Source organism: Taudactylus pleione, unplaced genomic scaffold (genome assembly GCF_031769625.1).
Source record: "Taudactylus pleione unplaced genomic scaffold, aTauple2 ptg000496l, whole genome shotgun sequence".
In the NCBI taxonomy this organism is placed as follows: domain Eukaryota; kingdom Metazoa; phylum Chordata; class Amphibia; order Anura; family Myobatrachidae; genus Taudactylus; species Taudactylus pleione.
Genome location: NW_028284898.1, coordinates 492,053 through 780,410, shown reverse-complemented (window position 1 = coordinate 780,410; position 288,358 = coordinate 492,053). Strand labels below are relative to the sequence as shown.

Sequence of the window (288,358 nt, the reverse complement as noted above, 5' to 3'; positions counted from 1 at the left end):
AACTCTTTCTAGCAGGGGGATAATGCCACAGCCAGGGAAAACCTTTCACCGGTTTCCCCGGCCACAGCATTATCCCTGACTGCTAGTCAGTCCAGGTCGGGGATCCCTGGGGAGTTGAAGACCCCCCCAATAAAGGGGTCCCCCTCTCCAGGGCACCCCAGGCCTAGACTGATAGCCCAGGGCTATCCCGGACACCCTAGGGCAGTGGGTGCCGGGTTGATAGTTTAAGTGTAAAATGAAAGTTTCCATATTGTCTTTGGTTGTAGAACCACAAGTACCAGCAAGCCTCCCCTGCATGCTGGTATTTGGAGAACCACAAATAGCAGCATGCGGGGCATTACAAGCCCGCTGGCACTTGCAGTTCCACAACTAAAGAAATACATAAATAAACAAACATACACCGTGAAAGTATAATTTTAATAAAACATACATGCACACTCACACTCACACACACATACTCACCTAGTATCCGAAGTAATCCATAGGGGTGTACCTGAAAAAAAAATCCATATTCACCTCTCCTATGCGTCGATCATGTACACTGGCAATCCAGCGGTTAAAATAAAAAAACTGCAAAAAAAAACAGATTGTTGCAACATTGTATCATTGATGTAACCACAAGATTAACCTCAATTAATCTTGCGGCTACGATGTAGCGGTTCTCACCATAGATGTCTATGGGGATTTCTCACCATAGACGTCTATGGGACACACATACTGGCCGCATTCAGCTAATCAGGGAGCTGCTCCGACGGAGATGCTCCCTGATTGGCTGGCGGCCCCTTCACTGACGGGGCACACATGTGCCCCAGTCATTTATGCGGAGCAAAGGTATGTGTACACACATACCTTTGCTCAGTCCGTATGGATCGGGTTTTTTTGCGTTTTTTTATTTTAACCCCTGGATTGCCAGTGGACATGATTGACGCATAGGAGAGGTGAGTATGGATTTTTTTTTCAGGTACACCTCTATGGATTACTTCGGATACTAGGTGAGTATGTGTGAGTGTGAGTGTGCATGTATGTTTTATTAAAATTATACTTTCACGGTGTATGTTTGTTTATTTACGTATTTCTTTAGTTGTGGAACTACAAGTGCCAGCGGGCCCATAATGCCCCGCATGCTGGTATTTGTGGTTCTCCAAATACCAGCATGCAGTGGAGGCTTGCTGGTACTTGTGGTTCTACAACCAAAGACAATATGGAAACTTTCATTTTACACTTTGCACTTTACACTATCAACCCGGCACCCACCGCCCTAGGGTGTCCGGGATAGCCCCGGGCTATCAGTCTAGGCCTGGGGTACCCTGGAGAGGGGGACCCCTTTATTGGGGGGGTCCTCAACTCCCCAGGGATCCCAAGCCTGGACTGACTAGCAGTCAGGGATAATGCTTTGGCCGGGGAAACCGGTGAAAGGTTTTCCCTGGCTGTGGCATTATCCCCCTGCTAGAAAGAGTACGGTGCTGATTCTGGAATTTTCAGGTGACCCCTACTCATTTTGTCCCCTGAATTTCCAGAACCAGGACCAGCTCAACAAAGCCCTGTGCTGGTTCTTAATATACAGGGGCCCCCTACGCATTTTGGCACCTGTATTTTTAGAACCAGAACAGGCTTTATAAAGCCCGGGGCTGGTTATGCTTCTGGGGAGGGGGTGCACGTCATTTTTTTTAATTTTAAAACATTTAACATAACTACACACAGAAACATATGCATATCTCATGGATATGTGCATGTTTCTGTGTTAATCTGACCTGCTGAGGATGTACTCGCTAGCCTGAAGCAGGTCTATTATTTGGGGACTTTTGGTAATCTTTTTTTGGCGAGTCTGAAACAGACACTCTATTACATTGGGCGAGTTGATTGTTTTCAATGTGAAAACATCTGGATGCGAGTTTGAGAATGGAGAATTTTAGTAACTCTGAAAAATGCGAGTTTTAGTGAACAGACACCCTATTACATTGGAGAGTTGTGAAAAATTGCGAGTTTAGCACCAAACTCGCAATTTACCAAAACAGACACCCTATTACATTTGGCCCTTAAAGTTCACCCCAAGAGCTTCAGAGCCTGGCAATCCTCTTTCCAAAACATAATCAGAGGGTAGACCTTTCACATAGCGAAGAGATAGAGCTTTTAATTAAATGGCTTGGGAATGAATCCGCTGAACACACTAGAAGGATAAGAGTGATCAATATTAACCACCCTGAGAATGGCCTTAATATGATCTGGAATAGACTTAATGAGTGCTATGGCTCACCTGAGATGATAGAAAGTGCACTATACAAAAGAATTCATGATTTCCCTAGGTTACCTAACAAAAGCTATCAGAGACTGAGAGAATTAAGTGACTTACTAATGGAGCTCCAAGCAGCCAAGTGTGAGGGAGACTTACCAGGACACAGCCAGAGGCATTAACCCTATAGTGCAAAAGCTTCCTTACAATCTGCAGGAGCAATGGCTCACCCATGGTTCCAAATATAATCAGTGGCACAACGTGCCATTTCCACCATTCTCTGTTTTTGTGGACTTCGTGCACCAACAAGCTAAGACCAGGAATGATCCTAGTTTTGCCTTTACACTGACTAGCTCAACACCTATTCTACCTATCCCCCGCAAAATGTCAGTCGCAGTTCACAAGACTAATGTGCATTATACCGATTCTTTGCACAGGTCTACCTATTCTACTCATCAAGAGAACAAAGATAAAGGCCCTCATTCAGAGCCGTATGCTCTGAGCAGAGCGCACGCTCTGAATGAGGGCCGCCCTCCATGAAAATGGAGCGTCCTCCTGGACGCTCGTATAGCTGTGGGTCACCACCCACAGCCTATACGAGCGTGCATTTTGATGGCCGCGATGAACGTGACCATCGCGACCATCGAAACTGCGAGCCGGAGCCTGCGGTTGAGGTTTTCAACCGCAAGCTCCGGAGTGATTTTGGCTCTATCAGAGCCAAAATCACTCCCACTGACATCACTAGTGATGTCAGTGGGCCGGCTTCTGACGGGAGGCGTTCCCGTGGGAAAGCCCCGTCAGGGAGCCACGCCCCCGGCACGCCCACCAAAGGGGGCGTGCTGTCAATCAACATCGACAGCACGCCCCCTTTTATCAGACACAACGAGCGAAGGACTTTCCTTCGCTCATCGCGTCTGGCGCATGCGCACGATGGAGCTCCCTCCGTCGTGCGCATGCTCAGTGCATAACATCGACCCACTTGCGAGCGGACAGCCGCTCGCGAGTGGGTCTGAATCAGGCCCAAAGATCCTGCCAAGCAGTGTCCCCTGCATAACAAACCGCATCCTCTCCTGAAATGCAGAGCCGTCAGAGAAAAGTCCCTGGAGCATTCCTAAGAGATAACGGCATCTGCTACAAGTGCTGCTCTTCTACAACCCACCTTGCCAAGGATTGTAAGGTTAGTGTTAACTTCATAGAATGTCACAGCACAGAACACAACACAGTTCTACACCATGGACCTTCCCCATTGACTTTACAACACAGTTATGGTGACACAGAGAATGGTGGGGAGCTCAGGGCCTGATTCAGACCCACTCACGAGCGCTATGCACTTGCAAGCGGATCGATGGTGGCCCAGTGCACATGCGCACGACGGAGCCGGCTCCGTCGTGTGCATGTGCGAGACCCGGATAGCGATGGGCAAACCGTCGCTCTGGGTCTCGTACCAAAGGGGACATTCTGTCGATGTTGAGTGACAGCACTCTAGGGCTTGCGGCAACAAGACCCTACCACAAGGGTCTCGTTGCAAGCCCGATGGTCACGATGGTCTTGACCATCACGACCATCTTCCTGGCCGCTCGCTATAGCTGTGGGTGGTCACCCACAGCTATGCGAGCGGCCCGGAGGCCGCTCTGAAAAACAAGAGGGACGGCCCTGATTTAGAGTGAGCACTCTGTCAGAGCGTCCGGCTCTGAATCAGGCCCTCAGTGTGGAGCAAAGAGACACTACTGCAGTCATACCATAGATTACTTCACAATGTACTGAAGTCTGCAAAGATACTATTAGTGGCAAATCTTGCTCCAAAATCTGTTTAGTCATAGTCTATCCTAACAGCCAACCAGAGAAAGCCGTCAAACTTTATGCAATCCTAGATGATCAAAGTAATAAGGACCTCATTCAGAGTCGGTCGTTGTGGCCGCACGGTCGTACGCCACCGATGTTCGCTAAACTGCACATGTATAAAATTTGCAATCCACGTGCGCAAACTAGCTATTACAATCAGAAATTGCTCTCTCCTTCAACTTGGCCAGGTTGTTAGTTTGAGTGACAGGAGGAGGCGTTTTTGGGTGGTAACAGGGGAAGGTGCTTGTGAACGGGGGAGTGGAGATCCGAACGCAGATGTGCCTGACTATGCAAACGGCGTTTTATGGGAGTGCATAATTAACTAAATAGTGTCATGGCACATGTGACATGGGAGGTTTTTACACAGACTTGATCGTAGTGCTTAAGAGAGGTTATGGTCAACCTTAAGCTCTACGACCAGCTCCGATGGTTACCGATGGTCTCGAGTAATCCTTATATGCCCGGAGATGACGTGTAATGGGAACGAGAAGGGGGCATTTTTTTAGTCTTACGGCCGCATCCTCCCCTCGCTTGTCCAGCTAACGATCCCATCTTAATGACGCAACTTGCGAGCGCTTCATTTGCATATCCGGCCCCTTTTACCTTATGACCGTGCGGCCGCAACAACCGACTCTGAATGAGGTCCTAAGTCTCTAGCCAGATCAACCTTCTTTGAGACCTTTAATATCAAAGGACCCAGCACTCCATACTCCTTAAAGGCTTGTGCAGGGAGTTTCGAGACAATGGGGAGAAGAGCAATCGGCTATCAAGTCGAGTCCATAGATGGAAAGACATCCCTTCCCTTACCCACTATCATTGAATCTAATGAGATCCCTGATAATAGGTCTGAAATCCCTACACCAGACGCAGTTATCCATCATGCACATTTGAAACGTATAGCACATCTGATACCAGAACTGGACCCACTAGCCCAGATAATACTACTCATTGGGAGAGATATCTTACGAATCCACAAAGTCAGAAGTCAGATTAACGGTCCACACAATGCTCCATATGCTCAAAGATTAGACCTAGGTTGGGTCATAATAGAAGAAGTATGTCTTGGAAATGTGCATAAATCAGTTACTGTCAACAGCATGCTTACCTGTACTTTAGAAAACAGATGCCCTTCTCTATTTCAACCATGTCACAATCACTTCCTCATAAAGGAACTATCACACTGCACTGTCATTGACTCTCCTAGTGACAACCACATCTGTGACAGCTACCAAGAACATTTGGGGTGCACAGTCTTCCAAAGAACAAAAAGGGATGACCAAGTCGCAATGTCCATAGAGGACAATCTATTCCTGGAAATAATGAAAAAGGGACTAGTCAAAGATGATGCCAACAGTTGGGTTGCACCTCTACCCTTTAAAACACACAGACGACTCCTACCTAACAACAGAGAACAAGTATTTAAACACTTCTCTTCACTAAAACGCAACTTCCACAGGAAGCCAGAAATGAAAGATCACTTCTTCTCCTTCATGGACAAAATATTTGAGAACAGTCATGCTGAGATACCTCCCGTTCTTAAATACGCAGATGAATGCTGGTACTTACCAATGTTTGGAGTATACCACCCAAAGAAACCAGGTCAGATCAGAGTCATGCTTGATTCCAGTGCCAAGTTCGAAGGCATCTCCTTAAATGATGTCTGAACTGTTCTTACTGTTACCTACTAAGAGTTTAAATTTGTGGTATCAACGATACCAGATGGGGAGTGTCATGCCTTCAGCATAGGGTTTGTTAAGTTGCACTAATTCACATTAGCAGCCCCACCTAGTGGTCAGGACAACAGCAGTTTAAATCTGATCCATTTTGACCTACTTAGCATTCTATAGCAGTCTAGCAATGCATTCTGGGCTAAAGGAGCTGTAAGCAGCCATTTTCCATTTCTCATGGTCCCATACAGTCATCACTACATATGCTCAACCTGGTACAGCATCCGATGGTGAGATCTAAACTACAACTGTGCCATCATATTGTAGATCTGCTTAGTCAGTAATGCATGCTAGCTGTACTATGTGACATTGCAGCCTGTACTTTGCATACTGTATGTTTCATGTTGTTTGCATATCCCATGTTATGTATATGTTTGCCTTGCATTCCCATGTACATATAGTAATCGCTTTTTAATGTTTGTTTACAGTTTTACCAGATCACTTGTCATATCATCACTTATCACATTACTTATCATTTCTACGCAAGTTCCTCTATCAAATAATAAACTCAGTCTAATCCTGGAGATAATAAAATATCTCCAGGATTAGACCCTTCCTCACCCAGGATGCCACTAAAACCCTCATCCACTCACTGGTCATATCCAGATTGGACTACTGTAACCTTCTCCTAGCTGGCCTCCCAGTCTCTCACCTCTCTCCACTACAATCGGTTCTCAATGCTACTGCTCGGCTCATTTTCCTCTCCAGACGTTCTACATCTGCTTCCCCTCTCCTTCAAGCCATACACTGGCTCCCCTTCCCCTTCAGATGCCAATTCAAGGTTCTTACATTCGCCTACAAAGCCCTCAACAAATCGTCTCCCGCATACATTTCTGACCTTCTCTCCCTTCACACTCCCGCCCGTCCACTTCGCTCAACTAATGCATGCCGGCTCTCTTGCCAACTGATTACTTCCTCCCACTCCCGCGTCCGAGATTTTGCCTGTGCTGCTGCCTACCTTTGGAATGCTCTCCCTCTCCCTATCAGACTCTCCACCTCTTTACAAATCTTCAAACGGGCTCTCAAGACCCACTACTTCATCAAGGTCTTTCAGCACTCATCCTAACCCACCTCATGCTCTTTCCCCCCTATCTTCCCCTTCTGTGTCACGCCTGTCTGTCTGCCCCTCCCCTTAGAATGTAAGCTCTCATGAGCAGGGACCTCTTCCCTCCTGTGCTTCTGTTTACATTTTCTTCTACTCTTTAAATCCATTAGGGCACCTAACACGGGACTGCCAACTCCCAGCAGCTTATTGTGGGTGCTTTAATCACTATTTCAGCAATGTATATAAGTCGTGTCCTTGTCCTGCACTGTAATGTACTGTAAGTTACTTGTTTCTTGTTCACCTATTAGTTCTATGTACTATGTAAGGCGCTGCAGAACACTTGTGGCGCCATATAAATAAAGGATAATAATAATAATAATAATAATAATAATAATAATAATAATAACTCAGTTCTTCAGATCACATCTGACTGGATTATTGGAAGATAGAGTGTTGGTTATGCTGGCTGCTCCAAATTTGTCAGACACTTAGGCCCTCATTCAGAGCGCACGCTCTGAATGAGGGCCGGGCTCCATTTTCATGGAGCGTCCTCCTGGACGCTCGTATAGCTGTGGGTCACCACCCACAGGCTATACGAGCGTGCTTTGTGATGGCCGCGATGGTCGAGACCATCGCGACCATCGAAATTGCGAGCCGGAGCCTGCGGTTGAGGTTTTCAACCGCAAGCTCCGGAGTGATTTGGGCTCTATCAGAGCCAAAATCACTCCCACTGACATCACTAGTGATGTCAGTGGGCCGGCTTCTGACGGGAGGCGTTCCCGTGGGAACGCCCCCGTCAGGGAGGCACGCCCCCGGCACGCCCACCAAAGGGGGCGTGCTGTCAATCAACATTGACAGCACGCCCCCTTTGATCGGACACAACGAGCGAAGGACTTTCCTTCGCTCGTCGCGTCTGACGCATGCGCACGACGGAGCTCCCTCCGTCGTGCGCATGCTCAGTGCATAACATCGACCCACTTGCGAGCGGACAGCCGCTCGCGAGTGGGTCTGAATCAGGCCCTTAGTGCGGGACAATACACTTAATGTCGTTCCTGTAAAGTGTTCCATGTGCAAATCAACAAAGGACTGTGGAACTGCAGAAGTGTGACTTTACTAGCTGCAAGTCATGCTGAACAATGGCTGCAGAAGCACTTCTTCTATATAAAACGCTTCCTGTATAACAAGGGGATGACAATGATGAACAGCAACGTCCACCATCCACATACTGTATATGTCTACAATTTCCTTTTAACCACTTTATTTTTAGGAAAATACATATGGATCAACCTTACAGCATTTGTAGGCAATTTATTACTCTACATATCTAATCCTTGCCATTCTTTAAAGCTTCTATTTAATAAAATCAAGAATTTTAGAGATGTTTCAAGCCCACAGTTAATCATAAAAGTTGTTTCTCATTACGTTGGGTTCCATGACCCGACCAAACTGGTATAAGAATATAAAATTATTCTGGATTGCCAAATCTTTAAATGTCTTAGGTATTATATACAATAAATTAACAGTTGGAAACATTTTATGTTATTTACCTTAGGCTGCACCAATTAAACCAATTATATTGCTTGAGTTGTTATGTTCACTGCAGATGCTGAAATACTTACATCCAAATATAAGAAAATGTTGAATAGAAAAATCAATGCAAAATTGGAATTGGATTGCAAATATAATATGTAGTATGAGGGCCTGATTCATTAAGGATTGCAAATGCAACAGTGCACGCAGTTGAACGATTGTTGCGTACTGCACATGCGTTTGCATTGCGTGTGCAAATGTATACTGCTATCACACTGCAATCAAGCAGACCATGGAGAGCCATCGCAGAGTGATTGCCAGGCAGTGACTGTTTGGGGGTGGAGTTTGGGGCAGGCGTGCCCATCTGTTTGAACTAGGGGTGAGCGGGTTCGGATTTCTGAAATCCGAACCCCCCCGAGCCCCCCCGATCCGAGTCCGATCCGAGTCAGGCTCGACTTTTCCCGCCTGACTCGGATTCTGAAATCGAGGCAAAACGTCATCTTCCCGCCTTCCGAGTCTCGCGGGTTTTGGATCCTATATAAGGTACCCACGTCGGCGCCATTTTCTCACTCGGCTGTGGACAGTGAAGAGGGAGGGTGGGAGTTAGGGCTGTGTAGTGTAGTGTAGTGTAGTGCTGCTGTTGTCCACTACTTCAAAGTCCATAGGGGCTGGCTGTGTTGTGCTGTGCTGCTGTTGTTAATAGGGGCTGTGTCCACTACTTCAAAGTCCATAGGGGCTGGCTGGACTGTGTTGTGCAGTCAGTTCTCCATAGGGGCTGTGTCCACTCCAAAGTCCTGTGCAGTGTCCCAGTCCTAAAGGAGTGCTGTAGTGTTGTCCAGGGGGTGCTCTGTCCATCAGGGGTGCTCCCCCCAAGTGCTAAAAAAATAATATATTTTCTGTGTTTGTGAATTGTGTGCGCAGTAGCCGCACGTGCATCAACAAAGTAGTGCCAAGCGTGCGCCTGTGTCATAAGTAAAGGGCCGGCTGGCTTGACCGTTAAGGGTGCTGTAACCCCCGAAAGTACACTCCAGTCCAAACCAAAAAAAAAATTATTTTCTGTGTTTGTGAATTGTGTGCGCAGTAGCCGCACGTGCATCAACAAAGTAGTGCCAAGCGTGCGCCTGTGTCATAAGTAAAGGGCCGGCTGGCTTGACCGTTAAGGGTGCTGTAACCCCCGAAAGTACACTCCAGTCCAAACCAAAAAAAAAATTATTTTCTGTGTTTGTGAATTGTGTGCGCAGTAGCCGCACGTGCATCAACAAAGTAGTGCCAAGCGTGCGCCTGTGTCATAAGTAAAGGGCCGGCTGGCTTGACCGTTAAGGGTGCTGTAACCCCCGAAAGTACACTCCAGTCCAAACCAAAAAAAAAATTATTTTCTGTGTTTGTGAATTGCGTGCGCAGTAGCCGCACGTGCATCAACAAAGTAGTGCCAAGCGTGCGCCTGTGTCATAAGTAAAGGGCCGGCTGGCTTGACCGTTAAGGGTGCTGTAACCCCTGAAAGTACACTCCAGTCCAAACCAAAAAAAAAATTATTTTCTGTGTTTGTGAATTGTGTGCGCAGTAGCCGCACGTGCATCAACAAAGTAGTGCCAAGCATGCGCCTGTGTCATAAGTAAAGGGCCGGCTGGCTTGACCGTTAAAGGGTGCTGTAACCCCCAAAGTACACTCCAGTCCAAACCAAAAAAAAAATTATTTTCTGTGTTTGTGAATTGTGTGCGCAGTAGCCGCACGTGCATCAACAAAGTAGTGCCAAGCGTGCGCCTGTGTCATAAGTAAAGGGCCGGCTGGCTTGACCGTTAAAGGGTGCTGTAACCCCCGAAAGTACACTCCAGTCCAAACCAAAAAAAAAATTATTTTCTGTGCTTGTGAATTGTGTGCGCAGTAGCCGCACGTGCATCAACAAAGTAGTGCCAAGCGTGCGCCTGTGTCATAAGTAAAGGGCCGGCTGGCTTGACCGTTAAGGGTGCTGTAACCCCCAAAGTACACTCCAGTCCAAACCAAAAAAAAAATTATTTTCTGTGTTTGTGAATTGTGTGCGCAGTAGCCGCACGTGCATCAACAAAGTAGTGCCAAGCGTGCGCCTGTGTCGTAAGTAAAGGGCCGGCTGGCTTGACCGTTAAAGGGTGCTGTAACCCCCGAAAGTACACTCCAGTCCAAACCAAAAAAAAATATATTTTCTGTGTTTGTGAATTGTGTGCGCAGTAGCCGCACGTGCATCAACAAAGTAGTGCCAAGCGTGCGCCTGTGTCATAAGTAAAGGGCCGGCTGTCTTCACCGTTAAGGGTGCTGTAACCCCCGAAAGTACACTCCAGTCCAAACCAAAAAAAAAATTATTTTCTGTGTTTGTGAATTGTGTGCGCAGTAGCTGCACGTGCATCAACAAAGTAGTGCCAAGCGTGCGCCTGTGTCATAAGTAAAGGGCCGGCTGGCTTGACCGTTAAGGGTGCTGTAACCCCCGAAAGTACACTCCAGTCCAAACCAAAAAAAAAAATTATTTTCTGTGTTTAGCCGCACGTATATATCAAATCGATATAACATAAATGGAGGACCAAACTTTCTCCGATAAAAATAAAATAGAGAAAGATCAAGAACCACTTCCTCCTAGTGCTGAAGCTGCTGCCACTAGTCATGACATAGATGATAACATGCCATCAACGTCGTCTGCCAAGGCCGATGCCCAATGTCATAGTAGAGGGCACATACAATCCCAAATGGCAAAGTTCAGGAAAATGACCTTGAAAAAGACATTTAAATCAGCTGAAGAGAAACGTAAACTTGCCAATATGCCATTTACGACACGGAGTGGCAAGGAACGGCTAAGGTCGATCCCTAGTATGTTCATGACTAGTGGTTCAGCTTCACATGACGATGGAAGCCCTCCTCCCACTAAAAAAATCAAAAGAGTTAAGCTGGCAAAAGCACAGCGAAGAACTGTGCTTTCTAAGAAGATATCACAAATCCCCAAGGAGAGTCCAAGTGTGGTGGTGGTTGCGATGCCTGACCTTCCCAGCACTGGACGGGAAGAGGTGGCTCTTTCCACCATTTGCACGCCCCCTGCAAGTGCTGAAAGGAGCACCCACAGTCCACTTGCTGATATGCAAATTGAAGATGTCACTGTTGAAGTACAACAGGATGAGGATACTGGTGTAGCTGGCGCTGAGGAGGAAGTTGGCGAGGAGGATTCTGATGGTGATGTGGTTTGTTTAAATCAGGCTCCGGGGGAGACAGTTGTTGTCCGTGGGATGAAAAAGCCCATCACGGTCATGCCTGGGCAGAAGACCAAACATTCCACCTCTTTGGTCTGGCAATATTTCTATCCAAATCCGGACAACAACTGTCTTGCCATATGTACCATATGTAAAGGTGAAATAAGTAGGGGTAGGGACGTCAACCACCTAGGAACATCCTCCCTTATACGGCACCTGCAGCGCGTTCATAAAAAGTTACTGTCAAGTTCAGAAACTTTGGCTAAGACCGTAAGCAGTCCAGGGACACCTAAATCCCGTTGTCCTGTTGTATCCAAGAGCCTGCAAACCACACCGTCAACTCCCTCCTCGTCAATTTCCTCCTTAGTCAGGATCGGAAGTAGTCCTGCAGGCCATGTCACTGGCATGACTGACTCTCCTATCCGGGATTCCTCTGGAGGATCCTGCATTGCTACGCCTACTGCTGCCGCTGCTGCTGTTGCTGCTGCTGGGAGTCGTTCATCATCCCAGAGAGGAAGTAGGAACACCACTACTTTTACTAAACAATTGACCCTCCAACAGTCCTTAGCGAGGAGGATGAAGTACGACAGCAGTCATCCAGAAGCAAAACGTATAACTGAGGCCTTGACTGCTATGTTGGTGTTAGACGTGCGTCCGGTATCCGCCATTAGTGCAGTGGGATTTAGACAATTGATGGAGGTAGTGTGTCCCCGGTTCCAAATCCCGTCTAGATTCCACTTCACTAGCAGGCGATACCGAGACTGTACAGAAACGTCAGAAAAAGTGTCCTCAGTGTCCTGAAAAATGCCGTTGTACACAATGTCCACTTAACCACGGACATGTGGACAAGTGGAACAGGGCAGACTAAGGACTATATGACTGTGACAGCCCACTGGGTAGATGTATCACCTTACGCAGCAACAGCAGCAGCGTCACCAGTAGCAGCATCTCAGAAACGCCAGCTCGTTACAAGGCAGGCTACGCTGTGTATCACCGGTTTCAGTAAGAGGCACACCGCCGACAACCTCTTAGAGAAACTGAGGGAAATCATCGCCCAGTGGCTTACCCCACTTAGACTCTCCTGGGGATTTGTGATATCTGACAACGCCACCAATATTGTGCGGGCATTACATCTGGGCAAATTCCAGCACGTCCCATGTTTTGCTCACACAATAAACTTGGTGGTGCAGAATTTTCTGAAAAGCGACAGGGGCGTGCAGGAGACGCTTTGGGTGGCCCGAAAAATTTCTGGCCACTTTCGCCATTCAGCGACTGCGTGCCGAAGACTGGAGCGCCAGCAAACACTCTTGAACCTGCCCCGCCATCACCTGAAGCAAGAGGTTGTGACGCGGTGGAACTCAACCCTCTATATGCTTCAGAGGATGGAGGAGCAGCAAAAGGCCATACAAGCCTATACATCCACCTATGACATAGGCAAAGGAGGGGGTATGCACCTGACTCAAGCGCAGTGGAGAATGATTTCCGTGTTGTGCAAGGTTCTCCAGCCCTTCGAACTTGCCACACGTGAAGTCAGTTCAGACACAGCCAGCTTGAGTCAGGTCATTCCCCTCATCAGGCTTTTGCAGAAGCAGCTGGAGAAAGTGAAGGAGGAGCTAAGACGGAGCGATTCCGCTCGGCATGTGGGACTTGTGGATGAAGCCCTTCATTCGCTTTGCCAGGACTCCAGGGTGGTCAATCTGTTGAAATCAGACCACTACATTTTGGCCACCGTGCTTGATCCTAGGTTTAAAGCCTATGTGGTGTCTCTCTTTCCGGCCAACACAAGCCTGCAGAGGTGCAAAGACCTGCTGGTGAACACACTGTCAGCTGAAGCGGAACGTGACACATCAACGGCTCCTTCTTCATTTTCTCCCGCAACTGGGGCTGCCAGGAAAAAACTTAGGTATCCTAAGCAACCCGCTGGCGGTGATGCAGGGCAGGCAGGACCAAGTTTGGACATCTGGTCCGGACTGAAGGACCTGGCAACAATTTCTGACATGTCTACTGTCACTGCATATGATACTGTCACCATTGACAGAATGGTGGAGGATTACATCGGTGACAGCATCCAAGTAGGCATGTCAGACAGTCCATACCTGTACTGGCAGGAAAAAGAGGCAATTTGGAGGCCCCTGTACAAGCTGGCTCTATTTTACCTGAGTTGCCCCCCCTCCAGTGTGTACTCCGAAAGAGTGTTTAGTGCAGCCGGGAACCTTGTCAGCGAAAGGCGTAGGAGGTTGCTTCCACAGAATGTGGAGAAGATGATGTTCATCAAAATGAATTATCAGCTCTTCCAGGGAGACCAGCCTCCAGAAGGTACAGAGGGACCTGTGGTGGTGGATTCAAGTGGGGACGAGTTAATACGTTGTGAGGATGAGGATGTACACACTGAAGAGGGTGAGGAATCGGTGGATGAGGAGGATGAGGATGACATCTTGCCTCCGTAGAGCCAGTTTGTGCAGGGACACATTAATTGCCAGCTTGTTTTGTGGGGGCCCAAACGAACCAATCATTTCAGCCACAGTTGTGTGGCAGACCCTGGCGCTGAAATGATTGATTTGTTAAAGTGTGCATGTCCTGTTTATACAACATAAGGGTGGGTGGGAGGGCCCAAGGACAATTCCATCTTGCATTTCTTTTTTTTCTTTGCATTATGTACAGTTTGGGGCCTAGTTTTTCTAACTGCCATCCTGTCTGCCACTGCAGTGTCACTCCTAGATGGGTCACGTGTTTGTGCCGCCCACTCGTGTCGCTTAGCATAGTCATCCAGCTACCTCGGTGCAACCTTTTGGACATAAAAACACTATTGTGAGGTGTGAGGTGTTCAGAATAGACTGGAAATGAGTGGAAATTAAGGTTATTGAGGTTAATAATAGCATAGGAGCAGAGAAACCAACAAATTCTGTGATTTTAGCTGTTTTTATGCTTTTTTAAAAAAAAATACAGATCCAAAACACAAAACCCAGAACCCAAAACACGGAAGGGTGGTTTTGGCAAAACCAATCCAGATCCAAAACACGAAGAAAGATCCAGATCCAAAACCAAAACACAAAACACGAAAAGTGGCCGGTGCACACCCCTAGTTTGAACGCCGTTGCATGGGCATGCATAAATTAGCCATTGCGATTGCATACGCAGCTTGAGTACTCAGTGCGTGCAAAGAGGTTAGCAATTTCTAAGTAGGGTCAGGGCTGCTGTAATTCTGCATGAGGGGCCGATGGTACTTAATGTTACCACTGCTTATGGGGCTTGAAAGGTATTATGGATGTGATATAGTGGTAGTGGGTGTCTCTATTCTGGCATTGCGATAGCAATCATTAGCATATCTTCGCAGCAGACATGCATGCAATTATGGAGCTGCAATCGCAATAGCGATCATTATTAAATCAGGCCCTGAGCTTGCTGTGAGAATGGTTAGCAGGTCAAATCTCACACCTAATAGTTTCTCAATATGTATTATGTATCATAGGGGCTATATTTTACTACATCAAAGATATATCTTTGCTTTAAATGACTTTAGCACTTGCAATAAATGTGTTTCCAGGAATCTTCCTTCTTACATTACATGTGGACATGTCTGTACACAAAACATATTGGAGACAAGTGCAAATCTATATTTCGATTAATTTCTTAATTTATAAACCATTTTTCCCTGAGTGGCCATTCCTGAGAGTCATGATCAGTGGCTTAACTAGGGCAGGGCCACCGGGGCTTGTGCCCTGGGTGCTGTGGGACCAGCAGCAGGGGGGGGGGTGCCGCCGGCCATGGTACAGCCCTGCCCTAGTCAGCCAGTGTAGTGCAGACCGCAGTGAGTGCAGTCCGCACTGAACAATTACACACACATCGCCACCGGCACTGCGGCGATGTGTGTGCTTCAGCAGCCAATGAGAGTCAGATAGACTCTCATTGGCTGCTGTGCCCACCACCAGTGCCAGGCTGGAGCTCACTCATGAGCTCCGCCTTCCAGCTTCTGCAGTGGGTGATGGTAGAGACGTCATGATGTCTCTCCCATAGTACTGAGCAGGAATGAGTGGGGGGATGGAGGAGCAGATAGCGGGGGCACAGCATGAGCAGGGATTCAGGTAAGTCAGTGTTTTCTGTTTTGTGTATGTATGTCTGTTTGTGTTATGTAAGGGGCACTTGCTGCCACTCCCCGTTACATCCTGCAATTGCTCCATGACTGTCAATTACACTGCGAGTAAAGAGTATCAGCCAGTAACTATGGTAATTTACCTTTCTAGCATACACATTGCGACTTACAGATCTGCCCAGCTATTTTGTTGCTCATGGCGTGGCGTGAGTCGCGCCACGGACTTGTGGCATGGCGTGCAGGCCTCTGAGTAGTGCCATGGACTTGTGGATGGAATACCGTGGTATTCTTCAACGAAGGATATGGTACGGCATGTAATACAGTGCTTAACCGCTGGGTGGCGAGTGCTCCACTTTTGTAATTGCATGTAATATAGTGCTTAACTGCTGGGTGGCGAGTGCTCCACTGTACTGAATGTCTATCATATTCACAGCATTTGCATGAACGCACAACCCATACTGTATTTTTAATGTCGCATAATATACTGTACAAATCACTGCACATACTGTATTGTACATACAGTACGGTGCAGTAACTGAATAGTAGAGAAGTTGCCGGAGTTGTTGTCACGGTATAACCGATACTGTAGAATAATTAGATGCACGCACAGCTTTCACTGATATGGGATGCATTACAGTATGACAATTTTTTTTTTTAATTAAAAAACAGCAGCGGGAGGAGTGCACAAGGATGAGGCCACTCTCTGTGGTTCACTGTAGCTGTTGTGTGGGCTAGTGGTTAGGGGATCACTTTGGTAGAATTATGGTCCGGGGTTTGATCCCTGGAAAAGAATATACTGTACCGTACTGTATATATTTTTTTTGTCACTGTCTGCTCTGGACACTGTAGTGCCCAGAGAGGGCTCTGTACTGTACTGTATTTCACTGAATAGTGATTTCATACTGTGGCTATGGTGCGCCCAGAAACCGCAAAATGCAAACATGCGACAACGCATATGCGGTCTCTGCCTCGCGCACTATGGCTACGTCCCTTGGACTGTGTCTGAGAGAGCTTTCCGTCTGTGAGAGAGCGCTCTGTGTTCAAAGCTGACTGTGCGTTTGATGCGCAAAATAGCGTTGCATCCCAAACTGATGACATTGGTGATGCTGCTCCAACCTTGCACACTAAGTACGGTAGTAGTGGGATCTGTAGGAGAGAGAGCTCTCTGTATTACACGTTTGGCGCTACGGTGGCTGTCAGGCATCTGCGATGGATTACAAATGGAGGGGTGTACAATGGGATCTGTGGCGCCAAGCCATACGCCATGTAGCGCTATGCTATCACTGAGCATGCGCAGTTGGCTGTATTACTGCAGTCGGTACAGTATTGTATTCTGTTGCATTTCCATCTCTGGCGGGCGCTGTTTACTGTTAATAACTCAACTCCGTAAATATCGTCATAGCGCACACTGTGAATCAGACCCTATTTCCTTGTTCACAAACAAGCTGTTCTAGGATTCAGAATGGATTGGATATAATCTTTACATAATGAAAAACACCCAAAAACAATTATATAAAAATATGTCTATGTCCTATTATATTTATTGTTAATGCAAATAAAAATAAGATAAAAAAAGAAAATAAACTTTGATAAATGCCTTCGGTGATTAATACTTTTTATATCCACTGTATATCTCAAATGCTATCACATCATGCTTTAGTGAATGAACATTTAATCATTAGTATTCTTGGAAAGAACTGTAGGTTTTGTTCATTACTTTACAACTGGGTGAATGTTATTTTATCAATGTTTACATTTCTTTTATCAGTTCTATAATTTTTTTTTAATGCTTTACATAAGAATTTAAGACTGAATTTAATTGCTGCACTGGCAGCTGTAACAGGTGAGTATGCCAACTAAGGTGTGTTCCACACTGGTGTAATTATTATATTCTTTGATCTGATATATTAGATAAATACATTTATTGCATCTGAGGTTTGTACAGCACCTGACGACACCTGAAGTCTCTCTATTCTGAATTTGGAACCGCATAATCCACCATAACTCTAGGAATAAGAACAACTTTTTTTTTAAGCAGCTGCACTGCAACCAAGCACCTGTTTAATAATGTAAGAACCACATTCCATCTAGGTAACTAAAGCCCCAAAACAAAATTAAGTGCTACACCCTGATCACTGCCACTATATTGACATTTTATGCTTCCCAACACCTGGACATTTATGTTTGATGTTTTATGTTGTTAGTACCAGTACTAGAAGAGTTGAATGTATTTATTTAAACATATCCATTATATTTTGTATGCGAGATTACACTAAAATTTATATTGCTATTATTACTGTTTATTGTATTAATTTGTATCCTGTCTACATTTGCATGTACTATTTATATACCTATTAAAAATAAATTTTATATTGCACTTGATCTATGGTAAATTGCAATATTAACATACTGTATTTATGATAGTGTCTTATACAGTATATCCAGAATTTAACTACTGTATTCCACTAGCTCTATTCATACCAGTTAACACTGTACACAAAATGTATAGAAATTATGGGCTCTATTTAGGAAAAAATAACAAAAATAGTTTGAAATATACAGGTTTTTTTCTGGGGCATAGCTCCAAACTATTTTCACCCTATTTAATTGAAAGTTGATGCTGGGACGGTCTTTGCGGTTAAGGTCTGTCACGGTAAAGTTCCAGGGGATCAACTGTGTGAGGTTGAACTCCAAAGCGCATGCTGTTGCCAGCTGTGTGGTATCCAGTGTGAGGCGGAGAGGAAGAAAGCAGCTTTGTAGCAGAGTTTGGCTGTTCCTCACCCAGTTTTAAGCCTCCTACACAGCTTTTTCCATTTTTCAAATAGGGACATAATGCACCCGAAAAAGGTGAATGGCCTCATGGGGAAGGGCCAGGGAAGAGACAGGGGAGGCCAGGAGATGTTGGGGATGAAATAAGAGGAAGCTACCAGTGAGAATGATAATAAACAGAAAATTGACAGGCCATGATGTTCATTATCACCTGATTGGTTAATCTTACACCTGACTATAATCCTACAAAATCCCTGACTGTGTGCTAGTGTACCTAGAAGATTTGTTGCTGTTTTGAAGGCAAATATTGATTTGATTTAGATTTCTTCTGTTCACTCACTTTGCATTTTTTAAAAGCATTCTTACTTTGCAGCATTTTTTCCACACCTGCCTTTAACTTTTGAACAGTACTGTATACACACACACATGCAGCAACAACATAAAATGTCACAGTACAATACAACAACATAAAATATTACAATTCTAGATGATAGTCTAATAATAATATGTGCCCCACTTTAGTATCATAATAATAATAATCTGTGCCCATTTAGTTTAATTAATTTAAAATATGCCCCTTTGGTCTAATGATAAAATATGTGCCCATTTATTTTATTAATACTACAGGTTGAGTCTCCCATATCCAAATTGCTTGGGACCAGGGGTATTTTGGATATCGGAATATTCTGTATTTTGGAATATTTGCATACTGTATTGAGATGTCTTTGGAATGGGACCAAACTCTAAACACAGAATGCATTTATGTTTTATATAAACCTTATACACACAGACTGCAGGTAGTTTTATACAATATTTTCAATAATTTTGTTGCTCAAATAAAGTTTGTGTACATACATGAAATTAATTTACGTTTCATATACACCTCGTACACAGAGCCTGAAGATAATTGTAAACAATATTTTTTATAATTTTGTGCTTTAAACAAAGTTTGTGTACATAGATCCATCAAAAAACAAAGGTTTTACTATATCAGTCATGCTCAAAATATTCTGTATTTCGGAATTTTCCGTATTTCGGATTATTTGGAAATGGGAGACTATGTGCCCCTTTCATCTAATACTAATAATTTTTACAGTATCTCCTTAGTCTACTAAAAAATAATCTGTCCTGAGTGTGCCCCCATTTAGTAAAATAATAATAATCTTTGCCCCATTTAGTCTACTACTACTACTACCACTACTACTACTACTACTAATAATAATAATAAAATATACTGATTTTAGTATAATAATAATAATAATAATAATAATAATAATAATAATAATAATCTGTGTCCCCTTTAGTTTATAAATGAGCCCCCTTCAGTAAAATAAAGAATACTCATTGCGACCATTATTGTAATAATAAATAATTTACAAATGTGCTTTGTGAGGATGTATTTTATATACATACTGTAGCCCATAACAACTACAGCAATACAGATGGTAAATGGACTGCCCTTTGGGTGAGGTGTGGAGTTGTTAGATAAGTGCTGCTCCCTTATCCCCTCAGGCATACAGTAACAGAGCTTAGATGCATTAGAGATATACATAATTGTATTAATGTGTGAGAGCGGGATATCCAGTCATGGTTTATTACGTTATACTGTTGTCTTCATTATTTTTAACTCTCTTATTACTTAAAGTTTAAAAATATATTGATGTTATATAAATATAGATTATAAATATATTAATAACATTGCTACTATTCTGCTAAGAATATATGGGTATAAGTTAGAGATGGACGCATTGCTAATATTTACACAACTGAGCGATATTTTGCTACTGCACTTGTGTGAAAAGTGTTGAAACCCTTACTGTGCATGCCTGAACCAATGTGAGTTAGGCTTTTAGCAATTGCGTATGATATCATTAACAATTAAAAAAGGGTTTGCAATCCCTGGGCATTTCAGGGTGGAGACTAGGAGGTGACCTAAAGTGATCACAAAAATGGGCCGTTTCATGGGCCTGTAATAGGAACACTGCTGAATTCCCAGTCACAAATAAAATGCTTCGGAGGCCATGTTTAGTTGGATTAGAGGAGAGTAGTTACAGTAGATGTTGCATTTGCACGACTGACGTTGCGTTGATGTGAACGTGTTTACAATCTCCATCTCAAATGCACAGATGATGCAGCCTGAAAATGGGCATCTCAAAGCTCATACACTCCACACAAAAAGAAAGTTGAGAATAGTATATGCATATTCCCACACAGGCCCGGCGACAGGGGTACACTTGTACCAGGCCCCAAGGTCCTAGGGGGCCCTGAGGGCAGGCCTGCCAAGAGCCGCAGCGGGCCCGAGTAACAGGGGGCATGGCCTAATCATGGGAGGCGTGGCCATGCCCCCTTCGGGAAAAAAAGAAAAGATTTTCAGTGCCGCAATGCGAGGGGGGCGCTCTGATCAGCCCCCTCAGCCCGGTGCAAAGCCAGGGGGGCACGATCAGTGTGATTGCTCCCCCCCCACAGGCATAGGATACTGCTGTGGCTGCTGCTCAGTAGCCATGTGCAGTCTCCCACTGCAGCTCAGCACACCCTGTGTGCTGGACTGCTGTGAGGGAGGGGAGCGGTGTCGGACCCAGGCCCCCGCCGGGCCCCTCAGGAAGCCCAGGCCCAGGTAATTTGTACCCGCTCCCCCCACCTCTCGGCATACCTGCCCAAAGGTACCGCTGCCTTCACTGCTACTGCAGAGATCAGCAGGGTGCATGCATGTACAAGGCCCCTGCTGATCACTACAGCAACAAGTCCAGTGGGGGCCGGGGGAAGGGGTTGGGGAAGCAGGGTTCCATCTGCCACCCAGCCAGTAGACATTAACTGCAGCTGTATGCTGCATAAACTTACTACTGGCTGCTGCTGAGGCCAGCTTGGTAAAGCTCAGAACTGTGGGGGCATAGCTGATGCCTGACTCTCCTCGAGTTTCTGGCTGAGAGACATAAGCAGTCATAAGGTAGCCCTGCCCCCACCACAGTGCTCTGCCTCTCTCATGTCCAGCCTAGCAGTAGTCAGGAAGCTTCCCAGGAAACTAAAACAGGTAAGTGCAGCCTGGGAGGAGGGGGGGATACAAAATGTGGGATAGGATTGGGAAGCACAGTGGGGGATGGGAGAGCACAGTGTGAGAGGGGATGGGAGAGCATAGTGTGAGATGGGGATGGGATAGCACAGTGTAAGATGGGGGATGGGAGAGCACACAGTGTGGGATGGGGGATGGGATAGCATAGTGTGAGGGGGCTGGGGAAGCACAGTGAGGGATGTGGGATGGGATATCACAGAGGGGGATGGGAGAGCACACAGTATAGGATGGGGGATGGGAGGGCACAGTGGGGGATGGGAGGATTCAATGTGGGATGGGGGATGGGAGGATACAATGTGGGATGGGGATCACAAGGGTGAATAGGAGAGCACATTGTGGGCTGAGGTATGAGAGAGTGTAGTGTCAGATGGGGGAGCACAGTAGAATATGGAAGCACAGTGTGGGATGGGGAGCTTATGTGTAAAAAAAATAAAAAAAAATTATATATGTATATAATGCTTATGCAAATGAGGTAATACCAGCCCCCATGCTGCTTAGGTTAAGTCCTTCAAGAATTAAGTAGCCAGCGGAATCACCAGTGCCAAGAGACAAGAGGAGCCGGTGCATGGTGAGCTGAGGAAAAGGCACACAAGCAGAGACTCTGTAGCAGGCATGCATAGAATAAGGTAAGTGTAGGGCATGGAGGTAAACTCTGAGGGCTCAGAGGTTCCCCAGAAAAATAACATATAGGCATACCTCATAACTGTCCCAGTTCTGATGGGACAGTCCCACTATTTAGGAACTGTCCCACCGTCCCACCCGTGGGCCGCAGTGTCCCGTGGTGGGGAGAGTTGGGAGAAATCAATTTCACCACTGTGCAGAGCAGCAGGCAAATAGATGCCAGGGAGGGCAGACTCAAGCAACTGGCCTGTTTCCGCCAGGGACCTTGGAATGGGGGGCCCCTTAAAGAATGGGTATATCGGGCCCCATGATTTCTGTTGCCGGCCCTGTTCCCACAACCACTACTGCGTGAGCGGTTGTGAGCGGTACTGCATTACCAACCATCTCTAAATAAGGCCCTATGCGTATGATTCTTTCCAGCACTCCTTGCTACTGACAGACTATAAGAGGTATATTTACTAAAGTTAGAGGCTTTTAGAAGTGGAGATGTTGCCCATAGCAACCAATCAGATTCTAGCTATTATCTTCTAGAAGGTGTTAGTTAAATGTTAAGTAGAATTTGAATGGTTGCTATGGACAACATCTCCTTTTCTAAAAACTCTCATTTTAGTACATATACCCCTACTGTAAATGTCTACATGAAGATAAATGAGCAGTTTGCTTCAACTAATTCTGAAGTTCAGGCAAAAGTTTTGCTCTTGGCAAGTCCCATGATATTACATGATAAGAAGTACTTATCACGCCTTACTGGGACTCATATGTATATATAAAGTACCTGCATTTGAAATTTAATATACTAACAATCTAACCACTATAATATGCTTAATGTCGTGACCTGGCCCTTGTTAACTTCAGTCGGTGGACTGAGTGTAGGGGTCACTGGGAGGGAAGGCATCAGCAGCTGAGGAGGGTGGATATAGGACTTCCTCAGACAGGAACCAGAGGCTAACACCAGGTGTTGGCATAGACCAAACCAGAGGTGCAGAGTCTAACCCGCCGGTGGTCTTCACCAGTGACCATCGCAAGAGGATATGGTCTTCACAGCGCCTGATGAGCAGGTCACAGCCCCCTGGCTAGGTACCCAGTAGATAGCGAGAAGTAAAGAAGAGGAAGGTAGGACACTGATGTAGAATATAACTATGAGATATCAGTAGTAACCGATGCTGCATATCAATGGAGAGTATCACTGAAGAATATCACTGGAGAATATCGATAAGGACTGATGTTGAATGTCACTAGAGAGTAGCACTGGAGAATATCAGTAAGGACCTATGTAGAGTGTCACTTGAGAATATCGGTAAGGACCGATGTAGAGTATCACTGAAGAGTATAACTGGAGAATATCGGTAAGGACTGATGTTGATTGTCACTGGAGAGTATCATTGAAGAGTATCACTAGAGAATATCGGTAAGGACCGATGATGAGTATCACTGGAGAATATCTGCGTTGAACAGGCAGATCACACTGGAGATATAACTGCGTGGAGCCTGGAACAAAGGTCTGGTGCAAAAACAACTAGAAGCAGAGAAGTTGTTCAGGCAACTTCCTGGTTCCAAGATTCGTGCTTTGTATCCTAAGGTAGCTTGCTTATAGCAGATGAAGTCAGCTGACTAAGAGTAGGCATCCCCTTGGTGAAAGGTCCGGTCAGCTGAAAGAAACAATATGGCAGTACCCATGATGGCGGCTGCGGAAACCTCAGGGATCGCTGGAGTCCTCAACCCCTGGAGAGAATAGACAATGCGGCCACCCGCCGCCATACCTGACACCTGACAGTGCGGCTGATCAGAGGAAGCCGGTGCCACAGTAAGTTGTGGCTGATCCCAGGCTGGATCCTGACAGTACTCTCTCCTTGCAGGGTGGACTCCGGACACCTTGAAAGATTAGCAGGATATTTTTTGTGAAAGGCACAAATAATTTGAGGAGCATGAACATCAGTAGCTTTTATCCAAGCAGGTTCTTCTGGATCATAACCTTTCCAGTCAATTAAATACTGAAGATATCCAAAACAAAGCCTGCAATAAAAAATTTGTTCCACCTCGAACTCAAGTCCACATTAAGGGCTGTATTCAGTTAGCGACGAAAAGCCATTTTGTGCAAAAATGTTCTGCCAGTGACGTCAGTTTGCCAGCGAAAACGTATTCAATTGTTGCAACTTTCTGCTGGTGCGAAAACACAATGCAGTGGACCCTGCGGAAAAGTTTTGCCTATGAATAGCTGTCGGAAAAAAATGCAGAATTGCGGTTTTGGGGTGCAAATGTGGGGAAACCACCCTGCACCCTTAGGACAGGTCCCCAAAGGTATACTGCGTCAAAAAAATCCTAAAAAGAAATAAAGAACACACCAAAAATCACTTTGAAAAATGGGGTGAAAAAGTTCAAAATGGGGGTACAAACTTAAAAACTAGCAAAATCGACTTGGGGGGGTCTACAAGTAAGGGGGAGGTTTTTTATTATTGCAAGTGCTTGCTGAAAGTGTTTTTTAATGCTTTTTAAGACCTCACTTTACCAATTTTTAACCATGCTTGCACCCATTTTCATGTTCCCCAAATTTGCTGGGACTAGTTAATTTCACCCAAAAAAACTTGCTAAATGCGATTCTTCACCACTTCTGCAAAGATGCTAATTAGCAGCAAATGAGAGCATTTAAGTACTCCAAATAGCTTCAGCAGGGCTATTCGGGGGCATCTACCATTAACCCCAATGTTAGTGCATCTTTTGGGGGGTGTCAGGCTAATTTCCCCTAATCTGACAGCACTTTTTGCCTGTGTGTGCTTCGTCGGGACGTGTTTTTGCGTCCTTTGGAATTGAATACGGGGGTAAGCGGAGACGCGCGCGATACTTTTCTGCATGCAAAACTAGCGATGAGAGCGGAAACTCCGGCATGCGAAAAGTCTGTGACTTTTCGTACCTATTTGAACATGGGCCTAAGGACCTCATTCAGAGCCGGACGCTATTTGCGCTTGCTCGTTCAGAAAAAAGGGGTGGCTATTCAAATGAACCGTTCGCTCTTTGCGGTCTGTTCACGCCTCTAGGTCTGAATGAGCGAACCAAACATGCGGTCGTTTTTTGGAACACTACGCCCCCTGGCCGCTCGCATCCTACGTCATGTCCGCTAATTATTAGATTAATCGAGTACATCGACCAGCGTATGAACTGCTCGCTATTCTTGTGGTTGGTTTTTCCTACCGCTATCTTGCGAGCAGTTCTGACTATAAAATAACCCAGTGACGTGGTCAATGACGCTGCTGTATTAATTATGCACACCCATAAAACGCCCGTTTTGACCTTTAAGCACGCCTGCGTTCGGATCTCCACTCCCCGTTTTCAAGCACCTTCCCTTGTTACCACCCACATACGCCTCCTCCTGTCACTCAAAATAGCAGGCATTCGCTATTTAGTGAACAAACGATTTTCGGACACACTGACTGGTTCGCGCATGCGTATTACGATCCGTACGCATGCGCAGTTGTGCAAACATCGCTCGGAAAGAACGAGCGGCTCTGAATCAGGCCCCAAGTGTGAACATGTGGGGTTTTTGGTGGAAACAGATGGAATCGATTGAGAACTAGCGGTCAGAGTAAGGACACATGGAATGTATTGGGAATTCTCAATTGAGGAGGAAGTTCCAAAGCTACCCAGTACACTACTGGGTTAAGCACCTTCAGGATACGATAAGGACCAGTAAAATGTGGGGCAAATTTCATACTTGGAACTTTCAGTCTCAAGTTCTTAGTGGAGAGCCAAACCTGTTCTCCGGGTCTAATATGAGGAATAGCCGAGCGTTTGCGATCAGCAAATCTCTTATAATTACTGGAAGCCTTTTTCAATGAAACATGTATCTTTATCAAAAAGCTGATGGGTGAAAGCACTTTCTAATTCTATTTACTTGTTAGTCTAGCAATAGTCTTGTCACAGAACCAATGCCTTAAATCACAGGCGGAAGCAATTTTCATTCCACTCTGAGCTCCACTGACCGGATCTGACTCCACTAAGGCCAAGAAGGGCAGAAGGAGGATGTTGCCCTGCATTCTGGCCTACGTTCCAGGATTGAATGATATATATTGAATTATACTGTATATGTTTCACAATTAAGTACAAAATAATAAATACAATTAAATTATCATCTCAATTTTCAATAATAATATAAAATACATGTTGTATAAATAACAAAATACATATAAAATACAGGTGAGTATCATCATACAAAAAACATAGAGAGAAAACGAAATTAAGAAAAAGGGATTGTTCCAATAATTTTTCATAGGAAATACAGTACATTCCAAATATATACAGTGGCCCTTCCTTAAATCCTTCTAGATATTTATTTTGCTGCTTTCACTTATTTTTATTTTTTTGGGGAGGGGGCATTTACATTGAGCTTCTGAGAATATATACACACATACAGTGATATATATATATATATATATATATATACTGTACATATACTTATATACATACATACAAGCTTACACATACACAGTATCTCTTTCTCTGTCTATGTTTTTTTTTTTATTCTTTGGACATAAATGGACATTTCTCATATGCGGTGTAATTTAGAAAATCCAATGCATTGCAGAGTATATTATTATTATTATTATTATTATTATTATTATTATTATTATTATTATTATTATTATTATTATCATTATTATTTTTATTATTATTATTATTATTATTATTATTATTATTATTATTATTATTATTATTATATCATTTTTGTATAATGCACCAGATTCTGTGCAGCTGTACTGTACACATGGAACTGACACAAATAACATTACAACTTCACATAAATATATAGTAACAGTGTGCAACTTGTATACTTATGTACAGAAATCAATAGGGAGAGGGATCACAATCTATAGGGCATATGGCTGGACACAGTAGGAGAAGAGGGCAGAGTGGAAAAGGGAAGAGGCTGGAGAGTTAGGAGGAGGGGTGGTTTTAAGGACATATTTACAGGCTAGGGCATTGGATGAAAGCCTCTGAAAATATATTAGTATTGCAAATAATTTTAAAATAAAAACACAAGCCTACTACACGTAATTAGAATGGAGGAACTCTATTTCATAAATGTGAATGTATACAATGTTTTACTTACATCGCAGTCAGTTCAAGCACCTATGCAGTAACCCTGTATCCCCTGCAAGCACAAATGAGTTATAAGGGATGTAAATGAGTGAATGAGTAAGCAGGAGAACCCCTCCTTACTGCTGAGAGCTGTCAATGAGTTGTCAATTCAGAATCTGCCCTGGCATGACGTGTGTGTATATATATATATATATATATATATATATATATATAATGTGTGTGTGTATATACATATATATATATATATATATATATATATGTACACATATATAATATATATTCATGCTATCTGTTGTGTGCAGGCCAGTGGGTCATGTAGGGGCATGTTGCTGTGTAAGGGGTTAATGTTTTTTGTGCATGTTGTGCAGTCTGTTGTCAGACTTTTGTTATTGTGCATTGTGCTGGGCAGCATGTTGTTGTGTAGGTAGAGGGCATGTTTTTGTTGTGCAGGAGGAGCAATGTTGGTTTGCAGGAGGGGGCATGTCATTGTTGTGCAGAAGGGTGTGCAGGGGAAGCTTATGTGATGTGCAGGAGGGCATGTGTGGTGTGAATGGGGGGTCATGTTGTTGTGCAGGGGGGTCATGTCTGTTGATGTGCAGGGTGGTGAGTCATGTTGGTGTGCAGGGAGGGCCATGTTTTTGTGCAGGGTAGGTCATGCTGTTATGCTGGGGGATCATGTTGTGCAGGCAGTGGCCAGACTCATATTGTTGCACAATGGGTGTTTATGCTGTTATGCAGGAGGGGTCATGACTGGCGTGCAGAGGGAGCATGTGTGATCTGCAGGGGGACATGACTGGTGTGCAGAGGGAGCATGTGTAATGTGCAGAGGGAGCATGTGTGATCTGCAGGGGGACATGACTGGTGTGCAGAGGGAGCATGTGTAATGTGCAGAGGGAGCATGTGTAATGTGCAGAGGGAGCATGTGTGATGTGCAGGGGGACATGTGTGGTGTGCAGGGGGGATCATGTTGTTTTGCAGGGGGATTATGTTTTTATGTAGGTTATGTAGGTTGGTGAATCATGTTGGTGTGCAGGTAGGGCCATGTTTTTGTGCAGGTAGGGTTATCCTGGAGAAGCATGTTGGTGTGCACAGGTGTCACGCTGAAAAATATCTGAGAAAAGCTGGTACCACTAAGGGTCACTACTATTACTGACACCAACATGGAATAGTATATTGTACACTTGCTCCGGGGCACCATAGCGTCACACTACACTTCTGGGAGCAGTTCCACACTGATGATGATGATGACAGGTACCAAGTGTATGAATAGGGGGCAGGTGCACTGCAAGGACATGTACAAGTTTTTATATGGTCAAATATTTACATTTCGTTACATGCAAGCAATGCAGGAGCATATAAATGGCTGTTTCCGGGATAGCTCTGCATTAATGTGTATGTGTTGATGACGTGAGAGGTGGCAGTTTTTATAGATGGGGAACAGTGGCAGCTCCAGAGGTGGTGCTGCAGGGCAATCCAAAATTCAAATAGGGGAGCCACACCAACTGTCCTTTCAAATGCTGCCAAACATCACCGACTGGGACTCATTGGCAGTTAGGGTGTGTCTCACCTGTATGAATGTTGGACTGCACTGCAGCCCCACCACTGGTGGGGAATATTGTAATAAGAGCCTTACCAGCATGTTTGCTGATCCGGTTAAAATGTTTAAAATACTCTACCATGTTAACCATATCAACCATGTCAACATTCCAGTGCTTGCATTCCAAGATCGACATAGGGACAATCAATCCTTCATACCCATCCCAAAAATAAAACAAAGACTAAAATTATCCATTTGGGAAACAGCTGGGGAATGGTGAATATGTTTTAGATGATTGAAGGGAAGGAAATACATGATTTGGCGGTGACATGATAAAGCAGGGAACTGCGATAGTGTGAGACGGGGAATGGGTGTTATTAGTCAGGTAGGTTGTAGTGTGGTGTGGTAGGGAATAGTAGAAACAGTTATGGGTAGATAGTAATAAATAAATAGTAAATAATAAATATAAACAGTTTGTGGTAAAATATTCTGAGGGGTTACTAGGTGATATGTGTCCACATAAGAGTTAAGCTAGATATACAGTACACTAAACAATTATTAGGCCGAATTGCCAATAATCTGGTGATTGGCCTGTTTTTTGGTGTATTTTTTCAGTAATTATCAGTATGATAGACTATAAGGTGCTACAGTTAATGTGTAAAAATGCAGTGTAAAGTGTATGCGCAGAAGCAGTATATATAGAAATGTAGGCAAAGCCTGATGCTGCGTAAAAACTCAATAATAATATTATTAATAGCCAGACCAGATGTAAAAGCGATCTCCACCAGTCAATAATTAGTTCCATTGTAATACTGTTTCCAATTATTAGATATTCAGCTTAGTCCAAAACCACACATAAATACAATGCAAATTCACAGATTATTACATCAGAAGCATCTTTGGCAAACTGGTGTTTGGTCATCTGTCCTGTGGACAAGGGTGGAGTAATCGTATTACAGTATACTCTGGAATACATTCCCGAGATATTACCACAACTTGATGACTCCATATACTGTAAACTAAGCAGTGATCCTACACCATTTTTTAAAAAAGAACTTACTGAATTACTAACTTTTGCCAAAGATGCTTCTGCGATTGATGAGGAATTGTTTAACATCTTACTATCACAGTTCCCTATAACACCTGTGATTTATACCCTTCCCAAAATTCATAAAGGCACTTTTCCTCCTCCTGGCTGACCCATTATTTCGGCCAGAGGTTAGTCGTCTCAGCCATCATCTATCTGGCTGGATTCAATATTACAACCGTTGGTAGAGAATCATGCTCATTTTCTACTTGACAGCACATCACTTCTAAATAAGCTTAAAGTAATTGATCTTCTACCTGAGAATTTTTGGTTTATCACGGCCGATGTGACAAGCCTGTATACCATAATTCCCCATTCTGAAGGAGTGGGGGTTGTCCATAAATTATTAACTGAGAGTGGATCATTTGATTCTAGCCAGGTTGATATTTATGTTTTGTTACTTGAGCTCATTTTAACAAAAAATGTCTTTATGTTTGATAATGTGTAATATCAACAGGTTAAGTGTTCTGCTATGGGCTCATCAGTAGCCCTGGCATATGCCAACTCTTTATGTTTCAAGTTGAAGATATGCTGTTTTTTTTAAAATGATGACATTAGTTCTGACATTATAGTCTACACACGATTCATTGACGACTTGCTCATCTTGTGGAAGGTTCCTAAGGAGAAATTTATCAATCTCATCGATGCCCATAATACTACAACATACCCTGTTAAATTTACTTACAGTGTAAGCCAAGAGTCTATTGACTTTCTAGCTGTTAGACTAGCCAGAAAGGGGAACAAATTGACGACAACTTTGTTCACTAAATCGACAGCCCGAAACGGTGTTACAACACTAGAGTTGACATTCAAAAAAACTTAAAGCTGGTACCTTATTCATAAATGATTAGAGTACTTAGGACAAACAGTGATATTGACATAGTCTCCCAAAAAACTTGATGATATGGTGGAGAAATTTGCCTCTAGAGGATATAATAAACATCATTTGAATACTATTAAACAAAAGGTGTTATTGATGAATAGGGAGGAATTGTTGTGCAAGAAACAGAGAGATAATTGGATGAATAGATTGTCATAGGTAACACGTTATAATACACAGTCACCTATTATCAATGAGACCTCAAAGAAATTATGGCCCTTAATCTCCTCTGATTCTGACCTTGGTCTAAGCAATACAAGCCTTATGCCTTGTTGCTCTAGAGGGAAAAACCTTCGGGATTTACAGGTTAAGACTAATTGTAGTTCTAAAGATTAATTGGCCCATATGCACTTTCTTTCTACTAAACAACTGGGTTGTTTTAGGTGCACATGTGTCACATGTAGATTTTGAATTTCTGGCACCTCTTTTTATCATCCACATATGGGTAAAAAAAATTTGATTCGTCATCACCTCATTTGTAACAGTATGTTTGAGAGCTATCAAATTCTTTGTCCCTGTGGACTATCTTACATAGGGAAAACAAAGAGAAAATTTAAGTAGAGAATGGTTTGGCAAAGGCCCTGATTCAGAGCCGGACGCTCTGACCAGATCGCTCGCTTTGAATCAGGGTAGTCCTATTTAAATTTGGAGTGGCCTTTTGGATGCTCGCATAGCTGTGGGTTACCACCCACAGCTTATGTGAGCGTCCTTGATGATGGTCGCGATGGTTAAGACCATCGTGACCATCGGGCTTGCGACGAGACCCTGTGGTAGGGTCTCGCTGCTGCAAGCCCAGGAGTGATTTTGGCTCTATCACTAGTGATGTACAGTGGGGCCGGCCCCAGACGGTAGGCGTTCCCATGGGGACGCCTCTGTCTGCCAGCCACGCCCCGGGCACGCCCACCAAAGGGGATGTGCTGTCAATCACCATCGACAGCACGCCCCCTTTGGTGCGAGACCCGGAGTGACAGCTTGGCTGTTGCTATGCGGGTCTCGAGCATGCGCACGACGGAGCTCCCTCCGTCGTGTGCATGCGCATTTGGTACCATCGACCCGCTTGCGAGCGGGTCTGAATGAGACTCATTGTTCTGCCATTAAAGTTGCTTTAACAAACGGTTCTAGTGAACTACCCATGGCCAGGCATTTCCAGGAAGAAAAATCATCCCCTAGTTTCATTAATCTACAGAATGATCGATCACATTACCATGTGGGGACGATCGTGAAAACTTATTATTAAAATGTGAGGCTCAATGGATTTTTAAGATTGATGTTATACAAACCAAAGTGCTTAATGACAACATTTCATTTGTAGGTTTCCGTTGAGTATAACCCTTTGAAGTTTTGATATAAATTGGTGAGTACTTGGAATGTTTTGATTAGGTTAGACCAGAGTTCCCTTTGGATGTATTTATGATACTTTCTGGTGCATTATTAATCATCTTGTTTAGTTTATCTAAACACCATGATCAATATCCCTTATCAATCTACTACTGCTTTATTTGGCTCTCTGACAACTTATCATTTGTTACTTCCATTTTTTCTACTTGTTCTAATTAGCTTACTGAGCGTTATAATGATTTTTATAGTTGAGAATGTTTTCTTTCGCGGTACAAATATGGGGCCTGATTCAGAGCCGCTCGTAAGCAGCCGCTCGTTCGCACTGAGCGATGTTCGCCCAACTGCGCATGCGTATGGATTGTAATACGCATGCGCGAACTAGTCAGTGCGGCCGAACATCGTTTGTTCGCAAAATAGCGAATGTCTGCTATTTTGAGTGACATGAGGAGGCGTATGTGGGTGGTAACAGGGGAAGGTGCTTGAAAACGGGGAGTGGAGATCCAAACGCAGGCGTGCTTAAAGGTCAAAACGGGCGCTTTATGGGTGTGCATAATTAATACAGCAGCGTCACTGACCATGTCACTTGGTTTTTTTCCAGTCAGAACTACTCGCAAAATAGCGGTTGAAAAAACCAACCACAAGAATAGCGAGCAGTTCATACACTGTTCGATGTACTCGATTAATCTAATAAATAGCGGACATGACGTATGATACGAGCGGCCAGGGGGCGTACTTTTCAAAATTTCGACCGCAAGTTTTGATCGCTCATTCAGACTTAGAGGCGTGAACAGACCGCAAAGTGCGAACGGTTCATTTGAATAGCCACCCCTTTTTTTTTAAACGAATGACCGCAAATAGCGAGCGGCTCTGAATGAGGGCCATGGTTTCCAACTCTCTTACCCTGACTGATAAAGTATCGGACGCGTGCCCGCTTTATCTCTGTATTCAATTTGGAGCCTGGCGAAAACAGGAGCCTGCGAAAAGGTATGTATCGGAAAAAATAGGGGAATTTTCGGGAATTCATCCTGGGACCCCCCTAATGGTGTCCAGACATGGGGGATCACTGTGGGTACCCCCGTTTAGCCCTGCAGAATGTGTTCTGCATTTTTAAATAGCCGCTCGAGGTGTTTTATTTCCGACATTAAAGAAGTGATGCAGAAGTGCACTTAGGCTTTTTTTTTCTTTTTTAAAAGTGCCCATCAAATTTGAGGTACATGAAAATTGGTAATAGCATATTTTTAACTCCCTAAACTAATTTTTTTAAAATTATGCAAAAATGCACCTGCCGCTAATAGCCTATTCTAGAAAACACCTGACACATACTTACAGAACACCCCTGAACCTATTTCGCTATTTTTAAACACTGTTCCCCATTTTTTTTTACCCCAAAATTAAAATATTTTTTTGGGGTGTCCTTATTTTTTTTTAACTTTTTTTGACAGTTCGTTTTAGGGGTTATTCCAAGGGGTGCAGGCTATTTTTTTTAAGCCTGCACCCCGAAAACACAATTTTGCACTTTTTTTTACCAGGTAAAACATGGTGAAAAATTATCCCCAAATTTTTACAAAGACTTTTCGAACCGGCAAAAAGTCTTTGTAATTGAATACGGGGATAATTGAAACATACGAAAATGACTTTTTCGCATCCAAATTGAATAACCCCCTAAGTCGAATATCTAATAATTGGATACAGTATTACAATGGAATTAATGTTTGACTGGTGGAGATCACTTTTACATCTGGTCTGGCTATTAATAATATTATTATTGATTTTTACGCAGCATCAGGCTTTGTCTACAGTTCTATATATACACCTTCTGCACATACACTTTATACTGCATTTTGCATATTAATTGTAGCACCTTATAGTCTATCATGCTGATAATTGAAGTTTAATTGTTTTGTTTCAACATTGGTAACGTTGGCATTATATATGTTCTACACTTAGTTGGTTTAAAAATATGCTTTGTCTTAATGTGGTCTCAAAATAATTTTTATAATGTCTGCACATTATCTGTTTATATGTCTATTGTTGATGCATAAGTTTGTTTCAACTTGCTGTGATGATTTCTTCATATCTAATCCTGTCCGCATAGCTATATTGAGATTGGTTACTGTTGCTTGGCAACAGGACAATGTATTTACGTGGTGTGCGCCATCTGGAGGAATGTGATGATGTCATCAACACTGGCCGAGCCCGGATGACGAGTTTGACAGGTGTCCCACTGGAGCATGCCGCTGATTGCACATATGGTGTTTGGTGATGGGGTATATAAGGTATGATTTTTGTATTATGCTTTACATCCCAAAGACAGTTATAAAGCTGAAACGTTGATTTCACTATCACCACTAGCATTGCCTACTTTTGTCATCCAGAAGTGACGCATCTTTGAGGATTATATTTATGGCATTCTGTGTATGCACCTGGCAAAATTGATTACTTTTGTATCTGAGTGCCATTCCTGGGAACAGGCAGATAATGGAAGCAAGAGGAATTGAACTTGCCACTGGAGAAGGCAGCAGAGGGTAAGTGACCTCTCCCCTTAGTAGCAGCTGACTTGCTTAGTGCTGCCATAGGTTCCTATGGCAGCACAATATTGTAGCCTGCTGTTATTGCTAGGAGGTAGAAGGCAGATAAATCCTTTCAGTATATATCGAGAAATGATAAGTGCAGGGATTTTTTTCTCTGCCTTTTTATTTTGGCCCCTTATCTTCCTTTAGTGCATGGATCCCTTTGTCACAGATTGTAATCATTACAGTATTAGGCATGTTTCTTTCTAACATCATAAACTGTACTTACACACATGTGACGTAATAGTCTGCCTATGCAAGCGCCATCTTGTGGTATCAAAATATATTGCAGCTTAAAACAAGATAATTACTAGTAATACGATGAATAATATCCATATCTTACAAATATAATAAGTTAATAGGAAAGGTGTTTGGGAGAAAAAGATAGTTATACAGTTTTCTGAATTCATAAATAAATTAATATACGGTATTGGTCAAAATAGATACAGTACAGATACAGTAGTGAAGGTTAGTGAGATGACATTTGCTTAGGTTACCAGATGCATCTCATAAATGTATATAATAAGTGAGAAAGTGTGTGTGTGTGTGTCTGTCTGTCTGTCTTTTTCTCTTTTATACATGGCCAGAGTTTTATACCTAGCTCCACTAAATTTGGCATTGTGGTGTACTTTGACCAGAATTAGGTTTTTGACTAGGGCCCTGATTCAGAGCCGGACGCTCTGACCAGAGCGCTTGCTCTGAATCAGGGCCCACCTCCATTAATATGGAGCGTTCTCCTGGACGCTTGTATAGCTGTGGGTCACCACTCACAGCATATACGAGCGTGCAGGATGATGGTCGCGATGGTCTTGACCATCGTGACCATCGAAACTGCGAGCAACAGCCTGCGGTTGAGGTTTTCAACCGCAAGGCCAGGAGTGATTTTGGCTCTATCAGAGCCAAAATCACTCCCACTGACATCACTAGTGATGTCAGTGGGGCCGGCTTCAGACGGTAGGCGCTCCCCCTTTGATGAGACACTCTGAGCGAAGGAAAGTCCTTCGCTCGTCACGTCTCGCGCATGCGCACGATGGAGCTCCCTCCGTCGTGCGCATGCGCAGTGCAGACCATCGACCCACTTTCGAGCAGACAGCCACTCGCGAGTGGGTCTGAATGAGGGCCTAGATTGAACTTCATCAGGGCCACACATTGTCACACAATCCCATAGAACTGGGACACTTTTAAATTACACAGGCTCTGGGGCTGATGGGCTGGCTTCCACACACTATCACACTCTCATCTCTTCCAAAGTGCTGTGTTATATCACTTTTCCAACAGCTGCATACCTGAAATATGGAGTTAATCAGCCCTCTGTGTTTGCATGATAATCTTTGACATTAAAAAGTGTACATTATTAGCATCTCACTTACTGTCTCATCAGCAGCCACCCTGGGGGTCTTAGCAGTGTGCCTGGCAGGATCATAAGCAGCTCAGCACTCAATACACTTAGACTGTGGCAGACAGCATAATCAATCCACAAACTTTGATTTTGGCAAAGCTTAGCATACAGAGAGTACAAACAGCAGGGGAGATTGATAAGAGCCACACAGTGCCACTGTGGGCAGGACCCCTTCTGTCCAGGAATGGGACTCAAATCCAGCACCCCCCCTGATGGATGTCCTGCAAGACAATTGTAAGGTCTACAATGTTGGTCTGCAGAGTGATTTCAGGGACTGATTCAGCTGCAGATACAGTGACAGGGATCATGCAGATTCCCTATTATTAGGAATCTGTGTATGTGCTTGAACCAAACTGCACCACACATGTGCAGAAAGGGTCTGCTATCCTGCACGCATTCCGGCAGCAGATTGGCAGTGATTGACAGTCTGCTGCCATAATTGTGTGGGGAGGAGGCAGTGATGGCCTCCATATCCCAAAATGAAGGTGTGTCATCAACATTGGGAGGGAGTGAAGAGGCCAAGATCTCAGTCAGCTGTTGGAGATTTTCTGGTCTTTCTTACTCATCTACTCACTGTGACACCTCCTGCTGCATTACCATATTACAGCTATTAGCAGCTGCAATAGCATATCTGTAAGGTTATGGCCTTGGATCGGCCATTACTCACCCAGGTGCCGGCTTCCCCTGATCCCTTGTTTGGTCAGATGTCAGGTGCAGTGGCAAGTGGCATGCTGAGCATTATGACTAGGGGCCATGTGGACATCAATGAGCTGTGTTGTGCCTTGGTTGCTGTGGTTGCCATCATGGATGCAGCCATGACAGTCCTCATCACCTGACTACCCTTTTCCCAATGGTAGCATGGTAGTTGTCAGCTGACACTCTCCACAATAAGATATGCTTCCTCAGGTTATTTAACCGGCCTCCGGATAGCAGGAAGTTGCCTGTGTAACCTTGTCGCTACCTTGTGTATACTTGCTGTCACCTTGTTCCAGGTTCCCTTATCGTGATACCCTTGAGTCTCTAGTGCTATCTAATTGTGCAACAGTGTCTCCAAACATCTTGCCTGTGTGCCAAACAAGTGCCATCTCCTTGTGCAACAGTGCATCCGAACACCCTGCCTGTGTGCCATACAAGTGCCATCTGCTTGTGCAATAGTGCGTCCGAACATCTTGTCTGTGTGCCATACAAATACCACTCTCCTTGTGCATCAGTACATCAAAACACCTTGCCTGCGTGCAGTTACCAGTGTCACCTCTTTGTGCAGCAGTGCGTCAAAACACTTTGCCTGCATGCAGTTACAAATACCAACTCCATGAACAGCTGTACTTCTTCCTGAAGTATATCTCTTGGGCCATCATTGTATTATCTCTATTCCTGTGGGTATCGGATACCTGACCAAAGGGCCCTGACCTGCCTGCTGGGTGCAGCTTAAACCCATATCCCGCTTGGAAGGGTCACTGGTGAACACCTCCCAGCATTTTAGACTCTGCGCCTTTGGTCAGGTCTCCCCAACATCCGATATTCGTGGATGAGGAGATCGTATATACAGGCCCAATGCCTCCGATTTCTCCCTCAACCCGGGTCCTCAGCTTTCCCCCCCTCAGTAGGGGATTTCCCAAAGTCACACGTGACAATATCCCTAAGCGAGAGCATATCCCCTTTCAGTGCTTAAAGTGGTCCTAGAGAAGTGGTGGAACTCACCGCCTCCCCTTGGTGCAATGTCAATAAAGGGAGAGCGCTCACCAGAAAAATGGGCATGGTCTCAAAAGAAGGGCATGGTCACATAATTGTATTCCCGATACAAATTACGCCGCACAGTAGCACATTTTTTATTCACATTACACCACATAGTAGTGTCTCTTATTCATGCACGACACACAGCAGTGCCCCTTTTGCAAAATGCCCACATTTGTGCCTCTTATACACAATGCCCATAGTAGTAGTGCCCCTTACACATAATGCCCACTGTAGTGGTGCCCCTTACACATAATGCCCATTGTAGTGGTGCCCCTTATGCTGTGCCCTCAGTAGTGGTGCCCCTTATGCAGTGCCCCGAATAGTGGTAGTGCTCCTTATGCAGTGCCCACAATGGTATTGCCCCTAATGCTGTGCTCATAGTAGTGGTAGTGCCCCTTATGCAGTGCCCACAGTGGTAGTGCCCCTTATGCATAGCCCACAGTAGAGGTAGTGCCCCTTATGTAGTTCCCTTCTGTAGTGGTGCCCCTTATGCAGTGCCCCCAGTAGTGGTAGTGCCCCTTATACAGTGCCCACAGTGGTATGCCCCTTTTGCAGTGCTCACAGTGGTAGTTCCCCTCATGCAGAGCCACCCATATGCAGTACCCCCAGGAGTGATGCCCCTTATTCAATGCCCCCATTAGTAATCCCTCCGCATTAGTGACCCCAATAGTAATGCCCCTAGTAGTAATGCTCCCATAGTGCACTGCACACAGCGGGACCCAGAAGCTGGAGCTCCAGCTCTGGCTGCCACTGCAGAGAAGGAGCCAGGCACTCCCTGGTAACAAAATGTCAGCATGCGCCCTGCAAATGGAGACTCCCTGTGCCGCCAGGGTTAGGTGGGTCGGAGGAGGTGGAACTGGTTATGTCTCCAAATAGAAGTGACTGAACGCAGTTCTGCCCCATTCCGGCCCACTTTAATCCCTGACCCTCTGAACTGCAGTAATTTCAGAAACTCAAGTGAGTTTGGAAACTATTCTGATTTCTGCTCTGTAAGTCAGTCTGCGTCTGATATACCCCATTCCAAATGGTATGACAATACACCTGCCTGTGCTGTCATTTACTCCTAATTTGCATAGTTATCCAGGTTATAGGTGAGGACAATGTAAAAAAATTAAGGCTACAGGTGTACTTTAGGGTCCAGTCTTCAACCCTTGCAATGCTGGGTATCCCAGCTAGTATTAAATATTGAATAATTATGTACGCATATAAATTAAATAAATAATGTGTATAAAATGATGCTCTGGTAGTCCACCGTGTAAAATGATTGTCTTTGTACAGTTTGCCATTACTAGTGACTTACTCATTGGTTCAGTGAGAGAGATTGAATAAACATAAAATTCAGTGTGTTACAAATCCCAGTCCAGATTAGTTGAGTTGGTTGTGAGTTTTTGGTACTTAGGGCCTGATTCAGTCAATGGCCGGGTAGTGTGCATGTGCCGCATGCGCACTGAGTGTGCGCAAGCCCCGGAGCGAGTGAGAAATTCTCTCGCTCCGGGGCTTGCTACAAAAGGGGTGGCTGACGATGTTGATTTGACAGCTCACCCCATTTTGTAGGCGGGGTGGCCTGAAGGAATGCCTGCCATATGTGGGCGGCCCTACTGACTTCACCAGTGATGTCAGTAGTGAGCTTCCGGCTCTATTAGAGCCGGAAGCTCACTGGGGCTTGCGGCAGATGAGACCTTACCACAAGGGTCTCATCGCAAGCCCGTTTCGTCATGATGGTCGCAACCATCACTACCATCACCTGGCTGCTCGCAAAAGCTGTGGGTGGTCACCCACAGCTTAGCGAGCGGCCAGGAGGTCGTTTTAAAAAAAAAAAAAACTGGCCACCCTGATTCAGAGCGAGTGCTCGCGTTTTGCGAGCGGCTCTGAATCAGGGCCTTATTTCCTTGGGGTCAGCAATGACTTGTGTATAACAAACCAGTTGTGAATTATGTGAAATCAAAGCAGCAGCATTCCTCAGCACGAGCCAAACATAAGCAGCAGGTATGCCAAACCATTTGGGTAAATTAACATTTACCACTGGACATCGCTAGTATGAAAACATACAAATTTACTTTATTTTTTTTTAATGACCTGCACACCTTACAATGGATATAGACAAAGGAAAATTGCCCTATTGGACCATAATAGATCAAGATAGATTGGATTTTTGGATTGTTTAATTAATGAATTAATTGATTAAACTTTATTTGAAAAATAAATATGCTTGTGTGTACATTACCGTGCAAAAGTATTAGGCAGGTGTGGAAAAAATGCTACAAAGTAAGAACGCTGTTAATAATAGAAGAGTTAGTAGTTTATTTTTATCAATTAACAAAATGAAAAGTGAATGAACAGAGGAGAAATCAAAATCAAATCAATATTTGTTGTGAACACCCTTTGCCTTCAAAACAGCATCAATTCTTCTAGGTACACTTGCACACAGTTTTTGAATGAACTCGGCAGGGAGGTTATTCCAAACATCTTGGAGAACTAGCTACAGATCTTCCGTGGATGTAAGCTTGCTCAAATCCTTCTGTCACTTCATGTCATCCCTGGCAGACTTGATGATGATGAGATCAGGGCTATGGGTGACATATCATCAGTCCCAGGACTTGCTGCTCTTTTTACTAAATGAAACAGAAAATAAGTCTTATTAACATTGGCTTTATGTTTGGGATCGTTGTCTGGTTGCAGAATAAATTTGGAGTCAATCAGACTCCTCCCTGATGGCAGGGTTGTCTTAACAGCAGTGTGGGCCCTGGGCAAAGCAATGCACTGGGGCCCCTTCCCATCCATTCACAGGAAAAAAATATAAATGGTCAATAAAATTAAACCCTCCTGCATGCCCTTCAGACCTCCCACACATGCAGAGAGACTCTGTCTGAAGTTGGCAGAGGAAGTAAGCCTGGGACTGAGGTGAGTACTTGTCACCTGGGGGAGGGTTAGATCAGAATACAGTGTACTGGTGGCTGGCTTATAAAAATATCACAAATTTACCTACTGGCTGGGCTGCAGGCGGGTGGGTTGGTGGGCCCCTACAAGCTTCGGGCCCTTGGGCAGCTGCCCAACAAACCCAATAGAAAAGATGGCCCTACCTGATGGTATTGCATGATGGATAAGTAACTATCTATATTTATCAACATTGAGGACACCTATTAATCCTGATCAAATCCCCACCTCCATTTGCTAAGATGCAGCCCCAAACTTGCAAGGTACAGTACCTCCACCATGCTTCATTGTTGCCTGCAGAAACTCATTATTGAATCACTCTCCAGCACTTTTGCAGTGCAATTGCCTTCTGTTACAGCCAAATATTTAACATTTTGACGCATCAGTCCAGAGCACCTGCTGCCATTTTTTCTGTCCCCTAGTTGCTATGTTTTTGTGCAGGTTGAGTTGCTTGGCCTTGTCTCCACGTTGAGGGTATGGCTTGGCTGCAATCCTTCCATGAAGACACTTCTTTCCAGACTTCTCCGAACAGTAGATAGGTGTACTTGGGTCCCACTGTTTTTTGCCTATTCTGTGATGATAGCACTGCTGGACATCTTCTGATTTCGAAGGGATGTAAGCATGATGTGTCTTTCATCTGATGCACTAAGTTTCTTTGGCCTGCATCTACGGTCCTCAATGTTGCCAATTTCTTTGTGTTTCTTCAAAAGAGCTTGAACAGTACATCTTGAAACCCCAGTCTGCTTTGAAATCTTTGCCTGGGAGAGATCTTGCTGATGCAGTATAACTAGTGTCTTGTCTGTGCTCAGTCTTATCATGGTGTATGACCTGTGACAACAAAACTGTCTTCCACAACCTCACCTTTGTAGCAGAGTTTGGCTGTTCCTCACCCAGTGTTGAGCCTCCTACACAGCTGTTTCAGTTAATGACTGTGTTTCAATCTACCTATATATGATGATCACTATCACCTGTTTGGTATGATGGGATAAACAAACACCTAACTATAATCCTACAAAATCTGTGACTTTGTGCAAGTGTATCTAGTAGAATTGATACTGTTTTGCAGCATTTTTTCCCACACCTGCCTAGAATTTTTGCACAATATCATATGTTTTTTCTTTTACTATTTTGGTATCATGAGTAGAGTCTTGAGGGTCTCTGTCCATTATACTGGCACCAGTGGGGTGACTCTAGGGGATTTGGGAACAGCCTCATGACAGAGGTGGTCTCTAGGGGTACAATTAGCCCCTCCTTCCCATGTACGCATAAGACATACACTGAACAACAATAAAATATTCATCAGTTATGCTGGATATTCCTTAGAACAGCAAAATGACAGTAAATTTATTACTCAGAAGATTTGCATTACCCCAACAAGAAACATACAAAATCACACAATGTGTACAGCATTAATGTGTATAGATCACACATGTGTAAGTTGAAACAGACTGACAGATAATATAATAAAGGTCTGGTTAATCTGTTGCTTCCCAGCTGGTTTGAAACTTATGAATTACCAGTTGATTGATGGGAGGGTATACTTGAGAGCCACTGGTTGGCCAGGCTTGATATAATATAACCAGAAGGTATGAACTATTGACCTATACACCTTAAAGCATGACCATATGAGTTTATATTATCATTTTTAGGCTGTCAGTCAGTTTGACATTACATTTTGTATATTCTATATGTTGAAGCGCTATGCACTCTGTGATATTTTGTATGTCTGTGCTAGCCTGGGGCAGGCATTCACTATCTTGGATAACCTCTAGTTTGTGTGTCTCCCTGTTTTAGTGGACATCACTTAAGTTTTCTGCTACTGGAGTCAGTTGAGAATTTTATACAGAGTAGGAAGCAAATTCACTTCTATGCTTTTCCCATTAATTTAAATGGTCCATTCATTACAATGGGATTTTACATTGTCTAAATCGCAGATTATCCATTTTCTTGACTTAATAATGTAGAGATCAGTACAGAAAATAGCAATTTTGGAGAATAATTCCTTTTAATAGATTTACAGTAGCTAGTCGCCATGTAAATTGTTAAAAAATAGTGATTTTAAATCACAATTTATTTAAATTTTGCTGCTATATAATTCCAATGGGAAGCCCCTGCTGCTTTTATTTTTATTATAGCAGCACTATCCGGCTTCTAGGGGATACAGATGATGCAGCCCCTAGGGCCAATGCACTATTTACTGCGCATTCATAAGATATTCACAAGGCTTGAATGTGTTTTTTTTTCACCCGGTCTTTTTATTTTCACATGTGCAATAAATAGGGGCTGGACCGCAGCCGAGGCGAGGGGATGCTGCAGCCCAGGTAGCCCCTATACAGGAAGAAGGTAAGAACCGCTGATGCTAACAGTGATGAAGAACAGGGGAGGAAAAAGGCATACAACCATAGCTGGAGTACATTGATAACATGTTCACATTATTGCCAGTGATGCAGACCTGGATGCAAATACATATATAAGAGTGAGTAGTGCGTGAGCAATGAGAAAAGATGATGATAATAATTAATGATGATTACGGCAATGACCAACGCTCATGTTATGATTTGATATTGATCCCTGGAACTAATAGTGTTTAAATCATTAGTGTGACTGCGGTATTATTTGAAGTTACTGTAATTAATTTTTATCTATTAATTTATATATTCACTTCATCTTCTGCTGGAAATGAAATTTCCTTTTGATTTGTTAAAGGAGAAAAAAAGGATTGTTATCGTGTGCATTTGTGTTGTTTTTGTGCTTGTGTTTATTTACATTTTATATGGGACATGAAACTGTCAAATTTGTTTATGACAAAATACTATTCTCAGATAGATAGATAGATAGATAGATAGATAGATAGATAGATAGATAGATAGATAGATAGATAGATACAGTATATATATATATATATATATATATATATATATATGTGAAGAGAATATGTGGGAACTGTGCACAGTAATCAATCTGGGTGAAATAATGTGATATTGAAATGTCTGAGGTTTAAGAAGACATGCGCCTAATAGTGTAGTAATTCAAATGAATGGTGTACCAGTGCTCAAATAATAATTGTGTGTACCAAAATGAAATTCTCTTAAGCTTATCTGAAATCCAGAAGTGAGTGGTCCGCTCTGGATGGATATTAAGGGATGTCGTCAGCTGGATCACCTTAAAATGGAGCTTATACAAGCTCTCAGAGAAGAAAAGTGTATATATAGTGTAGTAATTCTTTTTTGAAAAAAAATAGCGTGATTAAATAAAGAGTCTGCGTACCAGAATATGCTAGTTCAATAGCATGTAGTATGTCCTGCTCCCCACGTATCCTAGTACCCTTCCTCCGTCCCTCACTGGAACATATGCAATCAGTTTAAATGAACTGGATGCAATAATGATCCCTCGTTAGTATATTTATACACAGGTTTTTTTTATTGGGTTACATAAATGGAGGGGGATAATGTACAAAACAAACAAAAGAAATAAATTAAATAATAAGAGCAATGCTTATCTTTGTAAAAGGTACTCAGTCCTCTTAGGTGAGTGTCCAAAGGATAGAGAGCCTGGGTCAGGTAGCCTCAACGCATTTCGTCTTCTGGGGACTTCTTCAGGAGTGTAGAAGTGACTATGCTGACCACACTTTTCACCAATATTGCATTATTTGCACGATAAATACACAGACATTTCAATATCACATTATTTTACTCAGATTGACCCAATAAAAAAAACCTGTGTATATAAATATACTAACGAGGGATCATTTTTGCATCCAGCTAGTTGACACTGATTGCATATGTTCCAGTGAGGGACGGAGGAAGGGTACTAGGAGACATGGAGAGCCGGACATACTACATGCTACTGAACTAGCATATTCTGGAGCGTTGGAGGGAGCAGAGGAAGTCCTGCCCACGCTGACAGCAGGTAAGTGTCACCTGCTATATGCCACTTCACATAATAATACATACATAATTTTCAGAATTTGACGAATAGCATAATTTCCATATCCCCATACTAATGTATGGGCAGTGTGGAAATCAATGCAGGGGGGACTTAACCAGGAGATATCAGTGATATCTCCTGTGTTACGTGTGTTTATGAATACTAAAATAATGGTAATTAAGGAAAATGTCCTTAAAAACTTTATTTTAATGTTGATGAATAGGCCCCATAGGGAGAAAGTTGGTCAAATTGATAATACATTTGAGGAAGTGGCTTCCCTAATTAATAGTTCACATAAATGGACTTCACCTTCAATCCCAAACATCATCATCTTCATGCAATGTAGTAACACTCAGAAAATTATGAGCATTTTCTAATTTTTCCTTTTACTTTAATTGTTCTTTAAATAGAGACCTTATGAACATATTTAGATATCTTCCAAAGAACCATTATAAGATTATTACCCAAATTGTAATACATCCTTGATAAATAATCACTTATACTTAATTTTCCTATTTTATATTGTTTTTGAGAAGTGTTCCATATCAATGTTAATTAAAACCAGTTACATCCTGTTGATATTTTCCGCTATCTAAATATTTATATTTAAAAGAACAACACCTGTAGGTCTGTTTTTATATCACAGTGATTTTTTTATTATAGTCTACTTGGTGTATTCTGTTTACATAGTATACATTCATGTGTATCCCAGCAACAGGTAACCTTACACAATATCTGTCTCATGCGTAGTTTCACTTTCTCTAAGTCTTGACGTTAACTGCATGTCAGAAAGTATCATGCTCATCACTAGCAACTATCTCAGAGCAGGTGTGGCAATGTTATTTTTACATATAAGGAGAGGAATATTTAACGTATATGTCATTGTACAGTATGTTTAAAATATTTCTATTTTATTACAGCACAGAACTGTGACTGGAGTTATCTACATTTTTATTATATAAATCATTATCAGTCTATGAATATCACCAATATATTTTTTTATTATATAGTGGAAAAAGTTCAAATAAAAGTTACTCCTAATAACAGAGGAAAATTATAAGAATATGAATTAAAAAAATAAAAAAATAATTTGGAACCGGCTAAAACATAATAAAAATGCAAATAATCCTTCATAGAGAGTGCTGGTATAGATACCTATTTCATTACCAAAAAAAAGTATATTACACTCTCTGAATTTATATAGTACATTATCTGAATTTAAAATATACTAGCTGTTGTGCTCTTCAGTTCTTCTTGAGTGTATTTGTTTTTCTGTAGGGGCTGTTTTTTTGTACTATTATTTTATTCTCTGGATCTCTTCTCTGTTTCACCTGCATTGCATCTATTATTTTAGTGCCATGCTGACTCATGTCTCTGCAATTTATCACATCGGGGGACATCCTTTGCTGGCTACCGCCTTGACTGCTTCCCAGAAGTTTTTCTTGCTATGGTGGTCACCTTCTTGTGCTGCACATTGGGGTCATCATCATGTCAATGTGCACTGTACATTGTCACCTAACATAAATATTATACAGACTTGAGCAATTAAAATATAATAATTTACAGGTTAAATAAGCTGTGTTTCACTGTTACTTCTACTAGTAATGAGAAGGCTTTAGCTATGACTGAGTTATCACTTATACAACACAACAAAGAGACTAAAGTAACAGCAAAATAATAGGCTTTCCTGTTTCAAAAGAGCGTGTATATATATATATATATATATATATATATATTTACACTACTATAAACTGTAAAGTAGCTACAATCCTCTTATAAACAATATTACACTGTACAGCAATACACCAGTGGAGGGTTATGGACAAGGTTGTACAGGTAGTTGCCAAGGCTTGGGAGGTCCACGAGTGGTGGAAGTCATGTCAATGGCCATGAGTGTTGGAGGGAGGTTTATTCCCACAAGGGGGTGTCCATCAGTGAGCACGATAGGGGACGCCTGTCTAACTATTGAGCGGATGCAAGTGAGGAGGTCTGGCTACAAGTGGCTGAGTGCTTTTCAGGGGCAGCCATGAATGGGGAGGCGGTACTGTCCACAAGTGGGACTGGGTGTTCCAACCATGAATGTGGGTAAGGTGGTCACATGTACTGTCTGTTAATGGCAGCAGGCTTTCACTCCAACAACTTTCATTACAATACAGCAGGGAAGTACTTTTTCACTGCACTGTCTCTGTTGGGTCTGAGGAGCACTTCCTGATCCTTGATTGGATGAGTTAAGCACATGCTGATTGTAGAAGCCCTTGATTAGAGGAGCTCTGACCTCTTAAAATATATAATTGGACTCCATCTGTACACAGCCTGTTTCTGTAAGTATCTTGCCTGTCTCCTCTATCTCCAGCATCCCTCCTGCCTCTATCTCCAAAGCTCTTTGCCCTCAGCTCCTACTGGTCACTCCCAAGTCTTATTACATCTTCTGAATGTCTATTTTCACTCCACATAGTGCCCATCTTTCTCCCCCCTCTCAGTACATCTCCTGCCTCTTTCTCCTAGCCTCTTTGCACAGCACCTACCCATCACTCTCCCTCTCGTTACATGTCCTGCATGTCTCTTTCCACTTCACTCAGCACTTATCTGCCTCTTCCCCTCTCAGTACATCTCCTGAATGTTTCTTTCTCCTCTGCACAAGTTCTCTTTCTTCCCCCCTCTCAGTACATATTCTGGATTTCTCTTTTTGCTCTGCACAGAACCTACTTGTCCAATTCTTTCTTCTTAGTACAGTATATTTTCTACTATACATATCTGTTTCCCCCTCTCCACATCTCCTGGCTGTCTCATCCCCTCTCAGTACATCTACTGCTCATATCTCTCCCCTCTTCATAGCTCTTCCATGTCTCTCTCATGTCCTCTGCACAGCTCCTCTCATTCTCCCTTTTTCCCTATCTGTTTACATTCCTGCTTGTCTTTTCCTGCCTCTCTAAATTCTATGTTCAGCATCTACCTTTTTCCCATCTTTAACCAGTTTGTGCCTATCTCTCTTCTCTCTGCCCAACATATCCCTGTTTTTCTCTTACCTGGTTCTGCTTGTCTCCTACCTCTCTTTACCCAGATTCTGCCAGCTTCTCTTTGTGCTTCTACAATGGGAATGTCATAATTTGCAGCATCATGCCCATTGCTATACCATTGTGCACAATTTCTGAGCATTTCTTCTTCCCATGCTTTCTTCACTGCTGTCCACTGTCCGCAGTCCATTCCAAAATTATGTGTATTCCCATGTCTCTGACTTTCTGTTTGCATCCTTCTCCCCAATTTTTTATGTTTACCTCTTTCCCCCATGTGTGTCTCTGTCTTTCACTTTCTATTTGCATCCATGTCCCCAATTTTTTATGTTTACCTCTTTCCCCCATGTGTGCCTCTGCAGCATTTACTATTTGTCTATGCTTCTTTCCTCTTTTGTGTGTCTGTCCCTATCTGTCCCCTCTGTTTGTCTTTGTCTAATTTTGTATGTGCACCTTTTTCTCTTGTTAAGTAACCCCATGTCTACATTATGTGTGTCAGTCATTTCTTTCTACTCTTTATGTGTCTGTCTTTTGTACCTCTCTTATCCTATATATCCCCCAACCATCTTCTACCATTTACGCCCAACACCCACCTTTCTCATGTGCCCCTGAAAAAAAAAACCTCTCATCTGGAATTCCTCCCAACTCCTGTTATTATTTCTATTATGCTTTTTTTATCCCTTATCTCCTAGCTCCATTTCTTCTGAGGTTGATGGAGTCCTGGAGGCAGCTAACCAGAAATGAAGTGGACCACCGTGTCCAATGCCACATAACTGAATCTGAATATGGTAAGCATAGTCCTTTGCTGAAGTACTAAATAGATACCTATAGATAAATTATTCATAAAGCTCAAAATCTCAATAGCAAATTTGCTAATGGGATTCGGAAATGCTTCATGTCAAAAATTCCTCATTGAAGAGTGATGCACTAAAGTATCATTTATTAAAGAACAGAAAGATGAATTACCAATGAAAATGGATTGAGAGGTAAGAGGGTGCATGATTTACTATATTGCCTAGGGCCCTATGTGGTTTTAGTCCACCTATGCACACCACTGGTCCATAGTGAATGAATAGTGGCCCATCATTATGATAACTGTTTGACATGTAATATTTGGCTGCTCAGAGTAACCTATTGCTCTTTAGCATTTACATTCTGGTTGGGAATGCAGGCTGGATTCATGTGAGAAGGGCAAGTGGAACATTCAGCAGGGAACAGGATGAAAGTATGTCTTGGGCAAATAGTAGAAAAGGTGAGAGATCCATAAAAGATAGGTAAAATTAGAGAAATAGAAACAAAAATAGGAGGAAGGAGAAAGCACTCCCACAATGCAGAGACATACACACACAAGCTGGGGAGAAAACTTCAATAGATGGAGAGATAGGGGGTGAACATCCAAAATTAGAGACAGACAAAAAATGGAGGAAAAGTTGGGGACATACACAAGCAGCAGACATAGAGGCACACATACAAAATTGCACATACAGTAGTCACAATGGGACAGAAAGTCAAATACAAAGGGGAGTAGAAACATAAGGTCATGGACATAGACTGACTGGTAGACACATGCAAAGGGAATGGGGGTACATACAGCAGAACAATGATGTGGGAAGCAGTTCAAAGAAGGAAACATGTCCAAGATCAGCAGAGGTTGGAGAAGGTGAGGTAGGGTAAGGGGAGTGTATGTATAGTGTGCATATAAAGATGCTATGCACCTGTGTATACAGTGTGGCCACATGCTCTCTCGATGTTTAGTGATTATGTTGTCATCCCAGCATCAAAAAATTATTGTAAACTAAAAAACCTTAATCAACCCAAAATGGGACCACCCTAATCCACCTCTAGTACTTAGCCTCACTGCCTCATAACACTGGTGTCATGAGTTTGTTTCCTGGCCTGAACCCTGTATATGTGGAGTTTGCATTTTTTTGCTGTCTTTGGGTGCTGTGTGAGGTAGTACAGCAAATTAAACAACCTGCAGCCTAGCGACTGCTGTTGACATACTGTAATGTTTATGTATTATAAATTCAAAGCTTCTCTGTGAAGAATCTTTACTGTAAAGGCTTTACCTCTTGTATAAGAATGCAGTTCTTCAAAAGGCTGTCAACATATTTGAAAGACATTGTTTATTTTTTTTCTCTTTTAACGTTTCTTGATACAGTAGTTTCTTTAATTGTGTTATTAATTATCTGAGCAATGGGAATATTTTTCTTTCTGGCAAGAAGAGGTATGCGGTTAAAAAAATCAACTGACGTGACACTGCCTCAGTGCAAGAAATATTGGAATCTATGTTTGTTTGAAAAGCCAGATCTGTAATACAGTTATCTGACGTGAATGGGTTGTAGATCCCTCACAATTGACTCAGCTCTGAGCCCTAACTGGTTCATGTTTCAGACTGTTAAAAGAACATTTCCTTACTCCAAATTTCTTCTTTATTGTGCATATATGTTCTGTTTCATTATGTATCAATTATCTTTTACTTATACATTATATGTTACTTTTTTTTAAATACAGAGTATCTTTGTTTATTTCTCTACATAATCACCTCATTTAAACATTTATAATATATGCACATGTGCCTTAGAATCCCATTGTTGGACTCGGCTGACTCCATTTCATTGAACCAGTTATTGATGCAAGCTTCAAATAATCATCACTTCCAAAATGTTTCAGCCCAGTAACTCTTTGAGCTTAGTGAAACGGTGAAAATTGCTTGGATCAATGTCCAGAGTATGGGTGGATGATTGAATACCTCCCACTGAAAACTGTGACAAGTGATGAACATCCCTGTCGATATTCATCATGCACGCTTATTATTTGTCCATTATTGAATATTTAATACCACTTTCGTATATCAGGATTACTAAATTAAATATTTCAACAGGTCTCACTTTTTTGTGCTTTCAAACATTTAATAACACTCCACCCTTCACAGTAGGATGACATTTGTTTAATAGGGTTCATTTTAACCACACACATCACCAAAAACAACCATAACAGCAAGTTACTCACAGAGCACTTAGAAAACAGGTTAGAGACACTGCCCAACCAGGAATTAGAGAGGGTGAAAGACTTGCGCTGCGGGAATGCGCAAATGGTCTTTACTTTCTGGATTACCTTTGTAGATCTGCAGTTTTTTAATGATCATGTTTGTGCATCATAAATGTTATGCTTTACAACAGATCTAGTAATATTTAGATATTTTTTTAATTGTATAATTTATGCACACAATTAATTAGAGGTTAATTGCCACTGATTTTTAAATCCTTTCTAATTTGTTTTATATTTTTCTGTAATGAAATAATAATTTAAGTGATAATTTTTGGCAACTAATATGAATCCACTGATGGGGTATGTTGATTATTATAAACATTATCACAGCATTTGTATTACTAAATATACTGGATATAATTGTGACAATATAGTATTGTTTTTATTATACAGTATACTATAATAATACCAAAGAGTAGACAAAGACTTCATATGATTTTATTTTTTATACCCTTGATTATATTTAATCAATTACTACATTAAATGTAATAGTATTTTTTAATTTAGATTTCAAAATAGAAATAAATAAAAAATATTTTATATTAAATTTGATGCTCTACCAAGTGCATATTCCATTTTCATACCTCTGCATTTAAAAATTATAAGAATATATATATATATATTTATTAGAGGTGAGCTGGCCCGGTTCTCAGAGAACTAAACCCACTCGAATTTCGGGGATCCGGCGCAATCCGAGCCAAGCTCGGATCTCCCTGCCTGTCCCGGATCCCTCTCCCGAGGCAAAACCTTGCGATCCCGCTGTCGGGTCACGAGGTTTTGAATTGAGCAGGCTTAACTCTGATTGGCTGAGAGAGCTGTCTGTCACGGCTCTCGGCCAATCAGCGTTAAGCCCATTGAATATGGGCACAGGAAGGAGAAGATGCTGCCCACCCATCCCCCGCTGCCTGATACTGCTGGCACCCTCCACTGCTGACACTGCTGGCACCCCCTGCTACCGACCCCCACTGGCAGCATCCCCCGCTGCCAACACCCCTGCTGCCGACACTGCTGGCTCCCTGCATTGAGGACACCACTAGCCGACACCATCAGGGCCCCCACACTGAGGACACCGCTGGCACCCTGCAATGAGGACACTGCTGGCACCCCTGCACTGCTGTCCTACATACTGAGGACACCGTCAGCGACCCCGCACTGCCGACACTGCTGGCACTCCCACACTGAGGACACCACCGGCACCCCCGCACTGCCGAAACTGTCAGCACACATGTACTGAGGACACCGCTGGTACCCCTGCTTTGCTGACACCACCGGCACCCTATACTAAGGACATTGCCAGCACCCACGCACTACTGCCCCATGTATTGAGGACTTTGTCAGTGACCCCGCACTGCTGCCACTTCCACACTGAGGGCATCCCTGCACAGCCGACACTGTCAGCACTCCTGCACTGAGAACACCACTGGCACCCCCGCTCTGCCAACACTGTCAGCACTATGCACTCAGGACACTGTTAGGGCCCGCACTCTGCCCACACCACCACACTGCCAACACTGACGGCAGTTTCCGCATTGAGGACACCACTGGCACTCTCGCATTGAAGACACCGCCAGCACCCCACACTGCCGACACTGCTGTCACAGTAAGTGCACTATTCATGTATCCAACCCACATTGTATAACACACTGTATCTGTGTTGGAACTTGGAAGCTGAACTGCCACATTTTAGTGCCACCCACTATGTCGCTTAGCTTAGTCAGCCAGCTGGCTGGATGCAACCTTTTGGCCTTAACAAGATGAATAAAATAATATTGTGAGGTGGTCAAAATTGATTGAAAATGACTGGAAATAAATGTTATTGAGGTTAATTATACTGTAGGAACAAAAACAGGCCCATTTTATGTGATTTTAGCTGTTTTTATGATATTTTAAGAAAAAATCCAGATCCGAAACCAATACTGAAAAAAAAAACCATGGAGGAGAGGTTTTGGCAAAACCAATCCAGATCCAAAACCAGGGGAGATCCAGACCCAAAACCAAAACACAAGGGTCGGCACACATCTCTAATATTTATCTGGCAGCAACATATAATTGTTTTTTTTTGTATACTATGTGGCTGATTCTGTATTAGAAGTAAATAAAAAAAAAAAGCAAGTTACTTTGTACTTGGAACAAGACATGTTGCACTGTCAGTGGGACAGATGTAAAATGTGCAGAGACATTTATATTTTGGAGGGGAGTGTTCAAATTTAGGGCCTGATTCAGACACGCTCGCAAGCGCTATGCGCTCACAAGCGGGTCGATGGTCTGGCAATGCACACGTGCGAAAGCCCCGGAGCGAGAGAGAAATACTCGCTACAAACGGGGCGGCTGTCAATATTTATCGACAGCTCGCCCCGTTTTGTAGGCGGGGAGGGGGGGGTGGCTCGCCAAATGGAGGTGTTCCCAAAGGAACGCCTGCCGTTTGGGGGCAGCCCTACTGACATCACGAGTGATGTTAGTAGTGATCTTCCGGCTCTATTAGACCCGGAAGCTCACTGGGGCTTGCGGCAGACGAGACCCTACCACAAGGGTCTCGTCGCAAGCCCCAATGGTCGTGATGGTTGCGACCATTGCGACCATCACCTGGCCGCTCGCTAAAGCAGTGGGTGGTCACTCACAGCTTAGCGAGCGTCCAGGAGGCCGGACACATAAAAAGAAAAAGCCCTTCAGACCTGTGAGCTGCCTCCAGCAGTGAGTGGGTCTGAATCAGGGCCTTAATTCTATATTGCAGTATAAAAACAAAGCTGTCTAGCATTTGTTGGTTGCATGGAGAAGCAGCCAGTATTTCTACTAACCTGCATGCAAAATAATATATGTAGTTGCATCATGGTTTCTTCCAGATACAAAGTTATAGTTTTTTTGCTTTTCTCACAACTCAGAATCACTCTTTATAATTCTATATGGAGTGTGAGAACCATTTGGTTTTTAGGGCCTGATTCAGAGCTGCTCATAAGCGGGCGCTCATTCACTCCGAGCGATGTTCGCACATCTGCGCATGCATATGGGTCGTAATGCGCATGCGCCAAACAGTCAGTGTGGTCGGAAATCGTGTGTTCGCAAAATAGTGAGTGCCTGCTAATTTGAGTGACAGAATGAGGCGTTCGTGGGTGGTAACAGGGGAAGGTGCTTGAAAACGGGGAGTGGAGATCCGAACGCTGGCATGCCAAACGGTCAAAACGGGCGTTTTAAGGGTGTGCATAATTAAAAAAGCAGCGTCATCGACCACGTCACTTGGTTGTCTCTTGAACTGTTCGCGTGATTGTGGTAGGAAAATCCAACCACAAGCACTGCGAGCAGTTCAGACGCCTTTCGATGTACTCGATTAATCTAATAAATAGCGGAGATGACGTATGATGCGAGCTGCCAGGGGGTGTCTTTACAAAATAGCGAGCGCATGTTTTGTTCACTCGCTCAGACATAGAGGCGTCATCAGACCGCAAAGAGCGAGCACTCAATTTAAATAGCCGGCCCCTTTTTCTGAACGAGCGAGCGCAAATAGCGTCCGTCTCTGAATCAGGCCCTTAGATCTAAGCAGCAAGATCTTATGATTAACAAAAGCTTGGTACTGTTCTAATGCTACTTGTATAGCAGCAAGCTAGGATTACAATTAACCAGAAAGCAAATTAGCACATTCCCTTCTGAAATTTAATTAATACTGTACATTGCTTTTTCTCAATAATTATGTGTGCTTTTCAATCATGTATTTATATCACTTGGATGAATGTCAAAGAACTGCTTTCTGTATATAAAAATCTTAGTGTGCAGATGGACATGGTTGAGAATATCTTTAAATTGAATGGCTTCAGGGCTGGCTGGTGCATGCAGTGTGAGGAAGGGGGAGCACAGCGATGAGCGTATCCAGTTGGTTCCAGCTGAACATTGAGGAAACATGTATCCTGATAATGCAGTAAAGTTTGTGCTTAGAAATGTAGGGGTCTACTGTATTTACTAAATCTCGAGAAGAGATATAGTGGATGATGATAAAGGAGTCTGGGGTCTATTTACTAAGCCATGGGTGGAGGAAGATGAAGTGGACAGAGGTAAAGTACCAGCCAATTAGGTCCAACTGCCATGTCATAGACTGTGTTGGAAAAATGACAGTTAGGAGTTGGTTGTTTCTATTTTTGTCCACTTTATCTGCATCCAAGGCTTAGTAAATAGACCACAAAGTACCAACCAATATCCTCACTGTCAATTTATATGCTGTTTTTGGCAGTTAGGAGCTGATTGGTCGGCACTTTATCTCCATCCACTCTATCTCTCCAAGGCTTAGCACATAGAACCCTTAGAGGTGGAGGGTGAGAGACAGTGAGATAGAGAGAAATATAGGGTCAGAGAGAGAGAGAGAGAGAAAGAGAAACTCAAGCAACGCCATAGACAACAACTAGTCTATACCAAAATTTAATTTTTATAAGATTTTGAAAACTAAGTCATCATTTTGGAATGAGCTGTGCAAGTTAGGTCCCATGCACCCACTGCCAACTGTTACCAAGAATTGGGAAGAAAACAGTTCAAAACAGTTCAGGGCTGACAGCATCAGAATGGTGATGGATATAGAACAGACTGGATTTGAGTTAAGTATCTCCAAGCCTACTGTGTACAGTATCGTGGCTTCATGAGAAAGGGAGAGCACATCAATGTGTGTATCCAAGTGAGTACATCTGAATATCTGGGCATGTTACCTGACAATGTGGCAAACTCTGTGCAGGGACCCAGATGTGGAGTGTAAGTATTAACAGGGATGAGTGAGAGTAGGGAGAGAGGGAAGGATAGAGAGTTTAAGAGAGAGAGGGAGAGGGAGAAAGAGAGAGAGAGAGGAAGAGGGAGAGGGAAAGAGAAACACCAAGGACATCAGCTAGTAATTAATACATTTACATTTTCCATGTGAAAAAAATGAGTGCAAGTCCATTTAAATTTTTCACTGTAATGATGTGAATACATAGATTGCAGCAGACACTTTACAATAGAAATATATCATCATGATCATCTGTGTGCATTTTATACTGGGGGGACAAACATACTCTGCTATCTTGCGCTGATCATTTTGATGTGCGACATTTGTACATCTGTGTGCGACTGATGTCAAGTTCCTTTGCGCTTTATGTGACTTTGTACATGTTTAAAACTAATTCCTGTGCAGTTAAAATTGCAGCTCAGCATCTCAGGTAATTAGTAAGCTAAACTCTCAGAGCCTGACACCTTGCGCTGTATGGCATATTGAGGCTAGGTGCATGACGGGAATCAGTATGATTCAAATCCCAACAGCGGCAGCCCAGTAAGGGTGAAAATCCCCATCATTAATTAAGGTAAGTATTGCTAACCTTTCTGCCCCCCCCCTAGCCCTAACCCTCTCTTAGGGGTGCCTAAACCTAACCCCCCTCCCCTGCAATCTAACCCTAAGTCTCTCGGTGGGGGTGCCTAACCCTAACCTTTCCCCCCCCTGGGGGTGTCTAACCATAACCTCCCTTTCCCCTAGCCTAACCCTCCCGGGGGGCTGCCAAAACCTATCCCCCCCGGGAGCCCCTAACCTAACCCTCCCCCTGCGGCTGTCCGCGCCCAGCGCCCAGCTCACCTTCAATCGGGATGCCAGGCGTCGGGCTCACGGTGTAGGTAAAATGACAGGCGTCGAAATCCCAACAGTCGGGATGCTGACAGTCAGCATTCAGACCGTTTGCATCCCGACTGCATACCGTATGAGGACACATCTGTAAATGCTAATAAACCAGATTATGATAGTCAGCATAATCTAAGCACACTAAGAAATCATTCTTTATCTAATCTGTGGAAAACTGACCTGTTTTTCTGCCAGGCCTTTATTTTCTCAGTCTTCCAAAACGTCATGAGTGATGCACTGATATCTCTATTTGCTCAACACAGTACACTCCCCTATCTCTATTCCATGCACTCTCGACACACCTAAGATGTTTGCCTCTGAGCTATACGTCATTTTTCAGTCATATTAGTACATTTATAATATTGAAATGGCATATTTACATGATGTGTCACAGGCCCTAGTGAGGTGAATGTGTAAAACACTTGAAACAATTGTATAAACAGAATAAAGAACAAAAACATGATAGGGTGTCTCCTCCACGTAATGACACAAGTTGTCACTACTCCCACAAACCTTGAAATAAAAACCCCCATTGCAAATTGTCACCAGTTCTTCACTTCTGATTCTTGATTGCTGCATTGGGATATTTAATAACTGTTACTGAAGGACATTAACAGAAGATAACATGGGAACATCAAAGATTTCGGCCAGATTTGGTCTTCTCATAGCTTTGTTCTTTGGCAGTACTGGTAAGCCATGGAGATATAATTAATAGAACAATTAAATATAAAAAAATATCACTTAATTAAGCTTTACATTGTTTATCTGAAACAAACCTTAAATATCTCAGAAATGCTTACTCTGTAATTACTCAGAAGGAAATCATGTCTGTGTAGCAGTCAGTTTGTATATATGCTTTTTCTATTTAGTATTCAGCTGTGTACTTCTGTCTGATTTCTGAATGGTTACAATATAAATCTATATACAGAATGATTACCGTGTATAGTACTCAGAACGAGTTCTGGTTTATAAAGTTTCCTATATTGTCATTTTATTGGCCAATTAATTTAATGTGTATTATATATGTATATATATAAATATAATATATATATATATATATATATATATATATGACTGTATATTTTAAATAACATTATTATTATTATTATTATTATTGTAATAATAAAAGAGAAAATGCTTTTACATAGTGCGCAAAGGTGTCCTAAATGAATCTTCTTGGTAGTATTATTCATATATGCTCTCCAGATCCACGTTGATATTCATAAACTGGGAGAGAAAAATAAACAAAACTTCATTATTTTATATAATTATAATTAAAATTATGGACACCTTTTTGAGTGTTTTCTTTTAATTAATTTCAAGTTTATTACACTATGAAGTTTGGTTTGTTCTCTCCCATTTTCTGAACATCAAATGGATCTGGAGAAATTTCGGAAAATAGTATTGAGAAGATTCACCTAGGACACCTTTGTGCCATATGTAAAACCATTTTGTCTTTATTTACTGTTTATTCGAAGTACGCATACTGTATTGTGGGACTTCTACTGTTTTTCTTTTTTCTCAGAGCTACATTAACATAGGTGTTCAGTGTGCTAGCATCCCTTCCTTTAATATTTTCCAATTACATTATTAATTAAAAATCCATGTGACCTTATTTTTGGATTTAAAGTTCTCCAGCATGTTGAGCCTTAGTGGACTTATATGCAAAAGAGGGATCAGCAGATGGGAAACTGCTGGTTCTCAAGTAAGGGAACAGTACTGTACATTTATGCCAGTTTTGGGAATTGTAGTGAATTATTAATAGATTATGTTTAAGCCATAGTTCTTCTTTGATTGCAAATAACTGTGAAATGGATTTCAAGAAAACACTTGTGTATGCTAATTAAAGATTATCAGCAATAAAGACACAAGTGAGTTTAAATTCTGTACTAGTGGCAAAAAATAGTAAATGTTATATTATTATTATTGTTATTATTATTATTATTATTATTATTATTATTATTATTATTATTATTATTATTATTATTATCCTTTATTTATATGGCGCCGTAAGGGTTCTGCAGTGCCTAACAAAGTACATAAACAGTTGAGCAGAACAAGAGAACAGTAAATTACAATACAATACAATTCAGGACAAGTATATGGTAAATAAATATTGCTGCAGCAGCGGTCAACTCACTCAAATAAGTAGCAGGGTGACAGAAGCCAAGGGTTAGGTACTTTTGTAGGAGCGGATAATAGTATAAGTAAGGGAAGGTTATAGATACAGTAATTTCAGATATAGTGTTACTTTACTTACTTATTGAATACTTATACTGCTTTTCCACCAAAAACCCAGGTCTGACCTGGGTTTTTAGACATTGTTCAGACCCAGGTCAGACACCGTTTACACAGCACCATTGATCTTGGTTAGTCTCAGGTCAGCCCCATTCACACTGAACCCGGATCTGCCCTGCTAAACTTGTGAGGTCATAAAAAGTGGGAGGTGACAGCCCACAACCACCAATCAGCTAATTTTAGGCATGATCCAGGTCAGTTAACCTGGGTTGCGCTCTTTACACTGCACCATTACCCAGGTCCATCCTGGGTCCGACCCTGGTAGCTACCTGGATTGGATTGACCCAGGTTATTTTTCAGGGACCCTTTTACACTGAGCTGCCACCCGGGTAGACCCAGCAATAACCCAGGTTATTGCAGTAGTATAAAAGGGGTATTACTTTACTGTAAATGTCTGCTATTAAAATTGTCAATGATAATTGTTTTTTTAACTAGATATTACTTTGCATTAGTGGTCATAAAATGTTTGCCCCTCAGAGTGATACTTTGATGAGCAGATTTATGGAGATATGTATCAAGTTTTGTAAAGACTGGAAACATGGACAAGAGGATAAATAGCCCATAGTATCCACAGCTGTTAGCTAACATTTTATATATTATGTACTTGATGTTAGTTAAGAGCTGATTAGTTGGTATGGGCAATAGAATGTTTAATAAGAATTAAAGATAACCTTTCACTGGACTGTTATCTATGGATAGAAAGGCATACTTATATATAGTCTGATTCATTTATACAGTACCATGGACTGAACATTATAAACACATTTCTGCCACAATGGTATTAGCTGAGCTAGACCACCTCCTCTATATAACAGTAACTGAAAAGAAAATAATAATAGTAATAATAATAATAGTAATAATAATAATAATAATAAGTAAAAATGGTGATAGTTTGTCTTAAAAGAGCAAGAAAACCACTAGAACACATTTAATAATATCACACTTAGGTTAAAATTTATACTAAAACATAACAACCTGATACTTGTTCTTATTACCTAAAAGCTGCTGTATGTAATACTGTAACTATCAATTTTTTTGTGACTCAGTAAAATGTTGCACTTAGATGTAAACTTTATAAAGGAGCACTAGGGATTTATTTCCTAAGCTGTGGCTTTGTATTGGCGGTGTATGACGGTTTGCAAAGTCCCAAACTTCATGCAGTTGTTCTCAACCCCAAATACATTTTATTTTTGCACTAGTAGCTTCCTATTTGTGATTTTTTTCTTTTTAGTGCTTTGAATTATTTCTTCACTAAATAGTTTTAGACAACATCATCATCCTGTTATAATATAGATTTTATCTTCTGTCTTCTAGGTGCACAGACAAGCATTGCATCAGGTATAGTATTTATTGTACTTATATACCACAAGTTCCTTAATTTCCATTTTTCTATCTTGTGCTAAAAAAATTTATTTCTCTAACCTTTTTAGGCTTATTTTATTTTATATACAGTGATTTAAATAGCACTATTAATCATAGGTAGAATAGTTTTAATGGTGTTACAGTACATGACTCTTGTAATTTCTGTCCAATTACTGTATATTTGGACACATTCACAACCTCCTTCCTGGATCTGCATTGTATTGTAAGCACATCTGACAGGCTCTGACTTCCACACCTGTCCTTAATTTAGTATTTATAAAGCACAACAAAATCCTTTCCAGTGCTTTGGACAGAAGTACAGTAACAGCCGCACCTTCTATTCACTCACTCAGTTAATATCAATATCACGAACTGATCCCATTTTATTAATAACTATTATATGATCACTGTTATATCTGCACTTTGCAATCCTTCTATGTTTTATTTAAGAAGTAGTGATAGAAGAAAAACAAAAACAAATATTTTGATAATAGTATTTGTATTATAAATAAAGATTTTATTATATTTTATTTTATTTTGAACGTGTTTCTGACCTTTAATAATATTAACGGTTATAAACAGTTTTATGACTGCAACTTTTTGGTTGCACAAATATTGACATTAATTAATAGGCTGCAAAGTCAATTACAGAGATGTTATCTGATACCAAAAATTTAGACTTTTTACCTTGTAAGGTCATGTCTTAAAATTACTAAATTATGATGTTCAGTATTTATTAGGAAAACATATAAAATAAGGAACATTTACAGCTTCTATTACGGAACTGATCCTGAGTTGGACGGATCTCATTACATGGAAACTGGAGATGCTATGTAATCCATTTGCTGCTAATTAGGCCTCCTTGATTTAACATATAAGCCAGATTTATTGTGTTTCAATGTTAATTGTTATATTACAATTTAGCATTCTTAAATAATGTATGTGTGTGTATAATAAATGGTTTCATTATCACCTAAAAAAAAAGCAATACATAATAACAAACACAATGGGCGAGATTTAATAAGGTTTGAGTTTTAATAATGAGTGAGTATAGAGCTATACCCGCATATTTTCAGAACTCGCCCTGAATTTTGGAGAATATGCAAACTCGCATGTTTCTTACAACCCCGCAACTCACAATGGCAAAACACGCATCCAGATGTTTTGCCATTGTGAGCATACAACTCAGGCAATGTAATAGAGTGCAAGTGTTTCACTCGCACACTATTACTTCTGAAAATGCATAAAAAAACAGACCAGCTTCAGAACGGTGAGCCTAGCCTTAGCAGGTCCGAGAAACACAGAATGATGCACATATTCATGAGATCCATGCACTGTGTATTTAAAATAAGGAAATAGTAGAAAGAAAAAAAAAGAGCATACCCCCCCCTCAAGCTTAAAAAATGCGCAGGGGTCACCTGTATTTTAACAAACCAGCTCTGGGCTCTGCTGGGCTGGTCCTGGTTCTTAAAAAACAGGGGAGAAAAATGCATAGGGTTCCCCTGTATTTTATGAACCAGCACCGGACTCTTTCTAGAGGGGGAGTAATGCCACATCCGGGGAACCCTTTCACCAGGTCCCAAGGCCAAAGTATTACACCTGACCACTAGTCAGCCCAGGCCAGGGATCCCTGGAGAGGTGGGGACCACCCAAAAAGGGGGCCCTCCTCTCAAGGGCACCCCGGCCTAGGCTGATAGCCCAGGGCTATCTCCGACACCCCACCCTGGTGGGTGTCTAATTGATTGTGTGTAAAAAGTGTAGTGTAAAAAATAGATTGTAATATTACCTTTTGCTAGTGAACTACAGGTCCCAGCAAGCCTCCCCGGCATGCTGGTACTAGGAGTAAGCACAAGTACCAGCATGCAAGGCAATAATGTGTGAAAAGGTCTGAGTTTGTCTCACACAAAAACTTGGAACCTATTAAATCTCCCCCAATATGTTATGACCTCTGCAGTTTTCATTTATAGGCCCTTTCTAAAAATTACAAAATGTTACATATATCATGACCCAAAGTATCCATTGCATAGCTGTTTTCAGAGACGTCACTGGGTGATATCACACACTCTATAGCCCCCCTCGTGCTACAGAGCCACGAGCAACTGAAAAGGGGTGTGGCCTAACATAGGGGCATGGCCTTATCGGGAAATCCTGATATCCTCACTCCGGAGGTGTACCCAGCATCCCCGAAGGAGCCGAGTGCAGGAGAATGTTACACTGCAGCACTCAGCTACTGTCAGTGAGGAAGAGTCGGCATTTTGGTGTCACCCCCTCTGAGGGTGATACCGTGGTGCAGCCTGCACCCCCATTGTGACACCACTGATTGTTTTATATAATACAAAAGTCATTAATATTATAATCAGCTTGGGTCAAAAATATATTATTTCTACAACTCACTGACTATGACTAACTCAGATCTCTTTATAACCAAAATAAAAGAAATATAAATTTTTCTATTGTAATCAGCTAACCTATCAGGTATCAATCAAACAAAAATGGAATATGCTGGCACTATTTCTTTATACATTATGTTAATACATATATGTTTTTAAATAATCAGCTTAGCACATGTAATTGAATAATGTGTCATTATAATAATGTATAGGTTTTTATGTAATTTATCTGTGTTTTTCCTCTAGTGATCAGCACTTCTGCCATTACCCAAATACCAAACTCTACTACATCTGTCAAAGCTGCATCTACTAACACTACAACATCTATAAGTTCTTTAACCACCTCTACGGAATCATCTAGTACAACACCCACTAGTACTGCCTCCACTAGTTTACCAGTATCCAGGGCTAGCAAATCTACATCTACAGCCCCAACCAGTATGGGATCCACTACTTCTGTAATATTGACTTCTAGTGCATCTACCATTACTGCAGCTACAAATGATCAAGGAGCCACTGCGGCAACAGCTACCACCTCAACTGGATCATCTACTAGTATTGGTTTCACTACTTTGCCAAAGTCCAGTATTTCTGTATCAGTTACTAGTGAATCTACAACAATGCCCACTACTTTGGGATCCACTACATCAATAATATCCACTACTGCTGAATCTATTACTAGTGAATCTACAAATAGTAAAGCAACCACTGCTACAATACCCAAATCAACTGAATCACCAACAAGTACAACACCTACTAGTACTGTTTCCACTACTTTACCAATTTCTTCTACATCAATTACAGCCAAATTTACATCCCCATCTAGTACAACATCTACTACTATGGGATCCACTACTTCAATAATCTCTGCTACTACTGAATCTACTGCTAGTGAACATACAAATAGTCAAGCATTCACTTTGTCAACAGCAACCATCTCAATTGAATCACCATCTAGCTCAACACCCACTAGTACTAGTTCTACTACTATATCAATACCCAGTACTTCTCCATCTTTTACCAGTCAGTCTACCTCCCAAATCAGTACAATAATAGCTACTACTATAGAATCCACTGCTTCAGTTATATCCTCTACTGCTGGATCTATTACTAGTGACTCTACAAAGAGTCAAGCAACCACTGTGTCAACAGCAACCACTTCAAGTGGGTCACCATCTAGTACAGCACCCAGTAGTACTGGTTCCACTACTTTACCAATTTCCAGTATTGCTGTAACTGTTACAAGTGAATCTACATCCCAAACTAGTACATCAACACCAATTACAATAGGATCCACTCCTTCCAAAATATCCTCTACAGCTGAATCTATTACTAGTGAATCTACAAATAGTCAAGCAACCACTGCTACAACACCCAAATCAACTGAATCACCAACAAGTACAACACCTACTAGTACTGTTTCCACTACTTTACCAATTTCTTCTACATCAATTACGGCCAAATCTACATCCCCATCTAGTACAACACCTACTACTATGGGATCCACTACTTCAATAATCTCTGCTGCTACTGAATCTACTGCTAGTGACCATACAAATAGTCAAGCATCCACTTTGTCAACAGCAACCATCTCATCTAAATCGACATCTAGTTCAACACCCACTAGTACTAGTTCTACTACTATATCAATACCCAGTACTTCTACATCTGTTACCAGTCAGTCTACCTCCAAAACTAGTACAATAATAGCTACTACTATAGAATCCACTGCTTCAAATATATCCTCTACTGTGGGATCTATTACTAGTGACTCAACAAATAGTCAAGCAACCACTGTGTCAACAGCAACCACTTCAACTGGATCACCATCTAGTACAGCACCCAGTAGTACTGGTACCACTACTTTACCAATGTCCAGTATTTCTATAACTGTTACAAGTGAAATTACACCCCAAACTAGTACATCAACACCAATTACTATAGGATCCACTACTTCCAAAATATCCTCTACTGCTGAATCTATTACTAGTGAATCAACAAATAGTCAAGCAACCACTGCTACAACACCCAAATCAACTGAATCACCAACAAGTATAACACCTACTAGTACTGTTTCCACTACTTTACCAATTTCTTCTACATCAATTACAGCCAAATCTACATCCCCATCTAGTACAACACCTACTACTATGGGATCCACTGCTTTAATAATCTCTGCTACTACTGAATCTACTGCTAGTGACCATACAAATAGTCAAGCATCCACTTTGTCAACAGCAACCATCTCATCTAAATCGACATCTAGTTCAACACCCACTAGTACTAGTTCTACTACTATATCAATACCCAGTACTTCTACATCTGTTACCAGTCAGTCTACCTCCAAAACTAGTACAATAATAGCTACTACTATAGAATCCACTGCTTCAAATATATCCTCTACTGCTGGATCTATTACTAGTGACTCTACAAATAGTCAAACAACCACTGTGTCAACAGCAACCAATTCAACTGGGTCACCATCTAGTACAGCACCCAGTAGTACTGGTTCCACTACTTTACCAATTTCCAGTATTGCTGTAACTGTTACAAGTGAAATTACACCCCAAACTAGTACATCAACACCAATTACTATAGGATCCACTACTTCCAAAATATCCTCTACTGCTGAATCTATTACTAGTGAATCAACAAATAGTCAAGCAACCACTGCTACAACACCCAAATCAACTGAATCACCAACAAGTATAACACCTACTAGTACTGTTTCCACTACTTTACCAATTTCTTCTACATCAATTACGGCCAAATCTACATCCCTATCTAGTACAACACCTACTACTATGGGATCCACTACTTCAATAATCTCTGCTACTACTGAATCTACTGCTAGTGACCATACAAATAGTCAAGCATCCACTTTGTCAACAGCAACCATCTCATCTAAATCGACATCTAGTTCAACACCCACTAGTACTAGTTCTACTACTATATCAATACCCAGTACTTCTACATCTGTTACCAGTCAGTCTACCTCCCAAACTAGTACAATAATAGCTACTACTATAGAATCCACTGCTTCAAATATATCCTCTACTGTGGGATCTATTACTAGTGACTCTACAAATAGTCAAGCAACCACTTTGTCAACAGCAACCACTTCAACTGGATCACCATCTAGTACAGCACCCAGTAGTACTGGTTCCACTACTTTACCAATGTCCAGTATTGCTGTAACTGTTACAAGTGAATCTACATTCCAAACTAGTACATCAACACCTATTACTATAGGATCCACTACTTCCAAAATATCCTCTATTGCTAAATCTATTACTAGTGACTCTACAAATAGTCAGGCAACCACTGTTACAATCCCCAATTTACCTGGATCACCAATTAGTACAACACCCATCAGCATGGGTTCCACACCTTTACCAATTTCATCTGTATCAATTTTGAGCACTTCTATTTCTGTTACCAGTCAATCTACCTCCCAATCTAATTCCTCAGTGCCTACTACTATAGAATCTAATGCTTCAAATATATCCTCTACTGCTGGATCTGTTGCTAGTGACTCTGCAAAAAGTCAAGCAACCACTGTGTCAACAGCAAACACATCATCTGGATCATTAACTGGTACAACACCAACTGGGACAACAATAAGTGTTACTGCCATATCTGGAACATTTGCTGCTGGAACTATCACCAATAACAGTGCTGCTACAGAATTCACAGCTACAGGAAGCACCAGTTCTAATGTCACAGGCTCCACTGTGTCTGGCACCACAAATATTATCACCACATTATTACCCTCTACTGCAACTACTGGTGGCATCACCAATAATACTATCTCTACTATGGAATCCACTGCTACTGGTACTAAGATAAGTGCTACTACCATATCAGGACCCAGTGCTTCAGGGGCTTCCACTAATATCACTGCTGCAACAGGATCTGCTACTACTGAGACCGCAATAAGTGCTACCACCATATCTGCAACTATTGCTGGAGGAACTATCACCAATAACAGTGGTTCTATAGAATCCACAGCTACAGGAAGCACCAGTTCTAATGTCACAGGTTCCACTTTGTCTGGCACCACAAATATTACTACCACATTATTACCCTCTTCTGCAACTACTGGTGGCATCACCAATAATACTGTCTCTACTATGGAATCCACTGCTACTGGTACTAAGATAAGTGCTACTACCATATCAGGACCCAGTGCTTCAGGGGCTTCCACAAATATCACTGCTGCAACAGGATCTGCTACTACTGAGACCGCAATAAGTGCTACCACCATATCTGCAACTATTGCTGGAGGAACTATCACCAATAACAGTGGTTCTTTAGAATCCACAGCTACAGGAAGCACCAGTTCTAGTGCCACAGGTTCCACTTTGTCTGGCACCACAAATATTACTACCACATTATTACCCTCTACTGCAACTACTGGTGGCATCACCAATAATACTGTCTCTACTATGGAATCCACTGCTACTGGTACTAAGATAAGTGCTACTACCATATCAGGACCCAGTGCTTCAGGGGCTTCCACTAATATCACTGCTGCAACAGAATCTGCTACTACTGAGACCACAATAAGTGCTACAACCATATCTGCAACTATTGCTGCAGGAACTATCATCAATAATACTGGTGCCACAGAATCCACTAACACTGTAAGCATCAGTTCTAATACCAATGGTTCCACTATTGCTGCCACCACAATCATTACTACCACAACAGAATCCTTTACTGGAACTACTGGTGGCATCACCAACAATACTATCGCTATTATGGAATCCACTGTTACGGGAACTATTATCAATGCTACTACCATATCAGGACCCAATACTTCAGGGACTACCAGTAACATCACTGCTACAACAGAATCCACTGCTACTAAGACCACAATAAGTGCTACTTCCATATCTGGGACTATTGCTGCTGGAACTACCATGAATAACACTGGTGCTACAGAATCCACAGCTACTGGAAGCCCCAGTCCTAATACCACTAGTTCCACTGTGACTGGCACCACAATCATTACTACCACAACAGGATCCTTTACTGGAACTACTGGTGGCATCACCAACAATACTATCGCTATTATGGAATCCACTGTTACGGGAACTATTATCAATGCTACTACCATATCAGGACCCAATACTTCAGGGACTACCAGTAACATCACTGCTACAACAGAATCCACTGCTACTAAGACCACAATAAGTGCTACTTCCATATCTGGGACTATTGCTGCTGGAACTACCATGAATAACACTGGTGCTAAAGAATCCACAGCTACTGGAAGCCCCAGTACTAATACCACTAGTTCCACTGTGACTGGCAGCACCAATATGACTACCACAATAGATTCATCTACTGCATCTTCTGGTGGCATCACCAACAATATCATCTCTACTATGGAATCCACTGTCACCAACACAAATAGCACCAGCAATACTACTACTAATAATGCAGGTGCTTCTATAGGACCAAATGACTCAAGCACAATAGTTTTGGTAACTGGAAGTAAACCTGGATCCAACATTTACACATCAGTAGTGACAAGTGCAAGTTCTTCTACCAGTAAGTGACACATTGTTTCTATTTATAAATAAAAGAATCTAGAATGAACCTAAGAGAATACAACTTCTCAGAGGTTACTGGTAAACTAGATGGACATTTACTTTACCAGTAATTGTTCTTAGCAATTATGTATGTAAGTCTGGTCTGTAAATTTGCACAAGTGAACATACTGTAGATTTTAACTAAATTGTATAGGTTTGCAGAGCGAGATAGCAGTGTTCACAGAGTGGCAGAAACAAACAGTAAGTGAGGATCTGGGTGAGTGAGGGTATTCTTAACCAAGTACACAATAAGCACCCTGAGGCAGAAACTAGATTTGTATAGGAAGTTTATTTAAATGGGACAAAGCAATGAAGTGGGTACAATTCTAGGGGCTTTCCTTTCAGTGGGTGATGGGTGCATGACAACTACTAGTCCTAATAAGGTTTGGAATACTGCACAAACACAGTCTTTGGGTTTTATACACTTTTAGTGACCCCATTCTGTACCACCTGGGGCAGAAAAGAACATTTCCAGGCACACTTGGAGCAATGTAATAAAAACAGACCTGCTGCCAGCTGCTCATTTACATAATAAATATGAGCCCTATGTGAGAATAAATGAAGCAGTAGTTTAGAAGAAAAAGTGAACAGATTATTTTATTGAAAGCACTAGTAGATGGGGTAACCGAGAGAAGGGGAGTGCAGACTACCAAGGACCAGGCCAATGTAAGGGCCTGGGAGAGCAAGTAAGGTGTAACCAAACACTCTTTAATGCTATGATAACACCATTCAGTGGGCGCGCCTGCACAAAGCCCCATAGTTAAGTACTGAATGAGGCGGAGCAGCAGTGCCCCTATTGTGGCCACATCCTCAAGCACCCGGGCCTGACAGAAGTCTTGACTGCCCTTATACTGTAGGAGGTGGCTCATATCTTACTATAATGGTAATATGAAACATACCTGTAGCAACAATAGTCAGTTACTGTAATTGTATGAACCACACTGTATGTTCTGTACCGTACTCTAAAACATTCTGTATATATTTTATCTACAGCGCTAAATGGAAATTACCTAACTCAGAGTGCTACAGTCTCCACCCAAACAACCTCTGACCAATCTGCAGGTAATTAGAACATTTTTGGCCTGATTATATTACCATTCTCTAAGCGTAAGAATGAAAACAGCAATTTAATGTATAATAGCAATAGTTATAGTAATGTAAATCATAATAATGACAATGTATAATATAGCTAAAAATTAGCAACAATAATGTTTTATATTAATTTGATAATTTGAGAGATACTGTGAATTTCTATATCATATATTAAGTATGAGTGTTATACTCAGCAGTACTAAATAAGGAACGCAATACAGTATGCTCAGAAAACATTTTTAGAACAAATGAATTGATTCTTGTGTCTTGCAGTTCCATACTGGGGAATTATTCTTCTAGGACTGGCTTCCATCATGGCTGTAATCCTGATCCTGGGTATATTGTGTGGGGTAAGTACATACCTTATAAATTATTGTTAATATTGAGCACATATGAGTTATATATTTGCATAGTCGGGTTGGGTATAGGATCCTGGCAGCCAGGATACTGGTGGTCAGATTACCGACAGTGACATCAGAATCCTAATGCCTGGAGGTAAGTACCCTAACCCTATCTGTGGATGTTGACCAAATTACGTTAACCGTTCTATTGTCAACCTTTTGTATCACAACTGTATAATGCACCAGCAGACTGTACTAATTAATTTGATATGAGACACTTCTATATGGGTTGGGTACGTGATGCCGCACTAGGGATCCCGGCGGTCAGAATCCCGACACTTGCATCCTGACCAAGTTTACCATGCAGAAGCCTAAAGGTATTTACCTAACCCCTAACCCTACCTCTAACCCTAACCCTCCCTCCCCGCTGCCTAAACCTAACCTCCCCCAGTGCCTAAACCAAACCCTCCCTCCCCACACCCTAAACCTAACCTCCCCCCTACAGCCTAACCCTAACCCTCCCCCTAGTGCTCTTCCCTAACCCCTTACCTAACCCTCCCCCTAACCACATTACTTACCTTCATGATTCCAGCAGTAGGGATGCCAGCGCCAATATTCTGATAAGTGTTGGGATTCAGACGTCGGCATTCTGACCAACGAAATCCCAGCGGTCGGGATTTTGACCACATCTCCTTCTATATCTGTGAGCACCTGAATGTGTATATGAACAACAATGAAACGTGGAATGAAAAAAGCTGCGGCCGCTAAATAGTAGCACTTCGTATACAGATTCAGAGACTCAGCCGCACACAGATATCCAACTGTCGCATATCAAACTAATCAGTATAGTCTGCTGGTGTGTCCTGGTCACATCGCATTGTGACTTAGACACATTTTTGGCAAAAAAAAGTCTGGCGCTAGCAGGTTCTCATGGGACCTGGCACACCGAAGGGGATTTTTAGCGCGGATGCAGCAAGATGTATAAGGACAACTGTGTCTGAAAGTTATTGCAATTATAGGTTCTCATATGTTTCCATTTAAACATTGATGAATATTTAAAAATGTTTTCTCTTATTTACAGTATAACAAATGTGTTTTATTTTCAACCTCTTTTTCCCGCAGATACTGGCTTGTTGCCGTACGCCTGTTTACGCTGTTACTTCCTATCCCAGCTATTTCACTCATTACGGCTGGGTAAATTCGGCCAGACCATCCTTATTGACAGACCCTGAAAAAGGAATAGAGTTAAAAGAACATAACAGGATACCGTCAGTCTCAACAAAGGGCCATTACACCCCTCAAATACCATCCCACACTGCTCAGCACCACAGTTAATGTGATCGTGAAAATAATGAATTCATATGACTAATATTCAAAATTTATTTATTTTATTGCCATGGTAACATAACAAAACTCTGTAATCTAGCTTGCATTCTTGAATCCACATATTTAAACAGATCTAATACAACAGATGAATAATATTAATGAATGTATTTTCTTAAGTTCAATGGCTAGATGAAAAGTTTGTTTGGATAGGAGCCACTTTCTGGCTGGAGGCAAGAAAAAATAAAGTAAGATACAGTAGTAGAAGTGTATGGAGGAATAAGTGTCTTTAACAACAATAGGCTTAAAATAAATCTGCTCTATGGTTACTCAATGGAAATGTACATTGGACAGATGTACAGCCACTAGTGGTGCATATTTGTAATTCCACCTAACGCTCCACGTTGTATCCATTTGTTAATGGATTTACTGTGTATTGGAAAATTAGCTTCTCTTATGATCAGATAGTTCCTGAAATAACTGTAGATTGAAGAAGCGTCAGAATCATTCACAGTATTGTAACTGATTTTTGCACAAAGTAACTTGTGTTTTTGGTGTAATGGCCCAGGGGAGTGCATCAACAAGTTTTATGATTACCCAATGACAGAGTTATTTATTATTTTATATTAGTATGTATTATATACATTTTATATGCAATATTTATTTGTATTCCTAATTTTACATTCTCTATTTGGCTAATGCAGATTGAGTTTTTATATGTAGTCAAGCTTCTGTTATACACCAATCTACAGCTTTATAAACAGTATTGTAGTGAAGTGTATATCTTCTTTCTCTATACATTTTAAGGTGAGCACCTACTTAATGGTCTTGGGAACCAGCCAGGTAAAATTAGTTTTTGCTGACATTTGCAGGTTGGTGGACACCCAGGACATGTATCATTTTGTGGTTGGATTGCTCTAGTAGATTGGGTCATTTGTACAGTACAGCATGTAGAAATTCCTGTTCAAGATGGTGCAAAATTAGTCCCATTGTGTATAGAAATAAGGCCCAATCTCTGGGGCCTCAGAGGTGCTGGAAAATTCGTCCTTTTGCTGGAAAAAGAGGATCAAATATGGACTAAAAAAATCAATGCAGGAACAGCATTTTAAGTAGTAAATTATATTACTTTCCAATGCACAAACCACCATCGTGACCGTTTGTGTGCCCTTCCATCAGCCCATCAACTGTAATGGAAAAAAACAAATTTTGTTTCAAATTGAACCAAGTGTAAATACAGAATCCAGCTTGTATAAACATTGAAAAAGACATGGACATTTTATACTATTTAGTCTTAATTAAATCTGGGACTCTGAAAGCCATTATTTCTTTATTGGGCACTCCTGTGCTGTGTCTTGTAAAGGAACCATACCCAATGACCTTGCAAATGTTGTAAAGCCGCTTTCAGCTGCTCCTTGACTTCTATAGCTTTAGATTCGCTTATCGCATGATGTTTTTTATTATAGCAGTATTTTTTTAACCGGACAATTATTATTTATTAGTAACATGACGTAAAATGTGTTTAGATCTATAACAGATTCAACAGTACTTGTTCATTTGTACATATGTTACCAGATGTTCATATTTATTAATTTATATGTATTAAAGTATTTTTTTGTCCTGTAAACATGCAAAACCAGCCTTAGTATTCTGTTTTGCTGTTGTTATTATTATGAATGAGCTTTATTACAGATAGAAGAAAAGTGATATGAAGAAGAGAGACATTCTGAAAAGTTGCATACAACCCAGCACAACTAATCAGATCATAACAGTAATTCACACAACTTTTTAAATACAACTTTTTTAGAATTAATGATTTAAAGACCCAAAGGATTTCTGACATACTATAGAAAAAAAAAAAATAATAATAATAAAAAAAAAATATATATATATATATATATATATATATGTGTGTGTGTGTAGAAAAAAACACAGGTGGTTTCTAAATAATGTACAGTACAATTTAAAAACACACAACAAAAAAAAAACTCAATGAGTTTCATATTTTCTATAAATAACTATGTACAGAACCTGGCTCAGTTCTTTTCTATTTTGGTTACAAGTAGTACCCAATGTTCCTGATGTTATATTAGCATTTGTCCATGCCGCATGTTTAAGGCTGTTTGGGTGTGGTGTAACAATTATTTATGCATTGTCAGCCTCCATACCTGAGATGTGATTGTGTTTCAGTGTTGCTTGAAGCATATGTGTTAGGTAGGTTTTGAAAAAAAAATGAAACTTTTTAATGTTTTGCTTTGGTCAAAATTTGAATTTATAATTAAACTATGCAACTCTTTTACTTTAGTAGGGTTAGGTACCACTAAGGGAGGGTTAGGGTAGGGAGAGGAGAGGGTTAAGGTACTTACTTGCTGCAAATGGCATTTTGATTCTTCAGGCTGCCGCAGTCGGTATTTTATCTGGCTACTACACAGCTGCCGGCATTACATACCGATTCCGCATACATCTATCAGTAAAACCACCCTTTTAATCTAGTTGTTTATAACTTACTCCTAGGCACTAAAGATGTGCGGGTTATGTTTTACATGGTCCTTTTCACCACACAAGTTCAGATTAGTTTAGATTTACCTTATTAGCTATCCAAAACATGTGAGAGCCGGATAGCCAATAAGATAAATCCGAACTAATCTGAACTTGCGCCAATGTGGCGAAAAGAACTCAGTAAAACGAAACCCGCACATCTCTACTAGACACTATCATGGACCTTCTGAAAACAAACTTTATTTGGAACAATGGGCCTGATTTAGACCCGGTCGCTAAGCTGCACTTGCTAGGGGTGATAATCGCACATCTGCGAATGCGTATGATTCGCAGTGCACTTGCGCAAGTCAGTCACTGTGATCGGGAAGCGGGCGCTCGTTGTACACAGACTGACCGCTACTTTGAGTGACAGATAGTGCCATTTGTGGGTGGTAACAGGGGAAGGTGTTTGTGAATGGGGAAGTGTTGGTCCGAACGCAGGCATGTCTGTGCTTCAAAATGGAGTTTAATGGGTGTGCATAATTTGCAAAGTAGCGTCATTGAACACGTCACTTGGTTGTTTTTTTCCCTGAACTGATCGCAGTGCTTGCGTGGGGTAGGGTCTACCTCAAGGGCTGTGAGCTGCTGCGATGGCTCTCGATGTTACCGATGATTCATACACTTCCTGGAGATGACGTGGGTTAAGAATGAAAAGTGGGCGTCTTGAAACACCAGCATATGGTCACTGCCATCGCTCTCTAAGACATAGAGGGTGTCCTTAAGCCAGACAATGTGAGCGTGGGATTTGCATAGCCAGCCCCTTTTGGAAATGAGTGAGCGTAGCTTAGTGACCAGGTCTGAATCAGGCCCAATGATTGCTTGATATTGCACAAGAAAGTGATAGAATAAAAAAAAATCAGGCTTGTCCCATTTTAGACCCAGGTTGAAACATCCATCCAACAAAGCAGTTTGTTGGATGGATGTTTCAATTTACCTTATTACCCATATTTTAGTTGGCTTGTCCTAATTCAAGCCCAAGTATGACAGGACGGTTGGTGATTCATACAATTTCGTAAAATAGGACCTGAAAAACATCTAATTAAATAACTAGGATGAGGCGTAATATAAATTTGATAATGAGTAGATTCTTATCTATCCTATCCTAACTGACTATATTAGATTTTAGGAATGGATTGTAAATCTTCCCTAATGTACACCTAACCATTCCAAACATTTACAAATAACTTTCAATTCCAAAATTGTAAGGGGTGATCTATCATTATGCCTTCACAGCAGCCTAATAATGGTGGTGTGTGAATAAATATATATACTGGACATATACTGTATTTACTATTTATCCTAACTGAACCTTTCTGTCTTTGCCAACTTAGTCAATTTATTATTAGGCAGAAAGTAAGTAAACCCTGTCAACTGATAATCACCTTTTGTTAAGTTTTCTTCCTGACAGACACATCTAACATTTTAATAATAATTCTGAAATCCTAAAGGCACGTAATAATGCCAATGCAAATGCCACCTAAAATACTGTGCCCACAATAAATAGAGCCACCAAATGTATTAATTATTACTGTTTATGAAATAACACACAGTGCTATATACAATGTTACTGTATTTCCTAAAAGTGACATGCTTAATGTCAGAAGTGTTGGGTGATGTCATTAAATGTATTAAATGTCACAAGAGTCATCAGTGACATCATTCATGATGGTATTTTTCATGCGATTTTCTGATACTGTAAATCATTCGGGTTGTTTGCAACCTATACACATCAATGCCTTTCCTTTTAATAATGTAAATACGTTCCTAGCACATTTTTTAAGTGATATTTATTGTCATTGATTAGCATAGAATAACCAACATATACAGTGATTGTTCTAAACTTTAAGCTCACTAAACTTTAAAGATAGCTATAGAGGATAATAGTTGTGGGAAAAGTAATTAGAATGTATTATTACATTTTAAATGATTCATCATTTCTCCCTGGGTGTCACTGATGTGATACTGTAATTAAAAGTAATGTTCTCAATGTGTACCTAATGTTATAAATCTTTCTTAATCATGTTTGCTGAGTTTCCACACTTACTATTTTCTTTGCTTTTATACTTTCTACTATTCTTGGGCTTTTCCCTATTGTTATACCTCATCTTATAGTTCTCTATTTCGCTATATGATTTTCTACAACACTAATTGCACAAATGCAATCTTCCATTGATCTCATAATACCATGTACTTGACCTTATCAGATTTATTTGTAATTTATTTAAAATACTTTACACTAAAGCTGGGTACACATTACCTGACCCGCCAATGTGACGCCCGCTGGTACAATGGAATGGGCGGTACATAATGCATGATCCGGTGTCCGACCGTGCGATATATTGTTCACCTGCACCATTCTCTCTCTTTGTATAAAAAATAAATGATAAAAAGTGATTGAAAACAGCTAAAGTCAAGTAAAATTTGCAATCCAAAACCCGAAAATCGAACTGAAGGAAGATCAGAACCGTAACTCGGATTTGTCCGGATTCACAAAATGTGGGTGGATTTGGATTTCTGGACAAACCGCACATCTCTATAATAAACAAATAGTTAATGGTATGTTTCTCCTATTCATTTGCTTCTATCAAGCTACTCCCCTAACTTAAACAAGACATTCACCAGGCAGCTTGAGTGACACCAGTTTAGGCACTTTAGCATCTTGAAATGTCTACCAGTCATATGGGGCAGATGTACAGTATGAAGCTCTGGGAAGTGATAAAGTGGAGAGTGATAAATGTCCAGCCACTCAGCTCCCAACTGTCATGTTGCAGGCTGTGTTTGAAAAATGACAGTTGGAGATGATTGGCTGATCGTTTATCACTCTTCACTTTATCACTTCCCAGAGCTTCATACATCTGCCTCATAGAGTTTGTCTGAAGATAAGTACAGTGTGGCAGAGTTGTGACACTGTCCACTGCCCAGTCCCTGAGCCAGTGCTATCTGGTTAAGATAATGATTGCCATTTTGAGATCAGGGAGTCATCTTAGAATACAGTAAGAATAAATGCAGTTATGGCTCAGCGAGCACTACCCGGTGAACAAGTAGTGGAACAATGGCCACCAGGCTGTATCCTATGTAAACTGGCACCTGGGGACAAATGAAACATTGACTGCAGTTGGTAACCTTCATGGACACCAGTGTTCTGAACTGACTGCCTAGGAAGTAGTTGCCCACCTTGGATCTTGAATATATTATATTTGGTTTTCACTTTCTGTTTTACATAATGTTACAGTATACCTCTGCAATGTTTTGCTTACACTGCTGACGTTATAGCACTACTTCTGTATTTTAGGCTGTACAAACCCTTCTTTCTGCATGTCACTGCATATTCAGAGGTATTAAATAATTATACATTGCCTAGCAATAAAATAAATACTAGAGCAGAGACACATACAACTGTCATCAACAGTGTAATTACATTAAATAACTTGGGTTTATTGGTCTCTAAAGCAATTGAATCTGGAGTAATTGATACTCATAGCACTCTCATACTAGGTACTGCTGCTTATATAATATGAGTGCTATGACAAAGTTCCATAAGTATTTGGCTCTGCAAAAGAATACAGGTTGTCCAGTAGACTTGTGAGCATATAAAGTACAGGTCTATTATATGAGCCTATTTACTAAAGGACATTTGGAAATAATACTTAGGCCCATATTCAATAAGCCGCAACTTTTTCGCCAGGTGGAAACTTATCTCTGTATTCAATTGCATTAAATTTCAATTTCGCATACGGGAAAACGCAATGCAATGTAATAGGCGAAAAAGATTCGCCTATGAATAGGTGGAGAAAAAAAGTCCAAAATTGCTATTTAGGGGTGCAAAGGTGTGGAAAACACTCAGCACCCTTGGGACAGCCCCCTAAAGGATAACTGCATCAAAAAGCCCCTAAAAAATAGAGGAACACCCCAAAAAATAACTGAATTTACATTTTTCCTCAATGTTGGTGTATCTTTTAGGGGGTGTCAAGCTGTTTTCCCTAATTCCGACAGCACTTTTCGCCTGGTTTGCATTCGCCGGGTTGCATTTTGGAATTGAATAGGGCAAATTGTGGGGACGCGTGCGATAAATTTCCGCGGCTAAAATACGCAATGTAGGCGAAAGGTCCGGCAGGCGAAAAAGTATCACGGGTGCGAAACTAATTGAATACCTCCCTTAATATAACAGTTGTTGGTGTATCCTAAGGGTGACATACAATGATTAAAACAACAAGAGTTGAGGGTAAACCTCAGTAAAGTTTAATGACCAAAATTGAATTTAAATTAAAAAGTTATTGATAATAGATACTGCTCTGTCTCTAGCTAGCAGTACTGATGTAAACATTGGCAGGTGTGTTGGTATTTTATTTAAAATACTGTAGATCTGTCTAGATGCTACTTTAGGATCTGATTTTGGTTTACAGTAACACTTTAATTAAGGAAGAATTACTAATAGAAAATGTTTTAATTTTATATTGTTTTATGTAATGAGATGGGTTTTCAAGCCCTGGGAACCAGAGTTGTATACAAGTGAGTGCAGTAGAAAATGCTCTTTTGCACTCAGAATAGCCCATTGGGGTATCAGGGACCTCCTTGACATGGCCCCACTGCCAGAGGAACTCCTTGAAGTTTTCTTGATACACTGGTGCCAAACACACAGCCTGTGGAAGCTGGGTAGAAACATGGACACAAGTGAAAGGAATACTACCAAAGTTTTTCAAGCCTCATTGTCATCCTGTTGGTCCCACATTGTACCCACCCAGGATAACCATTGGAAGATATGGCCATTTGTGATTGAGGTCAATCTGGCATGGAATTAAAGTGAAATACTGTATAGTAACTATGATTTGCCACCAAACATATTTCCCTATAGTACTGCAGAGCTTAGAATTATTATAGAAAATATCTCTCACTGCCTTGGAGCCTAGGAGGAAAAGTAAGTAATTTGAAGTGGAATGTGTTACGTGTGGGCAGAAAGAGGTCATGCGTCAGTGTATTCTTATGTGGGGCAAGTGTTGCTAATGTATTAATATGTTGCTACAAACGTGATGGGGGAGAATGTTTTATTGCAGAGGTGACAAAGGAGAATGTGATACTACAGAGGTGATGGAGAAGAATGTATTGATGAAGAGGCTATAAAGGAGAACATGTTACTACAGCCAGTATGGAGGAAAATGTGTTACTACAGTAAAAAATGGAGGAGAAGGTGATATTACAGAGGTGATGGAGGAGAATGTGTTACTACAGACAGTATGGAGGAAAATGTGTTCCTACAGTGGAAATGTAGGCTAATGTGTTACTACAGATGGTATGGAGGATAATGTGTTACTACAGTGGTGATGGAGAAGAATGTGTTACTACAGCTGGTATGGAGAAAAATGTGTTACTACAGAGGTGATGGAGGAGAATGTGTTACCTAATGAGGTGATGGAGAAGAATGTGTTACTACAGAGGTGATGGAGAAGGTGTTAAAACAATGGTGAAGTAGGAGATTGTGTTAATACACAGGGTATAGGTGATAATGTGTTACTACAGTGGCAATGGAGAGGAATGTGTTACTAAAGATGGTATGGAGGAGAATGTTTTACTACAGAGGTTATGGAGGAGAATATGTTACTACAGAGGGGATGGAGGAGAATGGGTTACTACAGAGGTGATGAAGGAGAATGGTTAAGACAGAGGCGATGGAGGAGATTTTGTTACTACAGAGGGTATAGAAGATAATGTGTCACTACAGAAGAAATGGAGGATAATGTGTTACTATAGAGGTGATGGGGAAGAATGTGTTACTACAAATGTGATGTAGGAGAATGTGTTACTACAGAGGTAATGGAGGAGAATGAGTTACTACAGAGGTGATGGAGGAGAATGTTATACTACTATGGTGATTGAGGATAATGTGTTACTACGGAGGTGATGGAGGAGACTATGTTACGAATATGTTACTACAGAGAAAATTCAGAGCATGTATTACTACAGATATGATGGAGTAGAATGTGTTACTACAGAAGTGTTGGAGGAGAATGTGTTACTACAGTGGTGATAAAGAAGAATGTGTTACTACAGAGGCGATGGAATGAATGTGTTACTACAGAGGTGATAGAGAATATGTTACTACAGAGGTGATGGAGAAATATGTGTATCTACAAAGGTGATGGAGATAATGTTACTACAGAGGTGATGGAGGAGAATGTTTTACTACAGAGATGATAGAGGATAATGTGTTACTACAAAAGTGAAGGAATGATGGTATGGAAGATGTTTTACTGCAAAGATTAAAGAGGACAATATGTTACTACAGAGGGTATGGAGGAGAATGTTTTACTACAGAGGTGATAAAGGAGAATGGTTACTACACTGGTGATGATGAAGAATGTGTTACTACAGAGGTTAAGGAGGAAAATGAGTACTACAGAGTGGATAGAGGTTTGATGTGTTACTACAGAGATGATGTAGGAAAATATTTTTTTACAGAGGTGATGAAGGAGAATATGTTACTATAGAGGCGATGGAGGAGAAAATATTACTACAAAGGTGATGGAGGAGATTGTGCTACCACAGATGTGATGGAGGAGAATGTGTTACTAAAGAGGGTAAGGAGGATAATGAGTTACTACATATGTGATGGAGGAGAATATGTTACTACAGAGGTGATGGAGGAGAATATATTACTATAGAGCTATGCGAGCGGCCAGGAGGCCGCTCCAAAAGGTAGGAGGGACGGCCCTGATTCAGAGCGAGTGCTCTGTCAGAGCGTCCGGCTCTGAATCAGGGCCTGTGTTCCAATAGCAGTGATGGGTGGATATTTTTCTACAGAGGTGATGGGGTGTATCTGTTTCTAATGAAGGGATTGATCGGAATGTGTTACTATAGAGTTTATGGTAGAATGTTTTAGTATAAAAATAACGGAGAGTAACAGGTAATGTGTTAGAATGCAGGAGATGGCAGAATGTTTTACTAAAAAGTAGATGAAAGTGTGTGTTATAACAGATGGAAGGGATTATGATGGATGGAATTGTGTTCCTATAGAGGGATTCGAGGGATATGTTACTGCAAAGAAGATGATGGTTACACTGTATAAACCTATAGAGGTAATAGAGGGGTTTGTGTTACTACATAGGTGATGAGGGATAATGTTACTACAGAGGTGATGATGGATTGTGTTACTATTGAAGTAATGGTGAATAAGTTACTACAAAGATGATGAGGTATTAATTACTACTGAGTTGACAAAGGGGAATGTGTTACTGATGAAGTGGCATTGTGGAGATGTGTTACTACAGAGCTAATTAGCAAAATGTGTAACTGCAGAGAAGGGGGAATGTGTTTCTACAGTGGTGATGGAGAAATGTGTTATTACAGTAGTGATAGGGGAATATTTTACTACAGTCGTGATGGGGGAATGTTTTACTACAGTGGTCATGGGGTAATGCACTTTAAATAGTTGGTTGAAAGGAATGTTTTTCTGTTATGGTGATGGGAGAATGTGTTACTATAGAGGTGATTGGGCATGTTTTGCTATAGAGTTTATGGTGGTATTTACGAGCCTGCACATCCCTAGTATTTATGCTACTGAGTTTATTTGTGGTAACCTGTTCCTACAGAGTTGATGGTGGAATGTTTTACTAAAGAGATGATGGATGGAACTGTGTAACTACAGATGTGATAGGTGGGATTATGTTCTTACAGTGGTGATGGAGGTATTAGTTAGTACATAGGTGATTTGGGTATGTCTTACTAAAGAGGTAATGGATGGGAATGTGTAAGTACAGAGATGTTGAAATGAGCTATTACTGTACAGTGATGATGTGGGGTATGTTTTCTGATAAAGACGATTGAGAAAAGTATGATTACTACAGGGGGATTTGTTATTATATAGGCAAATTATAAGAAAGTGTTGCTACAGGGTTGATAGAGGGGAATGTGCTCTCAAAGAAGTAATGGGGAAATGTGTTACTACAGAGATAATGGAGTCTAATGTGTTTCTAGGAAGTAATAGCTGACTGTGTTACTATAGAGGTTATGTTAGGACATTTTTCTATAGAGGTGATGGAATGAAGGGTGCTACTAAGGATATAATTGATATGAATGTGTTCCTACAGAGTTGATGGAAGTATTTGTTATTACAGGGGTGATGGAGGGTGTGTATTACTATATAGGTGATGGGGGAATATGGTGATGGAGGGGAATGTACTACTATAAAGGTGATGGAGAAGAATCTGTTACTACAGAGGTGACAGAGGATGTGTGCTAATACAGAGGTGATGGGGGATATTTTACTAAAGAGGCAATGGAGGGAAGTGTGCTACTATAGATGTGCTGTATGGGAATATGTTCCTACAGAGATTCTGGACGTATGTGTTAAAACAGAGCTTATACAGGGGAGTTTGTCTACAGAGGTGACAGGTATGTATTACTATAGAGGTTATGGAGTAGAATGTGTTACAGATTTTGTGAGAAGCTTTGTTACCAAAAGGGTTTTTGTGACTTTGTTCCTACAGAGGTGATGGAGGAATGTGTTACAACTATATAGAGGTAATGGAGGAAATGTGTTACTACAGAAGTCATGGAGTATATGCGTTCCTTTAGAGAAGATGGGGGATGTACTGTTACTGGAGATGATGGCTATATATTACAATAGAGGTGATCGAGGAGAATTCGCTACTATAGAGATTATGGAGTAAAATGTGTTACTGTAGAGTTTGTGAAAGACTTTGTTACCAAAGTGGTTTTTGTGACTTTTTTCCTACAGAGGTCAAGGAGAAATGTGTAACTACTGTATAGAGGTAATGGAGATAATGTGTTAATACAGAGGTGATGGAGGGTATATATTCCTACAGAAAAGATGGAGGGATGCACTGTATTGCTAGAGGTGATGAAGGGGAATGTTTTGTTACATAGATGCAGAAATGTGTTCCTACAGAGGTGATGAAGGGAAATTTTTAAAACATAGCTGATTGATAGGATTGTGTTCCACTTCCTACAGAGTTAAAGGGGCAATGCGTTACTACTGTGGTGATGGGATTATTGTATTACTACAGAGGTGATGGATTGGAATGTGGTACTACAGAGTTGATTTTACATTGTGTTAATAAGGAGGTGATGGAAAGGAATGCATGGTGACGGCAGATATATTACTTCATAGCTGATGATAAATGTGCTACAATAAGAGTAATAAAGGTTTATTTTATTATAAAGGTTATAGAAAATAATTTTTTTCTACAGAGGTGATAGAGGGATGTGTTACTACAGAGGTGATTGAGACTATATATTACTATAGAGGTGATGTAGAGGAATGGTTTCTACAGAGGTGATGAAGGGTGTGTGTTACACCTACTATAGAGATGATAGGGAAATTTCCTTCTAAAAAGGGGAATGTGTTACTACAGAGGTGGTGTGGGAATGTGTTATACCCCTTTTATACCAGAGCAAAAACCTGGGTTTTTGCTGGGTCTACCCGGGTCGCAGCTCAGTGTAAAAGGGTCCCTGAAAAATAACCCAGGTCAAGTGACCCAGCAATCCAACCCAGGTAGCTACCAGGGTTGGACCCAGGATGGACCTGGGTAATGGTGCAGTGTAAATGGTTTAACCCAGGTTATCTGACCTGGGTCATGCCTAAAATGAGCTGATTGGTGGTTGTGGGGCATTCACCTCCCACTTTTTATGACCTTAGCAGGGCAGACCTGAGTTCAGTGTGAATAGGGCTGACCTGGGAGTAACCCAGATCGAAGCTGCAGTGTAAATGGGTCTGACCTGGGTCTGACCAGGGTTGGAACCATGTCCAAAAACCCAGGTCGGACCTGGGTTTTTGGTGGAAAAGAGGTATTACAAAAGATATGATGGGGATTTGCTGCTACAGAGGTAATGGAATAATGTGTTACTAAAGAGGTGATAGGGTAATATGCTATTAAAGAGGTGATGAGGGATGTGTAATTATAGAGGTAATGGAGGTTGTATTGCTATTGTATATTTTGATAAATTAGGTTATTGCTTTATTACAGAGTTGAGGTGTAGAGTATAATGTGTTATTAAAGAGTTGAGGGGGTGTTTTACTACAGAGACAAGGGGGTTTACTTACAAAGTGTCGGGACACAGCTAGTAAAAGCACTGACCTTTTAATTATTGGACAGAAACAAGAAAAAAAATGTCGGGTTTTACAACCCGACACTTCATAAATAAACCCCAAACAGTTTAAATTTGTTGCGACTGGATCAAAGTGGGAAATGTGTTACTACTTAAATTGAGGAAGCCAAATTTATGGGGGTGTTTATTATTTTTTTGTTCTACTTTTTTAACAATGCCAAGAAGTTCACATTGTAAAGCTTTTTTAAGAAAATAAAGGATTTTTTGGCAGCCCTTTTTGGAAATTAAGGCTTTTAGACCATACAAAGGTTTAGGGAGCACTTCCCTGCTAGCTTGCAATTTGGCGAAGTGCTACAGTCTAGAAAGAACCTCACAGCTGTAACAGTATGATCAGACAAAAGTTATCATGACACAGACAATTCTCCATCCAGTATACAGTATATAAATTTGTAAAAACAATTAAGTGAAATTCCTTTGTATCTCATCCTGTAATATATGTGTAATAGTACTCTATAAGCATGGTTCTTAACTGCTGGTCTTGCCCTGTGCTTGCTGGACTTTCCCTATCCATAGGCTGTCCATGCACTCTCCAGTGCTATGATTCTCATTATTTTCTTCTGTGGGCCTGTGACAAATCATAACTTATGCAAAAAAATCAAAAATAAAAGTCTTTGCTGACTGAAACATTGAGCGAATGCACACTGTTGTGAAGTTATTCTTTTTTGCTTAAAGTCCTGCGAGTGCCGCTGCTTATATATATATACAATATATATATATATATAATTATATATATATATAAAATCCATAAGGTAGGCACTCCCTCTAATGCACAACTTGACCGAGGTGCCAGCAGGAACAGTGAGTGCCGAGGATAACATTCCAGGTGCACACAGGAAGTCCTGCGGGCGCTGACCGACGGAGCTGACGGGGATCCCGGTGTCTCATCAGCACTTTGGGGTATTTAAGGTGAGATGTATATGTTGTCTATTGTTCCTGACGAAGGGTGAAATAAACCCGAAACGTAGAATTACACCAGGTGTGTCTGTGTTTCTTTCTGGAAATCCGATGAGTGCCGCTGCTATTGTTGAATTTTATTGCTGGCACCTCGGTCAAGTTGTGCATTAGAGGGAGTGCCTACCTTATGGATTTTCTACAAATGTGAGTGAACAGCTTATTGTCTGCTGCTTACTGCTATGGTTGTAGCACCCCTAACATTCTATCACCTCAAACAAACTGACAGTTAAGGAATCCTGTAACCTGCCATCTGGATAACATCTTGTCTGTGTTTGTTCAACACAGTATCTTAGGTGTGCATATTGTCTTTTATTCTGATATTTTTTTAATTTAGACATATTTATTCTATTGTTTTTGGGGATTTTAAACACATAGCACGTTTTTGACATTAAGACTGCACTTTACTATTTAATGCTGTACCATTACGTATTTATTCACGGATAACTGTTATCTTCAACGATATGTTTCAATTACCAGTAGAAGAACCAGGAGGCTTTACCAGGATTAATTTACCATTAGGAGAGACACTCAGCTTCTCAGAAGGTGAAACACAGGCATTATGGTCTAAGGAGAGATTTGAAGATACTGATTGTGATATGACCGCTGATGACATCTATGCAGCATTATTAAAAATGAAGAAAAGGGAAATTGATTTCCTTATGCACGGAATTACATTATCAGAATATCAGTGAGAAAAGAAAATTCTGCGCGGTTTTCACGTGAGAAATACCCCCACGATAGGCAGATATAACAATGAGTTTTGCCGTCGTTGGGTAGCGGTACTAAACAAATGTGCGTTTGATCTCATGAGTCTGGTAATAGAGGAGTCTGCCCGTGAACTAGCTGTGGTCAGACAGAAGATTCAGGAATTTGAGACTCTCAACAAACAGGTCCTGGTGAAAGATATCGCATGTTGCGTCCTTAAGTTCGGATCGTTAGCTGGCCGACCAAGGGGAGGAAGCGGCCGGAAGACAAAAAATACACCCCCTTCTCGTACGCATTACACGTCATCTCCGGGCATATAAGGATCAATCGAGACCATCGGGATCCATCAAAACTGGTCGTAGAGCTTAAGGTTGACCATACCCTCTCTTAAGCACTACGATCAGGTCAGTGTACAAACCACCCATGTCACGTGTGCCATGACACTACTTTGTTACTTATGCACTCCCATAAAATGCCGTTCACATAATTAGGCACGCCTGTGTTCGGATCTCCACTCCCCCGTTTTCAAGCACCTTCACCTGTTACCACCCACAAACGCCTCATTCTGTCACTCAAACTACCGACCTGACTGTGTTCAAGGAGAGAGAAATTTCTGATCGTAGCAGCTAGCTTGCGCACGCACATTGCGAACTTTACGCATGCGCAGTTCAGCGAACATCGGTGGCGTACGACCGTGCGGCCGCAATGACCGACTCTGAATGAGGTCCTCAGTTTTGTTCCCACTACAACCTTTAAGGAGTTGGATTAGAAAATTGACCAATGTGGACTACATCGCCAGCTGAAATTACGAGAATACTTTAGTAATAACAAAAAAGACAATACACCGGCACTTGCAGTGACAGAAAATGTTTTTAAAAGAAAATCGATGTTTGACCCGATATCCAGCAATACGTCCATTGCAGCATTTATGAAGGCACTAGATGTACAGGTAACCGAAGCCGTTGAAAAAGACGTGCGCATCAATTACAACTTAACAGGTGATGAATTGAAGGCCCTCAAGGACCTAAGTGGATACAAAGATGTGGTATACCGACCGGCAGACAAGGGTGGAGGCATCGTGGTACAGGACATTGCACAGTATCATGGAGAAATCAGTATACAATTGGCTGACACAGAGACATACTTGAAATTGCCTAATGACCCTACTATGAGATTCAAGAAAGAATTAGACACACTGTTGGAAAAAGCAATTTATGAAGGTATACTTGACTCAAAAACAAGCATGTATTTAAAGACAGACTTCCCAATAGTACCACTGCTACATTGTGTACCGAAGATCCATAAAAACCTAATTTCGCCCCCAGGACGGCCCATAATATCGGCCAGAGGGTCTTTATCCAGTGTGATATCTGAATACTTGGACTTTTATGTCCAACCTTGTGTCCAAGCAAGGAGCACGCATCTTAAAGACACAACGACACTGCTGAAGAAGCTTAATGATTTGGGACCGATTCCAACAAACACTTGGATGTGCACGATGGACATAACTAGTCTCTATACGAACATACCTCACTGACAGGGGATACAGGCAATGCGAGATCTCGTGCACAATAACCCATTATGCAAAGGCCCTGATTTAGAACTTTTTCTATCATTATTGGAGTTTATTTTGTATAAGAATTATTTTTATTACAATGGGGAATACTATATACAACTAACAGGATGTGCTATGGGTTTGCATGTGGCCCCTGCCTATGCAAACTCATACATGTTTAATATTGAGCAGGAATTCTTCTTTAATAGGGATGTTAGGGACAAAGTCCTATTTTTTCCAGATATATAGATGATGTCATACTTTTTTGGTTGGGTAATCATGAAGAATTTGTAACAATAATGGAATTGATTAATAACACGGAATGTCCCATCAAATTCACATATGATCTAAGCCTAGAAAGGATTGTATATTTGGATGTTAGTATTTCTGTGCTCAATAATGAATTGAGCACAGAAATATACACTAAACCAACAGATCGTAATACCCTATTGCTATCAAATAGTCACCACCCAGAAGCTATGAAAAGAAGCCTCCCGTATTCCCAACTACTAAGGGTTAAAAGAATTACAAGTGATGAGGACAAAGTAGCTGTGGGTTTGAAAGAGATGGTCAACAAGTTCAAAGTGAGGGGCTATTCTGATAAGATTTTGGATAAATCAGTGGAGAGGGTACAAAAAATAACGAGAAATGAATTGCTCAATCAATCAATGTCTAAAGACAAGACTAATAAGCTACACTGGGTTAGAAAATATAATACCTCCCATCGATCTATAGAAGAGAAATCACGCTCACTCTGGCCCATTATCCAGAAAGACAGGGACTTACGAGACCTTAAACATATGGAAATTATGTCATGTTTGAAAAGAGGCAAAAATATAAGAGACTGGCTAGTTAAGGCTGACATTACCAACCTTATGCAGTTTGGGGCACCAGATACGGTCAAAGCAGGTGGATGTTATAAGTGCACTGGATGCACAACATGTAGATACATGACAGCAGGGAAGTATTTCCACCATCCACATACTGGAAGACGCTATAACATCAGGAGTGTATTGACATGCACGAGTAGCTATGTAGTGTACATGGTCAAATGCCCATGCGGCCTTTGCTACATAGGCAAGACCATGCGCACCTTCAGAGAGTGCATGGCCTTGCACAGGTCAGCCATTAGGGCAGCCCTAAGTGGTAAACCTTCAGAGCAGCCCAAAGCAAGACATTTTGCTGAATGTAAACATAGCTTATCTAGTTTTAGACATACCATAATAGATCACATCCCTGACAATCCACGGGGTGGGGACAGACATAGGAAACTTTTACAAGTGGAGTCCAAATGGAATTTTTGTTGGACACTGTCAAGCCCAGAGGCTTAAATGATTATTTGACATTTAATGTGTTTCTATGAAGTGTCTCTCCACAAGTTCTGTGTCTGTTTTTTCTGGTCTTTTGTCTATTTTTGTGTTTGTCTGTGGTTTACTCTTGGGTGATATAGTGTAATATTCCATTTGTGAACCCTTGAATTTTGGTACTAGATATTTACATATAGATTGTTCCCAATCTTTGTAATACTAAGTAATCTAACATATTGGGAGCATAATGCATTACATCTCTTCATTGCTATATGGATATAATGTATTTAAAAGGTATTAGTGCAGAATATTAAATAACATTATGCTCCTAACATTATGTAACAGTATTTAAATGGACTGTTGGTCTGTCTTTTATTTGTTGGTGTTTTTGTTGTTGGCAATGATTAACAGCTGAATTCATGCACAGGGTTATGGGAGGAAAGAGACGCCGAGTGGTAACCATGGCAATGGAGGGGTCGCCGGGGACGACTATTCTGGGTGCACACTGGTTTTCCTGAGCACACTGTAAGTTCAGTGAGTGCCGGGGATGACATTTCCAGGTGCAGACAGGAAGTCCTGCGGGCGCTGACCGACGGAGTTGACGGGGATCCCGGCGTCTCATCAGCACTTTGGGGTATTTAAGGTGAGATGTATATGTTGTCTATTGTTCTTGATGAAGGGTTGAAATAAACCCAAAACGTAGAATTACACCAGGTGTGTCTGTGTTTCTTTCTGGAAATCCGATGAGTGCCGCTGCTAATGGATATGGACTATATATATATATATATATATATATATATATAGTGTTTAGTTTTGGTAAAACCACTGCTCAGGTATTTTGGTTCAGATTCGGTATTGGTTCGGTTCTGGATGCCATAAAAATTTAGGAAAATCGAGAGAAAAAGATTGAGAAAAATCAAGAAAAAATTATAACTACTGTAGCTATTTTGGACCTTATTACATGCAATCTAAAACCTGAGTTAGGATTTTAAATCTGAGTTTAGAACTGACTGCAGAACCGAACTGGTTTGACTTGGAACCCCTAATTTTGGATGTGTTTATATTTCAGAAAAACCAAAGTTCTCAGTTCAGTTGTTCCAGGTACATGAAACTATAGAAAAATATACATGCATCAGCAAAATGTTTTTTGCAGTAATGAATACAGTGCAGGAATACTTTAAAATTGTATAAAAGAATATTCAGAGAGAACTGAAAACAATAGTTAAAAATGATATTTAAACTTCATGCTACACATCCAAGTAATTATAATATAAATATATGAAGCAGTTAGAATTAGGATACTCCAGGAAAAACCCAAAGCCTCTGAAGCTCATACAAACAAGGTCACATCCTCTGTGCCTTGATTTCCTGTAATTGACCTAATTCTACAGATGTATAAATTACTTTAAAAATGTTGGACAAATCTGGATTTATTTGTGAATTGATTTATTATTTGTGAATCACTGAGATTCATAACAATTTCAGAAATGACCAAATCAATTCACAGTTCTTCATTCTATCACCTCTCACTATGTCATTAGTTTCAATATAAATTTGGCAAACAATTCTATATATATAAACCTTCTAATATGTAATTGTGTTGTCATTGAATCCAATTATTCTCTACTTTGTTCTAATTGAAACTAAAATGGGGTGTTCCCTTAAATTCCACCAAGTGAGAGCCACACCTTTAGAGCACCCAGGAAAATATGTATGGACCATTACGTGGAATAATTAAGATATCTAATGCATGACATGTTAAGGGTTGATCAAACTTTTGCAGCTATTTTTAACAAATGATAAATCATGAGTGAATGATACTAATAGCTAGTCTTTCATGGGTATATAAGAACCGGAATTCATCCAGACCAAAGTTTTGGATACCAAGAGTGTCAGTCAGTGTTCTGGAGAGAATATAGCCAAGCAATAATATGGGACATGCAAATATGCCAGTGATAAAAGGATTTTTTTTCCTTATACTTCTAGTGATAAAAACAGGTGAGTATGATATTTATGTGTTAATCAGACAGTTTGCTTTAGGATATTTTTTTTCAATATAGAATGAGAACTAATTCAATCACTGAATGACTACATATCAAGATAATTGACTGTAGTTATGAAATACAAAAATGTAATTTAAAACTAGCAAAAACTAACAATGTGCCTAAATAAATATGAAATAAATCTAACTATGCATTATATGAATTTTACTGCAGAGATCTATACAATTCTGGGCATGCCCTATTCGCAGACGTGACAACCATTTGACTTTGTGTTAAAATATTACAGCTTAAACAACAGTTTAAAATGTTGATAAATATGTCTTGTTAAGACCCATGCTTTTCATTGTCAATATTTTCAGAACTATTAGCAAATTTGACACAAAACATATTTTTGCTTAGTGAGATTATTGGAAGATTAAAGAATACTATATTCACTCTTGACTTGATTTTGTGACAGCTATGAGCTGGTGGAGCTTGAGTCTCTCATGGCATTTTGTGCTTTCCAGTTGCATTTTAGTAGAGAAGCATATTTCAAGGTGCTGGTTAAGAGAAACAAAATCACACACACGATTGTCACATGTGATAAACTGTAGGCAGTTCTGATGTCCATTACTGTCATGATAATTTAATTGATAAATTATAATAAACTGGGTAGTTTACAAAAAAGATGGTCCAAATGATTAGGCAATTGCATTTTTGCACTATGGTAATCTAAAAAAATGTCAATCTCACCACAAACCTATTGCATTGCTAGCTTGTGGAAGCATTTTCCAATCTGGAGTGTAGGTGCACAGTCCAAAGTTTTCTGGTAAAAAAATCAGTGCATACTTGTGTACTATTAATCAAACTCACTTGTGTACTGTAAATCAAACTCATTTCACACATTCAGTGCACTTCGTTAATGAGATATTAAGTGTACCAATGTTGCCAGACCAACAATACTATATTAAAATTTCTGGATACTGTACATATGTAAAGTTGTCCACAAGTTTACAATGAATTTGCCTCATCATTTTGACTGTATTGATTGGGAAAACAGTTGTACTGTGTGGGCAAATTCAGATATTAGAAATCAACAATCTCTTTCTTGACTTTTCATAATCATAGTATTGTTGCATATTTGGGTTTATACGCTGTGGTTTTAATTTTTTGGTGTTTCCAGTGCATTTTCTCTGACAGTACTCAATGGTATACAGTACTGAGACCATTATTTTGTATTGTTTTGTAATTATTACAACTATTTTCAGAAATTGGAAAAAATCTATGAGATAATTACAGAAATTAATAAAATACATGTCTGAAGACTTATTTAGGTATGGATGCCGCTATTTATTTTGTTTAAATTTAGTATCTCTAACTCCTTTTTGTAGATTAAAAACATTGGGTGTTATGAACAGTAGATTAAAAAATATGTGACAGGGTAAAATAGTTTTCAAGCAAAAAATATATTATTTATATTTATATATGTTTTTAGAATATTTTTTGACTGATATTAAACTAAAAAATAAAGTATGTATTGTTGAATGAAAAGGTTAAGTTCTGTGTTGTGGTGTTAAATAAATGCTTTTTATTACCCACGGGACCCCCCAGGCAAACCCAGCAGAACTGCCCCATGGCATCACACTAGTGTGAGATTTAAAGTGAGGGTTAAAGAATAATAAAGAAAGCCTATGTGTTAAGTCATACATAAGTAGGAGGTTATAATAAAAAGTGTATAAAGTGCTACATATATAAAAAACAAACTAAAGAAGTGAAAAAGTGTACATTATGATGCCATGAAGCAGTCCAGCCACACCAGCCCAGAGAGCCCAGAGAGCCCTGCGCCCCAATACCAGTCCCAAAACTGTACACTTTTTCACTTCTTTAGTTTGTTTTTTATATATGTAGCACTTTATACACTTTTTATTATAACCTCCTACTTATGTATGACTTAACACATAGGCTTTCTTTATTATTCTTTAACCCTCACTTTAAATCTCACACTATTGTGATGCCATGGGGCGGTTCTGTTGGGTTGGCCTGGGGGGTCCCGTGCCCTTTATTTGTTCCATGGGAATGTTAGGGACCTGCCTGATAGAGGTCACCCAGAGGCGGTGGGCAGGCCCATAATTATGTCCATTATTATGCAAAGAACCTCTTTGATGCTATTTAGCAGCTATACTATTAGGTTCAGCATGGTTAGAGTATACACTTGCATTTGTCTCTTTATGCTTGCAGCACTACAAGTCTCAGCAGGTAGCACCTCACATTGTGCTTAGGGTGTGCAATCTAGGGCCCCTCCCATTTATATTACCCTTATTACAATGACATTTTTAGAAGGTTAGTAAAGATGTTATCTTCAAACAGTGATGTACCAATAAAACTACACAACATTATATATATATATATATATATATATATATATATATATATACATATATATAATTTTTTATAGAACATAATACAATAAACCTGAAATGTCAGATTTAAAATCACCTCATTTGACTAGGGTTAATATAGGTCTATTAAATTTTGCTGGGCACGCCTGAAAGGGATATTCTACCAGTTTTAAATATAGCAATAAAAGAATTGTGATGACAAGTTCAGTAACGCCGCTTGATAATATAATCTTATAAAACTGTAACTCTTCACAGTCATTAAGTATGTTTATGGAGTGAAACATGTAATGTATGCAGAATGGAATTTTTTTAAATTGGTATTTTTAAGTACATCACTAAAGAATGAGATGTTGACTGACAATTTTATGGGGAAAATAAGCCTGGGAACAGGTGTTAAAGATTATGCAGTTGCTGAGGGATATTCATTATTTTCTTTTGCTATGTCTACATAAACACATACTTTAGGGGGAATTGTAATTACCTGCAAAATGAAGACATCAGACATCAGAGAGACCCTGGTGAGTGTCCATATTTTTTAAAGCAGCAATAGTTTTAAAGACAAAAGCAACCTGGTTTTGTCTTTTAAATTACTGCTGCTTTCTTTAATAAAAATGGACATACTCACCAGGATCTCAATGATGCCTGCATCTTGCAGGTAATTACAATTCCCCCTATGTGTTTATTTTAGACATGGCAAGAGACAATAATAATTGAATATCCCTGAGCAACTGCGTAATATTTAACACCTGTTCCTAGGCTCTAAATGACTGTTAAATTTATCCTAGTTCCACCCAGGGACTTTCACTTAACTGGGACTGCTAACATTGATTATAAAGAAAAAAATACTGTTTATTGAAATAAAGCCCCAAAGGGATGGAATTTTAGCTGCTAAATTATAAATATAAATATTATCACATTTTGTTATATAAACAAGAGGGTTAACAGCATCTATAATTAACCATTTACCAAGTAATTTGTACTTACCTGTTTTGCTTAGGGTCAGTTGTACCCCTTTTACACTGACCTAAAAATCATGGGCAGATGCACATCAACCCAGGATTTTGTCGATGTAAATGGATCCACCCAGGTCAAGGGACCCGGAGATCCAACTCGTGTATTTTGCAAGGTTGGCCACAGGTCATTCCCGTGCCACCCTGCAGTGTAAACGGCGTGATCAGGGTCACGATGACTTGGATCGTGCCACATGCTGCCGAATTGGCCGGCTTTAGTGGTGCTTGGTGTTGACATTTTCAAGCATCCACTGCAACGACAGAAGAGCCAGGTCACTGCAGACACAGCTTCGGTGTGAACAGCACCAATACGGGAATATCCTGGGTTGGCGCCATAGTCTGAAAGGGGCAAGTTCCGGGTCTGAGCTTGATTGGAACCCTGTTCCAACCCCTGGGTCAAACCCGGAACTTTGGTATAAAAGAAGTATTAATATGGTGATGGACAGGACTTTGCTTCTGTTTATCCACATATTTTGTGATAGGCAAAATCAGTGCAGGTGTCTGCCAATCACAGTGACCATAAATAATTTGATTTGGTCCTGGACCACCAACTCGTGGCACCTTTGCAAGGCTGCCATGGCAACCAGTTTGGGTACCACTGCTTTAATAGCTTAACAAATATTTTTTTAAATTTCATAATGCAAAAATAAAACAAAATATAGGAAAGACTTATAGTATCAATAAATATAGCTGGCCACAATATACAACCACTATAACACCATAGCTACCTTTCTTTAAAATCCCCAAACACTTAGGGCTTGATTCAGAGGTGGACGCTGTTATGGCATCAGACGCAATCTGCCGATGTTTTCAGTCTGCGCATCATGCATTCCAATAGTTACCAATCGGGGAAGCAAAATTAATTTAGTCTCTGAAATAGGAATTTTAATGTGCATTCCTGGGAAGTAACAGGGGGTGACTAACTAGACTTGGCAAAGTAGAGCCGCAGCCAGTGAATGTCTATGTATGAATTCCATCAGCTACTGCATTAGCATAAAGGCACAGTTGCACTACGGGAAAAGATGCAGTCACAGCTGCATTAGCTTCCACCTTTGAATCAGACCCTTAAGGTATTTTATATAATATAATATAAAGATTGTAAAAGCTACAGTATTCACTTGTGCATTGCCAAATACTTGCTTTCGCCAATAATATAAACAGATCATATAATATTCTAGTACACATATATTACACCTTTATTTATTTCTGTCATTGTATTTAACAAAATAATAACAACTAATAAATAAATAAATAAACAACACAAAATGAAAAAAAAATCACGAACTATAAACTACTGTATATAAGTAAAAGTTAAAGAAAAAAAAAACATTTTAGATCAACTTACTGTACATATTAGGTGAACTTGCCCTGAAAGTAAATTTTACAAATGATGCCAGTGGTTCCAGTCTTGCACTTTGCAAATAATTGAATTGAAAGGAAAGAGGACAATGACTTGTTTCCCTATTTGCTGGATGCCATGAGGATCACTCAGTTGACTCACAATCAGCATCCTTTGTATTTTTGAGACGATTTAGAAATACTGTCTATCTGTGAAGGGATCCAGGCAAATTCCTTCTGGTTCCACCACAAACCATAAAATGCAGCTGAACATTCAGTCTGATTGGCCTTTAAATGTTGCAATAAAAAATAAGTAAATACAAATTGACTTAGAAAGTATTGTATATCATTGTAAAAAACATTCTAAATGAAAGCGAAGTTCTCTCTCTGACTTGCAGGAATATGCAGTAACTCTGATTCTTTTGTACTGCATAATATTTGTTCATTTCATGGCTAAGATCAGAAGACACATTAATTATATAGAACTGACTCATAAATTCTAATTATATTAAAACTTTAAAAGATTTTGTTCTGATCGTCACACCCAAATATATAAATCTTATGCAGAAGTTATTGTGTGTTCTTACATAACAAATTGTTCACTATAGGATGGTCCTTTATATGGTTTATTAAACTTTATGTTTATTATTATATCAATAGACTATCACTGCTGTAGGGGATTTGTGAGATTGTGAAACAAGTAGGAATTATGAATTTCTTGTAATATACATTTGCAATAACTTGATTACGAGAACTTTGAACAATGCGTAGAAAACTCTCATCACTATTTTGTTGTCATTCCCTAATCTAGCTCACAGTCTTTGACTTCCTACATCTCTTCAATCCATATGGTTGAGCCTGAATCTCTGTCATCTAGACCCCTACAAAGAATAGATTCTTTCCAAAGTCTTTTTTCAATATGATTATGAAAGTGACAGGAATATTGCTAATCACAATTCTTAATTTAATTATACAATGATATTTGTTAAATTTTTCAGGGATCTGGCCACTTAGCCCTATTGACTGGTATATGGGACGCTTTAAACATACAGTAGCACCCAGACATAATTTAAACCTCTAACCCACAGGTTCCTAAACTAAGGGCCTGATTCAAACCCGCTCGCAAGTGCACAGCGCTTGCAAGCGGGTTGATGTGTGCCCCCTGTGCATGCACCACGTTCAGCGTGCGCATGCGTGAGCACCAGCGAGTGACTGAAGTTCAGTCGCTCCGGGGCTTGCTACAAGATAGGGCGGCTGTCGATGTTGATTGACAGCTCGCCCTATTTTGTAGGGGGGGTGGTTGAGCAAATGCAGGTGTTCCCAAAGGAACACCTGATGTTTGTGGGCTGCCCTACTGACATCACTCGTGATGTCAGTAGTGGGCTTCCTGCTCTATTAGAGCAGGAAGTCCACTCGGGCTTGTGGGAGCCGAGACCCTACCACAGGGTCTTGCTGCAAGCCCAATGGTCGTGATAATCGCGACCATCTCCAGGCCACTCGCACAAGCTGTGGGTGGTCACCCACAGCTGTTTGAGTGGGCTGGAGGCAGAATAAAAAATAAAGCCCTGATTCAGTGTGAGCGCTCGCCAGCAGCGAGCGGCTCTGAATCAGGCCCTAAATCCTCAAAGCACCCTAACAGTCCAGGTTTTAAGGATTTAATTAGTACATCAGTCAATTTGATTTAACCACCTGTTCTCAACCATGGATACCTCTAAAACCTGCTCTATTTTTGTTCCTTGACGACCTCATTTTAGAACTTCGGTTCTAACCTGAAACATATTCTTGAAAGTTTGGTTTTGCTACCAAATAGAACCAAGACAAAAAAGTGAAAATGTTTTGTCCTCACTATATGCTTCCCTTTCATCTATATATTATTGTACAGACAGCATATCCACTCCTACTTTTCAATTATCCAATCTATATGTGAACATCTAATAAATGGTGTTTATTGTAGTAATAGGAGAATATGTCAATTTATTGGTAAAACTGCAATAATAAACAACAATAGAATACAATTACAATATGAATAAATGTGATGCAATGCAAACATAAAGATACAACATAACTGCATAACCTGTCAAAGGATCTTACCATCAATGCTTTGCTGTGAGGAATATATGCATCTGTTTTCTGATTTCATGTGAGATCACAAATGGATGCCTACACTATCACCTACTCAGGGTGTACTGGGAACTAAGTGAAGGCCTGAGTTGTTCAGTAAAGCTGACACTAGGCTCACCACTTAATGGAGCTTACACAGATATAAATACAGTACATATTAAACAATGCTGAATGCATAACATTCCCCATCTGATACCAAATTTTTAATTCTATGAGAGTAACAACAGGATCAGATTAGAAACAGAAGTGATCTCTTTTCTTTGGTGTTCTGTGAAAGTTGTGTTTAACTGAAGAAAAATGTTTTTTTCAATTGTTCTTTGTTGTAAGATATGCATCATCAGTGGATGCTAAAGGGTAGAGGTGCAACCCAGCTGTTTGCATCATCTTTGGCTCTTCCATTCTTTATTATTTCCAAAAATAGTTTGTCTTCAATGGATATTACCACCTGACCATCCTTCTTTGTTCTTTAGAAGACTGTGTACCCCAGATGATCTTGGTAGTTATCCCAGACATAGTTGGCAATAGGAGAGTCTATGACAGGACAGTATAGCAGTTCCTTTATGAGGAATTGATTGTTACATGGTTTTCTAAAGTACAAGTAAGTATGCTGTTAACAGAAGCTGGTTTGTGTACATTACCTAGATGTACATATCCTATTGTAACCCATCCTTGGTCTAGCTGATGAGCATAAAGAGCATTGTATGGACCATTTATCTGACTGCTGACTCATAAGGTATATCTCCTTATGTGTAGAATTATCTGGACTTGAGCTTCCAGTTGTAGTATCAGATGGGCTATACATTTCAAATATGCATGGTGAATCACTGCGTCTGGTGTGGGAGTTTCAGACCTATCATCTGGTATCTGGTTGCATTCAGTGATAGTTGGTAAAGGAAGGCATGCATTTCTGTCTACGGACCTGACTTGATAGCCAGTAACTCTCTTCCCTGCTGTCTCAAAATTCCCTGCACAGGTCTTTGAGATAGAGTATTAGAGTAGTAAAGATCTCAAAAAATTGAACTGGCAATAGACTTGTTACTTTGATCATCTAATATTGCATAAATTTTACAGCTTTGTTTGGCTGGCCTTTTCTGTAGACTATGAATAAACACATTTTGTAGCAATATATGCCGCTGGTGTGCAAAGTCCACAAGAACAGAGAAAGGGAGAAATGGCTCCTACTAACGCTGTTTGTAGTTGGAGTCATAGGTGACCACTGTTTCTGTAAATTATAAAATAGCTTTTGCGCTATAGGGTTAATGCATTTCACTGTATAAAGGAAAGCAAGTCCTGGCAAGTCTCTTTCAGACTTGGCTGCTTGAAGCTTCATTAACAGGTTACTTAGTTCTATAAGTATCTGCTAGGTTTTGTTAGATAGGGAAATTATCAATTATTTTGAATAGTGCACTTTGAAATTTCTTTGGTAAGCCACAGCACTCATCAAAATATAAAATGATATAACAAAGAAAGTAGTAACTAGGCACGTGCGCCGACCCCCGTATTTTATTTTTGGATCTGTATCTCCATGTTTTTTAACTGAATTTGGTTTTGGCAAAACCACCCTTGTTTTGGTTTTGGTTTAGGATCTGTATTTTTTCGAAAAAAAATCATAAAAAAGTTAAAATCACATAATTTGTTCTTTTTTTGTGCTTACAATATTTTTAAATTCAATAAGATTAATTTCCATTGGTTTCCAAAAAATTTTGCCCGCCTCACAGCTCACAATATTGATTTTATCCAGTATAGGCCAAAAAGTTGCATCCAACTACCTGGCTGACTAAGCTAAGGGAAAGCAGTGGGTGGCACTAACATGTGGCAGTTCAGCTTCCAACATGGCACAGAGTGGAACTGCAGTAGTAAAAAGGATGGCAGTTTAATAAACTATACGACCACATAGGAAGTTTAAAAACCAAGAATGTTTTCATTAAGCAAGAACTAGGTCAGAGGCCCGAGGGACATGGAATATGTTTAAGGACTAAAGTCAGGGAAAGTATGGGATTGATTAGTTTTTAATTTAAGTATTTTAATGTTTTGATTCTTTAAAAAAATTATGATGGAAGATCAATGTAGGAACAAGTTCTTTAGTTCATGAAAGACAATTTTGAACTGGAGGAGGTTTTTTATACAATTAATAGAAATGTGGCGGCTTTACTTATGAAGGTGCAGCTAGTACACACTGTAAACAGATGTTTATTTTGTGCTCAAGGAAGTTGTTAGGGATAATGGGATCAAGACTTGCTGTTTACATCAGAAGAAAGCAGCCTGCATCTCTCCAGCTGAACTATAACTCCCAGCATCCATGATGTTTGCTGGGCCTACTGGAAGCTATTTGTCAACAACAGGTGGCATGCCTCAGTTTACCTCAGCCTGATCTACGCACTGTATATAATTTCTGGGCATATTTGGCATTCAACAACTACATTTAGAAGATTTTAACAGCTGTGGAAGTTCAACTTCCTACATGGCACATCAGGAAATCATTTTTTATTATTTAAGAGGCCTGAGGGAGTTGGAGTATGTATGTAGTTAAAGGCATGGAAAGGAGTGCTTGATAAGTAGTAAATTTAATTTCATTTTTTGATTCAAAAGAAAATGTATGAAGGAGGCAGGGAGGAGGCATTTCTAAAAAAATATGAAATCATTCACAGCAGTCTTGCCCCAGAAGAATCCTTGAGCACTATGCCTGCTGCTGCTGTTGCCCCTGAGATTGGATCTTCATCTCAGTAGTAGTTAAAAAAACAATTGACTGTTAAACAATCCTTTGCAAGGGGGAGGAAGTATGTCAGCAATCACCCAGTTGCACAGCGGATCACTGATGCCTTAACATCTATGCTGGTATTAGATGTGAATCAAATATCCACCAATAATGCAGTGGGTTTTAGATTTAGACAGTTAATTGAGGTCCTGTGTACCCGCCTCCAAATTACATCTAGATTCCACTTCACTAGAAAAGCAATTCCCAGCCTGTACAGGGTTATAAAAATGAAATAGTGTCTTCCAAAATGCCATTGTACCCAATGTCTACTTAACCACAGATATGTGGACAAGTGGAACAGAGAAAATGCAAGATTACATGACTGTAACAGCCCACTGGGTGGGTGTATTGCCATCAGTGCTACCAACAGCAGCAGCATCTAAGAAACAGCAGCTCATTCAGGTAGGCTACTCTGTGTATCACTGGTTTCACTAAGAGGCATACCACTGACAACCTTTTAGAAAAACTCAGGTAAGTTATAGCAAAATGGCTTACCCCACTTGGACTCTCCTCAGGATTTGTAATTTCTGACACCACCAATATTGTGAGAGCATTATAGCTGGGTGTATTCCAAGATGTCCTATGCCTTTCTCACACAATCAACTTGGTGGTGCAATTTTTTTATAAAAATGAAGAGCCATATAGGAGATGCTCTTTCTGGACCAAAATATTTCTGTACAATTTTGCCATTCAGCAGGCACATGTTGAAGATTGCAGCACCTGCAAGAAATGTTGAATTTGCCCTGCCACCAGTTAAAGAAAGAGGTAGTTACTAAGTGGAACTCCACCCTTTATATGCTTCAGTGGATGGAGGAACAGCAAAAAGCCATCCAAAGCTAAACAGCAAACTATGACATAGGAAAAGGAGGGGGAATGCACCTTACCAAAGCTCAGTAAAAATACTTTCCATTTTGTGAAAGGTGCTGAAACCCTTCAAAGTAGTCAACTGTGAAGTGAGTTCAGGTACTGCCAGCTTGAGTCAGCTAATTCCCCTAATCAGACTGTTAGAAAAGCAACTTGAAAAACTGAAGGAGAAGCTAAATTGGATTGATTTTGCAAAGTATGTTGGACTTGTAGACCAAGTCCTTTTGTTCACTTTACCAGGAACCAAGGCTTGTCAAGACCTTCCAATCGGATCAATACATTTTGGCGACCATGCTCGATCCTAGGTTTGTCATATGTCATGTCTTTCTTCCCAATGGACACAGATCTGAAGAGATGCAAAGACCTGTTGGTAGGCAAATTGTAAGGTGAAGTGGCACATTATGCAGCAATGGCTTCTCCTTCAGTTTCTCCAGCAAGTGTGGCTGCAAAGGAAAAACTAAACTCTCCCAAAAGACCCACTGGTGATGTAGGTGAGTCAACACAACCAAGATTTGACATCTGGTTGGGTCTAAAAGAATTGCCTACAAATAAATTAATTAGACCTCTACCATGACTCCATCTGATATGGTCACCTTTCACAGAATGGTTGAGGACTATTTTAATGATAGCGTCCAAATAGGCATATCAGACAGTCCGTTTGACTACAGGAAAAAAGGCAATTTGGAGGCCCTTGCAGAAACTGGCTTTGCTTTGCAAGAGCTGCCCTACCTCCAGTGTGTACACGGAAAGAGTTTTCAGCACAGCCTGGAAACTTGTCAGCAATCGGTGTAGGAGGCTACTTCCTCAAAATGTGGAAAAGATGATGTTCATCAAAATGAACTACAAATTCCACAAGGAAATTGTGTAATGGTGGATTCCAGTGGGGCTGAATTAATATTGTGTGAAGAAACTTGATATAAACACTGATGAGGGTGAGAAATCAGATGATAATGGTGACATCTTGCCTCTGTAAAGCCAGTTTGTTCATGTAGAGATCATTGCCAGCAATGTCAGCTGCTCATTGGTAGCTTGTCTTCTGGGGGCTCAAACAAACCAATCGCTTCATAATTGAGGATACTGTTGATGAAGGTGGTGGTGAAGATGGCAGGTGTTTGAAACTAGCAGAGAGAAGGGCCAAAGTTTCTGAATTTTGAAAAAAACTTTTTTGATAGATGTGCTGCAGATGGCGTAACACAGAGGAGGTTCCTAGATGGCTACAGTTCCTACCTCTACTTATTCTGGCTTTACAAAGGGTACAGATGGCTTGACAATTGTTGTCCGGTTTTGAGTATAAATAATTCCACACATAAGAAGTGGATTTTTTTGTCTTATGCCCAGACATGACAATGAGCTTTTCCTTATCATGGGCAATAACTGTTTATTCTACTAGTGCCTAATTTACACAAACAGCATCCTCATCAACAACATCATCATCATCACCAACATCCTTATTAGCATCAGCTGCACATATATCCACCTCATCCTGGTGCACTTCCATAGAAGCATCCTTGATTTAGATGTTAGCATGTTCACTTGTGCTAAAATCATTGGAATAAACAGTCATAAATAAAGGCCAAGGCCTTAGCCTTTTCTTGCCACTTCCTGTGGTGAAAGGCATACTGGCAATTTTATGTCTTTCTGCAGCTAACTTTCACTTTGATGTTTTTATCTTTACCACTGTAAAAGATTGGTTCTTTGAATTTAGATGCCCTGACTTAAACCGTATATACCCTTGAGCATTGGCTTTAGAAGATGATGTAGACGGACTAGTATCATTATGACTAATGGCACTGGCAGCAGCTCCAGCACAAGTATGTGGTTCCTTCTCTCCTCTCAACTGATCATTCTGCATATCAACAAACACAAATTAAGTGGGGTACAGCACACAAGTCAATTTGTACCAATTTTAAATATTACACTGTGGTATCAATGACCTACAGTTTCATAAAAATTTTTATGAATAAGAAAAGTATAACACACTGTGCTACTATTCTATTAGGTGCGTGGTTTTTTAAAAAACACGCACCGGGATGTTTTTTTTTCACGCACCTCCTGAGCAAGCATGATTTTTCCTAAAATCGATCATTTTATGAAAAATCACCGGGACCTGCTTTAACACCCCAGCGGCACTGCCCCTGAGGACTAATTAAGCAATTGGAAGTATCCAATTAGCTTAATTAGTCCTTAATTACTGACCTTCTGAAGCGATGTCTTCTGCATCTTCTGCATCCAGCGTCAGGAGCTGGCTCTTCTGCATCAGGGGTGTGTATGTCAGTGTGCGTGGTGCATGTAAGTGTGTATGAGTGAGTGTGTGACCCTCGGTGCGGTGTGTGTGGCCCCCCAGAACGGGCGCTGGGAGAACTACATCTCCCAGCAGCCCTTGCTCCTCCCATCAGCCCCCGACTCCCAGCAGCCCCCTCTCCAGTAAGAAGAGAGAGGGGAAGCTACTGGGAGCTGCAGAGACCTCCTGCCAGGTAGGCATTGTTATTTTTGTTTTTTTTCTCTTTACGCGGCATGGGGTTTTCAGAGCTGAAAACCCCACAACTACTATTTTTTTAATTGAATACCACGGGTATTGGGAGCGCGCATACTCGCGGTATTCTAGAATTGGGTGCAAAGTGCATGAGGTTTTTAACTCACTAAACCTTGTGCACAATTGTATATGCCCCATAGACCTCCACTGAGGAGCATTGATGTCCATGCCAATGTCCCTCTCCCAAGCTTTAGTGAAATTTGGCAATATAGAAAAATTATTTTCAATAAAAAATTTGTAGAGAATTGACAATGTATGGGAGAACAGGGACTGAGGGGCTGATTCAGACCCGCTCATGAGCGCAGGACACTCGCAAGCGGGTCGATGGTGCCGAATTGCGCATGCGCACGACAGAGGGAGCTCCATCGTGTGCATGCGCGAGACCCATATAACGACGGCCAAGCTGTCGTTATGGGTCTCGCAACAAAGGGGGCATGCTGTCGATGGTGAGTGACAGCACGCCCCCTTTGGTGGGCATGCCGGGGGCGTGGCTGTCAGATGGAGGCGTTCCCATGGGAACGACTACCGTCTGAGTCTGGCCCCACTGACATCAGTAGTGATGTCAGTGGGAGTGATTTTGGCTCTGATATAGCCAAAATCACTCCAGGGCTTGCGGTCACCGAGACCCTACCGCAGGGTCTTGTCGCAAGCCCGATGGTCGTGATGGTCTTGACCATCGCGACCATCATCATGGACACTCGCTATAGCTGTGGGTGGTAACCCACAGCTATGCGAGCGTCCATGAGGCCGCTCCATTTTCAGGGAGGAGGGCCCTGATTCAGAGCGAGCGCTCTGGTCAGAGCATCTGGCTCTGAATCAGGCCCTGAGACACCACAGACTTCTCAAAAGGTGTTAAGTCTCGAGATCCTGCCGATCGAATATCGTTTGAGATAAGGACGTGTTTAAACTGGAGATATCACCATATCTCATTATTAGGGAGGGACCATTTGACCTGGACATCAGTAATGGGTAATATTACGGATGAACCATGTAGCTGTCCAACTCATACAATACCTGCCCTGGACCAAAATTTAAAGGTCTGGCTCGAGATACCAGAAGTGAATTTGGGATTGTCAAATAATGGAGTTAAAGGAGAGTAGAATGAGGAAACATATCCCAAGCCCAAAAGACGCCTCCATACTGCAAGAGTTGGGCCTATAGTTGGATGTGAAACCCTAGGCAAGCTGGATAACCAAGGCAAAGTAGATAGTGGACATTCTAAAAAGGAGCTCTCAATGGATATCCATTGTTTTGAGGAGTTCGGCTGAGACCAATCATATATCCTACTCAGCATTACTGCACCATAAAAAATGCCAAAGTGGGGTAGTTGAATACCATCAAAATGTCTTCTTCTAAACAAAATATCATGTTTGAAATGGTGGGCCCTCCCACCCCATATAAAAAGTCTCATCATTTTATGGAGATCTGCTAACCAACTACTTGGGATCAACACTGGAAGAGCCTGTAATAAGTAAAGAATACAAGGCAAGATGTTCATCTTGGCAACATTCACCTTCCCAATCCACAAGATGCCTCTACTGGACCAAGATATAAGCTCATGACAGATTTTCACGAAAATAGGAGTAAAATTAAGCGAATTAATTTTGGAAAGGTTATTGGGGAGAAGGACACCAAGATATTTCAAATATGATGGATGCCATTTAAATGAGAAAGCCTGTTGTAACCCAGTGAGAACCATCTGGGGTATATTGATTTAATGCCACTGATTTAGAATAATTAATTATAAAGAAAGAAAAGTCGTCAAAGGTCCGAAATTCCTGCATTAGGCTAGGGAGGGAAACAGTAGGGTTGGTAATAATCCTCAAAAGGTCATCTGCAAAGAGAGAGAGTTTGTGCTCTGAATTTACAACCTGCAAACCAGTAATACTGGGGTTAGCCCATATGGCTCTTGCCAGATCCTCCATGCATAATATAAATAACAGTGGAGACAGAGGACAACCCTGGTGCATTCTGTTCAATATTTGAACAGGATTAGAGAAATTCCCATTGACTTTAACCCTGGCAGAGGGATTCTTATATAATGCCTGTATCCTATGTAAAGAGGTGGATTTTTTTAACCCATGTATTCCAACAAACCCTGCATAAATCCCCAGTTGATATGATCGAAAGCCGGTTGATAGGAGCATAGTAGATACAGTAGACTGGGTTGCTATATGAATCAAATTAAGCAGTTTAGTAGTATTATCATGGGCCTCTCGAACCAAAACAAAACCCACTTGGTCAGTGTGAATTAGTGCTGGTAAGAGAAGCTTAAGCCTATTCGCGATGAGTTTCACATATAGTTTTAAATCCACATTTAAAAGGGATATGGGCCTATAGCTAGGACAATGGGATGGATCTTTCCGCTCTTTAGGTATAATAGTGATATGGGCTTCCAAGGAGAAGTGGTCCCTATCATTGACTGCATTGAAAGCTTGAAGCATCATTGGCGCCAGGACATCATTAAAGGTTTTATAATAGGAGATCTGGTCCAGGACTCTTTCCTGATGGAATCGCTAATCGCTTCAGCCAACTCTTCCTGAGTAAAGGGCCTGTCTAGATCAAGTGCCTCTGCCTCGCTTATCCTAGGGAAATCAATTACAGTGCCTGAGATACTCCGCAATTGCTGCTGCTCCTGTCCTATTAACACGATTAGAAGAGTCCCCAGCCAAATTATAAAGCCTAGAATAATAGGAGTGGAAAGCTTTTGCAATCTCAGAAGTCAAATTACAAAGTCATCCAGAATTGTCCACTATCAACTGAATATGCATAGGGGCTCGTTGTGTGTGTAGTGCCCGTACCAACATCTTACTGGGCTTGTTGACCCATTGGAAAAAACTGCTCCTACATTTACAACATTCTAATTTAATTTTATTCAACATGAGCTTATTTAAAGATCATCTAGTTTCAGTGAGCTCAGCGAGAGCATCTCCAGACAAGGAAGACTTATGAAGCAATTACATTTTTTAATCTTCTATAGAAGTAACAGTTTTTGTCCTTCTTTATGTTTTTTTTTATATAAGAGCCCAACTGAATCAGCTTTCCTGAGACACATTTATGTGCCTCCCACAGTGTAATAGCAGATATATCTGGGCTTTCATTCAAAAAGATATACTCAGCAATACACTGCTTCAGCTGGTCTCTGCAATATGAGTCCTGAAGGAGAAGCTCATTCAGCCTCCACGAACGTATAGCATGTGGGGGGGTGAGAGATCTTAACTGTAAGGGCTATTGGCGCATGATCTGACCACGTGAGATTCCCGATCTCCACATCCTCAATCATATGAAGATGTCTATGTTCTATAAATAAATAATTAAGCCTGGAGTAGGCCATGTGAGGGTAAGAGAAAAAGGTGTAATCTTGATCCACAGGGTGTTTTAGTCTCCAATTATACACTAATTGATGCTTGTGGAGCAAACGTCACACTTTACGATTACATCTGTCAGGGCGACTTTAGGATGCAGAGGATGAGTCTAGGAAAGGATGTAGGACCCAGTTGATATCTCCTCCAACAATTAACATACCCGATTTCAAAGCATAAATTTGTTCTAATATACATTCTAAAAACGTAGGTTGATTTAAATTTGAAGCTTGAATTTTGGCAAAAATGAAAACCTAGTTGTGGATCATGCACTTAATCAGCAACCCTCTACCCTCTTTAAGGACATGAGTTTCAATATTAGATAAGGAAAGCAATGATTTAAAAATAATAGCTACTCATAAAGTCTTGCCCAGAGTATTATTACTGAAAAAAAACTGTGGGTAGTAATGATTACGGAGAGGGTGAGCTCTGCCGTCCTGAAAATGAGTTTCCTGGATAAAGACCACATCTGCTCTGTCTGCTCGGAGTTCCTGAAGAAGGCAAGATCTTTTTTCTGGAATATTAAAACCCTTGGAGTTTATCAAAAGTATCTTATGACTTAAGGTGATCGGGGCAGACAGAGAGACAGGCTTACTACATAACATATGACAAATATATAGAATATAAAAGAAGTGAGTGAAATGTCCAGCCCTCAAATCCAGCACCCAGAGGAGGGAAAAACAACAATGGGAAAAAATAGGATAAAAAGGGAACTGGGGGGGGTCAGAGCCCACGACAGTATTAAATATCAGATAAGTAACATTAGATATAAGACATATTGCATCTAAAAATACAATAAACCCAAATAATCTAACCTAAAAAATATTATAATAACATTTCTATGGAAAACATTCCACACCATCACCAATACCTAGATGTGGTATAGCCCTCTAGGAGGTATCGAAACGGACTTATGGTCGACATCAAATATGAATGGAAAAAAAGTCACGTTCAGCATCTGAATCTATAAATAACTTATAAGTACTTGGTAATATAACATATGCAGGTACAGTATATATATATATATATATATATATACACGCATCCATACACATATAAACGTAAGGACCCAATATCTTACTGAAAATGTCCATTCAAAGAACAGCTGAAAAATGGGTAGATCTGCACTCAACGCCACTAAGGTGTGAAATGAGGAGAGAGCCACAAGGGTCCAATCATGTCCCTTCGGACAAGGCCAACGGCTGTCTCCGCCGAGGACACCGTCTGGTATTCTTCACTGGTTGGAAGGCCCCATCCTGGGAAGCGATCTTCTAGAACTGGGAAGCTATGTAGGAATCCTCCCAACCTGGTAAGACAGGCGTAGACAAGTCCAGAGCAGACCAAAAATAATCAAAGTCAGGAATGTCTCGAAACACAGCAGACCTACCATTATGTGTCGACTGGAGGCCAAATGGAAAGAGCCATTTATATTTTCAATCATTAGAACTTACGACTTCAGTAAGGGGCTGTAATAAGCGGCGTTGTTGAAGAGTGTGCCAGGAAAGTTCTTGAAAGACATGGATATGATTGCCATTAAAGTCCACTCCTTCCACGTTGCACAGTTTCAGCAGAATCTATTCCTTTTGGGTGTAATAATGCAGTCTGCAGATGACATCTCTTGTTTTATCGGAAGAGACTTCACGAGGCTTCAGGACTCTATGCACCCTATCAAATATAATAAGAGCACTGGGATCATTACCCAAAATTTTGTTAAAAACCATGGTTAACACATCAATCAGTCCTTGTGTAGGCACATCTTCAGGAATACCTCAGACTCGGAGGCCCTTGTTATCAAAATCATCCATCTTTTGTTGTAGAAGGAGCAAACCCTTTGCATGAACATGGACAGTATCACGTAGGCTTTGTAAATCTTCGGACATGGACTACCTAGCCTCCTCCAGGGACACCATTCTAGTAGTCGGCTGGGAGAGATCTGCCTGAAGAACCACCACTTATTTACATACTGTCTCCTGGAGTCTAAATTTGAGTAGTTCACAGTCCCTTTTAGATGGTAGCGCCTGCTTAGTTGGTAGAGACTAAGGAGCTGCATAATGGTAGAAAGGTCAGTGGGCTCCGGAGGGCCTGTGCCTGTAGAATCATCTGTCCATGATGAGCCCAATGATGAAGTTGAGCCCGGCGACAAAGACTGGGGCGTTGCCTCCATAACCCTGGAGGACGAAGCTGGTGTTCGCAGAAATTGACGTAGATCAGGGTGGAGAGAGGAACCAGATGGTTTGGTGGTGTTCACCTTTGAGTATCCCTTCTTATTCTTACCCCTAGAACTTAGAGGCATTGCCAAGTCCACTTTCGAGAAAATTTAACTAGGTGACCGTATTGGGATGCAGACTGTTTGGGTAAATAAAGATATTCACACTGTCACAGGACACATCCCCCCAGGAAAAGTGACCTAAGCAGCCATAGGCCTTAACATCGGTGGAGTCCAAGGACTGATCCCATCTTAGTATAGTGTTAGGTGAATGTCCCAGCTGCTCAGGACATTATTACTTCAGCAGACACTAGATATGACAGAAACTGAAATAAATATAGAGCCTGTATTGTGTATGGTGCAGTCACAGGAGGGAGCTACAGCCCAATAGATATGTATTCAAAATGCTATCCACTGACAGCTGCCAGGGCCTGGAGAATGATTGATATTATAGGGGAGAAGAGCTTCACCAGGGCAGAAGACTCCTCAAATAGAGTGATAGTAAATAGAGAGTACAATGCAGAGGTATCAGTACTCCAGGTTCCAGGGAAAGGCACCACAGGCAAACTCAGTCTGACCGAAGGGAATCCAGCAGGGGAGAACCAGCGGCTGCAGCACAGCTCTGTCAGGGCTGGGATCCACACAGACACAAGATGGAGGGGGCTCTGTGACCCTCCACTCATCGTCCACAGCGTTATCCTGCCAGTGACAGCAGGCGACCGAGTCCAGGAGAGAGAGACTCCGGGCAGAGTGTCTGCCTGAGCCGTGTGAGAGCACGCCCACGCTGCCCCCGGAAAGGTGAGGCTGCAGCATCAGTAGTGGAAGTGCATAGTGGTCAGAGCAGGCAGGAGGTGTCACGGGGATCTCTGGGGGTTGCTCTCAGGCAAGAGGAGGCACTTCACTTACCAGCGGATCCACAAGCGCTGCGTCTGGTGGGCTGGCTCTACTGGCGTGGCAGGCCTGTGATCCAGCCAAAAATGAGCCACAGGAGTCTGCAGCTGGAGACGGCAGCGGCAGGTTGCATAATAGCAGGTGCGGTGATGATATTGTCCGAGAACAGCAGTCCTGGTAGCCGAAAATAGGCTAAACAAAGTTCCTGAGACTGGAGCTCTAGAGAAAAACGTCTCCTTAAGATGGCTGCTAAGCCATGCCCCCGTCACAATATTTTTTATGAATAAGAAGAAAATAATAACACACTTCGCTATCACTTCCAGTGTCACAATATTTTTTATGAATAAGAATAACACACTGCACTATGACTTATAGTGTCACAATACATGGATGATAAACTGCGGTCTGGCCGGCAGTGTCACCGAACAATAATAGCATAGCTAGCAAACACAAAAAAAAACCTATTATTTTTTGTGGAATGCTAATTTTATTTAACTTTTATTTTTTTACAATGGGGAAGAGAACCCCTGCACTAGGCAGCAGCCCCTTGATGAACAACACAGTACCCTTTTATGGACAACAAAGCACCCCTGCAGAGTGAGGACGGACCACCTGCAGAGTCACAAATACGTGGATGATAAACTGCAGTCTGACCGGCAGTGTCACCAAACAATACTTTTTTTTTACAGTGGGGAAGAGCACCCATGGAGAAGGCAGAAGCCCATTGAAGAACAACGTAGCTCCCAATTATGTACAACAAAGCACCCCTGCGGAGTGCGGATGGACCACCTGCAGTCACAAATATGTGGATGATAAACTGTGGTCTGGCCGGGAGTGTCGCCAAACAATAATAGCGTAGCTAGCACACACAATTTTTTTTTTTTTTTAAATATATTTTTTATTTATTTATTGTGGAGTAATAATTCAATTAATTATTAATGTTATTTTTTTACACTGGGGAAGAGCACCCCTGGATTGACAGAGCACCCCTGGGTGACGCAGCTCCCCTTTATGAACTGCAGCCCCAGCCCCAAAACACTGCACCCTTGAACAACTACAACACTGCACCCTTGAACAGAGAAAAACAGAGCCCCTTGATTGACAGGACAACAGTGACCCAACAGCACCCCCCACCTTATGTACTGCAGGTGCAGCCCAACAACACTGCGACCTTGAACAACAGAGAAGAACAGAGCACATCTGTTCTGTACACTCTCCGCAGCCGGGGTGAAAATAGCGCAGATCACCGGGACCGTAATAGAATCCAAAACCCATGAGAAAGATGACATTTTGCCTCATTTTCAAATCCATCAAGCGGAAAAACTGTAGCCGGACATGGACCTGACTCGGAATTGCAATGGTCGGGTGGGTCCGGTTCTTGGAGAACTGGACCCGCTCATCTCTAGTAGTAACATGCTTTACTATTCCAGCAGCTGAGCTGGCAGTGTTGCAGATCTGTGAGTCAGAATATGTTTGCCCTATTCTCTGAGAGTCGATGTTTTACTGTTGTGTCCTCACTATTGTATATGCTTCCCTTTGGTCTATACCTAATTAGGAAGACAGCATAACCATTCCTATTTTCAATAATCCAATCAAGATGTGAAGTTCTCATGAATGGTGTTTATTGTAGTAATAGGAGAATATGTGTATTTAATGGTATAACTGCAATGCAAACAACAATAGAATGCAATTACAATATGAGCATATGTGATGCAAAGCAAACATGAAAACACAACATACTGTAACTGCATAACCTGTCAGAGGAGCTTACCATCGATGCTTGTGCTGAGGGGAGGAATATATGCACCTGTTAGATGAGGCAGTGGAAACTAACTAAGTAGGCCTGATTTGTTCAGTTAAGCTGAAACAAGACTGGCCACTAGATGGAGCTTACACAGAGATAAATGCATATGAAACAAACAATGCTAAAGGCATAACAAAAAATGTTTCTATTAGTTAAATAATGAATTATTACAGCAGCATTTTGTATTGCAGTACTATAGTTAAAATATTTGTTAAATTATTTCAAATTATAGGTCAGTGTGGAGACAAATATTTTTTGCATATTCATATTTATTAAATAACTTTTTTCATACACAGATGCACAATCTACAATTTCAAGCACTGCAAGCACAAATGTCAACACTGGAAGTACCACAGCAAATGCTGGAAGCACAAGTGCCAGCACAGAAAGTACCACTGCAAACATTGCAAGCACAAGTGCCAGCACTGGCAGTACCTCCCCCAACACTGGAAGCACAAGTGCCAGCACAGGAATTACCTCTTCAATCACTGGAAGCACAAGTGCCGCCACAGAAAGTACCACTGCAAGCATTGCAAGCACAAGTGCCAGCACAGGAATTACCTCTTCAATCATTGGTAGCACAAGTGCCACCACAGAAAGTACTACTGCAAGCATTGCAAGCACAAGTGCCAGCACTGACAGTACCTCCCCTAACACTGGAAGCACAAGTGCCAGCACAGGAATTACCTCTTCAATCATTGGTAGCACAAGTGCCACCACAGAAAGTACTACTGCAAGCATTGCAAGCACAAGTGCCAGCACTGGCATTACCTCCCCTAACACTGGAAGCACAATTGTCAGCACAGGTATTACTTCTTCTATCACTGGAAGCACAAGTGCCACCACAGAAAGTACCACTGCAAGCATTGCAAGCACAAGTGCCAGCACTGGCAGTACCTCCCCTAACACTGGAAGCACAATTGTCAGCACAGGTATTACTTCTTCTATCACTGGAAGCACAAGTGCCACCACAGAAAGTACCACTGCAAGCATTGCAAGCACAAGTGCCAGCACTGGCAGTACCTCCCCTAACACTGGAAGCACAATTGCAAGCACAGGAATTACCTCTTCAATCACTGGAAGCACAAGTGCCAGCCCAGAAAGTACCACTGCAAGCGCTGGAAGCACAAGTGCCAACACCGGCAGTACCTCCCCTAACACTGGAAGCACAAGTGCCAGCACTGGAAGTACCTCTGCAAACACTGGAAGCACCACTGCAATAACTGAAAGCACAAGTGCCAGCACAGGAAGTACCACTCCAAGCATTGCAAGCACAAGTGTCAACACTGGAAGTACAACTGCAAACACTGCAAGCACCAGTATTAACACTGGAAGTACCACTGAAAACACTGTAAGTACAATTGCAAGCACAAGTTTAAACACTGCAAGTACCACTGCAAACACTGGAAGCACAAGTGTCAACACTGGAAGTACTACTGTAAACACTGGAAGTACAAGTGTCAACACTGGAAGTACTACTGCAAACACTGGAAGCACAAGTGTCAACACTGGAAGTACCACTGCAAACACTGGAAGCACAAGTGTCAACACTGGAAGTACCACTGCAAACACTGGAAGTACCACTGCAAACACTGGAAGTACCACTGCAAACACTGGAAGTACCACTGCAAACACTGGAAGCACCAGTGTCAACACTGGAAGTACAACTGCAAACACTGCAAGCACAAGTGTCAACACTGGAAGTACCACTGCCAACACTGGAAACACAAGTGTCAACACAGGAAGTACAACTGCAAACACTGGAAGCACAAATGTCAACACTGGAAGTTCAACTGCAAACACTGCAAGCACAAGTATCAACACTGGAAGTACCACTGCAAACACTATTAGTACCACTGCAAACACTGGAAGCACCAGTGTCAACACAGGAAGTACCACTGCCAACACTGGAAGCACAAGTGTCAACACTGGAAGTACCACTGCCAACACTGGAAGCACAAGTGTCAACACTGGAAGTACAACTGCAAACACTGGAAGCACAAATGTCAACACTGGAAGTACAACTGCAAACACTGCAAGCACAAGTGTCAACACTGGAAGTACCACTACAAACACTGGAAGTACCACTGCAAACACTGGAAGCACCAGTGTCAACACTGGAAGTACAACTGCAAACACTGCAAGCACAAGTGTCAACACTGGAAGTACCACTGCCAACACTGGAAGCACAAGTGTCAACACTGGAAGTACAACTGCAAACACTGCAAGCACAAGTGTCAACACAGGAAATACAACTGCAAATACTGGAATACTAGGAATAAGCAATGGTAAGTTTATTATCAATGAAGCAGTGATTTCAGTGTGCTATGTTCCTAGTGATATCTTCAGCACAGACAGGTAAGTATTGTAAATGGATGAAGGGTGTGCGGTGTGAGCCCTCCAGGACAAAGGACCCATTTATATCACATTGCCTGTACCTATTATAGATACGCCCATGCAATGTTAGAGTAATAAATGTAGCAGCCTCATATACAATGTAATTGATCTTAATTTGGTGTAAAAAAAAGTATCATTCATAGGGTTGGTATTTTTCCCCACTGGCTAGTGGCTAACGCAGCTATTGGCCATTGTCAAAATTGCTATTTCATGTTGGACATTAAGTCATTGACTTTCACAATCCTATATATGGGCATCTGTGCAGGTTCCAGAGGAATAATCATTAAGCAGTCCTTTGCAAATTGCACAATATAAAGGTTTTTGCACATAAGAAGAAAAACACCTTATGCTGGTCCATGTGAAAAGTACTTGGGCCATTGTATGCATATAAATAGGTGGGAAACCCTTTTAATCCTAAAATATGCAACAAATGATTGCATATTGCGTTATTTTAGTATAGATAGAGCAGGGTACCCAACTGTGTTATATAACTCAATGTAAATTACAGTTACATAGCTGACAGCAGATGCCAAGAAAGTTAATATTAAAACAAGAACAAGCAAGGAACAGAGATACAAAGATACACCCAGTATAGGTATTATACCGGAGGAACGCCCTTTATCTGACATTCGTTTGATCTAAAAATGTAACCACATAGACATACATGTACCATACATGTAAATATTCTTTGCATAGCAATGACATTTTAAATGATACATAAATACAGTACTTTGGGCCTGATTCACTACCGTACGCGAATGCGAATGCAATATCGATTATGCATGCAGTTCAACTGCGATAGTATTCTAAGCCATTGAGATCGCTATGCCGTTGCAGCACAACATAAGGATGCCTACTTTACCTTACACACATGCGTAATGTTTAGCAAGACTGCGAAACCATCAGTACAATCGATACCATCGCAGCCTCATGCACACTTGTACAAGCTCTGACCTTACTCAGAAATTGCTGAAAACCGTGCACACGCTATCAGGCCTCAGGCTGCGTAGGCCATCACAATAACTTATGCACGCCCTATTCAACGGTGTTCAAATGCACTGCCATGCCTGCGTTTCCCCAACCACCCCCCCATCAGCACCCACAAATGGCACTTGCTGTCAATCACTCTGTGATGGGTCTGTGTAGCTGCTGCGATTGCAATGGCTGGTTTGCGCATGCACACTGCGATGAATACATTGCACAGTACACAACAATCGGCTGATTGCATGCATATTAGCATTTGCGTTCCTTGCTGAATCAGGCCCTATGTGTACAGTAAAGATGTGCGGTTCAGATTTCCTGATAAACTAACACACCCAAACTTTTGGGTTCCGTGTCAAATCGATTCCCAGCTTGGATCATCTTTGGGGTTCAGAGTAGAACCAAGTCCGAGTCTGCTGTAAATTCAGATCTTGGATTTAAAAAAACAAATCTTGGGTTTTGGATTGCATGTCACCAGGTCCAAATTACATGATTTTAGCTGTTCTTACCAGTTTTAAAGAAATCCAAAACCGGATCTGAACCAGAACATTTGAGGGTGGTTTTTCCAAAACCAAAACCATAATATTTGACGATGGTTTTGCCTAAACGAAAACACGGTTGTCTGCACATCTCTAATGTACAGTACATATCCTATCCACTTGCATGCAGCATATATGTTACAGCTTTACAGTACAAACATGAGTTTATTTATTTATAACATGTCTTCAAGGCTATATTTATCTTTTAAATTTGTTATTATTACATGACCCTTTAATCTAATTAATATTTTTGCTAATGGAATCCCCCGCCTTACTGTTCTATTCTTTCCAGAGTAACTCATTTCATATTCTAATTGGCTATTATTGCTAACAATCAGCAATTCCCATATATCACATCTTTTAAGTTCTCTAATATTTTCTACTCATATTGAGCAGCAAAGGGGGTTGTAGTTACCCAAAAAAATATATAATCTATTAATCTTGTAGATATATCTTTGTAAAGGTATTTAAAAGAAAAAAAAATCCCTGTAAATTCATAAAATGATTTTGCAAGTTTTATAATATGTTGGGTTTTGTCCATCTTAATGGTCGTGAATTAAAATATGAAATAAAATGTTAGCTCTTGGGGACCTTCAAAAATCTGATCCAGTTTTAAAGATTGTACCTTGTGTGTTAATTTGTGCATTTTACTTGGGTGAGAGGGAATCACCCCATAGAGAGGAGATGGGTGTGTTTGTATGATTATGGTAAAAGATGTGTAGAGTGAAACCTATGCTGGCAGATATATTGGCCGATCAATTGAATAACCGATATACAGACGTAACCATGCTCATCCATCCCGAGATGCGAGTGCATTGTGGCATGGATGGCGTGACTAGTGTGCTTGCGTCTATGGTGTGCACGTGCGTATGCACGTGCCCGCCACAGACTGCAATGGGTAAATGCCAGCCGTGCTTAATCACAGCTCAGCGAGAGCCGCGCTATGCCGTGATGCGTGTACCCGTGGACACGCATCGTGGAGACGGTGTAGCTGGCTACATCTGTATCGCGTGTGCGTTGGCCAGTGTGTACCAGCGATATGTCTGTGAACAATGTCATTCACAGACTTATATTTTCAGCTGTGCAACACAGCCAATGGCAGATATATCTGCACATCGTGCTGTGTGTATGGGCGGACAGCCCCCCACCCGTACACTTGCTGCAGAGGCCGCAGGGAGGAGGGCGCGATGCAACCACCAGCCAGCGGGACCCACAGCCAGATGACAGATGATGGTTGTTTAGTGTATGTGAAAAACCATCATCTGCAGATATTTATTTTAGGTGTGTACACAGCTTTAAGCTACAGGAAATCTGAGGGAGAGTTTCAGTTCTCAGTTATCTGCCACTGCGCACATTCCCATCTATTACACTAATCAATCATTTCTTATTTATCAGCGAATCTAATGATGTTCACCTGATTGTCCTGTAAGGCACTTCATGGTCATCACTAAAAAGGTGAATTGCCCCTTGATAGTTAGATAGTGGAAGTAGTAGGATCCCACCCAATGGCACAATGTACTATTGTAAGACTACCCTCAAACTTATGAAAATAGCAAAAAATATAATTATTATTATTATTATTATTATTATTATTATTATTATTATTATTATCATCATTATCATCATTGTCATCATTGTCATCACTGTCATCATTATCCATTTTCTACAGCTCGAATACCAATTGAATCCTGGATTGTTGTACTTATAAGTGCTTGCACCGCAGTAGGATTTGCCTTCTTTGTATTCATTGTGTTTAGGGTAAGTACACTAACAAATACTGTACATGTCCATCATAACACTCTGATAGAAGCATGTCTTATTTATATTTATTAATTTTAAGGTAAGTATTCCGATAACTATCAACTATCTGTCTATTATAACATTGTGACTGTTGACTATATATATATATAATTTAATTTTATCTTGAGTTCTATATAGCTGATTGATATGTTCGCCAAGACCTTCTGTCCCTGCTTTTGCACATTATCTAGATCATTTGCTGCTCTTACAGCAACTTATCAATAACATTTTAATGGCTACTATTCTTTGTCTACCTTTATCCACATGCTCAAAGATTTTGAAAGAATGCATAAAATAAAGCAATTTATCACATGTTTAATGCTGTACACAGTACTACACGAGTATCTATATGAGACATAACTGCAATATTTGTTTTATATATATATATATATATATATATATATATTACATAATATCACAAGTCTGCACTCTCAAACATTAAAAAGAGCTTTCTGGGTGCTTGATTAAATAGTTAGCTATAATCTGAAGTAAAAAAAGACAATACGCACTCCATAATGGTATATCAAAACATTATTTTAGTGTATAACACACATTCCGAATAGCCATCAGATCCTTAACAGTCAAAAATAAAGTGCCTTAGTGCAAAAAAGTGCATAGAGAGAGTCAGAGTATTTATCATGGTAAGCAGATCTGTGGCAGGGGACCGGCAGCAGAGAGCACGACAGCCATTTCGATGCTAGCAAGCACCGCTCCCCTGGAAGAAGGTGCTTGCTGGCAATGAAATGGCTGTCAGATTTGTTTACTTCAGATTTTATATATATATATATATTTTTTTTTAAATCCTGCATTAAACTCAGAGGTGACTTCAAATTTCATTGTAAATACCAAGGTGTAGATAGTACCACTTGCAGAACACGACCTCCCCACTCATCATTTCTCTTATTTATCTCTGCAGATGTTTGCTCCCAGATGTGCCACAAGTACTTCAACCTCTTATTGCCCAAATCGTGCTGCCCAGGATGCTTGTTCACCTTATAATAGACCAAGGGACCAGTGTAGCTCTTATTATCCCACAATGGAAAGCAATATAGAAATGTCCGGTGTATCCAGTATGGGAGAGGACTATGATATGAATAGAGGAAGAGGTGCCAGGTGCTACAATGACTAATCCAATATTGTAAATTTTATACATTTTTAGTCCTGTAAATTATGTGAAATGCCATTTGGGCAGGGCTCCCAACAATTAAAATGTGAAGTCTGGGGAAGTAGGTGCTACATTGAGGCTCCAAATGCATTAATGTAGACAAATTTATTTCCCCTCCATTCTTGTTAGTCGCCTGAATTTTTGGAAAGCAGACATTTTGAGTTATGGGTTTTCAGTGACAAAATAAGGACTACAGTATCTCAGGATAACTGGGGACATAAAGAATTATCTACAGTATGAAAGATTTATTTAAATTAATCTTGTTGACTTTAAACCATGAATGTTTTAAATAAGAAAAGGAACTGTTGCTTTTTTTCCAATATCTTATTTTCCTAAAAATAAAATTAAGGTAAGGTTCAAATATGCATATACAAAGATAGAAATTCCATACCCTGCTGGCTAAGTGATAAACTGTCCAATCTCACCTGAATTTGCGCAATGGCCCACCTTACTATAGGTTCCTTCCCTTTGAGGGCCATACATATGGGAGGTACAGTATGAGTCAGATCAGAGAGAAAAACAAATCAAGATTCAGGAAAAGAGTAGAAAGCAAAAAGATAAAAAAGTCAGAAGGGGGCAGGAAGGATAGAGAGAAGGAAGTAGGAGACAGAGAGAAATGTTAGACGCATAGAAGAAATATGGAAACAAATATGTATGAGGCACAGACTTAGAGTTAATTATGCTGATTCTTCTCATAAAAGCAATCGATATAAATAATAATTGCAATTTTTCTAATACAGACTATGGATACAAAAATCGGACTATTGTTACGTATCCTCTGAGAAGAGTAAAGTATCCAATTATAGACTATTTTCCATTGTACATATATTATTATTATTATTTTTATTGATTGCTTTTACATACATGTATTGTACTTCTTATGGAATAGTCTTTTTTCCGCTGGTGTGTATTAATGCTCAGGAAATTTATTCATTTTTACCAATATTTAAAATATTACTGTCTTATCATACTATTTATTGCTTACATGTATCTATATAGAAATAAATGTAATGTTTTTATGAGAAGAATCAGCAAAATTAACATGAAGGGTCGTATTCAATGAGCAGCGAAAGGACGTTTTTTTCACCATTAGCGAAAATGGCCATTTTTGTAAAAAAAACTGTGACATTTTCACCAAATAACAGGTGACAACGGCAACAGGCAAAAAAAAACTAGAGAAAAGTTTTCTCCATCCAAGACCAGGCAAAAAAAAAAGCAAAATCCCTATTTTTGGCTAAAAATGTGGGGATTTCTTTCAGAACCCTTTGAACACCACCCTTAATGATAAATTTCGTGTGCACAAAAATTTTGAGCAAAAAATTTTTTAAAACGTTGAGAAAAAGATAGAAAACTATTTTTTCTCCCAGGAAATTACTGTTCCACGTAAATTGGGGGTATGTTAAAATGGGTGCAAGTATATTTTCATGTCGTAAAAACACAATTTTAAAAACCGTTAAAAAACCGCCTGCTGCAACCACGTGCAATGTTTAAAACACTTGACGCATCCACTAGGGTTACAATACCCTAACAAATACAAGGGGGAATTCCTCACCGCTTAGCTTTTCAGTTTAGGAATGCTCAGGACCACACATTTCTTTGTATTGCATAGAAGAAATTCTGTAAGTCATAAAAGCAGGTAGGGTTAGATTAAGCAAGGGACGGAGAGAGAAGGGTGCAAGATAAAAGAAGTATTTGTTCTTCAACTTGTCCAGGCCAAATGCTGTAATGCACAGAAATGAGCTTATTTGGACTTAGAGATGGACACAATACGGATGTTTACACAGATGAGCGAATATAGATGATGCGACTGAGTCATACTGGGCATGCTTCATGTTTCATTACTGTTTACGGTCGCAGCGAGGATTTGGCCACAGTGTGATTAACAGTTTTTAGCTATTAAGTGTGATTAATAGCTATTAGCATATTTTCGCATCTGCGTACCGTGCGAAATCACAGCTATCTCTGAATGAGGCCCCAAATCCAGACATTTTTCTCGACTTTGCACGTTTCGCTCTGGGGCAGTGAGATAAAAGCTGTGTTAAATCCTATTGAAAGTATCTCAGCTATAATTCTCACAACTAATTGAATAGGAAAAACCTTGCGGATGGCTGCAATTTCACACGCTGCGGGGAAAAAGAGATAACACATCCAATTGAATAGGCCCCTTACAGTATTATTTTGGATGTCATTTAATATTTAATGTATATTCAATAAAACAAATAATCACAGTGATGGGATTTTTCAAGCTATAATTACTGCATATGCATATGTAATTATAATTGTTGTGCTGCACATTTTGTTATAGAATGAAGTACATATTTAACATATTATTATAGATGTTAATTTATTTATATATTTGTACTGTTCTTGTTCCTAGTTCCTACATGTTATATTTTAACATTTTAATAAAAATAAATGACTAAAAAAAAGTTTTTTCTTGCTTCATGTGTAATATGTGGAAAAAGCTAAATATCCTTCTTTTTATTTTCTGCTATTTAAAATAAAGAGACATAATCAAGCTGATTAATTATACTGTATATGGCTATAAAAGATCATAAAAGATGCACCCTACCTCATGTACAGTGCTGTAGTACAATGATATCACACAAGTGAGAGAAACCTCCATTGTCACTGACGGATGTAGTGAAAAGGTCTACAATGATAATGTTAACATTCATAATGTCAACACTACAATGTTTACATTTATGATGTTGATATTGGTAAAATGTTGACAGGCAATGTGTTGACATTCTCACAATGTTGACAAGTGAAATGTCAACATTGTCAGAATGTTGACAATAGGCTTAGGTTGCGGGTGGGAGGGTTAGGCTGCTGTGGGAGGTTAGGAATAGGCTGGAATTGGGAGGGTTAGGGTTAGGCTGTGGGGGGGCAGCTTAGGGTTAGACTGTAGGTGGAGAGGTTAGAGTTAGGCTTTGGGAGGAAGTTAGGCTGCAGGAGGGAGGATTAGGATTAGGGTGTGGGGGTAGGTTAGGGCTAGGTTGCAGGTTAGGCTGCAGGTGGGAGGGTTAGGGTTAAGCTGCGTGGGGAAGTTAGGGTGAGGTTGCTGGTGGGAGGGTTAGGGTTAGGCTGTGGGGGGGCAGGTTAGGGTTAGACTGTAGGGGGAGAGGTTAGAGTTAGGCTGTGAGAGGAAGTTAGGCTGCAGGTGGGAGGGTTAGGGTTAGGCTGTGGGGGTAGGTTAGGGCTAGGTTGCAGATTAGGATGCAGTTGGGAGGGTTAGAGTTAAGCTGCGTGGGGAAGTTAGGGTGAGGTCGCTGGTGGGAGGGTTAGGGTTAGGCTGAGGGGGGAGGTTAGGGTTAGGTTGCAGGTTAGGCTGCAGGTGGGATGATTAGGGTTAAGCTGCAGGGGGAAATTAGGGTGAGGCTGCTGGTGGCAGGGTTAGGCTGAGGGGGGAGGTTAGGGCTAGGATGCAGGGGGGATGTTATGGTTAGGCTACATGTGGATGCTTAGGGTTAGGCAGGGGGGGTTAGGGTTAGGTACTAGAGGGAGGGTTAGTGATACATATAAGGGGTAGGAGATAAATACAGTACTCACTGGAATGCTGGAGGATCACAGGTCTGACCCAGAAGACACAGTCACATTGAAACAAAGATCTGGAAACTATGCTGGAATCACTGTAGACATCGGAAGCAAGGTGAGTCCCAGCTGGGCCACCAACCATGTTATTTCGACATTCTAACATGTCAACATTTAATCTCTGTCTACATGATGAATGTCAACATAGCATACCGTTACCTATGAACCTACAAATGGATTGGATAAGCACAAAACTATAGCTGCTTGTTGACTTTTGCAAAGCAAATGCAAATAACCTTCTTTGTGTACTATTCACAAGCTAGTACAATTGCACTGGTAGGTACATTTTTTTCCTCAATAACTTTATTTAGTAGAAAAATAAATTACACTATCACAATCAGTTCACAGTATATTAGGTAAAAATAAAACAGATGAAAGTTAAGGAAATATCACTAACACATGACATCATTTGCACATGGTAGATAGATAGATAGATAGATAGATAGATAGATAGATAGATAGATAGATAGATAGATAGATACATAGATAGATACATAGATAGATAGAGTAACAAATACACTGGAAATGGGAGATAAATACACCCCATGTTTTAAGCTTCTGTTCATCTTGATTGCCAGACCAACTGTAAAAGGAAGAAAATTATTGTGTCAGTCTCTGTAGTCAGTCTCTTACTGCCTGGGGAATAGGTCATAGGCCTGCTAAAAAACACTTTGATTACTGAATGTATGCACTGTACTTAGACTTCTGTTTTTTGAGATGGATGTTAGGTCTTAGAATGGGAATCATTTTGTTTAGTAAGAGCCAGACAGGCCAGGATTTACATTTTTTGTTTTGATTATGTTTGTTCTGTTAATAAATCTAGCTGTGAATACTTGTACCAAGGTCCTGAACTGGTGCACTACTAATTGGCTGCTGCATGACAAGTGCAACCATTTACTCCAGATGACGGCACGTATACCCTGATCTTGCCACTCACGGTGGAGAATGCGAGCATTTCATGTACATTGTAGTAATAACAATCTGTTGGACAAATGTAAAGTGACAGACATCCATTTTTACTTTGGCTATTGCTAATACTCTTATACTGTAACATTCATGGTGGCGTTATCATCAGATGCTTAGGGAAGCCAGATTCTGATATACATCTGCATCAAGAGATAACAAGGAAGACATAGGTGATACTACAGGCTGCAGTGGCTAAGTAGCAAGCTACCAGGGTGCAGCAATTGGCCACTGAGGAGGTCTAGAGACAACAGCAACTGGATTTTGATGAGATTCAAAGGGACCAGCTAATGGATCTGGAGAAAAACCAGAGATAACAGCGCCAAGACTGTGAGACCTTAAAAAAGGTGCTGTACTGTCTGACTGCACTGCCTGGAAATGCTGCCACAGAGGCCCCAACTAGCTCCAGCACCATAAGAGCCAGTCATATTCTGCAAAAGATGACACAGAATGATTATGTTGAATCATATTTATTAATTTTTTTAAAAATCTCTGAGAGGGAAAGTTGGGCATGCCTTAGGGCATCCTTCCTGTCAGATGAACCACAAAAGCCTTACTGATGCTAAGGCCTATGACAAATTAAAAACTAAAATTTTAACTTTTTGGTGTCATTATGTCTGTTCGGGCACAGCCAGTTCATCACTGGGGCTACCTCCCTGCTATCAAATGCATGACCTCATCTACAGTATCTTTACAGGAAATGGCTACAACTAGAGACTCTCATAGAGCCACAGATCATGGAGAAGATTGTTATGGACTGGTATCTATGGTCCTTGTGGCAGTTCTGCGCAAGTGGGTGAGCCACGTGGACCCTGACATAACAGAACATACAGGAAATGGTAAAGAGTTTTGTGGCTGCCGAGGAACTGATGAGTTTACCTATAAGCCCCAAGTCATGCAACAGAAATCTCCATTGACTTCTGGTAAGACTATTACACTGGAAAAGGGGGCTGGGTGATAGAATGAATGTAAACATGCAGAGACTGTAGGCTTTGAACTTATAGATTGGTCAGCTGTGCCAGGAAGTTTCTGCCTCATATAACACGTGATAAAAATTTGATCAGATGTTTTAGATGTGTTGGACAATTAGCCTTGTTGTTACTAATTGTCCACTTACCTCTCAACCTATGAAATGTGATATAGCTTATGTCAGAGTATCTTCTTTGCTGAGCTGGGTTGACCTGGACTGCAGACCGACAGGCTGAGCCAGACAAACAAATGTGTATAAGTACTTTAGAAGGCAAATGGGCAGAAGCTCTGTTAGATTCTGGTAGCCTGGTTTCTCATGTAAAAGCTGAGTTGGTGTGCCCTTAAAATATCAAGGGAAAACTGTTGGTGTAACCTGTATACATGGGGAAACTCTGCATTATGATACTGTTTAAGTGAACATGGAAACACAGTGTGGACACATGGTAGTCACTATGGAATTAGTTACTTATTTGATGTTTGATGCTATATTGAGGATAGATTTTTCCCACTTCTGGAGGCTGTGTGAAACCTAATTGCTAACAGAAGTAAATAACTCAGACCTATATGATAATATTATTGATAAAGCGGCAGTGTTTCCTTTTCCTAACAGAATTCATGAGTCAGAAAATAACAAGAACAGCAGTGAAGGACAGAATGATGTACCCACTACTGAAGTAGAAAACATTGTTAAACCAGTTGATCTTGAAGTGAAAAAATATATTTTTGCCTCAGAGCAGTTAAAAGTCTCTACTCTGGTAAATGCTAGAAAGAACATTAAAGTGGAGCTTGTTAGTAGGTTCATATCCTCACATCGCAGTATGTCAAGATTTGTTGATTCAAATGTTCATAAACGGAGAAGATAAAGTGGAAGAATTGATAGAAGAACGGTGTTAAAACTGTCTCATAGTCCCAAAAGCTGCACAACATCTAGGGGTAGAACAAACGACTGAGAAAATTTTGCAGAGATTTTTCTGGCCAGTGGTCCATACATATGTATCTGACTACTGTGGTTTATATCCTGAGTGTTAGTACCATGCTCCCAGGCCACATTATTGAAGTCTACTTGTCACATTAGCCATTATTGAGATCTCATTTAGAGAATAGTTAAGGATCTGGTTGGACCGCTAATAAAGCATATTTTGCTGATAATGGATTATGCTAACAGCTACCCGAGAGTTTGTAACATTGCACAATACATTATCAAAAACATGTTAGGGAAATAGTACATCTTTAGAAGAAAGGGAATATCCCATTTATGTCAAGAATCATAGAGAGTTGTGCTGCGTGTTTAAGGTTACTCAGCTAAGGACCTCCATGTATAACCCAGACTGATGGTTTAGTGGAGAGGTTTAAGAAATCTTTAAAATGCTAAAGCAAGTGGTGGATAAAGCTGGAAAAGATTAGGATTATTTCTTAGCCTATTAATTGCTGGCCAGGTTCCAAAATATTCCACAGGCTTCTCATAGGAGGAGCAACCCAGTCCATATAAAATATTATTGAACATGTTTCTCAGATGTAGCAGAGGGGTTGGGTATGTAATACCAACAGTCGGGACCCCAGCAGTCAGATTCCAGATCCTGAGATCCAGACAGGGTTATCATACTGACACTTGTTGGTCGGTATGTTAATCCTCACCCTCTCCCTACACTAACCCTCACTCTTTGGTGCCTAACCCTAACTTCCCCCCTTAGTGCATGAACCTCACCTCCCCCTTCCGGTGCCTAACCCTAAAACTCCCCTTAGTGGATAACCCTAACCCTAAACCTAACCTCTCGATACTCACCTTCGGCATGCCAGCGGTCAGTATTCTGGAGTCGGAATCCCGACTGCTGTCAGGATTCCAGCGTCGTGATATAGTCCATCAGCATGGCATGTGGAGGCATGCTAACTACATCCCATAGCAGAGAATAGCTGCAGAAGTGTCGATAGTGACAGACACTTTGAAAAACTCTTCGTTGATGGATCAAATGGTTACATGAGTAAGAGTGATATAAATGAAAAGAAAACATTAAACAAACAAATCTAATGCAGTATGTCCATATTTTAAAAAAACCCAGGTTCTACACTGTGAAATAAACACATTACTGCTATCCTTGTGGAATAGAGTTGTTAGAGATGAATCCACAACTGTATTTCCTACTCCTTTTTGGAATGACACTTCTAGGATCCTTAACGAATGCACATTACACTCCTCTTTTGCGGAAAATTTACAATTCTGCCAAGTGGGAAAAGTCACTTTTCAGAGCCAATTGGGCAATGTTGTCCTAGAAACAAATAAGAGAACCAATTTTTATAATTATTTAAAACAAATTAACCATACATGGATGAATGTTAGCATGTAATATACAAAATAGTCTTCTACCAAATGCAACCATTAAGTAAGGCAGATAGTAATAGGGATCTTGATCATGTAATTTCCCAGGTATAGGTCCCAAAGATCCTGCATTAAGAGTTTCCAACAAATCCTCCCCTGCTGCCAATGCATTTCAGTCTTTGTCAAGGCAATTAGGGCTTAGAGCACTGACACTCTATTAATATGGTAGGTGACCAATCCTAAATTTAGTGGGTGGAGTTATTATGAATACTTCTATTTTGCATTAAATCATACAAATTCATATTTTTATAAAAGATTATATCATCAAATTATACATTTAAAATCATAAAAACAGCATAGAAATACATTTTAAACCATTTACATATGGTCCTTATAACATACGCACATATTACATCACTTCCATATTACATCACTTTCATTGGGAATGCCCAACTTCCAGTTGCAGTAAAAGATCCAGAAATGCCTTATGGTATGGGTTTAAAACTAAAAGGAGACATTTATCATGTCTTAGGGAAATATATTACACTTCACAGTATAAGTAAAAAGTGGGAAGGTATGTTTAACGGTGTACACACCGAACTGGAAGTGGTACAAACCTCACTTATGGTCATGGACTTGAGATATACAAATTACAAGTGGCAAATAATTAATTGACTTATGAATATAATGGTATGATACATATACAGTTGAAATGCACACAATAACTTTTTTAACTATTACCAAATCTTTTTTCAGAAGAAATCTTTCAAACTAGCCAGAAGTTCCTTGCCAGTAATCACTGGAATTATCCTGGCTGCCATCTTGTTTACTATAAAGACGATCAAAAGGTTTGTTTCTTACATATGTAACCCCCCAGGAATAATCCCAAAACTGAAAAGAGGACAACAAAGTTTTTTTTTACTCTCTCAGGAATATCAAGGGTTAATGTGGCTTTCAGGCAATACAATGTTGCCAGTTACCTTGCATGTTGCCTGCAGCTGATTGGATGCCCTAAGGGTGGGAAGCCCAGATTTAGAATGTTACCCTGGATTTGCAGAAGGGATATATACAGCTGCTACATAGGCTGGGAGGTGAGCAGATCCAGCATGGAGTGTATCAGCAAGGAGTGCTGGGAAGGAAAGTTTGTGTGAAGCATTGGCCGGTGTGTGCAGCCAAGGCAGCAGCTCAGCGTGAAGCCTGTACACAGCCAAATCAAGGACTCGGGAGACAGAGTGTCAGCCGCTTGCACCCAGAACAACAGCAATATCCCTGTGGCGGGATACATGCGGAAGTGGATGAAGCATCCCTGAGACTGTAGCAGTGTAGCGGTGGTCCAGGCAACTGCTGGGAAGACCAGCATCCACCCGTCCCATGAAGCCGCAAACAGGAGCCATACAGTGACCGTCTGTGAACTCGGGTAAGACAATTACCCCTTTGCTTGTGATCACCCCTGTTGCCAAGGGACATTCCCCCATAGTTGTAAAACACTGGGCTGGGAGAAGCAGCAGTGACCTTACATTACAGCCTGATAATTACCAAGCAACCTTACACAGGATTAAAGGCTAGTATAAATGATTGCAGTAGTGACTCTGATTAAATATTACAGAAAGGTATCTAGGTCTATTTGTAATACTACAGTAGTGACTGACCAAATACAAGAATAATCAACATATATATATATATATATATATATAATGTATATTCTTCTAAATGCCGACGGCTGCTTTATCTCGACTAGGGACAAATGACAGGTATCTAAATGTAGATGCCTGTAATTTGCCCGACGTCAGGAGACCGGCGCCCAGCATCCTGATCGAGCAGATGCCGGGCGCCGCAGCAGACAGCCGTGGGGGGGAGGGTTAGGTTAAGGGCTCCCGGGGGGTACTTAGGGTTAGGCACCCCCCCAGGAGGTTAGGGTTAGGCTATGGGGAGGGAGGGTTAGGGTTAGGCACCCCCGGGGGAGGTTAGGGTTAGGCACCCCCCTGGGGGACTTAGGTTTAGGCAGCGGGGAAGGGGGGGTTAGATTTAGGCACTTAGAGGGGGGGTTAGGGATAGGCACGGGGGGGAGTTTAGGCACCCCTAAGAAGGGTTAGGGGGGTTAGGTTAGGTTAGACCATACTTACCTTTAGGACGATCGGGATTTCCTCCTTTGTTGGGCAGCCGCTGTCGGGAAATGAACCGCCGGCCATGCGGCCAGTGGTAATACATATCACACCCATATATTGGAATCCATAGTGTTCTGGAAAGTGTAATTGACTTTCATTATAAGCGCTTATTAATGAATCCTCAACTTCCTTTGTTTTTGTGTGCTGATCAGTGAAGATTCAAGAGACATTTTATTACTACTGGACTCAATTTATGGGAACATTCAGCTTCTTGATAAACGTTTCTTTGAGATATGCAAAGTTGGTTATAAATGCACTTATACTATAAGGCACAGGTTCTCAAACTCGGTCCTCAGGACCCCAAACAGTGTATGTTTTTCATGTCTCCACACTGAATCAAGTGAAATAATTGGCTCCACCTGTGGACCTTTTAAAATGTGCCAATGAGTAATGATTACACCTGTGCACCTGCTGGGTGACTTGCAAAACGTGAACTGTGTGGGGTCCTGAGGACCGAGTTTGAGAACCACTGCTATAAGGTATACTGTAATCATTTAATGTGTTGTGATGTTCGTAGGAAATATTTAACTGAGGTTATTTGTTTCACATATTAAGTATTGTTGAGCTCTTTTATGTACATTTTCTAATGTCTGAAAAGTGATTGCTACTGTGATTTACTGTGCCTTATTCTTGAATGAGAAGATATTTGTTTACCCCTGAATCTGATTTGCACTACTGATCTTTGATGCAAGGATGTACGTATATGTTTTGATGTGAAACTAACAGAGTATAATTGAATAATGTTGAAATCTGCATATTAACAAAATAGAGTATACAGTTGCTGATTCTTACAGACAAACATCTTCTTCAACTAAACCAGCTTTCAATGAAGGCATCTGTTAAAAATACCCTTTGTGTAGTCCCACCTTCCTTACCCCTCTGAACCGCACCTTAGAACCTTTGCTGGGTGGAGAAATTCAAGTACCAGGTAAAGTGAGAATATTACTGTTTGAAATTACTCTGACACCGTTTAACTGGGTATCTCACATAACTACTAAATTTCTCCTAAAGAACATAAATAAAATACATTAACAATAGTATTTGACCAAATAGCTGTCCACTCTTGCAGGGTTCAAACATTGAAAGTTCACGATAACCTTCATAGTGGTCAAGCCTAGTTCCAGCAAAAGTCCAGTATTAGACCTGTATAAAAATTGCTGAAATACAAAATCCACATAAAAGTGATCAAGATCAGATGAATAACATTATAAATGGTTTGTATAAATTATTCTAAAAACCACTTAATTTAAACATCTTTATCGAATCCTTTTGGTATTAATATATTGATTTGATTTATAAATGACATCTCAGATTCTGCCTGATCCGAGGCGAGATAAATCTGCCAATTCGGTTTTTATTAATTTTATTGCTCCAAAATTGTTAATATATTTAGAGACACTATCATGGCAGATAATGAATGGGTATCTAATCCTTTTCTTAACTTCCTTAAATGCAATGCAAACCTGATTTTTAATGGCCTAGATATTCTGCCTATGGAAGATTTCCCACAACCATATTGAATAGTGTAAACAACATTCTTTGAATTCCAAGTGATTTGCATGACATTCTGGGGCACGATTCCAGCAGTGATGTCGGCAGTCACAGACAACTGCATCACTGCCTGGGGACCAGAGAGACAGAAGAGATCCTCTTTAAAAGGCAGGGGATACAGCAAGGTGGCATGGTTGCATGGTATGGGATCTTGTCAACTGAAGCACAGCTTAGTAAATAGACCCCTAAACAATTGTTTATCCTTGCTTATTGGCTCCTTTATTTTATATTAACTCCATTTGTGAAAATTAGTTTAAAAAGTTTGGGGAAATCTGGATTTGTTTGCTAATTGTGAATCGCTATGATTCGCACAAATTTCATCACTTACGATATCATTAGTTTCAATGCAGGTCTATGTATACCTTGTAATGTGTCATAGTTTAGCAAATTAAGCCAATTATTCTCTAATTTGTCCTAACTGATACCAAAAATGGGCTGTTCCCATAAATTCCATCAAGTGAGAGCCACACCTTTAGAGCACCCGGGAAAATATGCATGGAATACTACGTGATAGGATAATTAAGGTATCTGTTGCAAGACATTTTAAGGGTTGATTAAACATATGCAGCTATTATTAACAAATGATAAATCATAAGTGAATAATGCATATAGATACTCTTCTTGGGTATATAAGAAGCGGAATTCATTCAGATAAGAGTTTTGGATACCAAGATTGTCAGTCAAAGTGTTCTGGAGAGAATATAGCCAAGCAATAATATGGGACATGCAAATATGCCAGTGATAAAAGGATTTTTTCTCCTTATACTACTAGTGATCAAAACAAGTGAGTATGATATTTATGTGTTAACCAGACAGTTTGTTTAAGGATGTTTTTTTATTTATTTCAGATTTAGAATTATTCAAACACTAAATGACTGCATATAATGATAATTTACTGTAGATGTTAGATGTCAAAAATGTAATTTAAAATTGTTTAGCAAAAGCTTTCACTGTGGTTCAAGAAATATATAAAAAAATATAACCATGCAGTCAATACTTGAATACTACTGTATTGATTACAAAACAGATAGGTCGCACCAAAGTAGTCAGTACATAATACCTATATCACATAACCCTCTTTATATTATAATTCCATTTAATTGTCAGGATAAATATGAGGGGTGCTATCCCTGGACCATAGAAATAGGTGTCGTGTACTACTGTATTGATATAAACATTTGTGGGCATGCACTATTGGTGGAAATAACTACCATTTAACTTTTAAAAGATTAAGCCTAAAGCAACAGTTAAAAATGTCGAGAAACTCGTCTTGGCTAGACCAGTGCTTTTCCCAAAAATATTGGCAAATTTGCCAGACATTGTTATATTTGTGGATCCAAAAACACAGTTTTGCTCAGTGAGATTATTGAAGGATTATAGAATGCTATTTCCACCCGTGACTTGATTTTTGTGCAAATATTGAGTTGACGGAGTCTCATCCTCCACTTTTCATGCCATTTTGTCTCTTCCAGTTACACTTTGGTAGAGAAGCACAATGGGGGAGATGTACTAAGCCTTGAAAAGTGATAAACTTAGTAATAAAGTACAAACCAATCAGCTCCTAACTACCATTTTTCAAACATAGCCTGTAAAGTGACAGTTAGGAGAAAATTAGTTGGTACTTTATCACTCTCCACTCTATCACCTTTCAAGGCTTAGTACATCTCCCCTAATGTAAGAGAAAAAATTAGGACACACAAGTGTCACATGTGATATAGGGAGTCATGATGTCCCTCACTCAAATGATTAATTTAAGTGAAGTTTAAAAGTAGTAGTGGCTAGTTTAAAAAACACAAGATGGTCCAATAGTGGTAGGAGATTACACTTTTGCACAGTGCATGCTTAAATATTTTTCCACCTCCCCACAAATCTATTGCCATTACTAGCTGTGGAAGCATTTTCAAATTTGAAGAGTACATTAGCTGCACTGAAAGGTTAAATCATTAGTTGAAATCAAGGGTAGCCAACCCTGGTTGTCGAGAGCTACCAACAGTGTATATTTTCAGGTCTCCTCACAGAATCACAAGTGTAATAATTAGTTCCACCTATGGATCTTTTCAAATGTGTTAGTGAGTAATGAATACACCTGTGCGCCAGCTAGGTGGTCTGGAAAACGTGAACTGTTAGTAGCTTTCGAGGACAGAGGTTGGCTACTCCTGGTTTAAGTCATTAGTGCATACTTGTGTAAATCAAAGTAATTTTGCACATTGATGGAATAATTCAGAGGTGGTCACTATTGCACTTGCAATTGTGACTTTTTATGGATCCGCAGTGTACTACCCTTATGTGCTAGCCTGCACTGGACAGTGCAAGCCTTGGGATGCCAACTTTCAATGACCATGGATGGTTTAACTCCGCCATCAGTGCAGCATTACATGCACCATTGACCCTATCAACAGCCTGTGGCAGACGCAGTGTCTCCTTCTGAAATTCGTATAACATGGCATCTGTGGCTATGGCTCACTGACATGCCCCCAACACTCCTAGAATACACCCATGAGACAACCTTTTACTCCATTCACTTAAGGCCACCCCCCAGTCACCACCCAGCAATGCCCATGGTCTTGCCTCGCTTTTCCAATTGCCAACGCTCCCATGTGCAACAGTCTACATTCAGCAGATTGCATGCACTGCAGGGATTTAATTTTTTATGTATGCGCAGGAGCAAAAACTTGCTCAACTTCAAAAACAGTGTGCCCACCTCTCAATCAGGCCCTTGCTGCACTTCATAAATGAAAACTTCAGTGTACCAATATTGCCAGACCTACAATATTAAATTGAAACTTTGGGATACTGTAATATATGTTAATTTGTTCACAAGTACACAATGATTTTGCCTCAAATACTAGAAATCAGCAATCTTTTGGTTTTTTGATTAATATTCATAGAATTGTTGCATGTTTGGGTGTATATACTGTAGTTTCTCATTTTAGGTGTTATTAATGTTTTTTCTTGTATAGTTCTCTTTAATTATTATAACTGTTTGCAGAAATTGGAAAACATAATTCTAGAATTAATTAAATCAGCATGTGAAGACTTGTTAGAGTATTTGATACTACTATACATGTTGTATCAACTTGTCACTTTAGGTGGGTACCGATATCTTTTTTTTAAGTATCGGTAACTCTGGGTGTTATAATAGAATAGTAGATTAAAAAATATTGATAAGGTAAAAGAGTTTTCAGTTTATGTAGTGATTTGAAACATGCAATATAAACAGAATGGATTTTTTTTTCTTTTTTTGTAATTTAACATGCATAATTTTTAACACTTGTTCCCAGGCTCTAGGAAGTAGATTTACTAAAGGTCGACTTTGCATTTCTGTTCAGTTTGCCATCTAGTTTGCAAATTAGAGATTGTCTAAAGACAAAGCCAATGCAAAAACGACCAAAAATCTGAGTTTAGAACTTTATATAATATTGGACAATCAATCAATACTTTCACATAGATGGCAATAGAAATTGAAAATTGACTATCGTTTGGTTTAAAATCATCCAAAAAATGCTACAAAAATTATGGCAAACCCACCCAAATTATTACACTTGTCTGTGGCTGGAGAGTTTTGGAGAGGCACTGTACTGTTAACTATGGTCTGTGCAGTCTCTTTAGGGTTACAAGTAAATAAAAAGTTTTTAAAAAAATAGCATGGGAAGCCCCCCTAAATCCATAACCAGCCTTGGACCTTTCAGCCTGGTTTGGTACAGGAAAAAAGGGGGGAAATAGCATCCACCCCTATTTCCCTATAATCAGCACCAGGCTGAACCAGTTTGGGGCTTACACTATAGCACTGAGACACACAGCGTGGAGTCCTACTGCCATAATGTAAAACCAGCCGAAAATGGACAACCCAGGGCTCAAAAGCCTCAGAAGTCGTGACCCCAAAATTACACTGCTTCTCCCCTTTTGAGAAACTACCAGCCCTGGTATTTTGCAATAAAAATATAATTACATATTGCCAGCAAAGTTCTTTCTTTGACTTACAAGAGTATGCAGTTGCTCTGATTCATTTGCACTGCACAATATTTGTTAATGTCATGGCTAAGATCAGAAGATACCTTTAATTATATAGGGCTGACTCATACATTCTAATTATATCACACCCAAATTAATAAATCTTATGCTGAAGTGTTAGTGTGTTATTTCCTAACAAAATTGTTCACTGGTGGTTGATCCTATATATGGTTTATTTCAATGCTTAATATTATAGCAATAGACATCTGTAGGAAAATTTTGAGTTTGCAAAAGTAGGAATTATGAGCTTCTTGTAATAAACGTTTGGTAATACAATATGCATGCAACAATTTAAAACAAGACTATGATCACAACTTGGTGTTGTTGGATACAATCTGTTCCCTATTCTAGCCTACAGTCTTGATTTCCTGCTTCTCTTTAGTCCATATGATTGATCCTGCATCTCTGTCTTCTAGACCTCTAGAAAGAATAGAGACTTGCATTAGAAAGTGCAGAGTTAATGTTCCCTTGAGTTGCTTTGGCAGAGGGGGTCGTAATAAAATCTTATTTTCCATAGTTGATACCATGTGATTATAAAATTGACAGAATGAATGCTAATCACAATCCTTAATATAATTAAACAACTAGTTTTTTGTTTCATTTTTCAGGGATATGGCCACTTTGCCCAATTGACCAGAATGCAGGAAGCTTTAAATATACAGCAGCGCTAAGACATAATGTAAATCTATAACCCAAAATATGAAACATATCCTAGAAAGTATAGTTTTGCTACCAAAGAGAACCAAAACAAATAAGTGAAAATGTTTATATTAGTTGAAAAATGAATTATTACAGCAGCATTTTGTATTGGAATACTATATTTTAGATATTTTCTGAATTTATATATACATATCAAATTGTATGTTTCCATGCACAGATGCACAAACCCCAAGCACTGCAAGCACAAGTGCCAACACTGGAAGTACCTCTCCAAGCACTGCAATCACCAGTGTCAACACTGGAAGTACCACTGGAAGCACAAGTGCCAACACTGGTAGTACCACTGCTAACACTGGAAGCTCCACTGCAACCACGAGAAGCACAAGTGTTAACACAGCAAGTACCACTGTAAACACAGGAAGTACCACTGCAAACACTGGAAGTACTACTGTAAACATTGCAAGCACAAGTGTCAACACAGAAAGTACCACTGCTAACACTGGAAGTACCACTGGAAGCACAAGTATCAACACTGGCAGTAGCACTGCTAACACTGGAAGTACCACCGGAAGCACAAGCACCAACACTGGTAGTACCACTGCAGCCACTGGAACCACAAGTTCCAACACTGGTAGTACCACTGCTAACACTGGAAGAACAACCGGAAGCACAAACACCAACACTGGTAGTACCACTGCTAACACTGGTATTACCACTGCAAACACTGGAAGCACAAGTGTTAACACAGAAAGTACCACTGTAAACACAGGAAGTACTACTGCAAATACTGGTAGTACCACTGCAAACACTGGAAGCACAAGTGTCAACACTGGAAGTACCACTGTAAACACTGCAAGCACAAGTGTCAACACTGGAAGTACCACTGCAAACACTGGAAGCACAAGTGTTAACACAGGAAGTACCACTGCAAACACTGGAAGCACAAGTGTTAACACTGTAAGTACCACTGTAAACACTGCAAGCACAAGTGTCAACACTGGAAGTACCACTGCAAACACTGGAAGCACAAGTGTTAACACAGGAAGTACCACTGCAAACACTGGAAGCACAAGTATTAACACAGGAAGTACCACTGCAAACACTGGAAGTACTACTGTAAACACAGCAAGCACAAGTGTCAACACTGGAAGTACCACTGTAAACACTGCAAGCACAAGTGTCAACACTGCAAGTAGCACTGCAATTACTGGAAATACCACTGCTAACACTGTAAGTACCACTGCAAACACTGGAAGCACAAGCGCCAACACTGGTAGCACCACTGCTAACACTGGAAGTACCACTGCAAACACTGGAAGCACAAGTGTTAACACAGGAAGTACGACTGCAAACAGAGGAAATACCACTGCAAACACTGGAAGCACAAGCGCCAACACTGGTAGCACCACTGCTAACACTGGAAGTACCACTGCAAACACTGGAAGCACAAGTGTTAACACAGGAAGTACTACTGCAAACAGAGGAAATACCACTGCAAACACTGGAAGTACCACAGCAAACACTGCAAGCACAAGTGTCAATACTGGAAGCACCACTGCAAGCACTGGAAGTACCACAGCAAACACCGCAAGCACAAGTGTCAATACTGGAAGTACTACTGCAGACACTGGAAGTACCACTGTAAACACTGGAAGTACATCCTCACCTGGAGTAAATCCAGCAAACATTGGTAAGTTTACTATCGTAGGAGCAGCAATATAAAATTCTTATTTGAGAAGCTGAAAAAACTGGTTAAAAATTGAAATAGATAATAATATAAATTATTTTAATAATATAAATTATTTACATAATAATTTGATATGTAATATAAAGCAAATTTGCATTAACTATACATAATTCAGTCAAACTTGATCTAATTATTTTAAAATTAATTTTATAGTTACAGTCCTCTATTCTCTATCATGCTACCATTACGCCTCATGTGGCTGCACTTTGCAACTTTACAGTCTAATACAAGGTAATAATAGTTTATTTAACACTTATTTTCCTGGACTTGAATACACACGCAATTATAATATAGTTGAAGGATCTGTAAATCTCAAGATTTAATACATTCCCATTATCCTCCATTCAACTAGCGCAGTTCAGAAATCTGACTCCTATTGTCTACTCAACACTGCATAAAATGTTGTCCACCAAAGATGATTCAATTCCAGACAAAGTTCTATATAGTTGCACTAGATGGGGATTCATTAAAATATATTTATTATGGGGGTGGTTTTATTATTAAATTTATATGATATTTTTAGTTTTAAAGCAAATAATTAGTTTAAGTTATTCTTTGAAATATTTATCAAGGGAGATGTAGCATCCAAACTTCTATGAAAGTTTGATCATGTGTATCTTTTTACAACCCTACTTTAGATGTATACATTTTTTACTTGTCCTTTATACTAGTTGTTGTAATAATAATAATAATAATAATAATAATAATATATAAAAGTTTTCTGTAGAGCTAAACAAAATGTAATGGTAAAAATAGTTTTATGGGTAATAGGCTGAAAAGTACCGGTAATATCATTTTCAAGCACCATTTATGCTTCACAGTTCAACATTGTAATTCCAAATTCTAATTTCACCAAATTTATAGTCTATAAATAGAACTGGAAAAATGTCAATGATATATATCTGTCCTGTGGTATTGTCAAACTAGCACTTTAAAACATTGTTACAGGATCAGATTAAGAGAGAGGAGGACCGATGTGTAGCCTCCGCATACACAACATCTCACTGGTGGATTGCTAAGTAGACTTTGGCCCTCTGCTAGAGTCTACTGCATATACACCAATCTCTGAGAAAATAGTGAAAGTGCCATATTTATGGTGATTTTTGCAGTGTACATGCATTGAAATCCAACAACATGATGTCTGTAACAGGATTTTAGTGATAAGTGGGACACAGATATCCAGAAACATTGTGCTTGTGCCATGCTCCCAGTAATGCATGTGGTGCCAACAGAGAGATAAGTATTGTGAATGGATGCAGGGTGTGTGGTATGGGCTTCCCGTATCCAGAGGCCTGTGTAATAGATACTCCAATGCATTACTAGATAAATAAATGTAGCAGCAGGAATTCATACAGTAGATGCATATTCATTTGACCAATACATTTTCTCTGTGAAAATGAAGGCGGATATTTCGAAAACTTTAATTAACTCAGCTATGCATGCTCCCAATTTTACACGTTATGCAAAGGAAAAAATATAGAGCGCGATAATTTTTATGCCAAAAACCAGAGGGGATTTTAAAAAAAATGGTGATATCAGTCTGTAGCCTAAAACAATCAAATGAATATTAGATAACAGTATAGAAGTCTGTTACTGTCCTAAGAAAAATATTTAAAGCTTTTAAAATGTTCTAAATGGCTGATTATTGCATTTTTCAAAAAGAAAGTAAAAAAACCGATAAGCTATTTTTTTTGTTTTAATAAATACTTTAGTTACATTTTAGGTGCATAAAAATGCCAAAAATAAAAAGACCTGTAACTTCCACTTGCAATCTTTAAAACACCTGTACATCTTTTAACCCATTATTCTATACTTTTCAGAATTTTACCCCAATAATGACATCTGATTATGCTAATTGACTAATTAGGAGGAGTTCCCCAGGGGTTCTGAATGAAGTCCCCAACATTTTTACCTTTAATCGCCTTTTTTCCAAACTTTGCATTTGCTCTGAAGCTGCGAGAAAAAAGCCACTGTAATCTCAAATTCTCTCAGCTAAATGAATATGAATAACCTTGTGCCAAGTTGATATTTTACATGCTGAAGATAATTTTTCAGCAAGACCAATGGAATCTCTTCACCCTACCCCAGTGTCTGTCATACTTCCGATCACTGCGGATTGGTCAGCATGGCAGGAGCCCCCACCCTTGTAGGTGCAGAGAGGAGCAGCCATAAGGGAAATGTAAATGTAGCAAACCTCCAATGTATACATGCTGGATTTTTAGAGGAGCTGGTGAACTGCAAGTCACAATGTCGTAATGGTCTGATCATCTATAGTCCAAAATATTGATATCTGATAAGTAAAAATTTATGTTATGTATTTACATTTTTTCAAAAAACAAAAATTTTTTATGTTGGATAAAATATAAATAGATGTTCTTGACTGAATTCAATCATAAAAAAATTAAAATTTCTGAGCAGTTTTTAGGAAAAAAATATTTGCCAGTTTAAGTGGTTAACTTCTCTTGATAAAAACATTTGTGGTAATGTCTAATTTCTATTAATCTTGTCCAGCAGAGTGGAGTTTACTGTAGGTTACTAAAAAAAATTATATAATCTGTTAATCTTGTAGATAACTCTTTGTAAAAGTACTGTATCTAAAATAAAAAAAACTGTAGATGAGTGAAATGATTTTGCAAGAATCATAATACAGTATGTTGGGTTTTGTCCAGTTTAATGGTCTGGAATTAAAATTGAAAATTAATTTTTTAACTTATACGGGCCTTGAAAAGCTCATCTAGTATTACTTTTTGCACTTTTATTTAAAGTGTTATTTGGTGTATTTTACAACAGTTAGAATGTATATTCTGACCCTATTGCAATGTATAATGTATTCATTATCCTGTACATCCATATGTAGACAGCTTTAAAGTGAGATACAGTAGATCCATCATAGATGTGAGATGGGTGTTTTGTATATTATAGTAAAACATGTGTAGAGTGAGATTTGAGCTGCAGGAAGCCTAAGGGGGAGTTTCAATTCTCCTTTATCTGCCATAGTGCAAATTCCCATCTACAGAATTATAGTGATAAAACAAGTCTTATTTTTCTGAGCAAATGAATGATGTCTGCCTGGGCTTCTTGGAAGGCACATTACGGCCAATGGTCAAAAATGTAATTTCCCCTTGAGAGTTAGACAGTAGAAGTGAATGGATACCACAATGTCACAAATTACTATTGTAATGCTCCTGTCAAACTTATGTTAGGTGATTGTGGTGTCCGGCTTCCATAAGTCAACTTTTTGCAAAATTTTTGAGAGTTCTACAAAATGTTTAAATGTCACCAGTTTTTCAGTCATCTAATCTGAGTTAATGAGCAAAGGCAGTGAATTTAAATACAGTATTATTGTTGTTGTTATTATTATTATTAATAATATTATCATCATTGTCATCATTATCCTTTTCTACAGTAAATTCATCTCGAATACCAATTGAATCCTGGATTGTTGTACTTATAAGTGCTTGCACCGCAGTAATATTTATCTTCATTGTATTCATTATTTTTAGGGTAAGTACACTAACAAATACTGTACCTGTCTATTATAACACTCTGATTGATATATATATATATATATATATAATATAGTATAAGTAATGATCACAAATAGTCGTTATGCTGTAAGCTTGGACACAAATAACAAATATGATTATTAAAATTGCTAGAAATAGCTGCATATGGTGATGAAAATTAAATTCAAGACCATTCTGTGAAATATCTCCTTAATAAGGCATTTGACCTTACAATTTTTTACTTTTTGTTAGCGGAAAGCCTAAGAGCCTGATTTAGAGATGTACAGTCTGCAAACCTGAATGTGTGTATACATACTCAATGTTTTGGGTTCTGTGCATGTGCAGAATGGGTCTTACAATCTCACTCCCAAACCATAGCATGATAGACATGCTGCAACGTTTGGAGGGCAAAATGGGGGCATAACTGGCAAGCATTCCTGGAAATGGGAGCACATTGCCCCTGTCTTCCAAGAGGGTCGAGGCCAGGCTCTTCATTGGTGGATGCAGATTTCCTGTCATCGTGGGCTGCCAGGAACCGGCCAGATTAAGTAAATCTCAGCTTACACAACCTGGCCAGGGGAGCAACCATTGTGACTAATGGTAATGATGGTTGCGATGGTAATCCGAGGTAGTGTCTACGGTCGCTGCACTTGGATCACAGATGCAGCGAGGAGGTGTATTTTCAGACATACACCTCCTGCCACATCTGCATATGCATTGGATGATATTGCACAATCACTTCCATTCGGTTGTGTACTAGCATCCTTTACTGAATCAGGCCCTTAGTATCTTGTTTTACACCATCCAAACCAAACAGCTGAATTTATCAACCTTTTCTCAGCCTTGCTCTATTCATTCTGTGAAAAACATGGTTATAAATAAACTGATGGGAATGTAAAAGACAAGCTAGAAGTTTGATTTGCAGAAATTTACAACTCTGTACAACTATTTTTATAATGAGTCCTCATACATCTAATGTCTTTACGCCATATGGTGCGAGATGTGTGGCAAAACTGATGGACCTATTCATAACTACGATGGCTCTTAACAATGTGTAAGGTAATGGGCCATTGGTCATCATGGGTCTGATAGGACCAGCTGATATTCAGCACTTAAAGTTTTTGGAGTTTGCCTGTGAGAACAAACTCAATCTTCAAATGGCGCTTGTTTGTGGAGCCCCTCTCTTTCCTATGGGAAGGAGTATTGGGGATACAGAGAGGAAACTGAGAGGATCCCTTTTCTGGCTCCTCCCTGCCTCCCCAGCAGCTTTGCACATATGTGTCCTAAGGTCACACATGTACAGATGCTGGTGAAGGGAAGAGGTAAGTAATGCTGCTATGAATCGCGGGGACAGCTGCTTTTCAAAGCAGCTGTCTCTGCACCAGAGCAATGATGAATTGCTCCAGCGATAAGTATCTTCCACAGTGAGGTGGATACTTACGGCCCCAGATGAGGAATAAACCCCTGAGATGCTCTAGAAGAACGGTGTGCCATCTTTTTCCGCATCTTGTGTGCATCGCAGATACATCAAAACACGATTCTAAGGGCCTGATTAAGGGATTGATGGTATTGTACACAAGCTCAGAAGCTGCTGTGCATTACTATTCAGCAATATGCAAATGCAGAGGGAGGGGTCTTTAGGAAATATAAACCTCCTGCATTGCATTTGCAATCCAAGTGCAGCATTCGTAGATGCAGCCTCAAATCACCATAATGACCGATAGTCGCGATGTTTGCTTCCTTGACCAGGCTGCGTAAGCCAAAGCATTCCTCAGCCTGACCAGTGTCTGTTCACTTGTGAGGCCGGGAAATCTGCATGCACCAACGAAGACCCTGGCCTATTCATCCGTTTCCAGGAACTATGACCAGCCATGCCCCCTCTCCACCCCCAAACTCTGCAGCATATCAGGACATATGCAGAATGGGTACTGCGCTTGTGCAGTCCCCTAAACATCGGAAATGTACGCTAAACATCGGGTTAGTGTACATCTCTGAATCAGGCCAAAAATATACTACAGATGCTGGGCTGTAAATTTAACTGTACAAGGATTAGTTTTAAAAATGTACAAAGTCGCACATGGAACATGGCATGCGAAAAAGCCATGGCCGCTGTATCACAGCACTTTGTATATAGATTCAGATGCATTTGCACACAGAGGGCCTGATTCAGAGCCGCTCGTAAGCGGCCGCTCGTTCGCTCCGAGCGATGTTCGCACAACTGCGCATGCGTACGGCTCGTAATACGCATGCGCGAACCAGTCAGTGCGGTCGAAATTCATGTGCTCGCAAAATAGCGAATGCCTGCTAATTTGAGTGACAGGATGAGGCGTTTGAGGGTGGTAACAGGGGAAGGTGCTTGAAAACGGGGAGTGGTGATCCGAACGCAGGCGTGCCAAAAGGTCAAAACGGGCGTTTTAAGGGTGTGCATAATTAACAAAGCAGCGTCATCAACCACGTCACTTGGTTGTTTCTTAGCCTGAACTGCTCGTATGATTGCGGTAGGAAAATCCAACCACAAGCACTGCGAGCAGTTCATACGCCTTTCGATGTACTCGATTAATCAAATAAATAGCGGAGATGACGTAGGATGCGACCGGTCAGGGGGCGTTTTTTACAAAATAGCGAGCACTTGTTTTGTTCGCTCATTCAGGCATAGAGGCATCAACAGACCGCAAAGAGCGAGCGCTCTATTTAAATATCTGGCCCCTTTTTCTGAACAACCGTTCGCAAATAGCGTCCGGCTCTGAATCAGGCCCTGAGTGTCGCACATCAAATTGATCAGTGTAATCTAGCAGAGTAGTTTTGTTTCTTACAGTTTTTAATTTATTCAAATAACATGCACAGTTTGAGCAAAAAAGACCTGGTGCACCGAGATGGGCTGTTTGGCGCAACTAAAGACCTATTGTATGATGTCACATCTGTATATATTAATCCTCTTCTGGCCCCCGGTCATGGCTCTGTCCTGTCCACCCTGCTCCTTCCTGACCCCCCATGCTCCTGCGGCCATTCTTCTTCTACAAGGCTGTCCCATTTCCCTCACAGGGGATTGCAGGACCCTTAGGGAAGGCCATTGACCATCGAAGGTTAGAAACTGTCAATGGTCACCCACTGGTGAGTTAACCATCAATGGTGGAGATCTAAATGGTTTCCCACCATCAATATGGCAGCTGTGGGATTGCTGGTTTTGTTTTTGTTCAGTGCTGCACCACCCCTGGCTTTGGCTCTTACACAACAGTGTGCCGGATGGTGCACTAGTTTACTTGACAGGCTTAGCTGTCAGTCAGAAGCCCTGCACTGCCCCCAGAGACAGCTCTTACACATACAGAGGGGGGTTGGTGAACTAAGCTATGGAAAGAAATAAAGTGGCGAGAGATAATGGACCAAAAAATCAGCTCCTAACTGTCATTTTTCAAACACAGTCTGTAAAGTGACAGTTAGGAGCTGATTGTTTGGTACTGTATATCTGTCCACTTTATCTGTCTCCAAGGTTTAGCACATCTACCCCCCTGTGCCCTGCGATGCCAACCAAGACTCCACCCCCAAGTCCTGGCCTCGCTTCCAAGTCATTAGTTGAATTTGAGCTTTGGGATGTAGCCAGCCCAGCCATCGCACAGGTGCAAAGTAATCTTCCCAGCTACATGGCCATCTTCTGTGCATGCTCAAACCACCAAGAGTTAAAACCATCAATAGTACCAGACCACATAGTTTGTCACCATCGATGGAGGCTACCCCAATGGCCATCCCTAGTGCACAGTACTAAATAGTCTTTATGGGACATTTTTCTCAAAGCAATGTTTGAGTAATTTGACATGTATATTTATGAAATGTATTAATAATTTTTTTTGGTACTTATTATTTGCTATATCATTTTTTAAATATTAGATAGACCTTAGAATTCAGTGTTCAATTGCCATGTTAAGTATTTATTCTTTTTAATTTTTTAAACTCAGAGGTGACTTCAACTTTTATTGTAAATATTGAAGTGATGATAGCACCACTTGTATAACATGACATCACCACTCATCATTACTCTTATATATCTCTACAGATATATGCTCCCAGATTCTCATCAAGTACTTCATACTTTATTTGACCAAATCGTACTGCCGAGGATACTTGTTCACCTTATAATAGGCCAAGGGATCCATTGCAGCCTTTCTTAACCCACATTGGAAAGCAATATAGAACTGTCTGCTGTATCCAGTATGGGAGAGGACTATGATGTGAATAGAGGAAGAGGTTCCAGTACTACAATGATTAATCCAATATTGTATGTTTTATCCATTTTTAGTACTGTATTTTTTGTGAAATGCCATTTGGGCAAAGTCTGAACACGTAGGTGAAACAAACTTTGCTAATTACATTAAAATATTTTAAACTCTACTTTGAAATTCCAAATGTATTAATGTAGACACAATTTTATCCCCCCCATTCCTGTTAATATACTGTAGAAGCAACAAATGTCAGACTTTTTGAGCTATAGATTTTCAGTGCCAAAATAGGACTACAGGTGGTAAATTTACTAAAGTGAGAGTGTTTAGAAGTGAGTTTTAGAGGAGACGTTGCCCATAGCAACCAATCAGATTCTAGCTATTATCTTCTAGAAGGTGCTAGTTAAATGTTAAGCAGAATCTGATTGGTTACTATGGGCAACATATCTTCTAAAACTCACTTCTAAAAACTCTCACTTTAGTAAATGTACCCCCCGAGTACTTTAGGAAATCCAGGGAAATAATGACAGAAATTGTAAAAATTAAGAATTATCTATGGAAGTTTTATTTAACTAAATCTTTTTGACTTTAATCTTTTTTTCTGACTTTAATTCACAAAATATTTTAAATAAGAAAACAAACTGTTCTTGGTTCTTCAATATCTTAGTTTCCTAAAAATGAAATTAAAGTGAGGCGCAATTATACAGGTTTCAAAATAATAAATTCTATGCATTGCTGGCTAAGTGATAAACTGGCCAATCTCACCCAAATTTGCACAATGGCCCACTTTCCTACAGGTTCCATCCCTTTTAAGGGCCATAAATCTGGGAGCTATGAGAGAGATAAGAGTGGAATGGAGGGAAAGGGCAAATAAAAAAGATAACTGAGAGGGGACTATACAGAGAGAAAAACAAATCAGCATACAGGGATAGAGTAGAAATAGAAAAAAATGTTGGAAGGGAGCAGGAAGGATAGAAAGAAGAAAGAAGGGGACAAGCAGAAATGTTGGAAGCATATAAGAAATATGTCATGGTGGAAGATGGTGGAGACCACAGGTTCTCAATCTCGTCCTCAGAACCCCAAACAGTGCATGTTTTCCAGGTCTCCTCACAGAATCACAAGTGAAATAATTAGCTCCACCTGTGAATCATTTAAAATGTGTCAGTGAATAATAACTACACCTGTGCTCCTACTGGGTGACCCGGAAGACGTGACCTGTGTGGGGCCCTGAGGACTGAGTTTGAGAACCACTGGTGTAGACAAAGGAAGGGAGGGTACAAGAAAAAAATATGCATTTGTTCATTAACTTGTCCAAGCCAATATTCTGTAAAGCACAGAAATGAGCTTGTTAAGACTTAAACTGATTTAAAATTCTTACAGTATTATTTTTTATGCAATTTAACATGTATTATATTTTCAATAAAAATATTCCAAGCTATGATTACCGCATCTACATACATAATTTTCCATGTTGTGCTGCACATTGTTAAAAGAAAATGTACATGCAGTATTAAACATATTATTGTACATGTTTATTTATATATTTATATTGTTGTTTTGCCTGTATATGTTATAATTTAAGATTTTAATAAAAATAAAATACTAAAAAATAATTTTCTTGCTTTGTGTGTAAGATGTGGAGAAATCTCAAAATCCTTATTTTTATTTTCTGTTATTTAAAAAAAGAGTAATTAATAAGCAAGTTGATTCATTATATATGACTATATATAATCACCACTGATTAAGAGATGCGCCCTACCTCATGTACTGTAGCACAATGACATCACTCAAGTGAGAGAAACCTCTATTGTTAAATGAGTACCTATGAACCTACAAATGAATTAGAAGAACACAATACTATAGCTGATTATTGAATTTTGCAAAATAAAAGCAAATGACCTTCGCTGTGTACTATTCACAAGCCAGTATAATTGCACTGCTACTGTAGGTGCATTTTTTTCTTAATAACTTTATTTAGTATATCAAAAAAATGACAATACAACATTCAGTTGACAGTAGATCATGTAAAAACAAAACAGAAGAACAGAAAAAGACATATATGCTCAGTAACACATGACATCATATGCACAAAGTAAACTGATGTCAGAAAAAATACCACAATGATCTATTTTTTTGTGGCTCACAGTAAAGGATGATAAAAGAGGGTAGAGGGGTGGACCGAGGAAGCTGAAAAATTAGCATTTTTTTTGCTTTTGTTTTCTGATTCATATATATAATATATATACAATACATATACATTTTATTTTTCAGATTTTTGTAGTGTTTTATTGTATATGTAAAATATATTATTTATGTGTTTTTATTGGTCCAGATAAAATGCAATATTTTAGGGATTTTTACATGTACATTGTATTGTTCCTTATTTGATCATTGTGAGGGCCTGATTTGGATTTTTATGCAAACTGGATGGATTATGCACAAAAAACAATAGTGGGGTGCCTGCACATGCACAGGTTCCATTCTGCGCATGTGCTGAATGGGTCCTGCATGAATGCACGCATTGTCTGGTAAGCCACCATTTTGGGGGGGGTGACTGGGTTTGTTCCGCAAAACGGAGGTGTCGCCTCCATTTTGTGGGAATGCCTAGTCCATGGTCTGCGTCTTCTGATGCAGATTCCTGGCCCCATCAGCGTAAAAACACCGGCCATTCTGAATAACCTTAGAGTTACTCAGATGGCCGATTGTCAAAAAAGTGATCCAATAGCTGTAGCCTAACACCCCCGTTTGCCCTTATTGTACTATCTTTATTTTTCAACAAAAACACTTTATTTGATCAATTGATCCATCATTAATAAGCTCACAACTGATGAGTAAAACGATCTATTTCACTTACATTTTTTCCTTACTGATAAAGCGCACATTAGTGAGTAAGGGGGTCCTTGTCACTCATAATGGTATCTTCCTTATTGTTAGAAATTAAGCCCATAATCAGATAGTGCTTGCAAGAATTATGTTGCACATGCAGAGCTGAGAATATAAGCATAAAGGGTATTGGAGATTGAAGCTTCACATCCTGGACTACCACACCTTAATGCATGACTTGGAGATATTATAAAGAACCCTGGTCATAGATTCCACCTCATGTACATTCCAGATCATGTTAAGCATTGTTTGTGGCAAGGGCACAAATTGTTGATTCTGATCTGCTGCAATATAACAAGTGATTGCTGAAGGAAAATTTAAAATCAGCTTTTGTTGGTGACCTGTGGCAGATGGAAAGCCTAATGGGAGAAAACCTGGAAGACAAAGGAGCATCAAAATGTTCTGTTTATTATGATCTTGCAAGAATTCAGAGATCGTAAAACAAAAGGCCTTATTCAACATAGCACGTATTTCTTTAAAAATGTATAAAAACATCTAAAATCATGTAACTTGGATGTGTCTTTGTTCCTATAGTATAACATTGATAACATTCATTTCTACCTCACAGCACCTAAATCATAAGGGATGGACAGAAATGCAATCCAAAACATGTGAGATCCGTTTTTTATGTCAAGATTCCGAAACTTGGCGAGAACACCCAAGTCAGGACTTGCTTCTACTCGGACCCCCATAGTGATCTGAACTAGGACTCGATTCAACTCAGAACCCCAAAATTTGTGGAGGGAGGTGGTTTTCAGCAAAACTGAAACACTCATCTACATAAGATAGCAATTCCGTAAGGCCATTGAAGGGACTACCCATGACTCACATGCTGCAGGTGATACATTAGTGATTTGTCTAATTTAGGGTCTTGAACCAAATTAAAATCACCCATTATAATTAAAAGTCCCTGTTTAGTTTTCTGGACAGCCCCTAATTCCCATTGCAAAAATAGATCTACAATGAAATGAGCATGTACAGAGACACTAAAGTGACCTCTTTACCCTCAAGTTCACCTGTTAGAATAAGACAATGGCCATGCTTGACTTCTATTTTTTTGGGCAAGGAAAAATTTTACCAAATATTGAAATAAAATTGCTAAACATGTCATTTGAACAGACCATTTGCATATTACACAACCAGGATCTAGCATCTTTTAAGAATTGGATTAAAAATTAGGTTCCTAAAGGGTCACTACATTATCTTTATGTCAATGGAAGAGCCAACTGTAGTTTATTTGGGGAATTATGCCTATGGATATTTAAAGAGAAAAACGTAACCATCATGTTGGTGAGTAAGAAATGCAGAAGAGCCTTGAGGGAAAGAAAAAAATTATGTCAGCAAGCAACATGATAGAATATAAAATAGTACCCAAAACAAAAGTAGAAACGGAACGAAAGGAGAGAAAAACAAAAGGTGAAAACAGAAGGAAAATTGAATTAGGGCCACCTTGTTTGTAGATGGGATAAATGACAAAATAAATGACAAAAGTAAAACAATGAGGAAGCAGCCCATGTTCAGAGCCACCAGAGTTCCAACCTAAGAACCTAAACATTATAAAAAATGATTACCAGTAACAATAGAGACTTGATGTGCCCCTCAGCAGCCACTACCTTGTAGAATCCGGAGAGCGATACAATTCAACAATAACACATATAAAGATAACAGTAAGTCAAAATAACCTAAAGTAACAAAATAAAAATGCCTAAAATGGAATATAGTACCCATATTAAGGCATTGCAGTAAACTTGAAACTACAAAACTGGGTAAAAATGTAAGGTTGTTTGCAATAAAATAAAAAATGCTACACTTACAAGATGCAATTGAGTGTATGTACAGTAAATTAAACATCAAACATATACTGTAGCAAGGAATAAGAGTATATATAAAATTACCCTAACATAGATGCATAGCTCAATAAAGGCAGACCTAGGAAAAAACCTGTCTAGACCTTTGAGAGACAGAACATAAAATGTGCACAGTGAAAATAGCTAATTAAAATAAAAAAAGTTGTTACGTAAGGATTTCAAATAGCTTTGGTCCAGTCCTGAGCCAATTTGGTCTTGGGGCTGGAATTATGGGCAAACAATTCTGCTAGTAATTTGACACCAGCTTCAACAGATGAGATTACATATGTATATGAGTCATAATTAACTTGGAAATGGGAATTCTCAATGGCAGGAAATGTTGTAATCGGTCAGGGTGGGGTTCGACAGATCTGGGTAATCTGTAGACCTCCCAAAAGATTTGTCTCCCCAGCTGGTCTTCTCTCAGAATTTTTTTCAATGTGATAAAAGTACTGTGGGCTCGCATCAAGATATCTTGGGGGAAGTTATGCATCCAACTCTTGGTTTAGGAAGGCAAAGTACCGTATATGGTCAAATATCAGGTGTTACGGGAACGTTGAAGGAAGAAGCTTCTAAAAAAATTTGGAAACATAGACTGCTAACTCCAAATTGGAGACAGAATTGTGATATGCCATGCACTTTAATGTTATTTTGTTGTGATGTGTTCATGTCAGTCAATTTATCCTTCACTGTTGACAGTTCCACTTGAAGGTCTGCATGAGTTATGTGGAGATCATTGTAAGTAGAGATCAGTGTCGGACTGGAGCATGAAGGGCCCACCGGGGGAATGCAGTGGCAAGGGCCCATGCTTTGGGGTGTTGTCAGTTACCACAGAGGATGAGGCCAGTCTCCACAGAGGCTTTGACAGACATTAGAGACCATGTAACTGACACTCTAAAAGAGTAATAATGTGTAATTCAAGTGCACAGTCTGGAACCTGAAATTAGAGCAAGTGGTGGGGCCCTCAGGCAATGGGGCCCACCGGGGATTTCCCCTGTACTCCTGTGGGCCAGTCCAACCCTGGTAGAGATCACTTCTTGCATTTTGTTTTCCAAATGGTCTGTGTTGCCACTCAGACTCATAATCTCTGTATTCAATAATTGCACTAACAATTCTACTCCCACCGACAGATCTGCCTGAAATCCTGTAAACATCTGGAACATCAATTGAACAGTTAAAGGGGCAATAGTGTCCAAGTCTAAACTTAGATTAGCAGGGGTGATAGATCTGTGAGGTACAGGTTTATCAGGCAGGGATGTGAGACAAATTGGTGGAGAATATTCCTGTCTTAGTGGTGGTAAAGGAACTGCCAGCAAGCAGATAGGAGGCAGAAGTTTGTGATGTTTAGCTTTTTTAGGTGCTTAATGAAACACTTCTAAGCAAAACTCCCCAGTTTCGGAACAAACAGATAGATGGTATCAAGTTCTGTCGAAACTAAGGAGACTTTTAACATGTAGATCACATCATGGGTGCAGTAAATCACTATAGGCACAATATGTCTTAATGTATGTAGCATACAGAAGTGGGGTTGTCACCTTAAACATTGACATGAAGGATACAGTGTCCCTTATGGACTTCAGATAGGAACTGATATTGGTGAGCTAGCCTGAGGAGATACGGTGACTAAGAGATAAGGTGACTGGTTTGTCAGCTCCTTGTGAAGGCACGGACTGTAATTCCAGGATATCTGGTGGAGGGTATGGTGAAATGGCCACTATGTCCAGGAGAGGATAAGCTATGTAGGTGTCCCACAGCTACAGAAGAGTGGTGCTTTGAGAACCACAGGACAAAGAGAATTCTGCTACTCAGTAAAGGTCATCACAACTGCAGCTCAATGAGATTCCCTTAAGTCACTATACTGGATAAGCATTTGTGTGCAGAGCCAGTACAGCCAGGATATGGGTTGGGGGCATTGGGCTAGTACAATGGTGAAATCAGCTGAACAGTGTTTAAGAAAGCTTCCCCACAGAATGTAGAAATTCAGTGTTGCAATAAAGGATGCTCACCTAGTCAGTGTGAATCGGAGCACTTCTGCTGGGGCAACAGGCACAGATGCCGGTGGCCACAGGGACATGGAGCAGATGGTCTGGCATTAGCAGAGCTCAGCAATACTACAACCACTATCTTGGGCTCAGAAGCTCATTTTCATCAGAACTGTTATTAAAATTTGATATTGCCCTTCACTCTACTGTAATTAATAGAAATAAATCCCTACTTTGAAATAATAGGATATGAACCATGATGGTAAATATATTGTTAAGTCTTCCAACCAGGGCCAGATTAAGACTTGTGGGGGCCCCAGGGCAACTAAGCTGTGGGGGCCTCATGAATAAAATTGCCATGGGCTCCCACAGCAACTACTGTGCCCCTAACCTTGTCCCTGGATTCTCCACTGACTGGCAAGGTTGCAGCATATTATATCATGTCCACAACACTGCTGGGAACCGACTCCTGGCAGCATAGTGGACATGATCTAGCACATTGTAGTATATATATATATATATATATATATATATATTAACAGACAAATACATTACATTACTTACCTTTAAATAGCAACACCCAGTGGTGCTCACCACAGCACCCCTGGGACACCCACATCTGCATGCTACTGGGCATCCACCTATGATTATGTGTGTGCACAGGTTAGATGTGTCAGGGCTCACAGTACATCCAGGGCTGCATAATAAAAGTGAATATCATAAGCACCACCATCATCATAGATAGATAGATAGATAGATAGATAGATAGATAGATAGATAGATAGATAGATAGATAGATAGATAGGGGAGAGAGGGAGGGAGAAAGAGGGAGGGAGACAGAGAGAGAGGAAAGGAGAGAGGGAAGGGAGGGAAGGAGAGAGGGACAGGAAGGAAAGAGGGAGGGGAAGAGAGGGAGTATTGGATAAAGGAAGAAAGAGCAAAGGGGGGGAGGGGGGGAGAGAAAAAAGAGAGAAAGGAAGAGACAGGGAAAAGGAGAGAAGGAGAAACAGGGAGTGAGATTAGGGGAGTAAGGGGGGCAGGGAATGAGACAGAGATGGAGGGAGGGACAGGGAGTATGATAAAGAATGATGGAGGAAAAGGGAGAGAGAGGGAGGGGGAGGGAGTGAGACAGAAATGGAGGGGGAAAGAGACAGACAGAGGGGTCTATTTACTAAGCAGTGTTAGGAGATAGAGTGAAAAGTGATAAGAAAGTGATAAGGTGCCAGCCAATCCGCTCCCAACTGTCATCTCACAGGCTGTGATTGAAAAATGACAGTTGGGAGCTGATTGGCTGGCACCTTATCACTTCCTTAACACTTTTCACTCTGTCTACTAACACTGCTTATTAAATAGACCCCAAAGAGGGAGGAGAGGACAGAGAGGGAAAGAGAAAGGGAGGAGAGAAGGAGGAAGAGAGGGAGACAGAGGGAGATAGAGAGTGAGGGAAGGCCCTAGAGAGTGACCGTGCACACTACCTGATACAGCAACATCTTTTTGATGGGGGCAGATACTCACAGCATGAAGCCCCCACCCCCTACCTATACAACCGCGAATCATGGCAATATGTTAGTGAGGCAGGCACGGATGGTCTTTAGATATGTGCTGTATGTGATGCTGCCGGGAGCTGACCAGGTAGAGACCAGTTTAGAGTGACCAGGTTCAGGACAATGCTTACAGCAGTGTGGGGGCCCCCAATATGTGGGGACGCCTGGATGGCCCATCTGGTCTGCTTCCAATGCAACATTTCACGGCAGCTCTGTTAAAAATCTAAAACATATTCGACACTTTTAGGGAAGCGTCCTCATGATGATTCACCTAAGTGTTTGAATTACTCAATCCATACCTTGCATTTCTACAAAAGCAGGTCTGCCAGGATGTCAATCACTCTATTGGCTCTACTCTGAAAAGCACATCTTTCCTAACACAGATACTTGCACATATTTGACAAAACATGGACTTGTTTTGTCAAATATGAGTAGTCCACTCTCATATTTCATGTATTATAGATTGATCAACCTAGAAATATGCAGCTTTGGATACGGTAAATGGAGGATTATTGAAAATGTAACTTCTATACAAATCAGAAATAAACACCTAGTGGCGCATGCTCAAGCATAGTCTCAGGGTAATTTTTAGAAAAAATTCCCTGAGAAGTGCAGGGAAGGAATTTACAAGGACAGAGCTCTCTCATAAGCTACAGTATGTCCCTGCATGTGAATTTTAAAACATTCATGTTATATTTACTAAATGTGCAATATGAATTTAGGCAAAAATATCATCCACAACCGCATTTTAAATGCAGATTCTGGTGAATAGTCCATTGTTGAGAAAGTAAATTGCAATGATATCACTGGAAAATAATATAATTTATTGTCATAAGTTTTAATTACTATTCTCACAGCACTAGGAGTTTGATTATTCGGATGGGGACCTCTTGTACTAGCTGAATGTGCTCGAGTATGAATTAAGCTGGATAGCCTAATAAGGCTATTCCTCATGCAGACCACTAGTAATAGCAGTAAAAGACTGATATGGGAGAATGGTTAAGAAAAAAAGGAAAGAAAGGCAGTAATGTGGTGAACAAAACGAGAAAAATTAATATTAAAAATTAACCTTTATTAGGTATTATAAAATTATATCCCTTTAATAAAATGAATTAATAAAACTAAATAAACGTGGCAAAATATTAAACAATTTATTGAAATTATAATAGATTTTTAAATAAGATGCACTTGGGGTCTCACCTATATTAAATGGATTTCTTAGAAATGTCAATTAATGACAAAGGGCCTGATTCAGAGCCGTTCGCTATTTGTGGTCGTTCGTTCAAAAACAAGGGGTGGCTATTCAAATGATCCGTTCGCAAATTGCAGTCTGTTCCCACCTCTAAGTCTGAACAAGCGAGCAAAACATACGCTCGTTTATTTGATAAAAACGCCCCCTGGCCGCACGCACCATACGTCATGTCCGCTATTTATTAGATTAATCGAGTACATCGTACAGTGTATGAACTGCTCGCTATTCTGTGGTTGGTGTTTTCAACCGCTATTTTGCGAGCAGTTCTGAGTTAAAAAAAAACAAGTGACGTGGTCAATGACGCTGCTGTATTAATTATGCACTCCCTTAAAACGCCCGTTTTGACCTTTAAGCACGCCTGCGTTCGGATCTCCACTCCCCGTTTTCAAGCACCTTCCCCTGTTACCACCCACATACGCCTCATTCTGTCACTCAAAATAGCAGGCCCTCGCTATATTGCGTACCAACGATTTTCGGCCGCACTGACTGGTTCGCGCATGCATACTAAAAACCATATGCATGCGCAGATGTGCGAACATCACTCGGAACGAGCGTACTGCCGCTAGTGAGTGGCTCTGAATGAGGGCCAAAATTATTAAATGGATTTTGGACTCTGTATTTACATCATATTGTTGCTTATTGATGAAAATAATCATGTATTCTCCTCCCCAGACAGCAACTTTATTCAGTTAATATAGCACTGAATTGTTACAACTTAATGATGCTTGTTAACTTAACAGTTACATAAATCTCCTGATCAAGGTAAAGGGGCCTATCCATTAGCAGATAAATGTGAAAGATGAACCATTTATCGTTCAGTCTTTCAATTTATCTGCTATTGGATAGGCTCTGAATGACAAAAATGCGCCCTCCCGCTGAAGACAATTTTGGTCTTTTGTCTCTCCAACATGTTGGTCAATTATCGTTTATTGCTGACAGATATTAGAAATATCTGTCGCGGTAAACGACGAACGACAAACGATTTTTAATGTACGTAAATGAACAGAAACATAAAAAAAAATCCACTCAAAGAATGATGTCATCCAATATCATTCGTCGTTCGTATATTGCAAATATCTGTCATGTACATGACAGATATCTGTCATAGCAGCCCCAGGAATTTTCAAAAGATAAATCTTTTGTCTTTTGTCTTTCAGTAAGATCTGCTAATGAATAGGCTCCGTAACAAGTGTTTTTCCCTTTAATTGCTTATATACAGAGCATCTGAGATCAGACTGTTTAAAGTAAATACATTGAATCCATTTAATATTGCTTTTGGCTGTGCTGGTGTATTTATATAGGATGGATAGTACGTGTCTCTAGGTAGTCTCTATAACATAATTCAGCTGTAGTGTACAGTAATTTTACCTACAATAGCTGTCCATTCATATTAGCAGGTTATGCGGCTGCCTTTAATCCTCTAAATCCTCACTGACAGGCTGATTAGATGTTGCGGCCACTGCAGTGAGGTTTCATAGGTTTCATATAATACACAGACATCAGCATCTGCCCTCCGGCGTTTGCTTTATCACTGCCCGACTGATAAAATACTGCAGTAGTTACAATTACTGGCAGAGTTTTAGCATCAGAGGGAAGTGAGTAAACTCTTAATATGGAGTTTCATAAAATAAATTCATAGAGTCCTTTTAAAAATGGCTTTTGGCTATGTTAATGTGTTGAATAGGACAGATAATAAGTGTCTCTAGGTAGTCGCTATAATACAATTTAATTGTAGTGTACAGTAATTTCACATTCACTATATTTGTTGGATGGATCCTTCTTATTCTCAGAATCAGTTAATGTAATCCGAGATTAGAGGTGATTACCCGTTCACACTAACAGGTTATGCGACTGCCTTCAATCACATAGATTCTCACTGACAGGCTGGTTGGATTTTACAGTTACTGCTGTGAGGTTTCACATAGTACACAGACATTGACGTCTGCCCTCCAGAGCTTGCTTTGTCACTGCCCGGCTGATAAAATACTACAGCCGTTACAATCACTGGTAGAGTTTGGTGTCAGAGGAAGCGGGTGAGCGCAGAGTTCTGATGTGCATTTCACCTATTGCTTAGTCATGGAATCAACCCGATGGGTGGGTCTATCAGGTTTAAATACACTTACCTATCTTGTTCACATTGTCAGCATCCAATCAGTCTTAGCTCTGATCCATTACAATAGCTGGGGAATACAATCGGCAATCATCTATTATCCCTGGAAATAAGGTCTCCGTTAATCTGAGACTGATTGGATGACAAACTGGTGCGGTAGTTTTTGCTTTTTTTCCATGGCAGAATGGTTAGCAGAACAGATATTGATAGCAAGTTGAGGCAGTCGCTGTGGCTAAAGCAGAAGTAAGATATCTTGCAATTAGACTGGAACTGGGTGCAGGCAACACAACAGAAGCAGGCTGCAGGAAATACTGGAACTGAGTGCTGAAGCATTACTGGAGCAGGTCACATGACTGGAGCAGGAATCGTGTGCCAGAAGCAAAACTGTAGGAAACACTGGAACTGGATGCTGGAACACTGTTGGAACAAGCTGCGGTGATATATGCTGTGAAGCAATACTGAGGCAGGTTTGCTGGAACACATTGAGGCAGAATGCTGTGAAGGAACACTTAAACACATTTACTTGGACACAGTGAGGAAATGCTGTGAAGCAAAACTGAAGCATGTTTGCTGGAGCAAGCTGAGGCAGTATGCTGAGAAGCACAACTGGAGCAGGTTCTGAACCAGGAGTCCTGGTACTGATCCTCTGAGAGAGATTTTCTACTACCAATGTGCTGCCAGTATTTCCTGGTTTTTGTGCTGATAGGCTAGAAGGTGCATGTGACTAGAGTTGCTGGAAGTTGATTGAGAAAATGGGTAATGTGATACAATCTAAGATGGCAGCACCCATGATACAATACTGCAGGAACCACCAGAAGTGGGACATCAGCCACATTTATAGATAAATGACTACAGACTACGGGGATGCTGCAGGAGGTCAGGGGGGAAACAGATGGCCTCAAATTGACACAGGCAGACCCGTCATTGGGGACCTAGATTCCAGTGTGTGACATCTATTCTTCATCAACACTGTCCAACTGTAGAAGCTGAACAGTATACAGAACTGGTTAACAGGAAACCAACAGAATTGTCTCAAAAAATTGCCAAGAAAGTTGATGATGGGAAGTTGAACTTCATAACTTCATAGGTCAGCAGCTTCATTTGAATGTTGCCCTTTTCCAGTTTGTCATCCATCTATGCCTGACAATGATTATGTAATGTTTATGCCCTGATTTGCTATGTCATGTTCTTGACTGCAGTGCTTCTAAACTTTGCAGTGTACCTGTCTTTCCTCTATGGATCAAAGACTGTGACGTAAAATTAGGCTTATAGTTTAGGGACTTATTTAATAATGTGATGCAATGATGTGATGTTACCTATAGCAACCAATTCTGCATTTTTTGGTGCAGGTAAACTTGTGGGAAGTTAGAAGGACTGCCCCCAATAACTATGGCTAAAGGGAGCCTCTGGATGCATGCAGTTATTATAGGATGTTTTGTGGTAGGATTAGGGGGCTGGGGGCAGCCTTATGCTATAGAAAGCCATATGAAAATTTAGGATATTTAATTATTAGTTTCTTAAAAGTCACTAATTCATCTGCATAAAATATATTTTTAAAAAAATTTACCAATACAGTGATGACTTGTAGATATTTTAATCAATCATAGGCCACTGAATTGTGCTTTTTGCTATTGAAAGTTCAGGTAGGAGTGATGTTGTAAAATACTGAGTAAACATATAAATATTAGGTGTGTCATACATGACAATTTAGAGGATTTGCATTAGCCTGTTTACAAGTGTGTTATTGTAAACAAAGTCATAGGCTAATTGCTCTGCACAGTATTGAACAAACTAATCGGTTCATTCCCTATAGTTTTTAAGCTTGCAAGCAGGGCCCTCTACCCTTTCTACATCTCTGTTATTACTCAGTATTATTGTAATATTGTGTTCCCAATTGTAAAACATAATGGAATATATAAAGAAATGTTAATAAAGAACTGGAATACAGGTTCAAGATGTTATAATTATTTAGAACAGTTTTTGCTGTAGGTCAGTGTCTTGATTGCCATAAACCCTGAGGTTCTCCGTAATTTACCGGGATAGAGATGTATGTGTTAACACATATATCTCCACAGTGTTCGTGGGTCCGCGCTAGTAGTTTTTCTCATTTTGCCAAGTCCCGGGACTCTACTGGACTAGAGGACTGAGCTACGCCAGGATGTAGGTGAGTATTGGAAAAAATTTTTAGCAAAACCCTGGGAATTCTACTGGACAAGTGGACCGATCACCTGGCAGAAGGTAAGTGTACTTTGTATGTAATAAAGCTGTACTTCTATGGTGTGTGTGTACTGTGATTATATTACTATTTTATTTACAGAGTACAGGTGCTGGGCCGTCTGCTGGCACTTGTAGTTTCACAAGTGCCAAAGAGAATCCCAATATTATCCCTACACCCACCAGCCAGGGGTGCAGGGAAGAGCCCTGGGCTTCAGCTTAAGCCTGAGGTGCTCAGAAGAAGGGAGTCCCCTCTCCTGAGCACCTGGTGAAAGGGTGACCCAGTGAAATTGTGCCCTGACTGTGGCATTACTGCCTGGGTAGTTTGAGTCCAATGCTGGTTTTAATAATAGAAGGAACCCCACACCATTTTTCCCCCTATTTTTAAAACCAGGACTGGCTCACAGAGTGAATTCTTGAATTTATTTTCTAAATATACTTCCAGGTATTTTCGTTCCTACCCGTATTTAATCTATGACAAACACAGGTGAATTACGAATCTTAGTAAATTTACCTATAAGTCTACTTTCCGTTACCAAAAATAATCCTGACATAAGGAAGTATCTAGATGGGAACATGAAACACCTGGTTGTGTACTGTATAATATATTAGCTATAGTAAATATATATACTATGTGATGTAATTATATATTAGGTTTATCTACAGTTTACAGTATACTGTATATTTTAATGGATTTTTTTCAGTGCGGCTGGTTTCTATAGTCATACGTTATGAAAAAAAAGGTGTATATTGAACGTAACAGTTTTACACTTAATATACAGTGTAGACAAGAGAATTACAGTACGAATTAAATGTGCAGTTGTTATTTTCTTTTGTCTGAAATTGCTTTATATGTTCATGAGGTTAGGCTTACTGATATTCATTCTTAGATATAAATAAACAAAGTGAAATTTGCAATGATTAAAAACAGTAATTGATTGTGGAGATGTGCTTGGACCCCCCGTGTTTTTGTTTTGGTTCTAATTCATCATCTTATTTTGTTTTTTGTAAAACCATCCTCAAGTGTTTTGGTGCAGATTCGGTTTTGGTTTGGATTCCTTGAAAGTCAATAAAAATCGATAAAAACAGTTAAAATCTCTGTAATTTGAACCTGTGTAGATGGAATCCAAAACCAGAGTTCGATCTTTAAATCCGAGTTCTGAACTGATAGTAGACCCAAGCCAGAACGCTGTACCACTCGGAACCCCAAAGCGATTCTGAACTGGGTCTCGATTCAACTCTGAACTCCTAAGGGCCTGATTCAGCATGGATCACAATTGTGATTGCAACTACGTAATCGCATGCAAAGCAGCTGCAAAAATATGCTCAGCCATCATAGAGATGCCCACTACTGCTTCTCCCATCCATAATACCTCACATTTCTGCATATACATCAAAGCGCACAGAAGGCTTTCAAGCTGCGTAGGCAATAGCAGTGTCTAATTTATGCACCCTCATGCAACAGCATTCAAACGGCCAGGCACATCTGCGTTTCTGAAACCACTCCCACTTCACCACCCCCAAATGCTCATGGCCTTTCACTCACTCTGTAATGGATTCCTATCTGCGGCGTGATATCAATGCAATCGCCGCGCACTTCTCAATCTGCATACATAGTTGCAATTGCGATCACTGCTTAATCAGGCCCTAAGTTTAGGTGTGTTCGTATTTCAGGAAAACCAAACCGCACATCTATAATTGATTGTAAAATGTACAAAATAGTTTATAATATCTGTGAGGAATATATGCTTTTTGTGTAAAAATTCAATATGTGCAATAAAAGATGTACAGGTATAATATAAAATACAATATAGTGGTTGAATACAATTGTAACAATTAAATTAAACAAAAGTATAAATATATATAAAATAAATAATATTTAGTCACAAAAAAGCAAAGAAATGGAAAAATAATTAGTGAAGCTGCATACACACACAACGATTTTGTTACCAATGATTTTCTGAAGGATTTTATGAACGATTTTCTGTCAGATTATCTGTCAGATTTTTTAAAGTGTAATGAACGATTTTTTTGAACTACAAACGATTTTTGCATATTCCCTTAATGAAAATCGTTGAGTTGACAAGTCTGACTGAACTACAAACTACAAAATACAAACGTGAACGTGCATGAACAATAATCGTTCATCGTTTGACTCAGAAAGTGAATGATTTTTTCAAACGATTATCGTTAAACAATATCGTTTAACGATAATTGTTCAAAAAATCGTTGCGTGTGTATGCACCTTTAGTGTTTATACAGTATGTATCTTGGGAATTATAGTGCAGTGATGGAGACAGAAATATCCCAGAACTAATAAGTAATGTGGAAAAGATAGTATATTTCCCTAAATGCTGTCTCTGTCTAAGTAGTGTTTCTTACTTGCTAGTTGTCCTTTTTCTCCCATATACTGTACCATGTAATAAGTAAATACTGCTCCCAGTGCCATCAAAGGCTCCTCTCTGTCTCCTCCTTCTAATGCTATAAAAGCTATTAATAGTGAACACTCCCAAGATCATTCTGCAAATTGTATGTATAATTGCAGCACTCCAAACTAAGTAATTGTATCACTGAAAGTTTATGACACTCACAATGTGATGTCAATTGGTGCTAATTAGGCACTATTTTCTCCTTATAAATACATCATCTGACACTTGTATGTTTATAAAGCATGATGAAGGATCTTTGTGGTCCAAAAGATTGTGTTATGCAAGTAAATTTTGAGGTTATACAGTTACCTCTTATGGAGTACCATTCTTTTTACATCAACTACCTTGTTTGTCTGGCTACCATACATAAATTTTACTGAAGGAACTTGGGAGTGCCCACTGTTCAAAGCCTTCTGTGATACCCCAGAACTAGTTTGCAACATTTTCTGGGAGAGTCTGCCATAATTAAAAGTGAGAATGCCCATCGTTATATCGTTGGGCTTCTATGGGTAACACCCACAGAAGAGTAATGGTTTGCCCCAACTTGCCGAGCCTATGAGAAACATATTGGCACAAGCACTGGATTATACAAAAGGACTTCAATGTGGGGAGAACTTGTCATTACCAGAGGTTTAAGAGCCATACTGCTTGCCACAATTGAGTCCGTTATGCTGGCATGCACTGAGGGAGTGAGGGTATAAAAGGCACAGAGCTGTGGACAGTTAAACGGTTCTTCGGCAGTGATCGGTCAGGAGAGGAGGTGCTGAGCTACCACCTGGACAGAGAGCAGAAGTGACAGGCAACAATTTAGCCCCTGAGTGAGAAAGGCGTGAATGGGGTGGAGCTAATAGCCAAGTGGCAGAATACCACCCGGAGAGGCAACTCCCATTCGGAGGTGGGGTGAATTCATCAAAGGAGGAGCAAAGAGAATGTGGTAAGCAGAAACACTACTGGCCTAATTCAGCAAGGATAGCTATTCTTCTAGAATGCACGCACCACAGTTGCTAATATTAGCAGCGAAATGCAAATGTTTGCAATCGCATTGCGATCACAGCTTACCATAATGGCGCACACTTCCCCTTACACACATCCGTATACTTGGGCAACATAGTGAAATAATCCGTAACATCGAACTCATATGCACAGTTACGGCAGGTCAGACCTCCCTCGGGAATTGCTAACTTCAGCGCATGCTATGAGGCCTCATGCTGCATATGGTATTGAAGTGGATAATTTATGCACGCCCATGCAACGGCATTGTAATGCCTGCGTTCGCCTGACCACCCCCCCGTCACCAACCACAACCGGCACTTCCTGTCAATCAATGTGCTCGGGGTCTGCGTAGACTCTGCAAATGCATTTCCAATCACAATTGCTAGTTCGCGCACATGCACTGCAATGCACACGCATGCGCAATGCGAATTAATTGACCAATTGCGTGCATCTTTGGTACTGTGATCCTTGCTGAATCAGGCCCTAAGTCCCTATCTGAAGACTCAGCTCAACAATCCGCAGATAGACACAGTACAAAGACAACTAAAGTACCACTTCAAATTATTTCTCAATTAAGTCTCCGGACCACTCTCCTCCTCTTTAAAAATAAGATTGAAAGGAAGAGTAGTGTAATGTAAATCCAGCTATTCCACTTTTCTAACCCAGACAGGAATAAACGGAGAGAAGTATACAGTAGTTTCGAGAGAAAATTAGCTATCCAGACAACTTTGTGCACCATCCAAGTGATCACTCTGAATAGACTCATTGAACTTGCTTAATAGTAAATAGTTAATAGTTAACTGGCCAGTAGGATTTAGTTATAGTTAAATAGAAAAATTGCCAATTGCTAAGTGAAGTGAAAATTGATATAAAGTTGATATTGCATGTTTGTTCTACAGTACTTCCCTTTTCCCTTTTAGTGTTCAGGTCAGATCCTATGATCTTTGTGGATCCAGAATCTTGTAAAATAAAAATGTAATGTTATTGCTGTTGTACCTGTTCACGGTCGAAACACATTGAGATTGTACATTATTAAATTGAAATGTTATTGGTGTTTTAGCAAAAGTGAAGGGTTTGTTCAAATAAATCTAATTCAGTCGAATCGACTTTGTATCCTATCATTGCCTCATCCTTACCTCTCTGGAACCAGGATCGGTAAAGAGCCTCCAGCTACTCATCAGATTCCAGTTACAAGTAAGAGGGTATTTCACACTCACTATACAATAATCTTGGAGAGCACCAAACTTTTAGGTTTTGTTCTCATTTATACAAGCTAACAATGTGGATTTAGGGCCTGATTCAGAGCCGCTCGTAAGCGGCCGCTCGTTTGCTCCGAGTGATGTTTGCCCAACTGCGCATGCGTACGGATCGTTATACGCATGCGCGAACCAGTCAGTGCGGTCGAAATTCATGTGCTCGCAAAATAGCGAATGCCTGATAATTTGAGTGACAGAAAGAGGCGTATGTGGGTGGTAACAGGGGAAGGTGCTTGAAAACGGGGAGTGGAGATCCGATCGCAGGCGTGCTTAAAGGTCAAAACGGGCATTTTATGGGTGTGCATAATTAAAACAGCAGCGTCATTGACCACGTCACTGGGTTATTTTATAGCCAGAACTGCTGGCAAAATTGTGGTAGCAAAAACCAACCACAAGAATAGCGAGCAGTTCATACCCTGGTCGATGTACTCGATTAATCTAATAAATAGCGGACATGACGTAGGATGCGAGTGGCCAGGGGGCGTAGTTTCCCAAAAAACGAGCGCAAGTTTTGTTCACTCGATCAGACCTAGAGGCGTGAACTGACCGCAAAGAGCGAACGGTTCATTTGAATAGCCACCCCTATTTTCTGGACGAGCGAGCGCTAATTGCGTCTGGCTCTGAATCAGGCCCTTTGTCAGTATTGATATTAACTGGACAGTCCGCATATTGCGAGTTGACTACTTCTCTACCGTTATTAAATTGTCTGGAAGATTTTGCTCTTCAAATACTACAGAAACTTTTTCTTTTGATCCCACTGGTCTGAATCTTCAAGTGACTCTGGAGCCCCTGTTGGCTTTAAGATTTATACTTGGGGTTAATACGTTGCCAGAAGAGGGAAACTGACTATGATTTATGTGTTGTTTCACTGTCAGATCACTTACGTTTTACCAGAGAATTCATGTCCCTACCAATGGTAGACTAAATCTAGGGTGTATATTTACTAGTGATCGCTTTTTATCGATTTCAAAGCGATCTAAATAACTCCACATCAATGTTGTCTTTCTGACGCTAAATCACACATTTATTAACTCTTCAATAAAATTGTCTGTTAGTAAATGTGTGATTTAGCCCTAGAAGTATAAGATCGATGTTGATTGATTTAGATCGATTTGAAATCGATTAAAATTGACCTTTGGTAAATATACCCCTAGATTTATGTAAATGCTGAATCATGGTATTAAACAAGTGTTCATTAAACTTAATGTTACTTGTAATCAGGGAATCCAATAATAATGATGTCACTAAAGCCAAAACAGACGTAGGGGCATATTCAATTGGGCGAAAGGTTTAGCGAAGAAAAAACATTGCGCCCCTCGTGCCCAATTTTGGATTACCGCGGGTATGCAAACTCCCGATACCCCTGATATCCAAATAAAAAAAAAAAATGCTCTGAAAACCCTGCATGGAGTAAAAAAAAAAATAAAAAAAATGTACACTTACCTGCCTGGGGGTCTCCAGGGATCTCTGCGACTCCTGGTGGCTTCCTCTCCATCTTCTCACTGGGGAGGTGGGTCCTGGGAGTCCTGGGGTCTGCTGGGAGTCCTGGGGTCTGCTGGGAGATCTAGTTCTCCCAGCGTCCATTACGGGGGGGCATACTTACACTACACACACACACACACACACACACACCGGGGGTCACACTCACACACTCATGCACACACTCACTCATAAACACTCACAAACACTCACACACACTGACAGACTCACCACTGCTAAAGGAGACCGAGTCCCGACACTGGATGCAGAAGACAACACTTTGGAAGGTGAGTGTTACTGACTAATTAAGCTAATTGGAAATTTCCAATTGCTTAATTAGTCATTAGAAGGGGTGTCGCCGGGTTTCCAGAGCATTTCTCGAACTTTTTATTGTGGATATTAGGAAAAAATTGGTCATGTTCTGGAGGTGCACAAAAACAAACCTCCCAGTGCTCAAAAAATTTAAAACCCTGCTCCTAATTGAATAGCAAAAATCCCGCACCTGCAGGTAAACCCCACAGGTGTGGGATTTTTGCTATTCTCACCCCCAATTTAATATGCCCCATAGGCATCGTTGAGGACCAAATTTCCAGCACAAGCTTCACTGCTCTGCCACCTGTTTGTCAGATTAAATTTAAATAGAAATTATTGACAATCATCGCACGGAGCTCTAGACTTTTCAAAAACTATACATGGTTAAAAAGGACTGTAAAGAGTATAGTTTGATTTTCTGGCTTATAGGCACCAGTGATAATTGCCAACAGCCCAGCAAAGTTAAATCATTAGTAGGACATATTAAACAGTGCCTCCTATCTTAGCAGAACCAGGACACCATTCTGAATCTAAGGTTTCTTTTTAGGAACCATCACATGGGGCAAACTCTTCAATGTAGACAAAGACCCACTAGATGTAGGCACCAGTATGATATTCAAAAAAAGCAGTCAAAGGGAAGAAAGCATGGCCATCAATTAACAACTTTTGTATTAACGCCTTCAAAGAGGCTGTTCCTTCATCCCAACCTGCAAATTCTCTAACACCTACTGTATTAATGCCTTCAAGGAGGCCGTTCCTTTATCACAACAAGCAATTTGACTGGTTCATTGAACACTAGAAAATAGTGTGCAGCTAATGGCTCAAGTAGTCTTTTGCAAAAAGCCTTGATGTTACCTCAGTGGACTCTGATCTCCAACTATGATACCATTTTAAAAACCTTTGACCCACAAACTTCTAATGCCTCCATTAAAAATTTCCTTTGCTGAGTAAATGAGGTGGACTTTATGTAAACTGTACTGGGAACAGAAGGGGGTGCAATTTAAAATATTTGAAAACAAACAAGAATTGTGATAAGAAAGGTGGACGAGGGGGTTCAATAATACCAAAGTATTATATGGACTACTGGGAAATTTTTTTGTCATAACTCCACTGCCTTGTTCCTTCTAAGTTATTTGACTATAATCCAACCTGGGCATGCAATAACCATATTGATAATATCATGCAATTTAATGTCAATAACAGATGAATTTTATCTAAACAACCTACATTTTTAACTACAATCCAAAATGTTCATATACCAAAGATACATAAACAATCTACTAAACCTCCCAGACAACCTATAATAAACTCCATCGGCTCACTCCACCAACCACTTTCACAGTCGTTTGACAAATCATCTCTCTTGCAGATCAAAAATTAATGTCCTAATTAGTCTTCTAAAGATTGAGTTGACAAAAAATTACATTGTCTTCAACAATAATAATTATTTGCAGACTAATCTGTAGAGTGATGGGCTTGGCTTGTAGCACTTCTCATGCTAATTGCTTCATGCATTATTGGGAGACTAAGGTCCTGATTCAGCAAGGATCGCTATTGCAGTTGCATATGCAGAAGGCCGATTATTGCTTTCTGCGCATGCGTGTGCATCACAGTGTGTGCGAATGCATCTCTGAGGCCGCACTGCGATCACGGAGAGCAATGGCAGAGTGATTGTCAAGCAGAGAGTGGTGATGGGGGGTGGTTGGAGAAACGGAGACATGACAGTGCGTTCGAACTCCATTATAGGGGCACGCATAAATTAGCTCCTGCGTCGGCATACACAGCTTGAGTGCTCATTGTGTACAGGAAAGTTAGGAATTAGGTCTCAAAAAGTTAGGTCTGACCTGCTGTAATTGTGTGAGAGGCTCAGAAGTACTTCGATGTTACCAATGTTTTGGATGGATTGCAAGGTTTTACAGATGTGCGAGAGGGGTAGTGGGTGTCTGTGCGAGTGCTTTGTGAATGCAATTATTAACATACTTTCACAGCAGAACTGCGATCACATTAGCGGTCCTTGCTGAATACGGCCCTAAGAACGTTATGACTTCCTGCTACAAGGTGTTTATCACCTATATCACAGCTACATAGATGATATTTCTTTAACCTCTATGGTCACTAATCTTAATGCCTTTTGAACAATATGGAAAAATACATACATTTTTCCTCAGTTCCCATCAGGTTATCTTTAACCTACAGCAGGAACAATGTACTGTACATTTTTTTGGAAGTGAGCACTCAATGAAGGAAAACAATAATTTCAACAAGTTTATTTATCAAGGACACTGATGTCAACAATATTCTCCTGACAGTAAGTTTCCATCAGAGCAGCCTAAAAAAGGGCTACACAAATCACAATTACTTAGGATAAAAAAATAAAATTTCTGACCCCCAGAGGTATAAAATTACTTATGTGCCAGTCAACACAGATTAGCAGTGACTTTTTTTCTGTCTATTTCTCATGACACTCCATGATGATTTTAATAAGGTTTTACAGGCCACTTTAGATAGTTGGTGGGAACATCCTGTTGTGACTGGTTACTCCAAGTACTCTTTTGCTAACCTAGAAGAGGGACTTGGCCTGGTGGATGTTTGGTGGGCACATCAACCTCCTTTGGCTCAATACTCTTGCTTCTCTGCCTCTATTCACTCCGTCTCTAGAATTGATCATGCTTTAGGCTGGTACCAGTGTTTGTAGAGGTGGAGTATCATTCCCATGGAGTGTTGGACCATGCCCCCTCTCTTTGTCCATATTGCTGGTCCATTCTGTCACTCCATTTGGTAATTTAATACTTTTTGGCTTTTGCTTATGGGTGCTGGCTCAAAATTGAAAGCCAATAGGAAGACTTTTTCTCATAATACTAATTCAGTGTCTCTTAATATTCTGTGGGATGCCTTTAAGTCTATCCTGAAGGCCTCTTTCTTTTGGATGGTGATAAGCATTAGAAAAGTTCATTAGCAGAAGGAACTTGCCTTGGAAACCATTGAAAAACACTTGAGCAGAAATATCTGACTGATACTGTAGGTCCTCTGATACACTAATTTCCTATGTTTAGGCTGACAATTTGTACTGATTTCCTCCTTGATGAGTCTAAGATATGTCTAATTATTGTAAAGCATAGTCATTACACAGAATCTGATAAAACTGACACTTTTCTGACATGGCCAGTAACGAAAGGGCTGCTATTGCTGTAGCTTAGATTCAGGGTCTCCTGCTCACATCTACCCTTGCTTTTGCAACTGTACTCTATGATTATTTTGTCCACTATATTCCTCTCAATCGAATTATACCCTGAATTGTTAGATTATTTAGAAACATTGCCTTGCCCTCCCTCCAGACAGCAGAGCATTCCTAGTTTATCTGCTTACTTTAGAGGAAGTTTAAGTTGTTTCCTCTTTCCTAGGTGGTAAGGCCCCAGGGGTGAACGGGATTCCCATTGAACTGTACAAGAAACAGCTTATTTTCGTTTTTACTAGATTACATATTAGCACTCTTTAATGACCTGTATGATCTTGGCTCTCTCCCTTTTCTGTCAAAGGCAATGATTGTTATTATATCTAAGCCTGGAAACAACCCTCTTGGTCTGGCTTCTATTGCCCAATTTCCCTCCTCTCCACTGACCTCAAAATCCTACCTACCTAATTATAGTACATTTTAATACAAAGGGTTTATCAAAATCAAGAGAAAAAAAAATATCTGTCTTCAGCATGGAAATAATCAATTGTCTTCAGACAATGAAACACATCTCCTCAATCATGTTATAAAAAATCTGCTTCATCACCTTAATATTTCAGTAGCCATAGTTGATGCTCCTTCACCATCGGGAACATGTAATATGCACACAAATTAAATATAACATTTTACAAACAAAATTATGACATGTACTGTACATACTGTAAGATAAAGATAGAATTGGCGGCTCTGGTGAAAATGCTGGTCCCATCAGAATATGTAAATCCTTCTATAGCAGCATATATTCCCCAAAGTTGTAATGAAAATATCTATCAGATGTAACCCTAGCAGAAGAATATTAGCAAAAGAATATTAGCAGAAGAATATTAGCAAAAGAAACAAAAATAATGTTACATAGAATTCACCCATTAACCATTTTTCATCAAATAAAAACATGACTTTTTTACATCAAAACATCACTTCTTATAAGAGTGCTACAGATTTATCATTCACTAATAATTTTGATCACAAAAAATACATTTTAGTTTACAGTAAATGAAAAATGTGAAGCATTTTTCCAACTCTTCAGGAGGACTATAATATATAGTACCTTTGATTTTATAAAGTTGATTTTAAATTTGCTCTAATTCCTAAAGATTTGAAAAGCATTCAGTTAGAAATTATTAACAATTGGTCTTCACACAAAAGTAGAAGACTTGCAATTTGTATTACCAGTTGTAATACTTTGTATATATTTTTTTTACATTTAAATATTTTGAGTAAGGGTCTCCATAATTAAGACGGAAACGTTTGTAATAAGCATCATCATTATCTGATTAATTTTAAATGTTAAAGGATTGTAAAATAATACCATTAACTTTTAGTGGATAAAAGTAAAAATAAAGACAATTTTGAAAGTACAGTATGTAGAGTTGTTTTTCATTCTTTACATATTGTATAGCACTTATTTTAGCTTGTATTGCAATGTAAGGTGTAGCGACCATAAGTTTATCCTATGAAATGCTTTTCAGAATCAAATGATAAAATAATGGATGGAATATTGCTGTATGTTCCTTGTAATGGTTATTTATATCTGCAAGTTTTGTTGCGTTACCTATCACTCCTCTATCAGGAACAGCACACACCTATTCAATGTGAACTAGGTGTGGCAGGAACTGTTTGAACTTGAAATACTTTTTTTGGAAATATTTTTAAGTCAGCATTAAGTGTCACTGATGTATGTTTGGTTTCTTTAGATTATTTTTCTACCGTTTTACAGTTATGATTATTAAAAATATGTTTGCATATATCCAACCATTTTTCTGGTTTTCTGCCTGATTTGATATGTTTGTATTCTGGCAGTTATTTATGTTTGTCAATTTGCCTAAGGTTTGTTTCACAAAAGATTCTGATATAATTCTGACTGATTATTTTATTTTTTTTCAAGTATTTCACTCACCTTTTGATGGTTTTTTCTTGATGGAGTCTGTTCACTTAAATGATACTATGTATGTGTATCTCCCATAGGTAATGATGTCAAGGTGCATATTTTCATTAAACAAATTACGTAAATTAGTTGTTAATTCCTGCCTACATAGGGAATGCGAGGTTTCTCACTTTTCCGTGACAATTCCCCTCTTCAACTTCCAATTACTTGCCCTGTAATTGGTACTCTGGTGAGGTCCTCTCTCTGGGACACCAGTTGAGCTTCTCTAAAACCTCCTGCACTATGACTCCGGTCAGCTGCTCTTCACCTTACACTTACCTGCTTGGTGATTGGTACTCTGATGAGGTCCTCTCTCTGGGACACCAGTCAGCCGGTCTCTGGGCTCCTGCACTGTGACACCAAGCAGCTAATCTATGCAGCAGCTTACCGGGTCATAGTGCAGGAGCATGGAGACCTGCTGACTGGAGCCCCAGAGGACCCCACTGGAGCACCTATAACTGGTCCCTGGATGCAAGTAAGTGTTTGGGTTTTTTAACTATTTTTTTGAAGATGGTGATATTATTACAGGGCTTTCCCTGGTACTTTGTCACAGTTTAGTTTAAGTTAATCTGAGCAGATCACATTTCCCATTACAAGTAAGGGCAATTCAATATGTTTACTAAAAATATGCAAATTGAAGGGCTTAGAGTAGTTTTTCACAAAAACTGCTCCAAAATACCTTTAATACATTAATGTGAAACTAAAATAATGTGTAAAGTTGTGAAAATCCCTTTTTACATTGTTTAGTAAATATAATATTGATAAAAGGGGTCCTATATGTGATATTGACAATTTTTTTATTTTGTATTTAATTTCTGTTATTCTCAAATTTGATTTTAATTTATTGTGTATGCATGCTTCAATAAATAAATATTTGTTTAAAAAAAATAAATTCCCATCTAGATTTGTTAGTTTGCTGTTGTGGTTCTTTCCAGATTTATTTGTTAAAAACTATTAATTCTAGGTAACTCTTTGATGTAAGTTGAGACAGCCACTATTTATCAACCAGGGCTTTCACTATGATTCAATATCCAGTATGTTATTTTTTTTTTTACAAAAAAGGGAACATTTTAAGTTGATATAAATTTTTCTGCATAACTAAGATGATGGGAAAGACATTTATGTATAGTATGGAACCCTTGTTTCCTCATTTTATCTTTGAGAGACTTTAGTTGTCTGTGTTTGTTAAAATAGATCTTGGAAAACCTGAATTTCCTGCTGTTCAAACAGCACTTTCTCACAGGGAAAATCTCATCTTTACAACTTGTAAACAGCATATTATATACAGGAAATCTGCAGGAACCCTCAGGGCTGGAGCTATCATTAAGCAAACTTTGCAATTATCTAACACACAACAATTTTGATTGGTCTCTAAAGCTTTGAATGAGCAACATAATTTAATTAAGTTTGAGTTTTTATGACAATGGGGGAGTGGGGACAAGTATAAATAAAGATAAGAGACACCATCTGGTCTATCTATCTAAGGTAAGAGAACTGCAGTGGAGAGTGGTAGAGGAGAGAACATAGTGGACAGAGGATAATTGAATAAGAACCAGAGGAAGAGAGAACCAAAACTAAAGAAGAAGAGAGAGTACCAGAAGCAGAGAGAACCTGAGAGGGGGATAGAAGACAGAACAGAGGGCAGAGGGAAAGCGAGTTAGAGGGGGGGAAAGAGAGATAACCAGTGTCATAACTTCTCAGACCTTTTGGGAAAACACCATCAGTGGGTTGCCCAATATTCAACAGGATTGATAGCTCTATCCCCGTGAAGTAAAAATTAGCAGGAATTAACAATGTACTGTCCTTCCTGCAAAGAAGTAGCAAAATCCCTGGAGGTACATATAGATGAAAGTCCAGAGATGTGAGTTTAAGCAATGAATACCTTCCCTGCTTGAGATCTTATTGGGTCTGTAGTGCCTCACAAAGTATATAAACAGAAAGAGTATGAACAAAACAAAAAAAATAGTGAATTATGGTACAGGACATTGACATGGTTTATAAACATTGCTGCATCAGCGGTCATATCTGATAAGACACCAAACGTTGGATACCAGGATCTGTTGTCATCAGTCTGAACCAAACAAAAACCCAACTTGTTTCACCCTGCTCCACAAATGTGGACAGTATGACTTCCTCAGGAGTATGAATGGATGTTACAGCTTACGGTGCTAGCTACAGATGTGTCCACTGTCATCTTACCAGCGATGCATAAGCACGTGTGCTTGCATCATGCTAGCAACTAGCTGCACCAGGCTGCGTATATTCGTATCTGTGATCTGCCAATGCAATGTCTATGGTCACTGGTGTGAATATGTGCATGCACTTGTTCATGGGCATGTTTTATCACGACTACATTGATGTGTACAAATCACATGTAAGATGACAGCACACAAGATGGCACATCTGTATAAATATAAATACCTTCATGAAACAAATCCAAAACAGGCGTTGCAGTCCCAAAATGCTGAAAACTGGATATCCTGGATATCAGATTAACAAAAATTGGTTACTAGAGTAATAACCTAAACAATTAGACCACGGCAAAATGGCCGACATCAAATCTCCAAAAAGAAGGTTAACCCACAATAATATCTCCTCCCATTTAAATAAATCATATATTAAATTAGCGTCTATTGTATAGGTAAACATAATAAACATTTAAAGTACAGAGAATAAAGGGCCTGATTCAGCACGGATCAGGACTGCAATAGTGATTGTTGCGTACTGCGCATGAGTATGCATCGCAGTGCACATGTGCGATGGCAGCATTGCGATCGCACTGCAAACATACAGTCTAAGGAAAGCCATCGCAGAGTGAGTGACAGGTAGTCCGCATTTGGGGGGGTGACAGGAGGGTGGTCGGAGAAATGCAGGCATTTCAGGCACTTTGAACACTGTTGCATGGGCGTGCATATATTAAATGGCATACGCAGCTTGAGTGCTCACTGCGTGCGACAAGTTAGCAATTTCTGAGTAAGATCAGACCTGTTGTATTTGTGTTTAAGGAGCCAATGTTACTCGATATTCACGATGTATACACAGGATTGCAAGGTATATGTGAGATAACGGTAGTGGGTGGTAGTGGGCATCTCTATGCTGGCTTTGCGACACCATTGTGATTGCATTCATTAACATATTTTTGCACTAGAACTGCGTGTGTAATTGAAGCCGCAATCGCAATAGCGAGCCGCGCTGATTGCTGAATCAGGTCCAAAATCACCAATTCTAATAATATATCTGTATAAGAAGGGGGCTCACAATAGTGAAGCACTATCAAACAAGTTTACTAAACAAAGTAAATAGTACATACATTTAGGTTAAAAGCAACTGGTATATGAACATTCGCCTGCTCTGAAGACCGCAGTGTTTCTGGGTGTCTTAATCCCTCCATTCCCTAATTGCTATGCTAGATTCATCAGGTACTCAAACCAGGAGTTGCAGATTTCAGGCACTTTGGATTTTATTCATAGGCGGTCGTTAGTTGCAAGCGGTCGCACTGAATCAGGGCGGCCGCTTGCATCCTGAACGGCCGCCTCCTTGTCGATCGTTAAGCTGTGGGTTACCACCCACAACTTAGCAACCGACCAGGTTGATGGTCGCGATGGTGATGACCATCGCGACCATTGGGGCTTACGACCAGACCCTAAGATTGGGTCTGGGCATTCGTAAGCCCCAGGGAGCTTTCTGCTCTGATGGAGCAGGAAGCTCCCCACTGACATCACTGATGATGCCGTTTTGTGGACGCCCACAAAACGGTAGGCGTTCGTAAAGGAACGCCTCCATTTTGGAAACCACCTCCCCGGCCCGCCTACCAAACGGGGCCAGCTGTTGATCAACATCGACAGCCGCCCCTTTGGTAGTGAGCTCCAGAACGACAGAGTTTCTCTGTCGCTCCGGGGCTTGTGCACGCGCAGTGCGGCGCTGCGTATGCGCAGGCCAAACCATCGAGTCGGTTACAAGCGCATCCACCTCTTCAGACATGTCCAACGCTCAAATGATTTCAACAGGGTTGTGACTTATGTATTCCGGTCACCATTTTATAGGAGTCCAGCACAATGATTTGCATAGTCTCATTATGAAGCCAGGGCCGAAACTAGGACATCTGTCACCCGGTGCAAGGCAGCAATTTTGCGCCCTCTCCCTTCCTGTACCTGGAGTTTGTCCTTGCTCCTCCATAAAGCAGTGCACTACTCAGACGTCCCTGGTATAGTGACTTACATTATTCCATACACCATAATGCCCATTACACATTATGCCACACACTGTAATGCCTATTACCAAAGTGCCACTTACATATTTGCCCGACACCATTTTATGCCCCACAGTAATGCTTCTAATTACTTTAAAATTACCTGCTCGTTGCCATGGGGTTTCATGCTCATTGTCATGGGGGTTTATGCTCGTTGCCAGGGGTTACATGCTCATTGCAAGGGGGTTTCATGCTTGTTGTCAGGGGATTTATGCTTGTTACCAGGGGTTTCATGCTCGTTGCCAGGAGTTACATGCTCGTTGCCATGGGGTTTCATGCTCATTGCCAGGAGTTACATGCTTGTTGCCATGGGGTTCCATGCTCGTTGCCAGGAGTTACATGCTCTTTGCCATGGGGTTTATGCTCATTTCCAGAGGGGTTTATACTCGTTGCCAGGGGATTTGAAGGGAGAAGGTGCAGCTCTCAGTATCTTCTCCCTGCAGCGCCAGCGTTCCCGGCACTTCCGGGAATGCTGTGTGCATTGCGCTCTGCTAACAGACACAAGAGGTCCAGTAGGACCTCTAGCATCTGTCTCTTCCTTGGCGGCGGCCATTTTTGGATGGCCATTTTCAGCAGAGTCCATGCGGACGGCTAGCCCGCATGGAATCTGCTGAAAACGGCCATCCAAAAATGGCCGCCGCCAAGAAAGAGACAGACACTAGAGGTCCAGTAAGGACCTCTAGCATTAGTCTCCTCTTCGGCGGCGGCCATTTTCAGATGGCCGAGTCAGCTTTTTAACCCCCCCGCAATTCCCTCCCGGTGCACGTGCACCTCTAGCCCCCCCCCTAGTTGCGGCCCTGATGAAGCTATTAGTTTCTTATCTATTTGCTAGTCAATGTAAATCTCATTATGAAGCAATTACTTTCTTATCTATTTGCTTGTCATTGAAAATCTCATTATGAAGCTACAGGTATTACTTTCTTATCTATTTGCTAGTCATTGTAAATGAAATGTTGAATAGGAACTTAATTATAAAACAATTTCTATCAGGCATTTATCAGACAGACCCGCTCGCTAAGATGCATACTATCGCTGCTGCCGATGGTATGCAGTGTGTATGCATTGCAGTGCGCATGTGCATACCTTAGCGAAAGTTCACAATGCATTCGCTCGCTGCGCATAGACAGCCCAGCAGAGTGAGTGACAAGGGAAGCCGTTTGTAGGTGGTAACAGGGGCTGGCCATTAAACACGCATCTCATCGGCATTTTAGAGGTGTGCATAATTAAAAGACAGCATCATAGTACACGGCACCTGGCTTGTTATTACACTGAAGTGGTCGCAGTGAATGCGGCAGGGTATGGTCAACCTCAAGTGCTGCGAAAGCATCCGTTGTTACCCGATATACCGATGGTTGCACATGCTTCCTGGATATGACGTGCACTGGTGGGCGTCTTAAAACAGCCTGGTGGGTGTCTGCATACACTATGTGATCGCTGTCTAAGAAATACTGGGCGTGCTAATGCATTGCTGTGCAAATAGCACTGCCTACGCAATTTGCATATACATCATGTGAGCGATCGCATCTAGCGAGCAGCTCTGAATCAGGCCCAAAGATCAAAGGAATTATATTAAGAAAGTTTAACAGAAATATATCACATAACAATGCAATAAAAATGTTTTAGTTGTTAACAGGTAAGTATTACAAATTTGCCAAAGAAATTATAAATCTGTACTTATACATGGGTATAAAAAGATAACTTTCAGAGATATATATGCTGCTTTGACTCAGATAAGTTGCTTTTAAAAATGTATCTTATATTAAAAGTTTGCTTATAGTCCAAAAATTCTATACTATAATGGTACAAATGTTGTGGTCTCTGAGCCCATTTGCTGAATGGAATTACTAGTATCCAGAACTGTTCTAAAAACCTGGGATGGTCCTTGTGGAGTGGCCCTACATTGAGATTGGATCCGATAAGTCTATATTTTTCATTCTTTTTTGGTACTGACACACACACATTTTTATTTGGATTTGATTCATAATTGGTCTTGTCATCTTATAGCACTAGGAGGTGCCTTTTCATGGCTTTTACAGATAAACCTTTTTAAGCAAAACCTGGACTGGCACTCATTCTTGAGGAGAAAAGAGTATTTACTGATACTTTTTTTTTTCAATAAATATTTGTAATAGTTTCTTATAGTTTAAATAGGGTACAGAAAGAAGAAGGTAAGGGCATGGGGAACTGGCATGATATGTGCAACATACTGTACAACAATAACAAGAATACATACAAAGAATGGTATAAAAACATCAACAAAAGTACAGGAAAATGGTTAAGGGTCCAAAAAATTGATTTAAATCTCCCCTCAGCTAACAGAGGATGAAGCTATAAGCAAGACCTTAACAAATCAACAGTCTCAGAGCACTAAGAGTATATAAAGAATTATGAGTGTGGTATGGGCTTTCGACCTTCCATAACAAATTTGTTCCAACTGTACTATTTCATTAATGAGGTGAGGAGAACATAGATTAGGAGCAATCTAGTATTTCCATCTGTCAGGACTTTGACTATTTCAGTACATAAAGATAAACTACACTTGCTGAAGTTCCATTTTGGCCATTGGAGGATCTATCCTGGTTCCTGGTGTTCATCACATACAGTGTGCAGAGAGTTAAAGTGATCATCTGTTTCTTAGATGTCGTCAGGTTGTTGGAATCCTTTATTGCTTATTATTCCAAACCTGATTCTATTTGGGTCACATGTTCTGAACTTCCTATGGATCACAGACCTCCAGTATAACGCCTGTTACTAACTATGCCTCATTGTCTGTGCAACGTTACTTTCAGGTCTTCCTTGGACTCCTGCCAGATCCCCACTGTGTCTGGTATATGCTGTGGACCCCGCTACATTCCTGCTCATGTTCCAGTTCAAGTTCTGATACAGGTTATCAGCTGCACTACAGAGTTCAGCATTGCCATTGTCTTTCCGTTGTTATCCTGCTCTATTACTGCTATTCCATTCTACGCTACACTATTTGGTTTACTTGTTATAATTGACTCATACGGACACTGGCCTTACTTCTTCTACAGTTGTCAACTGCACCGTTACAGTCTATCCTCATCGGAACCCAATCACATTGCAGGGCTCAACCCTGCTCTGGATCTTCATTACACCGTTGGGCTCATCCCTCCTCTGGACTTTCATCCTGCCACAGGTCTCAACCCTGCTCTAAACCTTCATCCTGCCGCAGGGCTCAACCCCGCTCCGGACCTTCATTACGTTGCAGGGCTCAAATCTGCTCTGGACCTTCATTATGTCACAGGGCTCAACCCTGCTCCAGACCTTCATCACATCGCAGGGCTCAACCCTGTTCCGGATCCTCATCACATCTCAGGACTCAACCCTGTTCCGGACCCTCATCATGTCTCAGGGCTCAACCCTGTTCTGGATCTTCATTACATCTCAGGGCTCAACACTGTTCTGGACCTCCATCGCGATACAGGGCTCAACCCTGGTATTGACCTCCATTCTATCCTGAGGCCCTAGCCTCATGTCGGACTTGGGGTTTCACCCCACACCAGTTCAGTGTGTACTTCAAACTTTGTTTCTCACAGTGGCATACCCCTGCACCTATTAGTGCATGTCATAAACTTAGTGTTATTGAGATTTAATGTGGAACTTTGCCATACAGTTTTTGTTCTTGAATTAATTCTATTTACTTTTATTTCATGCTAGTGATATTTCATGAAAAGGTCATTCCTAAAACCACCTCAGTTCACACAACCTAGTAAGCCTGACTCTTCCCAGGAGTCTCAAGTGTCTTTAGCTGTGACACCATCTGGAAACTATAAGTAATTTTAGAGATGTTCTAGGCATGGGACGGGGATATCTTGCTTTAAAAAAAGTGACCTTTGTAGAAATAAGGATATAGACTATAATATAATGAATAATGTAGAATTGTGTCCAAAGTTGGCTACACCTGAAGTCAACCACATGATTACTATGACCTCCTGAAAGAAACAGCCCCAAAATATGTGTAGTGTACAGTATCTCCAACCTGGGCAAAATAATGCCAAAATATTTAGATTGGGAAGTATAGATGTTGTATAATCTGTCTGGGGTTAGATACATATGATAAAAAAAATTAACAAACATCTCAATGTAGATGCTACATTTGGATATCTTAAAGATGGAGCCAAACTCATGCATCCAAACCTCTGGTTCTAGAAAAATGTCAAGATCCCTTTCCCATTTAAGTTGAGCTGAAATATTCGTGGGTTGGCATTCAATCAATAGGAGTTTATATCACTGTGTTATTCCACCTCTGTGAGTCGAAGAAGCAATACAGGAAATACTCCTTAGTCAGGGAGACAGATCCTATTTGAGGAAATAATTGAATCCAGTGTCTAACTTGCAGGAATATATTAACATTTATTAAAATTCCTGAAAGGTAGGTAATAATGAGTCAGTAGTTAGGAAAAGGACATAAGGGTATTACCACTAAATACCACTAAATAAATCTCAAAAAAGAAATCCACCCTGATTCATAGCGAGCATTCGTAAATAGCGAGCACCTCTGAATCAGGACCAGAGAGCGCTAAATTAGGAATCAGTGAGCTAAGCTTTGTGGGGGTAGATTAGTAGAGGGGAGAGATATGGACAATATAATATAGCTAACCTGTCCTATGCTTTAAAAGTGGCAAATGTAAATTTGAATATGGACAGGGAGAAATTACAGGAGAGAGCTGGAAGCCATAAAAGCTCTGACAGTGTGAAACCCCCATGCATACCCTTTTCCAAGGTAAGCCATGGTTTAAGTACGTGCGGGGAAAATCAGCCAAGTATCTGATTCAAAATGTGTGAGTTGATATAACTCCAGGCTTGGGAAGGCCAGCCCACCCACCCCCATTCCCCACAGAATATTTAGGGTCAAATTCAATTAGCAGCAAAAAGTGCCGTTTGGAGAAAAGTTTTTGCCGATTTACACTTTTTGTCTGTTTACACAGTATCTCTCACTTAGGCGAAAACTCCATAAGCAAAATGGCAAAAGGGTTCTCCAGCAAAAGGCAGGAGATAAGAAGTGCAAATTCCATATTTTGGGGTACAATTGTGGGGACTTGGTTCTGAAACCTTTGGACTTTTCCCCTAATGACTAACTAGTCAAAGAAAAATTCAAAAAAAATCTTAATTCACCCCAAAAAAGACATGTCATATTTGGGGTGAAAATGTATAAAGTGCTTGAAAATGGGTAAAAAGTGGGGGGCCTGGTATTTTGGGGGCTATATGGATGAAACAGGTGTTTTTGAGATTGCAGGAGGCTGCTGCAGGTGTATTTTTGAGATTTTTTAAATCTTCATTTTAGAGACAACAAAATATACTAGTACCCATTTACATGTACCCCAAATTTAACTATGGTACTTATTTTTCAGAAAAAAACATTACTTTCTATCATTTTTCCACACGTGCAAAAATTCATATAACAGCCCTTGTAACAAAATAAGTTCATTAAATACTGCTACTACTATTCTATATTGATTCCCAGGGTCACCGAAGCTTTTTATGAGGTACAGACTGATTTCCCCCCAAAAAAGTGTTCCTTTTTGCTAGTTTCGCTTTGTAAAACATTCGCCTATCTGCATTTTTGCCTGTTTTACAATTGAATAGGGCGAGAAGCGGGGACGCGCATGGAGAAAACATTGCGTCAAAATTGGCGAATGAGGCAAATTCAATTAGTTTTTCACCAGATGGCACTTTTTGAGGCTAATTGAATTCGGCCCTTAGTTACAGGCATAATTACTGACCAGCCTAGCTCTTTTATTTTCCAAATATATTTATTGAAAATAGCATAAAACTGGATGAACCAGAAGGAGAGGAGAAGTCTGAGAACGGATCAGGACAAGTAGAATTTTTTAGGAAGAAACATTTTGCTCGCCGTCAATCTTCCTATCCATGAGACCTCGTTATACATCTAGGGGGGAGATGTGCTAAGCTCTGAAAAGTGATAAACTGGAGAGTGATAAACCAGCCACTCTGCTCCCAACTGTCATGTTACAGGCTGTCAGGGGCGTATCTACCCATTGGCTAGGATGGCACTAACCAGGGGTGCCGACCAAAGGGGGGCACCACCCGGCAGTGCCACCAGTAGCAAAGGGGTGGACAAGTCCCTCGGCCCCACAAGTGTAGGGCAGACTGCAGTGAGAGCAGTCTGCCCTTCTCAGTTTACAAACATGCAGCTGCCAGCGGCGGCTGTGTGTTTGTAATAGCAGCCAGCTAATGAGAGTCAGCCTGACTCTCATTAGCTGCTGCGTCATCTGCGGAGGGAGCCGGCTGGAGTTCACTAATGAGCTCCGTCTTCCAGCTCCCTCTGCAGCATGTGATGGGAGAGACGTCATGATGTATGATGTCTCTCTCATGCAGGAGAAGAGCAGGCGCAACTGAGCGGACAGTGGTGGCCGCGTCAGGAGCGATGATCAGGTAAGTTTTTTTTTTTTTTCTGTGTGTGTGTGTGTAGGGGGGTGTACTGAAATAGGGGGTGACCACTCTGTATAGGTTGGCCACTACTGGGAGCTCTCTATAGGGGAGGCCACTACTGGGGTCACTCTATAGGGGTGGCCACTATTGGGGGCACTGAAATAAGGGTTGGCCACTTCTGGGGGCACTTTATGGGGGGGTGCCTGCTACTGGGGGCTCTGTATATGGGTAGCCACTACTAGGGACAATTTTGGGGGGTGGCCACTACTGGGGGCACTGTATAGGGGTGGCCACTACTGGGGGCACTGTATAGGGGTGGCCACTAATGGGGGCACTGTATAGGGGTGGCCACTACTGGGGGCACTGTATAGGGGTGGCCACTATGGGGGGTAATTTAGGGGGGTGGTCACTACTGGTGGCACTGTATAGGGGGGAAACTCTACTGGTGGCACTGTATAGGGGGACTACTAATGGGGGCAATGCATCATAGGGAGATTGCTACTGGAGGGTTACTACTGGGGGCACTGCATAGGGGGGGTCGCCAGTCCATTACATTGCCAGGGGCGCTTGGATCCCTAAGTACACCCCTGCAGGCTGTGTTTGAAAAATTACAGTTGGGAGCTGATTGGCTGGTGGTTTATCACTCTCCAGTTTATCACTTTTCAGAGCTTAGTACATCTGGCCCCTAGTCTTTTTTAAAAGAGTCAGCTACAATGGGCCATAGTTGCAGCCAAATAGTTAATTTTCCTTTTGGCCTTGTTCCGAGTACATATTTGGATGACCCTCTGTGACTTCTGCCATGCACGTGCATGACTCAACTCATGAAAACATCTTCATAACCACAGGAACTAAAGCAATTTCAGAATAGCCAGAGAATAAATACTATAAGTGTTACCAGCTCATCTATTACTGACACATGTAATTATGGCAGCTCAGAAAATGTAGACTGGCAAATATCAACCACTGAACCTGCATAAGTTAAATGTATAGTAATTAAATTAATCAAGTGTTAGACATTTAAAAAATAAGAATACAATTATAAACAATTATATAAAATCATTGTATGAACATGTTGATGTGATTGCTCATAAAAACCACCAGGACACTTATTGCGGAAGTAAAAGCAAATGTAAACAATCTATAGGAGCTGGATTACTTTTTATTCATATATAACAATAAAAAGTGTTTAATGAATGTAATGAAGTATACTATATGTCTATTTATACTACATTGCTATGAGTCAGATTTTCTAGACATTTAGGGACTCGGTGGTTTATGTACTAAGGGCCCGATTCAGCAAGGATCGCAATTGCAACTGCGTATTCAGATTGAGAGATTGTTAGCCATTGCGCATGCGTACAAGTCACACTGCTCTTGTGTGGCGATGGCACTGTGATCACCAGGGGCGGATTGGGCTTTACTGTCTGTGGGATAAATCCCGGTGGGCCGATTGGTTATGGGGCCGCTTGTCATTTGAGGCCCAGCCCGGCTGCCTGTCAGTACTGCCTGCGCGGCTGCGCCTGAGCCTCTCTCGTGAGAAGAGAGGCCAGCGGCTAACGTTCTATCAAGGCCCCACCCAGCGTACAGTAGGCGTCATACTCCACGACACCATCGAGGAGTGAGTGGGGGTGAGTCTGTCAGCCTGATCATCTCCTCTCCACTCTCCCCTCCCCAGGCTGTGAAGTGTCAAGTTTAAGTTTCATTTCACAGCCTGGGGAGGGTGTAGAATGGAGAGGAGAAAAACGGGGCTGGCTGCAGTCCAGTGGGAGATGATCTGTCTGTGGGGGATGGGGGGTCTGATATACTAGGGGTGGGGGAGATGAATCATGATCTGTCTGTGGGGGAGGAGGGTCTGCTATACTTGGGGCAGGGGAGATGATGATCTGTCTGTGGGGAAGGGGGGCTCTGCTATACTAGGGATGGGGGAGATGATGACCTGTCTGTGGGGAGGTGGGCTCTGCTATACTAGGGGCGGGGGTGGTGATGATCCATCTGTGGGGGAGGTGGAGTGTACTATACTAGGGTCAGGGGAGATGATCTGTCTGGGGGAGAGGGGGTCTGCTATACTAGGGGCGGGGGAGATGATCTGTCTGTGGGGGAGGGGGAGTGTGCTATACTAGTGGTGGGGGAGATGATCTGTATGGGGGAGAGGGGGTCTACTTTATTAGGGCTGGGGGAGATGATGATCTGTCTGTGGGGAGGGGGGTATGTGCTAAGGGGAGATGATCTGTGTGTGAGAAAGAAGGGCTATCCTGTGCTAGGGCAGGATGATGGCGCTGTGGAGGCGCAGGATGATGGCGCCTGGGAGACGCAGGAGGATGATACTGTGGGGAGACACAGGCGGATGGTGCCAGAGAGAATTGGGGGTGGCACTGGATATGCACTGGGGGATAGCTCTGAAGAAACACATGAAAGGGGATGGGCTGGAGACACACCAAGGTGATGGTGCTGGAGTCACACATATAGGATGGTAGGAACACTGGTACTATTAGAAGAAAACACTGGGGCACAGTAATCATCAGTAAGATAACAATTCTAATGAGACCATGTTCTAATGCAAATAGAACCAAATGAGCAAATATATTTTATTAATATAAAATTGTTCAATACAGGAAACTCCCATTTTGTCCTTCCCCAAAACATCTGTTTCTATGTATTATCTGTTGCATGATGATGACATTGGCTTTATTGCTACACAAATAGGCAGCTTCCGGACCATGTGATCTCAGCATGAATAGTGATCACTGACTCAAGAAACTCCCTGTCCAAGAAGGATCAATTTATTCAGAGGTTCCCTGCTGCAGAGAAATCATATAGGTAAGAAAATACTCATTCACATGCTCACTGTGCTTATTCACTGGAGAGAGGGATTGGGGGCATGGCTATCATCTCCTGCAGCTGTGGGCATGCCCCTACCATGAAATAATGGGGGGAGTGGCTTGTGGGCATGGCATTTCTCATTAGTACTCACTGCTTGCGACAGGACTTGCAAATTCTGAGACAGGCCAGACCTGCTGCAATTCTGCGAAACAGCCAGATGTGCGTCGATGTTACTGATGAATATGCAGAAGTGCAAGGTATTACGGATGTGAGAAAGCAGCAGTGGTCGTCTCTATGCTGGCTGTGATGGGGCAAGCATTAGCATATTTTCGCAGATGAGTTGCGTGCGTAATCGCAGCTGCGATCCTTGCTGAATCAGGCCTTAAGTCTTGGAGAGAGAGAGAGTGGACCGAGATAAAGTACCAACCAATCAGGTCCTATCACTTTTATAATGCAGCCTGTAAAATGGCAGTTAGGAGCTGATTGGTTGGTACTTTATCTCAGTCCAATTTATCTCTCTCCAAGGCTTAGTACATAGACCCCCGTATGTACTAATTGCCAGGATTCAAACTTGATCATTACAATTTCTTATTGCCGCTATTCACGGCAATAAGAAATTATACTGTACATTGTACTATTCAACACATGCAAGGTCTGAAGCTCCAAAAAAAAGCCCGTCCCTGAGATGGGTAAGAAGTGAAATGATCACAATAGTGATCATTTCACTTCTCGTTTAGGGTTCTGCGCATGTGCGGTCTGATGACTACGCTTGTGCAGCGGCCATTGACCGGGAGGTTACCAGAGGAACCCTCTAGTGGTGATTTATGCAATCAGTAGCCCATAGGCTTCAGTAGCTAAGACTATTTTCAGATAGTGTTAGCTACCAGGGCCAAACTCCAGAATGCTTGGTAAATCGGACAGCTTTGCAGCGGCTGCAGTCGGAAGTGGAAGGACCACGGCAGATATGGATACAGATATAGAGCTATATACTGCAGTCCCTCCTCTATATATTTGGGGTATCCTAAATATTTGTGGTTACCCCCGAAATATTATCTGATAAATAGGCTCATACTGTATTTTGTGATTAGCTTTTGCTTGTAGGTTTTGTTTAATATCATAGGCAAAAGCACTGAGGCAGTGGGACACTTACTGTAGAACTACTGCTAAACTTTCTGCTTTCTTTGTCTAAATAAGCAAAATGTATAACTAATAAACACAAGTGTGATAACCTGTAGGTGCAGCCACAATGAAAGAATGGAAGGTTGTACTGTAATTTAACCAATACTCACATTAGTGGGATGTAGACAGCATCCCGGCACACTCAATGCCGGTGGCCAGAATACCTGCACCTGAATCTCGATGGCTGTGATCCCAAAGGTGAGTATTATGGTTAGGGTTTGGCACTAGGGGTAGGAGTAAAGCTGGCCACACACTAGACCAACTTACATCCAACCAGCCAACTAGTTGATTGGTTGGAATTAAAATCTGGTAAGGTATGAGAGGAAATGACAATCAGCAATTTGCTCCCAAATGCGGGAATAGGACAAATAATGTTGTTTGAACAAATTATTTAGATCAAACATTTAACAAACTTGTTTGAACAACAATTTTCATCTGTTTTCTGGTATTTAGGAGCAAATTGCTGATCATCAGTTACTCCCATACGTTACCAGATTTTCATTCCAACCAATCAACTAGTTGGATGGTTGGATGAAGGCTGGTCTAGTGTGTGGCCAGCTTAAGGGTTAGGCACTAGCGGGAGGGTTAGGGTTAGGCTGCGAGAGGGGAGGTTAGGGTTAGCCTGTGGGGGGGAGGGTTAGGCTGCGGGAGGGGAGGTTTGGGTTAGCCTGTGGGGGGGAGGGTTAGGCTGCGGGAGGGGAGATTAGGGTTAGACTGCAGGAGCTGAGGGTTAGGCTGTGTGAAAGGTGCGTTAAAGTAAGAGGTAGGGTTACAATACTTGCATCAGGATTTCCAATATTCGGGATTACGCATTCTGAGATTCTACCGCCAGCGTTATCAGCACAAATATAACATATACAAACCATTAGCATAAGGTAGTAAATCAGGCTTACGTGGCTGCCCACAACTACAACCACTTTTGCGTTCATGTCAGAAAAACCATCTAGAAGAATACTATTCAGCACTCTGCAGAATTTAAAGGGGCCAATGCAGGATTTCACGCATCAGTCACATTGAGATAAAGGTGCATACTCATCAGTTGAACAGATCTATGGAGCTGGACTGCCCCATCCATCTGGCACGCGGAGAGGTGACTGAGGCACGTGTGGTTCAGAATTGCCCAATATTGGTCATAATTGCATCAGTTCAACCCTGGAGCTTGCACAGTGCTAATAATGGAAAGATCCATCTGCAAAACAGAGTTGCGTTCAATTAAGAACAACTCCAAAGTCTGACATGGTGTTGTTGGGTTAGAAAAGGACTAGGGACATACAGTAAAGCCTTTTTTAATGATTTTCCTCTGTAAGTCACTTAAAAATCATATTGTGTATAAATATAGATCTGGTGAATAAAAATGTACAGTTTAAACATCTGAATAAATCCTATCTTTAGACTAAGCCAGAATCTTACTTGCACTGATTTATGTGGCATCTGTTTGTATGGGTCAATTACTCCAATAGATTTTTATTTATTTATTTATTACCAGTTATTTATATAGCGCACCCATAATCCACAGCACTTATAGACACTATTTGGCCTTTCACATCAGTCCCTGCCCCAGTGGAGCTTACAATCTATATTCCCTACCACATGTACACGCACACACACAGTAGGGTTACTTTTGTTGGGAACCAATTAACCTACTAGTATATTTTTGAAGTGTGTGAGAAAACAGGAGCACCCAGAGGAAACCCAGACCAGGGCCGCAACTAGGGGTGGGCTAGAGGTGCACGTGCACCGGGTGCCAGATTGTAGGGGGTGAAAAAAGCTGACTCAAGGTGGCTTGGCGGCTGCAGACTCAGAAAATGGCCATCCAAAAATGGCCACCGCCAAAGAGGAGACAAATGCTAGAGGTCTTTACTAGCAAGGGGGGTTTATGCTCATTGCCAGGGGGTTTATGCCAGCCGTCCGCATGGACGAGCAAGGACAAACTTAAGGTAGAAGAAGGGAGGGGGCGCAAAATTGCTGCCTTGCACCGGGTGACAGATATCCTAGTTTCGGCCCTGCCCAGACAAGCACAGGGAGAATATACAAACTCCACACAGTTAGGGCTGTAGTGGGAATTGAACCCATTACCTCAGTGCTGTGAGGCAGTAATGCTAGCCATTACACCGTCTGTATATCTGTAACAGTGCATATCAGAGAGTGTTTATTTAGACAAGATAGGATCAGTTGAAAAGTAGTGTAATGCTATGTGGCGCTCAAAATGCTAGACGTACATGGTTCCAAATGATGTCAAAATAGTAAATTAATATTATTTTATTTTAGTAAGAAGAAGAAATATTCCACAATAAGAATAATCAACTCCCGGGAGTATAAAAATAAATAGATAAAAGCATTAACGCACATATCAATAAAAAAATTAAAGACATAATAAACACAGACAGATCTTTCACATAATAAGAAAATATACACTGTTGAAAAATTAATGTTGATACTTTGTAGGGAATCACAAAAATAACCAAAGTAACAATTTAGGGAATATCAGTCCAGAAACACAGAAATGGAAATAGTTCTCAATCAATGGTCCTTTAAAGCGCACTAAAGGACATGATGTAATAACATAGGCCCTCATTCAGAGCCGTTCGCTATTTGCGTTCGTTCGTTCAAAAACAAGGGGTGGCTATTCAAATAAACCGTTCGCACATTGCAGTCTGTTCACACCTCTAAGTCTGAACGAGCGAGCAAAACATACGCTCGTTTATTTATTAAAAACGCCCCCTGGCCGCTCGCACCATACGTCATGTCCGCTATTTATTAGATTAATCGAGTACATCGAACAGGATATGAACTGCTCGCTATTTTTGTGGTTGGTTTTTTCAACCGCTATTTTGCGAGCAGTTCTGAGTTAAAAATAACCCAGTGACGTGGTCAATGACGCTGCTGTATTAATTATGCACACCCATAAAACGCCCGTTTTGACCTTTAAGCACGCCTGCGTTCTGATCTCCACTCCCCGTTTTCAAGCACCTTCCCCTGTTACCACCCACATACGCCTCATTCTGTCACTCAAAATAGCAGGCACTCGCTATATTGCGTACAAACGATTTTCAGCCACACTGACTGGTTCGCGCATGCGTACTAAAAACCGTACGCATGCGCAGATGTGCGAACATCGCTCGGAACGAGCGTACTGCCGCTAGCGAGTGGCTCTGAATGAGGGCCATAGTCAGTTGTATACTAGACTCCGTAATAAGTGCTGAGATGATGATATCACATCTGTGTGAGGTAAATTATATAGGTGTATGTAGATGAAACGGTATCCACATTCCTATACAATAATATTAAATTACTATTTTGACATCATTTGGGACCATGTACTTCTAGTATTTAAAGTGCCACATAGCATTACACTACTTTTCAATTGTTTTTCTATTGTGGAGATAGGCATTCTCCACGTGTTAGTGCTGGTCGGCTGCTAGAGATACTTGATTTAATCAAATCCAGGTGTCCCAATAAGGTAATGTCTAAATCCCCTACACGGAGAGGACCCTGATCAGCCAGTGTCCAGCGTCATTCCCTGCCATCCAAGTGGGCATAGAGGGGGAATATAACCATGTGGCGAGCGCAGCGAGCTCGCGAGGGGACAACAAACTTGTTTAAGTGGGGACAAAGTACTTCGGTAGATGGCTGTCATGGGCAGGAACTGCACTTCCACCCTCACTCACGACACTTCCAGGTCCCTAGCACGAAGGGGAAAAACAGCCAACCGTCCCAATAAGCACAAGGTTAATTTGTATTTCTTTTCAAGATAGGATCAGTGCTAGCAATATGGTAATACTTTAAAATGACAGCTTTGACATTCCCAGATGTAATGTTGCAAGTAGTCTTGTACAATTATCAGAGTCCTTTTGTAACATCTGATCTCTAGATTATGTACACAATTATCATGTCACTGTCAGATACTTTATGTGCTTCAATATTATTTTATGATATCCTCTTCCACAATATCTTTGTACCATCTCTAGAATTGACAGTTTCTATAAAGCAATGTGAACTACTACCCTTGTGAGTTAGGAAGAAGAGAGGTAAGTGAGCACTGTTCAAAAACATTTAGGAAATAGGAATTTGATAGATGAAGTTAAGTGGTGCATATTATATACTGATTCACAAAGATTGCAATAGTAAGAGGGCTTAGTGGGCTACAAGTTCCAGTCATACAGGAATATTGCCAGCAATTTTGGCCAGAAGTCAGAGGTATGTCTTTGTATGGAAAGAATACATGTAAATTGTGTTTGAATTGTGTAGATGGTTGCTAGGTAGGTAGTATTGCTTAAGGAAGTTAAGAGAGTGGTACTGGAAATTGATAAGTTTGCCAGATGAAGTGAGCTTTCAGGGAAAGCTTGGAAGGTTTCCTAGCTAAAGGAAAGTCTCGTACTGTCGTGATGTAAGATATTATTTTTGATAGTCAATTTCCTAAATAACTTGGTTGTAAGCCCATGTTCCATCTTATATACCATTACATCCCCCCAAAACAATAATAAACTGTAAATTAAAGGAAACTGTATCTTACCAGAGATGGCATTGTGGTTATCAATCAACCCAAAATAAATCTGCACAAGAACCTAATTTATAACAATCTATTCCCCTCTTATTATCTCTATCAATTCATCTTATAAGGGAAGGTGCAACTAAGAATAAAAAACATCATATCAACACAGAAAAAAGAAGCAAGTATTCTTATTATGGAAACACTCAGATTATATAATTGTATACAGTAGTTCCACATCTATTACCAGGATTCTGGCAATACCTTATCCTAAAACTTAACGTTTATTGTCTTGGTTAAAATAAAGGCGAAATTTAAATCGTGATCAATCGTGACAACTATTTAGTGTCCAGATTGGACAATAGTTGTCACTTTATTTATTTGATCACAATTTACATTTCGCCTTTCTTTTAACCAACACAATAAACGTTAAGTTTTTGGATAAGGTATTGCCAGAATCCTGGTAATAGATGTGGAACTATAAACTTATATAATCTGAGTGTGCCCATAATAAAAATACTTGCTTCTTTTTTCTGTTTTGTGGTTATCAATGTAGGTAAAGGTAACACTTAATTACTCATCCAAATCCAAAACAGGAAAAAAGGTGGTCAATATAGCATAAAAATAAAAAAATAAACTCTGAAAACATAAGCAACTGCTCTTGTGACTGAATAGATATGAATCCCCACATCTATGTCCTAAATTCCACATATATAAACACATTTTAAATAAAGTACATATATGTGGGGATTCACATCCATTTAGCCATAAGAGCAGTAATTAGTTCTTTTTTCTTTTTATGCTACAGTATATTGAGCACCTTTCTTAGATTTGGATGTGTAATCATTCACTTTACCATATATATATATACATGGTGATCAGCCACAAGGTCGTGCAGTGAGGTCACCTAGCTGGGGGTCCATCTCTAGGCCTCCTGTGCCCCCAATTAATCCAGCTCTGGTCTAAAGGATGTGTGAGAGAAATAGATTCACAAACAAATATGAAAATGTTAATTATCTAAAATATACTTTATATTTAACATCTATCCGTTACTAATCATTATGTAAAGTTTTAATATTTTTTAGCAGTATATACTGTTATATGAGGATCCATGCAATATTCATCTAAAGAGCATAACTTTTAATCCTATCATGTAAAATTGAAACAAAAAAACTTTGTATTCTTAAGAATGAACTGTAGTAAGAAATATGTTTCTATATATACATTAGTTCTAGTTGTTCCAATGTGAGAAATATTTGCAAAGCTTGTTCTCTGCAGTCAAGATGATCAAGGGCAGAGCCCTAACTAGACATTTTGGTGCCCTGTGCCAGAAAGAGCATTGGCGCCCCCCTCACTTTTCAAAGAGACATAATGCACCCAAAAAAGGGCCATGGCCTCATGGGGAAGGGCCAGGGAAGAGATAGGAGAGGCCAGGATATGCTGGGGATGAAATAAGAGGAAGCTACATGCAAGAATGATAATAAATAGAATTTTGACAGGCCCAAACAGCACCCCCTGACCTGTGGTGCCCTGTGCGATGGCACCGGCCGCACTACCCTAGCTACAGCCCTGATCAAGGGCCTCATACTCAGATCATTATACGCCGCCATTGCAGACTGCACTCTCCACATCTCAGAAAGTAAAAACAGAAAACAATTTAGCTCCACTTTTTAAAATGTGGCAGATGGAGATGGACCTCTTTTCAACAACTGACTTATCAAAAACTTTCTACAAGGAGGCTGGAGACTCATTAGTATTCTCCGGTAAAGTTTATAATCAGTGGTTGAGAAAAACACGCAAAGCTGATCTTGAGAAATCCAGGATTCCTAACTAACACAAAGTTTTGCACCTTTAAACAATGAACTTGAGTCTTAAGTTCATGTCAGAATATGAATTGCGAAATCCCTTCCTCAAACTGATCATTTGACTTCTATCTATAACCCTTCTCTTAGTACTTCCACCTCTGTCTATTTGAAAGTGGATGTTTCACTCCTCCATATTACCAGGTAAATATATTCACTAACACATGTGGAGAAACTAATATTTCGCCATTGTAAATTAATTGTGTGACTCACATGTTGATTATAAATGAACTCATTCCAAACTGAAACTTGTCTGTTTTAGATCCAGCAAAGTATTAAGCAGCTTCACATATATGAAGTTGCAAAACTAGATAGTACACTCACCGTTTAATAAAGTTTAGATTTACCAATTTGTCAGGGATGGTTGTACAAATCTGTGATGAGGAAGGAAACATAAGGAAAGAAACAGTCTCCCAGAACAATTTGTTTCAGATTCTTGTACAAATCTGTGATGAGCAAAGGCGGGTATTCACTACCCGATTAAACAAAGCGATTGAACGATAACGACATCGTTATCGTTCAATCGCTTGTTAATTGGGCACAAATCAGGCAGTTTAATGTAAAAAATTACCAGCGATGCACGCACTTGCTGGTCGTTTTTGACATCTATCATTGCCCGAACATGCTGGTCAATCTGCCGATAATGACATATTGGCCATAATCGGGGATGAGGGAGGGTGCCTACACTGAACGACTGATCGTTCAGTGTAGGCACAGCACAGACTGTGAAACGACTGCATGATTATGACATGTTTCACAGTCTGCTAGTTTATACGCAACTTAAGGAAACATAAGGAAAAGATACAGTCTAACAGAAAATGTAATGTGATCCCATATTATCATGTAGAATTATATAACTACAGTCGAAAAAAAGCCTTTTCAATCTGTACTATTGTTACAGGAATACAAATAACATGGTGACCTTGGAACACTTCTCAATTAAAAGTATTTATTCTCAATTTTATCTGGCCTTTAATAGCTCTCATCCAAAGCAAATAGATGTGTTGGATGGGGAAAATTGGTCCTCTGCTGTCTGTGTACTTTATTTATTTGGGAAGAAATATGATATTCCTTCACTGGGATCCACCAATTTCTGTACTACTGTATGTTATATATAAAATGAATTGGTCCGTTTGTTTGTCTATCTGTCCAGTTATGCATTCGAACACCCCTGCACTGATTGGGATGAAAAACCAATGTGTGGTGGTCCATATGGATCCTGGCCAAGTTTCTGGAGGGTTAGGGTCCTGGTTGGACCTCTGATTGGTGTATGCTGGGAAGAAATTTGACCCAGGGAGCCTGTTCTGAGCCTTCCACTGGATGGATTTGGAAGAAAACTTCACAGAGTTATAATATTGGATCCCAGAAGACATACTAGGGGGTTGAAGTCCTAGTGGACCTCCCATTGGTGTATGATGGGCAGAAATTAGACCCGGGGATGCTGGGCAGAACTTTGACCTGGGGAGCCTGTTCTGGGACTTCCACTGGATAGATCTGCATGAAAACTTCACAGAGGGGTGGCAATTGGTCTTAGATGCCTATTGTAGTGATTGGGGTCCAAGTCAGACCTCACAGCAGATTGGGCTGGGCAGATCTTTGACCCAGGGAGCCTGTTTGGACCCAGGGAGCCTGTTCTAAGCCTTCCACTGGATAGATTTGGATGAAAACTTCACAGAGTGATAACAATGGATCACAGAAGACATACTAAGGAGTGGAGGTCTTTGTTAGGCCTCCTGTTGGTGTATGCTGAGCAGAACTTTGACCTGGGGATGCTAGGCAGAACTTTGACCCAAGGAGTCTTTTTTGGGCCTTTCAATGGATGGATTTGGGTGAAAACTTCACAGATGGGTGGCAAATTGAGTATTTGGTGTCCCTGTTGGACCTCAGAGCATAGTGTGCTGGGCAGAACATTGAAAAGCACTACAGCCTTGCAGCTGTGGACTGAGCGCTAGACTAAAGCCACCAAAAAAAACAAAAATAACAAAAGTAAAAAAAAAACAAAAGTAAAAAAATAAAAATATATAGTTTTTTTATATAAATGGGGGTTGGGGAAGGGTAATCAAGTAAAAAGAATTGAAGTAACAAAAGGTAGAAATAAGGATAGGAAGGGTTAAGGCTGGGGATTGGAATAGAAAGAGTGAAAAGCTAGAGAATTAAAAACAATGGGTCATGTGACCACAATGGTTATAGCCTCTTAGGGACTGGTTGGGGGGGCCAATTGCTGGTGTGGTACAGCATTCTGGAAGTACTGTCCCTAACTTACCCATGCAGAAGAGGGGGCCACACAAGGGCAGAAGTCAAGGCAACTGGCCCAGATACCACATAATTCCCGGCATCTGATGTCATCAGTTCCCACCACAGCAAAAGCATTACTGCTTCCTTGAAAGACATCGCCCTGCAGAGGAAAAAGCTGTCCTAGCCCAGTATAGGGTAAGTTAGGGACAGCACTTCCACAACACTGGACCATACCAGCAACTGCCCCCCCCCAACCAGTCCCTAAGAGGCTATAACCATTGTGGTCATATGACCCAGTGTTTTTAATTCTCTGGCTTTTCACTCTTTCTATTCCCATCCCCAGCTTTAACCCTTCCCTATCCTTATTTCTACCTTTTGTTACTTAAATTATTTTTACTTGATTACTCTTCCCCCACCCCCGTTTATATATAAAAAAAAAAAAACTATATATATATTTTTTTTGTAACTTTTTTTTTTTTTTTGGTGGCTTTAGTCTAGCTCTCAGTCCACAGCTGCAAGGCTGTAGTGCTTTTTAATTTAACATTCATCACTGAGCTGCTACATAGAAACTTCAAGTGTGGCTCGCTATCTATATATTTGGGCAGATCATTGACTCAGGAAGCCAGCTCTGGGCCTTCAACTGAATGGATTTGGATGACATCACATAAGAAAACTTAATAACTTGAAGATACACCCCTGCACAAATTGGGATGAAACCATTGTGAGGTGGTCCAGTTCGATCCTGGACGAGTTCTAGGGGGATAAGGGTACCTGTTGGACCTCGCGTTGGTGTACACTGAACAGAAATCTGACCTGGGAGCCTGTTCTTAGCCTTCCACATAATGGATTTGGATGAAAACTTCACAGAGTGGTAAAATTGGATCCCAGAAGACATATTAGGAGGTTGAGGTCCTGGTTGGACCTCCCATTGGTGTATGCTGGGCCGAACTTTGATCTGGAGAGCCTATTTTGTGCTTTCCACTGGATGGATTTGAATTAAATCTTCATAGGGGGTACCAATAGTTCTGGGATGCCTAATGGAGTGGTTGCGATCCTGGTCACACCTCACAGTAGAGTGTGCCAGGCAGAACTTTGAACCAGGGAGCCTATTCTGGGCCTTCCACTGGATGGATTTGGATGACATCACATAATAAACTTAATAACTTGAAGATTTGAACCTGGGTACTTCAGCTAGTACAGTATATGTAGAAAAGGAGATTTGAAAATGAGAACTACTACTCTATACTTTCCAGAAAGAGATGTAACACAAGCCCAGATAAAGAAGTGCCTTTTATTAGTCTATTCCTGTGCCATGTGTGCGTAGTCCTATGAAAATTAGTTGACATAATTCCATTGAGAGGAACGAAAGGAGCTATCATGACTCCATCAGATTAATTAATGAAGTCATCTATATACAGATCATAATAGCTTAAGTTAATTCCAGATCAATTTGCTAAATGTGATATGCCAAGGTATTTCCAACTCTGAGATATTTGCACTGTGACACATCCAACATTGTTTATCAGCTGTATCATCAGACCACAAAAGATATATAAAGAAGCTATTTCCTATATTCAAGAGTTTGAGATATTGGTATACTACATCTTAAAAGCAGAGGACTGTATGATTTACACAATGTTGAGAGGTTCTGGCTTTAGGAAAAAGGGGTTTTGTCTCCTGCTCCTTTTCTTGTTTAAACCAGGTGAGGTTGGACCTTGGGATCCTACTGTGTTATGATGTAAATGCTGCATTACATGTAGTTTTAATTCAAGATATTATTATTATTATTATTATTATTATTATTATTATTATTATTATTAATTACTATTAGTAGTAGTAAATGTATTATTATTATTATTATTATTATTATTATTATTATTATTATTATTATTATTATTAGTAGTAGTAGAAGTAGTAGTAGTAGTAGTAGTAGTAGTAGTAGTAGTAGCAGCAGCAGTAGTAGTAGTAATATGTTTATTATTACAGAGTAGTAGTAATATTATTTTATTGGCACAGTAGTAGTAGTAGAAATAATGTTTTTATTAGTACAGTAGAAGTAGTAGTACTAGTAGTAATATTATATTTTTATTAGTATAGTAGTGTTAGTAATATTATATTTATTAGTACAGTTGTAGCAGTAATAATATTCTTTTTATTAGTACAATAGCAGTAGTAGTACTTTTATTATTACAGAAGTAGTAGTGATATTATTTTTATTACAGGTTGAGTCTCCCATATCCAAATATTCCGAAATACGGAATATTCCGAAATACGGAATATTTTTTGCCTGATTTAGATAGTGAAAACTTTGATTTTTGATGGTTCAATGTACACAAACTTGTTTAAGGCACAAAATTATCAAAAATAAAGTATAAAATGACCTATAGGCTGTGTGTATAAGGTGTATATGAAACATAAATAAATTTCATGTATGTACACAAACCTAGTTTGAGCCACAAAATTATTGAAAATATTGTATAAAATTTCCTTTAGGCTGTGTGTATAAGGTGTATATGAACCATAAATGCATTCTGTGTTTAAATTTGGGTCCTACTCCTAAGACATTGAATATTGTGTTATCCAAAATACCCCTGGTCCCAAGCACTTTGGATATGGGAGACTCAACCTGTAGTACATTAGTAGTAGTAGTAGTATTTTTAGCAGTAGTAGTAGTAGCAGCAGCACAAATATTATTCTGTTTATAAACTTGATTGAGAATCAGTTTCATGGTGTCATAGCATTGACTGGGAAAATTAACAAATTAATTAATGATATAGAATTTTTTTTTTAGAATTAATAATACATAGCTCAGTAATTGTATTTACCCACATAATATAAGCTTATATAAATAGTATGACTTGTATATATTATAATGCAATTAGACAATCTGATATTAAGATAACAAGGAATATTGTAGTAAGTGAAAACTTGGCTATGAATTTAAATTAGTGATCAGAAATATACAATGTCTACTTTCTAAAGAAGAGAAAATATAAAATCTTATCACAAAAAGCAATGTCTTTATGGAGTGTCAATATTAAGTTTATTTAATTTAACAATAATATAATAATATAATCAAGCACAATGTAATTTTGTTATGCTTCACAGACATAAGTAAAAAATCTAAAAAGAGCAATTTCAATAAAAAAAACCTCTATATTGTATTTATGGTAACAGCAGAAACAGTGTTAGAGACACCTTTTGGGGTTTCACATTTTGGCTCTATATGCCTATAATATATTTTTTCAAAACTATAAGAAAATAATTGTATATTTTGCTATACCACATAGCCATATGGTGGTGAGCTAGAGTCATCTGCTCATTGTTTATTTATTGCACACTATTCTAGGACAGTTCCTATATTAAGGCTCCCATAGTTTACTAGCTGGTATACCCAGCGTTGCCTGGGTTGAAGAATGGATCTTGAAGTACATCTGCAGCCTTAATTTTTGACATTATCCTCTTCTATAACCCCATTCCATTGATTCTGAAAAGGACCCTGCTGTTTGCCAACATGGTTTTAGCCCTGAAAAGGACCTTTCTATCCATTTATATGTGCTTGGAGAAAATGAGTAACTGTCAGTGCAGGTGCAGTGTGATAGTTGAACCTCCGACTCACTACTCTTCCATTGGAGCTCTGCCTGCCCCCTACTGGTGCATATCAGCCTGTGCCTTCGGATTAATACAGTTTTAGACACTGCAAGGACACTGTGAAGATAGGGCAGCGCCAGACTGTAGCTGTCAATAGTGACAGCTACACCGGGCCGAACGGTCAGGCGATCTGACCATTCATACATGGCCCAGGCTATCGGCGCTGCTATCTTGTAGATAGCAGTGCCGATAATGACAGGGGCGCATAGTGCGCTGATACCGCTTCAGGGATTCTTACATCTCCCCCACTGTATAGTAAGTGCAGAATTTACTGCAAAAACATTATTCGTTGACATATATCATACATGATTGAATGTTGTAAGAGTGAGAGAAAGAGAGATCATGGGTGACAAAGAGATGTTGTGCTGGACTATGCTTTAGAAAGGCGTATAGATCGATAAAATGAGAGAGTAAGGAAGAGAAAAGAAGAGAGAGGGATAAAGAGATAGGATAGGAAGAGAGTGAGAGAGATAGAGAGAGAGAGAGAGAGAGAGAGAAAGAGAGAGAGAGAGAAAGAGAGAGAGAGAGAAAGAGAGGGGTGGGTGTAGAGGGTGTGTGAGGGAGAAAGAGAAAAGAAGAGAGGTCAGCAAGAAAGATAAATCATGGATGATAAATAGTAGCAAGGATGGACTAGGCATTATGCAGATTTATAAACAAGAGAATGGTTTTTATTTTATTTTATGTTATTTATGTATATACACACACAGTATTTCATTAACTTAAAATATCCCATTTGAATGTTACTGATTTCTAATTTGTTTTGAGCCCCCCCCCCCCCTCTTCATGGTTGCTGCACACTTTATAAATGGAAGCTCAGGAAGGATTGCCCTATACAAAGGATAGAGGCCACCTACAGCCTAGATACCCCAGGATAGGTATATTGTGCACAGGACATCCCACTTATATGCATGCTGACACACAAGGTATATTGTTTGTTTAAGAATTCCGGAGGTTCTTTTGTTTTCACATAGAAGACAGATATGTAGAGCGAGAGAACGTGAGACAAATGGAATGGGGAATACTATAGGAAGAGCGAGAGAGAGAGAGAGAGAGAGAAGGAAAGAGAGAGTTAGAGAGGGTAAAATCAAAGTAAAGGACAGTATAAAGCTGGTATCATACCTTTTAGATAGTGCAGCTTCTTGCTGACATTATTACTCTGAAGCATGTGAAGAATCCTGTACAATACCTGCACAAACCCTATCATTATGTAATTTAGGGTGGTACAATCAGTGATTAATGATGTACTGTAAGTGTAAATGATTTAATGTATTTTCTTGTTACAGAAACGCCTAGCATGCAATGGTAATAACAGATACAGTAACAGGACTGATATATTTCTTCATAGTAATTATCAGTGTCTGTAATGACCACTGATAATAGTAATAACCAGCTAGTAGTTTACCTCTACTCAAGGCAGGAATGGGATCACCTATGTAGAGCAGTTTATAATCAAGGCAGATGCCACCTATTTATATACTATAATGTAACTATATAATTATGTAGTTATTTAGCACCGCCAAATTACACAGTGCTGTACAGAGAATGTTTATCTACATCAGTACCTGCACTGTCTGTCTATCTATATAATCTATCTAATCTATCTATCTATCTATCTATCTATCTATCCAGGGGCGTCTCAAGAGAGGAGGGGCCCATGAGCATTCCCGTGCAGGGCCCCCTCCTCTCTCCCCAGGGGCCGGTGGCCGACTGTCACGGCTGGCTAATCACTGGAGCATTAGTAGACTCTGGGCACCAGAGTGTGCCCAGAGTCTACTGCGCATGGGCAGAACACCGGGAAAATGGCTGCGGCCAGACGGACACGCCTCTGTTTTTTTCAGCTGCCAGGACACTGGCATACGGAGACGCCACCCATACCTCCGTCTCCGGCTATCCACACTGTTGGGCTCACAGTGGGTAGTGTAGCTCTCCTCTCTAGATGACAGAGTATCTACACACGGCTTCAGCCTTGAGAGGTAGAACAGACGCCACCCAGCTGTATCTGCTGGGACGCCGGCAAAGAGCTTCATCATACACAGATGATAAGATCCCACTGCTGCCTGATAATTAACACGAATCCCTTGGCTTTTTCTGGTGCACTTGCCTTGGGCTATTATTCATTATTTATTAAACAGGAGTGATACTATGCAAGCAGACTTTTTCGAAAATACTTACTACCTGATCTACTAACGCTTCTTTGAGCTGGATGTGGAATGTGTGCAGCCAATCACACGCTCATATCAGCTGGTAACCGCATGCCGCTTTCTGCTATATTGTCTGTTTATTTATTCTTTGGACCATTTAAGGTGTCACAACAACAATAGGTCTGGGATTCATTTATTTATACTGTACTTTATGACTATATTTGATAGTTTTTTATAATGTATGTTTTTTGGTAGTGACCATTAAAAAACTATTTTACCTCTGTCCAGCGCTCTCCATTTTTTCTTTATCTCTATCTCATATCTATCTATCTATCTATCTATCTATCTATCTATCTATCCATCCATCCATCCATCTTGAGTGTTCTTGTGGAATTCTCCCTATTACTCTTGTTTCACCCAGAATTTCCAGTTCTACTCAAAGATAATTGAGTAGATCGTCAAGTCCCCTGAAGAGTATTCCTTTGATCGTCCGTGGACAGGCAGTGATGGGGAGTCCCAAAGACCTGTATCATTTCCCATTTGTTTTATTCACAGTTGTTTACATGATTAAGAAGTAAAATATAATAATAATAATAATAATAATAATAATATATTTTTGTATCAAATTTTAACTTTACAGGCACAACAAGCCATATACAATAGTGTAAAAATGCAATGTATTTTCTGTTTGCACAAATGTGTCTACATAAATAGAGGCCCAGTGAGTGAAGAGCAGTGGCAGGGAAGTAGATAATACTAGAGTCAAGGGCCAACCAAAAAGACCCTGCAATGCCCATAGCACAGTGTGACAAGGCTCCCTTCAAGGGCACATCTTCGAATAAGACATCGATAGTACTGTACCAAATTGGCTTGGACAGTAACCCCCATTTGTACCGAGGACCTGATTCAGAGCCGCTCGCTGCTGGCGAGCGCTCGCTTTGAATCAGGGCATGTTTTTTTTGTTTGTTTTTTTGTTTTTCTGCTCGCAACTGTGGGAGACCTCCCACAGCTTGTGCGAGTGGGCAGGAGACCGTCGCGATAATTGCGACCATTGGCCTTGCGACGAGACCCTGTGGTAGTGTCTCGGCTACCGCAAGGCCGAGTGGACTTCCTGCTCTAATAGAGCAGGAAGTCCACTACTGACATCACTAGTGATGTCAGTAGGGCCAAACGCCAGGCGTTCCTAAGGGAACGCCTGCGTTTGTGCAGCCACCCCCCTCCCTGTCTACAAAATGGGGCGAGTTGTCCCTCACAATCGACAGCCGCCCCATCTTGTAGCGAGCCCCGGAGCAACTGAATTTCAATTGCTCGTTGGGGCTCGCGCACTCGCATAGCGGACGCGGCGTGTGCGCAGTACAGAAATATTGGGCCGCTTGCGAGTGGCCCTGAATCAGGCCCCAAGTCCTTTTCTAATGAGGTTAATTCATATCTGCAAAACTACATCTATTTTTATACATATGCACCTAGATAATCAGTCCCTAATTTGTAGAATTATGGTCCAACTGGAGATGCACATATTGGAAATAGTGAAAATATCTTATCCCACAAATCCATTAACTACTGTAGGTACATTTATACAAATATATTGTAAGATAATATTTTGCACTTTCAAAGATTATGTTTATTGGGGAGAATTCAATTGTTTTTTAGGGGTCAAGTAATAGGAGTCTATCAGAGCAATGCAATTGTTTGTCTGATAGATGCCCATTAGCTGTGCAGACAAATTTTGTCTCGCAGTCTCCTGCGGTGCAGGAATAAATGTGTGCAAAATCCATAGCTTAGGTGCCCAAACCAGTAGTTTAGATGCCCAAATCAGGAGTTTAGTTTGGTTTAGCTGTTTTGAACATCTGAAACTGGAGCATCGGGCACATTAAACACTAATGGGTGTCTATCGGAGAAACAATTCAATTGCTCTGATAGATGCCTATTAGTTAAGACAGCCAAAAAATAACTGAATTCCTCCCATAGTTTCCTACTGTATCTGAGCAGCTCTTGAATGAGAACTTTGATGTGTTATCTAAATGGGCTCTTTTTTAAAATAAAACCTAAATTAAAATGGATGTTAACTGTCTTTTACATCTATTTTACAGGTTTGGTGGCAGCACAGTCAAACACAACAGGTATGTTCAAAACCTTACATATTTAACATATGACCACCAGGGCAAGGCTGTACCAAGAACTCAAGCATCATGTAAAGTCCAGATTCTCACTGTATACTATATTATGAGCAAAACAAGATTGCATGGATTCATGGGGGCTGGGGGCTAATACGGTGCTTTTATTGCATTGAATAACAAATATCTAACCACTATACACAGATTATCATCCAATTCATTTAGGCGCATCCATCAAATGCAACTGAAGGTGAAATCACCCAATCCTTTAAATTTCCCAGTAAAGTCTTCTGCAGCAGAACCTCATTAAAACTATGCTCTGTTTATGCAGTGGCCCCAGTTAATAAAACTGTCTGTGGCAATGAAGGGATGATGAGGTGGTTTGGCAAAATGTAGATCACTAACCTCCAGTCAGACAGGGCTGCACCAGAATTACATAAATTCTTCTGACCTCAAATTGTTGCACTATAATTGTTTTCATGCTTCAGATGCAGAAAGTGGCTCCATGGTGACCATCAGAATTTTATGTACATCAGTTTTAATTTAGCCAGTTCAATTATTTATTAAAATAAAATGACTTTACCTATCTGTAAACCAAAACATTCAGTTATTGTTATATTATAATTATTTATTTAAAAATGTCTCTTTCTGTATATCCTCATATAAAAACTTCACTGATGTTTTCTTCTCCCTCTATTTGTTTGCACCAACCACTACAGTAACTTCAAATACTGCAGCATCCACTACTACTGCAGCTCCCACTACAACTGTAGCTCCAACTACTACTGCAGAACCAACTACAACAGAAGCTACCACCACAACTGCAGCTCCCACCACAACTGCAGCTCCCACCACAACTGCAGTTCCCACTACTACTGTAGCTCCCACTACAACTGCAGCTCCCACTACTACAGCAGCTCCCACTACAACTGCAGCTCCCACTACTACAGCAGCTCCCACTACTACAGCAGCTCTCACTACTACTGCAGCTCCCACTACAACTGCAGTTCCCACTACTATAGCAGCTCCCACTACAACTGTAGCTCCCACTACAACTGCAGCTCCCACTACTACAGCAGCTCCCGCTACAACTGTAGCTCCCACTACAACTGCAGCTCCCACTACTACAGCAGCTCCCACTACTACAGCAGCTCCCACTACAACTGCAGCTCCCACTACTACAGCAGGTCCAACTACAACTGTAGCTCCAACTACTACTGCAGAACCAACTACAACAGAAGCTACCACCACAACTGCAGCTCTCACCACTACAGCAGCTCTCACTACAACTGCAGTTCCGACTACTACAGCAGCTCCCACTACAACTGCAGCTCCCACTACAACTGCAGCTCCCACTACAACTGCAGCTCCCACTACTACAGCAGCTACCACTACTACAGCAGCTATCACTACTACAGCAGCTCTCACTACTACTGCAGCTCCCACTACTACTGCAGTTCCCACTACTACAGCAGCTCTCACTACAACTGCAGCTCCCACTACTACAGCAGCTCCCACTACAACTGCTGCTCCCACTACAACTGCAGCTCCCACTACTACAGCAGCTCCCACTACAACATCAGCTCCCACTACAACTGCAGCTCTCACTACTACTGCAGTTCCCACTACTACTGCAGCTCCCACTACTACAGCAGCACCCAGTACTACAGCGGCTGCCACTACAACTGCAGCTCCCACTACTACAGCAGCTCCCACTACTACAGCAGCTCCCACTACAACGGCAGCTCCCACTTCTACAGCAGCTCCCACTACAACTGCAGCTCCCACTACTACAGCAGCTCCCACTACAACTGCAGCTCCCACTACTACAGCAGCTCTCACTACAACTGCAGTTCCCACTACAACTGCAGCTCCCACTTCTACAGCAGCTCCCACTTCTACAGCTGCTCCCACTACAACTGCAGCTCCCACTACTACAGCAGCTCCCACTTCTACAGCAGCTCCCACTACAACTGCAGCTCCCACTACCACAGCAGCTCCCACTACAACTGCAGCTCCAACTACTACAGCAGCTTCCACTTCTACAGCAGCTCCCACTACAACTGCAGCTCCCACTACTACAGAAGCTCCCTCTACAACTGCAGCTCCCACTACAACAGCAGCTCCCACTACAACTGCAGTTCCCACAACTACAGCAGCTCCGACTACTACAGCAGCTCCCACTACAACTGCAGCTCCGACTTCTACAGCAGCTCCCACTACAACTGCAGCTCCCACTACTACAGCAGCTCCCACTACAACTGTAGCTCCCACTACAACTGCAGCTCCCACTACAACAGCAGCTCCCACTACAACTGCAGCTCCCACTACTACAGCAGCTCCGACTACTACAGCAGCTCCCACTACAACTGCAGCTCCCACTACTACAGCAGCTCCCACTACTACAGCAGCTCCCACTACAACTTCAGCTCCCACTACTACAGCAGCTCCCACTTCAACTGCAGCTCCCACTACTACAGCAGCTCCCACTACTACAGCAGCTCCCACTACAACTGCAGCTCCCACTACAACTGCAGCTCCCACTACTACAGCAGCTCCCACTACAACAGCAGCTCTCACTACTACTGCAGCTCCCACTACTACAGCAGCTCCCACTACAACTGCAGCTCCCACTACTACGGCAGCTCCCACTACTACAGCAGCTCCCACTACAACTGCAGCTCCCACTTCTACAGCAGCTCCGACTACAACTGCAGCTCCCACTACTACAGCAGCTCCCACTTCTACAGCAGCTCCCACTACAACTGCAGCTCCCACTACTACAGCAGCTCCCACTACAACTGCAGCTCCCACTACTACGGCAGCTCCCACTTCTACAGCAGCTTCCACTACAACTGCAGCTCCCACTACTACAGCAGCTCCCACTACTACAGCAGCTCCCACTACAACTGCAGCTACCACTACTACAGCAGCTCCCACTACAACTGCAGCTCCAACTACAACTACAGCTCCCACTACTACAGCAGCTCCCACTACTACAGCAGTTCCCACTACAACTGCAGCTCCCACTTCTACAGCAGCTCCCACTTCTACAGCAGCTCCCACTACAACTGCAGCTCCCACTACTACAGCAGCTCCCACTACTACAGCAGCTCCCACTACAACTGCAGCTCCAACTACAACTACAGCTCCCACTACTACAGCAGCTCTCACTACTACAGCAGCTCCCACTACAACTGCAGCTCCCACTTCTACTGCAGCTCCCTCTACAACTGCAGCTCCAACTACTACTGAAGCTCCAACTAGCACAGTACCTCCAACAACTACTGCAGCTCCCACTACTACAGCAGCACCTACTACAACTGCAGTTCCCACTACTACTGCATCTCCAACTACTACAGCAGCTCCCACTACAACTGCAGCTCCAACTACTACAGCAGCTCCCACTACAACTGCAGCTCCCACTACTACAGCAGCTCCCACTTCTACAGCAGCTCCCACTACAACTGCAGCTCCCACTACTACAGCAGCTCCCACTACTTCAGCTGCACTCACTACAACTGCAGCTCCCACTACTACAGCAGCTCCCACTACTACAGCAGCTCCCACTACAACTGCAGCTCCCACTACTACAGCAGCTCCCACTACAACTGCAGCTCCAACTACAACTACAGCTCCCACTACTACAGCAGCTCCCACTACTACAGCAGCTCCCACTACAACTGCAGCTCCCACTTCTACAGCAGCTCCCACTTCTACAGCAGCTCCCACTACAACTGCAGCTCCAAATACAACTGCAGCTCCCACTACTACAGCAGCTCCCACTACAACTGCAGCTCCCACTAAAACTACAGCTCCCACTACTACAGCAGCTCTCACTACTACTGCAGCTCCCACTACAACTGCAGCTCACACTTCTACAGCAGCTCCCACTTCTACAGCAGCTTCCACTTCTACAGCAGCTCGCACTACAACAGCAGCTCCCACTTCTACAGCAGCTCCCACTACAACAGCAGCTCCCACTAGTACAGCAGCTCCCACTACAACTGCAGCTCCCACTACAACTGCAGCTCCCACTACTACAGCAGCTCCCACTTCTACAGCAGCTCCCACTACAACTGCAGCTCCAACTACTACTGAAGCTCCAACTAGCACAGTACCTCCAACAACTACTGCAGCTCCCACTACTACAGCAGCACCCACTACAACTGCAGCTCCCACTACTACTGAAGCTTCCACTACAGGAGCTCCCACTACAACTGCAGCTCCCACTACTACTGCAGCTCCAACTACTACAGCAGCTCCCACTACATCTGCACCTACCGCTTCTACAGCAGCTCCCACTTCTACAGCTCCCACTACTACTACAGCAGCTCTAACTACAACTTCAGCTCCCACTACAACTGCAGCTCCAACTTCTACAGGAACTCCCACTTCAACAGCAGCACCCTCTACTACTGCAGCTCTAACTACAACAGCTGCTCCCACTACAAGTGCAGCTCCCACTACAACTGCAGCTCCCACTACAACTGCTGCTCCAACTTCAACTGAAGCTCCCACTACTACTGCTGCAGCTTCCACTACAACTGTAGCTCCCTCTACAACTGCAGCTCCCACTACAATGGCTACTCCCACTACTACTGCTGCTCCCACTACAACGGAAGCTCCCACAACTTCATCTGCAGCTCCCACTACAACTGAAGCTCCCACTAATACTGCAGTTGCCACTACAACTGCTGCTTCCACTGCTACTGCTGCTCCAAGTACAACTGAAGCTCCCACTACTTTAACTGCAGCTCCCACTACAACTGCAGCTCCAACTACAACTACAGTTCCTTCTACTATAGCTTCTTCCACTATAACTGCAACTCCCACTAATACAGCAGCAGTTACTACTACAGCATCTTCAACGACAACAGAAGCTCTGACTACTACTGTTGCTCTTTCTACTACTGCAACTCCTACTACTAGTACAGCAGCTCTAACTGCTAGTACAGTCCCCACTTCTACTGCAGTTTCAACTACACCTGCAGCTCTGTCTACTACAGCAGCTCCCTCTACTACTGCAGCTCCTACTACTACAGCAGCTCCCACTACTGTAGCAACCACTACTAATGCAGAAACCACTACTACTGCAGCTCCAACAACTCCTGCAGCTCCCATCACTACTGCAGCAACCACTACTACTGCAGAAACCACTACTACTGCAGCTCCAACATCTTCTGCAGCTCCCACTACTATAGAAGCTCCAACAACTACTGCAGCAACAGGTGTATTTAGTTTACCAACTGATACGTCTACCACATTTTCCACTACTACTGCATCTGCAAATGCTTTTGCTGCAGAAGGTAATAATTCAAATAATGAGAATGTAAATTACATGCACACTAATATGATCCCTAAGTGCCTCCTTTGTCACTGTGAAGAGCACTTCTATAATCAGTATGTTACAGATAAGGATCATTTGTGGGGTAGCATAATGAACATCAGTGGTTATTTCTAAATGTGTCTCAGTAGATTTTAAGCATTGTTCTCCAAATTATGAGGAAACAAAAAAATATCACAAATATTAATTCTTACAAAAATATCCAAAAGCTCTAATTACAAGTCAATAGCCAACAGTATGTTCATATGCAGTAAAAATATATTGATATTTATAACAATATTGACCAAAACCAGCACAGATGCTCTATATTGTTGCATAGCAAAGTTGTCAACATTTTGGATGTGCCCTGGGAATGACGTGGGCAAGTGGGCGCACCAGGGACTTGATTATGCAATTGCATCATTGTGGCCCTGCTTCTCACTAATACAATGCGTTGATTACTGACAATCAATAGTGGGGGGCAGAGTCACAATGGTGCAATTTATTGCAAATTAGGTAATAAGCCTCCTGGAGACTTGCCCACTCTGGTGGGCATCGTGGAGCACTACCCTAGATTCAGGTACCTCCCAGACGATCCTGAAGAGCAACAAGTACTTAATGTTGCATATTATGTGGCACTTAAAGTCATACTCAATGCTGAGTAGTAATTATATAAGAGTTTTTGGATTCATAACTGACTGTTGTGCCAAAATAGTAAAACGCACAAATTATACACAACTTTCCTGAGCTTGTGTCAGATAAGAATTGCCATCAATATTTGGAATTGTCCATATAAGCCTATTCTTCACCTGGACAGCTTTATATCAGAAGAACCATAATAGTGGGTAAATATTGCTGCATACCATCATTAAAATATCCAAGTATGCATGCGAAAAGGGGCAGGATGTGTCTCAATGTATATGTAAAAAAGTATAAACTGCAGAACTTTCCAGAGTTTAATCGCATACATACAGGTGTGTCCACATACATCTTACTTCCTTGTGCCTTAAACAACCCTTCTAGTCATGCAATGCCATGGTGTGACTCGGTGGAGCCCAGGATCTTTATGTGCAACTTTTTACCTTCAAATGCATCTTATTCACAAAGTTATGTGAAAAGAACACACAAGCAGCTTCTGCTGATTAAAATGATATGCAGCATGCCTATGTTCTATGGGCCTGATTCAGACCCGGACGCGGAGCCGTGATCGCTCGCAGGCCAAAAGGGGCCGGGTATGCAAATTCTGTGATTGCACTGCATGCGTAAGGACACCCTCTATGTCTTAGAGAGCTAAGGCAGTGAGCAAACACAGGTGTATAAAGACGCCCACTTTCCTTTCTTAACACCCGTTATCTCCAGGAAGTGTATGATTAATCGGTAACATCGAGAAGCATCAGAGGTAGACCCTACCCTGCCACAAGCACTGTGATCAGTGCTGACTGAAATTTAACCAGATGATGTGTACAATGACGCCTCCATGCTAATTATGCATGCCCTTTAAACACTCAAGGTAGCGCTCAGTCTTTGTGCTACGAGCGCACGATTCCCGATCGCAGTAACTGGCTCATACACGTGCACTGCGATGCATACGCATGCGCACAATGTGAACCATCGACAGCTACGAGCGAACACTTCTTACCGTCCTGGTCTGAATCAGACCCTGAGTGCGATTGCGGGTGTATCTGCATGCAAAATGCTATGTTACAGTGTCACAGCCATTATCACTGTAACGTATCATTTTGCATGCAGATACATGTGCAGTCATACAGACTAGAGCACATGTTCTCAAACTCGGTCCTCAGGACCCCAAACAGTGCATGTTTTCCAGGTTTCCACAAAGAATCACAGGTGAACTAATTAGCTCCACCTGTGGATCTTTTATACCGTGTCAGTGAGTAATGAATACACATGTGCACCTGCTGGGTGACCTGGAAAACATGACCTGTGTGGGGTACTGAGGACAGAGGGCTTGAGTCAGACCTGGTCGCAAGCACTGAGCACTCGCAACCGGGTCGATGGTGGCCCACAGCACCTGCACACGATGGAGCCAGCTCCTTCATGCGCATGTGCGAGACCCAGCTAGCGACGGGCACTCTGTCGCTCCAGGTCTCTCACCAAAGTGGGCGAGCTGTCGATGTTGAGTGACAGCTCGTCCCCTTTGGTGGGCGGGCCATGGGGGGTGGCTGCCCAAAAGGAGGTGTTCCCATGAGAACACCTGCCATTTGGGGGCGGCCCCACTGACCTCACAAGTGAGGTCAGTGGAGAGCTTCCGGCTCTGTTAAAGCCGAAAGCTCTCTGGGGCTTGCGATAGGCGAGACCCTACCACAAGGGTCTTGTCACAAGCCCGATTGTCGCGATGGTCTTGACCATTGCGACCATCATCCTGGCCGCTCGCAATAGCTGTGGGTGGTCACCCACATCTATGCGAGCGGCCAAGAGGCCGCTCCAAAAAAAAAAATGCCCAGCCCTGATTCAGAGCGAGCGCTCTCTGTCAGAGCGAGCGGCTCTGAATCAGGCCCAGAGTTTGAGAACCACTGGAATAGAGGCATGCTGCATATCATTTTAGCAAAAACGTCTTGTGCATCCTATTCGCATTTCTTTGTGAATAAGATGCATTTGAAGGTAAAAAGTTGCACAAAAGACGTTGGGCACTACTGAGTTGCATGGTGCTCTCACGTTATTTTTAACATGACTTATAGTGCATGGATGTAAGATGTATGTGGACACATCTGTATACAGTAGATCTCCATATGTATTAAAAAGACACAGAAAGCCCCATGAAATTCCGTGGGGCTGTGATGTGCAGTAATCTCCAGAAAGCATAATCCCATGGCTTGCGCAAGTGTATTAGAATTCGCCGGGTCTTAAACCCAGAAATCAATTCTTACATTATTGGAAATGCTGTCCTGATTGGGAAGTACTGTATTGCTGCATAGTGGTGTTAAAGAATGCTGATATGTATGCGAATAGGGGTGGAATGTATTTCTGATACTTGATAGATCCCACCCTTAGGGAGATAAAGGCTCTTTGGTTCCCAACTTAACAAGCAGTGTCACTATACTTTCTCTGCTAAACCCTTTACGTTCTTAGGAATGCTTAGTTTAGTAACAAGAAATCTTATTTCGCCTGTGGGAATAAAATGAGGCTCATGAGCGCACATTGGGGCTGATGTGGAGTTGAACATATACCTGTTATGTAGATTCTCTGGTGTATTTCACACTGCTCATGCAAATGCAACAGTACAGAGCCCTGTGCAATGTGGTAGCATTGGCCCTTATGACCGAAGAGGTAGAACTGGGGTGGGAAGAACTTTTAAGACACTCAGAGCTGGCCCTAGGCATGGACAAACTAAGCAAACGCCTAGGGGCATCCAAGCCTACCAAGGGCCGGTGGAGGTTTGATGCAGGCAAGGCCGGGGCACCTGGTGCCGGCTGTGCAGAGACTCTTGCTGTGGCTAATGCTGCTGCACAGAATCCATGATCGGAGCTCAGCGGACAGCTGCGATCAGGCCTGGCAGCAGCAAACAGTGAGCGGGCAGTGGCAAAACAGCCGATGGCAGTTTGCAGTAGGCTTCTGGAAGAATCGGGAGAGTAGACAAGTATGCTGTAGCATTGAGAAATATAGAAGCATAGGCTAAATCTTACAATGCTTTGAAAACAACAACAACAATTAAATTCCTTTTGGTGTCTATAGTCAAAATGAACCTGCTTCAAATAACTTTGGATGATTCATTTTAGATTAGAGCTAATATTTTTGGATTTGTCTGAAGTTTGTTTTTATAGAAGTGTCTGCCTTTATACTTGATTATTAATAAATAATTGCACATCTGTTAATATTTTTAGTGTTATACCACCATCTACAGAGCAGTTAAATAAACTACAGTTTAAGAAAATATAGGAGACAGATGCAGATGCCGACAGCCGGACTGGTACTAAAAATAAGTCCTGGAATTTAAAGCACACAGACCCACCTCATGTCAACATCTGGCATAGACTCCTCCCCTTACTATTTTTTATAATTAATATTAGAACACCATACAAATTTTACTTCATTCTCTGTATTAAAATACACACCACAGAGCACATTCTGTAGAGGATTCATACATGTGCCATAGTCATACATTTGATATTTGGTTGGTTCTGTTAGGTGAAGCTGGCACTTCAATGGTGTAGGTCACACACAAAGAAAAGGGAAGGCATTTTTCCAATTGACCAAGCTTGGCAGTTGTAGTTGATTAGATAGTGTTCACTGTAGGTATTTTTTAGGGCAGGGGTGCTGAACACAGAGGATGATACATCTGTGTACACCAAAGCTTATCTACACATTTTCATGCCCTTTGTACATAAAGAGCATTGGTGCTGCAATTCACAATTGAAGCAGGGAGAGATGAAAAAAAAGGTGCCACAATTCAAATTATGCCACACAGTAGTGCCCGTTAGTCACATTACACCATAAAGTAGTGCCTCTTTGTCGCATTACACTGCACATTAGTGCCTATTATTCACATTACATCACACAGCAGTGCCCCTTATTCCCATTATGTTACACAGCAGTGCCTCTTATTCACACTATGTCCCACAGTAGTGCCCCTTATTCAGGTTACATCACACAGAAGTGCCCCTTATTCACATTACGTCACACCATAGTGCCTCTTATTCATGGTACATTACACAGTAGTGCCCCTTATTTGCATTATGTCACACAGTAGTGCCCCTTATTCACATTGTTACACAGTAGTGCCCCTTATTCATGTTACATCACACAGTGGTGCACCTAATTCACCTTATGCCACACAGTAGAGCCCAATGTTATGACATACAAGGCCCATTCACATTATGCCGCACGGTAGTACTCCTTATAAACATTATGCCACACATTAGTAGTGCCCCTTATACCACATTATGCCACTCAGTAGTAGTGTCCCTTATAAATTATGTCACACAGTAATACCCCTTATACATTATGCCAAAAAGTAATGAAAGGGGCCAAATTCCTAAATGATAAAATTGTACTTTATTTACAATCTTTATGCTTTCTCTGCGCTTTTTACTCACATCTTCTCTTACTGCAATTTTACTGTTACAATCATATATATATATATATATATATATATATATATATATATAAATATATCGATATTAAAACAATTGTTGCATTTGTTTTTCAGCTACCGGTATGGCATATTGGAAAATAATTCTCATCACTCTGGCTGTTGTTATTGGTTCCATTTTAGTTGTAGTTGGCATATTTGTGGTAAGTGAAAATTAGTGATGTGTCATATTGTAATATAGTCAAATATTTATTCAAATACCATAAATATAATTTGTCTATTTAGCTGCTGTCAAACGATACACTGGTGAAAAGTCAAAGCATTTTTTTTCATTTGTTTTATTTTAATATTTTATGCTTTTCATGTTGAGAATGTCTGGTGTGTTATGGTATCTGACACTTCAAAATGAAAGCCCAGACACTTGGAGATAGTTTAAGGCATAAAATACACCCAGTGCTTCCTGATATATACAAAATAAGGTCAAATAGGTTTAAAAATGGTCCTGTCAATTTGGGTTATTAATTTAAATGATAGAAAAATAAGAATTTTTTGTTACGTATTATGGACATTTAAAAGTAGACTGATCTGGAATTAGTTTTTAGTTTATGTGGCACTAATTCTAATTAGACAGACCTCCAAATGTACCTATTTTGGGAGGTTCGTATTTTATGAAAAATGGCCCCCAGACAATTTCCTACAAGTCTGGACAAATGTGCCCTCTCATAGAACAGGGGGCCACTGTTGGCAGCTACTATATGTCCCACCATGGTGAGTAGCTGATGCTTCTACTGGGTACAATTCTTCAAGGTTTTACTTAAGAAAGAGAAGATGAAGTTGAGCTTCCAAGATCCACTGCTCCTATCCCCTCTTATATGTCAGCGGCAGCAGTATCTCTCCCCAACCCAGCACACACTGGGCTGCGGCTGGTCCAGGAAGGCTACTGCCACTAAGTAGCAGCTGTCTCCTCTGCCCGCACTGGATGTGTGTGGGGGCAATCACACTGGTTGCATCCCCCCACCCTTTGAATCTGCTTCTGACTTAAGGGAGTATGGCTTTCCACTCTGTGGCATTACATAATTCATATTTTTCTAAAAATTATGTAGGGGATGTGGCCATGCCTGCTTGATAGGCCACATCCCCTACAGTACCCTGGTCCAGCACCACTCTATATGGCCTTGGTAGTATAGATTAGCATTATACTTTATTTTTCTACAGTACATATTTATTACCATGCTTGGGAAATTGCCTTCTCAACAAAGATACATTGAAATATCAGCCACAGACTCCTGTCTCCCAGTTTTGGGAAATATATGATTTCATCCATAAATATCACTGAATATGTAATATGTTTAGAATATATATGCTACTGTATAATGTACTGTAGTCTTAAGAAGCATATTGGTACTCAGAACTTTTTCTGATTCCTGCAGATCTTGGCTTTAATTAACCCATTCGGTATTATGACAAGTTTCACGAGTGTTCTGCCTGGGACCACAAGTGTTCTGCCGGTTGCCACAAATGTTACGAATAGTGCTGCTTATTATCGACCATACATTCCTCACAATACCCCTGAGGCCCCTCACTATCATATGGAACCTCGAGAAACACCACGGCAACCACCAAGGCAACCACCACGACACGAGGACCATTGAAGAGAAATCCGCCACCCACATCACAACATGGGTCACAGAAACATGGGCATTTCTAATCCCTAACCTGCTCCTACACCACCATACTTTAATGGATGAAGAGGCTATTCTGGAGTATGAGGCTAAATATTGCTTGAAATTGTTATTTTATGTAAGAATCAATTATGGTCTAAGTATTTTATTGCCATTCATACAGTGCAGTATTACTCACACCTTTTGTACTCCACTATCAAAGAAAACTATCTGTTTGAACACAACTGGATTTTACTGCTCAGTGGTCCAATGTCCATTTTGGTATCATACTTAGATGCCCACCATTTATATTTGACAGTCACCCTTACTGATGTGAGAACCGACCACCTTACTAGGGTGCTGACATTACAAAAATATATCACAAGAAAAGTCATAATATTCTTTCCTATCTGTCTACTTGCTCATCCCTATTACCTCTTCCCCATGAGTGTGATACAAAAGGTTAACAATAAAAAGGTTGACACTAGAGATGAGCGGGTTCGGATTTGCTCGGTTTTACTCGGATTTACTCGGATTTCAAAACGGCATTTTATTGGCTATCGGCTATCATGTGTTTTGGATAGCCAATAAAATAAATCCGAACCAGCGGTAAAATGGTGATAAGAACCGAGTAAATCCGAAACCGCACATCTCTAGTTGACACTAATTTGATCGACATAAAAAGGTGGACATGGCAAAGTTAGACAGTACATAAGGTCGACAGGTTCAATAGGTCGATATGGAAATGGTCGACACTTTTTTTTCTAACCCTAATTTTAACCCTAATCCTCCCCTCAGTGTCTAACCCTAACCGACCCTCCTAGTGCCTAACCCTAACACTCTTCTAAGTACCTAACCCTAAACCTAACCCTAAAAAAATGTGTTGACAATTTCTGTGTCAACCATTTCCATGTTGACATTTTGAACCTGTCAACCTTTTGTTCTTGTCGACCTTCTATGCTGTCGACTATGTGTCATTATGACCTTATTCCATGTCGACCTTCTGGTGTCGAACAAACCATAGTCTACCTTTTCGTTGTTAATCTTTTGTATGGAACCCTACCCCATTTCCCTTTCTCCTTCTACCTTACTCTTACATGTCCTTGTCCAATTTAATCACTACCGATGTGTACTGCAAGGATTAAAATGTTGCTCAGCATTTCCAATTTTATTGCCCTGTATTAGGTGATTTCCATTTAAATATCAATGAATCAGAATATTATTCTATTGGTTGCTGTAGAATTGGTAGAAAATCGTACTTTCGTGAAAGATAACAGATACACTTTAAGAATGATCAGAGCAAACATCCACTGGGGTAAAAATAAAATACTGTAAAATTAAATAACCTCAGCTGTTATTTTACTATTTTTTTGTAATTCAGTCAGTTCCTAATACAATGAAATTCATAAAATGAATGTCTTCAATAAAATTAATGAGTTCCCCTTGTATGCTACCCGAAACACTCATTCCAATAAATCTGTCCTATTCTTTATTATTCAGGCCAGCAGTGCTGGTATACCTTTACATTTATGCAAACACTGTTTTGATGTTCTGTATATTTATTTTAACTCTGTATTAAAAATGTTTATTTTTATACCAATATGATGATTTGTAAATTAAAATTGTGTTGCCCATAATAACCATATTTATTTCTAGCATTGAAAAACACTGGATTAAAAAATGCAGCATACAATATGTATAATATTGTATTTAAAAAATAAAAAACTAACTGTGATAAGTGAAAGTCTTTTGTTTCCATGCATTACATTGGCTTAATTCATATTAATTTTGAGAAATAAAAAGAATAATAATAATAATAATAATAATAATAATAATAATAATAAAAGTAAGACTTTCCAAATGTCTACATACAGTAGCAAACAAGCCTTGACAAGATGTCTCTACTTGTTACCTAGAAATTTATTGCCAGTATATAGAAAATCTAATAGCAAAAATATAAAAATTATCTATTTCAATTAATCTGCACATAAACCTTGTGTGTATGTATTATTTAACATTTATAATCAGTCTGTGAATAGCAAAGGGTTCTACCATGAGTAATCTTTAGATTTAAACTAAAATAAAGAATAGAAAGTAAGGGTGCCACAACACGGTGAAAAATTTCATGTCACTAGTTCCTAATAAAATATAATTTTTTTTTATTTAATTAAAAATCATTTTATTTTTGCTAATTAATTTGCAAATAATAAAATAAAGATATGAGCATGTGCAATATGTCAAAATAAAGATGATCCAATAACACAAGACATAGATTTCTATTATTAAATATCTTATGATAAAGTGGCAAGTTGTCCAAAGCTGCTAGATCCCTGATCATAGAAATTTGGGAGCTCCATTGTAATACTGCACATATGATTGTATACCAGCTTATATAGGGTCATTGAGAGATATGTAGTGATACCCTTATTAGATTAGAATAATACAAGTATCCTATGTTCTGTTTTGCAAAATGAGTGAACCATGGGCCTGATTCAGAGCCGGACGGTCTGACCAGAGCGCTCGCTCTAAATCAGGGCCCTCCTACCTAAAAATGGAGCGGCCTTTTGGATGCTCGCATAGCTGTGGGTTACCAGCCACAGCTTATGCGAGCGTCCATGATGATGGTCGCAATGGTCAAGACCATCGCGACCATCGGGCTTGCGACGAGACCCTGCGGTAGGGTCTCGCTGCCGCAAGCCCAGGAGTGCTTTTGGCTCTATCTTTGTCTGGGCAGCAATGCCCCTGGCATGCCCACCAAAGGGGGCGTGCTGTCAATCACCATCGACAGCACGCCCCCTTTGGTGTGAGACCAATAGCGACAGCTTGGTTGTCGCTATGTGGGTCTCGCGCATGCGCACGACGGAGCTCCCTCCGTCATGCGCATGCGCATTAGGGCACCATCGACCCGCTTGCGAGCGTCCTGCGCTCGCGAGCGGGTCTGAATGAGACCTCATGTGTGTCTTTTGGATTTTAAATAGAGACATGCAGTTTGGGTTTGGCTTGGATCTTCCTGCCAAGTTCGGATCTCAGAACTAGAAAAAAAAATGTTTTGTACAGTCTTTGGGCCTGATTCAGACCCACTCGCGAGCGGCTGTACGCTCGCAAGTGGGTCGATGGTCTGCACTGAGCATGCGCACGACGGAGGGAGCTCCGTCGTGCGCATGCGCCAGACACGACGAGCGAAGGACTTTCCTTCGCTCGTTGTGTCCGATCAAAGGGGGCGTGCTGTCAATGTTGATTGACAGCACGCCCCCTTTGGTGGGCGTGCCGGGGGCGTGCCTCCCTGACGGGGGCGTTCCCACGGGAACGCCTCCCGTCAGAAGCCGGCCCACTGACATCACTAGTGATGTCAGTGGGAGTGATTTTGGCTCTGATAGAGCCAAAATCACTCCGGAGCTTGCGGTTGAAAACCTCAACTGCAGGCTCCGGCTCGCAATTTCGATGGTCGCGATGGTCACGACCATCGCGGCCATCAAAATGCACGCTCGTATAGCCTGTGGGTGGTGACCCACAGCTATACGAGCGTCCAGGAGGACGCTCCATGAAAAAGGAGCCCGGCCCTCATGCAGAGCGTGCGCTCTGCTCAGAGCGTACGGCTCTGAATGAGGGCCTTTGTCCTCTGTTGTGGCATTTTTAGCAAACACATTATACGTCTATAAAATTGGGAGAAAATGTGTTAAAACTAGAGATGTGCGGGTTCCAAATTATTGCAAGTTTGGATTTCTCTTGGCTATTGGCTATCCAAAACACATGACTGCCAAATAGTCAATATGATGCTGTTTTTGAGATCTGAACATATCCGAATAAAACCATACCGCGCATTTCTATTTAAAAGTAAACTTACAGTACCATGAGCCCCTATGGGTGGCAAAAAAGGAGACCAGTCCAGAACACATATGATGGATTAAACTAGCCAGAAATATATTTTAAAGTATGAGAGATCTCATGAGTGACATGACTGGTTACCTCGTGAAAGTGGTGTTTTTGTCCCAGCATCTGCTGACCCTGGGAACATTAGCATTATTTTCCCATAATTTGATAATAATTTCCATTGGTGAAATCCTCTTATAAGGTTAATAATAATATCACTGTAAACAGTATACTTTTCCTAGCAGAAAATTTCTGCTTCATCCTCGAAGTTCTACTTTGTCACCATAGGGTGGTGCCAGAGTGTATGAGTAGAAGAAGAATTGTATCAATGGTTTTGGAATTGCAGAGGCTAAAGGCCATGGGAGAAATTTACTTACTGGCAAAACTGGGATTTCTGCATTTCTCCAGTTTTGAATCCAGGCAATTTAATAAGGTGTGCACTAGAGATGTGCATCGACCTCCGTGTTTTGGTTTTGGATCCAGATTTATCTTCGTGTTTAGGTTTTCCAAAACCACCTTCATGGGTTTTGGTTTTAGATCTGCCAATGAGTGACTGTTTGGTCCCAGCCAATGTAAAGCAGCCGCTGATTGGCTAGCGGCCCATGAGAAATTACAGATGATTTTGCTCACCTGTCATTTTGTGAGGTGTAAGTATATATAACAGCATGGTTCAGGTAAGTTGGTTTGTTGTTTTAACAAGACCCTGGATGCTACGGAAAGCAGCGCCAGGATAAAGGTGAGTAGAGGATCTTTTTTTCAGGTCATTCCACATGGATTTCTACATTGGACAAGTGGACCGACCGGCTAATACAGGTAAGTATATGTGATTGAGGTATGTGTGTAATAAACTTGTACTATGTACGGTGTGTGTGTTGTGTCTTTTTATAACTATTTATTTTACAGAGGGGATACAGGTGCCAACCGCATGCTGGCACTTGTAGATTCACAAGTGCCAAAGGGCAGGCATTCTGGAACCTGTAGTTCCACTCTAAAATACAATAGTTTAATACTATTTAACACTTTGTTACTCCCGTACCCACCACTCCAGGGGTGCGGGGAAGAGCCCCAGACTTCAGACCAAGCCTGGGGTTTCAGGAGAGGGGGACCCCTTTTTTGGGTGGGTCCCTACCTCCCCTGAGATCCTCAGCTTGGCCTGACTGGCTTGGAGTGACCTGGTAATAGGGTCTCCTGGCTGTGGCATTGCACCCCGGTCAGATGGGGTCCAGTGCTGGTTTTAAATATAGGGGGTCTCTAACGCATTTTTTTCCCCTATATTTAAAACCAGCACTGGCCCTACACTCAGGTGCTGGTTGTTAAATTACGGTGGAACCCTACTCGTTTTGTTCCCTGTAATTTCAGTAACCAGGACTGCCTAACCAGTCCAGGGCTGGTTAGCCTTTTGGGGGGGACCCTACATCATATATTTTGTTAAATTAACCCTTAAAACAAAAACAAACAAGCAGCCTGCACATATTTTACTGATATGTGCAGGCTGTTTGTTCTGGAGATAAAGTCGGGTAGGGAACTCAAGGCTTCAACATGGACAGGATTGATCAAATACACCATCAAACAAAATGATCTGTAAAAACCGGGAGCTTGGTAAATTCCCAACTTTTAAGTGAAAAAAATGGCTGCTTTTGATCGATCCTATCCGAATTAAAAAATGGGACAAATCGGGACAACATGAATCTTAGTAAATTTACCCCTAAGTCTGAGTTATAGATAGGATTGATGTAAATCAGATGCATATAACAATGGTGCTGGCCTGCACACATTTTGCGATGTATATGGATGTAAATACAATATTTTTCAGTGTGGCTTATTTTCGTGTTAGTTGTGGCCAACATGCTTCCGACTCAGGATCAGGCAGTATATCATTTAGATTGCTGCCTCTGTGCACAGGCTCTACTGAGTAATAAAGGGTGAATTTGAATTTCAGGAATTAACATTGTAAGTCAGGTGTTGTTCTACACCTTTAATTGGATGCATTTTGACCAATGTAATAAAAGCTTTGAAATACACAAATGTCACACAAGTATTAAAGACAGTCCTGACATGACCGTCATCGATCTTTTCAGACACAAATGACACCGGACCGAGTTGAACTACTGAATATGAATAAAATAAACTAATAAGGGTGTGTTTTAAAGGGGTATAATCATAAGGACTTTGAATTGACACTTTCAGTTTTCTACTATGCACATTTCCAGTTGTATTTAAAGAAGTTTGGGTATGATATCCTGATGGCGACCATCTCAACGATCACAATATCAGCAGCGAAATCCTGACGGTCAAAATGCTGATGAATTTTAGTTAGTATTCTAAGCCTAACCCTAACCCCAACCCACCCCTCCTGCAGCCTAACCCTAACCCTTCCCCTACTGCCTGACTCTAACCCTAAACCTACCTTTAATAGCCTGTACACACTAGATGATATTGTGAATGATTTGGACGATTCCGCAGCATCAGAACGACAAATCGTTCAAATTGTCCAGTGTGTACGCACTATGGGCCTGATTCAGACCCGCTCGCAAGTGGGTCGATGGTGGCCCAGTGCACATGCGCACGACGTCGCTCCAGATCTCGTACCAAAGGGGGCGTGCTGTCGATGTTGAGTGACAGCACGCCCCCTTTGTGGGTGGGCCGGGGGCGTGGCTGCCCAGACGGCAGTGGGAGTGCTTTCGGCTCTGGTAGAGCCGAAAGCACTCTAGGGCTTGCGGCAAGTGATGTCAAGTGGGAGTGCTTTCGGCTCTGGTAGAGCCGAAAGCACTCTAGGGCTTGCGGCAACAAGACACTACCACAAGGGTCTCGTCGCAAGCCCGATGGTCGCGATGGTCTTGACCATCGCGACCATCTTCCTGGCCGCTCGCTATAACTGCGGGTGGTCACCAACAGCTATGCAAGCGGCCAGGAAGCCACTCTGAAAAACAATAAGGACGGCCCTGATTCAGAGAGAGCGCTCTGTCAGAGCGTCCGGCTCTGAATCAGGGCCTATGTGCGCTCCCGTAGGTTGTTTGTCGCATCTTCAGATCTTTTGTACATGCAGAAAGATCTGACAATCTCGTTAACGACTCCCCGCAGATCGTGCAGTGTGTATGTTCTACCAAACAACCAGGTGATATGGTAACAGTATATTGTAATGATCTAACCACCAAATGATGCACAATATATTGTTTGTTAGATTGCACAGTGTGTATCCACTAGATTATTTACCGTTAGCTCAGGGGGAAGTCGTTGATGACATTGCATCATTTGCAAGTTTTCTAATGTGTACCTAGTACTACTCTAATACTCACTGTCGGGATTCATCTGTATTTTGACTGTCAGGATTCTGTTGCTGGTATTGTGACTGTTGGGGAGGTCACCGCTGGGATCCAGACTACAGTGTATCCCATTTATAGCTTAATGAAGTGAAGTAGTCTATACAGGCTTAGCAGCCGGGTCGGATTAGGGGGGTGGGGGTGGCAGGGGTGGTTGCCCTAAGGCCCGCACACACAGGAGGACCCCCATGCACATGACTGGTGATGAGAGGACTAGGGGCACAGGTGTACCACTGCCTGCACTGCTGCCCAATCAGCAGGGTGCAGGCAGATACCTGTATGGGGAAAGTCCAGGGAACTGTTCAGTAACTTTATTGAACTGGTAGTGGCCAGTGCAATAAAGTTTATATTGTTTAATCGGTGCAATGAATGTGATTTTATGACATCACGCAGCTCTGCACCAATTGAAAAAGAGTGGGGAGCCGAGGAGCCGTTCTGCAGCGGGCAGCCGTAAAACATATAAGGTATGTGTGGGGGCTGGGCGCTGGAGAGACACTGAGGTGGGAGAAGCATTAGGCTGGAGAGACAGAAGGGGTCTGTGAGGGAGCCACCGGAGTGGCACTGTGGTCATATTGGAGGGGGACAAGGAAAGGGGACAATTTTTTGGAGGGGGCTCCCACAACTTAGTTGCCCTGGTTCCCCCACAAGCCTTAATCCGACCCTGCTTAGCAGAAATGAAAGCTATACCATCCAGCTACTGAGACACATTCTAATGAATGCAATTTTGATCGTATGCAAATTTTATATGAATGACATAAAAGCACACTAATTCATATAAAACACTGATTTATACACAGCTTCAAGCACTTTCATATAATGCGAGTTGCATTTTGGTTTTAATGGACTTTTAATGACAGTATGAAAAAGGTAATTATCATGAGTGTACAACACAATTAAAATTCATTATACCAATAAAAAAAAATGTTTTTTAAACTGTACATGATTCTACTCAGCTTCAGGTCATGCAATGTAATTTATTGTAGCCTCAGACATTTTTATTGTATTACTTGTACCTAGTACAGGGAAAGGTATGTGCTATAGAATCTCAGTTAGTTGCGCCTGTCGCCTCTTTACCTGCTCTATCATATTTCTTTAGTGTTATTGACTATGATCTCGCTTATGTCAGACCTTGGGCAAAATTTACTAAGCGGCGGGTTCTAAACCACGGCGGTTTGGTGGTGGTTTGATGGCGGGTTCTATTCTGTTCTAAACCCCGGGGGTTTGGTGGCAGTTTTGCAGCAGTTTCTAAATGACAGCCCTGTTCTATTCTATGTCTAAAATGCTGCAGTTTTGCAGCAGTTTTGGCCTTAGTAAATCTGCATAGAGCAAAACCGCCGCCAAACCGCAGTCAAAACACATTTTAGAATAGAATAGAACAGAGCTGTCATTTAGAAACCGCTTCAAAATCGCCACCAAACCCCCGGGGCTTAGAACAGAATAGAAACCTCCACCAAACCCCCAGGGTTTAGAACAGAATAGAGCCCGCCGTCAAACCGCCGTGAAACCTGCCGGGGTTTAGAACCTACCACTTAGTAAATTTTGCCCCTTGTCTTCAAAGCATGTAATTGCAGCCCTGCTCCCACTGTACAATACCATATTTTGTGGCATTATGCAGCATACTGTAGGCCCAATGATGTGTTTCACAGCGAATCATATTATCAAATCCCTGGAGTTAATTGAACATGATCTGGGTGGTCTGATCTCCCAGCAGTATGGAGGATGTCCCTAAAGTGTGGCAGTCTCTCAGACCTTTTAGGATAGTAGGCATTTATGCTTTAATGGTCTATTTATTATCAATAGCAATGACCCCACTCAATTTAAGAATCTGCAGTGGCAGATCCCAAACTACCAGAACAATTCAATTTTGCTCCAATGTGGAGACAGCTGCTCCAAAAAGCATCTTTCCCCATGAGTCCCCACACACAGAATGGCCCCCACACACATGACTGGATTGCTGAATTCATAAATAGACCTCTAAAACAAAAAGTGAGTCTACTAACTAATAGGTCTAATCAGGGGCGTATCTATAATGGGTGCAGTATGTGCGGGGAACATGGGCCCCGCACCGCACACCCTGCACCCATAATATTTCTTACCTCTCCAGAGTACCACATCGGTGCGGGGGTTCGGCACTGTAAAACGACTGGAAAATGGCTGCGGTGGCCATTTTCCCGTCATTTGCGCATGCGCAGTACAGGGAAAATGGCCGCCGCGGCCATTTTCCCGGTGACCTGTGCATACACTATAGACTCTGGGCACACTCTAGTGCCCAGAGTATATAACTCCGGCACTGGCCGCGCACAGCTCAGTGCACTGCCGGCCGCCGGGTGGAGAGGAGGGGGCCCGTGTCAGAGAGATGCACACGGGCCCCCTCCTTTCTAGAAACGCCCCTGGGTCTAATATATGTAATTGTTCTACTATTCTACCAATATCATTCTCCTTGTCTTTCATTGCCTTTCCTTCTGATTGTTCCGCTTTCTCTTCTTAAATTATGTCCCTACCCAATTATCACCTCTCCTAGATTTATCCTCTGCGGAGTCATTCCACTATGTTCCTCCGCTGTGATCATTTTATTCCTGCTGCGTGATGCATCCACTGTTCTAACGCCTCTGATGTGCACCGCACCACTACATCTGAGTCAAATAACAGTCAAACTGTTTTTCAAATTTGCGTGTGCCGAGGGTATCCAGTCGTGTCAATATTCAAAAGGCTGCCATTCAAAATGGCGACACCAGAATGTCGACATGTTCATTAGGACGACAATTAATATGTAGATATACATTTTGTTCGACGTGGTAAAAATGTTGACACATTCAGAATGTTGACATTAAACCTGTTGACACCAAAATGTTGATATATGTTTTTTTGTTGATTTTTAGGTTTAGGTTTAAGGTTAGGCCAAAATAACAAAAGAAAACCCCAAAAAACGTGCCAAGGTTCCTTTCTATGCATTCACCAACAGAGCCTAGCAATTGCAAAGAGAATGAGAGGTAGGGGCATGTATGAAGAGCACCAAAAAACCAACCATCAGTGTAAAAGTGGCTACTCCAATATGTCATCTCTTTCTCTGTGCACCTTATCCACCATAAGATTCACCTTATTTCTCCTTTGCCTCTCTTGTAATGCACAGGGGTGCCGATGGGGGGGGGCAACTATTTACTTGGGCCTTTGCTTTTTGGAGGGGCCCGGTGGGGCCCATGTCTGCTGCCGCCCCCCCTCCCCCTTACCAGTCAGCAGCCCAGCACACACTGCTATGTTGCAATGGGATACAAGGGAGACTGCTCCCTGCTGCTGCTGTGCAGCAGCAGCAGTCTTCTCTCTTCTACCTGTGGGGGGGAGCAATCACACTGATCGCGCTCCCCCCTGGATTTGTCCCAGACTGTGGAGCTCACAGCACCCCCTCCCCAACACACAGCGCTGCAAATAGGTTTTTTATTATTTTTATTTCTAAGGGGGTGTGGCCACACCTCCCTAAATTATAACACGCCCCCTCTGTAGTAATAGGTCCGGGGATGGCTCTCTATGGCCCTGGTAATGCACTCTACTCATGTTCAGCTTGTTATCAACTCTACTCTTCTCTGTCATATACATTATCTGATCTCCTTTTCCTTTAGCTCCTCTAGAGCTGTCCCTGTTCTCCCATCTACTGCTCACCATCAGCAAGGTGCTAATGATGAAACCATGTCAAATATGTATTAAGGTATTCAAAGTATTTGCAAAGTGTGAGTGGCCACTCTTCCCTGCAAAACTGCACCTTTATTATGCTAATAAACTCATTTGAAAGCAATTTACAATAATTGGAGTAGTAACTACATTTAAATTATAATTACCGGTAAATCAATTAAGGCAAGATAAATAGCTCAAAATAAAGCCTGTCCAGTTACTTCAGTATATGCAAAAAGGTGTTAAATAAAATTATCTTCAAATGTTCAATTCACTGTTTAGTTCGATTGCTAAAAGAGAGTAGCATTTTGATAAAGGTTCAAATAAATAAAAGAGAGAAGGTGAGTGACTCTGGGGCTTGTATGGACTTTCATGAATACTCATTTAATGGTGTTATTAAATTGACATTGTATTATGATATCAATTAGTATATAATAAAATATTATATTATCAAAGTAAATGTAGACAATGGCCGTTTCTTTGCATTATATAAAGGTGTTTGCTTCTATTGTACCTTTTATTATCATTATTAACATTTATTAATATATAGGGGTCTATAGAGTATCCAACTCACAATGAGTAGTTACAGTGGATACTTAACTAGTAGAGCAAATCAGTATTGCCCATCCTGCCAAGTGCGCATGCCTGGCATGCGCAAACCTGACCTCCTTCCCACAGGAACAAGCTGGTCACCTGGAACCAACACCATCTGAAGATGGCACTGGTTCCCACAAGCAACCTCTGAAAACTTTTATTTTTCAGAGTTTGCTGAATACTAGGCCTCCCCATCAGGCCCCTAATAGTGGATGTGCCCATAACTAAATACATGCGGAAACTAGGGTTTCCATCATGGCGTAATGAGCCCATAACAGAGAAAGAATAAACCCAAAATTATCTAAATTAATACTACTTAAACTAAGAAAGAACTGTAAAAAGGAAGTAAAAGAACATAGATGTACAGATGTGTCCTCATGCACCTAGCCTCAGTATGCCGTACTGTGCCACCCTAGTTACTAAGCAGTGTTATGAGACAGAGTGAAAAGTGATAAGAAAGTGATAAGGTGCCAGCCAATCAGCTCCCAACTGTCATTTTTCAAACACATCCTGTGACATGGCAGTTAGGAGCTGATTGGCTGGCACCTTATCACTTTTCACTCTGTCTCATAACACTGCTTAGTAACTAGACCCCTAAGAGGTGGGGCGTATTATCTTTTTCTTTACATGTTGCACCTTATTTGCATTGTAGAAGCAGCGAAAAAGCCACTCGCAGTGTACCAGAGACACTAAGCAGTGACACAATTACACAGAGATTAATTTTAAACACATAAAAAGTCGCAGATAAAGCACAATGGGAATTGGCGTGAAAAGAAGCTACTGCATCGCAGCACTTTGTATACAGAGCCAGATTCAGTCACACGCAGATATACCATGGGCAGATGGGAGGAAGACCGTACACACGCCTAAATCAAGCAATTGCACCTTTCTATCCAGCTCACCCTTTACTCTTCACAGCCAATCAGCTACAGTTAAAATTAAAATAACTGCATGTAACAGTCCTGAGGGTTTTCACAGTTGTGCAGTTTAACTCTGGCCAATATGGCCGCTTTTCAGGGTTTTTCTTGTGTGTGCTTTAATTTATGTAAGCTAGGTGACCAAGTGAAATGATAGTATAAATGCTTATTGCGTTGTATTTAAAACTCTAGTGTTTATAACCTGCCAGGTCCAACTACAATACTAATATAATATTTTGAAACATTTTAAAGAGAATAAAACACAACAAAATGATGATGATCATGATGACAATGAGTTTGATGATGATAATTATGCTGCTGATGACAATGTTATCAGAATTCATTCCAAAGGCCCAAGGTCCAGACCACACTAAACTCTTTAACCTTTATTTACTTCTAGGTTTACTTTGGGGCTGGGTTTGTGCTAGCATGTGATGACTTGCCTGAGAAGCCCTCTTCTCCTCCTCCTTCTACCATTTACTTCTTGGTGCTGCACAGTATCCCTGTCAAAAGCAATAAATATTACAATCAAACAGGGAGTTCCATCCCCTTTAAAACTGGGATATTATAATTCCATATGTTAGTGAAATAATATTGCTTTCCTCTAGAGCATGGGTATTCAGCATGTTACTCTTTGGGTACCACTTTTAAAGTTTTAAATTACACACCAGGAGAATTTCTTAAGTTCCTTCCCCATTACAACATATACAAATATTTACAGATGTATCAGATGTACTAACAAATTGAGTTGTTTCCCTGTCTTTTCTTTTGTGATGCTAGTATGCTTACGTTAGGTCGATAATTTGTAGTCTGGAGATGAAGGCATGCATCAGATCTTTCTACTGTTAGTCAACTGTGAGCAGGAGTAACTCTATCTGGGTTCACTCACCAGAGGTCCAGGATTTCTCAGTATGTAGTCCATGCTCGGGTTCTTTTGTTTGCAAAAGGAATGCCATGCTAAAAAGGTATCCTCTGTATGGAAGGGAAGGAAGGAGGTGGAGAAGGGTGAAAGAAGCAGCACATAGCAAATTGTTATAGCCCAGGATATTTGTAATCATTCAGGCATTAATAGAAATTACTGATCAGAATGTCCTTGGGCTTATTATCCAAGTGAGTGGATATCCCTAACATCCATATAGTGAATAAAATGTATTTACTGCATCTTTATGGCTCATTCTTATTGTCAGATGTTGAATGAACACACCTTACGCATTTCTCTGCAATCTCATATTGCAGCTTCATCAGTGGAAAGACAATTTTGATGGTCATATTTAAAATAGAATTGACCAATTGTGTTTATTGATCTCTGTAGCTCATTGACATAATCTCTAAATTCATTTTTAGCCCCTAATTACGCTGGCAAGGAGCCCTAAGCTATTACCACCAGAAAATGAAACATAAAAAAACAAACGTAAAAAAAACCAAAAAAACACAGTAAATGAAAATAAAGCTTTGCAGTCTGATTAATCAATAATAATCGATATCTGTGTTATTTCGGTTTGCCACTTTATTTCTAATGGTTTTTTAATGACACTCTGATCTAATAAGAAAAAGTACAGCTAGCTCAGCTTAGCAAATACGGTGTCTGTAGTGATCCAGTTATTCCTATTTAAGAGCGATATGTTGTTCATTTTATAGAGTGAGACTATTAAATTATATGAAGAGATAAGGTGCAGTTCTATGAGGAAAGGCACATGGCTGTTGCACTCTGCTAAATGCCGGGGATTAGAGCATTTAATACATGTAATAGGACAATTTGTGTCTCCATGTTGTACTCCAAGTAGCATTTGATGTGTTTTTTTAAGAGATGTGCATTGACCCCCATGTTTTGGATTAATCTTTGTGCCTTGGTTTTGCTTTGTGTGGAGACTTGGAAATGCTTTTCAGAACTCCTCAAGGAATAGAGGCCGTCTCCAAGATTTTGCCCGTGCTGCTCCCCTCCTTTGGAACTCCCTCCCTCTCCCCATCAGACTCTCCACCTCTCTACAGTCCTTCAATGGGCTCTGAAGACCCACTACTTCATCAAAGCCTTCAGCTCTCATCCTAACTTGCTGTTACGTGCTCCTACCTCCCTGTCTACCCCATCTGTGTCATACCTGTATGTCTGCCTTTCCCCTTTAGAATGTAAGCTCTAACGAGCAGGGCCCTCTACCCTCTTGTGCTTCTCCTTACTTTACTTTTATATACTTCTTACTCCCCACTAGGGCACCCAACACTTGGTTGCCTACTCTCTACTGCATATCTTGCTGTTATGGTCGTAACATGTAATGTAGCAATGTATATTATCCATGTCCTTGTCCTAGATTGTATTGTACTGTAAATTGCTGGTCAAACTATTTGTTTATGCACTTTGTAAGGTGCTGCAGAACATTTGTGGCGCCATATAAATAAAGGATAATAATAATAATGTAGTCATTAGGTTGACAATGGCAATGTCCGCTGGGACCCAGAAGACACTGATGGAGCTGCTGCAGCCTTGGGGAGCAAGTAAGTCACCGCTGGGCCACCAGGGATGATACTATGGGGCATGTTCAATTGGGCACGAGGTTTAGTGAGGTAAAAAATCTTGCGCCCAATTTTGGAATATTGCGGGTATGCGCGCTCCCGGTATCCGTGGTATCCGATTTAAAAAAAGTGGTCGTGGGGTTTTCAGTGCTGAAAACCCTGCTCCGCAAGAATAAATTTTTTCAAAAATCTTCATTTACCTGCCTATTGCTCTCTGGTGGTCTCTGCGGCTCCCAGTGGCCTCCTCTACATCTTCTCACTGGAGAGGGGGCTGCTGGGAGTCTCGGGAGCTGCTGTGAGGCTCCAGGGGCTGGTGGGTGGAGCAAGGGCTGCTGGGAGATGTAGTTCTCCCAGCGCCCATTACGGGGGCCACATATACAATGGGGTGCACACACACTGGGGGACACGCAGTCACACACACAAGACTCATATACTTACCAACACTATCAAACACTCACATACACCTACATACTCACCCTGCTGCAGAAGATCCGGCTTCCTACGCTGGATGCAGAAGAAGATTCAGAAGACAGCACTGCAGAAGGTACAGTAAGTTATTATGGACTATTTAAGCTAATTGGAAACTTCCAATTGCTTAATTAGTCCTCAGTGGTCATGCCGCCGGGGAAGTCCTATTGAATTTTCCTAAAAAAAAAACGTTTTTAGGAAAAATCGAACTTGCTCTCGAGGTGCAAGGAAGAATACTCCCGGAGCACCAAAAAAAACCCCACGCACTTAAATGAATAGCAAAAATCCCGCACTAGCAGGCAAAAGCTCGCAGGTACGGGATTTTTGCTATTCTTGCACACAATTGAATATGCCCCTATGTGTTGACATTACATCATGTCAACATATCATACCACACCCAGATAAAACTAGTAGACCCTAGCTTAGAACATGGGGTCCTACTTTCCTCCAGGCAAGATCCCCTATTACTGGGGACATTTTCTGCACTCACTATTCTAGCTCTACAGATGTTTCCTCATTTAAATGTCCTTCTGGCTGAACATAGTTAGAGTGGCATGGAGAGATACACGTGACAATGTGCCATAAGCTACAATTCTATACAACTGATGTAGTTTGTAGAGATGTGTGGTTTGGTTCTCCAGTAACTCGAATCCACCCAAATTTTTTGAATCTGCACAGATCTGAGTGGTGGTTCTGAACATCACACGTTTTAGAATATGTATTTTAAACCTGAATTTCGGGTTTGGATTGCAAAAATTACATGATGTTAGCTGTTTATTAAAAAACTTTTTATCAATGTATATTAAAAAAAACAGATCCAAAATCAAAACAATTGAGGGTGGTTTTGCAAATCCAAAACAGAAAAATGAATCCAGATCTAAAACCAAAACACGGAGGTCAGCGCACATCTCTAGTAACTTGTGTTACCTTATCCTGAGATAAAATATCACAAAGAAGTCATGCAATATCTAGCCAGAAGGATAATTAAATAAGGACAGTAATAAGTAATAAGGACAGTAACAAGTAGGTGCGGGTGGAACCATAAACCCTTGAGGAGGTGTTGAAAGCAAATACTTTATGGGAGTTTAAGCTACACAACAGCTAAAACATAAATATACATCTGTAAAGATTTTTATTGAACAATGTTGATTTGAGTCACCTTACGTCTGCGGAGGTGGAGTGGAGGCAGAAACTCATACACTGAATGCTGTAAGGAGGGTCACATGTAGTTGTGATACAATTAGACCTGAAAGCATTACACATACTTAGAATGCATTACACATCTTAGAAAGTGTAGCTCATGTGGGGGCTGGTGGGCAAGTGATGATGATGATAAATATAACTATCAGCAGTGCTATCTAGCCTCTTCCAATAGGCTAGTTGAGTAGCCACCCTCTAGCAGCATTAAAATAATTAGCATTGTAGCTATATTATATCATGGGGCGGCCATCTGTATTCATATTACTTAAATGACCTATCAATTTGAACCACAGTACTGCAAGAAAGTAGATTCCTAGTAGAAGGGGGAAAACAAAAAAAAAAGTCATTTATTTTAATTATTATTTTGTATTTAATTATATTCTACAGAATATAGAAAAATTATTTTAGCATTTATGAATAACTGTAATGACAAGATTCTGTATTTTGTACTTAATTACATTTTATATAGAAAACTTAACTTCATAATATATTATTAACTGTTGTGACAAGATGCGCTTTGTGTATATAACACTTCATTACATTAGGCCAAGCGTTTTTAACTGAATAAATGAGGACATTCACAAAGTCTTTGGCACCAATTGTGGTTCATCAAGTTTGTTTTGTAACTAAGCCAGGATAGAAACCTGTAATTAGGTTACGTATTAGAACGGGAATACCTGCTTTAGTTATTTTATAGAAAGAGTTAAGTGATCAGCAGCCTGATGCAAATTAAATGCACCCAGGGTGCAATGACAATGCAGCCTGTGTCGGAGTGGACCTCTGAATTTGTGATGTCATGATGTCACAATGAGTGGGCGAGGTCAATGGGTCTGAAGGATGCTCCGGACGTCACTGTGTCAGTTTTCTGCTGGGATTAGGGAGCAGCTGAGTGCCCAGAACATCCTATGGATGCTCCAAGTGACAGATTTCTAGGCTGCATGGTGCCATTCCAGGCAAATGAAAAAACAATTTTGCAATGTAAAAGCAGATGAATCTTTATGAATCTGGTTTACTGCACGTGAGCCGTGATTACAACCAGGCTGCATATGTTTATAGAGAACAAGTCAAGGGCAAGAATAAAAAAGAATGAAGACACTCCTAGCGAAGTATGGCGCAGTCACACCAACAGTATTGTGTAGCAGTATAGAAACAATATTTCATTTTGCAGAATTAGATTTTTCTAGAAAGATAAAGGGATGCAAACGGGCAATTTCAAAAACATACCTTACCAAGCAGAGGACCAGATGATTTCTCCTTCACCTCCCTCCCAAGAAAAAATGGGTAATAGTGCTGTCGGTAGTTATTAGAGATGTGCGCAGACCACAGTGTTTAGGTTTTGCTTCTAATTCATCATCATGTTTTGGTTTTAGAAAAACCATCCTCAACTGTTTTGGATTTCTTAAACCATTGATAAAAATCGTTAATAACAGCTAAAATCATGTTATTTGATCCCGCTTACACGCAATCCAAAACCCTAGTTAATTTTTTAAATCCGAGTTCTGAACTGATAGCAGACAGGACTCAGAATCACAAGTGATCCCGAACTGGGACTCAGGGCCTGATTCAGAGCCGCTCGTAAGCGGCCGCTCGTTCGTTCCGAGCGATGTTCGCACATCTGCGCATGCGTATGGGTTTTAGTACGCATGTGCGAACCAGTCAGTGCGGTCAGAAATCGTGTGCTTGCAAAATAGCGAATGCCTGCTAATTTGAGTGACAGGATGAGGCGTTTGTGGGTGGTAACAGGGGAAGCTGTTTGAAAACGGGGAGTGGATATCAGAACGCAGGCGTGCCAAGCGGTCATAACGGGCGTTTTAAGGGTGTGCATAATTAACAAAGCAGCGTCATCGGCCACGTCACTTGGTTGTCTTTTTCATACGCCGTTCGATGTACTCGATTAATCTAATAAATAGCGGAGATGACGTATGGTGCGAGCGGCCAGGGGGCGTATTTTACAAAAATAGCAACCGCATGTTTTGTTCGCTCGTTCAGACATAGAGGCGTCAACAGACCGCAATGAGCGAGCGCTTAATTTAAATATCCGGCCCCTTTTTCAGAACGACCGTCCGCAAATAGCGTTCGGCTCTGAATCAGGCCCTCAATTTGAACCTCTAAGTTTGGGTGTGTTCATATTTCAGGAAAACCGAATCGCACATCTCTAGTAGTTATAATATAACAATTTTAATATTTACTCTCTCTGCTGACCAGATAAAATTGAAAGTTTTATCAATATAAAGACTTGATAAAAATAGATAAATTTAGATCTTAGAATGCTCTAATAGTCACAGCACAACAGGCAGGTATTCAGATATAATACACAATGGGCACAATGTTTACAGAGTTGATATATATACTATACTATAAACTAACTGTGCATGCGCCTTAGTCGCACATGCTTGTGTGAAGGTACATTACCGTAGTCGAATGCTATGAATATTTATTCGTACTTCGATTGACTTGAATTAACTACTGTATTTGGGGGAGTAACGGGGGGTGGCAGCAAGGAACCCATACGCAGGAAATTTGGCTCCGGCATCTCAGTTCCAGCAGGATCAACTCAGAACACTGATCAAATGATGTGACCAATGCTGCATCTATGTACGCAGATACTTGGATTTGCTATGCCCCCTGTGGGTGTCTCAATACATTGCTTGATGGCTGCAACATTTGCAGATTTTCACACAGCCACTGTGTATAAATTTGCAGCTGCAACAGAATTACCAGGCCCCGAGGTTGTAGGGGGCTCTGGAGGAACTCACAGATAATACATGCATGCATCATCAGCAGGGCACAGGCAGGTCTGTACTAATGTAGCTATATTGAACTGTTGCAAAAAAGTTTTTTTTTGTTTATTGTGGCGCAGCACTTGACAACATGACATCAGCCAGCACTGCACTAGCACTGCTAGAAGACAGTAGAAAGCTGTGGCGTGGTAAGTGTTAGGGCTGCAGGGACACTGTGGGAGTTGGTTGGTTACTGGAGGGACACTGACGGGTCTGGCAACTGGAGGGACACTGACAGGGTTCTGGCCACTGGTGGGCCAGTGACAGGGGTCTGGCCACTGGAGGGACACTGACAGGAGTCAGGCCGCTGGAGCGACACTGACAGGGAGCTGGCTGCACGACAGGGGTCTGGCTGCAAGGGCACTGCCAGGGGGCTGGCTGCAGGGACATTGGATAGGGCACCATGATTTCTGTTGCTGGCCCTGATTAGTGTACATCTCTGAACCAGGCCCCATGTTTTTAAATAGTAATTTTCCACATAGTTGGAAATAGTGAAAATATGCATGCAGTGGTATGCAACCCATACTGAGCTTGATTAGGTATATCCAGCAAAAATGTAAAGGATGTTGTTACTGGAATATGGATGTAAAGTCCCAATTATAAGCTGGAAAAATACACAAACCTTGGTGGTGGGTATATGATGTCCTGGAAGAGTACTTGTGCAAACTAACTTGTTACCCTGTGGTTAATCCGTGTCTTACATTTGCATTTGCATTAGCAGTAGTGTGTCATTTAATAAGTCTTCACCAGTCACCACTCACCATTGCAAGGGCATTTTCACTTCGCTTGCTCCTGTTCTGCCTGTGTAAAGTAAAGTAAAAGAGTGGTCAACAAACTGGGCATGGTACACAAAGGACTGCAGATAATGCAGGAAGACAATCAGAAGGGAAAGTCAAGACAAGTCAGGCCAGAACAGCATGGTGCAGAAATCAAGACAGAAGAATGCAGGAGTAAGCCTAATCAAACACCCTGGAGATAATAAGGGTTCAGGAAACAGCCAAGTCAGCTGTCGGCCTAGTAACAGGTCACTGTGCTCTGGGTCTGGCCGTGCCTGATCCTCTCTACTACAGCGCTTTGCAATGTTCCAGGCCCTGTGCATTAAAGCAGGCAGTCTGCCTATTATAACTGTCAGGTGGGCCTTCCAGTGGCTGTCTCAGGTCTGTATGTGTGACTGCAAAGCTGGTTTTGGGTGCCATTAGTTTAAAATTAGAAGCAGGGTGTCACCTATCACATGAGAGAGATAGAAGGTACTTATATGTAGTTTATTAAAAATGCTGTCAGACCAACTGCTGATTACTTAGACCCCCTTTTTGTCCTTGGAGCAGAAAAAGGTTTTAATAATGTTCCCCCATTGGTTTGCTAATCTGCATATTGGTTTGTGGCTGCTTACCCTACCCCATACTTACCTACCCTCCCCATTTGGTCGGGAGCCTCCCGAAAATCGGGTGCGTTTCGCGTCATCATGGCCCCGCCCCCTGCTTCATACTGCCATTTATCTTGGCATTGTGAAGAGGGGGCGGGGCAGCGATGACGCGATCGTGTTGTCACGCCCATGCCCCACCCCCATTGACTAGTCATAGTCTGGGTCACGCCCCCTTCTGATGGGACACGCCCCCCTGCTGTGGATGCCCCACAGCTCCCTCCCGGAAGGAGGGAGCTACACGTCGGCAACTCTGCCTTACCCATGTCCTTGCAGCAGGCCCTATGCGGTAAGTTAGTCCACAGAGTCTAACTGGTTTTAGCGGAGAATAAAGTGCACACATTTGTTGGATAATATAATATAATGGGCCTGATTCAGAGCAGCACGCTAACTGCACGCAATGCCGATATGCACGTAGTTGGCCGATGTTGGAAGCACTGCACGTCTCCATGGTAACTGCACAGAGGTGCAGAACAAATTTAGCTGCAAGACCCGTGTATTTCAATGAGCGTTCCTGGGAGGTAACAGGGGGGGGTGGTGGCTAGCCAGGGACAGGCATGGCACGGGCTTGAAGCTGACAGTATCTACATCTAAAAATGCTGTAGCGCTGGCACAGCCACCTGGTAATCGAGCCGCAGGGCCCTTCATTTCCACCACTGTCGGTGCCGCTGGCGGCTGCTACCCTGACCAAACCTCCGCTGCATTGAGACTTCTACTGCACCTTAGGAGCTGAGACTTCACCTGCTTTTCGAGCCGCAGGGATTATATCTCTCCACTATTGCCTGTGCTGCTCCTTTGCTGAGACGTCTATTACCTGGTCGTCATCCAAGCTAGAGGGAAAGCACCTTCCGTTATCATTCGTGCTGCCGCTACGCTGAGACGGCTGTCATCCGACACATCACACACAGGTGAAATTTGCTTACAGTCTCTACTTTACAGTGCCCCGGCTCTTGATTGACTGGAGCTGGTATTAGTGCAATTTGGAGTAGGCTGTCAGTCGCATCATTTAACGCTGAAGGCCCTTATCTGGCTTTATACAATTACTATCTTTGTCGCTCTCATCTCCAGATAAACACTTTCACTTCTATCGAGGTATCTATAGGGCTACGGCTCTAATCTTTGGAGAGAGCTGAATGCTGGTATTCCAACTACAAGTGATTTTTCAATCCAGCCGCCCTTATATGCAGCAACAATTACTGACAAGGTGTATTCAGGAGAAGAGATGCCTATTGTGTTCCATATATTGAGGCTATAAACGAGACTTTTTTCTGAAGGTCGGCTATCACCATCTGGTCCTATCGTATCCATACGAGACTTCTCATTGTCCCTTTAGGATCTCCAGGGTCTCTATTATCATCATTAGTGCCCCTAATTAGTTATATCTGTATTGCAGATTGCCATTGTGATATTTGTGTATTTTTCATCCATTGTCTTTTAATATTGTGAGTCTGATCAACTCTATTGCATGTATACATGTTTATGTCATTTTTTATGCATCTGGCTATTTAGCCTTATTATATTAAACTTATATTTCAATATATGTGTTGACACTGATGTCCCAGTATAGACTTTAGAGAACAGTTTTTTTCTTTCTTTTTTTTCTTGCTTTATTCTATTCATTAAGGTTGACATAACCTTATTTGACTGCTGAACTATTGTCTGATCCCTCTGTTCATTGGCGCTGGGTTCCTATTATATCTAGCGCTGGCACAGCATGCAAAGTTCAGGTGGAGAAATTGCACCTGCCATAGGGCTGGTGCTAGATTCCATGGTGTGACCGAGACGCACTGAGATGGATTAGAGCCTCTGCACGTGGGTGTCTCAGTATGCTCAGAACCAGTTGCGGCATTCGCATAGAGATTCCGGGTTTAGGGCCTGATTCAGAGATGGACGATGTGTTCGCAGCTAAGTGCTAATCGCCAATCTGCATATGCATCTAAGTTGCACTGCGCATGCGTCAAAGTACAAGATGCCTATTTGCAGTGTGATTGACAGTCAGGGAGCATTTGTGGGAGGTAACGGGGAGGTGCAGCAAAGAACCCAGGCACGTCACAACCATCTTAGGGGCATGTCACACCCTGCATCTGCTATCCTTTACATGGGAAATATGGCTCCTGTGTCTCATTTCCCGCCGCCATTTTGCGGAACCCTAGGCTGAAGGCCCCCATACATCAGAGATTGATTGCAGCAATCGTGCAATTTGCAATCGATTGTGTGTAAAAATCTTTCCTTTTTTCAATCAATTGCGGCATCTCTGCAATCTGCAATCGATTGAAAAAGGGAAAGATTTTTATACACAATCGATTGCAAATTGCACGATTGCTGCAATCAATCTCTGATGTATGGGGACTTTACTCAGGACTGCGACAATTGAATGATCTGAGACCTATGCTGCGTCTTTATATGCAGATGCTGCAACATTTCATGCAAATGCTCCGATTTGCAAAGCCATTGGTGGGCATAACGATACATTTACCAGTGACTGCGACATTTGCATATTTTTGTTCAACAGCTGCGTACACATACAGGGCAGCTGCGGCGGCATTACCGTACAACTTGGAATCAGGCTTGTAGTTTAGGGAATAAGCATGGAATATCTAATAATAATATCTAATAATATTTGTTCTGCAATTCCTTGGTGATGTAAACTTCTCTGTACAGTATGTCTAATGTTCTACACAGGGGCGTATCTATAATGGGTGCAGGGTGTGCGGGGAACACGGGCCCCTGGGTCCAGGGGGGCCCCGCATCGCACACCCTGCACCTATAATATTACTAACCTCTCCGGAGTCCCACATCGGCGCAGGTGTTCGGCGCTGTAAAACAACTGGAAAATGGCCACGACGACCATTTTCCCGTCATTTGCGCATGCACAGTACAGGGAAAATGGCTGCCGTGGCCATTTTCCCGGTGACCTGTGCATACACTATAGACTCTGGGCACTCTAGTGCCCAGAGTCTATAACTCCGGCGCTGGCCGCGCAAAGCTCAGTGCGCTGCCGGCCACCGGGCGGAGAGGAGGGGGCCCGTGTAGAAGACTGCACACAGGCCCCCTCCTCTCTAGAAATGCCCCTGGTTCTACAGTATTCTTCACAAAGAAGCCAAAAGGAGTCATGATGGATCTGCACTGCAGTCTAGACTCTCTACCTACTTATTTATTCAGAACTAATTTACTTTCTTTCTTACATACTGTATGGTGTTCCCAAAGAAACATGATATAAGGAAAAATACAGTTTTTTGGAGGCTAAAATACTAAACATGTATTAAATGACACATTGTATTCCACACTGTGGGCCTGATTCAGACCCGTTCACTAGGATGCGTTCGCACGCAGATGTCAGCAGCCAAAGTATGCAAATCCCGCAATCGCTAGCAAGACATTAGCACGCCCACTATGTCTTGCCGTGCGATTGTGGTATGTATTTAGACGCCCACAAGCCTGTCATGAGTCACCCACTTTCCCTTAGTAACACACGTCATCTCCAGGAAACAATCGGTAACATCGAGTAACATCGGACCCATACGCAGCACTTGTGGCTGACCATAACCTACTGCAAGCACTGGGAGTGCTGCTGTGTGTAATTCAGCCATGTGACGTGTACGCTGATGCTACATCTTAATTAATTATGCACACCCTTGAAATGGCGTTTAAATGCACAGACACGCCTGCGGTCGCACCACCACACCCCAGTTTCCATCGACCACCCCCCGTCCCAACCCACAAACGACTCATCCTATCACTCATTCTAGCAGAGTGTCTGTGTACAGGGTGCGAACACTTCGCGACAGCATGGACTGGTTTGCACACGTGCACTGCCTCTTATACGCATGCGCAGATTGCAAACATTGGCAGGCTATGTGCGAACGCAGCCTAGTGAATGGGTCTGAATCAGGCCCTGTGTTCCCAATTTACCTTGTTCTGTAACCATTGTATTCTGCATAGTGCCTATAGTTCATATTATTTGCAACATTCTGCCCCAGGTCATATTATATGTCCCATTGTACTCCCAGCTCATGTTATCAAGTTATATGCTTCACTGTGCCTCAGGGGCGTAACTAGGGTATTTGGAGCCCAGGGCAAGATAAAAAATGGAGCTCCGCACACCTATGTGCGCACACCAAAAAAAAGTGGGCGTGGTCACATGCCACAAGAGTCATGGACACTGATAAATGGGGGCGTGTCAACAGGATACCCCCCATTTCCCGTCACCCTGGGAACATTCCTTTCCATTCCATATGCACCTTACTGCCCCCAGTAGTAGTGCCCCTCTTGCAATGTCCACTGTAGTAGTGCCCCTTATGCAATGTCCCCAGTAGCAATGCCACCTGTAGTAGAGCCCCTTATACAGTGCCCCCAGTAGTGCACCCTTATACAGTGGCCCCAGTAATGCCCCTTATACAGTTTCCCCAGTAGTTCCCTTTATACAGTGCCACCAATAGTGCCCTTTATACAGTGCCTCTAGTAGTGGTCCCCCTTATGCAGTATCCCCAGTGGTGCCCCTTCTACAGTCTCACGTATACAGTGCCCCCAGTAGTAGTTACTCTTGTGCAGGCCCCCAGTAGTGCCTCTTATACAGTGCCCAAGTAGTGGTCCCCCTTTTACAGTGGCCTCAGTAGTGCCCCTTATACAGAGCCCCAAGTAGTGGCCCCCCCTTATGCAGGTGGCCCCTGTAGTGCCCATTATACAGTACCCCACAGTATACAGAGCCCCCAGTAGTGGTCCCTCTTTTGCAGACCCCAGTAGTGCCTCTTATACAGTGCCCCCAGTAGTGATCACCCTATGCAGTGCACCCAATAGTGGTCCCCCCTATTCAGTGCCCCCAGTAGTTATACAGTGACCCCTGCCAGTAGTGCCCCTTACCAACATAACACACACACAGGCATACAGTTCATGCACAAAACACTAACCTGAATCCCTGCTCCTGCTGCACACACCACTGTCTCCTCCTCCGTTTTCCCGCTTGGTGCTATGGGAGAGATCTCATGATGTCTCTCCCATCATCCACTGCAGGAGTCAGAAGGCGGAGCTCATGTGGAAGCAGAAGGCAATGAGAGTCTGCTTGACTCTCATTGGCTGCTGAAACACACACATGGCCACCGGGTAGTACGAGTGTACTACCCAGCGCAGACGGCGGTGTGTGTGTTACTGTGTAGTGCGGACCACTGACTTTACTGTAGTGTGGACCGCTGACTGACTTTACCGGACCTGGAATACGGCACCCTCATTGCCGCCGGTCTGACGACACCCAGGGCATGAGCCTTGGCCAACCTGCCCTGCTTACACCACTCCTGTGCCTCCTGTACAAGTTATTTGCCACACTTTGCCCAAATTCACATATACAGTTGGTGTCCCGGTCAGCATTACTGCATCATAGCCCTGTGGTCATGAGTTTAATTCCAGACCAAGGCCTAGCTGAGAGGAGTTTGCATTTTCACCCCTTGTTTGTGTGGGTTTCCTGTGGGTGTTCGGTTTTCCTCCCACTCACCAAAAACATACTTGTAGGTTATTTGGCTTCTAACAAAAAAATTAACCCAAGTGTGTATGTGTGTCCATGTGATAGGAAATATAGGCTGTAAGCTCCCCTAGGGCAGGGATTGATATAAAATAATAACTACTGTATATACTATCTGTAATGGGCTGTGCAGTACTGTATTTGTGCACTAGATAAATAACTACTTCTACTACTACTACTACTACTACTATGTACTAATAATAATAATAATAATAATAATAATAATAATAATAATAATAATAATAATAATAATTTCCTCCCAAAATACACAGACATACAGTACATCCAACACAAAATAATCCTGGTGTGTCTGATTGTCTGATTGTAAGCTACACTGGGACAGGGACTAAAATATTTTCTGTAAATCTCTGCATAACAAGTGTGTGCGATATAAAAAAAAACTATAACAATAACTGTTCATGATAGACAGACAGACATATAGATAGATAGACAGATAGACAGACAGATAGAATGATAGATAGATAGATAGATAGATAGATAGATAGTAAGCTCCTAGGAGCAGGGTCCTCCTCCCCACTGTCTCACAGCCCTCTTCTCTAGCACTTCTATGACAGCCTCCACCTTCCCAGCTGTATTGTGTATGGAGAATTGTGTTGCTAATTATTACTTGTGTTGTGTTTATATTTTGGTTACAGTAGTGTAATGTAATGTTCCTTGTACCCTTTACTGTATGTACAGCACTACGGAGCACTTGTGGCGCCCTATAAATAAAATGTAATAATAATAATAGATAGATAGATAGATAGATAGATAGATAGATAGATAGATAGATAGATAGATAGATAGATAGATAGATAGATAGATATGAGTCTCAGTATGTCTCTCTTCCTCTCATCCCTAGGTGGATGACATCACTTACAATGTATGAAGTCTTGCCTGCCTTGCATATGACACAGATCCGGGCTATGTGGAGTATTAGACTTGTTCTGTTGGTATTAAGCAGGGAGGGACCAGGTTGCTCATCAGTGTATATACTTTAAAGAACAAACACTTTATCATCCTAATAGGACACAGCTCTACAGTTATCACCATGTACACTAAAGCATGGGGGATTGCCATTCTCCTTGTCGGTAAGAAATGTTTATATATCATATTGGGGATTTGCTATCAGTGTGACTGTAATATCATTTGTGAGGAGAGGGCCTCATTTACCCATTATTTATCTATGTGTGCCTTTTTCAGCTGGTATTATAATATGGGCTAGTAACTAACAATTGTGATATAATTGCCTGTATGGATGTATGCAATTAATTTATAAAGAACATATTTACATTTTGGGCTTTCAACAATCTTTGGCCTCATTAATAAGGTGCCTTTGACCATGGTCTAAGGTTCTTATTGTATCCCATGTATGTCTCCTGCTCATCTAGGATGTCCTTATGCCTGTGAGGTAGTATAACCGATAGATGAGCATAGTAGTAACGGGACCTGGGAGTGCTCTGACCTTGTGATGTGCAGTGCCCTGTGAACGTGTGTGGTCATGTTAGAGAGTACACAACTAGATGTCTTAGGGGTCTATTTACTAAGCAGTGTTAAAAGACAGAGTTAAAAGTGATAAGAAAGTGATAAGGTGCCAGCCAATCAGCTCCCAACTGTCATTTTTTAAACACAGCCTGTGAGATGACAGTTGAGAGGTGATTGGCTGGCACCTTATCACTTTCTTATCACTTTTCACTCTCTCCTAACACTGCTTAGTAAATAGACCCCTTAGAGAGGAATAGCCCAAGTAGTAAATCACAGATGCTCATTATCAGAGTGCACACTGTGCTGGTAGATATAGACTTTGGTGTGTACCTGTGTACCTACACGGCCCATCCTGCGCACATCAAGATGCACAGCTACTCTCTCAGGAGATTCTCCTGAAATTACAAGTGCAAGGCCGAGGGGACTTGTTATAGACTTGTTATAGGAGGTTCTTTTGTGTGTTTGGAGCTTAGGTTTACTCTGGGCAAAGTGAGCCTAGGAATGGGCTTCTCTGCTGAAGACAGACTGAAATGGGCAAGATATCTCCTTTTAAAATACAGAATAAGCTTCAATGTCCAATGTGCCCTTCTAAACAGCAAGGAAAGTCCCTGAAAGTGCTTTTCATCTTCCCATTTATCTATCTATTAACCGGTGTGCTTTCATACAGTAGATAACTACGCTAGGCCCATTTCATCAAATCACGGCACTTAGAAACTCAGTTTTGTTCTATACCTTGGCTATTTTGCACTTTGTAAATGAGAGCCACAGAGATTTACTAAGCTCTGAAAAGTGATAAAGTGCAGAGTGATAACTGACCAGCCAATCAGCTCCCAACTGTCATGTTACAGACTGTGTTTGAGAAATGACAGTTGAGAGCTGATTGGATGGTCAGTTATCACTCTCCACTTGATCACTTTTCAGAGCTTAGTACAGCTGGCCCTAAGACAGTTGAAAAGGCAGAGAGCTGCAGCAGCACAGAGTAGTGATGTGAGACTGTGGTGTAGGAAAGCTCTATTAATCCACGTTTATACATTCATCTTGTTGTTTGGATGCCACAGGAATTAGGGGCTAATTCAGAGGAGGACACTAGGGCGATATTTACGCAGTTGACTGATGTTTTTTATACTGGTCATGAGCCAGAGCCACAGTGCGCATGTCCATCGATGGTGCTGCGGCTCCGGTCACAGTGCCCTGGATGCCTCAGCCTGCTGCCATTTTGTAAATAGGGACCTGAAAAAGGGCCATGGCCTCATGAGGAAGGATCAGGGAAGAGATAGGAGAGGCCAGGACATGCTGGGGATAAAAGAAGAGGAAGCTGTAAGCGAGAATGATAATAACTTATAAGCAACAAGACTGTCAGGCCCAAAAAGCGCCCCCTGCCCTGTGCCATGGCACAGGTCGCACCACCCTAGTTATGGCCCTGATATCCTTTATAACACATTATGCCACAATAATGTCCCTTACAACACATTCTGCCACAGTAATGCCCCTTACAACACATTATGCCACAGTAATGCCCCTTATACATTATGCCACAGTTAGGCCCCTTTACATTATGCCACAGTAAAGCCCCTTACACATTATGCCACAGTAAGGCACTTTACACATTATGCCACAGTAGGCTCTTTACACATTATGCCACAGTAAAGCCTATTTTACATTAAGCCACAGTAAGGCCCCATCTCCCATCTCTTACATGACGGTCAAACTTTACTATCTAGAGGAAGAAAGTCATAACATGGTTTCCCTAGATGAACCTGCGGAAGGAACGGTGCGGGGGGTGAGTTCGGTGTGGCGCGGGACGGGGCTGCCATATGCTGGGGAACTGTCACTACTGCCATCATTGTAATGTGGCGCTGCTCACGAACCAATTGGAGCTCACAAACCAGCAGCCTCTGCTGATTGCAGCTGATTGGCTGCCGGTCCGCAAGCAGGAGCGCTGAGAGGGAGGCGGAGCGGGTACAAATTAGCCAGACCCGGGCTTGCTGCAGGGGGCCGGCAGGGGCCTGGGTCTGGCACCTCTCCCCCTCCCTCTTAAGTCACAGCAGTACTGCTGGGCTGCACTGGGAGAATTCTCATGGCTGCTAAAGCAGCAGCCGGAGCAGTTTCCTATGCTTATGGGGGGAGCGATCATGCCCCCCATTGGCTGTGCGCCGGGCTGAGGGGCACACAGCATCCCCCTTCCCAGCATTATTTTGTAAACAATTTTTTCAATTTAAAAAAAATTCTAAGGGGGCGTGGCCACGGCTCCTGCAATTAGGATACGCCCATTGTCACATGGGCCCGGCGCAGCTCTCGTCAGCCCTGTCCACAAGCACTGATTGGCTTGTGACCGGCACCACATTAAGCTGACGGAGTCTCTGTGCCTCTAAAGGCTGGGATGCGACTGCAAACCCACAAGAGCAGCAACCTAGCCTCCCGGAAGCCTCTCCCTGGAACCCCCTCAAGTCCGGCACCCAGGTCACGTGCCCCCTTAGCACCCCCTAGTTGTGGCCCTGTTTACACATTATGCCACATAGTACAAATTCCCTCCCATTACACATTATGACACATAGTACAAATTCCCCCCACCCCCCAAGACACATAACACCCATTCCCAGGTTTCTCCTCTAAATGCAGCACTTAAATGTAAAATACAGCAGCAGCTCCTCAGCACATAACTATGGTAGTCGGGGGAAGCCGCAGCCTCTGTCTCCACCAATGCTGCCTCTTCTGCAGCCCAACACCGAAGGAACGGCTCCACGATGCAAGGTACTGTGGGACTGGACTGGGAGAGACGTCATGATGTTTCTCCCAGTCCCTGAAGACACTACAGAAGACAGGGGAGGGGGCAGAGCTCAGGGGGCAGGCAGCTGCAGTGCTTCCCACTCTAATGTGTATTAGTAGCGGTGCGTACCGCCCACAGGGCATGTGAGCTCTGTGCGGGCGCACCAGCCGCAACGCCCTAGTAACTTTCAGATTTGAGGTTATATTTACTCAAGTGCTGTTTTTAAGAAGTGGAGATGTTGCCCATAGCAACCAATCAGATTCTACTTGACATTTATCTAGCACCTAGAATCTAATTGGTTGCTAAGGGCAACATCTCCACTTAAATAGTGAAAGAAACTTTAAACAATACACAATAGGCTAAAGTAATTAAATACAACAATATAGACTATCTATATTGAAAATGGACTTTGCGTATTCACGTTATAGGTAGTCATTTTGTTTTGAATACCATGAGAAAGCAGCTTAGTGATTCTTGAAATGTGTTGACTTTTTTGTGTGTACAAGCTCTCCTAAACATCAATCCGACATTGTGAGGGGACCCTCTGGCAACACTGAGTAACTTATACACACATCGCAATCCAGACGGTGCTGAAATTAACTGCAACTAGGAGACCAGAAATCCACTACATCTTACGGTCTCTGGGTCTGATTCAGAGCCGCTCGTAAGCGGCCGCTCGTTCGTTCCGAGCGATGTTCGCACATCTGCGCATTCGTATGGGTTTTAGTACGCATGCGCGAACCAGTCAGTGCGGTCAGAAATCGTGTGCTCGCAATATAGCGAATGCCTGCTAATTTGAGTGACAGGATGAGGCATTTGTGGGTGGTAACAGGGGAAGGTGCTTGAAAACGGTGAGTGGAGACCCGAACGCAGGCGTGCCAAACGGTCAAAACGGGCATTTTAAGGGTGTGCATAATTAACAAAGCAGCGTCATTGACCACGTCACTTGGTTGTCTTTTAGCCTGAACTGCTCGCATGATTGCGGTAGGAAAATGCTACCACAAGAATAGCGAGCAGTTCAGGCGCCTTTCGATGTACTCGATTAATTAAATAAATAGCGGAGATGACGTATGGTGCGAGCGGCCAATGGGGTAATTTTTTTCAAATTAGCAACCGCATGTTTTGTTCGCTCATTCAGACATAGAGGCGTCAACAGACCGCAAAGAGAGAGCACTTAATTTAAATATCCGACCCCTTTTTGAGAACGACCGTCCGCAAATAGCGTTTGGCTCTGAATCAGGCCCTCTGGTCTGTTACACCTGCTGCTGATGTGCTGTGAGTTACAGATCCAGTACACAGTGCTGAGCCATCTGCCCCCCTGTAGGACTCCAGCAACTAGTACAGATCTGCAGTGATTTTAACAGTAAGCAGTTCATCAAATGAAGCTTCCTGTGTGGAGTGGGACTGCTCCAGCCAGTATATTATAACCATACCAAGAGCTCCATTCGGAAACTACTAAAAATCTGCATCTTGCAACCGACCAAAATCTACCTGTGTGCAAACCATTTGGGGCCTATACAGGATATTGAAGGAGAGACAGGACACACAGCATTATATGCAGATACTCAAGTATTTTTCTGGTACGCAATATATATTCACTACGCCATTGTTCTTTTAAAATAAGTACTACACTATATACTGTATGTATTTCATCTGGCTCTGTTTGAGCCCCTCCTATCAAGGTTTCTGGCTACTTGGAATACCAGGCTCACCCCACCACGTGGAATCCCAGTAAAGACCTACAGATAAGCCTAAAAGTTTTTTTATTTGGTACGCACATTTTATACTTGAGCACGTGCATCTTATTTAAGATGATTACACTATCAGGCGCATGTTCTTTCCAACCCTCATCTCTAGATCACATTTGTCCTGATTGCAACTCGGGAAGACTGCTGCCACCTTCGCCAGAAGTATGAAAGTGTCACACTGTTAGCACCAAGTAGATTATTTATATTTAAAAACTTATTGCACTGAAGCACTATTTATTTGAGACTTGACCAGTGCGCCGTTCTATAAATCTTCTGCATATATATATATATATATATATATATATATATATATATATAAATATATATATATATAAAATGAGGTTGTGGGTTCAATTCCCACTACGTTCCTAACTGTGGGGCGCTTGTGCTTGCGTGGGTTTCCTCCGGGTGCTCCGGTTTCCTCCCACATTCCAAAAATATACTGGTAGGTTAATTGACTCCCAACAAAAATTAACCCTAGTGTGTATGTGTGTGCATGTACATGTGTTAGGGACCGTGGTGTCACAAAGGGGGTGCGGGATGCACTCAGGTGTCACCCGCCGAGGGGTGACACCAAAGTGCTGACTACTCCTCAGTGACAGGAGCCAGCACTGCACACAGAGTGACCTCCGGAACCCCCCCAGAGTGATAACAATGGGGGTTCAGGCTACGAGGCCATGCCCCTTACACGTGAGGCCACACCCCTTACCAGCGAGGCCACGCACCCTTTTTTTTTACAAAGCTGCACACACTACAGCCCTCCTTGCACCGGGTGTCACTGCGGGGAGGGACGCCACTGGGTAAAGAATATAGATTGTAAGCTCCACTGGGGCAAGGACTGATGTGAAGAAATATTCTCTGTAAAGCACTCAAAATATGTGTGCGCTTTATAAATAACTGATAACATATATATATATATATATATATATATATATATAATATTATATATATATATATAGATCATTAAAGTTTTCTGTGTGATTCATCATATACATTTTTTTACAGGTGTTCTGTGTCAAGCTGCCTCTGCACAAGGTAACCTAAGTCCTATTTTATTATTTGGTCATTAACATACCTAGAACAATGTAAATTTGCTATGAGAGATCAGGTGTGTCTGATTTATGTCATACTTGTGTACTTATTCAACCTTCTCTCCATGAGATCCTGGAGTGGAAGTACAACAGGCAAAAGAGTGGCTGGGAGTGATGATGTGACTCGCATCATGATGACTCTGCCCCCCACCTGCATAATGCCTTTAGCATCCATGATGATTATTGGCATTAAAGAGACATACTGATACACAAACCATATAGAGAAGCCGCTCTCTCAGACAGGACAGAAGAAATACTGCTTTAGTTTGGGATTATTAAAGAGGGATTTTACAGTTACTTAAAGCCTGTTTCAGAGGTGGACCCTAGGCCAATATTTGCGCAGTTGGGCGATGTTTTTGGTACAGGCGAATGCGTAACAATGGCTTAGAGATGCCAGTCATAGTGAGGATTTGAACAAAAATGGCAGCTGCTCAATCAATATAGCAGTACTAATTAGGTGCATTAAAGGGAGGGGTCATACTAAGTAGAAAAATTAGGGGGATTTAACCCCCTATTGTTCCTCAGCACACTGAATAGTACTTGCAACAATATATGAAGACTATATGGTCATAGAAATTCAGAGATATTAGTTGCATGCATTTGCAAATACATGCAAGCTGCTAGGCCTCATCATGGCTTCTCTGTCACTAGCAGTCCCTAACATTAGGAGGTTCACGTCCGGGGCGCAGTGCACCCCGAAAAACGTCCAGCCCAGGACCCCCCCAGGGCATCAAACGAAAAATGGAAAAAGAGTGACAGTGCAGTGTAAAGTATAGATGTGTAAGACTAATTAATGAGTGTTGAAAAAAGGGGTTAAAATATATGTGTTATATTACATGAAAAAAATACAAACATAATATGTGACGTAAAAAGCAACTATGTGTATTAAGTGGTGATGCTACCACTTAATACTCATAAGCATTTGGGCATAAGGTCCTGGGGGCTGGTCTGGCTGGGCCCCCTCATGGCATCACCACTTAATACACATAGTTGCTTTTTACATCACATATTATGTTTGTATTTTTTTCATGTAATATTGTCACAGCCAGCGAATGCATTTTGAATGCAGTTTTACTAGCCACTGAGGATTACTTCCAATGGACATTCTAAGCAGCCATAGGGATGCTTAGAAGTTTGATGGTGTGACCAGTGTTGCATTGTTGTATGCAAGCGGGGGACATCTCTGGGCAAACCTGTACAAATCCCAGTGGCTGTGTCATTAGTATAATTTTTATAGTACCATTGCGTACAAAGATGATAGCCATTGCAGCCATGATGATATTAGTGTCCACTTTTGAATCAGGCCCTAATGACCATAGGATCTAAACCTGCATTGCCAGTGAAACTGCATACAAAGTTGCAGTCGCTAGCTGTGACATGCCCACAAAACTCTCACAATATGTCCACATTTGACTAGTCACTCCCCCTGTTGCCTTCCAGAAACACTAACTAAATGTCAATCACTCTGCATCCAAATACTTACCATGACCACTGTCTCTAAATCATCAAACATTGACCAACTGTGTAAACATCAACATAGCTTCCACTTCTGAATCATGCCCAGAGTGGGGATCACCTGATTCATTGCAACTCCAGCAATAATTACTTTTGAAGATACTAAAGATTATATCCAATGTTTTCAGTATACAAGCAGTCTAATAGTAATAGCTACTAAAGGATATGTACCGTAATGTCGACTACGCTACAGGAGGAGTTTGTATATAAGTACTTAGAGAAAGCCGTTTCCAGGACATTACACAGTATTACCTAAAATGATAAGCATACCTGGATTTAATCTCAGACATACTGTAATGTGCACCAACATTTGTCCAAAAATAACTGAGTCATTTATTGTTGAGTAAACTGATGTAATATTCTTGAAGTATTATATTCCTTGTTAAGTGTTAAGTATTTATAGGACCTTTGCATTTGGAGAATTAAGGAATGAGATGCATTCCTGGGAACTAAGGAAAGGATTTATAAGAAATTAGATATATATGGGATGGCATCTACATAAGGGTGGGTAGGACCTTAAAAGTGTTGGAGTGTTAAGGATACTATGGTATGGGTATTTTAACAAGTTGGGAAGTAAGTGAATTAGAAAGAGGTTGAAGGTAGCCTTTAGGGGTGAAATTACCAGGGAAAGTGTGCCTAATATTACCTTGGGGAGGTACTCAGTATTCCAAGGGTTCTATCTGATGATTATCAAGTTATCAGTTATAGTTAAGAAGTAATAACTTTTATGTTAAATTTTGCTAACATTTCTGTTTATCTGGTCTCACCCTACATCTTCAGCAATTCTTGTAATCGAGATACATTTTTCTTTATTTTATATATTATTTTTTATTGATCTAGTCCAGTTATTCTTAGAGGAACACCATTCAGTAACTCTTATTCCTAAGGATATTGGGGTATTTTCCAAGCCTACCCCTGGTGGGCAGTAGGTTAACAGCTGGAGGCTTGGGTGGAGGTATCATTGACATACAGTTCCAGCAAAATGAAGAAAGCAAGAGTTGACAGCCCATCTAATACCAGTGAGCAAGGGTTACACATATTTTGAAGGGACTATTATTTTTAGTTTTATTGCTTTATTCAATTGAAAAGCCCTGTCTTTGTCACCAAGTGTTAACAAGTGTGACCTTCAACATGGAATGTATGATCTCTACTTGTCCTATAAATCCCAGATGATTGCTAAATATGACTGAATATTCATGTGCTGTTGATGAATGGAAAGCTCTGGTGTGTTGTAAAGATGGAATGCTTCCTGTGTAATAAATATGAGGTGACCTGGTTCCTTTGTACACAACACCAAATAAACCAGTCTTTTAATCTGCACCGCCTGGAACTCTGTTAAGATATGTGAGATATCCTAATGTACCAATGATGTCATCTTCCTAAGAATACGTACACAAAGCAGACAAAAGTTTGCCAAACAGCACGTAAATCACAAAATTGATGGGGTGGTGAGAGAATTATCTGTTATCCTGCTGTAATTTAAATATAAATGTGATCTGATCTCAATATTCTGTAGATAAAGTGAATCAGATTACTAAAAAAATTGGGCTTGGCCAAATTGTTTTCCCGTCTACTCTATATTGATTGGTTTGTAGTCATTAGGTTGACATTCAAAATGTCAACACCAGAATGTCGACATTGTTTAAATGCCAACATGTCAACGTGGACACAATGCCAATGTGATGGTTATGTCGACATTGTGAATTTTGGCAGTGATAATGTCAAGATTACAGGTTTAAGGGTAAGGCTAGGCTGCATTTAGGGACAGGGTTAGGCTGTGATTAGTGTTCTAACAGCAGAATAATGTTATGTCAAAATGCTGACTGTCCAAAGTGTATGTTCAAGGTCAACATTACGACCATGCCGACATTGTGCATTTTGACAAAATTCCATGTCAACTTCCTGAATGTTGGCAATCAGACCATGTCAACAGTTTGGTGTTGACATCTAAATGTCGACATTTTGTACCACACCTATATTGATCACATTGATCCAAATAAAAGTTGGATATGTAGGTTATCTAGAATGTATTTGAAGTATGTTAGGACCCCAAGAACTGCCAAGAGAAATGCCTGTAGTTAACCCTGCCAATAACTCCTGGTGCCATATAGGGCAGTAAGATCTACAAATAGATCTAACAACAGGGTAAATAATGCTAAATTGTAGATTTGTATTCAGAAAATTGCCACATTGTGAGTAGACCCTTGATTTTTTTCATGCACTACTCTCTAGTAGTACCAAGACCAGTGACACTGGAGTACAAGGGAGACACATGTACCGGGCCCCGGTCTCCTGAGGGGACCCAGCTACTCATGGCCCTAACATCACCAGTTTGCTCATAGTAAACCACTCTCTTGTCAATCAATAGTGTAAATGGTGCTAGCTGGTTGCTGAAGTTCCCCTCTCCCTCTAGAAGTGACCAGTAGACATTGGACACAGCTCTTTGTGATGTGTTGGTGCACTGTACAGATGGCTGCTGCCAGGCATGCACAGTAGTGCTGCTGAGTCAGACTCAACCGAGCTAAGTTTCACTACAACTAAAGCAGTGGTGAAAGGATTTGTGGGACAGTTGATCTTCGGATCAGCTATCTCCATCCCGGAGCAATGTTGAATTGCTCCTGTGCTTGCAGTGAGTTAAATAGTTCTCTCATGTGTCTGCAGAAAATTCTTGTAATAGCCTTTTCAATCATACAGTTAGTTCACAACATAATGGAGGCAGGTTGCTGTGTTCTATATTAAGTATTAATCATAATTAACTTTTTCTCATGCACACCAGTCCTGTTCAGTATCTATCCCATTGTGGTTGATAAGCAGGGGCATTAAGCAATGCTAGTGATGTCACTCTACTGTGTTGTAGGCCATGTTCTTAGATTATTTTTTGTAGAACAAACTCATAGAAAAAGTTATAATATTGCTTAATTTTCTCAGTTTCTGTTAGCAGCTTAAAGTAGAACTACAGTACATTTGCTGATAAACTTTTAGACTATTCTTCATCTGGTTGAATGCAAGAGGTTCTTCTACAAGGATTCCAGTAGCTTCCCTATACTATGTGGCATAGAACATAGGAATTCAGGAATATAGAAGATGATTTAGCAGAATAAACAAATATTAGAGATTAATTAGGGTACATAGTTGTTAGGGATGTGCGCCAACCCCCGTGTTTAGGTTTTGGTTTTGGATCTGTATCTCCTTCAAGGTTTTGGGTCTGGATTTGGTTTTGCAAACCACCCTCAAGTGTTTTGGTTTTGCCTTTGGATCTGGATTTTTAATATAAAAAATAGATAGAAAGTTTTAAAAACAGCTAATATCATGTACGAATTTATAATTCATCGTCATTTATACAATCCAAAACTAGAAATTTGGATTTAAAATCCGAATTCCAAACGCAAAAAGATCAGAACCGCAACATGGATTTACCCGGATCTCCTCAGGAGATTAGAACCGCGATTCGGATTTACCCGGATTCTTGAAATTCGGTTGGATTCGGATTTCTGGAGAACTGAACCGCACATCTCTAGTAGTTGTCTATGACAGTGAAATGCTGATAACAGTGCTTGTGCCAGAGTAGAGTTCCAAGTATGCAATTAATAAAAACACATATGGGGAGATGTATTACGTCTTGGAGAGTGATAAAGTGGAGAGACATAAACTACCAGCCAATCAGCTTCTAACTGTCATGTTGGAATTGGTATGAAATACCACCGGCCGCATGGCGGCAGTTCGATTCCCGTCAGCGGCAGCCCGACAGGAGCAGAGTGCGATGCAGCGGAAGCCCGACAGCGCTGGAAATCCCGATCGTGGATAGGTAAGTATCCACTAACCTAACCCCCCTAACCCTAACCCTCCTTAGGGGTGCCTAACCCTAACTTCCCCCCCAAGTGCCTAACCCTAATCCCCCCTCTAAGTGCCTAACCCTAACCCCCCCTTCCCCGCTGCCTAAACCTAAGTCCCCCGGGGGGTGCCTAACCCTAACCCTCCCGGGGGGTGCCTAACCCTAAGTCCCCCCCTGGAGACCTAACCCTCCCCCCCACGGCTGTCCGCTTGCGGCGACCGGCATCACTACGATCGTGATGCCGGGCGCCGGTCTCCCGACGTCCGGGAAATGCGGGTGTCTACATCTATACGCCCGGCATTTCACCCTTGCCGAGATAAGACAGTCGGGAAGCCGGCTGCCGGTATTTAGGCAGTCGGCTTCCCGATTGCCTCACGCCATGTTACAGGCTGCATTTGAAAAATGACAGTAAGGAGCTGATTGTTGGTGGTTTATCTATCTCCAAGACTTAGTATATCTGCCCCATAAAACCTGCTCTCAACATTACTTTTAAATAAATGTTTCTTTTTTTTACCAATACCACCGAGCTCATAATAATCTCAGCCAATAACTGTTTCACATGTACAACATGCTCTCTAACGACACTGGGATATGCTGTGGATATGAGAGTGCATATTGTATACATGTAACATGGTTTGCATCTTAACGTCTATGATGAGATTATTAGAATTATTTGCTTGTGACTAAATAGGATGTACCAGATACCATCTGATTGGTCAAGTTGCAGAACACTGCAACCGATAGTGCACCCACTTGATTTGAAAATTCTTTTAGATCAAAGGCCCATATAATGCTCCAAATGAAAGGAAGCTGGGGGATTGTTAGGATGGACAAGTAAAGATAAATAACAGTGCCCTTGTTATTAACCATGTTGGTTGAGATGGTAAGGAAAATAATTAGTTTACTATTAAGTGATATGTATAAAATTACTAGTTGAAATGATTCAGTTTACTATAGTGTAGTAATTGCTCATCTCCATAAGAACATACCATATGACATAAAATTAGAGCAAACGATATATCACAGTTCAAATAATAAAAAAAAAATATTTAATTTACTCTGCATTTTTCAATAAATCCATTAGGTTGCACTATTGCCAAACTGGTCTGGAAAAGACGCTCTTCTCTCCAGCATATGATTAGTCAATATATTATTATCTGAAAACCTGTGTATACACAGATCTTGTCTGTTTTCATAATACACATGTTCTGGAGCCAAATTTATACTGGTAATCCTGCGTCATCATAAGCAACTCGGTCGAATCTCCATTTGCGACTGAAGTAAATTCAAGGTACAAATCTATAAAGCGCTGCAGAATATCTGTGCACTATATAAATAACAGGTAATAAATAAATAATAATAACAACAAATGTTTACAACAGTACTTTGTTGGTATGAATCAGAATGGACATGTTTTGCTTTTGATCCAGAATATTTTTACAAATATTGTGAATAGGAACAAAATGCAAAGACGTCTGCCACAGATTATTTTCTGTTTCAAATTCCCAGAAGTACAATCTCGCAGTAGTTTCCATAGTAACATTTGGAAACAAATTTAATAGTAAAGTGGACTCCTGTAAGGTGCAACGGAATAAGTTGCGCTATATAAGAAACTGTTATTATTAATAATAATAATAATAATAATAATAATAATAATAATATAAACTGATATTAACACACCATGGAAAATTGAGACTGTAGAAGTATATAAATTGAAATGATCCTGTGGGGCTGATTCTAAAAATCAAATGCAGGTATGACCACGACTATGGCTTCACATCAGCGGTGGTTTAAGAAAGAAGGGGGCCATTGTGCAGTCTGCATGCAAGCCCCCTCCTCTCCGGCTGGGCAGTAGACTCTGGCTTTGTGCAGAGTCTACTGTGCATGCACATGTCTTTGGGAATATGATGTCTGCGATATGTTCCTGTAGATATCTCTAGTGCACATGTGCAAATCACTGTTGAAATGGCCGCCACATCATTTCCCAGGTAAATTCAGTCTGTAGCATCAGCTGACATAGGATTCCGGAGGGTATGCAGTCAGGAAGCCGATGGACGAAATGCCAACCGCTGGATCCCGACTGTGCAATCCCAGCACCTATCATTATCCCTACTCCGGGAGCCCAATGTCCGGCATACCGAATAAAGGTAAGCCAGGCGGCAGGTGTAGACAGCCATGGGGGCAAGGGTTAGGTTATGGGCTCCCGGCGGGGACTTAGGGTTAGGCACCCCCCCAGGTGGGTTAGGGTTAGGCTATGAGAAGGGGGGTTTGGGCTAGGCACCCCTGGGGGGAGATTAGGGTTAGCCACCCCCCCGGGAGGGTTTAGGCTGTGGGGGCAGGGTGGTTAGATTTAGGCACTTATGTGGAGGGTTAGGGTTAGACTCTAGGGGGGAGGTTAGGGTTAGGCAAGGGAGGGGTAGGGTAAGGGGGGGAGGGTTAGGTATAGTTAGTTTACTTACCTATTGGGATGTTCACTACTGCCGGTCTTCTAGCGTTGGTCACTCATACCGATCCCCTCCAGAGAGGTAAATATAATAATTATACAGGGTGTGTGGGCCACCCCCTTGATCCAGGGGCCCATGTGCACTGCACACCCTCCACCCATTCTAGACCTACACATGCACAGTAGACTCTGGCACAATGTCAGAGGCTAATACACTTCTGGAGAGGAGGGAGCCCACATGAAGGCTGCACACGAGCCCACTCCTCTCTTAAACCCGTCCTGCCACCAGGGCCGCCGACAGATGCGTTGGGCCCAGGTGGCAGGGGGCGTGGTTTAATCACGGGAGGCGTGGCCTTTCTCCCTTAGGAAAAAAAACATGCTTGTGCGCTGGGTAAGGGGGCGCTGTGTGCCCAATGTGCACCGCCAATGGGGGGGCGCAAGCAGCATGATTGCTACCCCTGACCATAACCCCCCCTTAGGGGTGCCTAACCTCCCGCCAAGTGCCTAAACCTAACCCCCCTTCTCTACTGCCTAAACCTAATTCTCCTGCGGGGTGCCTAACCCTAACCTCCTATCCCCTAGTGTAACCATGACCCTCCTGGGGGTGCTGCCTAACCTTAAGTCCCCCCTGGGAGTCCCTAACCTAACCCTCCCCCCCACGGCTGTCTGTGCCCGGCGCCCGGCTTACCATCGATCAGGATGCCAGGCACCAGGCTCCCGGCCTAGGCAAAATGACAGGCATCAGGATTTTGACACCTGTCATTATGCCCTTGCTGAGATTAGACAGTAGGGGTGCTGATGGTTGGGATTTATACCGTCGGCATCCCGACTGCATTCTGGATTTAGAGATTTACAGAGGAACATGAAAGAGCTTTGTAAACAGGGACCCGTCAGGACTGTAATTCCAAGAGAAAACACTGATCACTAGAGATGAGTGGGTTCGGATCTCAGAGATCCGAACCCACCCGAATTTAGGGGTTTCGGGGCTATAAGAGCGCAGCTCGGATCTCCCTGCCTGCCCCGGATCCCTGACCTGAGGCAAAAACTTGCGAACCCTCTGTCAAGTCACGAGGTTTTGTTTTGAGCGGGCTTAATGCTGATTGGCTGAGTGAGCCATCTGTCATGGCTCTCAGCCAATTAGCATTAAGCCCATTGAAAACAGCACAAAAGAGGAAAAGAAGATGGCGCCCACCATCCCCTGCCGCCTGACACCACTGGGACCCCCCACTGCCGACACCGCTGGCACCCCCACTGGCAGCATCAACTGCTGCAGACACCACTGCTGCCGACACTCCTGAACTGCTGCCCGACATACTGAGGACACCATCAGCGACCCCCACACTGCCGACACTCCCAAACTGAGGACACCACCAGACAGTCAGCAAACCTGCAATGAAGACACCGCTGGCAACCCCGCACTGCCGACACAGCCAGCAAACCTGCACTAGAGACACCGCTGGCACCCCCGCACTGCCGACACAGACAGCAAACCTGCACTAACACACCGCTGGCACCCCCACACTGCTGACACAGCCAGCAAACCTGCACTAAAGACACCGATCACACCCCTGCACTGCTGACACAACCAGCAAACATCCATTAAAAACACCACTGGCACCCCAGCACTACAGACACATCCAACAAACCTGCACTAAAGACAGTGCTGGCACCCCCGCACTGCCGACACAGCCAGCAAACCTGCACTAAAGACACCGCTGGCACCCCCGGACTGCCGACATCACCGGTACCCTTCACTAAGGACACTGCCAGCACCGCAGCACTGCCATTCCTGAGGATACCATCAGCAACCCTGCTCTGCCGACACTGCTGTCATAGTAAGTGCACTATTGGTGTATCGAACCCACACTGTATAACTGAAGACAAAATAATGCAACAGGCATCAAAAGAACCTTGTAATGGGTGTAAAGTAAATTAAAGCTTGCTACACAATGGTAATAATGAAAGATGTTTTTACTACTTAAATGCAGAAGGTCTATACACAAATGTAATAAAATCAAGGTCAAAACTCCAAAACAAACACAAAAAAACAAAATGAACTCCAATCACACAAAAAATGTAACACCACTGAAATGGAAACAATGAACCTCATACAGGTTCATAGAATAGCGCTAAATTCCGCACGGAGGCGAGTATGAAGTGAGGTTCAATATCAAAAAGAGCCAACCACTGTTGTGAAGAGTTCTGAATGAACCCTATTGGAGAGTGGCGTCCCACTACTCCAAATGGGGTAATGTGTGTAGAGTAGTAAGGTTTTAGTTATGATGCACCTCACTGCAGCATCTCTGTGGAGGTGGTCCTGTTTTAGCTAGCCGGCATTGGTGTTGCAGAACGGGTGGGCTGCCTTGCAGGGTCGGTGTCAAACTCTAGTCTTTCTTATGGCAGTCGGGGTATGCAGGTGATTTTATTACATTTGTGTATAGACCTTCTGCATTTAAGTAGTAAAAACATCTTTCATTATTACCATTGTGTAGCAAGCTTTGATTTACACCAATTACAAGGATCTTTTGGCGCCTGTTGCATTATTTTATTTTCTCTCATACTGTGTCTGGAGGACTACTGGGCACCTCCATTTGCAATCGTCTGCTGCCTTGGGTAAACCTTACGAGTGAGCGCCAAGTGATCTATTGCTTCACACTGTATAGCACACTGTATCTGTGTTGGAAATTAGAAACTGATCTACCACATGTTAGTGCTGCCCACTGTGTCACTTAGCTTATTCAGCCAGTTAGCTGGATGCAACCTTTTGGCCTTAACTAGATGAAGCAAATAATATTGTGAGGTGGCCAAAATTGATTGGAAATTACTGGAAATAAATGTTATTGAGGTTAATTATACCGTAGGAACAAAAATAGGCACATTTTATGTGATTTTAGCTGTTTTTATGATTTTTTAAGAAAAAATCCAGATCCATAATGAAAACACGAAAACAAAACACGGAGGTGAGGTTTTGGCAAAACCAATCTAGATCCAAAACCAAAACACGCAGGTCAGCACACATCTCTACTGATCACTATGTTGATGAAATGTTTGTTCTGTGTAAGATTAGCTCCTTAGGAGGGTATCCTGTCAGCTTGATGACATTCAGGAGGACGACATTCAGAATGTACAACACCAGAATACTGACAGGTTCCGAATGGAGACCATTAGAATGTCAACATGGACGTTAAGGTGACAACCAATATGTAAGACATATTTTGTTGATGTTTAGGGTTTTGGTTAGGTTTAGGGTTATGGTTAGGTTTAGGGCTATGAGGTTTAGGGTTATGGTTAGGTTTAGGGCTATGAGGTTTAAGGTTATGGCTAGGTTTATGGATATCAGGTTTAGGGGTTTGGTTAGGTTTAGGGTTAGGTTTAGGTTAAAATAAGCAAACAACTTTTTGTGGACATTCTGATGTTAACATATTAAATGTCGACTTTCTGAATGTGTTGACATTTTAATCCTGTCAACCTAATGTTGACCTTCTGATTGTCGACTAGCCATACCACACCCTCTTAGGCATTTGTGTCAGTTTTTAACTAATTAGATTTAACTGTTTGTCTTGTTGAGCACTACAGTAGGTGCAGACAGCATATTATTATATTTATGGCAGTCACAGAATGATATGACCCATGAGCACATGTGTCAGACAAGGCTGTGTCAGTTATGGACGACATACACAAGTTCTGACCTGTGTTTAGAAGTAAAGACAGATTTAGTATGAGAACATTAGTAAAAAAAGTAAACTGAAGACAGCCAGAAAAACACAAGGATAATGATCTGGAATGAACAGGCATATAGGGTAGCCAGATAACACAGAGAGCAGACTGTCACAAACTCACGGATGGATTGTGGATGCTACCCGTATTCAGGAAATTGGCTAGACCTATTCCTGAGGCGCAGAGTCTAATGTGCCGGCGGTGTTCACCAGGGACCCTCGCAAGAAGGTATGGACTTGGCTGCGTCCGACACACAGGTAGCGGCCCTCAGGTTAGGTTTCCCTATACAGGTGCTGGCAACTTGGTTGGATTACTGGAGACTTGAGCATAGTCGACTAGCTGGGTCAGAACCAAATGGACGAGACGGTACCAGGGAGTTGACATAAATGGGTCACAGGGAATAGCCGTGGTCAGAACCAGATATCATTGAAGAACCAGGGGTCAGGCAGAATCAGAGTCACAAACACGCCAAGGTCAGAAACAATTATCAGGATATGCACAGGAACGCTGGGGTATGGTAATGGAGCCTATACTCTGGCACTGGAGTGCTCCCAGGAACTTCCTTTTATAAGTCAGAGTTCAAAACTAGCCCCAATCAGTGCTTCCTATTAGGGTGCCTGTCCCTTTAAATCTTTAGCAGAGCGGCGCGCGCGCTCCTAAGGAGGCCTCGACCACCTGCACACAGCCACCGGAGGCGAAGAGGAACAGCTGACAGCAGGTGTCGGGGATCTCCCGCCCGCTGCCCCATGCCAGCCAGGATTCCAGCATTGCTGGACCAGGTAAGAGAGACCTGGATTCGGTGGTGCCGTGACACAGACAAACTTATGCTTGTAGCACTGGATGGAGCAGGAACAGTAGTTGAGCATTATCATTAAAATAGGTGTATTATTTTTGGATAGCACAGTCTCATCTTTCTTTACTTGTCCTTCCTTATGTAGCAAATAGGTGGACCACTGTTACCTGTAGCAAGGAGCCACCAGACACATTATTGCAATAATGCAAACTTCAGAAGATCCAAGAGGTCCATGGGGAAAATGTTTTGCTACAATTCCTGGCAATATGTTGGTGGGTCATATACATGGTTATGTGATTTATAGCAAATTGCTACATCACACCCCCCATCCAACCACTTCACTGGGGAAGTAGCGGTCTGCCGGAGCTTTTCCCACTCTACCCGGAGTTTGTAGAACTTCCCCCAAATGTGAGAATCTCCTGAAAATTCCGGGAGAATGGGCAAGTGGGAATAATGCATTATACGCTAACCGCAAAGGGGAGAGGAGGACTGCATCTATGCAAGCCTCATCCACTCAGTTGAACTGGACACCCAATTCAGTTTTATTTAATAGGACATCACACATGCTGGTACCAGGTATAATGGGTGGGAAGAAGGTCTTGTCCTCAGAGATCTTCCTGCTTTGTAAGTAAAAAGATTGGGTTCAATAACTCACATTACATTTCTCTAACCCTACCCATGATATTCAGTCTTGTTTTTTAAACTAATGTAAAAATGAAATGGAATATTACTTAAAAATTTATATTGGGTTGGGTACAGAATGCTGATGGTCAGAATACCAACAGCGGATTTTGGCAAGTATTTTAACCCCTCCCAAATCCTAACCATAAGCTACTACTGATGCAATCTAATCTGTGCAGCCCAACCCTAAAGCTATCCCTAACCCTAATAGTTACCATTGGAATCTGTCGGTATTGTGACCATTGGCATTCTGACTGTTGGGATCCTGAATACATCCCTTAATATTATTTCATATTATCTGGACATGTATAAAAAATGTTGATGTGTTTCTAGGATGTTAGCACGATCCACTATCTCACATTATTTAACTTAATAACCACAACACTTATTGCATTGTATAACTTTGTTTTTTCCCTGTTTTCATATTGATGTTCTTCCATGAAACAGATGATAGAAACCTTCCATACTGGTCCATTATTATCATCTGTCTGGCATGTATCGTGACTTTGATGATGCTAGTGTGTCTCCTATGTACAGTAAGTATATGCAAAACAGAGACAATGTGTATAAACTACTATGTGCTGTAAAAGAGAAAACAGAAAGGAATGAAAGGCAGATAAAGTAGTTGAGAGAGAGAGATAGAAAAAAGAGAGAGAATGAGAGAGAGAGAGAGTGAGAGAGAGAGAGAGAGAGAGAGAGAGAGTTGTTGACCATTAGGCTGGTTTACTGTTTCACAATTATTTATAAAGACTTTGACTTTCACCAATCCACCGTCAGTCAGTGTACAAATGGTGAAAATTCAACACTATTGTCCCCAGAAGTAGTCATTCCACAAAAATCACCACAGGAGCACATAATTTTCAAGGAGATCCCAAAGAACCACAAGATAACATCCAAGGATCTGCAGGGCTCTCTCATACTGGCTAATAAGGAATCCACTACTCCCCAGAGAGCACATTGTTGTTTCTTTACATTTTTATAAAGACCGCCTTCATGAGCTAGAGGTTTCCTAAAAGACTGTTTTGTGGATGGATGAGTCTAAAATATAATTTTTGGGCTTAATGAGAATTGTTGTTTGGATAAAACCAGGTAATGCAATCCAACATGAGAACCTCATCCTATCCATGAAGCATTGTTGTGGCAGTATCAGCTATACTCACACATTTTCTAAAAGAACTACATATTCTCACTTGCATCAGGGTCAAGGTTTTGACTGGGCCATTGTTTTTCATTCACATTTTTGTTCTTGAGGAACTTAGATTTGCCTTGTGTTTCGGACATACTTGCCTACTCTCTGAGATGTCCAGGAGTTGCACAAATTTGGAGAGCACTCTCAGACTTCTGGGAGAGTAGATCCACCTTCCAGATCCCACCCACTTCCTCAGGAGGTATGGGGGTTTGATGCCATTAATAGTGAATTATGTGATGATAATAATAGTGTGTTTTATTACTTTTATAATTTTGTGTGTTTATATATTTTTTGTGTATCCATTAAATTGTTCATACCCAGGGTTGTATCTATGATGGGTGCAGGGTGTGTGGTGCACACGAGCACCTGGGTCCAGTGGGGCCTGCACCACACATCCTGCACCCAAATGATTTAATACTTACCTCTCTGAGTTCCCGCATCAGCTGTGTCTCAGCACTGCACAAAACGCTGGAAAATGGCAGCTGCTGACATTTTACAGCATTTTGCGCATGTGCAGTGAGGTAATCGCCATGAAAATACTGGCTGCGCCATCTCCCCCGGTGATCTGTGCATGTACAGTAGACTCTGGGCACACTCTAGTGCCCAGAGTCTACTAATGCTATGGTGGCCGGCAAGCCATGTGAGTCAGCTGCTGGCTGCTGGGGAGACACCCCTAGTTCATACATGGTTAATTAAATTGTGCATAATTTAGCATACAGTACCTCCAGCTAAAAAATATTATTTTTTATTATTAATTTTTGTTCTGTATTGCACAGTTTACTAGAATTTATTATACATACATAATGTATCTGTATGAACGTAGCATTGTTTTTCATTGTGTTATTATTTTTTAGATTGCAACCAGTAAAACAGCTGCTTGGTCCACACAGTGCATTTTGTTTATCATTTATTCTCTATATTTTTAAGTATTTATTATATTTTATTTAATATTTTTATATAAATATTGGATATCAACTTCCTTTCAGTGCCTTTTGTTTTTCTAATTTGAAACAGTACTCTCAAAAAGGATGCCAATGCACTTTTCCTCCAATCTCAGCTACTCATTAGGTCCATAAAACACATTTTCTGCGTCAAAGGTTCAACACTTTTCTAGGTCTATCTCTGGTTTGATTTAGCCTCCAGTTCCTGATAATTGAACCAACAGTGCCTTCTCTGAAATCCAAACACTTTGATATTGTATTACACATACTCCCTAATTTTTAATGTCTATTACTTTTTTTTAAACTTCTTTGTGATGCTCTTCAGATTTCATTTTCAAAGATGTCCTTCTGATTCACAATTTGAATAATGATCAATTAACTATGGGGTTTTTATGCAGAAAACATTGCAACTATTTTCAGCGATGGAAGCAACTATTATTCTTATCCTTAACATGTTTCTGTAATACAAAACAATAAGGTTGATTTCAGAGATTTATGATGAATCGATATTTCCGTCAATCTCGCCCTGCACATATGCAAGAGCCATACTGGACATTAGCAGATCTGGTACTGTGATGCTGGTCGTAGTACCCCGAAAGCCTCAGCATGACTGACATGCTGCTGGTGTTTGAGGGGCAGTGATGTGGAGCGTTACAGAAAATGGGGTGACAAAGCCAATGTTTGTGTCCTCAGACACAGTTTCATGTTTCTGGTAGCTTAGTTTTACTGAACATCCAGAATAACCTGAGGGTTACTCAGATGTCCGATAACCCAACTATGTTGACCTTACAGTATGCTGCATTTTTGAATGTGGCCAGCGGATCACAAAACCCTGCAGTTGGGATCTTTTAACATAAGACCCCACATGCGGCTTTTGCATATTTTAGCACAGGTGCCATTATTCGTCCACCTCTGAATCAGCCCCAATGTCACATTATAAAACATTTTTTTTCAAATATCTGAGTACACCATTTCAGTGTAGACTTTAATATTCAGCAAAATTTGAGAATTGGTCAATTGTCTGAACTTTCTTACAAGGTCATGAATTCTCCTCCTGTGACCAGTCTGCAGCTGCAACTGTTGGTCCATGCTACGTGGATGTTCTAAAGCCATGATATTTATATTGATATGGAGTCAGTTTCATAGGGAATTTGTTGATGAAGATCATCTACCCAAATTTATGAGGATTATTTATGACAGCAGAAATCTGTCTACGGGTAACTGTAAAGGATGAGTGCTGGTAACAACCAATCAAATGTTTGCCTTTATTTTCAATAGTCTACATACAAATATATAGATTCTGGTTAGTTGGTATGATCAACATTGTCTTTTCCAGACATTAACTTCTAGAAAAGTTTCAAAAAGTTCCCTTATATTGTATGAGTTGACCTTGAGAAAAACATGAACAGCAAATTAGGGCTCTGACAAATATGCACATGGTATATTAGTTTCACCTGAAGTTAACATAGATGTTGTTTTTTGTTCTCTAACCTTCCAGATCTGTATACTAGTGAATCCTTCTATGCGACGTCAGAATAACTGGGTGCGTTGTTACTTCCCACACTTGGCATTCTGGTGGCCAGGAGAAGAAGAAGCCAGTGGAAATGCAGGGTAATCAGTCATTACAACCAATGGAAAATAAGAGTCACAGCCAAGTATGGATCCTTTAGAAGAGACTATTACTCTGCAAATGGGTGTTTTCCACATTAAACAGGAATCTTCTCCATACTGGACTCTGCTCCAACAAGTGAAAGAATCTTATTCAGTGAATGTGTAAATATATTTATATATCTATTAATCAATGCAGTATTGAAAGTATTGTCCTATAAATGTATGAAATTCTCATTGTTGGACAACTTTTAAAATCAGTTTGTAAAACTTTGAAAAAATAAGAGCCATCATTTAGCACATACCCCACCACTTCAATCACCAGTCCCAAAACTGACTTCCTCTAGATACCCCTCAAAACAGTGACCATCAGTCTATAATGTGCACTTATTCTTCTCTAGGTTCCATTGCAGTATATAGGTCATATGTGATCTTTGGTAGGGACCAACAACCAGAAGGCTACAGATAAACTCTTGCTACAGTACAAAGCTGAGTTCTGTTATGCCTTGGTCCGCCATCCATTAGTGTACACTTGGGAGCAGATTAGGATCCATGTCACATATAAGAACTGCCTTTCTCTTAAATCTCATTCTGCTTACTGGTGTTCAGTGTCCCAAAGCACTTGTTCATCAGTCCCAAAGTTACACTAAAAATGCACAGAGCATCCAGATATACAAACAAGTATAGAATTACAATTCACTATACAATGATATTTTAAATTGAGGTTATTATAACTTGTGACAATTGGTAGGTGCACATACTGTAATTGGATGCAAAGTCCTATCAAATTATATACAAAGTGGTGTCACAGATATATTTTGCCCAAACAGTGTGCTGAGGGAACCCTTTTATCCATTTGCTTGCTCCATTAGCCTTTTTTCAATGGATAATGGAGCAACACATTAGTTCCACTGTTGCCTTGGTAATGGGATAAAATTGCCATCATTGATGTACACCTACTGTAATCAAGTGTTCTTGCTATGATAGAACTCGTCATGTTTTGTACTGCATTCAGCATGTAATGTAAACTTCTTTATCTTCCTTATTTATCAGCCATTGTAGGTTCTGAGTGACCCTATTCTTAGCCTTCCCTTGGTGCAGTAACTTTCATCTGAATGTTCAAGCACTGAGACACCTACTGTCAGCATCTCTGAATGCTGTAACACCACAGGTGATTCTTCACATGTCACCATCTCATTCACCATGGACACTTACACCAGCCCTACTGCAGGCACAATTTCTCCATCTGAACATGGCCAATGTGGCTGCGGCTGTGCATCTGAGAATGCAGCCGCTTTGACTGACACTTATCACGCCCATGAGACAATATTTTTTGCATTCACTGCAGGTCATCTCCCAGTCGCCAGCCAGGAACACCCATCACTTTGCTGTTAAAATTTCTCACACCTCTGAATCAGGCCCTATATACAGGGGTGTATTTAAAATGGGTGAAGGGTGTGTGGTGCACATGGGCTCCTGGGTCCAAGGGGGGGCCCACACTGCACAGACTAGTGCCCAGAGTTTACTGCTGCGGTGACACTACCTGCAGCTGGGGAGAGCGGAGGGGGCCCTGGATGGGGAATGCACATGGGCCCCCTCCTCTTTTAATATGCCTATGGCTATATGCCATGACTTTAGTAACTACATTCATGTAATTTTGATCACTCATAATCCTACATGGATTGTCCACCTTCAGTCATCTCCTAAATGTAATCATTCCACCTCCATTAAATATTTCTGGCTGGTTGTTCAGCTGAAGCCACCCTCTCTTCTTATAAAACTACTTCCTTTGCTTGGGCTTTGAAAACTCTCAAATGCTCTAGGCTTTCCATCCCTGGAGTGAAGAACCGATGAGCAACTTGTCTGAGGAGTCTCAATGGATAGATTTCATTTCAGTACTGTGGTTGGAGATCCGTTGACAAGCCAAGCTACACATCTTCATTCCTGTGGACTACAGGCATCGCCAAGTTCCATGTGAGACTGCTCAATGTTTTTAAGTACTGTAGAAGTAATTTAAAAGGTAAAACCAGGTTGATTTAGCCTTTTAAATTACTGCAACTTTAAAGCATCGTCCAGTCTCGCACAGAACTCACGGATGCCTGCAGTGTGCAAGTTATTAAATCTGCGATTTATGGGTGTCTCAGGGTGGAGACTGGCAGGTGACCTGAAGTGGACACAAAAAGAGGAAATCTCATGGGGGTATTATGGCAGTGTCAAGGGCATGATTTGGCATACGGCTGGGTTCTTTTTCACAGCACCGCAGCCACAGTGGCCGTATTAAGTTTAAAGGAAGATTCTGCGCTAGCCAGGGACTGCTCTCAAAGATGATGTTCTGACCAGTGGTGTGTCGATGGTGGAGTAGTCTGATCCACCAGTGGACTTGCGCATTTCTCAAATATGCAAAGTGGGCATCGTAGGGTTTGCTTAGTCTGTCGCATGTTACTGCCCAAGGGGAACGCTTACACTGGCATTTGCATATTTTTGCAAATGTGAATCAGTAAGAATCAGGCCCTTTTAGTTAACCTTTAAAACTAGTTTGATTTTTGCAGATTGGATATAAAATCTAAAAAAACTAAATCAAGCAAAAATATTTTTTGTTTACAAGTATCATTGACTCACACATTGATTATATTATGTATGGATAGCACTTTTATGCCCCCTTCTCTTTAATACAAATAAAACTAAAATTTCAGAAAAGACAAAATGTGTGTTGTCGATGATGATCTGCTGATATCTTTTAGCCACTATAATCATGATGTCATACAAAATCGCTGTGTTGTGTCAATTTGACCATATCAATAAACTGTATAGGCACTAAAATTATCTCCATATGCCATCAAAATCCTATCAGATCAAATTTTATTAAGTATAATATAAAACCAGTTTGAAAAATTAACTTGCCCAAATGCTCGTATTATTAGACAAGTGCAGACACCTAAAATCGCCCCTATTTGCCATCAAATGACATGATGAGAAGCAGTGAAATAGCGTTTGTATTGCAGACTGTTATCTGTGTCTGGCAGCCATACTTATTTTCCCTCCAAATAGATTTTGAAAAGGAGATAATGATTTGTACAAGAATAACTAAGAAAAATGCTCAAATCGCTATTTTTAAGGACAATCTACTGTATGTGGGATTGCTGCTCTAACTGCTGTTAACAGATAGGACAACATAATACTTTCTAAAGAGATTTTTTTGTCAATATGAATTTCCTATACAAATTTTACATATTAGCTTCTAATAGGTAAGCATTAAATAAATAATATTAAGTAGCAAAATAAATATTCTACAATTAGACTAAATACATATTGGCATTAAAGTTTTGAATTTGTTTGAGATGTATGTATAATGCAAGCTAAGTATATGCAAGAGGATGTAAAAATCATTGAAAATACAGTATCTGCACTTTTGCATGGTTTTAGCTTACGACGAGAGGCAGGCTGCACTTTTTAGTGCTGCAGTTTGTCACAACTCAATGCCATTTGAAAACATACATTAATCTCAATGGATATATATCATAAAAATAATTATATACTGTACAATTAACAATCATTTACATACACATTTCTACAAGGGCATGTTTTTTTTTAGAATAATTACAATATTTGTTAACTCATCTAAACACACGTTAATTGCATACATACTGTATGCACAATCCGATGTTATCAGCATGTATTTTTGCTTGTATTTAGAACTAATTTAAAATGTATTTCTGTCATTTTTGTCATATAAATATTTTTTGTCAAGCTAATCTAAATATGTTGGATAACAAATTTGTAGAGAATGATACATTAAAACAATAATTTTATTCAAGAATATAAAGATGATGTCACACACACATGATTTTTAAAGCTTATATTTATTCAACATTTAGTTCTCAATAAAAATTCAATTTGACAACATGACTACTTAGATTCTTAATATCTGATAAACTATTATTAACTTGTTTCATACATTATAATATGTTGCCTATAAAAAAAATATTTTGTTATGGAGCTGTTTTGTGGGTATTATTTTTTTGAATCATAGAATAAAAAAGTTATTATTTAAGAGATCAGACAAAATGTAACTGCTACGTAACATCCTTCTAACAGTTGTGCCCTACCTAGCTAATTATTATGATCATTGATAAAGTAAAGGAGGCTGTGGTACATTTAATAGCCTGTGAGTTGCAGGCAGCTGCAAGATTTAGAATCTAGATTTAAAGTATCAATATTTTAAAAAGCAAAACCAGCCTGTTTCCGCTTTTAAAAAGAATCGCTGCTTCAGAGCTAGTGGTTAAATCGCCAAAGTCTGCACCTCGCAAGCTACTACAATTACCCTGGAGACGTAAGAATGTGCGACCTGATTCAGAGTTGTACATTATTAGCATTGTACTGCGTCTTTGGATGGGAGGTAGTCGGCATCCCAATGGCTGGGATGCCGGTGGTCATAATCCCAGCACTGGAAACCCGACAGCAGTCGGAATCCTAGCTCCAGAATCCTAAATTCCGGCACCCCAATGGTAAGTATTAGGGTTAGGGGGAGGGCTAGGTTTAGGGTTAGACACTAGGGGGAGGGTTAGGGTTAGCCTGTGGGGGAGAAGTTTAGGACTAGGCTGTGGGGGAGAGGGTTAGGGTTAGGCTACAGGAAAGGGGGATTTGGGTTAGGGTACTTACCTGCACTCATAGGGATTCTGACTGTCGGGATGCCAGTGTTAGTATTTTGACTGCCGGCATTCCGACCACCGGGATCCCATACCAACCCCTATGGATGAAGCAGCATTGCTAAAATATGCTAATGGTGCAAGAGGCATCTATGGACAAAAGACGCCTCCTGATGTTAATGCTGATCTGAGTTCTGCATCCAAAAATGCAGCACTGGATCATTGTCACGCCATCTGTCACAGCATCGCCCATCTGATTGAGCCTAAGGTTACTCAGAATGGCCATTGCAGCTCCATAGGTAGGCCAGTAAATCTGCATTGGAAGACACAGACACTGGCCTTGCCACTCCCTTAAAATGGGGATAACTTAGGGGCACTGCAACCGTAGTCGCAGCAAGAGACCTGCCCATGTGCAATGCAGATCTTGCACATGCGCGGATCTCCAACTATCAGAGCTGTATGCAAACCATCAGGTCTACGTAGTACACTGAATCAGGCCCACGACTCATTATTCACAAATGTTCTTCAACTAATCAGATGTTATCTTTTAATTTGTATTCCCTGATGCAAAAATGAAAACCATTATCTGAATGGATGCTATAAATTTCTACACATTGTAACAGTAAGTAAAAATCTCTATTAATATAAAAAAAATACTTCTTTTTGGGCAGCGTAGCTCTGAGGTCTTGGGTTTGATTCCACTACGGCCTTAACTGTTTGGAGTTTGTATATTCTCCCTGTGCTTGCGTAAGTTTCCTCCAGGTACTCTGGTTTCCTCCCACACTCCAAAAATATACTGGTAGGTTAATTGGCTCCTAACAAAAAATTAACCCTAGTGTGTGAGAATGTGCGTGGACATGTAGTAGGGAATATAGATTGTAAGCTCCACTGGGCAAGGACTGGTGTGAATGGCCAAATATTTTCTGTAAAGTGCTGCAGAATATGTGTGCACTATATAAATAACCGGTAATATAATAAAAATGATAATACATTTTGTAAAAAGATTTTGTAACACTTTTAATATTCCTAATGTTACGAGCTACCACTATACAGTTAATAATGACATAAGAAGTTAGTAGAAATGTAAGTCTTTTTTTCATTCCTATATCCCCTGCGAGTGGAATGTCTGCCAGAAAGTAGTTTGACACATGTTTGGAATCAGTCTCAAACTATTTAAGTCAAATTGAGTAGAAAAATTCAGCTTCTGGCAAATTATTTCCAAAAAAAAAAAAGTGAGCTGCTCACTGCAATTTAAACAGCAACAGGTACAACAAATGGTAATCCATTATAAATGAGCAAACACATTTTTTTTACTCTGCATTTGACTGTTAGATGGTAAATAATAGATAAAATGTAATGTAAAATCTGCATTTAGGCAAATAATGCATAAAATACAAGTACAGATCTTACTGTGTAATATGCAAAACAAAGGGATAGTAATCCATTCTTATACTTTGTTGTGTCAAGTGCTATAAATCAAGGATAAAAAGGCTGCTATATTTCTGAATGCAGCCACATCAGTTTGTGAATGAATGAAAGGTACAAACTATCTGGGAGATGCTAAGGGGTAAATTTACTAAGAATCTAGTCTGGTCGAGTTTTTATTTTTTTTTAACTCGATTAGCATCGCCGAAACTTGGGTGATTTGAGGCTACTGAAACTCACAAATGTAATAAGAAGTGAGTTTAGCTGGTAGTGAGATGGCCGATGGTGAAGCAGATCGAGATTTCTTCCCCGAGTAGTAAGTTTTGAAGGAGATTACTCACCCATGATTGCAGTGCCGTCTCTCTGCCTAGCCCATCCGAACAAGCAGCCTGCACATATCATTGAGATATATGAAGGCTGCTTGTGTGATACCTGTAAAAAAAAGGGTTAAATGTAAAAAAAAACACTGAAAAACAGAATAGGAAAACCTATGTGGATAAGTCCACCTCTATCCAGATTTTGTTTTTCAGTGTTTTTTAAATGTATTAAGAATTATACGTTTTTATATATTGAGAATTATACGTTTTTTATGTATTAAGAAATATTTCATTTATTCATTCATTTGATATGTTTCCTTTTATATCCTGTTTGCGTTCCATCCTTGGAACGCGGAAACAATTGAACCTTGTTAGGTGTTTGTGCAGGACTGTTTCCCTGGAATTTAGCCACTCCCTGTTTGCGGCCCCATTTGGAACTATAGAAGCGGAGCTAGCCGTGACTTGTATATGCACCTGTTGCTTCAGAACAGGTGACACACCGCATGACTCTTAAGGAATCATGTAATCCGCCATATTTGGCAGAAGTAAATGCGCTCCAGTAGGTGGAACGTATTACAGACTAAGAAGGGGTAATCTACCATGTGACCCCTGAACTATCACGTGACTCATTGGATCTGGCGGTATTGAGTGCGTTCCACAAGGTGGAATGCATCGTGGTTTATAAATTCTCCACGGAACCCACTGATGAGGTGAGTGAGTAATGTCCAGGGATCAGAAAGGACTTTTAATATACATACCACTTAAATGTAAGATGTATGTTCATGTTTTATTTGTTATTTTTGGCTTAATTGAATTTGGCCCCACTGCTTCCAATAGGGATGGAGATGAGAGTATTTAGTTGGATCTGAGACTGAGTTATGTGATGCCTTGATAAAGACCCACTGGTAGAAACACGTTGGATGATAGTAGTTTCATGGACGGACCATCTGGACTTTTCTCACTATTGATTCTGAAAATAGACTAATGTACCACAGTCCAACTGGAGTAGCTAACTTGAATCTTTTATGGAAGACATTTTGGTTTTGTCCTGTTTTAGTATATCTTGTTTCCTATATGGCGAATAAAACATTTTGAGGAATAAACACTTGGAAGCAAATCCATCCTTTCATTTTGGATCCATCTCAACCACACAAAGACAGTCTTATAGGAGAGAACATCCTGTTATCCACGTGAGTTTGGTACGCTCACTGTTTAAAGAACCATTAGATTTCTGATTACCATCATTTTGATTTGGAGAAGTGGAATAGACTACATATATGATCTTTTGATGCTTAATTAACGAAAGAAACCTTTATACTGTATGTGTACCCTCCCACTTATTCATGTGAGTAGGGTACATTGCAGACTTTATTTATTTGTGTGTAATCTGGTACGAAGCCTTTAAAGACCGACCTATTGTCCTCTCTTTTTTCTGTTTTCATGTAACTCCATACCATTGAGGAATATCATCGAGACATCAACAGGAAAACATCGATGTTACATTCTTAGAACAATATTATTTATGGATGTTTTGTATTCATATAGTGCCTATATCTGAGGACTTCAAAATTCTTTCTAGAAGGGTTACAATTAGGGCTATAGTTAGGGCTACAGTTAGTGTTACGCTAGGTACACACTATATGATGAATAGTACGATATACAGTATCATCCCTACTCAGATCAGAGCGATATATTGTACACATCGTATAGTGTATACGCCTGATCCGTCATTCCCAGTCATCGTTCTTCATATCTCCCCATCTGCTGGGTTGAACGTCAGATGGGATGATGCAATGAACGATATGGTGCTGTTACATGCAGTATGTGATGATACATCACATAGTTCTACAGTGGATGGTGTAGTGTGTACAGCGTGCACAATGTATTATTACATTGCTCGCTGAGTCTCTGAGTCGCACCATTGTACCTAGCTTAAGTTTGGTGTTGACATTTTCATTGTCAAAATGTTAATACCTGTTGGCATTATGGAGTTGACATTGTTTACCTTTGATTTTTTTACTGTCATCATTTCATACTTTACCCCTTTAGAGCAGGAGGTGTTTTATTCTTTATTGCTCATATATTTTTCTATTGAACCTGATGAGGTAATGTTAGATATTTCTGATTATATGCAATGACATAATAATTGACTGTTTATACATAAATAAAATGTAAAATTTAGGCCAATAACTTTGGTGCAGAAAAAATACTGTATTAACATTAAGATAAAAACTGAGGCTAATAATAATAATAATAATAATAATAATAATAATAATAATAACAATAATAATAATAATAATAATAATAACCCAACAAAAAATTATTAGTTGCCAAAGATATTTCAACAAATTTAGGGTATTTTGGGGTTTCTAAATTCAAAAATTAAAGTAATTTTTTGAATTTGCTCTAGTTCTTGAGATAATGGATCTTGAGGGTCAATATGATTGGCAATACAATTAGTGTTGTTAAGTGAAATAATAATAATAATAATAATAATAATAAATAATAATAATAATAACTTAAGTAATAAAACAGCAACCTTGTAGTTTATTGTAGATGCAGTAAAGCACATAACTGAATATATTTCCATAGAATGTTTTTGAACAGACAAGTATTCCTAAAGATAGAGGTATTTTTCTGAATTCATGAATTTACTTTGCAGTGTTGCTGGGATGACACATCCAGGGTTCGGGCCAGAGGCGTGGGAAGAAGATTTACCTCTTTACTTGATGCACAAAACCACACAATTTATGTAGCTTGTAGGTGGGTCTTCCTGCACCTTCTGGTCATATTTCTTACATTGGAGTTCTACAGTATGAGTCATATTATTTCACTACTTTAGTTGTATGGTTCTGTCTAAAAGCACCTTTCTGCTGTTAAACCCTGAGGTTGCAAACAACAGGTGAGACCCCTGTGGGCTGTATGGCACACGCAGAGCACACAGCTCCCATTTTCCATCCCCATCTTGTGTAGTCACTACTCATCAACTATGCTATTAAACTTCAATTACTAAACCAATGTTGTATCATTAACTGTTTAAGGACATTCTTTTTAGCAAGTATAGATACATCTTTACATAGTGTAAAATAAAGTCCATTTCTAAACATTTGTCTGTTTGTTAAGCTAATCTCAGGAACCACTGAATGGATTTTAATGCAGTTTTCACTATTTTATAGAGAATTTGTCTAGGACAGTTTCGGTGAATGAAACATTAACATATGACAAAAGGGAGCCGAGCAGTAATGATTTTAGTGAAGCAAGTCAATGAAAAATTGTCCCTGGTAGGAGTCTGGGCCTGACTCAGACCCGCTCGCAAGCGCACAACGCTCACAAGTGGTTCTATGGTCCCCCACTGCACATGCGCACGACAGAGCCAGCTCCGGCGTGCACATGCGCGATCCCCAGCGAGCGACGGCAGCTGCATTGCTCATGGGCTCACTACAAGACGTTGCAGCTGTCGATATTGATTGACAGAGGGGGGGTGGCTGTGCAAAACTGAGGCGTTCCCGAAGGAATGCCTGCCATTTGTGGGCGACCCCACTGACATCATGAGTGATGTCAGTGGTGAGCTTCCGACTCTATTAGAGCCGGAAGCTCACTGGGGCTTACAGCAGACGAGACCCTACCACAAGGGTCTCGTTGCCAGCCCGATGGTCAAGACCATCGCGACCATCACCTAGCCACTCGTAATAGCTGTGGGTGGTCACCCACAGCTTAGCGAGCGGCCAGGAGGCCGGCTCCAATAAAAAAGAAAAACGCCCTGATTCAGAGCGAGCGCTCTTAAAGAGCATCCGGCTCTAAATCAGGGCCTCTGTCTGTTTGCTTGGACTAATCACTTGATAGATTTTGATGCAGTTATCACTATCCCATAGACCATTTGTCGTGGAAGGTTTAGGTGTTTGAAACATTTATGTATATGTAACACCAGTAGTGTTTAAGTCTAGTAAGATATGATTTATATCCTTATATCCTTATATTTATACTAGGCTATACATGATTTTACATATAGGAAGTTTGTAACAATACATTATTCCCTATGTAAAGTTTGTTATAGTATAGTTTATAATTGTTTAAAAGAATGGCGTTAAAGGGTTAATAAAGTTGAATGTGACTAAAAGGAGAAAGTTTATTGTACATGGCAGTTCTTGGCTTGTGGGTGTGAACATAACTCAGGAGGGTTAAGGGCTCACACTGCGGAATTTACTAGAAGAGGAAGTTGGTCACATGAATAGGCAGAGGAGAGTATAAAAGGCAGGTGCCAGCACCAGTGAGGCAGATTCCAGATCACCCATGAGGGCGCACCATCTACTCACCGGCACCGTGGCTTGAGTGGAGCGAGTTCAGTAGCCACTGGTGAGAGGTGGTGTAGCCAGTGTGGACTTAGTAACAACACAGTCCGGGATTGTTGCTGAGAGGTCTGTGTCACAGAGCCCACCCAGAGGTGATGGGAGTACAGAGAACAGGCAGAGAGAGGCCGTAATATGCAAATAGACCATGTAACCTGCGCTCACTCCATTGCAACAGTCCAAAACCAGGTTCAATACACCATATGCTATCCAATACAAAAATAGGTTGGGCCACCAAGCGCTGGATTCTGTTAGTGTACTCAAAGAGTAAGAGAAAAGTTTTTATTGGTAAATATGTGTTTCAATTCAGATCCCAAATCTTAGACTTCTAATAAGGCTCTAACCTCAAATAGGTGAAGGCAGTTCCTTGAAAGGTATATTTTATTCTTCTCTATACCATCAGCATGTATCTACAGATGCCCTAAGTATGGGCATCAAGTTTTTCAAGGAACTGCCTTCTCCTATTTGAGGTGAGAGCCGTATTAGAAGTCTAAGATTTGGGATCTGAATTGAAACACATATTTACCAATAAAAACTTTTCTCTTACTCTTTGAGTACACAAGCAGAATCCAGCAGTTGGTGGCCCAACCTATTTTTGTATTAGAGATAGAGGCCGGTCTTCAGCTGAGGTAACTCCCTGACTGGGGGGATCTAAGAGTAACTGAGGGGCCTATTCATCATAACTAAAAGATCAATGGAGATAATTAGGTTTAGAACTCGCATGGAGTTGTACCTAATTACCGGAAGAATTCATCATTCCTCCTCTCCATAAGTATCATTTCCAAAAAGCTGTCATTTTTGCAGTGACAGCTTTTCTGGAAATAGGTAATTTTCCCTAACTACTCTACCTTACCGCAGCTGTAATCAGTGCTGCGAATGCAACGTTATGTTCACAAAATCGGTGCATGCACAGCACTGCCTACTGTAATTCTGTGTCCCCCCTAACCCCTCCTCCTCCCCCTCTCCGCTCAGCTCCCCGTCCTCCACCTACCTGGCCACTTCAGCCGCGGACCTGTGATTCAAAAACTTTTTAAATTACATAAAATAAGACTGCTTAAAAAAAATCCTATACCAGGACTTACTATATGGACTTACATTTTCCAAAATGACATTGATCAAGGAAATAAAGGATACTGCTGAACAACTGCTTACTATTCTGCGTATTTAACATGTTTAATCTTCAGTGAGAATGGTAGCATTAATTGGCTTGACAGCACAGCTTTTAACACTCAAGCACCACTGACGAAGGAATGTAAGCCCCGTGTTTTTGTGCCGTCTGTAGCTCTTAACTCACTCATGCGCTGTTGTGACTTCTGGATGCCGCCGACATTTTGAGGCTGCATTCCTGCTCATGATATTTCCATAGAAACCAAGCAGCCACGAGGCATGCTGAGCTTACTTCCAGGTGCCGTGGGGAGAGCGCCTGCCAGACAACGCCGGACTGCTGTTTATCGGAGGGCACTGGATGACGAATTGAAATAAGGTAAACAAGCACTATATTAGACAAAGCACTCGATAATAAATGCAGAAACAAACCATCTGATATGATGGGACAAAGTGCTGATAGCGCGACTTAAAAACAGTGCTATCAGCAATAATAAATACAGACAACACTTATATTTCACTTGAAATTAGTTTTATAGTATAAAACTTGTTGATAAATAGGGGCCATAATCTCACAGATGACTACACCTCCGTACAAGAAAAAGAATAATCAAGTAAGTTAAAAATATAGCTCTGATCATAGAAAGTGCTGTGATTTCTCCAAGCCACTAGCTGGCTGTTTAGTTCTTTATTTTATTTTTATTTCTTTTAGAGAAAAACGTATCACACTGAAATGAAAAAGCTTGTTGTATGGATAATCGCAATGAAAATCTAAAAGAGGATCTCACACTTAGCTGTAAATCCTATTAGCCGCGATGATCTCGTTGGTGCGGCAGCCCAGACCACCTTTTAATTTCTAAATAAATAGTATATTTTTAAATTAAATTTATGAAACTTTATTTTCAACATTATTTACAGTACATACACATCCACCAGCACATTGATGTAACAGGATATATAGTCTTTAATAAAAACTAGACATGAGCGGGTTCCGTTTCCTGGAAATTGAACCCGCCTGAACTTACCTAAACCGAGGAGATCCGAGCAGCTGCATTTTCAGATCCAAAAATGAGGCACAACATCATCTTAATGGCATTGGATCTTGTGTGTTTTGGATCTGATATACGTCCCTCCTGTGGTGAGAACCACGGGAGGGAAAGAAGGGAAGGCTACCTAGCTTAGCTAGTGACAGTGGCAGTTAATGTCAGTTAATGACAGTGAAACTCAGGAGTAGGACAGGTTTATTGAAACTGTCTTTTATGGGCAGTGCCACCTACAGTGACAGTCCCTTCAGTAAATATAACCAAGCTAGTTTGTCCAATAGGCAGTCAGCAAATCATTGTTTGTTTTTATAGTGCAAGAACATCATTTAATATAATTTATATTGTTGTGTGTAGCTTAAATCTTTTTTTCATTTGGTGCTAAAAAATTATTTCAGCCTGTGATACCGTGTCTGATAGGTCAGTAGGTCAAGGGCCACCGCGCAGTGTGTCGCAGTCAGTGGGCACATCGTTTTGGTAAAAATATATATATATATTTTTTGTATTTGTGATACAAAATTCAATCTGTGATACTGTGTCTGTGATATGTAACAGTCAGTAATGGTCAGTAAGTCAAGGGCCATCGTGCAGTGTGTGTCAGTCAGTGGGCACATTTTCTTTGTTAAAAAAAATACATATTTTTTGTTCTGTTTGAGTTTATGATAAAAAACAATTCAGGCTGCGATACTGTGTTGGTGATATATAACAGTCAGTAACAGTCAGTAGGTCAACGACCATCACAATAACTATCAGTGCAGCATGTCACAGTCAGTGGGCATGTTTTTTTTGTTAAAAAAAATAAGTATTTTGTGATAAAAAATTCAGTTGTTGATATGGAACACAATGATCAGTTAATAGAACAGCCAGCACTAGTGTTGCAGCTGCTGCCACCACCATTCATCATGATGATACTACTTCAACGTCATCTACTAAAGCTGATGCTCAAGGGTATAGAGGCTTTCAGTCAGGGCATCTAAAATCCAAAAAGACATATTTTACTACTACATTGCTAAAGAAAAAAACACATTTAATAAAGGGAAAGTTTCAGGCACAAAAACATAAATGGCCAACAAGCCATACACCTCATGCAGTAGCAAGGAAAGGTTCATGCACTGTCCTTTATTTCTAAGTGGTGGTTCTGCAACTGATGTCAGTCAGACATCTGCAAGAGCATCTCACTCTAGAAGAGGTGTCAAAAAATGAAAACCAGAATATCAGTGGTGGAAGCAGTTCTTGCCCATGAAAAGAAGAAGCCATTGTAATGCCTGACCATAAGATGAAAAAATCCACCTCTAATGTGTGGAATTATTTTTTTGAAAATCTTGTCAACGATTGTCTTGCCATCTGTAGTGTTTGTAAAGCTACAGTAAGTTGAGGTAGGGACTAGGAACCTCTTCTCTGTTGCATCATTTACAGCATGAAAAGTTTTTGTCAAAATCAGAAACTTTTGCTAAAAAAGTAACAAAAAACAGTCCAGTGTCAGCTAGCTCCCTTTTCTCTGCTAGCTCCAAGCACTTGCAATCTCCTCCACCAACACCTTCATCATCAATATCCTCAATCATGATGGGAAGTAGTCCTGCATCCAATTTGATGAGGTTAAATGGGTCCTCACCTATCCAGGATTCCTCAGAAGAATCCTTGAGAGCTATGCCTGCTGCTGCTGGGAGTGGATCTTTATCCCAGAAGGGGACCAAGAATACTACTAATGGTTCTAGTTTTAAAAAAAACAGTTAGCTCTCTCCCAATTGCACAGCAGATCACTGACACCATAACAGCTATGCTTGTATTAGATATGCATCCAATATCCACCATTAATGCAGTTGGTTTTAGATTGAGGTCTTGTGTCCCTGCTACCAAATCCCATCTAGATTCCACTTCACTAGAAAAATAATTCCCCACCTGTACATGGACGTTAAAAAAACTTAATAAGTGGTCTCCAAAATGCTGTTGTACCAACTGTCCACTTTACCACAGATATGTGGGCAAGTGCTTATGTGCAAACTACAGATCACGTGACTGTGACAGCCCACTTGGTAGGTGTATTGCCTTTAGCAGCATGAACAGCAGCAGCATCTAACAAACACCAGCTCATTCAGAGGCAGGCTACTCTCTGTATCATCAGCTTCAGTAAGAGGCATACTGTACTGGTGTCAACTTCTTAGAAAAACTCACGAAAGTCTTTGCAAAATGGCTTACCCTGCTCTGACACTCCTTGGGATTTATGATTTCTTACAATGCTACAAATATTGTGAGAGCACTAAAGCTGGGTGACTCTGAACACATCCCATGTTTTGCTCTCACAATCAATTTGGTGGTGTAGAATTGTTTTAAAAAGGACATTTTCTTCATTCAGCACCTGTAAGAATAGTTTAATTGCCCTGCCATCAGCTGAATCGAGAGGTAGTAACAAGTTGGAATCCACCCTTTATATGCTTCAGCATATAGAGGAACAGCAAAAAGCCATCCAAAGCTACACAACAAGTTATGACATAGGAAGAATGTATATTACTCCAGTACAGTGGAGAATACTTTGCATTTTTTGTAAGGTGCTGAAACACTTCAAAGTTATCACCTGTGCAGTGAGTTCAAACACTGTCAACTTGAGTCAGGTGATTCTCTTAATTAGACATTTGGAAAAGCAGCTCGAGAAACTGAAGGAGGAGTTGAAATGAAGTAATTCCACAAAGTATGTTGGACTTATAGATCAAGTCCTTTATTCACTTTGCCAGGATCCAATGGTTGTCAGCATCTTAAAATTGGATAAATACATTTTGGTGATCGTGCTCAAACAGAGATTTAAGTTGTACATCATGTCTTTCTTTCCAGTGGACACAGATCAGAAAAGATGCAAAGAGCTGTTGATTAGCAAGTTGTCAGCTCAATCGGCACATGACACAGGGACGTCGCCTCCTTTAGTTTCATCGGCAACTGCAGCTGCCAGCAAAAAACTAAGCTTTCCTAAGGGACCCGTTGGTGATGCAGATGAGTCAACACAGCAATTTTACATCTAGTCTGGTCTAAAAGAATTGCATAAAATTAGTGACACCTATACTGTAACTCCATCTAAATCAGTCACAATTCAAAGAATGGTTGAGGATTATTTTAACGATAGCACCCAAATTGTTATGTCAGACAGACCATTTGACTACTGGGAGGAAATAAAGGCAAGTTGGGTACCCTTGCACCTACTGGTTATGCTTTACCCAAACTACCCGCACTCCAGGGTGTACTCAGAAATAGTTTTCAGCACACCCTGGAAACTTGTCAGCAATCAGGCTACTTCCTCAAAATGTGGAAAAGATTATGTTCATCAAAATGAACTCCAAATTCTACAAGAGAGACCTTTACCAGCAATTATGTCAAAGTCCAGAGAGACCTGTGAAGGTGGATTCCAGCACGGACAAATTAATATTAATATTCCCATGCGCCTGTAAGCAGCCCATGGTAGAAGGTAAAGAAAAGTGTCACTCACACTCCACCAATGAAATTTGTAAAAAAATGTTTTACCAAAATACTCCTCAGGTGCTTTAAATATCTAAAGCTCAGACAAGAAAAAATAAAAAAATCCCATAGTGTAATACATTCGGGAAATATCACTAAATATACAGTGAGTGACCGCCCCCCCCCCCCCCCCTTGTTGATGTCTCGTACCAGAAGTGATGGTCTACTGTATATTAAGTAGACAAAGCAGCTTATCGTATCTCTCCTTCAGGAGTAGGATTTATTTTCATCTAAATGCACGGTTCCACTTATGATTTATAGTCTGGTGAGAGTCCATCTATCCTCCATTTATATATGTTTACATTTTTGGAGATTGTTTATTCTGTGTTTGTAAAATAAAACAGTATCACACTATTTGGAACTTTTTTCCATTACATATATGATGGTGGAACCGTGCATTTAGAGGAAAAGGAATCCTACTCCTGAAGGAGAGATACGATAAGCTGATTTGTCTACTTTAGATACAGTAGACCATCACTTCTGGTACGAGCCATCAACAAGTGGGGGTCACTCACTGTATATTTAGTGATATTTCCCGAATGTATTACACTATGGGATTTTTTATGCTTTCTTGTCTGAACTTTAGATATTCAAAGCGCCTGAGGAGTATTTTGGTAATAAATTTTTTTACAAACAATATTATTCAGTTCTCAGGTTTTGGGATTCTCTACTCAATTGCCACTGTAGGAATAAGAAGGGAATCTGGCACATGTGTCTGTTTGGAGGTGAATTACTTGTAGATGCTCCACCCATGGTGCAAGGTGCGACCTGAAGGTGGCAACTGTTGGCCACATCTGATTGGCTGAATTCTTCTAAATTCTTCTCAATTATGCTAATACTCTCAAACTAATTCCATTGGAATCTATTTACAGAACTACTCTGAAATGAGCGATTGGTTTGTATTAATGAATGGTTGGTTTTCTTAGGTTGTAAAGGGGAAGGTTACTTATATAGATTTGTCCTCAAACACCGATATATATATATATATATATATATATATATATATATATATATATAGTGACAAATGCCTCTCTCAGAGGCTTCAGCAATATCCATAATGGATTTACTTCCTGTGGTCAATATTTCAATGACATAGGATTTTCATTAGGATTATACAGCAGGTAAAATAAGTATTGAACACATCAACATTTTTCTCAGTAAATATTTTTGTAATGGGGCTATTGTAATGTATTTTTTACCAAATGTCAGCAACAACCAATGCAAAGAAATCAAACCATAGATGTACATAAATTAAGTTATGTATAAAAATGTGAAATGACACAGGCAAAAGGTATTGAACAAATGAAGAAACGGAGGTCCAAAAAGGCATGGAAAGCCAAGACACCAGCTGAAATCTATCAGTAATTAGAAGAATCATGCCCCTTGTTGGCGCAAATTAATATAAGCTGGTTGAGTCCCAACTAATGGCCTACAAAAAGGTGTCTCATTACCATGGTGTCACACAAGAAACATCTCATGATGGGTAAAAGCAAAGAGCTCTCTCAAGACCTTTGCATCCTTATTGTTGCAAAACATTCTGATGGCTTTGGTTACAGAAAGATTTCTAAACTTCTGAAAGTTTCAGTGAGCACTGTTGGGGCCATAATCTGGAAGTGGAAAGAACATAATTTCACCATAAACCAGCCGCAACCAGGTGCTCCTCACAAGATTTCTGACAGAAGAGTGAAAATAATTATCAGAAGAGTTGTCCAAGAGCCAAGGACCACTTGTGGAGAGCTTCAATATAACCTGGAATAGGCAGGTGCAATTGTTTCAAAGAAAACAATAAGTAATGCACTCAACTGGCATGGTCTGTATGCGCGCTCACCATGCAAGACACCATTGTTGAAGAAAAAGCATATGGAAGATCCTTTAAAGTTTGCTGCCCAACATTTGGGCAAGCCTTTGAAATACTGGGAGAATATAGTCTGGTCAGATGAGACCAAAATTTAACTCTCTGGATGCCATAATACACACCATGTTTGGAGGAGAAATGGCACTGCACATCAACCCAAAAACATCATACCAACAGTAAAGTTTGGAGGTGGGAACACCATGGTGTGGGGCTGTTTTTCAGCATACGGTACTGTCATACTTCATATGATTGAAGGAAGGATGAATGGAAAATGTACTGAGACATTCTTGATAAAAATCTGCAGCCATCTACCAGGATGCTGAAGATGAAATGAGGGTATACATTTCAGCAAGACAATGATCCCAAACACACAGCAAAGGACACTCTTAAATGGTTTCATAGAAAGAAAATAAAGCTGCTAGAATGGCCCAGCCAATCACCTGACTTGAATCCAATTGAAAATCTATGGAAAGAACTAAAGATCAGAGCTCATAGTAGAGGCCCACGGAACTTTCAAGATTTGAAGACTGTGTGGAAGAATGGGCCAAAATCACACCTGAGCAATGCATGTGACTAGTTTCTCTATACAGAAGGTGACTTGAAGCTGTCATTACCAACAAAGGCTTTTGTACGAAATATTAAATTAGTTTCAGTAAGCGTCTTCAATACTTTTCCCCTGTGTCATTTCACATTATTACACATACAGTAACTTCATTTATGGACATCTATGGTTTGATTTATTTACATGTGTGGATTGCATGGGCTGTTGCTGACATTTGGTGAAAATTTCAGTACAATAGCCCCATTACAAATATATTTACTGAGAAAACTGTTGATGTGTTCAATACATATTTTACTCGCTGTGTCTATATATATATATATATATATATATATATATACAGTATATAACAAATCTGCTTCACACTATTTTTTTAAAGTCAGATGGCTTCTTTTTTTCATAGCTAATGTTGTAACATTGTATTTGAATACGTGAGATGGCTCCCTGACACTAGCTATGCCACATCAGCCCTAGCTATCATCCACCTGCTAGTCAGCATTAGAAGCCCCTCCCACTGGATCCCACAGTCCTTTTATCCTTCACACACTCCGAAGCAATCACACCCATGTAATGTAGCTGTGTGTGAAACCTTTCCTGTAGCAGACAGCTGGATGCTTAACCCTGTATGTCCTTTGTCCCAGGGAGCGGGTCCTGCTCTGTACATCAGAACATGGCAAAGTACCCACTTTGCAACAATATACAGTATATATATATATATATACACAGTAGTTAGAAAAATACATGGCACTGTTTAAAACAGCAGTCTGACATTTCGAAGGACCTTCTCAAGGTTACACAGCACCACATAAACCACTAAGTGTGGAAAAGTCAGCAAGGCAGCACTCCAGAAAAAGGGGGCATTTTGCCTCCTGATTTCTGGGGTTGCTGAGGCCAGGGTCTGGGTCTTTTGACCAGATTTCCTAGACCCAACAGAGAAGTTTTGGCAGCTACTTTGAGTAAGCTTAGGCTTACTCAGATGGCCGATGGCTTCACGATGTTGATCTGATGCTGCATCCTCGGAAGCAGCAGCATTTCACAGAAGCCGGCAGGGTGGGGTCTATTTATGCAATATGCCTCCTGTGGCATTAACATATGTTAGCATTGTTTCCATGCCACAAAGACACAGCAGCAATGCTTACAATGTATAACTCTGAATCCAGCCATAAATCAATTTTTCATTGAGAGGGAATACTAAATTCTTCTTATATCCCCACAAAATTGTCACCTCCAAAGTGTACTAGCAACAACACACACAGAGCCTGATTCACTATGGTTCGCAATTCTGCTTATATGCACGCACCGCAGTTGCTAATATCAGCGGTGATATGTAAATGTTTGATTCACATTGCAAACGCAGCCTAACATAAGGACGCCCACTTCTCCTTACTCACATCCGTATACTAGGGGAACATTGCGAAACAATCGGTAACATCGAGTACCATCGGACCCATACGCACACTTGCACAAGCCCTGACCTTACTCAGAAATTGCTAATAGCCACGCACACTACCAGTGCTATGGCTGCTTACAGCCACGCAGTGGATAATTTATGCACGCCCCTGCAACAGTGTTGCAACGCACTGGCACGCTTGCCTTCGCCCGACCACCACCTCACTGTCACCATCCACAAAGGCACTTCCTGTCAATCACTCTGCTCTGGGTCTGCGTAGCATCTGCAATCGCAATTCTGTTTGCAATTGCTGGTTCACGCATGCGCAGAATGCAACAATTGACCATCTGTGTGCGTCTTTGCTACTGCGATCCAAGATGAATCAGGCCCATATTTCAATAATTTCACTAGTTATTACCAGTAAATAAAATATCTATTGTGAAATCAAATTATGTATCATTTTATGGTGTTTTATACTATGACAATATATGTACAGTATCAGCCCTTCCCCCTATTCCCTAATCTATTTTAATCTATTTCCTACAGTACCTTTATACTCTCTGCTTAATCTATACTCTCAGTATCATACGCCTTCAGTATCGCACTTTTATTGTTACATTCCTGAATTATTCCTCTGTCCTTACAATGTTAGATGCTGATGTTAGCTGAGCAGCTTTCCTAATGCTGGCCATACACTCTGCAATTATCGGGACGATCCGCCCGATATCAGCGGATCGCCGCGATAATTGCAGCGTGTATGCGGGCGACCGAGGGTTAAATATTGCTCGGTCGGGCATGCTGGATTGTCCAGCATGCCCGTCCGATGCGATATTTACCCGGGAAACTGTCGGCCGCATCGGGCAGTGTATGCCCAGCGCGGCCGACAGACAGACATTTCCTGTGTTGGAAGGAACAGGGAAATGTCTCCTCCCCCGGGGGCGGAGCGCGGATGTCGGGCTATACACTGTGAGATTTCTCTCACAGTGTATGCCGGCGACATCTGCGGCTGGCAGGCAGCCAGATAAAATGTCTGTCGGTCTGACAGACATTTTATCTGGCAGTGTATGCACAGCATAAGCAATGAGTCACACTGTTACTTCATGCTCCATTACTCCACAACTCACTCTTATTCAGTTATTTTCTTGTGTGTTACCTGTTTTGTCCTGTTACAGGAGAAAGGAATGAGGAAAGTGAATGTAAACCGCTTGAGTAGTAAACCATTTTGCAATTTCATTGATGTGTCACTATTTCAACTACATACAGTATAATCGTCTACAAACAAGGAGTGACCAGACGTGTGAGCTTGTGTCCATCAAAATGTTGCAATAGACAGAACAAAGCACTGAAACATACTGGGCCTGATTCAGACTTGGGAATAGAATGCGATATCTCTCTCAACTGTGAACCTGAACAAACAATATTGCAATGCAAAGGGTGTAAATACATACATTTTTTTACATGTGGGGTAAATACTGGCTGCTTTTGCATGTAGCCCACAAATACTACACAGCTTTATTACTACTCTGGGTCTCGCACCAAATTGGGGCGGCTGTTGATGTTGATCGACAGCTCACCCCGATTTGGAGGTGGGCAGGGGGGGTGGCTGGCCAAATGGATGCGTTCCCGACGGAACGCCTGCCATTTGGGGGCGGCCCCACTGACATCACTCGTGATGTCAGTGGTGAGCTTCCGGCTCTGTAAGGGCCAGAAGCTCACTGGGGCTTATAGGAACGAGACCCTACCGCAAGGGTCACATCGCAAGCCCCGATGGTCGAGACCATCGTGACCATCACCTGGCCGCTTGCAATAGCTATGGGTGGTCACCCACAGCTATGTGAGCGGCCAGGAGGCCGCACAAAAAAAAATTCAGAGCGAGCACTCTTTCAGAGCATCCGGCTCTGAATCAGGCCCTCTAGTCCCAAATCTGAATCAGGGCCACTGTTTCTACTTCATCTGGTAAGAATTGGTTGCAAATTCCTCTCTGCAGAGCACCATTGTTATAAGAGTAAGGGGACTTTATAATAAACCCCCTATTTTATAAAGGCTCCTTACTCCAGTGACAAAAAAAAAGACTAACTTTATGTGATCATTACACATTTTATATAGAATGGTGACTTTAATGAAAACTGCTTTTTACAACTATGATGGATTTTAAGGGTACTAGTATTTTTTCTTCCTTTTGCTGTCTCCTTATGACTCACTGTAGGCTTAAAGTCAAATTGAATACATACCCTAGGTACAATCTGTATAGTACTACATAAGAAAATGTATCAGGAAGTCTTTAAATAGCTTTACATGTATGGTTTAAAAGAAAGAATGAAGATACATTATATGATATGGTTAGATAGCAAACATAGGCCCTCATTCAGAGCCACTCGCTAGCGGCCGTACGCTCGTTCCGAGCGATGTTCGCACATCTGCGCATGCGTACGGTTTTTAGTACGCATGCGCGAACCAGTCAGTGCGGCCGAAAATCGTTTGTACGCTATATAGCGAGTGCCTGCTATTTTGAGTGACAGAATGAGGCGTATGTGGGTGGTAACAGGGTAAGGTGCTAGAAAACGGGGGAGTGGATTTCGAACGCAGGCGTGCTTAAAGGTCAAAACGGGCGTTTTAAGGGAGTGCATAATTAATACAGCAGCGTCATTGACCATGTCACTTGTTTTTTTTTAACTCAGAACTGCTCGCAAAATAGCGGTTGAAAAAACCAACCACAAGAATAGCGATCAGTTCATACACTGTACGATGTACTCGATTAAGCTAATAAATAGCGGACATGACGTATGGTGCGAGCGGCCAGGGGGCGTTTTTATCAAATAAACGAGCGTATGTTTTGCTCGCTCGTTCAGACTTAGAGGTGTGAACAGACTGCAATTTGTGAACGGATCATATGAATAGCCACCCCTTGTTTTTGAACGAACGACCGCAAATAGCGAACTGCTCTGAATCAGGCCCATAATCATTACATTGAACTGCAGAACAATAATTACATTTTTTCATTAGGGGAATGATGAGGTTTCCAGTGTGATCATGTTAGACAGCCAAGGCTATTTAGCATGTAGAATGGCAAGCAACAGTCACAGTGTGGCAGAACTAACTACTGTATATCCAGGGATGCTGAGAGGTAGGAAGGGGGTATAGGTTACCTGGACTTTGTAGGGGCCCGGGAGTGCAAGGGAGACGTAACCACTCGCCATCTGCGATACCACTAAGGAAAAACCCCAGTGCATGCATTTTGTGTACAAGACAGTGTAGCCATACCACCTACAATGATCACACCCCCCAACAACCAGGCTGATCGTTCTTGATCTATCAGCAGTGTTTGACACTAATCCCCTATGCCTCCTTCAAACTCTTCATTCTGTTGGTCTCCGGGACTCTGCCATCACATGGTTCACTTCCTACCTCTCCTACTCTGCCTTTTCTATACCTTCCTGCCTCTAGCACCAACACCACTTGCCACTCCCTTCCTGTTCTGGTTGGTGTTACCCAAGGCTCCATCTTTTGTTCCCCTCCTCTTTTCACTTTACCGCTTTCTCCCTTTGTAATCTCATATGTTTCTTTAGTTTCCAATACCACCTTTACACTGATGGTACTCAAATTTACTTATAATCCCCTGACCTCTCTCCCCCAGTCCTCACTTAGAGCTCTTCATGCTTCTCAGCTATCTCATCTTATATGTCTCAACCATTTCTCAATTTATACATGTCCAAAACTGATCTTACCTGGACCCCATCCTCACCTGTTTTCTCCCTTTATGTCAATAACATCTCCCTCCTGACTGTCTCCCAAGTTCACTACCTGGATGTCATCTTTGACTCTTCCTTGCTCTTCACCCTGCACTTTTAAAATATATTCCACTCTTTCCACTTCCACCTCTGCATTATCTCTGACTAGGTCAGATTAGACTCTTTGGGGTCCATTTGCTAAGCTGTGTTAGGAGATAAAGTGAACAGTGATAAGGTACCAGCCAATCAGCTCCTAACTGCCTTGTCACAGGCTGTGTTTGAAAAATGGCAGTAGGAGCAGATTGGCTGGTACCTTATGACTGTTCACTTTATCTCCTAACACAGCTTAGTAAATAGACCGCTTTATCACTCCTGATGCCACCAAAACTCTTGCCCACGCACCCATCATCTCCTGGCTTGAATATTGTAACATTCTTTTCTCTAGACTTTCAATCACACCTTTACCAACCTACTGTATCATAAGCTCTGCTGCATGTCACATTTTCCTTTCCAAATGCTCTGTGTTGGCCCCTTCTTCAACCTTCTCCATTGGCTCCCCATACCCCTCACAATCCAGTTCAAACTCAAAACAAAGCCCTTAATAACTCTGAACCCTCCTACATTTCTGACCTCATCTCTGTACATACGCCTGATCACCTCCTGTCATGCTTGCCTCCAAGATTTCTTTTGACTAACGCACTTCCTTTGCAACTCATTTCCATGCCAAGTCAGATTTCTTCCAGTCTCAACATCTTCAAACAATCACACAAAAAATACCATTTCACCAAAGCCTTTCATCCATCCTCCTAGATATCCACTCTTCTTTCATTATCCCATGCCTACTGTATCAAGATATACTGTAGTAAGTCTCCCAAACATTGTCCTACTCAGTGACTTGCTTTTTACATTTTCACTGTTACCTGTATATTGAATGTATGGTGCTGCAGAAATTGTGTGGCACCTTAATAAAACTCGTAAATGATGATGATAATAATAATAATAATAATAATAACAATAATAACAACAACAACAACAAAAACAATAATAATAATAATAATAATAATAATAATAATAATAATAATTGTAACATATGATGCATTTTAACCTGGACAACTAAGCCTCTCTACACCTGTATACTAAGCCAGCAATATTGTCTCATTGTGGCAATACCAGTCCCACCACTTTCATAGAATTGAAGTAAGCTATATCAACACACCCTTGATGTTTTGGGTAAGAAGGCATATTTATTGCCCCCAGCCTAGTCTTGTTTAAAAAAATGGTTCTACAAGCAAAAGAGATGGTATACACCACCTCCAGGGTTCTACTTATTCCTCATGATATTGGGGAATTAGTGCACTTAGGTAATTGGTAACTTCCTAGCTGTTGTAAATTTCCAGTAAGCAAAAGAGCAAAATTAGAAGTTAGCGAAAAAAAAACATAGGGTAGAAAAAATAAAGATGACTTTAACAGGGGAAGAATACAATCAGCACCACAGTTCCCCTATCCCCCAATGCTGATCCAATCCACTGATCGGTGCTCAAAACCGCTAATCATCGGGCATCAATGATCAGCAATCCGTTGGGGAATTGGGGAAACTATGTATGTGAAAATTCCTCAATTTGCTGATCCTGATAATTTTGTGGTTGGGTTTGGCAAATTGGGGAAATTAGAAATGTTGGATTTCCCCAATGCCCATATCGAGGCGTTGGGAGATCGGTGAATTGTGGCAATCACACGCATATGGATGGGGCTCTTAATCCAAAAATTTGTGCTGGTAGCTGGCACTGTGGCAGTTGTTTTCTAAATATGTAACCACTGGCACTGACTAAGAAATGCACCAAGACTTCTTGAGTTTGTTGTATTTTAAGAAGTCTTGTCTCAGAAGGCTGCACAAATCAATTAAAACTTAACATTTAACGAATTTATAATACAATATCATTGAGTTGACCAACACAGAGCAATATTAAAATCAGATATAGAAAAATGTGTGAAAAGGTGGGAAAAAAATCTTGTTT

At 41.2% G+C, this 288,358-nt stretch overlaps 3 protein-coding genes across 3 annotated transcripts; all 3 read left to right on the top strand.

Annotated features, from left to right (window-relative positions):
- The first annotated feature begins 89,818 nt into the window (after positions 1 to 89,818).
- Positions 89,819 to 117,998, top strand: LOC148502462 (uncharacterized). The gene is made up of 5 exons (XM_088449798.1): positions 89,819 to 89,885; positions 111,449 to 111,853; positions 112,211 to 113,440; positions 116,739 to 116,827; positions 117,786 to 117,998. The coding sequence occupies exons 1-5, from the start codon at positions 89,819 to 89,821 to the stop codon at positions 117,996 to 117,998; spliced, it is 2,004 nt and encodes a 667-aa protein (XP_088305924.1).
- Positions 117,999 to 130,307: 12,309 nt separating this feature from the next.
- On the top strand, positions 130,308 to 178,530 carry LOC148502461 (uncharacterized). The gene is made up of 6 exons (XM_088449797.1): positions 130,308 to 130,374; positions 134,479 to 135,951; positions 161,900 to 161,954; positions 162,040 to 162,173; positions 169,440 to 169,657; positions 178,381 to 178,530. The coding sequence occupies exons 1-6, from the start codon at positions 130,308 to 130,310 to the stop codon at positions 178,528 to 178,530; spliced, it is 2,097 nt and encodes a 698-aa protein (XP_088305923.1).
- Positions 178,531 to 179,840: 1,310 nt separating this feature from the next.
- Positions 179,841 to 261,939, top strand: LOC148502460 (uncharacterized). Its single transcript, XM_088449796.1, has 6 exons — positions 179,841 to 179,848; positions 200,313 to 200,413; positions 201,056 to 201,891; positions 203,368 to 203,869; positions 204,401 to 205,288; positions 261,863 to 261,939. Exons 1-6 carry the CDS (start codon positions 179,841 to 179,843, stop codon positions 261,937 to 261,939), a joined length of 2,412 nt encoding a protein of 803 aa, XP_088305922.1.
- The last annotated feature ends 26,419 nt before the right edge of the window (positions 261,940 to 288,358 follow it).

What these genes read in the sequence shown, in the direction of transcription:
- LOC148502462 (XM_088449798.1), top strand. Translation starts at nt 89,819, where the DNA reads ATGGGACATGCAAATATGCCAGTGATAAAAGGATTTTTTTTCCTTATA. An exon ending in AATACTAGGAATAAGCAATG is followed by an intron (nt 113,441 to 116,738) that starts GTAAGTTTATTA and finishes CATTTTCTACAG; the next exon opens with CTCGAATACCAATTGAATCC. An exon ending in TTGTATTCATTGTGTTTAGG is followed by an intron (nt 116,828 to 117,785) that starts GTAAGTACACTA and finishes TTATCTCTGCAG; the next exon opens with ATGTTTGCTCCCAGATGTGC.
- LOC148502461 (XM_088449797.1), top strand. Translation starts at nt 130,308, where the DNA reads ATGGGACATGCAAATATGCCAGTGATAAAAGGATTTTTTCTCCTTATA. An exon ending in ACTACTAGTGATCAAAACAA is followed by an intron (nt 130,375 to 134,478) that starts GTGAGTATGATA and finishes TTCCATGCACAG; the next exon opens with ATGCACAAACCCCAAGCACT. An exon ending in TAACTGGTCCCTGGATGCAA is followed by an intron (nt 169,658 to 178,380) that starts GTAAGTGTTTGG and finishes CTGTTTACACAG; the next exon opens with TATCTCTCACTTAGGCGAAA.
- LOC148502460 (XM_088449796.1), top strand. An exon ending in ACCAAGAACTCAAGCATCAT is followed by an intron (nt 200,414 to 201,055) that starts GTAAAGTCCAGA and finishes CAACCACTACAG; the next exon opens with TAACTTCAAATACTGCAGCA. An exon ending in CTACAACTGCAGCTCCCACT is followed by an intron (nt 201,892 to 203,367) that starts ACTACAGCAGCT and finishes GCAGCTCCCACT; the next exon opens with TCTACAGCAGCTCCCACTTC.